This window comes from Phascolarctos cinereus, unplaced genomic scaffold, assembly GCF_003287225.1.
Source record: "Phascolarctos cinereus isolate Bilbo 61053 unplaced genomic scaffold, phaCin_HiC Scaffold_1;HRSCAF=81, whole genome shotgun sequence".
Taxonomy (NCBI): domain Eukaryota; kingdom Metazoa; phylum Chordata; class Mammalia; order Diprotodontia; family Phascolarctidae; genus Phascolarctos; species Phascolarctos cinereus.
The window spans coordinates 215,681,996-215,924,815 of NW_027555514.1; the positions used below are offsets into that span (position 1 = coordinate 215,681,996).

The 242,820-nt window shown below is 44.4% G+C and overlaps 8 protein-coding genes across 19 annotated transcripts; 5 read left to right on the forward strand and 3 right to left on the reverse strand.

Annotated features, from left to right (window-relative positions):
* Positions 1–26,318: 26,318 nt before the first annotated feature.
* IGFBP6 (insulin like growth factor binding protein 6) lies at positions 26,319–31,423 on the forward strand. Its single transcript, XM_020966321.2, has 4 exons — positions 26,319–26,738; positions 29,681–29,820; positions 30,260–30,379; positions 31,046–31,423. The coding sequence occupies exons 1-4, from the start codon at positions 26,411–26,413 to the stop codon at positions 31,166–31,168; spliced, it is 711 nt and encodes a 236-aa protein (XP_020821980.1). The 5' UTR covers positions 26,319–26,410; the 3' UTR covers positions 31,169–31,423.
* Positions 31,424–31,511: 88 nt separating this feature from the next.
* On the forward strand, positions 31,512–46,897 carry SOAT2 (sterol O-acyltransferase 2). 2 transcript variants are annotated; one of them, XM_020966314.2, is made up of 16 exons: positions 31,512–31,915; positions 32,416–32,529; positions 32,998–33,053; positions 33,392–33,528; positions 33,699–33,758; positions 33,995–34,102; positions 34,973–35,249; positions 37,126–37,195; positions 37,915–37,999; positions 38,256–38,301; positions 38,541–38,670; positions 39,144–39,241; positions 40,843–40,941; positions 42,218–42,350; positions 45,884–46,029; positions 46,428–46,897. In XM_020966314.2, exons 2-16 carry the CDS (start codon positions 32,454–32,456, stop codon positions 46,476–46,478), a joined length of 1,572 nt encoding a protein of 523 aa, XP_020821973.1. In that variant the 5' UTR covers positions 31,512–31,915; positions 32,416–32,453; the 3' UTR covers positions 46,479–46,897. The 2 variants fall into 2 exon arrangements, with proteins under 2 accessions (XP_020821973.1, XP_020821977.1); XM_020966318.2 differs by lacking the exon at positions 32,416–32,529.
* Positions 46,898–65,121: 18,224 nt separating this feature from the next.
* On the forward strand, positions 65,122–72,357 carry LOC110194131 (small ribosomal subunit protein eS27-like). Of its 2 annotated transcripts, none has more exons than XM_020966303.2 (4): positions 65,122–65,404; positions 66,144–66,478; positions 67,371–67,700; positions 69,142–72,357. In XM_020966303.2, exon 4 carries the CDS (start codon positions 70,666–70,668, stop codon positions 70,918–70,920), a length of 255 nt encoding a protein of 84 aa, XP_020821962.1. In that variant the 5' UTR covers positions 65,122–65,404; positions 66,144–66,478; positions 67,371–67,700; positions 69,142–70,665; the 3' UTR covers positions 70,921–72,357. The 2 variants fall into 2 exon arrangements, with proteins under 2 accessions (XP_020821962.1, XP_020821961.1); XM_020966302.2 differs by having other exon boundaries at positions 65,139–65,404; positions 69,142–69,419.
* A 3,638-nt stretch (positions 72,358–75,995) lies between these two features.
* On the reverse strand, positions 75,996–144,945 carry CSAD (cysteine sulfinic acid decarboxylase). 6 transcript variants are annotated; one of them, XM_078145454.1, is made up of 15 exons: positions 144,861–144,945; positions 120,094–120,234; positions 119,447–119,573; positions 119,263–119,353; positions 118,592–118,698; positions 118,168–118,283; positions 117,849–117,928; positions 117,086–117,140; positions 116,404–116,520; positions 116,233–116,297; positions 115,460–115,541; positions 114,654–114,853; positions 113,675–113,726; positions 113,473–113,562; positions 75,996–83,130 (listed from the first exon to the last, which is right to left on the reverse strand). In XM_078145454.1, exons 2-15 carry the CDS (start codon positions 120,214–120,216, stop codon positions 82,888–82,890), a joined length of 1,548 nt encoding a protein of 515 aa, XP_078001580.1. In that variant the 5' UTR covers positions 120,217–120,234; positions 144,861–144,945; the 3' UTR covers positions 75,996–82,887. The 6 variants fall into 6 exon arrangements, 3 of the variants coding, with proteins under 3 accessions (XP_078001580.1, XP_020821877.1, XP_020821876.1); XR_002320622.2 differs by lacking the exons at positions 113,473–113,562; positions 113,675–113,726 and adding exons at positions 92,220–92,315; positions 94,035–94,188 and having other exon boundaries at positions 83,043–83,130; XM_020966217.2 differs by lacking the exon at positions 75,996–83,130 and adding an exon at positions 108,294–111,042.
* On the forward strand, positions 144,878–162,414 carry ZNF740 (zinc finger protein 740). Its single transcript, XM_020966220.2, has 7 exons — positions 144,878–144,967; positions 147,784–148,127; positions 159,593–159,742; positions 160,130–160,216; positions 161,175–161,298; positions 161,399–161,517; positions 162,224–162,414. The coding sequence occupies exons 2-7, from the start codon at positions 148,119–148,121 to the stop codon at positions 162,311–162,313; spliced, it is 579 nt and encodes a 192-aa protein (XP_020821879.1). The 5' UTR covers positions 144,878–144,967; positions 147,784–148,118; the 3' UTR covers positions 162,314–162,414.
* Positions 162,415–165,360: 2,946 nt separating this feature from the next.
* ITGB7 (integrin subunit beta 7) lies at positions 165,361–181,737 on the reverse strand. Its single transcript, XM_020966221.2, has 13 exons — positions 181,536–181,737; positions 181,227–181,397; positions 179,873–180,114; positions 179,306–179,464; positions 178,400–178,495; positions 178,159–178,248; positions 176,448–176,591; positions 175,964–176,157; positions 167,926–168,149; positions 167,541–167,757; positions 167,128–167,336; positions 166,709–166,869; positions 165,361–166,317 (listed from the first exon to the last, which is right to left on the reverse strand). The coding sequence occupies exons 2-13, from the start codon at positions 181,327–181,329 to the stop codon at positions 166,237–166,239; spliced, it is 1,920 nt and encodes a 639-aa protein (XP_020821880.2). The 5' UTR covers positions 181,330–181,397; positions 181,536–181,737; the 3' UTR covers positions 165,361–166,236.
* A 5,264-nt stretch (positions 181,738–187,001) lies between these two features.
* RARG (retinoic acid receptor gamma) lies at positions 187,002–210,411 on the reverse strand. 5 transcript variants are annotated; one of them, XM_020966148.1, is made up of 11 exons: positions 210,159–210,411; positions 209,263–209,325; positions 206,113–206,445; positions 195,704–195,838; positions 193,670–193,818; positions 193,096–193,237; positions 192,219–192,379; positions 191,647–191,823; positions 190,260–190,464; positions 189,739–189,897; positions 187,002–188,408 (listed from the first exon to the last, which is right to left on the reverse strand). In XM_020966148.1, exons 3-11 carry the CDS (start codon positions 206,297–206,299, stop codon positions 188,209–188,211), a joined length of 1,515 nt encoding a protein of 504 aa, XP_020821807.1. In that variant the 5' UTR covers positions 206,300–206,445; positions 209,263–209,325; positions 210,159–210,411; the 3' UTR covers positions 187,002–188,208. The 5 variants fall into 5 exon arrangements, with proteins under 5 accessions (XP_020821807.1, XP_020821806.1, XP_020821810.1 ...); XM_020966147.1 differs by having other exon boundaries at positions 209,263–209,328; XM_020966151.1 differs by lacking the exon at positions 195,704–195,838 and having other exon boundaries at positions 209,263–209,328; positions 210,159–210,410.
* Positions 210,412–220,779: 10,368 nt separating this feature from the next.
* On the forward strand, positions 220,780–223,845 carry SLC61A1 (solute carrier family 61 member 1). The gene is made up of 3 exons (XM_020966146.2): positions 220,780–220,870; positions 221,256–221,338; positions 222,225–223,845. Exon 3 carries the CDS (start codon positions 222,243–222,245, stop codon positions 223,593–223,595), a length of 1,353 nt encoding a protein of 450 aa, XP_020821805.1. The 5' UTR covers positions 220,780–220,870; positions 221,256–221,338; positions 222,225–222,242; the 3' UTR covers positions 223,596–223,845.
* Positions 223,846–242,820: the final 18,975 nt, after the last annotated feature.

A 242,820-nucleotide genomic window follows, 5' to 3' on the forward strand; every position in this document is an offset into this window, starting at 1 on the left:
ATGTACGCGCCGCGCCCGTATTCCGCCTTGTCTGTGGGGAATAGCAGCCACTGGCCTCTTAGTACAGAAGGCATGTGACCTGGTCCTAGGATGTCCCTTAATGGTACAGTGCCCACATGAAATCGAGCCTCTGTTGCTATGCCATCGTACAAGATCTTTCTGATTAGAGGCTTGCAAGATTAGAGGTGACTTCGCTAGGGAAAGAGAATCTCACATTAAAATGATTTTCTATTCTCCATCCTGCAACAGAGCTCCCCGACCTACGTCTCTTTGGTGAGCCTTTGTATGACTGTACCTCATTTGTTGACTTGGCTGAGAAGTGTCATAATGACCTTTGCCTCTTGAGAATCTAAACTTTGTTCTGACCAAAGGCTCTTCCTTCATAAAAGATGGCAAATGCTAAGCTGGAGCCTCTAGGATACATCTTTAGCTATTCAATACACCACAGCAGCCATCTTTGGCTAACAGGCAGAAATTGACTCTGTGGCTCCTTGTACCTATGGAAAATCAAATGGTACTAAATATTCTGACTGCTTCACAAGAAGCCTGCACCATTATTAACCAATCCTGTTTTTTCTGCATCAACGGTTCAGATGACATTATCACAAACATCCATGACCTTCAAAGAAATTTTGAATGATACTCAACAAATAGCACATGAAACCTATGTAACCCCAGATAGTGGAAATTGGTGAGACTCTTCATCTTAGTTTTCTTGGTTCACCTCTGCGTTCCAAGGTGGTGCAATTTTCTCCTTCATTTTCAGAGGGGTAGTAACTATCCTGTGCTTTATCATTCTTTTCTGGCTGTGTATTGGCTGCTGCACTACACGTACCTCTAAATTGATCGCAAGGTTGGTTCCAAAATTCGGCTATGAATACTGATTATTTCTTTTTTATCTCCAGAGATTCTGTTATTCGTTATGATCTTGCCTGCTATAACGGAAGATTGTGAAGAGTTTCAGCTATCTGAATTCTAGGAAAATCTGGTAGAAGTCATTACCTCCTTAGGGCTCTCTGTTCCAAGGTTGGAACCCACAAGCTCATAAGGTGTTTCGTCTTTGCCACTTTTGATTGATTTCCTCACCTAACTGCTGTTCTTTCCAAGTTCACGCACAAGGACTTTGAGTTGCTCCAGCAGGACCGTTGTGTGCTTTGTGGTGACAAAGCTATCAAAGGTCGTCCCTATAAGGGTTGTGCCTGTGGTTCTTGTAGACGCTTCTTTGGAAGCCATACCTCAAAAAGCAAAAAAAAAAAAATGGTTTTGTAAGACTTCTACCAATAATTGTGAAATTACCAAATCCACCAGATAAGATTGTCGAGCTTGCTGCCTTAAACAGCGTCATCAAGCTGGAATGACTTCCCAAAATTCTAAAAAACCTCTGGCAGTTCTTCAGCGAGAAATTCAGTTTCTTTCTCAAGAGAGAGTGCAATTTATTTCTTCATTTGTTCAGGCACAAATTAGTGTACTGACTCCCTTCCTTAACTTTTTACAATCCATGTGCTCCAAAAGAGAGTAGGGTGTGACTTTTTTTTGACCAATTGCTGTTGCCTTTGCCTATGTTAAATTCCATATTTCATGTTGTTCTCAATAGCAAGAGCCTCTCTCTTCAGTACACCAGAAATAACCCTATCAAAACATCTTCAGCTATGGATGCCTCCCACTTTAAAAAGGGGACAATAGGCATCTCTCCAGCTCTTCGGTATCTGACTCTGAGGAGCCAGCCTACTCTCCAGCCTCCTCTGAGACTCACCCTGCTACTTCTGCATCTATCTTTTCCTTATCCTCAAGTTTTTCCTGTGTTGTTTGTGGGGATTTTGCTTTTAGGTATCATCATGGAGCTTTTACTTGTGGCATCTGTAAAGTGGTTTTTAGCAGAACTGTAGCAAAAAAGCATCTTCTTAATGGTACCACCTGGACTGGTAATTGCATTATTAATAAGAAGTGCACAGCATGCCACTTGTGAAAAATGCTATCAGCTAGGTATGTTACCCAAAAGCTAAAGGGGAGTAAGAAGACTAGAAGACTTGATTCCTTTTCATCAGTGGCTCTTCTGAAGAACTTGATTAAGTGAAGCCATATTCAGGCAGTAAGAACCTTTACATCATTTGTTGCTGGAAATAAGGAGATTTAACTGTGACCCTAAGGAAATTCAGTGACTCACAAGTCAGATTGATTGCTTTGCTCATTGTTATGCCATTGGGATGTTGTGGTTGCAACATGGATCCTTTACCTCCTCAGCTAAGGTTATAACAAATGCAGATTTTATTAAACATCTTCTCTCTGCCTTTCAGCTACCCAAGGCCTTGGTGGTTGTCCATTGTTCTACTCATACCAACAAAACTGACCCTTTTCTTTCATGGGAATGCTCGGGCAGATGCCACTGCAAAGTTAGCTGCTCTCAAACATCTACTGACCACTCTCTCTTCTCCAGTGGCACTGATATCAATCAGTGACATCCTCTTCCCTACAATGATGCTGAGGTTGAAAAGTAGAAACGGCAAAACAAGGCTAAACAGGTCACTGGGGTCTGGTGACTGAAGAAGGTAAGCCACTCTTCCCCTGGAGTTTCTATCACCAGGCGTGCTTTTTCATCCATAATGGCACACAAGGGATAATAGATTCAATTACGAGTGGATAGGTTGCTTCAGGCATCACCCCAGTGACACCTCACATAACAGCCAGTGGTCTACCTTGTAGGGCTGTCAATCAGCATGCAAAGCTTAAACCCCTTTCAAACATTTACAAATTGATTTTGCTAATATGCCCAAGGCAGGTCATAATAAACACTGTCTTGTCATTGTGGATCAACTTACTTGGTGGGTTGAGGCATTTCCTAGTTCTAAAGCCATAGCTGCCTTTGTTACCAAAATTCTCATCAATAAAATTGTGCCCAGGTATGGCCCACCTACACACATAGCCTGTGGAAAGCCCCAGAGTACTGCTGACAAAGTGCTAATGGATGAAGTATGTCTCCCTTAGCCAGTCATAGGATTCCACCACCACCACCCTGTCCCCTTCCTTCTGAAACTGACCAATCATGAGTTATAACACCTCATTAGTAACCTCCCAAGGTCTTTAAAAGGCCCATGGATGATGTGCAGGGAGTCCTTGGCTGAGAAGAAGGTCTTGGATCCAGCTGCTTAGGGACCACTGATATCCCTAATAAATTGATTGTGCTTGGGAATTCTGCCTCAGTTTCCTTTTGTTGCAAATTGGAATTTTGAAGCCCATATGTCAGATACCTGAACACAGCTATCAGGTCCTGCTTGAGTCTTCTTTTCTCCTCACCGATCCTCACATTTCTTGAACTCAAGGCCAAATTTATGCATTTGTTTTCTTATTTGTTAAACCATCCTGGTTGCCCTATCCTGGACCCTCTCCAGATCATCAATATCTCTCTTAAGCTGTATTGCCCAGAACTGAACACAATAAGCCAGATGACATTTGACATGGGCAGAGTGCCATGGGATTATTACCTCCCTGTTCCTAAAAGCTCTGTCCCCCCAAATGCAGCCTAAGACTATGTGAGCTTTTGGGGCTTCCCCATCACACTGCCGACTTCTGTTGTATTTGCAGTACACTGAGGCCCTCAAATCCTTTTTAAAACAACTGCTCTCTCTCCAGGCTTCCCTTATTGTATGTCTGTAGAGTTGACTTTTTGTCCCCAAGTATGAGACATTGCTTTGTCCCTTTATTGAATTTCATCTTATTAGATTCAGTCAGTGGTCTAATCTAGCCTGTTAAGATCTTCCTAGACCCTGATTCTGTTATTCAGCATATTAGCTATCACTCCCAGCTTTTTTCTCATCTGCAAATTTGATAAGCCTAACATCTATGCCTTCATCCAAGTTATAGATAAAAATGTTAAACAGTACAGGGGCCATGCACAGATCCCTGGGGCTCTCCACTGGAGACCTCCTGTCACACTGTCCCTGAACTATCAGTAACTGCTCTTTGGGTCCAGCCATTTGATCGGTTTTTTAATCCATTGGATTGTATTATCATTAAATCCACATCTCTCTATGCAATCTCTACTGTTCTCCACAAAAAAACAGTATGAGGTAATTTATCAAAATCTCTACTAAAGTCTAGGTAAACTATATCAACAACATTCCCTGATTTATTAGTTCAGTTAATCTTGTTAAAAATGGAAATGAGGGGGTAGCTAGGTGGCACAGTAGATAGAGCACTGGTCCTGGATTCAGGAAGACCTGAGTTCAAATCTGGCTTCAGATGCTTGACATTAGCTGTGTGACCCTGGGCAAGTCACTTCACCCCATTGCCTCGCAGCAAAAAAAAAAAAAAAAAAAGGAAGTGAGGTTAATCTGGCATGACCTGTTTTTGAAGAAGCCATGTTGGCTCTTTCTAGATACTTTTCTATTGCTTCTAGATATTCAGTTTTCTAGATTCCATTATTCTGAATTCCATTTCTCTCTCTAGATATTTGCCAACCACTGCTTTAATAAGGCAGGTAGGTATTGTAGTGAATAGAACACTGGGAGTTGGGATGACTTGAGTTAAATCCCTGACTCATTCACTTACTAGATGTGTGACACTTAACCTCTCCCAGCCTCAGTTTTTTCACCTGTAAAATAATAGCACCTACCTTATTTGTTGTGAGGCTCAAATGAAATAATATATGTAAAATGCTTTGCAAAATCACTATGTGACTGCTGTTACTATTACTGTTATTATGAAGAAGAAGAAGAATCCTTTATTAGCTTGTTCTTTGCAGTCATTTACCACTCTTTGATTAGGATATTAAGTGTTTGTTTCTAGGCTTTTTTGGACTCTTGGTTGTGGTGACTGTCTTACATTCATTAAATTTCCCTAAGAAACTATCATAACAAATCCATACCTTTCTTCTTATCCATTTCCCATTTTTCAGACTCAACAGCTCATTTAGATAAGTTAGAGCATTTGTAATTGTATGCAATGTATTCCCTTCATCTTTAGCCTTTCTTCTAATTTAGTACTGATTTTGACCTTAATTCTAACATGTCCGTGATCTGGCTGCACAAAGATAGCTGACTGACAAAACATTTTCACGTCAGTCGGTAATCAGCGATTTTCTATCAATTAAAGTATAGGATATTTCATTTTTAAGGCTATTGTTCAGGATTCACCTTATCCATTCTTTTTTTTTTTTAAATCTAATTTTTTTATCTAATTTTTTTTTTTTTAGGCAATTGGGGTTAAGTAACTTGCCCGCGGTCACACAGCTAGTTAAGTGTCAAGTGTTTGGTCTGAGGCCAGATTTGAACTCAGGTTCTCCTGACTTCAGGGCCGGTGCTCTATCTACTGCATCACCTAGCTGCCCCCTTCTAATTCTTTTCTTGAAGAATGCATTTGAGGGGCAGCTAGGTGGTGCAGTGGATAGAGCACCGGCCCTGAAGTCAAGAGGACCTGAGTTCAAATTCGACCTCAGACCAAGACACTTGACACTAGCTGTGTGACTCTGGGCAAGTCACTTAACCCTAACTGCCTTTTAAAAAAATGCATTTGAGAGAGAATTCTGGGAAGATGGTGCAATAAGGTTAGAAATTACCTGGCTCTCCCAGACTGAACTTTCAGCAGGAGAAATAATTTTAAGTCAGGGTAAAGCAATTGTCTGCTTAGGACAACCTCAGAGGACATTAGGAAAGAGCTGACTTTCTGGGATGGTGGTTTGGCTTCATTGAAGTGCAGATACCTCCAGACAGTACTGCAAATCAACAAACAAGCCCTGTGGGGAAGATGTGCCGGCTGCAGCCTCAGCTTCAGGAACATTTGCCTCACAGACGGTGTGGGAGTCGGACAGCTGAGCAGGAGAAGATTGCAGGGCCCTCGGCCAGCTCTGGGCACCAGACCCAGAGGCACTGACCAGACACGCTCCCAGGCTGTGGATGTGGGTGAGCAGGATCAAGCACACACTGGTCAATACAATTGTAGAGATTGGTGACCCTGCTGGCTGCGAGCGCTCTGGTGTTCCTTCCAGGGAAAAGGAGTGAGCTAAAGCTTGCAGCTGCAGAAGGGACCACAGGAAACAGTGTTTGCAAGTGACAGTGTTACAGGGGACCCTGGTCTTGGCTCAGGGGCATAGAAGAATACCTGAAGTCAGGTCCCCAGATAGAGCTCAGAAAACAACAGCACAAAAAACCTGAAGCCTGAGAGATTATCCCCCATCCCTTAGGACTAGAGCCCGACTTTAGCTCAAAGTTAACAAACAAGAAAGAATTCGCTAAAAAAAAAATGAGTAAGCAAAAGAGAAAGAACCCAACCATAGATAGCTACTATGTGATGGGGGAGAATTGGGTTCGAATTCAGAAGAGTATAGTGAAGTTAAAACAGCTACTTCTGTCTCAAAGAAAAAAAGCAAAACGGTCACAAGCCCAAAAAGAGTTTTTGGAAGAGCTTAAGAAGGACATTAAAAATCAAATAAGAGAGAATGAGGGAAAATTAGCAAAAAACAAAGAAAAGTACGTAAGAAAATCAAGAGAATTGTGAAAAGAAAGTCAACCAATTGGGGGAAAGAAGATCCAAAAACTTATGGAAGAAAATAACTGCTTAAAAATTAGAATTGGGCAAGGGGAAGCTAATGACTTCATAAGACACTAAGAAATAATAAAACAAAATCAAAAGAATGAAAAAATAGAAGAGAATATGAAATATCTCATTAGAAAAACAACTGACCTAGAGAACAGAGCAAGGGGAGACAATATAAGAATTGTTGGACTACCTGAAAGTTACCAAAAAAAAAAGTCTCAATATAATACTTCAAGAGATTGTTAAGGAAAACTGTTCTCAAGTTTTAGAGTGAATTTCAATTTAGAATTTAAAATTGCAATAGAAATTGAAAAAAATCCTCCAGTTACCACCTGAAAGAGATGCCAAGATGAAAACTCACAGTAACATCATAGCTAAGTTTTAGGGCTCCCAGGTAAAAGAGGAAATACTACAAGCAACTAGAAAAAAAAAAGCAATTTTAATACTGTGGAACTACTGTAAGGATAACACAAGATCTAGCAGCTTCTACATTCAAAGACCAGAGGCCATGGAACAATATATTCCAAAGAGCAAAGAAGCTGGGCTTGCAACCAAGAATAACTTATCCAGCAAAGCTGTGTGTTATCTTGAATGGGAAAAAAATATAGACATTTAATGAACTAAAAGACTTTCAGGTATTTGTGAAGAAAAGACCAGAACTAAATGGAAAAATTTGACCTATTAGGCTCAGGAGGAACATAGGAAAGTAAATATTAAAAACCAATTTAAAATGGATTTAATAAGGTCAAAATCATTACTTCTTATATGGGAAAAAGCTTATCTGTAATATTTAAGAATGTTGTCGTTACTTGGGGTAGTTTTAAAGAGCACACATAGATAGAAGGCTTGGGGCTGAGTTGAGTATGATGGGGTGATCCTAAAAAATAAAATTAGGTAGGGAGAGATAAAATGTAGCAATTATTATATAAATGAGGCTACAGTGGAAGCAAGAGGGTATGGAGGACTGGTAGTTGTAGAACCTTATTCTCATCACAGCTGGTAAAGAGGGAATAATATATACATCTATAAGGGTACAAAAGTCTTCTTAACTTAGAAATGGGGCGAGGGGATAGGATAAGGGAGGGAATATTAGAAGGGTGTGTAAATTATTAAGGAATAGGAGGATAAGGGGAGAAGATAAGGAAGAGATTCTCAAAGGGGGAGAAAGGATAAGGAGGGACTCTTAGAAGGGTGGGTAGATTAAAGAATAGGATGATGAGGGGAGAGGAAAAGGGAGGGATTCTTAGAAGAGGTGAAGATTAGGGAAGTAGTGCTTAGAAGTCAATTACATGTTCTGGAAGGATAGGGTAAAAAGAGAGAGATAAGGACAAACAGTGACAAAAAATGGGATGGAGGGAAATGCACGACTAGTGATTATAACTTTGAATGTAAATGGGATGAAATCACCCATAAAATAGAAATGGATAGCAGAAACCAGAATCCAACAATATATTGTTCATAAGAAACATATTTAAAAATGAAAGCTACACATGGACTAAAAATAATGGGCTGGAGTTGAATTTATTATGCTTCAGCTGATGCAAAATAAGCAGGGGTAGCAATCATGATCTCAAAGTTAAAGATAAAAAATAGATTTTATTTAAAAGAGATAAACAGAGAAACCACATTATGATAAAAAAAATACCATAGATAATGAAGTAGTATCAATACTAAAGCTATATACACAAATGCTATAGCATCCAGATTTTTAAAGGAAAAGCTAAATGAATTATCAATGGAAATAGAAAAACTGTAATACTGGGGGACTTCAATCTCCCCCTCTTAGAACTAGATATATCTACCAAAAAACAAATAAGGAAGAAGTCAAGGAGATAAATAAAATCTTAGATAAACTATAAATGATAGATATCTACAAAGAACTGAATGGAAATAGAAAGGAATACACCTTTTTTTTTTTTAGCATTACATGGTACCTTTGCAAAAACTGACCATATATTTAGGCATAAAAACTTTATAGTCAAATGCAGAAAAGCATAGATATTAAATGAATCCTTTTCAGATCATAAAGCAATAAAAATTATATTTAATAAGGGACCATGGAAACACAGATTAAAAATTATTGGAGACTAAATAGCCTAATATTAAAGAATGAGCAGATTAAAGAACAAGTCATAGCAACAATAAATAATTTTATTAAAGAGAATGATAATGAAACAATATGTCAAAACCTATGGGATGCAGCAAAAGCAGTAATCAAGGAAATCTTACATCTCTAAATGCTTACATCAATAAAATAGAAAAAGAGCAGACAAATGAATTGGCAATGCACTTAAAAAAACTAGAAAAAGAACAAACTAAAAATCCCCAATTTAACACTAAATTGGAAATACCAAGAATTAAAGGTGAGATTAATAAAATTGAGTGAAAAAACATTGAATTAATAAATAAAACTAGGAGTTGGTTTTATGGAAAAAACCCAATAAAATAGATAAACCATTGGTTAATTTGATTTTTAAAAAGGGAGAAAGAAAACCAAATTACTAATATCAAAAATGAAAAGGGTGACTATATAACTAATGAAGATGAAATCAAAGCAATTGTTAGGAATTATTTTGCTTAATTATATGCCAATAACTTTAGCAATTTAAGTGATATGGAGGAATATTTACAAAAAATATAAATTGCCTAGGTTAACAGAAGAGGAAATAGACTATCTAAATAAACCCATTTTTGAAAAAGAAATAGGAAAAAAAAATTGATCCCAGCTCTGCCTGGTCTTTCCACTCCCGGGCCTGGACAGACAAATAGACTCTTACAAGTTGCCTGGAGGGAGATCCCTGGCAGTCTTAGCAGCCCTGCAGCATTAGCGCGCGGGGCGGGTGGGGGGGGGAGGAGTAGTGGGGGGGGGCGAGGGAGTGAGACGACACAACAGCTGATGCTGATTCTTTTCGCTCCGAGTCCCGATTCCTGTTTTGTCAGCGGAGGTCGTGGCTGTGTTAATCTTGAGGACACAGCCTTGTCTGCCTGGGCACGATACCTCCCACCTACCTCCTCTGCAGCAGCCCCATCGAAGGACTATGCAGACCTTCTTGAAGGGAGAAAGAGTTGGTTACTGGTGGTTACTGGCCGAGTGAGAAAAAGATCAAGCTCAATTTCCAGGCCTTTGCCGACCTGTCCAGGAAAAAGGGCATGGAAATGGTGCACTGATTGGGAGATGTTTTTGTTTACTTGTTTTCCTCTTGTCCTGTCCTGCCCTGCTTCCTACTTGACCCGTCTGTGAAAGACATGAACTAATCTGGTATTCCTTGTCTGTGCCTCCATATTATCATTTACCTGTCTATTAACAATTCACATTTATAGAGCACTTTACTCCTAGCTACTCTACAATGTAGGGAGCATAGCTGAGAAATAAATTTTTATTGACTTTTCAAAAAAAAAAAAGGAAAAGAAAAAGAAATTGAACAGGCCATAAATGAACTTCCTAAGAAAAAAGCATCAGGAGCACATGGATTTGCGAGTTCTACCAAACATTTAAAAATCAACTAATTTCAATATTAAATAAATTATTTGGGATAATAGGCAAAGAAGTCCTCTTCTTATGAAACAAATATGGTGCTGATACCTAAAACCAGGAAGAGCAAAAACAGAAAGTTATAGACCAATTTCATTAATGAATGTGAGTGCAAAAATTCTAAATAAAATACTAGCCACAAGACTGCAACAATAATCACAAAGACTGTACATAGTGACCAAGTGGGATTATACTAGGAATGCAGGGATGGTTTAACATAAGGAAAACTATTACCATAATTTATTATTATATCAATAACAAAAGTAACAAAAGTCATATGATTGTATCAATAGATGTAGAAAAAGCTTTTGACAAAATACAACACTCATTCCTGTTAAAAACACTGAAAAACATAGATATAAATGGATTTTTCCTTTAATTGATAAGCATCTATCTAAAACCATCAGCAAGCATTATTTGTAATGGGGATAAGCCAGAAACCTTCCCAATAACATCAGGAGTGAAACAAGAATGCCTATTATTACCAATATTATTCAATATGGTACTAGAAATGCTAACAACAGCAATGAAAAGAAAAAAAAAATTGAAGGAATCAGAATGGGCAATGAGTCAATGAAACTATCTCTCTTTGCAGACGATATGATGATATACTTGGAAAATCCTAGAGAGTCAGCAAAACAGTTAGTTGAAACAATTAGTTTTAGCAAAGTAGCAGGATAAATAAACTCACATAAATCATCAGTATTTCTATATATCACCAAGATCCTAAGTTATACCCCATTTAAAATAACTGTACACTGTATAAAATACCTGGCAGTATACCTGCCAAGACAAACCCAGGAACTATAGGAACATAATTATAAAACACTTCTTATACAAATAAAGTAATATTTAAATAATTGGAGAAATATTAATTTTTCATGGGTGGGCAGAGCCAATACAATAAAAATGACAATTCTACTTAACCTAGTCTATTTATTCAATGTCATCTCAATTAAACTACCGATGAAATTATTTTATTGAGCTAGAAAAAATAATAAAATTCATTTGGAAGAACAAAAGGTCAAGAATATCAAAGGAATTAATGGGGGGGGGGAATGTAAAGGAAGGAGGTTTAGCAGTATCAGATCTTAAACTATAAGTCAGTAATTATCAAAATTATCTGGTGCTGGCTAAGAAGTAGAAAGGAAGATTAGTGGAACACACGACATATAATGCACAGTAATAAATTATTATAGTAAGCTTGTGGAAAAGAATACACTATTTGGTTTAAAAAAAATTGCTTGGAAAAAAATTATTGGGAAAACTAGAAATCAGTCTGACAGAAATTGGACATTTTACACCATTTACCAAGATAAGGTCAAAATGGATACATGAAGGGAGATATCATAAGAAAACTAAAAAAACATAGAACATATTACCTATCAGACTTATGGATAGGAAAAAAACTTTATGAATAAATGGGAGATAGAGAGCATCATGAGATATAAAATGGATAATTTTGATTGTATTAAACTGAGAAGAGTTTGTACAAATAAAACCAAGATAGCCAAGATTAGAAGGAAAGCAGAAAATTAGGGGGAGGGATTTTTTATAGATAGTTTCTCATATAAAGGTCTTATATCTCAAATATATAGAGAACTTCATCAAATTTATAAGAATATGAGTCATTCCCCAAGTGATAAATGGTCAAAGGATATGAAGATACTATTTTTCAATGAAGAAATCAAAACTATATATAATTATTAAAATTCTCTAAATCATTATTGATTAGAGAAATGCACATTAAAACAACTTTGATATATCATCCCACACGTATTAGATTATCTAAAATGATAGAAGGGGAAAATGACAAATGTTGGAGGGGATGTGGAAAAATTGGGATACTAATACATTGTTGGTGGAACTGTGAATTAGTCAACCATTTTGAAAAGCAATCTGGAGTTATGCCCAAAGAGTTACAAAACTGTGTGTACCCTTTGACCCTGTAATACCACTAGTAGGTTTGTTTCCTAAGGTGATGAGAGAAAAAGGAAAAGAACCTATGTGTTCTAAACTATTTATAGCAGCTCTCTTTGTAGTGGCAAAGAATTGGAAATTGAGGTCATGCCTATCAATTGGGGAATGGCTAAACAAGTTGTGGTATATGATTATTATGGATTATTACTATGTTATAAGAAATGATGATCATTTCAGAAAAACCTGCAAAGACTTATATGAACTGATGCAAAGTGAAGTGAGCAAAACCAAGAGAATGTTGTATATAGTTCACAGCAAAATTGTTCAAAGAATAATTGTGAATAACCAAGTTATTCTGAGTACTATAAATACTCAAACTATAAAGCATCTATGAAGGAAGATGCCATATCCTTCCAGAGAAAGGACGGCTTATGTTTATAAATCTGTGTCAAATGGTGGCCTTCTCTGGTGTGGGTTGGGAAGGGATGGAGGGAGACAGGTTGGAACTTAAAATGTAGCCAAAAACAAATAAATAAAGAGCAAAAAATCAATCAATAAGTAAATAAGAATGCATTCAAGGTATACAGGCTTGAGAATCTGGAGTAGTTACAAGTCCTTTTGCCTGTTTCCATTTCTTATTAATGATGCAAGAGGAGGAGCTGGCAATGGTCCTTGGCAGTTAAACCCCTTCTCCCTCTAAGTGTCTCATGGAAAAGATGGGAATTCCCTAGACAAGGGATCCTTACCACCTCACAGATAATGGTTTTTGTTCTAACATTGTCTAAAGCTCATGGATTTATTCATACACTCTTGGACTTGAATTTTTTTTTAAAGCTTCTAGTTTTTTCTTTTTATTTTGTGTGTGTGTGTGTGTGTGTGTGTGTGTGTGTGTCAATTGGGGTTAAGTGACTTGTCCAGAGTCACACAGCTAGTGAGTGTTATGTGTCTGACGCCAGATTTGAACTCAGGTCCTCCTGACTCCAGGGCTGGTGCTTCATCCACTGTGCCACCTAGCTGCCCCTTGGACTTGGATTTTAATAAAAGACTACAAAAAACAATCAAAGATGGAAGTGTTATGGGAAGATACACTAATACAGTTTTGGTAGAACTGCAAATTATTGCAATCATTCTATCTTTTTTCTTTCCCCCTTTGGTTGGGCAATGGGGTTAAGTGAGTTGCCTAGGGTCACACAGCTAGTAAGTGTTATGTGTCTGAGGCTGGATCTGAACTCAGGTCCTCCTGAATCCACTCTATCCACTGCGCCACCTAGCTGCCCCTATTATAATCATTCTGGAAAACAATTTGGAACTATGTGAAAAAAGTTAATAAATTATTCTTACCTTTAGCTCATTTGAACATTGCTATTTGCATGTTATGTCCCCCATTAGATGGTGAGCTTTTGCCTTTTTTGGTACCAGTGCACAATGCCTTAGTAGGCACATAGTAGGTGCTTGGTAAATGCTCATTGACTGACTGACTAATCCCACTACTGTGAATATTTCCCACGGAAGTCGAAGACAAGGCCCGTATTAACCAAAATATTTATGGTAGCACTTGCTTGGTAGCAAAGAACTAGAAACAAGCAGGTGCTTATTGAAGGGCTGAACAAACTTTGGTACATGAGTGCAATAGAATATTATTGTGCTGTAAAAAATGACAATTATGAATTCAGAGAAACCATGTTTTGGGCCAGTCTCAGGCTAGGTCACTTTTGTAGATTCAAATCTGGAACAAAACGAGATGCTCCTGAACTAGCTAAAATTAACAAAAATAAGTTTATTTAACATTCCTATGAAAAGAACCATCAGCAAGGATACCACATTGATTCAGCAGGGTCACAGATCCCTGACTGTATAGTTTACCATAGTGAAGCCCAAGGAGCTCTCACCTGCTCATGTGCTGAGCTTTTTGTATTTATGTGACCAGGAAACTATGTCAATGGTTCAAGGTTTAGTTTCCTGGACCAACTGGATCTTGAGATCATTGCCTTTTAAAGGGACCTTAGTAAACGTTCAGGGACCTCAGTAAAGGTTGTTCCTGCCATACATGGGAAGACTTGTATGAACTGATGCATAATAAAATAAGCAGAACCAGGAGAAAAAAATATTTTAAAAAAATTGCAGTTATGCAAATTGAAACAATACTAAACACAGTCAGACTCACAGTAACTGTAATGATCAATCTTGGCCCAAAAGAAACAGATATCTCCTTCCCTGGGAGATCATAGATGCAGATTGTTGCATATATGGTTAGACTTGGTCATATATTAGTTGTTCTTATTTACTGTTTTTCTTCATGCAAGGGAAAATTGAAAACAGGGTTTGTAGTGTGGGAAGCTATATCCAAAAATGACTGTAACATAAAAATGTGTCAGTAAAGCTTATTTATTTTTTAAAAATTCATTATTTTTAACATTCATTTAAAAAAAATTTGAGTTCCAAATTCTCTCCCTCTCACCCCTTCCCACCCATTGTAAAGGCAAGAAATGTGATGTCAATTATACATGTGAAATCATGCAAAATATTTCCATATTAGCCATGTTACCAAAAAAGAAAAATAAAGAAAATGAAAAAATTATGCTTCATTCTTCACTCAGTTCTTTCTCTGGAAATGAATAGCTTTTTTCATTATAAGTCCTTCAGAATTGTCTTGGATTACTGTATTGATCCGAATAGCTAAGTCATTCACAATTAACCATCTGTTACACAATATTGATGTTACTTTGTACAGTGTTCTCCTGGTTCTGCTCACCTCACTTTGAATCAATTCATGTAAGTCTTCCCAGATTTTTCTGAAACTATGTTGTTCATCATTTCTTATAGTATTCCATCACAATCATATACCATAGCTTATTTAGCCATTCCTCAATTGATAGGCATCCCCTCACTTTCCAATTCTTTGCCACTACAAAAAGAACAGCTATAAATATTTTTGTAATATAGGTCCTTTTCTTTTTCCTTTGATTTCTTTGGGATACAGACCTAGTAGCGGTATTGCAAGGTCAAATGGTTTTATACCCCTTTGGGCATAGTGCCAAATTGCTGTCCAGAATGGTTGGGTCCGTTCACAACTCCACCGACAATGCATTAGTGTCGCAATTTTTCCACGTCCCCTCCAACATTTGTCATTTTCTTTTTTTTCGTATTAGCCAATCTGATAGGTATGAGGTGGTACTTCAAAGTTCTTTTAATTTGCATTTCTCTATCAATAGTGATTTAGAGCATTTTTTCCTATGACTATAGATAGCTTTGATTTTTTTTTCCTCTGAAAACTGCCTGTTCATATACTTTGACCATTGATCAATTGGGGAATTGCTCTTATTCTTGTAAATTTGACTCAGTTCTCTCCATATTTGAGAAATGAGGCCTTTATTAGAGAGACTTGCTATAAATTTCCCCCCTAATTTCTTGCTTTCCTTCTAATCTTGGCCGCTCTGGTCTTCTCTGTGCAAAACCTTTTTAATTTAATGTAATCAAAATTATCCATTTTACATCCTATGATCCTCTCTATCTCATTCGGTCTTAAATTCTTTACTTAGCCATGGTTCTGACAGATAAAGTTTTCTATGCTCCCCTAATTTGCTTATGTTATCCCCCTTTGTGTCTAAATCATGTGCCTATTTTACCTTATCTTGATATACTATATGAGATGTTGGTCTACACCTACTTTCTGCCAAACTGCTTTCCAGTTTTCCCAGCAATTTTTGTCAAATAGTGAATTCTTGTCCCAAAATCATAGATCTTTGGGTTTGTCAAACACTAGATTACTATAGTCATTTACTACTGGGAAGCTAGTGGTGCAATGGATAGAGTGCTGGGCCTGGAGTCAGATGGGTCTTTCTGAGTTCAAATCCTACCTCAGACACTTACTAGTTGTGTGACCCGGCAAGTCACTTAACCCTGTTTGTTTCAGTTTCCTGAACTGAAAAATTAGCTGGAGAAGGAAATGGCAGTCCACTTCAGTATCTTTGCCAAGAAAACCCGAATGGGGGTCATGATGAGTCAGACACAACCGAAATGACTGAACAACAACAACAAATTGTGTATAAAGCTTATTTTTTTAAAAAAAAAGAAAAGAGGTTGTCCACAGAAAGGTCAGAGATCAGACACAGGAGGTAATTGGTCCTTTGGAGAAAGACATACACCCTGACAGTCTCTCCAAGGAACATGCATATCAAGAAACTGGCACCAGTTCTGATAAGGAATCAGAAACACGGACTTATTCATACTAGGTTCTGGAGGGAGATCTCTGAATCCAAACAAGTGCTCTAGGAAAGAAGGAGCATCCCCAAGAAAGAGACATGGAAAGGGAAAACCTTACATAAAGTGAGAGAGGAGATACAGATACTCTGCCTCACTTAGCCTGCATTGACTGTGCCATCTGCATGGCCCCAGAGGGAAAGAAGGATTTTCACAGCAGGGCACCAGTATATACTGGTAGGAGCAACCTGGACTTAACCCTCTGTTCAGTCGTTCAGTCATGTCTGACTCTTCATGACCTCATGGACCATAGCATGTCAGGCCCTTCTATCCTTCACTATCTCTCAAAGTCTGTCCAAGTTCACGTTCATTGTTTCCATGATGCTGTCTATCCATCTCATCCCTACCATCCCGTTTTCCTTTTTGCCATCAGTCTTTCCCAACATCAGGGTCTTTTCCAATGAGTCTCGTCTTCTCATTACCTGGCCAAAGTATTTAAGCTTTGGTTTCAGTATTTGACCTTCCAGTGAATAGTCTGAATTATTTTCTTTAAGTACTGACTGATTTCATTTCCTTACTGTCCAAGGAACTCTCAAAAATCTTCTCCAGCACCAAATTGGAAAGCATCAATTCTGTGGCGCTCAGCTTTCCTTATAGTCCAACTCTCACAGTCATACGTTGCTACTGGAAAAACCATAGCTTTGACTATACAGACCTTTGTCAGCACAGTGATGTCCCTGGTTTTTAGCAGGCTGCCCAAATTTGCCTTTGCTCTCCTTCCAAGGAACAAGCATCTTTTAATTTCATGGCTGCAGTCGCCATCTGTAGTAATCCTTGAGCCCAAGAACATAAAATCTGACACCACTTCCATTTCTTTTCCCTCTATTTGCCAGGAAGTGATGGGACCAGTTGCCAAGATGTTAGTTTTAGGGGGTTTTTTTGGTTTGGTTTTTTTTTTTATGTTAAGCTTCAATCCTGCTTTTTCACTTTCCTCTTTCACCCTCATTAAGAGGCTTCTTAATTCCTCTTCACTTTCTGCCGCCAGAGTGGTATCATCTGCATCTCTGAGATTGTTCATATTTCTCTCGCAACCTTAATTCCAGCTTTTGATTCATCCATCCTGGCATTTCACATGATGTACTCTGCATGTAAGTTAAATAAATAAAGTGACAAGGTATCTATAATAATTTTTAAAATAAAGATTAAGTTCCAAATTTTAGGGGCCAGTCAATCTTAGATTGGGTAGATACCTTTTAGATACACTTCTAATAACTTATTCTGTTGAATTATTTCTGAATTCGTATATTTTCTTATTCCTTATATGAGGATGACCAGGGCTTGGAAGTGTTTGGAAGTGCCTGCTTCTTTTTTTTGGCCCTTACCCTCCCTCATGGGAGTGGTCCCACTCTTTCCCAACCCCTCCTTGTAGGACTTTCTCCTGTTCCTTCCCAGACCTCCACCTTGCCAGGGGAGGGTTTCCTTGAATATGTCCCAGATAATGGAACAATAAGGAAGAAATATAAATAAATGCTAGAGGCACTAAAGTAACTGAGGGGAATGACTCTAACTCCCTGCTTTTACTGAGCCTCTGTTCCCTGTTAGCTCATTCTTTGTCCAGGGGAATCCGTGGATGATCCAGTTTCATTTTTTAGTCTCTCTTGGGGAGTTAAATAATATGCTATTAAAAAAACAAATCTCTTTGTCTAAGTCTGCAGCTGAAGATTCTGGCAAACGGGAATGAAGTTATTTTACATTACTTCTCTTTTTGTGTGTGCAGCTGACTATGACCTCATGAAATACACAGAGACCAATAATGCTTTGGATTAACCACAAATTGACATTAGTACTGCTCTTAGAGACTAAGTGGATAGTATTGAAAAAATAAGTTGTTGGGTTTTGTTTTTCTGTTTTGTTTTGTTTTGTTTAAACAGGGGGTAGGGTACAGAGCCAAGATGGTGGAAGAAAGAAGCAATATAGCTAAGTTCCCAGCCACAACTCCTCCAAACAGATTTATAAAATGTATCAGACCGTGTCTTGACGAAGAAATCCAGAAAAAGTCACAGCAATTCCTTTGTTTGGCCTAGGTCAGCACAGAGAGTTCTGCAGATATTGGGGGCCGGGTTGGGGCAGGAATACCCGGCAACTGAGCTTGCCAATATCCAGGGAAAGCCTTCATGCCAACACAAAAGGAGGTCCCAGGACCACACTGGGGCACTTTGAAAGGGACAGCTTTGTTACCTTCACTACCCAGTCCCAGGTCATAGCTCTAGGAAAGAGTGGAAAGGAGAGCTGCTGAGTAGGGAGGACCAGGGAGGTATATGGAGGAAGAAGGAAGTTCACAAGCCTACAGCAGCAGCAGTAGTAGTGTGGCTCAGACCCCACACCCAGAGCAGGGTCTCGCTTTCACCATCCAGCCCAGCCAGCCAAGGAATAACTAAGGCAGGAAACCAAGACCAAAGGGAACCTACAATTCTGCCATGATGAGTCAAAGGAGCTTTCCAGGTGGCTGATAGGAGCTGAATCCAGCACAAGTCTGTTCTTGCTCAGACCCAAACCCAGATCAAGAACTTACAGAGCTCTAAGGGGGCAGCAATCAGACTTTACCCTGGATCACTGAAAGCTTGCAAGTGCTCAGCCTTTCTCTGAGATCTTGGAATAATGCAACACCCCAAGAGAGTAGCAACAACCCCAGCCCATAGCTTCTTTCCAGAAACGTGGCAGCCTTAACATCAAGTCTGAAGTCAGGAAGTAGACTGAAAGAATGGGCAAGCAAACAAAACTCACCATTATGAGGGATGCTCAAGACACAAACCCAGAAGAAGAAAATGAATCCAAAATATCAACACGCAATGCCTCAGTGAAAAAGTCGGTTGGGCACAAAGAAACAGTGATAAGCTCTAGAAGGGGGAGTGTCACCTTCTCTGCTCTTCCTAGGAAAGAGAGAAGGGGATGAGGGGGAAAGGAGGGTCAATGGCACCATTGTCATTCTCAGCAAACATATACACCTACAGTTTCTCCAGCAGCCTTGGTGACTTAGGAATGGTTTAGCCATCCACATCCATTCCACCGCTACTCCACAAGCATGGTGGTTGCCTAGAGATCTACCCCTCTCCCTTGTTCTTTAACCTATGATCTTCTTGTAGTTGAAGTAACTAAGGCATGTTGGATGTGGGGAGGAGTAACCTCCCTTGCCACCCCCCCACCATGGGGAACTCCTTCCTAGACTTTCAACATACTTGCCTTTCTCTCTTTCTCTGATGTCATTCCCTCTCATTCTTCTCTTTCTTGAGGAGGGGAGAGTCTGGGCTTCCAATCTCAAGGTCTTGATCCCATAGTTCTCCAAACAGACAAACATTGGTGAGCTTTTAGTTATACTTGGAAACAAACTGTAGAAAATATATTCAGGGGCCAGGATGATCCAGGGCACTTGGGGCTTTGTGTTGGAGTTCATTTGTTAGGGAAGTTTAGAAAATGTTGAAAGGAACATACATCCTGCACAGCAGCAAGGTGAAAGGCTACTGGGACATAACAGTACATATTTGTAAGATAAAATCTTTGTATCAGATGTTCTTACTGAATTATTTTTCTTTGCCACAAGGGAAAGTTCAGTCCACAGAGTGGATAGGAAATGACTCTCTGATGTAAAGACATTAAACATGTGGGTTTTTTTTAATTGTTTATTAAAAAAAAAAAAGAAGGAGGAGGTGAAAAAATCCCAGGTCAAAATCAAAGTCTTCAGAATCAGCTCAGAAAACAGGCAGCTACTGCTTTAGGAAGCTGCCTGCACATCACTAAAGTCAAAGGCTGGATCCTTTATACAATTCAAGATATGGGCAGTATGTATCAGGGATATCCAACCCAAACAGAAATGAGGGCCAGTAAACCATATCTAAAGATCTCCTGTGGGCCATATATTGAATTAGAAAACCACCTATTAATATTATCTATGTTTTATTGTATTTTTTATTTATTGTTAAATTTTTTTCCCAATTACATTTTAATCTGGTTTGGGCCATTCTCAGGAGTGTCGTTGACACCTTTGGCATACATTGTCTTGCGCGCCCCCCCCCCCCCCCGCCCCCATGTTATAGATGAGGACACCACGGAACAACAAGGTTAAAAGTGATTTAGCCAGGGTCACACATGTAGTAAGTGGCAGAGCTAGGACTCAACCAGATCTTCTCAGTACTTTTCCCACTGTACCAGACAAATGCAAAAATATTCCAATTGAAAGAGGAACCCCGGGTGTGAGAGGCACAAAAGTCCCTGTTACCCACTGCTGAGGACTTCATTGACATTGCTGATATCTCCTTAACAAGGTGCAAAATTCCTTGACCAGGTTAACCCTTTGACCAGATTTGAGTTCTCTTTGTTCACAGAATCACTCAGTTAATGATGCTGAAATTCATAGGTGTTTACTTGAGTTTGATGGTGAAGTTTATGGGTACCTACATCCCCTATTCCCTTGGTCTTTAAAAAGTGAGCTAGAAGACACAGAAGAAGCATGGTGGTAGAGAGGAGCCAGTTGTGTTGGGGGTTTTGTTAAATAATTTATTTGTTTTAATGAGCCAAGATCTGTTCTTTCACCCTCCCACCCCATCCCCATATGAGAATATAGGAAAAAAGAAAGTCATCACAAACATATATAATCTTTGTATTTAAGTGTAAAATAAAATTTACCAAAAAAACCCCATGTATAAACAATCAAAATTAATTTCCATATTATCCACATCCAAATTTTTGTCTCATTCTGTATTTTGTATTCTGTAATATTTATCTCATTCTACATTTTGAGTCCATTATCTCTCTATCAGGAGGGTAGTATGGTAGGATGTTTTATCATTAGTCCTCTGGAATCCTGATAGCTCAGCACAATAGCATTCTATCACATTTATATACCATCATTTGTTCACCTATTCCTCAATTTATGGGCAACCCCTCAGATTCTCATTCTTTGCTACCTCAAAAAGAGCTATAAATGTTTTTGTACATCCTTAGAGCTTGTTTTGCTTAGAACTAATCCCTTCTTTTATCTCCTCTCCTTTAATTCACCTGCCCCTTCCACCCCTTTTCCACCTATTTCTCTGTTAAGTGAACTGTATTTCTGTACCTAAGTCTGTGTATATTTTCTTCCTTCTTTCGACTAATTCAGATGATAATGAAGTTTAACTATCAGCCACTTCCCCACACTCCCTCCTCCTTGTGTGTATGAGTATGTATACATATATATGTACACATACATGCACACATATGTGTACATATATGCACACACACATGCACACAATGTGTGTGTGTACATATACATACATATATATATATATATATATATATATACTTATGCCCTGATTATGGGAGATAATTTTCCCTAACCTTTCTGTTCCTCTTCCCTCACCCCTAGTGTACTTCTTTCCCTCTCTTTTCATTTTTTCTTTAACAGAACCACTCCCAAGCCTTGTCTAATTAGACTTCCTCTATGGACCCTAATGGGACTTTCTACATGGACCCTGGGAATATTCAGAGGGGTCCCACATATCATCTCCCCATATTTGAATGTGAGCAGCAATTATCCTGATTTGCTCCTTTTTCATTGTTCTATTCATGTTTACTTTTTTTATGTTGCCCGTAATCCCTATGTTTATACTTCAGAGTTTCTTTATAGCTCTGGTCTTTTTTTAGAAATGCTTGAAAGTCCTCTATCTCATTAAAAATCTATTTTTCCCTTTATAGTATTGTACTCAATGTTGTTGGTTAAGTTATTCTTGACTGTAAGCCCATATCCTTTGCCTTCTGGAATATTATAATCCAAGTTCTCTGTTCCTGCTATAGAAGTGGCTTGCATGATCCTGACTGTGTTTCCTCAGTACTTGAATTCTTTCTTTCTGGCTGTTTGCAATATTTTTCCTTTGAACTGGAAGCTCTGGATTTTGACTATGATGTTCCTGGGAGTATTCATTTTGGAGTTTCTTTTAGGAGTCTTTCTATTTCCACTTTGGTCTCTGATTCTAAAAGATGTTTTGGTAGTTTTAGTAGTTAATAGTAGTTTAGTAGTTAGAGGGTAGTTTTCTTTTAAGATAGCTTGAAATATGATGTCCAAGCTCTTTTTTTGGTCCTGGCATTCAAATATTCTTAAATTTTTTTCCTCTTCAATCTTTTTTCCAGGTCAATTGTTTTTGCTATGAGATAATTTATATTTTCTTCTATTTTTTCAGCCTCTCTTTGTTTTAATATTTCTTGCTGCCTTGTGGAGTCATTGGCTTTTATTTGGTCTATTATAATTTTGAGGCAGTTTGTTGCTTGGGTCCAGGTTTTGTACTTCTTGTGCTAAGTTGTTAATTCCCTTTCCAATTGTTCCTTCCATAGCTCTCATTTCTTTTCCAATTTTTTCCTCAAGGACTGTCATTTTGTTTATTTTTTTAAACATTTTTTAACTCTTTCTTCGTCTCTCCCAAGAATTCTAGTTCAGCTTGTACCCAAGTTATGTTTTTCTCTGAGGCATTGTTCGTAGATGTGGAGCCATTCTCTTCTGATTTGTGTCTTAAGTATCCCTGCCACCATAATAGCTCACTACAGTGGGGTTCTTTTGTTTGTTTGCCCATTCTTTCAGTCTACTTTCTGACTTCAGAGTTTGATGTTAGGGCTGACACACTTCTGGAGGGAAGTTCTGGGGCTGGTTCTGTTGGTTTCTTGGGTGTTGGGTGCTGTGTTATTGCAAGATTTCAGAGACAGGCTGGGGACCTGCAAGCTTTCAGTGCTCCCAGAGCGGTCTGATCTGGGGCAAAGTCTGATTGCTGCCCCCCTTGATTAGAGAGAGCTCTGCTAATTCTTGACCTGGGTTTGGGTCTGAGAAAGAACAGACTGCTGCCGGATTCAATTCCTATCGGCCACCTGGAAAGCTCTGTGGGTTCATCAAGGCAGAATTATAGGTTTCCTGCTTTGGTCATTTCCTCTGCAAGCTAGGCTTAGATGGTAGAAGTCAGATCCTACTCTGAGAGTGGGATCTGAGCCACACCACCACCACTGCTGCTGCTGCTGCTATTGGCTTCTGAACTTCCTCTTTCCTCCATACACCACCCTGGTCCTCCCTACTCTGCTCTCCACCACTGCTGTGGGCAGGGCTCCTTCTCACTCTGCCCTGGAACTTGACCTCCCAGAAACAAAAAGCACTCAGAGTTGCTAGAGAGTCAAACATCCCTTCCTTCTGGTGAGCCCTACCTTCCCAGGGACCTAGACAGTCTTCCCGTTTCAGTATAGCTCTGGATGGAGCCTTCTGTAAAGGAATAAGAACTCAAAGTTGATAAAGAGTTGACTCTCCCAAATTAGATAAGTTCTTTCTGGGGGAGGGGGGAGGTTGGCAGGGCTGAACCCTAAGGTAGCAGTATAAATATGGAGGATTGTATAGGTCTCTAAGAAAGGTACGAGTCTACATGAGAAAAAAAAGGATGGCTGTTTTAATCATTTGGGGACTTGGGTGTGAACCCTTGGAAAGTCTTAGTAGTACAATGTAAAAAATGGATTTGGAGTCTAGAGCGCCCATGTTCAAATCCCACCTTGGACAAACCACTTAAACCTCTCTGGGCTTCAGTTTCTTCATCTGTACACTTCCTATGATCATTTGGTCTTCCAGATGTTGAAATAAAGCCTGTCCTATAGTACATGTCACTGAATAGGCATTGCCTCACTTAAGGTGAGAACTTGAAAGATCTTAGCTCAAAAGGGGCCAAGGTCTCCCAGTATATCCTGGGCTGTATCCCATCATTCTGATCTATATCTTGCCACTGGACCCAGATGGCTCTGAAGGAGAAATTGAGGCTGGTGACTTTGCACAGGCCTCCCTCACTCAAATCAAAGTCAATTGCAAGTCCTGTCATCATCTCCTTAATGTCATGGTCCTCCTTGAGAACAAAGGACAAACCGCAGTGCAATACAACCTGTGAATAATTAGGCTACATGAGACCTGAGGGCTCTTTTCCTCCTGTAACAGAAACTTAGATGCTGACCAACTTCTGCTGTTTCCAGTGAGGGGGCCAAGATCCAAAGAGAAATTTCTATGAGAAATCCCCATAAATGAACCAGGTCTGTGGTTCTAAGCAAAGCCTACATCTAAAACAAACAAACAAAAAAAACCCCTTAATTTTTTAGTCAGCAGCTGGGATCAGGAAGGGGACACGGCCATTTCTTCCCTAAACCCCACCTCTAATTCCCTTTCCCTCTCCCTTTCTCAGTGCCAGAGGGTGGAGCTGGAACCCCCAGGGAAGAAAGGCCTGAGTCAAGATTGTAGGAAAACAGAAATAAATAATGTTGAGAGTTTGGGGACAAGAACACGGCTCCTCCCTCCTGACACCTGGAATAAGAGAATTATTGGGAGAGCAGAAGGGATAGATGAGAGGAGCTGATGTTTCAGCTAATGCCATTTGTTGAACTGAACTGAATTCCAAGTTGATGACATTGGCTGTTTCTCTTGGGTGGGTTGGTGGTGAGTGACAGCTGCCTCCTGAGAAGTTGACCTGGGCTCATTTATAGGTCAGTAAAGGATTGCTGAGGCCAAGGGTTAGAGTGGAAAGAGAAAAGCCTCTGCAGTCAGAATACATATTGACAATTCTGCTTTGGTTCTGTATCACCTTAGGCAAATGACAGCCTCAGTTTCCTCCTATGTAAAATGACGAGGTTGGACTGGACTCTGGTTGGTCTTCCAAGTCCCTTTCCAACTCTTTAATCCTATGAATCACATCTTCTGGCCTCCCCTTCCTCAGGTCCTACCCTCTTCCCCAAACTTTGCAGCTGCAAACTCTAAAATAGCCCTATATCACAGGAAGGGTGGGAGCAGGATTCATGCTTCTTTTGTGATTAAGGAATAGTTTGAAGGTCCTGGCTGAAGTTCTTGCTTGGGGGCCCAGAATTTAAACTTAGTCACAGCCTTGAGCCTTGTTTTAGGAAAGAATGAGGTGGCTATTGCATAACCAGGAGCTGGGAGGGTGTGGGCTGAAGAAGGAAACGATCCTGTCTCTTCCTGTGGCCTGGGCAGTGAGTGCTGAGGGTGTGTGTATGTGTGAGATCCGAAGGCAGGAGGGAAGCCAACAGAGGGTGGGGAGGGGGTCGAAAAGGGAATATGAATTTCTGAGCTGAAGTAGAATATGTTTTTGACTAGTTCCTGCCCTGATCGGCCCTAGCCCCAACACTCTCCCTCAGAACAAATCTTCATCTCTAATGGGGTTGGTTCCAGAAGTTCTCTGGAAAAAAAAAGAAGTGGGAAGTCGAATGAATGATAATAGGGAGCTGGTAACGAGCAGATGCAGGGGAAGATCAATTCTGATGGATGATACCGGGTTCTGTCTCACTGCCCCCCACCCACTTTGAGGTATTCTCTCAACCTCCATGCCCACATCCTCCGCCCCTGCTTTACACATATACACTCTGGCTAACTGCCTATCCCAGCCCCCACGTGAGCTGACCCTTCCTACCCAGCCCACAACTGTCCCCATTGTACCCTTTATCCCCCAAAGCTCTCCTCTGCCCTCTCTGAGATAATATACCTCCTTCCCATGGACACTCGTCCCATCCCGGTTCAGCTCTGCTATCTCTTCCTTCCCTAACCTTTACCCTCCAAGCTTTTCCCGTTCTGGCTTAGAAGGCTCAGTTCTTTCTTTCATTCTCCATCCCCGTCAGGTTTTTCCTATTCCTGCCCTCAACTCTATTGTCCTGTCTAGCCCTGTTCCCCATCTCTACTCTATATCCCCCTTTTATGATTTCCACAATTGTCTCATTCTTTCTCATCTCAGCCTCAGCTCTACCCTTTCCCTTCATCTTCCTCTTCCTCAAAATCCCCACCAACTTTAGGCTGCCCTCAGTCTCCCTCCATACACGCTTTCTCTCAGGTTCTCTCCCCTTCATCCCAATTCCCCGCCTCCCCTTCCCCCACACCCTCCTCCCACTCCCACAACCAGCTGCCCTGTTCCCAAATTCCGGGCGAGATTCCCAGGAACAAAGCAAAAAAAAAAAAAAAGACAATTTGGGAAGTAAACAGAGAATGGGAAGGGGGAGGAGGGAGTACCCAGGTGGGGGGGGCCTCTCGAGTCCCACCCAGTTTGGGGAATGCCCCTGCCCCCCCCCTTCACCTGGCTCTTAAAGGGGCCGGCCCGGGGCTGGCCAGCTACTTAAGACAGAGGGGCTGCGGGCGCCTGCAGATGCGCTCCGACTGCTCCAGGAGGGTGGGAAGGGGTGGAAAACCAGGCCATGACCCCCCGCGGGCTCTTGTTGCTGCTGCTGTCCCTGTTGTTAGGTGCCCATCTGGGCACCTCGGCACGGTGTCCAGACTGTGGGCAGGGGGCGCCGGCGGGCTGCCCCGGGGGCTGCTTGGAGGAGGAGGAAGGGGTAGTGCAGCCGCAGCCAGAAGGATGTGCAGAGGCCGGAGGGTGCGTCAGGCGGGAAGGGGAACTATGCGGGGTCTACACCCCTAACTGTGGTCCAGGGCTACAATGCCATCCCCCAGAAGAAGATGAGACACCACTCCGAGCATTGCTGCTTGGCCGGGGCCGCTGCCGAAGGTCCAGGGGGCCATCAGGTGAGTTCTAAAGCCCGTCCCCACCTCCCTCCAGGTGCCTGGGTGAGCCCAGCCCCCAAAGGAGGGCTAGAGAAAGACTAGCCCCCCTCAGAATTGTGAGTCGTCCCCCCCCCCAATTCTATCCACTCATTCTTAGCTCTATTCATTGTCTTCACACCCATCCTTCTGGCCCTGGAGTCTCCCTACCAACCAGCTCTTCCTCCTTCCAGGTTGAGTGCTGGAGAACTAAGTGCAAAGGGGAGCCTCTAGGGAGGTGTAGCTAAGGTGGAGGGCAGAGGCAGAGATTACAGCTAGAAAAGGCAGAGTCTCCGCACCTAGCTACCATTACCTACAATATTCTAGCACTCCCTTGTCCCCATGGACTAAGCGGGGAGGGGGGAAGAATCTGAAGGTCTGAGTTCTGGAGGCCCAGAAGAGATTTTGGAATATGTACAGGATTTTGATTTCTTTATCATCAGGGAACTTCCGGTGTCAGAATTCCCAAGTCCTAGGATGTTGCCAGAGACCCCCCCCCAAAAAAATAGTTGTGACTTGCCTAGTCAGATGGCCAGTAAGTGCAAGAAAAGGAACCTGAACCCAAGTCTTCCATGACTGAACTCCAACACTCTTTATCCACTAGTTCACCGTGGCTCTTTAGGTTCACAAGCCCTTTTATTCCTTTCCTTTTGTTTCACTGGGAAATTGGGGTGGCAGGTAGATTTGGGAGTCTAACTACAATATCCCAGCCCAATATGTCCAGCTCTTGTTGCTCAAGACTCAGGAACCAGGGAATGGACTGAAATTCCTGCCTCCCACTTTCCACATCTCTGGGATGGAGAGGAAAGAGCTAGGAACACAAAAAATAGCCACTATATTCATAAATGTTCTTCTTCCCCTATTCCCTGTGCAATCAGTCACCCTTGGTCTGGAAGAAAAGAAAAATCAGGACAGCAGTCCCTCTATTTCCAGGGAAGCACACTTGGAAATGGCATGGAGAGTAAACTCAGCTTGCAGGTTTCCCCGATCCTGTTAACCCTACCTAATATTGCATTGAATAGAGAAGGTCAGTCAGTCTACAAGCTTTTTTAAATGCTTACCAGACTCCGGGCACTGTGCTAGGTATTGTGGATACAAAGAAAAGGCATGGTTTACCCGGGGCAACCACATGCAAACAGTACAAACAAGATATAAACAAGATAAATAGGAGATAATCAACAGAGGGAAGGCACTGGCATTAAGGGGGATCAGGAAGGCTTCTTGGAGAAGGGGAGATTTTAACCAAGATTTAAAGAAAGCTAAGGAAGTCAGGAGGTAGAAGTGAAGAGGGACAGAATTCCAGGCCTGGGGCGGTGTCAGTGGAAATGCCCAGCGCCAGAACATGGAATATCTTGTTTAAGGAACAGCAAAGGAAGTCAGTGTCAGGATCAAAGTAAAAAAGTGAAGTTTGAGAAGACGGGAAAGGTAGGGGCCATCAGGTTATGGAGAGGGCAGAATTGAGTCAGAACTTGAAGGGGCATTAGGGGTAGAGACTGGACGGACATCAAAGGGAAAGGGATAGAAGAAAAGGAAAGGATATGGGCAGGGGTATCACCAAGTTGTCAGGGGATTGCGTCAACCCAAGAAAACTGGAGGGACTAGAAAGTGGTGAAGAAGATAAGAAACCCTCACCTTACCCCAAATACATATGAGTTTATAGTGGGTGTTAGGACAAAGCTTGCAATTACTTCATGATACAAACTGGTTAGGTCTGGGATGTTCAGGTTCAATCCAGAACTGACTGCATGACTTGGATTGAGGTTAATCGTTATTGGTATATTTGGATACCAAGGAGGTAGAAGAAGCTGCTGGTTTGCCAAACACTAACGTTATAAGGTTCGAGAGCTTTGGGGTTTACAAAGAAAGATTTACGGATGAAAGCCGATGGAAGTAGAAAAAAGATGATGTTACACAAGAGACTTTCTCATTGGCCACAGAGAGACGGAGAAGAGGTCAGAGAAGAGAAATAGATTTTGTCTTTGGGGCAAGAGGGACATAGACCTTTTAGAGCTAATGAGGAGATATAACTGATAATTATTCTTTTACCTGGGACAAGTTCCAAGAAGTACACAGTACCCTTTTACTTTGTCCAGTGCTGCCCCCCACCATCTTGAGTATCCTGTCCCCCATCCCCCAATCCCTTCCCACCAACTCCCTTGCCTAGATCCTTCCCAATGGAGAGAAACAAGTCTACGGATCAAAAGGTACTCCCTGCACTCCTTCCTAATGGTCTCCACTCTACCCATCCTAGAACTACCGCACCCTTCTTCCTTCTCAGGACCTGGCTAAGGGACCAGAAAGAGATCCAGCAGGGACCCCTCCCCCATCCCCTGCTGGATTTCTCTGAGAGTAACCAAACCTCAGGCACCGGGAGGAGTAGGGGTGAGTCACAAGCAGGGTCAGGCAGGGGACACACATTCCTTTTCTGTCCCTGCTGACCCCCTCCTCTCTATCCCCTCCCGCCCTGCTGCATCCCATCAGTTCCTGGGCTTGGGACTCCCCCTTCTGGCCATTTGTGGAATGTCCATTAAGAAATTAGTTGGAGTAGGGGAAGCTCCTGATTAAGTCAGACATAACAAAAATAATAACAATCTCACACTTCATAGCTCTTTACATTTTTCAAAATTGGTTCACATCTATTTCCCCCTCACTGCAGCCTCATAAAGTAGTTAAGGCCAATGGTGTTAAGCACCATACGACAAATGAAGAAATTAAAACGCAGAGAGGTATTAGGACCTGGCATCTCTGGCTCCAAAACTTGAGTTCTCCCCAGCTCAACCCAAAGCCTTTCTCTTCTTCCCGCTTAGGAGGGAGCTGAGGAAGAGGGGTCTCCATCTCTTTTCCAAGTCTGGGAGGAAGACCCTCCTCCCACCTCCCATCCTGATTATAGATCTCCTCTCCTCACCCTCCACCATGTTTGTCCACAGCGGAGAGTCCTAAGGGAACGAAGCCCAGCCCAGGGGGCCCCCAACAGCAGGATGTGAACCGTGGAGGTCGAGAGAAGAACTTGGGCACCCCCTCCACTCCTTCCCGACCCAGTCCTGGGGGTGGACAAGACAGTGAGATGGTGGGCAAGGGGGATCACAAGGGGTGGGGTGGGTTGATGACAATGCTCACCGGGGGGGAAAGGGTGGGGGAAAGTAATGATGGAAAGAAACATAGAAAGAAAGACCTTGGGAATAAGCACCTCTGAATCTGCCTCTTAGGGGAGGGCTCCAGGGGTCATCTCTCAGCTCTGAAGGGTCCAGCCTCTTAACCCATAATGTAATAAACTTCAAGGGTGGAGGTAAGCCCCCTTTCAGAGGCTTGCTTGGCTAATTCTTTCTTCATTGGTAAGGAATGAGCCCCTATCCATGCCAGAGTGACACATGACAGAAGGGAGGGAGGGCAGCCAAGCCTGCAGCCACCACCCTACCCAGGGGTGTCAGGGAGGAGAGGGGATATGACCTCTGGTTCTAAGAATCCTCTTGTCCCCCCCCCCAATCACACTGGCCATGTTCCCCCAGGGTCCATGCCGCCGACACCTAGAAACGGTGTTACAGCAGCTCCAGGCTGAGGTCTACCGTGGGGCCCGGACTCTTTATGTGCCCAACTGTGACCATAAAGGCTTCTACAGGAAGCGGCAGGTGAGAGCACACTTTCATCCCCTTCCCTACATCCTTCAATTAGCCCATAGACATCTATTGAGTTCCTATTACTTTTCATGTAAGGTATGGCATGAAGTGCTCCGGGGGCATATGATAAAAGAACAAGGCTTTGTTCTGCTTTTGCTGCTCCTAAGGAGCTTATCAATTAGTTGGGAAGATAGGAGATTTACACACATACACACACACACATTCACATATATGTGTCTGTAAATATACATATATATGTACATATGTGTGTGTAGGATGTATAGGGAATGAAAAGAGAACTAACAATGTAAGGCAGTATTGATTAATTACCAGTGACTAGTGAAAGCGTTAACAGTAGGAAGGAGGGAACTGTCATTGAGGGGATCAGAATGATCAGGGGATTTGAGCTAGGTCCCAAAGGACAGGCAGAATTTGGATAGTGAGAAGACTGTAAGGCAAGAGTTGGAAGAACAGAGGGCATGCATGGGTGGGTCAAGGCTAGGAATCTGAGGGCATCTCAGATATAGATACCCATTCACAGATCTGCCCCGTGCCAGGAGCCAGGAGTCTCGCATCTCCTTAACAAACCCACCTCCGCCCCCTTTGACTTGTTGACAATCAGCTCCTACCAGCTTGGACGTGAGACCCATTCACTTCCATCTCTGTGTCTCTATCCAGTGTCGGTCATCTCAAGGGCTGCGCAGAGGACCGTGTTGGTGTGTAACACGAATGGGACAACCCCTGACTGGCCCCACTGAATCGGATGCAAATTCCCTCTGTCTTTCTGACCCCAGTGGTTGAGGCAGAGGCAGGGAAGAAGAGCTAGGGCCACTGATGGAGCTGGTCTGGAGGGGTGCCATCGTGGGCTATTTATTGAGTGACGAAGAACTCAAGGTAGAAGAGCCCTGGCTTCCCCCTCCCCTTCCCCCAGCATCTCCATCTCCCCCTGGTCCTTCCTCAAGCTGGGCTGTGTGTGTCAGTGATTCAACTATGTGATAGTTGGGAAGGCTGTTGGTGTTGAATTGGGTTGTTAATAAAGCTGAGTTGGGGTCTTGGTGTCTATGTGTGATTACTTCCTTCCCCTGCCCCTCTTTCTCCTCACACACATACCTGCCGCCTCCCCCCCCCGACTTATTCTATCTTCATTCCAGCTCACTCTCCAATTTCTTACTACCCCATCCCCAAGCCAGTCATTAGACCCTTCCTGTTGCCTAATCTCCATCCTTCTTGAGATATTTGGAAGTCCTTTGGTTGATGAAGTTCCAAACCAACCATATCTCCCATCCACAGTACAGAGAGAGATGGGGACAGAGGGAAGAATAATGCCTGCTTTCTGTCGTTCTGTGTCCTGCTTTGGAACTTTGTCCCTGACGCTGATCTCTGAACACCATGGGAAAAGAAAAAGGTTAATAGTTAATCTCGGGAACCACCTCCCCTGCCTCCGACTCCGGAAGAAACATAATAAAAATGAAGTCATTCCTCCAGGTGTATCTCAGGGAAAGTGGGACCTGAACCCTGAGAGACCCTAGCAAGTACTTAAAAAGAAAGGTGAGTGGGTGGGAGTGGGGAATAATTTCTTCCCTAGAGATTATCCAAATATTGGTATCATCTTCAGTGATTCTAGTGCCACAGAACTGAGGGGGGAGTTGGTACCTCTAGGATGTCATGAGTCAGCAAGGAGATAGTCGTTAGCCTCCTGATAACACAAACTGACTCCCCATTTTTTCTTGACCTTTAGAATTCTGTGTGGGAGGCAGCTGAGAGATATCAGATTGATAAAGGTTCGAGATAGGCAAAGCCCTGTGCAGCTAACACAGCGCTCATTATCAGTGAATGACCTATAGAGGGGCGGAATGAATTGGAGGAGACAGGAAGCTGAAATGGAGGTGGGGAGGTGTACTCCTAGATCCCTCTGACAGGTGCAAAGTTCATTCTTAGGAACCCTAATCCTCATAAGATAACCTTATCAATAGCCTCGCAGTCCTTTTCCTCCAAAGAGGACTTTAGTCCACACTAGTCACACAGTGCACTGGCACTGACTGGGGCAGGTACTGTGAGAGGAGCCAGTTATCTGCTCACATACATCATGGAGCCAACTGGGACCCAGCCTCGGAGGAGAGAGGGGCGGGGAGAGAAGCAAGCAAACAACTGCCCCCTCAATGGTGAGTCTCCTGAGAGTACAGGAAAACCTGTCAGGGACAGGGAATGGAGGCAGGCAGAGGTGAGAGACAGGAGGGAGGGAGGACAGGGAAGGAGTGGGCAATGTATTGTTGAAAAGGCCTTAGGTCACCTCAGTCCTTTTCCCTACACTGGAAGATCAGGAGGTTCTAGATGGAATCTATCATTTCAGACCTTGTCTGCCTGAGAGAAGAGAAATATCTAATATTGTAATCTTTGCCTAATTAGTCTGATCCCATCTTTGTCACTGGCCTCGAACTCCTTATGGAAGGGAAGTTGCAGGGGGTGGGGCAGGGGAAGGAGTGGCAGAGTGAGAGAGAGGGCAAGAGACATTAGGATCAGTATTCTAAAAGGTCTCAGTGTAGGTGGCTGAGGCCTCCCTAAGGTCAAAGACAATACAGCCCAGATACTTCCTACCTCTTGGATGTGGCCAATGGCCCTCTCTCTCCTAGAAAGTGCCAAAGAATGTGAAATTCCTGACCTGGTGCAATTGATGAGGCATATGGAGGTAAGTGGGCTGGAGTTGGGACTGTGTTAGAGGTCAGAGATAAGGTCCCACAGTCAGAGGTCCAGCTGGACAGATCCTGAGGTCAGAGGGAAATGATGAAGACTGGGTTAGACGTGAATGTCTTGTCTTAGCATTAAAAATCAGTCGTGGGTCAGAGGTCGGTAAGGAGGTGGGGTTAAGTAACCCTGTAGTTTGGATCACAGGGTCAAGACGGGGGAAGGGGGCAAGGGTGGAGGTCCAGAATCAGGCTATAAGGAATCAGAAGTCAATGAAGGTGCAAGACTAGGAAATGAAGGAATCTCGGGGTGGTCTGCTTACTCTGGTTATAAGCCCCTCAGGCTGTGAAGGCAGAGTTGCTGGAGCAAGCGCACCAGCAGCTGACTAAGCTGTTTGATCGGGCCATTTGGGAAGCTGTGCAGTCCTACCCAAGTCAAGGCTGCCGCCCAGGCTCAGCCTTCCAGGAATCCCCAAAAAGGTAAAGACCGGAAGGTGGGCAGCAGGAGCCCCTCCATTCTGGAACATTAAACATCTCCCCACTAGCCCTTTCCCCCAACTTGGCAATGAATGTCTCCTGAGTTTTCTTACTTCTGTCCCCTGGTGCTGCCCTTATTCTCTAGAATTTCTCTGTCCTCCCTCTCCATTCAGAGCCCAGGAACCAAATCTGGAAAGACGGAAAGTTTTCATCCATCGCAAGTCGTTACTCGAGTGAGTCAGGGTAAAGGCAATAGTTAGGGACAGGGGAAGGGATGAGTGCAGATGGGAACCAGGAATCCCGACCTCCAGACTTGGGTGGACCAGGGAAGATGCTCTAAGTCTTAGTTTTCCCATATATCCCCCAGGAGAGGAAGGGGATAGCAAGATGAGATATGAGTGAATCAGAAAAGGGTTTGGAGAAACCAATGACTGAACTTCTTAACCTCACCCAACTCTGGTCCTTCCAGCGAATTGATGGAAATTAAGCATTTGCGAACCATTTATCACATTTTCATTGCGGGACTATGTGTCTTCGTCATCAGCACCCTGGCCATAGATGTCATTGATGAAGGAAGGTATGGGTGTTCTGGGTACCACAATCTATTCCATGGTAACAGCCCTCCCCACACACACACCTCCAACACCAATCATCTTAACCCTTCTTTAGGCAGCTCCCTCGCCCAGACATGTTCCATTCTGTTTTCAAGTTTTCTGTGTGTTATCCCTGGAGAGAGAGAACACAAAAGCTAATTAGGTTGAGGAGATGGGTAGGTGAGAACCCAAAACCTTGGGGAATATGGCTGAAGTCAGGAGGTCTGGGTTGAAATTCCAGTTCAGACACTTACTAGCTGTGTGACGTCACTTTTCTACATGTAATTTCCCAAATGGGTAGAATAATATTTTCACTAAAGAGTCAATATAAGGAAAACAGTAGGCCTAAAAGCCTGTATATTTGGTGTCATTAGGAACTAATATCTAGACCAGGGGGTGTCAGGGAGAGGATAAAAAATACCCATGCCGTCTGTATAGATCATTTCCAAAGTGTCCTTGGGGAAATTCCACCTCCCCCAAGAGACCCTGCCTAAGTCATCCATCCATTGGCATTTGTGCCAGCCACTGTGCTAAGTGGTAGAGATAAAAAGAAAGTCAAAAGGCAGTCCCTTCCCTCAAGGAGTTTACAATATAACGGGGGTGACAGCATACAAAGAACTATGTGCAAACAAGCTATGTACAAGATAAATCAGAAATAATTAATGGCACTAAGGGGGGAGCGCAGGGCTACGAAACACAGTATTTCATGTAGTCCAGGTTGGATCAGAATGATGGGGCAAGTCGAAGGGCTACCCTGGGGTTCAGGTCCCATCCGGGCAATATGGAAAGGAGGAAATCAAGGATGAGAGATGACTAGCGTGTACCCTCCCTGTATCTCCTCTTTCTACCGCAAGGCTCGTGCTACAGTTTGACCTCCTGGCCTTCAGCTTCGGACAGCTGCCCCTGGCCCTGATGACCTGGCTGCCCATGTTCCTGTGCACAGTCCTAGCCCCATACCAGGCTCTTTGGCTATGGGCTAGACCCGGAGGCCGGGGGGCCTGGTATGCAGGGGCGGGGCTGGGGGCAGGCCTTCTAGCCATCCAACTGGCGGCGTTGGGTGTCCTCCCAATCTACGTGGCCCTGCAGTACCAGCTGTCTCCTGGCTCCCGCTGTGTTCTAGTCTTTGAGCAGGTAGGGGCGGAACCTGGAGCATAAGGAGGTAGAGGAGGGGAAACTCGGATGAGTGGGTAAGGTTCCATAGGGACAGTTAAGTCTACAAGGGATGGGGCCAACCTTGAGAAAGAAGAGGAAGACTAATGAAAGTGCGGTCAGACTGAAGTCTCTTCCAAAGAAATCAATTCAGAGGTGGCCCAACCAGTCCAGGGACACTGGAGGCTGCCTACTGAATGATCAGGTAGGACTACGGAGAACCCAGCTCTGACCTGCTACACTCTACCATCTTCAGCCTCTGTCCTCCCCCAGGATCATTGAGTGTTTTAAGTACTATGAGGCACAGAATGAGCCTAAAATGGTGTGGTGAAGTGGAGAGCACCTTGTATTTAGTATCAGGGGATCTGGGTTTAAATCATTCTATTAATCAATCATTATTTATTAAGTGACTGCTGTGGTCTAGGCACTGTTCTAGGTGCCAGAGCCAAACAGTCCCTTTCCTCAAGGAGCTTACATGGGGTGAAGGGGAAGGGTGGAAATATGTATATCAATAGGTACACATCAAATGAATCAAGATTAGTTTTGGGGGAACACGGCAGCAGTGTCTGTGAGGACCAGAAAAGATTTCACATGGAAAAAAACAAGGAGTCTCTGAGAGACCAAGGTGTGGTGGGAGTGCTTTCCAGTCAAGGAGAACAGCCAGTACAAAGAGCCCGAGATGGTGATGGAGTGCCCTTTGTGAAGAACAGCAGAAAAGCCAGGTTCCAGAGTGCAGGAAGAAGAGTAATGTTTTAAATAGATTGGAAAGGAAGATTGAGACAGGGTTGTGGGGGCTATGAGAAAAGCCAGAAAGAGAAGCTTATGTTAGATTGTAGAGGCACCATGGTCAGGTTGAACCATAGGGAAAATTACTTTGGCCTCTATAAGGAGGAAGGACCACAGAGAAGAATAATTTGAAGCAGGAAAATTGATTAAGAGGCTGTGGCTGGAGACTGGTAGATAAGTGCATAAAAATGGTGCCCATGCACGTAGGGAAGGAAAAGAGAATAAGAATTTATAGAAAGTACCTACTATATGCTAAGTGCTGCCCTAATTTCAAATATGATCTCATTTGATCCTCACAACATCCGTATGAGGTAGGTGCTATGAATATCCTCATTTTACAGTTGAGGAAACTGAGGCTAATAAGTTAAGTGACTTGCCCAGGGTCACACAGCTAGCACGTGTCTGAGGCCCGATTTGAACTCAGGTCTTCCTGACTCTGGGCTATTACACCAAAGGCTGCCTCTAAAGAGAGGTGGACCCAGTATGAGATGCGTTAGGAAGACTAAAAGGTCAAGATTTAAACCCTGTCTCCAACACTTACCACCTGCATGACCTAGCACAGAGCAAGTCACTTCTCCCTTGAGTGGATTGGACTAGACGCCTCCAATGTTCTTTCCAGCCATGAAATCTAAGGGTTACTTCAACTCTAAAACTTGCACGTAAGGAGGTTTTGACACTGACATTTAATACCAGACAGTGCTACTCCCCAGCCAACCTTCCCGCCTTTGCAGGAAGCACTCAGCTGGGCATCATAAAACCTGTGTTCCAGTTTTGGTTAAACCACTCATTCTTTTTGTGACTTTAGACAGTTCCTTTCCCTTCTCTCAGCCTCAGTTTCCTCATCTGCAAAATGGGAACAATATTCTTACTACCTACTTCACAGCATTGTTGTCATGGCTATAAACAGGAAAGCACTATGCATGCATTGCCCTTATTCTCCCAGATTTACATCCCTTATACCTAGCACAGGGCCTTGCACACATTAGGTGTTTAGTAAATATCTGTTGACTTCAAGTGCTAACATCCCTCTCCAGTTTTAATATATTATGATTCTCTCCCAACTCCTACCCAGATCCGGTTGGTGATGAAAAGTTACTCCTTCTTGAGGGAAGCCACACCTGGAATCTTCCATGCCGAAGGAGGTGAATCCTCTGATAGGTGTATCAGTTCTTCTGTCCCCACACCCCCTATTTCCCAGCCCATCCTTTTCATTCCTTACCACAATCACTTCTGCATAGGCAAAGAAGGCAGACCAGACCCAGACAATGGTCTCTGGTACATCAGCTTAAACTCGGCTCCCTCGTTAGGTACTGCCTCCACCTCCACCTTGACTTAGAATTACCAGCATCATTCTTTCCCCTGTGATAAACGATAAAGGTGGTGGCATTGCCTCCAGAAGGCCCCTGTGAAAAAATGACACAGTCGGAATTGTTAGGGAGATACCTTTGGACATGAGGTGATAAATGGGGCAGCTTTCCTGTAAAAGGAAGAAGGCTAGGAAGCCTGAAGACAGGAGGGTGCCCTGAGTGGGATAGGACCTGCCCTCAGAAGATAAAGTGCCCCCCCCTCAGGGAGGGGAGGGAGATACAAAGAGGTCATGAAAAGTAAGATTGCCTGCTACTGCTTGGCTTGGAACAGACATTATAGCTTACATTCTTCCTCTAGGTCCTCCTCTCATTCCTTGAGTCCTCTGTCTCCCAGTCTTAATCCCCTTACTCCACTCCTACTGGATCTCCAGTCAGAGTCTGGTCTTTCTCCACCTCTCCCCTTATTAATCCATTAGTCTCCAGCACCCTCTTGCTCCCCCAACCTAAACCCTTCCTTCTTCTTCACTTTGCCTCTGTCTCCATCACCACTACAGGTAAGGGAGCCCGAGTTCCCAGTTTCTCCAGCTACCTCTACTTCCTCTTCTGCCCCACACTCATATACAGAGAGAGTTACCCCAGGTGAGTTTTCTGCCCTACCCTGAGTGCCCAGTCCCACCTAAAGCCCCATCTTTCTGATCTCCCTTTCTCCTTGGGATCTTTGACCCTACCCCAAAGCCCTGGATCCCTCCTTCTACCTGAAGGCACCAGATGTCCCAGATCCCAATCCCTCAGGTACCCCCCCCATAATTGAGCAATTGAGGGAGAGGGGATTCCAGAGGTTCAAAAGTAAGACTTCTTGAGGAGTCTGTGACACTCCTCCCAATTACTGTTCCAGGACAACCCATATCAGGTGGAATTATGTGGCCAAGAAATTTGCCCAGGTCAGAGAATGGGAAGTGATGGAGATGGGGGGAGGAAAGTAACCTGTTGTTGGGGGGAAGAGGAAGTATTAGAGAATTGGGTGGGAAAAAAAGGCCTGATGAAATCTTTGGGCAGAGAAAAAGTGGGGGTTCAGGGAGAAAGATTCAGAAGCTGGGGGTCTAAGTGAGATAGATATTCAGGATGAGTGGACACTCAGTGTAGCTGCTGATGGTCTCCCGTGCTTCCATCCTCTCCCTAGGTCCTGGCATGCGTGTTCTATGCCTGTTTCATCCTTGGCCGTCTCTGTGTGCCCATCTTTGACAACATGAGCCGTGAGCCCTTCAGCACCCGAGCCCTGGTGCTCTCCGTCCTGCATGCCACACTACCTGGTGGGTCCATCCTAGAGACCGTGGAAGCAGAACAGGATGCGGGATGCAGGATCCTCCACTTGCCCTAGTGGGAAGACTCTGGCTGGAGTGGAGGGGGAGGATGTGAGAAGCCAGCAAGCAGTTCTTAAAACTAAGAAGATAAGGGGCAGCTAGGTGGTGCAGTAGATAGAGCTCTGGTCTTGGAGTCAGGAGGACCTGAGTTCAAATCCGGCCTCAGACATTTGAAACTTACTAGCTGTTTGACCCTGGGTAAGTCACTTAATCCTGATTGCCTCACACCCCACCCCCCAAAAAAACTAGGGAGATAACATTGGGCATGAGTTACTGAAGGAAAAAGCATCCACAAAAATGGAAGGAGCAGAAGCCTAAAGGCAGAGGGGGTCTCTGGGTGGAACAAGGCCTGACCTCAGAAGATGGAATGGCCCAGAGAGAAGGGAGGAGGAGTCTGATCTGACCTCATGCATCACCCCCAGGTATCTTCATGCTGCTGCTCATATTCTTTGCCTTTCTCCATTGCTGGCTCAATGCCTTTGCTGAGATGCTACAGTTTGCAGACCGAATGTTCTACAGGGTAGGTAGGAAGAAGGGGAGAGGGAAATAGAAGTGGAAGGAAAGGAGAAAACTTTACCAGTAGATGAAGTAGGGGGTTGCCCAGAGGTATGATTTCAGGAACTGGGAATGTTCCTCTTTCCCAAAAGATACCTCTCTCCTTGGTAATGCTTTTTGCTCCTACTGGGAGTATTGCTGAGCTGTTTGGATAAATTTCATGAGTCAGAAAGCCCCAAGTTCAAGGCTTGTCTCTGACACACCCCGGCTTTATGATAGGCTCTTAACTTCTTAGCTTTCCAGGCAGCCCTACTACATCCAGGAATTTCTGACACATATACAAATCAATATGAGAAAGAAAAAAAAAGATATTCATTCTCTCACTATAATAAGACTTTCTCCCTAATTGTTGTTTTTGCTCAGTTGTGTCCGACTTTGTGAACCCAACTGGGTTCTTCTTGGCAGAGATACTGGAGTGGTTTGCCATTTCCTTCTCCAGCTCATTTTATAGATGAGGAAACTGAGGCAAAAAAGGTCTTTGTGTGACCTTGCCCAGGGTCACACAGCTAGTAAATGTCTGAGGCTGGATTTGAACTCAGGAAGGTGAGTCTTCCTGACTTCCAGGCCGCAAACTCTGTATCCAGTGCATAGAGTGCCAGGCCTGGAGTCAGAAAGACTGCCCTAATTAAAAGTGTAAAATCTCACAGTGAGAGGCAAACTGTTATCAGACTTTATCAATCATTGACACCATAGTGTAAATTACTTTATCAGATCTTTTTTAAAATAATAATAAAAATTTTCCCAAGTTACATGTAAAGACAAAAATTTTCAAATTATTTATTTATTTATTTTTACTTTTCAACGTTCACTTTTATAAGATTTTGAATCCTAAATTTTCCCCCTCCCTCCCCTCTCCGAAGATGGCCAACAATCTGATATAGGCTATACATGTACAATCATATTAAATGTATTTCCACATTACTCATGTTGTGAAAGAAGAATCAGAACAAAAGGGAAAAACTATGAGAAAGGAAAAAAAAAACGAGAGAAACTAGTATGCTTTGATCTGCATTCAGACTCTGGATGTGTATAGCATTTTCCATCATGAGTTAAAAACAGTTTTTAATATTCACTTTTTAAAAAATTTTAGGTTCCAAATTTTCTTTCTCTTTCTCTCATCTTCCCCTTCCCTGAGACAGTAAGCAATTTGTTATAGGTTATACATGTTCAATCATGCAAAACATGTTACCATATTAGTCATGTTGTGAAAGAAAACACAGACCCAAAGAAGAAAAAAAAACATAAAAAAACACAAAAAAGTGAAAAATAGTATGTTGCAATGTCAGATCCCTTTCTAAGAGCAAATTTGGATAGGTTACTAGGAATGCAGGAGGGTACTCAGTTTCTTCAGATAGCATCTTCCAGAAAATGGTGAGATTTTGCCTATTTCACAGCCTTCTAGGGAGCACAGGGATGGAGGTGGGTGAAGGGAAGGGAAGGGGGAATTCTGGGACCTGGAGAATCCATGTAGTCCATGCTGCAGCTGGGGAGCATTAAGGCAGAGTCAGAGAGCATTCTGATGAGTACTGAGCAGCCTCACCCCTGATGCTGCCCTTCTGTCCTCAGGACTGGTGGAACTCAACCTCCTTTTCTAACTTCTTTCGTACCTGGAATGTGGTGGTCCATGACTGGCTCTACAGCTACATCTACCAGGATGGAATTCAGGTAAAGGGGAGCCCCAAGACCACCTGTTCCCAGAACTCCCCAGAACTCTCAGACCTTCTGAGGGATCTCTCCATGTCCCTAGCCAAGAAGGTTTCCCTGCAAGGATCCAGGAAATGAGATTGGCCTTCTTAACTTAAGTCACTTACTCTTCCTAGACCCCATAGACTGCATCTGTAAAATGAGGGGGTTGCACTGGACAGCTTCTGAGGTCCCTTTCAGCTTTAGGGCTAGGGCTAGAATCCTAGAACTTCCTCCTAGCCTTTTCCCAACTTACTCCTCTCCTCCAACTCAGTTATTGGGAAGTCCCTGGAGCTTTCTAACTTCTTTTTCCCTTTGCTGTTATTTATCCAACATCTTATTCTTCAGCTCACCTCTCCCTAACCTATCATCCCTCACTCAGTTTTAGAACTGACTCATAAAAGGTAAGAGCTGGAAGGGCCCTTAAAAACCATCTAGTGTAACCATTTTTTTTTAAACAACTTTCATTTTATAGATGAGAAAACTGAGGCAGAACTGGACCTTGTGCTCCCCTCCCCCAGTTCCCTACACAAGGGCTGGTTATGTTCCTAGTCCACTGGCCACCCACCCCTATACCCTATATGCCTCCTGTCCTTTACTTGTACTATTTCTTCTCTTACAAGGAATTGGAAAGGACCCGAGACCGTAGAAAATTAGACATCATCTAGTGCAGGAGTTCTTAACCCTTTTTTTCACGCCATGGACCTTTTTGGCAGGCTGGGGAAGCCAACGGACCCCTTTCTCATAGCATATTTTTTCAAATTTATTTTTTAAGCACAGAGGTTTTTTATTCTTTTTTTTCAGTTCCAAATTCTCTCCCTCACCCCATCCCATCTCCCATCTAATGGGAAGGCAAGAAAAACAAAACCTGTTATAAATATGTCATATAATGTTTTTAAATGCAGAAAATAAAATATATGGGATTACAGAAGAAATCCATTCTATTTAAATAGCTACCAAATTTTTTTTTGAGCGTTCATGGACCCTAGCGTTAGTCCTATCTCTTGATTGTCAAGGTGAGGAAACTGAGGCCCAAGAGAAAAATGAATTGTTTAAGACCACATCACTAATCAACATCAGGAGACCAGGTTCTTCTCATTGAGTCCGATGCCCCTCTCTTCTCTAGTCCTTCAGACCCCATCACTTTTTGCCTCTTGGCTTCCTTAGGGAGGTCTCATGGGGAGACGGCTCAGGGGAAAGGAAGCAGCTAGGATACAGCTTGAGGAACTCACTCCTCTGCCCTCTCTCCCTCCTCCAGCTTCTGGGTCTCAGGGCGAGAGGGCCAGCCATGCTCAGTGCGTTCCTGATCTCTGCTGTGGTCCACGAATACATCTTCTCCTTTGTTCTGGGATTCTTCTACCCGGTTATTCTGATTCTCTTCCTTGTTGGAGGTAGGCAGAGTCCCTGTCATGTACAGCCAGGGCCAGTGAGTCACTCTGATCTTCTGTGTGGAATCCTTGCCCCTGGTGAATCACTATGGAGAGTGTGCACAGTAGAAGGAACACCAGAGATCCAGAGGGGAGAGGAGTCTTCAGAGAGTTCTCAACTTTGCACCTGACGTCCCCCTTGTATTACTGTACACATGGGTCCCTTAAAAATGAACCATGGCAAAAAAAAAAAAATGAACCATGGCAGGGCAGCTAGATGGTGCAGTGGATAAAGCACTGCCCCTGGAATCAGGAGGACCTGAGTTCAAATCTGGCCTCAGACACTTACTAGCTGTGTGACCCTGGGCAAGTCGCTTAGCTCCAATTGCCTACACACACACACACACACACACACACACACACACACACACACACTAACGATAGTATGAGGCAGGAAAGTGTAATAACAAAATGGTGGAACTTGGAGCCAAAGGACTAGGTCTGCCACTTACTATCTGTGGAAACTCAGGCATGTTATTTCACCTCTCTGGGCCTCTGTTTCCTTATCTATAACAATGATTGGGGGTAGGATGTTAGACTAGATGACCTCTAATGTCCCTTCTAGCTCTAGAGCTATGGTCCTATGACACATTCAAAAACCAATAGCTCACTAGCCCACACCTCCATATTTCTTTGCCAGGCAATCCGAGGACACATTAGTTTAAAGGAGGGAAGGGGAAGAGAAGGGGAAGAGGGGGGCAGCTAGGTGGCACAGTGGATAGAGCACCGGCCCTGGATTCAGGAGGTCCTGAGTTCAACTCCGGCCTCAGACACATAACACTTACTAGCTGTGTGACCCTGGGCAAGTCACTTAACCCCATTGCCTAGCCTGAAAAAAAAAAAGAGAGAAGGGGAAGAGGAGGGAATATGCATTTAGATAGCACCTGCTACGTGCCAGACCCCATGCTAAGTGTTTTTATAAATATCACCTCATTTGGTCCTTCCAACAACCCTAAGAAGTAGGCGTTATTATTTATCCCCATTTTAAAGATGAGGAAATTGAGGCAAACCAAGGTTAACTGACTTGCCCAGGGTCGCACAATTAGGAAGTATCTGAGGCTGGATTTGAACTCAGGCTTCCCTGACTCCAGGCCCAGCACTCTACTCACTGTGCCACCAGCAACCTGGTACAAAAGACAAATTATAAACTATAGCAACGTAGGTGACAAGTCCCTAGTCATACTCCTAGTGGTATGTCCTTCCATGAGTTACCATTTTGTTTTTGTTTTTGGCTAGGCAATGGGGTTAAGTGACTTGCCCAGGGTCACACAGCTAGTAAGTGTTATATGTCTGAGGGCATATTTTAACTCAGATCCTACTGAATCCAAGGCTGGTACTCTCTTCCACAGGTTATCGTACCCCAACATGAATGGACAGGAACACATGTGGAGCTAGCATATGTATAAGGAATGTGCAGAAGTGCCCCCCCAAAAAAGTCATTATTATCTGATTGATGCATGAGAGGGAGCGTGTCACTTACTTTGCTATGGTTTTTAATTTGTCTCTGTGTGGTCACTTGGTGTCCGTGGGTGCTGACTGTTGCCACTTGCTGGCTTTTCTTGTGACTTACTGTGGGTTAGGCAGGTCAAAACTTCTTTCCCTTTTTTATTTATTAGGCAGGAAGAGGATAGGAGAAGGGTCAGAAGAGAAGGGGCTCCCAAGATTCTAGGGATGTTCTCTATTCTTCTTTGAATCATGATCAGAAATTTTTATCTTGTACCATGCTTTAAAGTTGCCAGTCTGAGTCCTCACAGATCACTTTGGAAGTTCAGTTTAGCAAAACTTTCCCCCCAAACCACAACTGGATGGACCTGTGATGTGGAGCTTCCCATCATGCCGTTGGTTCATGCAAATCACCTTAGGGACAAGACCAAAAAGGGACTAAGTAAGGCTGCTGGAGCTCCCTACTTCTCCCCATCAACCAAATTCCATCTACTAGCCTAGTGCACACACAGAGGAGTTGTGCCTCCTTCATTCTCAAAGAGGAGCAATGACATCATGGGTGATGTCTTGACGTACAAGTGAATTGGATTTAAGTGAAGCAGAATTGCATGACATCATCAGCCTCCCTCTCTTCTTCAGAGTCCCTGGAGTCCAATAGCAAGACAAAAGTCAGGATGACATAGGAAATAATCCTGGGAGGGCACTGTAGCACGGATGGACGGTTAGACCGAGGGTGAATCAGACTATGCTTCTTGGAGGAGGAAATCGTGAAGCAGTGTTTGGAAGGCAGAGAGAGACGGTGCTGGGGGGCAGACAGCTTCTGAGTGGTACAGCATCAGAGATGCAGGTTTTTGTTATTCAGTTATTTTTCAGTTGTGTCTGACTTTTTGTGACCACATAGGGTTTTCTTGGCAAGAAAACTGGAATGGTTTGCCATTTCCTTTTCCGGCTCATTTTACATGAGAAAACTGAAGCAGGCAGGGTTAGGTGACTTGCCCAGGGTCACACAGCTACTAAGTGTCTGAGGACAGATTTGAACTCATGGAAATGAATCTTTCCAACTCCAAGCCCAGCACTCTGTCCACTGCATCACCTAGCTGCCCCAGATGTTCTGGTAGATTTACCCAAATGAGTATGGAAGTCTGAGCTGGAGAGATCCCATTGATAAAGGCATGAGATGAGGTTGGGCTGTCTTTACAGGATAGATGAGTGGAGGGGACCTTGACACCCAAACCAAAGATTTTAGATTTGACATAAACCATTTGATACCAATACTAGTTTCTAAACTGGTGGTGAGGAGTAGATGGGAGATGTCTTTTATCAGGATCTAGAGCTGAGGTGGGACGGATCCTTCACACTAAATGAGATGTTGTTCAGTCATGTCCAACTCTTTGTGACCCCCTTGGGGGTTTTCTTGGCAAAGAGACTGCGGTGGTTAGCCATTTCCTTCTCCAAATCATTTTACAGATGGGGAAATTGAGGCAAACATGTGACTTGCCCAGGGTCACACAGCTAGTAAATATCCAAGTCCAGATTCAAACTCGGGCAGATGAGTCTTTCTGACTCTAGGCATTGTGCCACCTAGCTGGTATATGCTAAATGAGACACATCTTGGATAAGAATCCTTAACCTTACTTCTCGGCATTGGGAAGAGAGAAGGGAAATGAGATGAGTTCTCTCCCTCTGGTACCTCTCTTAGCAGGCTATCCCCTGGACAAAGACCGAAGACAAGGAAAAGCTCCATGGGGCATTAGGGAAACCCAAGCACTGTCTTTCAACAGCTTGGGGAGATGGTGCCCAGAAATCATTGAGGGATATCATAGCAATACCTCTGGGCTGGGGAGGAGTTTTGAAGGTGCCTGGAAGGGATGTCTGGGAGAATATTTCTTGAGGAGTTAGAGACATGATTAGGGGGGCGATTTGGGAAGTGCAATTCCCAAGGTGGAGGTGGGATACCTGGGAGAAAAATTAAAGGCAAGGGAGAAAGAGTACCAGCAGGCTGGGAAATGGTGAGGGGAATGGAATCCCAGACTCATCTAATCTCTTCTCTCTAGTAATGTTTCACTTCCTGATGCGTGACCAGAACACTGAGTCCGTGTGGAATGTCGTCATGTGGACTATGCTTTTCTTGGGCCAGGGAATAATGGTCAGCCTGTACTGTCAGGAGTGGTACAGCCGGAAGCAATGCCCGTTCTACCCGGTAAGGGACCGCTTCCCTAGTTCCTTCCTTCGTACTTCCCTTCCTAGGCCAAGGCCCTTAGATAGTTCCAAATGTAGCCTGTTGTTCTAGGTGAATGACAAGCCATCTTTCTCACCAGTTTACTTTTCCCACACCTACTCCTAGATGCCTTGACCTCCTCACTCCCCCTAACCCTCACCGCTACCCACATACGTTGGCTCCCTGGTCAATGAAGCTCCTTTCCCTAAACTCATACACTTAGGACTGGATTTCATATTGGGGAAGGGGTCTTTGTCTCCCCACTGCCAGCCTGAATTCACTTCAGAGTGGAAGAAGTTCTTTTGGGTCATACCCATTCACCCCACACCTCCTTCCTAATGGAAGGGGCCCTTGCTCACACTCTCCTTTCTCTGGCACAGATGACCTTCTGGGGACTGGTTACCCCACGATCCTGGTATTGCCCCATCTAGAGGTCAACATGCTGCTACGTTTCTCCAGCCAGAGTCAAGTCCTGGGATTTTACTTCTCAGAGTCTCAGCTTCACCTGCCCCATCCCCTGGAACCAGGGCAGTCCAATCCTGGATATCACTCCAGTGGCAAAAAAAAAAAAAAGAAAAAAACAGCTGGAGTACATGAAACCTGCCAGTGGATGCCAGAGGAAGAAACCAGGAGCCATAGAGACAGCTGGACAGAAAGGAAAGTCCTCTCTCTTCCTCTACCCCAGGTTTCAGACACCATTCTAGAGTTGATGAAACTTGGGGGAACCTTGGAAGGACTTGAGAGCATGAGGGAGCTTGAATAAACTAGGGGGTGATTGGAATATGGAGGAGTGGTGGTACTGTCTCCTGTTCCTCTTCCTGCCAACAATAAACTTCCCTTTCTGAGTCCATTCGTTGCTAAAATGGCCCTGCAGATATAGGTTAACTCTGTGGCTGGGAGAGAATGAGGATGGGTCTGCCTTAATGAATGAAAACCTGTTACAGTTGCCCTCCGTGCTCCGCAATTTCCCCTCTGGCCTTTGTCCCATGTATACGCATTCTCAGATTCTCCCACCCCTACTCCTCCAGCACTAGTACCCACTGCATCCCTTTGGGACCCTTGTATTCCCAGCCATAGTCTACTCTCTGATTCCATTTCCTGGCTGGATATATCTGAGAGACTCAATAAATAGTCATATTGGTTGGTTGATGGGCAATCTGGTATAGCAGAATGAGCACTGGACTTGGTTTGAAGCACTAGCTCCTATGCTTACCAGCTGTGTGACTGTGAACAAGTCAACTACCCTCTTTGAGCCTTGAGTTCCTCATCTGTAAAATGGGAATAATAGAACACCAGCCCTGAAGTCAGGAGGACCTGAGTTCAAATCCAGCTTCAGACCAAACACTTGACACTTACCAGCTGTGTGACCCTGGGCAATTGCCTAAAAATAAAAAAATAAAATAAAATGGGAATCATATCTATCTCAGTGTTATTGTGGGGATAATGCTTTGTTGTTCTTAAAGGACCATAGAAATTTCAGTTATTATTGTAGATATAATAATTAATAATGGGGATAGGGGATAGGCTTGTGAACTGTGGCAATGTGAACTCTCAGGAGAGGAAACTCCGGCTACCAATGCAGTCAGCATGTTATCTGCAACCTATCTTCTTAGACAGTAGCCTAGAGCAGTGAGAGGTTAAGTGACTTGCCCAGGGCCACACAGCCAGGATGTGTCAGAGGCAGGATTTGAACCCAGGTCTTCTTGACTCTGAGGTCAACCTCTCTGTTCATCACACCTCAATGCCGATACTGTTGTTGGTATCATTGTTTTAGTGTCATGATTATTATATCCTGGGGAGGGGGGTGGAACTCATGCCAGTCAAGAAGTAGGATCCCCTTTGTCCAAACACTGGGTAGAAAGCAGGCTCAGTGAATTACGGTGAGCCTCTAGAACTGGGGGACGCCAAGATTCCTGGGTCTGGTCAAGAGAAAATGCAGATCCCAAGAAGGCTTGGAAAGGCATGATGATGCCGATGATGATGATGCTGCTGCTGATGCTATTAGAAATAATGCTTATTAGGGGCAGTTAGGTGGTGCAGTGGATAGAGCTCTCCCCTTGGAGTCAGGGGGACCTGAGTTCAAATCCTGCCTCAGACACTTGACACTAGCTGTGTGACCTTGGGCAGGTCACTTCACCCCAACTGCTTCACACACACAAAAATAATAATAATACTTATTGATGCCCTACTCTAATAACAACATACCACTTTTTAATACATTGATGTACCCCTTTAAGGTTTGCAAAGAGCTCTACATATATTATCTTACCTTATTCTCACAATACCATTGGAATTTGGTGATATTATTAGAAGTATGGGGTGATGTTATTATCCTCATTTTATAGATGAGGAAACTGAGGTAAACAGAGGTTATGTGACTTGTCCAGGGTCACACCACTCCTAAGTGTTTTTATGCAGGAGTTGCACTCAGGTCTTCCTGACTCCAAATTAAGGGCTCCCTGTCTACGATTCCACCTTGCTGCCCCCAAAAGGACACTTTTGTCCAAGTCTTCTTACTTCTAGTGTTGAGAGTCTTCCTTCCATCAGTGCAGGTCATAGCCCATGCGTGTGTCCTCATCCTGTGTCCTTTTCCCCCATGCACTCAATGCAGCCTCTGAAATCGAGATGCAGCAGAGTATCTAGATTGATTCCGTGCCACTTATGCTGATTTTGGTTTAACAATTAACACCAGCCAGCACCACACCATCCATATGTGGAACCATCGGTGACAGCAAGTGGAGAAATTTTCAATGCTGTGGATAAGCTCACTTACCTCGGTAGCATACTTTCCCGGGATGTACACATAGATGATGAGGCCGACCATGCATTGCCAGAGCTATCTCAGTGTTCGGGAGGTTCTCAAGGAAAGCGTAGGAGAGAAGATGTATTAGATTGTCTACCAAACTGAAGGTCTACAGAGCCATTGTGCCGACCTTACTGCAGTATGCTTGTATAACCTGCACAGTATGCCAACGCCATGCCAGGAAACTGAATCACTTCCATTCAATTTGTCTTAAAAAGATTATGATGATCATGTGGCAAGATAAGGTACAGAGCACTGAGGTCCTTTCTCCAGCTGAACTACCAAGCATTCAAACTTTACTGCCGAGAAAGCGACTCTGATGGGCTGCCAAACATTCGTTCGCCTAAGGCTATTTTACAGAGAACTCACACAAGGCAAATGCTCACATGGAGGTCAGAAAAAGCGATACGAGGACACTCTCAAGATCTCTCTGAAGAACTTTGGAACTGATCGTGCGAGATGGGAGACTCTGGCAAAGGACCACTCAGCATGGAGCACCAAAGAAGGCACCGCGCTCTACCAGCAAAACCGAGTTGCAGGATCTCAAAAGCAAATCCAGAGACATCTCCGCTCCAAATGTTCATGTGGACTATCTGTGCCCAGCCCATGGTTCGGGCTTCCAAGCTCTTCTTGGTCTGATCAGCCCCAGTTGGACATGCTGTACCTTGGCTCCAACATAATGATGTCATTTTGATCCTCTGAGGACAAAGGATAAGAGCCAGCCACCAACAACCAACCACAGATCCTCCATAAAGCATCCATCAACGTACTAGAGATGTTCCTTTAGTACTTCTTATATTCCATTGGTACCAGTGGAATATTCAGGTTGACCGGCTGTTATCCTTGGCTCTTGCTATATGCCCATCCCACTTCCTCAATGGGCTCCCACAATGGGGCCAGTTCTTGCAGGCAGGTCACCATTGGAAACATGCTGCCGCCTATTGATATCTACCATGTATACTCCTTTTTTTTTTACTTTTTTTTCTTTTTTCTTTTTAGGCAATTAGGGTTAAGTGACTTGTCCAGGGTCACACAGCTAGTAAGTGCTAAATGTTTGGTCTGATTCCGGATTTGAACTCAGGTCCTCCTGACTTTAGGGCCAGTGCTCTATCCACTGCACCACCTAGCTACCCCCGTGTATACTCTCCATCACCCTTTTACTCACCTATAACTCTGATTCTCTGGATATTTCATTCCAAGCTTCACAACCATCCAGTGCTTCAGGAAGAATGTTGGGCCTTGTGCTGGAGAACAGCTTGAGATCATGAAAAGCATCGTGCCTTGTTCAAAACCAATCTATCCCATTCTCTTCTTTGCTATAAAATTCTGAAACACAGTTTATTGTCCATTTCATTGTCATGGCCAATTTCAGATCTACATACTGATGTACTCACTCAGGGGTGTTATGGAGTGTTTGAAAACATGCATCTTTAGTTTTCTTCATTAAGAGCATTGCCATAACTAATGAAGTAGCTGTTGCTGATGCTTATTTTTCTTTGGGCTAACCAACTCCAAGTCACAGTCCAGGAATATCCATTTGGTTTTTCCTGTATAGATTATTAGGCCATTCTCTTTTGAGAACATTAAGAACTTTAAAGGTGCAGCTACGTGGCGCAGTGGATGGAGCACCGGCCCTGGATTCAGGAGGACCTGAGTTCAAATCCTGCCTCAGACACATGATACTGGCTGGGTGACCTTGGGCAAGTCACTTAACCCCATTGCCTAGCCAAAAAAAGAAAAAGAAAGCTCTTTAATATTGTGGAGGTTGTTGCGGTCTGCACAATATCACCTATAAGCATCTGCAGGGTCTTAATATCTATAAGCAACTGAGTCATATCTAGAAATTCATCCAAAAATAGTTGTTAGTGAGGTTGGTGGGGCAAAAGATGGTCCAGCTGATAAAGGTGATGGTCTATTCCTCCAGAGAGCCCCACCATGTACCCCTCTGGAATTTGGGGGCAGGAAGACAGAAGATATGGTGTGGAAGAATATATATCTACGTCCTTTTCTATTTCCCATTTTTAAGCATTGATGGCTTACTCAAATAGTTTAAGTTGAAACTCCCACAATTGTTCATAATACATTCTTTTTTACTTTGGGAAAAGCAAAAGATGAGACAATTATTTTTGCTTTATTAGATTTTATTTTTACTTTATTATTTATTATTTATCAGAGAAAAGATAGAGTGGTTATTCAGGGTGGATTTTGCTTCTTTTTTCCCCGCTGTGACATCATACTTGGTGAGGGAGACAGATTTTTGACTGAAGTGGCTGTCACGTTAGTAAAAATCCGGGCAAAAAATTTGAGGTAACTCTGAGTACAATATCTAAATAAACCACTAGGTGGCTTTTCTCTCCTGTCCAGGATACACCTACGGTACAAGTCAACTTTTCAACTGGGTGATCTATTCCTAAGCTAGAGGGCGCTCAAAGCCCACAAAAACTTGATGCATTATCCTACCGTAGTGTTAATTTCATTTTCTAGTTTGGTTCAAAAGTATCTCCTCTTGAGCAAGCTACCATATCAGAATTTTGATATAGAAGACAAAATATAATATCAAAACTATGGAAATTACTACTATTATCTGTCTTGGGCCCCTACAGTTTTCATTCCCTATACTCACAGGGCAGCTAGGTGACGTAGGATGTAGCACTGGGCTTGGAATCAGGAAGACTCATCTTTATGAGTTCAGATCCAACCTTGGACACTTACTAACTGTGTGACCTTGGGCAATTCACTTAACCCTGTCTGCCTCAGTTTCCTCATCTGTAAAATGAGCTGGGGAAGGAAATGGCAAACCACTCCAGTGCATTTGCCAAGAAAACCCCAAAATGGGGTAATAAAGAGTCAGACTCAAAATCTCTGAACAACAACAAAAATACTCACATTGATTCAAATATCTGCTATATGAAAAATGAAAAGGAAAATTTATGAATCCACCTTCCTCCCTTAGACCTAGGATTTGTTACCTATCTTGTTACCCTTTCATACCCTCTGTCTTTTCAGATCTATTTTGATTGGAGAAAGTCACTAAAGTATGTATATCCCAGGCTCATAAAGAATAGGAGTGGGGTGCTCAGATTCTTATAATCTAGCCAAGGGCTCATATTTTTAAGATCTGGCCCACTTTTATTAGTGATACAATTGCTTAGATTCCTTAAGAGTCTGGCCAATATGGTGGATTCTTTAAATCTCACCCACCCGCCATTGATGTTCTAATAAATCTTGTCTTTGGCTGAAAAAAAAATTATAGGAGTGGGGACAGGGAAGGGCTTTTGACCCCTTGTCTCAGGAGCGATGAAATCCCAGAGAGCTCTCCTCTCCACTGATCACCGGATTGGTTCTTGGAAGGATTGCTCAGAGTTCATAGTCCTCATCAGACTCTATATTGTAGATGGTATTCTCCCCACGTGGTCCAGAGTCAGCCCTCACTGCTGCTCTGCCTTGCTTGTCTCTTGACCCAAGAAATCACAAAGCTGAAGAGCCCGCACGACCAACAGCCAATGTCCCTTTATCCAATTTTGTCACCAGGAAGATAGCATGATAGGCACTCTCATTTCTAATACAAGGGTTATAGAATCTGCTCCTTTGGAATCGTCTATCACTAGTGCATGGAATGCTTCCAAGAGGCCACGAAGATGAAGAAAAAATCCTTCAAAATTCATACACCAGGGACAGCTAGGTGGCACAGTAGATAGAGAGCTCTGGCCTTGGAGTCAGGAGGACCTGAGTTCAAATCTGGCCTCACATGTGACACTTACTAGCTGTGTGACCCTGGGCAATCATTTAACCCTGATTGCCTTACCAAAAAAAAAAAAGCCAAAAACAAAAAAATTTATACACCAGCAAGGAGAATGATCTGTAGCCTAGAAAGTGCAGAACAAAAATGGCTAAGGGAATTGATGTCTAAAGATAAGTAGGGAGTTAGTAAGAGAGCAGGAAGATGCCCTGGTTAAGTTCAAGTCGTCGGAGGCAGAGGGACCAAAATCCAAGATGCGATGCTTGGAGCATAGGCGCCTGTGATCACTGAGCCACTCTCAGTAATCTTTGTAACACTAAGAAGAACAAGTTATACGTTAGCTGTTGGCACCCATTCCTCCCATTACCTTATCCTTGACCTGTATTTCATATAGTTGTAGGGGATTTCAATGGTTCCTTTAAACTATGTCAGGCACACCTATTGTTCATTCACATCTCAGGTGAATGTTTTCTGTCCACTATCTATGCTGCTTGTCACTCGTCATGGATTGCAATCCTTTACCAGGTGAGGACTGTGTCCCCACCATTCAGTGCAACATTTAGAATAACTCCTGGGTAATCTCATACTTAAGAAATGCCTTTTGTGTTGGTAATGATGGTTATTTACAAAAAAAACAAACAAAAAAACCCTATAAAATGAACAAATACCCCTATAAAAGTCCAGTAGGTTTATCATATTAACTTGAATATAGGTTACTCCCAAATACAGGCCATGCCCCTTAATATGACATTTCTTTGAAAGGAAAAATTACACTTGTAAAAATGTATTGTGATTTTTGTATGGGTCTTTATATTCAAGTAAAGATGTTTTATTTATTTAGTTAGTTCCTGTGAGTTGTTATCATCTCTAAGTGAATGAATCTAAGATCTATATATCCAGTCCTTTCTCTCTCCTGAGCTCCACTTCTATCTCCCTAACTGGCTTTTGGACATTTTAAACTGGATGCTCCAAAGGAATCTCAAATTCAACATGTCCACAACTGAACTCATTCTCTTTTCCCAAACCCTACACTCTTTCAACCTTCCCTATTACTGTCTAGGACACCACCATCTTCCAGTCACCCAGGTTTACAACCTCACTGTCATCTTTGCATGCTCCCTCGTCCCAAATAGTCAATCTGTTACCAAATCTTGTCTTTTCTGTGTCCACATCCTGTGTATACATCCACTCTTTTCTTTTTTTTCCTTACTTAATAGTATTTTATTTTTTCCAATTACATACAAAGTTTTTTAATAATTAATTTATTTTGAATTATCAACAATCACTTCTATAAGCTTTTGAGCCTCAAATTTTTCTCCCCCTCCCTCCCCACCTCCCTCCCCAAGACGTCGCACAATTTGATATAGACTATACATATACATTCCTATTAAACATATTTTCACGTGAATAATGTTGTAAGGAAGAATTAGAGCCAATAGGAAGAACCACCAGAAAGAGGAAACAAAACACAACAAAAGAAAAAAAAATAGCAAATAGTTTGCTTCAATCTGTGTTCAAACTCCATAGTTCTTTCTTTGCATGTGGATAGCATTTTCCATCATGAGACCTTTGGAGATATCTTAGATCCTTGTATTGTTGAGAAGGGTTAAGTGTATCAATATTAGTCATCACACAACATGGCTGTTACTGTGTATGATATTCTCCTGGTTCTGCTCACTTCACTCAGCATCAGACCAAACAAGTTAAAGATAGTTTTTAACCTTCACTTTTATAAGATTTTGAGTTCCAATTTTTTTTCTCCCTTCCTCCACTCCTCCCTCCCCAAGATGGCTAGCAATCTGATATAGCCTATACATGTACAATCCTATTAAACATATTTCTACACTACTCATGTTGTGAAAGAAGAATCAGAACAAAAGGAAAACCACAAGAAAGAAAGAAAAAAATTTTTAAGAGAAAATAGTATGCTTCAATCTACAATCAGAGACTCCATAGTTCTTTCTCTGTATGTAAATAGCATTTTCCATTATGAGTCTTTTGGAATTGTCTTAGATCACTGTATTGCTGAGAAGAACTAAGTCTATCAAAGTTCATTCACTCCTTTCTAATAGTATAGCCATCACCCTACTTCAGGTACTCATCAATTCTCTTCTGGATTATTGAAAATCCTTCCTATTTGGTCTTCCTGCCTATAACCTCATTCCAATCTATTCTCCACATAGCTGCAAAAATGATTGGTCTAAAGCACGGATCAGATCATGGCTCTCCCCTACTCAACAAATTCCAGGAGCTCTTTATTGCTTCAAAGATCAAATATGTATTCTTCTGTTTAGCATTTTAGTTCTTGATGACCTGGACCCTCCCAGTCTTTTCAGATTTTATTCCCCTTCCAACCACTCCACCCATACTGCCCTACTCCATATTCTACACACATAGCACACTGGTCTACTTGACCTTCTGCACTTATAACACTCCATTTTTTATCTCCTTGCCTTTGAACTGACTGCCCCCCCATCTCCCCCTCTACACATACCCTGGAATCTCTAGTTTCCTTACAGACTCAGTTCAAGTATCACCTGCTTCATGAAGCCTTTTAGTCTCTTCCACTGCTAGGATGCCCCCTCTCCAAGCTCTCTCATATTCATTTTGTATATAGTCCATACGTACTTACATATCTATATGTTGTCTCTTTCATTAGAATGTAAGCTCCTTCAGGGCAGGTGCCATGTCCCTTTTGTCTTCATAGCCCCAGCCCTGAGCTCAATGACCAGCACTTAGTAAAGGCTTAATAAATGCTAGTTGCTTTTTGATTGATTGAATGTAATAGATGAGGATTGGGGTGAGGGGGTAGGGGACAGACTCAGTTATGTTTCAATATTTTGCTCTCTCTCTTTTTTAATCCTTGTTATAAGGGATAGTTCTCTGGGCAGGGATAGGGAAAGATATAATTGGAAATGTAAAAATAAAAAGCATCAATTGAGATTTTAAAATACATCTATAAAATTATATATGAAGCATATTTTAGAATTGAGGAACTGTTGCTGGGCCCAAAGAATTGAAGTACCTAGTCATTCCCTATCCTGTAACCAGGCATGTTATTTGGACAAGATTAAGTGGATAGGTAAGAGGACCCTGCTTCTAATTAAGGGGAAGTGGGCTCCCTGCCCTCACATGCTTTGGTTCATTATTGAATCGCTAATAATTTATGGAATCAGGGAAGGAGACCACAGGGGTGGGGGTGGGGGGTCCCTTTGGGTTGAATCGGGATAGGCATACCCAGTTCTTTGGATACTCACCAGGAAAGACCACACTGGCAGCAATCACACTTCAATAAGATGCAAAGAGTATAGAAAGTACAGAGATAAATGACCTAGGGAGTACAGAGGCAGACAGCATGGGGACAGAGATGGAATGGTGGGGGAAGGCAGGTGGTATGGGGAGGAGAATGGGAAGAGGAGAGTCATGTAACCACAGACTGGATTTGGAAGCACTCAGGAAGCATGGACCTGCAGGAGGTAGAAGAGGATTGGTGTAAGATGCCCAAGAGTCTGGCGGGTGTCATTGGGGCATCCTTATAGAAGGTAGGGTCATCTCCATGATGGCTAGGGTACATTTCAAGTTGAGCAAGAAAGGTATTTGAGAGAAAAGGACCCACATGTACAAAAATATTCATAGCAGCTCTTTTTATGGTGGTACAAGAATTAGACACTGAGAAGATGCCCATCAATTGGTGAATGGCTGAATTTACAAGTGTTACAGTTCCTGGGAAAACAGTACCTTGGCCAGCAGCCTTGGAGGTTGGTCCCTTGGGTTCTGGTGGAGTTTGGGACCAGGTCAGAATATGATATGACTGTAAGTGCCTCTGCAGCAGGTGTGAAGGTAAGGTGGTTGAACCTCTGGGGAGGAATCCAGTATAGAGGTAGGGAGAGTTTCTGGGGCCTCTTTGAAGGGCAGAGGAGGCATAAGGAGTACCTGGTCTTTCATGGCCAGTAGTGTGATAGGTACATTACCATGAGTTGTTGTCTCTTGGATTGTGACTCCATTGGTTGTGAGTTCCAAGGTGGTGTTGGAGTAGAAGTCCTGGACTACAGGTGTTGTGAGTTGTGACATGACCAGCGTTATGAGCTCACAAGTGTCCTGCACCATCAATGGAGTAGTTTCCATGGCAGTCCCCATGACGCTTATCCCCTCCTCCAGGGCGGGAGGACATGCTTGAATTTCCTTCTGACATGGGCCCAGAGCCTTTAGTTGGAGTTCAGACTGTCACCTTGTGCTGTTGGGCAAGAGGCTTTCCTGGTCTGATGGCTCACTCCCCTCTGTGGCTTGGCAGTTACATAGAGGACACAGAGGAAATGCCATCAGTGCTCAATGTTGCCCTCATCATCCCACCTGTCAGTGTGGCAAACATGGTGCCCTGGGGTGGGCTGGCCATTGGTATCGTGTCAATATCCCTGCCCTCTATGTTCAGGGGATTCCATTGCATCACCCTTGTGTGCCACCCATCCAGCTTCACCCTCCTCCACTCCCTGGCCTCCAACTACTGTGAGGGGGAAGCAGTGTAGGTTTCCCTAAGGGTTGGGGGTTAGAGAGTCTAGGAGCCCTTCAAGATACCATTTGAGGTTTTTGGCCTTGCCCTGCAGAAGGAGGCAATGACCAAGATGTGGGTTGTAGGCATTTTGGTGGGAGCTCAAGGGGACATAAAAGCAACTGTTCCATGTGCAAAGTGCTCCATGTACTATTTCTGCCTACTTCAGGGTTCAGTTTCCCCCTAGAAGTTTGAGCAAGGTGGGGTTTTTTTATTAATTTATTTTGATTTATCAACAATCACTTCCATAATCTTTTGAGTTTTAAATTTCTTCCCTCTCCCTTCCTCCTCCATCCCCAAGAAGGCATGCAATCCAATATAGGCTATACATATACATTCCTATTAAACATATTTTCACATTAGTGATGTTGTAAGGAAGAATTAGAACCAATAGGAGGAACCATCAGAAAGAGGAAACAAAACACAACAGAAGAAAAACATAGCAAATAGTATGCTTCAATCTGCATTCAAACTCTATAGTTCTTTCTTTGGATGTGAATGGTATTTTCCATCATGAGACCTTTGGAGATGTCTTAGATCCTTGCATTGCTGAGAAGGGCTAAGTCTGTCAACGTTAGTCATCGTACAACACGGCTGTTCCTGTGTACAACATTCTCCTGGTTCAGTTGACTTCACTCAGCATCAATCCATACAAGTCTTTCCAGGCTTTTCTGAAGACTGCCTGCTCATCATTTCTTATAGCATAATAGTATTCCATTACATTCATATACCACAACTTGCTCAGCCATTCCCCAATTGATGGGCATCCCCTCAATTTCCAATTGTTTGCCACCACAAAAAGAGCTGCTATAAATATTTTTGTACTTGTGGGTCCTTTACCCATTTATATGATCTCTTTGGGATAGAGCCCTAAGAAGTGCTATTGCTAGGTCAAAGGGTATGCACATTTTTATAGCTTTTTGGGCATAGTTCCTAATTGCTCTCCAAAATGGTTGGATCACTTCAAAATTCCACCAACAATGCATTAGTGTTCCAATTTTCCCACATCTTCTCCAACATTTATCATTTTCCTGTTTTGTCATGTTGTCCAATCTTATGGGTGTGATGTGGTACCTCAGAGTTGTTTTGATTTGCATTTCTCTAATCAGTAGTGATTTACAGCATTTTTTCATATGACTATAGATGGCTTTAATTTCTTCATCTGAGAACTGCCTGTTCATATCCTTTGACCATTTACTGATTAGGGAATGACTTGTATTCTTATAAATTTGACTTAATTCTCTATATATTTTAGAAATGAGGCCCTTATCAAAGACACTGGTTGTAAAAATTCTTTCCCAGTTTCCTACTTTCCTTCTAATCTTGGTTGCATTATCTTTGTTTGTGCAAACCCTTTTCAATTTAATGTAATCAAAATTATCCATTTTGCCTTTCATAATGTTCTCCATCTCTTGTTTGGTCATGAATTCTGTTTTCCATAAATCTGGCAGGTAAACTATTCCTTGCTCTCTCAGTTGGCTTATAGTATCAGCCTTTATAGCTAAATCATGGACCCATTTTGACTTTATTTTGGTATATATGTGAGATTTTGGTCTATGCCTAGTTTCTGCCGTACTCTTTTCCAGTTTTCCCACCAGTTTTTGTCAAATAGTGAGCTCTTATCCCTGAAGCTGGGGTCTTTGGGTTTATCAGATAGTAGATTACTATAGTCATTGATTACTGTGTCTTACATACCTAACCTATTCCACTGATCCACCACTCTATTTCTTAGCCAGTACCAAGTAGTTTTGATGATTACTGTTTCATGATACAATTTAAATGGGGCAGCTAGGTGGTACAGTGGATAGAGCACTGGCTCTGAAGTCAGGAGGACCTGAGTTCAAATTCAGCCTCAGACCAAACACTTGACACTAACTAGCTGTGTGACCCTGGGCAAGTCACTTAACCCCAATTGCCTAAAAATAAATAAATAAATAAACAAACAAACAAACAAATAAATACATAAATAAATGATACAATTTAAGATCTGGAGTGGCTAGGCCACCTTCCCCTGCATTTCTTTTCATTAGTTCCCTTGATATTCTGGACCTTTTGTTATTCCAAATGAATCTTGTTGTTATTTTTTCTAGCACTATAAAATACTTTTTGGTGATTTGATTGGTATGGATTTGAATAAGTAAATTAGTTTAGGTAGAATTGTCATTTTTATTATATTAGCTCAGCCTACTCATGAGCAACTGATGTTTTTCCAATTATTTAGATCTGACTTTATTTGTGTGGAAAGTGTTTTGTAATTGTGTTCATATAGTTGCTGCGTTTGTTTTGGTACAGTAACTTTAAATGGAATTTCTCTTTCTATCTCTGAGCAAGGTGGTTTTTAAGAGTTCATTATGCTTTTCAATCAGTCCAGCAGCCTGGGGCTGCTATAAAAATGACAAGATATTGGGGCAGCTCGATGTTGCAGTGGATAGAACACTGGCCCTGAAGTCAGGAGGACCTGAGTTCAAATCCAGCCTCAGACCAAACACTTGACACTAGCTGTGTGACTCTGGGCAAGTCACTTAACCCCAATTGACTAAAAAAAAAAAATGACAAGATATCATTGTCCTCTGCCCACTGCTACATGTCCTGGGCAGTAAAATATGCGCCCTAGTCACTGTGGATGGTTGTGGGAGGGCTAAAAGGTACAAGAATTTCCTTTGACAGTCTAGTGATGAGATGATAGACTTTGGGGTCCTTACACAGCTGTCATAGCAAAAGTCCAGTATAAGCATCCACCGTGGTGAGGACATATTTAACAGCTTCAGCCTGAGAGGGCCAAGGTCCTAAAAAGTTCACTTACCGTATTTGGTGAGGTGACTGCCCCTTAATAATGCTGTCCTTATTCCTCCCATTAGTTCTAACTGTTCTTTACATCATGACTAATAGGAAAATATGCTTAATATGAATGTATAAGTAGAGCCTATATCAGACTGCATGCCATCTTGGGGGAGGAGGAGAAAGAGGGGGAGAAAATTTAAAACTCAAAATCTTATGGACGTGAATATTAAAAAACTAAAAATTAATTAATTAATTTTTAAAAAATAATGCTATCCTTAAGTCCATTTTAGCTGGCCAATGCTGTCTCCCATGGAATACCCTGCTCAATGCACCACTTAAATTGCAATTAATCTATAAAATACAAGAGGGTACTTCTAGCTCAAGCGGGAAGCAGATACATCTAGTTCTTTGTATACTTCCAGGAAAGATCACAATGGCAGAGTTAGGGAGAAATACTTCAATCACCCTTTAATTAGGCACAGAGAGTTCAGAGGCAAATGGCACATAAAATATAGGCACAAATGGTGTGGGGGTATATTACACAGGCAGATAGCATGGGGATAGGGATGGGGTGATGGAGGAAGGCAGGCAGTAAGGAAGAGAATGGGAGGGGGAGAGTCACTTAAGTAACAGGGGATCAGATTTGGGAGCGCTCAGGCCTCATGGACCAGTTGGAGATTGAAGAGTGTTGGGGAAGGCAGTTTGGGGGTGAAGGGGTTTCAGTTTTTCAGGATTTTGATGGTAGACTGACTCTTATCCATTCATTAACATATCTATATTATCTCAAAGTTACCAGCAACACCATAGAATTAGCTCATTAATATCCGCATCATTTCAAAGTTAGTAAGATCTGGTATTCTTCTGGTCTGACTGTGCACATCTGGATAAAGTACGGCAATTAACAAGCCCAAAGGACCTTTATAGCTGGCTTCCCCTGATTGAGCACATAGTCTCAGGACATGGGTTCTAGTTAATTTATGAGACGGTTTGCAAATAACTATTATGCTCCTTTTATCTATGAGACAGTCTGTAAGAGATTTCTAGTTTCCCCTTTCCTGCTATCATTACTTTGTCCTGGCTACTTATAAACTTATTCACTATACAAACTGGGGGAAGGGAAAAGGGATGGTCAGGAAGACTAGAATAAGATATAATTTTAACACAATTAAGCCTCCCACCCCAATGCCCTGGTGAAAAAAAATACTTAAGGTTATGGCTCACATCTAGGGATTCCTCAAAATGAGGGAGCAAATAATAATAATAATAATAATAATCAATGTACAGTATGAATGAAGTATGGGACAGGGTAATTTATTTATTTATTCCTATATACGTATTCCTATATATATATAAAGAAAGGCTAAACACAAAAAATTCACAAGCACACATTAACAGAACAGGATTTAATAATTTAACTTAGAACTACTGATATAATCTTCTGAGGAAATAATATTTTACCAGAAAATAAAAATAATTTATATGATTTTTGATTAGCCATTTTGCATTTTCACCTAAGCTCTGTACCACCATTTCATCCCAAACCTGAACCTCCTCCAAGTTTCATATTCAACTGATCACATAGTCAATACCTCCCTACATCTGCTTTGATCAACTGTTCTTCTCATTGGGTCCTAGCATCTTTGAACCTTTTGAACTCACAAGGTCACTTGTAATCCTGGACACATCCACCTTGAATTTAATGCTCTGTCACCTACTCAGAAAAGAAAACACAAATCAGGAAAGATCAGGGGGATGTAAGCACAATCTCACCAGGTTGAATCCACACTCCAGGAGGGGCCAGCAGCAAAGTAGGGGACAGGGTATTCCACCTCTATTTCCCAACTAACTTAAGGGAACAGTTAAAGCAGAGAATAATTTATTTACCATGATGCATGGAAAGTTAAAGCCATGAGGGCAGAGCTTTAAAAATACGTAACTTGCTATCTATCTGCTATTGTCACAGGGTGGGGGGTGATTAGGAAATTTCTCAGGGTTTCATTCTAAAATACCAGATCTTTCACCTTTGGGGCCTACATATTGGAATCACACCCCAATGCTCCTAGAAGGTCAACTGTTGGAATGAGGAGGAGAGCATTAAGTAGTGGGGAGGGGAGGAATGGTTATCAGTGCACATATATTTAAATGTATATGTAGGCTATCATTGTGTGATTATTAGCATTCTCTGTCCCCTTCTCTATCACTCTACCATCTTTACAATGGAAATGGAAGCTAATATATTGGGTAACAAAGTCAGGAGCCAAAAGAAAGCTAGAACACTGGACCATATCAAATTAGCTAAATTGTAATAGGGACAAATGTAAAGTCTTATATCGGGGCTCAAAAAGTCAGTTTCACAAATGTGATATAGCCATAGGAGATAAGTGACCCTTCTCGGTTACTTTTGTGATACTTGAAGCAGTAGGCAAGCTCCAGGTAGACTTACCTGTTGCCCCAAGTCAAGCCCCTGATGGACTTGTTCCACATCTTCTCCAAGCCTATGAGAAGGCAGAATGTCATTGAATGAACCAGCAAAATAGTGTAATACAGCTAGATCCTGACTAGTGAGAATAAGGAATCCCTTGAAGCGGTCACATTATTTTAATTTATGTTATTAAGTATTTGTAAGGATGTGCCCTTTTCAGACTTGAAATAATTACATTTGCACTTTTTAAAGGGTGCTCATGAGGAGCTAGGTGGCACAGTGGATAGAGCACAGAGCTTAGAGCCAGGAAGACCAGAGTTCAAATCCAGCTTCAAACACTTACAAGCTGTATGACTCTGGGCAAGTCATTTAACCCTGTTTGCCTCAGTTTTCTCACCTGTAAAATGAGCTAGAGAAAAAAATGGCATATTACCCTAGTATCTTTGCCAAGAAAACTCCAAATGGGGTAATGAAGAGTTGAACACAACTGAAATGACTCAACAAGTAAAAAGATGTTCACTTTTCAGATTTGAAATTCTTTTTTTTTTTAACCTAATAAAAGTTGTAAAACTTGGACAAATGGCAGTGACAGGTTTTTCTTTAAACTACATTTTATTTTTTCAATTATCAAGCATTTTTTCCCCCTCTCACCCCTGTGGGTATTGTGGTCTGAGAGACTGAGACCCCTCAAAGACCAGAGTACAGGCCGGGTGGTCTGGAATGAATTCACAGACTCAAGCATTCTTCAAGTCAAGGTGGCAAAGATTTATTGTTACGCTTTTCTGCAGGCAAGGATTCTTAAGGAACCTTCGAGAGACTGAGGATGGAGCTAGGATTTATATGGAAAAGGGCATGGGAAAGGAATGCCAGGGACACTGATGAGGTAATCCAAAAGTGCAGGTGTCTTTGGGGGCTATGGATGGGAAAGCACAGGGAGTATACCGGACAAGGAGGGAGATGACAGAGGTATGGATCTTTGGAGTCTGGCAGGAGAAAGAGTCCTTGGGCTGGGCAAGGCACCCTTCTCTCTCTGTCTTGATGAGAGAATGCTCTGCAACAAGGGAAAGCTTTCTCACAAGACAGGAACTTACTAAGGAATTGGGAGGCTTCCAGAGACATGATCTGTGGGTTGGGGCCTGAGCAGCCCAGCACTCTCTCGCCCAGCTTTGTGTAGCTGGACTAGGAAGAGAGATAAGGGTCTCGCTGAGGCCCATGCATGAATAACTGCTAGGCACAGTGTCCTTGGGCTGGGGAGTGGTTGTCAGAGACAGTGTTTCAGAGACTAGGGAGAAATTGGGGTCCAAGTACAAGCACAAGCACCCAAGCACCCCATCATGGGGAAGAAAAACCCATTGTAACAAATATGTTATTCCCAAATAATGAATTCCCATACTGACAATTTCTAAAAACATATGTCTCAATCTACACCCAGAGTCCATCACCTCTCTGTGAAAAGGTGGGTAGCATTCTTCATCATTGACTCTCTACAATCCTCGTTGTTCATTTCATTGATCAGATTACTTACATCTTTTAAAATCATACACAAATAAGTCTTTCCAAAGCCCAGGAAAAACACATCAATACCCTAGGTCAGTGGAAGTCTTCAGCTTCTCAACTCTTAAGCCAGTCCCCAAAACAATGCCAGTGTCCAGGACAGGATAACAGGAATATACCCTCTCTTCCCTGCCCCCCCCTTAGTCCCCCCAAGGACCAGGAGCAGGTTACCAAGGGAAAACACTTAGACTAAGGATGAGAGAAGTTCCTTCCTAGGGGTAGGAGCTTTGGACAAAGAAGGGTTTGGGGCTAGGAGGGAATTTGGGAGAACCTGGAAAGACTTAGAATAACACATTTAGAGCTAGAAGATACCTTAAAGGTCATTTTGCCCAACACTCTAGTTTTATAGATAAGGAAACTGAGGCTGAGAATCAAAGTCAATCAGTGAGTCAATAAACATTCACTAAGTGCCTACTATGGGCCAGGTACTGGAGACACAATTACAAGTCTTTCAAAAAGTCAGTCCCTAGGGGCAGCTGGGCAGCTAGGCAGCGCAGTGGGTAAAGCACCGGCCCTGAATTGAGGAGGACCTGAGTTCAAATCCTACCTCAGTTATATACTAGCTGTGTGACCCTGGGCAAGTCATTTTACCCCGTTGCCTAGTCAAAAAAAAAAGTCAGTCCCTGCTCTCGAAGAGCTTACAATCTAATGGGAGAAGGCAATATACAAAAGGAAACCTAAGTGTTGGGGCAAGGGAAGCTGCGGTAAATGATGGTGAACTCCAAAAGCAGGTGGGAAACGGGGAGACGACTTCTCTGAGCCCTTCCCTAAAGAGAGGTCCTGGAGCCAATGGCCCTGCCCTCCAGTCACGGGGTACCATCAAAGACCCAGAGTACAGATAAGACTTCTGGACCAGGAAGGTTCAGTCTTGCACTTACATTACCCGAGGGCATGGCGACAGAGATTTAGGAACAAATGGAATTTGAACCCTTATCCTCTGGCCTTCCAAAACAGTGTTCTTATCTCTACAAAATCTCTTGGGAAGATTTATGAGTTCCCTAAGGGCTTGTTGAATTGGATAAAGCCAAAAAAGGAATTGAAAACAACTGGCTACCGGAACGTTAAGGTTAGCTCCTGTTCCCTCCTTCCCCCAATGCCCCCAGCTAGCTAACGTCTAGCCCTTCTCTAGGTGGGTCTCTTTGGGAATCTGGTGCAGTAGAAAGGAAGAACCCCAGACTCTGGATTTGGAGGCAGGGAGGACTGGGGGTGGGGGGCGGGAAAGAGCTCCTTAGCTCCTTAGCTCAACTTCCACCTTACACTTTCGTTTTCATGCTTCTAATACAAAAAAGTGCTAACACTTGGGGGTGGGGATTGTCGTTTTTCCTTTTCCCCGCCGGACTCGGAGCTCTCATCGAGGCTGATTGGCGCCGGGCTTTCCTCGCTCTGCGTCTGGGGCGGAGCCAGCCAGGGACCGCCACTGCCTTTGTCCGCGGACTCTCTGATAGAACGGTACCCGGGAACCGAGCTAGCCCAGGTTTTACTCGGCGTCAGCGGACAACTTGGCGAGATCAGGTGAGACGTTCGGGATGGAGGGCACCACAGTGCGCAGGTGGCTAGCCCCCTCTGTCCTTCTCGGACTGGGGGGAGAGGAGGGGCGGCCGCTTAAAAGGGACTGTTGACCCTGCGGGCGCGGAAAAAGAGGAGCGACCTCCTTCTCCGTCCTCCTCTTCTCCATCTTCCCTCTCCTACCCCCGACGATGTACAGAGAGTGTTTGAGACAGCGTATCTGTGGCCCGGGCTTCCTTGGGAGAAGTCCTCCCGGCGCTAAACCTAAAGAGAAAGCTGAGGGAGGGAGAGGAGGCGGGACAAGCAATGTTGTCCCAGGGTCCGCATGACCTGCCTACTGCAAAAGCCCTGTATTTCCTGAGGTTTCTGTTCTCCAAGACTCACCTGTATTGAGTCATCAAGATCTCCCTTTCCCACCTGAGCCCACTCCAAGTTCTTCACCCTTTGGTGTGACACACACACACACACACACACACACACACACACACACACACACACACACACCACACACACACACACACACACACACACACACACACACACACACACACACACACACACACACACACACACACACACACACCCCCACCCATTCTGTCAGTCCCTATAGCATGGCCCCTACCACCTTAACCTCCAGGTCTTTTTCTTTCAATTGTCTCTCCCCACCCCCCTATTTCCTTAACTGGTCATGGTGTTTCTCTCCCTGTTTCATGGTCACCCAACCCCTACCGCATTGCTTGCCCAGGTGAGCTGGCCTCATGAACCAGGAAGTGCAGATTTTTGAAGTGCTCCGGGATCTGAAAGATGCAGATTTCCAGACGTTCAAGAAAGTTGTGTCTCAGCAAAAGCCGGAAGCATCAGCCTGGTCACTTCCAACTGCCTCCCGGGAAGATATTGCCTACCACCTGGTGTGCTCTTGTGGCCCCAGAGCCTTGAGTGTGGTGGCCCAGGCTCTGGACCATATCCCTGCTCGGCACCTCCTGGAAAAACTTGGAGAGGGGAGGCTTGAAGATAGTCCTCGGGGACAGGAGACCAGCATCATCAGCTCCCATACTAGAAGAGAGCCACCCATAGGATTAGGTAAGATCTGATGCCTCTTCTTAGCCTGGCATGGCTCTGCTCATCTTCAGTGACCCCCTTACTCTCCTTAAAGCTTATTAATTGCCATATTATTGTGTTACCTGTGGCCTGATCGCTTTCTCAAATGGTGAAGGACATGAATCCTGATGTCATGGACTCAGCTTTGGATTTGGAGATAGAACTCAGTTTATAACCCTAGCTCTGCTATTTTCTTTTTGTGACACTGGGTATTGAATTCGCAGGCCTCTGCGGTCCCTCCCAGCTCTAGAGCTGTGCTTCTGGTGTTTGCTTGACCCCTCCATTGCCTATTCAGTTGGTATCCTTGTGCCACATCGGTGATTTAAAAATTTTTTTACCTTAAAATTAAAAAAAAATGAACAGGCATTTATTTTTCTTTCCCTTCCACTTCTCCTCTGCCCATTAAAAAAAGACAAAGTCTTAGTAACAAGGATGCATAGATAATCAAGCAAAACAAATTCCCCAATCAGTCATGTCCAAAAAGGTTTCTCATTCTGCATTCTGAGCCAATCACATCTCAGGAAGTAGGTAGCATTCTTCAGCATCAGTCTTCTGGAATCATGGTTGGTCATCACATTTCTTAAGTCTACTAAAGGCGTTTTTGTTGACAGTGTTATTATAAAATCTTTCCCTGGGTTCTATTCATTTCATTTTGTATCAATTCGTAGAGCTCTTCCCAGGTTTCTCTGAAACCCATCCCTTTTGTCATTAATGGAACAATAATGTTCCATTATAGTCATATACCATAATTTATTCAGCTATTTCCTAACAAATAGGTGTTTAATCAGTGCCCATGGCCCTCATTTCCCCCATAGGACCAAAGCTTAGGGAGGGGAGACATCAAGAATGACCAACTTTACCTTCCCATGTCTAGCTGAGCCAGTGGTGACCCAAAAAACACTGATGAAGCTAGCCCAGCATGTGGGGCATGAATGGCGGCAGCTGGGAATAATATGCCTGGGCCTTCAGCAGCACCAACTGGATAGGCTGGAGGAAGACCACTCCGGGACCACCATGCGAATCTTCCACATGTTCCAACTCTGGCGGAACCAGGAGAGGGAAAAAGCCACAGCCACCAGGCTCCACGAACTCTTGTCTCAACGGAGCGTTTCTATCAGTCCTGAGGCCCTTGCTGTACTTCTGGAGGGCAGTTGACTCACGCAAAGGAGTGAGAGAATACTTCAGATCCTCTTTCTCAAAAAAGGTAAAACTCATCTACTAAATTTATAGATATGAACTACCTGAGCTCTGGGTCTCCATCTCCTAATGCAAATAGAACACAGCAATTTATTCATTCATTTATTTAATTATTAACTTGTTTTTTGGTTTTTTTTTTTTTAGTGAGGCAATTGGGGTTAAGTGACTTGCTCAGAGTCACACAGCTAGGAAGTATTATGTGTCTGAGGCCAAATTTGAACCCAGATCCTCCTGACTCCAGGGCCGGTGCTCTCGCTGCACCACCTAGCTGCCCCTGAATATAGCAAATTTAAATCATAGAACCACAGGATTTAGCTTGTACAGGAACAACTGACCATCACCTGAAACCCAGAATGTCCAAAATCACCCTGATTTTCCCTCTCCCTTTCCCTTGTGCCCATTTCTGTCAATGGCACCACCACAATCTCAGTCTTGTGGTGAAAATCCTAGAGGCTGTGTTTGATTCTTCCATCTTTGTGACCCCCCTCTATCCAACCAATCACCATATCCTGTCACAGAGGGAAGGTTCTAGAGCAATTATCAGGTCTTGTCAAAGAGGGGAGGTCATGGGGGCAGCTAGATGGCGCAGTGGATAGAGCACCAGCCCTGAAGTCAGGAGGACCTGAGTTCAAATCCAGCCTCAGACCAAACACTTGACACTTACTAGCTGTGTGACCCTGGGCAAGTCACTTAACCCCAATTGCCTGAAAAAAAAGTGAGAGAGAGAGAGGGAGAGAGAGAGGAGCTCATGGAGCAATTATGCAATCTTGTCAAAGAAGAAGGGAGGTTCTACAGCGGGGGCTTCTTTACCTGGGATCCAAGGCTCTTATGTGTCAGTGTTTTGAGGCTCCAGGTATTCTCTAGTGTGGAATGTGGGCACTCCCTCCTCCAGCCTAGCTAACAGTCTCTTCAAAATTTAATAAGTAGCTGGTCTTTTGAGAGCTGTTGTTACTGAAACTTCATCCCCCTCAGCCAGCCTGGAGAATCTACTGCCTCAGATTTAACCAGGCTGGTCCTGGTTAAATGATGAGCACACAATAAATGCTCAAGCAATATTTCCTTTCCTTCCTCCTTTCCTCCCTTCTTCTCTCCCTCCTTCCCTCCCCTTTTCCCTCCCTCCTTCCCTTTCCTTTTCCCTCCCTCCTTCCCTCCTTTCCTTCTCTCCCTCCTTCCCTTCCTTCTTTCCATCTTTCCTTCCTTTCTTTCTTTCCCTTCCCTCTTTCCATCCTTCTTTACTTCTTTCCCTTCCTCCCTGCTTCCTTTCCTTCTCTCCCTTCCCTTCCTTCTTTCCCTTTTTTCCTCTGTCCCTCCTTCTTCTAAGGGTTCTTAACCTAGCTTTTTAATCTACAGAACCCAAACCCCTGTGAACTTGGATGGGGAAAAAAAATCTTTATTTTCATATAATTGGTTATCTTTGTAAGCTTATGTATTTTGTTCTTTGCACTTAGAAGCGTCCTAATGAGAAGAGCACCATAGACTGCCAGAGGAGTCCAGCTCACAAAAAAGGTTAAGAACTCCTGGTCTACAGTGAAGCAAGTGGGACGACACCATTGTCTGGATGACATATCCTTCTTCTTCATTGCTCTTATTGCAATTTAGCTAATGGCCTTCTCTTTCTCTAGGCCAACTGATGCTAAGAAGGAAATGCTCTGGATTGCTGGCACATAAACACTTGGAAATGTTTATTCCCCCACAATAAATGAATGAACTGATATTCTATTTGTAACCTGGCCTCTGGTGAGTTAGTGTGGGAATGAGCCCCTTTGCCCTCCACTTGGCAAGCCAGTAATCCAGGTTCTGGACATACATAGCTGAGAGATTAGACACTGGACTCTTTTACAATGCAGGGCCCCAAGAGGCTTAGCCTGAAAGAGCCAGTTGACCTGAGTTCAAATCCAGCCTCAGATACTTCATAGCTGTGACCCTAGGCAGGTTCCTTAACCTTTGTTAAGATTGCTGGAGGTGGCTAAGTCTCATGATCAAGCCAAGTTCTCAGCAGGAGGAGCTGAAGACTTTTTTTTTTGGTATCAAATTTGTTTTATTCTTTACAGTGTCTCAATCATCTTGATTCAGTCATTAGCGCTGCTTCAGTCCGCAGAAGCATCCTTCTGTAAGTCTTAGACTCAACTGTAAAAGGGAAATCGTAATAGCAACTACCTCACAGGGTTTGTTGTCAGGATTCAATGTGATAAATATTTGTAAAGTACCTTTAGTGCCTGACACTTAGTAGGTGCTTAATAAATGTTTGTTTCATTCCATTCTATTCCCCTTTGACGAGTACAAGTATTATTGTATGCACTTTACAAGTGGGGAAACATGCTCAGAAAAAGGGACTTGCCAGTAGGCCCACTAATAAGTTTGAGAACCCACTTTTCCGGAGTCCAAATCTAACACTCTTTCCATTGTTCCACGTTGCTCTTTGATGAAGAGTATTGCATTGTGGATTAGTAAATAACGAACCCCCAGCAAGCACTTTATATGGTCATCATAGTATAAGAAGGTCTAGGTTAAAATCCATTCCTAGCCAAGTTACTGGGAGTGAGTCACTTAACTTTTGAACCTCGGTTTCCTTATATGGTAAATGAAGTTAATTGCCCACTCTCTCACAGGGCTTTTGTGAAGGTAAAATGAAATAAATGTATGCAAACATTTTGTCACTGTAAAATTATATATAAACTATAATTATCTGTGTAGCCTCCACTACCTTGATCCCTCACCCAGAGGTTCTCTCTCCTAAGACAAATGAAAAGCCCGAGAGGCAGAGTTTCTGGGTAATTAATAATCAAGTTATTAATTAGGCTAGCTGACAATAAATTGATGGTCAGTGGAGACAACGAATGTTTTAAATACCTTTGGAAAAGGGAGTGCCTCTGACAACTGAAAATCAATCCTGGTTGGTGAACAGTTAATGAGAAGGTGAGCTAAAAAGTCTTCAGCTGATTTTCCAGCGGTGAAGATCTGCCCGTGCCACCATGCCTCTCGCCAAAGACTTCCTGCACCCCTCTCCTGAGGAGGAGAAGCAGAAACACAAGAAGAAGTGCCTGGTGCAGAGTCCAAACTCGTATTTCATGGACGTAAAGTGCCCAGAGTGCTATAAAATCACCACTGTCTTCAGCCATGCACACATGGTGGTTCTCGGTGTGGGATGCTCCACTGTGCTCTGTCAGCCTACAGGAGGAAAGGCAAGACTTACGGAAGGATGCTCCTTCAGACGGAAGCAGCGCTAATGACTGAATCAAGATGATTGAGAAACTGTAAAGAATAAAACAAATTTGATACCAAAAAAAAAAAGTCTTCAGTTCCTCCTGCTGAGAACTTGGCTTGATCATGAGACTCAGCCACCTCCAGCAATCTTAACAAAGGAATCCATCTCTGCCCAGACCATTCTGATTGCTTTTCTCCTTCACGAGTTGGGTCCCCCTAAATTCCAATGGTGGGGCATAGTAAAAGGGACTAATGCTTTGGGGCTGAAATTCATCTAGATTAGATTCTTTTTACACTCTAAACAGAAGTAAGGTCTCCTAGTTGGGTGGTGTCCTGCCCAAGACTTCAGAGCATATTCCCCAAGGCCTTCAGAGGTGCTGACCTGACCTATAAGGACTGGCCCTGAATGAGGAAATAAGAAAAGCCTGGATCCCATTTTAATAATTGCTTATTAATATAATAGAAAAATAATCACTTCTCTCACTCCTAACCCCAATTTGTACTGACAGTTTGGGTCCCACTGTTCTAGGAGTAACTCTGAGGCATTGAGAATGTTTTTCTAATACAGCATCTTATGAGTCCCCACCAGTGTGCTCCCCATTAATGACCAGTTCAGGTTTCTTAGCTTTTTGTTAGGGATATTTACTACTAATAAAAGATGTATAAAACATTTCTAAAAATATGGGACATACTCTTCTACAAGTACATAATGAATGCTGAGGAAAACATCCAGAGAAAGAATTATGGAGTCTGAATGCAGATCAAAGCATATTATTTTCACTTTTTTGTTGTTTTTTGTTTTTTCTTCCTTGTGGTTTTCCCTTTTTGTTTTGATTCTTCTTTCACGCCATGACTAATGTGGAAATATGTTTAATGTAATTGTAATGTATAACCTATATCAGATAGTTTGCTGTCTTGGGGAAGGGGGAAGGGAGGGAGGGAGAAAAATTTGCAACTCAGAATTTTACAAAAATGAATGTTGAAAACTATCTTTACATGTAATTGGAAAAAAGAAAAATACTATTAAGGAAAAAAAATAGAATGCTGAGGCAAGTGAGCTTGTGAGAGATAATCTCTCAGAAGTGAAGCCTCCTCAAAAGGTCAGTAGTTCTTGTTAATAGTTTTTGTATTGTTTTCAAAACCCTCCCCCTCTCAGACCCTGTTTTTTAAGCAAGGTAGCAAAAAGAAGAGCCCTACCCCCAACCTGAACTGCTTGCCTTTGCAAAACTTCTCTCTCTTTCTTGTCTCTGGACAAACTTGTGTCTCTGTTGCTGGAGCTGTGAATGGATTGTGCTCCCTGAAGCCCAGCCAGTGGGATAAGGGGAAGGGGATTAGGGAGGAGAAGCTTGAGTTAGGGTATAAATAAACCTTGATTTCTGTACCGAATAAGTACTCTCCTGGCCGAGGGTTGGTACCCTTTCTCGTGAGAAAGCAATAAACTTCTTTCTGCTTTCAAGGTATTTAAGTCTCTGTTTTAATTTTGAGTAAGTGGTCTTTGCCCCACACAAGCTCAAGCTTAGGGAACATATGTGGCAGAATAACAGCTCCTGGTTGGATGGAAATCCTTTTATCCCTTCATGGAATCTTTATGAAGTTTTTTTTTGTTTGTTTTTGTGAGGCAGAGTTAAGTGACTTGCCCAGAGTCGCACAGCTAGTAAGTGTTATATGTCTGAGGCTGGATTTGAACTCAGGTCCTTCTGACTACAGGGCCAAGTGCTCTATCCACTGCACCACCTAGCTTTGTAAAATGTGCCCAGACTTTCACTCCATAACATTCCAGAACCTAGGATTGCCTTCCTGATGAGACAAGCAATAAGACCTGCATGGAGGTGAGAGAGGGAAGGATAATAATGTAAACAAAAAAAAAAAGTCCATACAAGTTAAAATTCCTGAGATGCCAGCAGCCCAGTTTATACACCAATGTTACCCTCCCCTCACTAAATCCCAGAGTATAGGTTTCAACATCTGAGGTTGGGCAGCTAGGTGGTGAAGTGGATAGAGTTCTGGGCCTGGAGTCAGGAAGACTCCTCTTCCTGAGTTCAAATCCATCCTGAGACACTAGCTGTGTGACCCTGGGCAAATCACTTAACTCTGCCTCAGTTTCCCCACCTGGAAAAGGAAATGGCAAACTATAGTTTACTTTCTGCATTCTGTCCTGTGCTGGCTCCTTTGTCTGGGGCTAGTAAGGACCCTAAAAATTCTCCAGACACCAACTCCCCAAGGCAGGATCCCTGGAATATAGGGCTCATGCCAAGGCCAAGGCCCAGGATACCAAGACAATGAAGGAAGAGTCTAAGACTCTAAGGAAGAAGTTCCTTCCTAGGGGTATGATGCTTTGGACAGAGGTGTTTGGGGTTGGCAAATCTGAGAGACCCTGGAAAGATGTAGAATAAAGGTCGTTTAGCAACCCTGTTTTAATTAAAGGAAACTGAGGCTGGGAGCTTAAGTGTCTTGCCCCAGGTCCTACAGAAAGTTATTTAAGACGAATCCTTATCCTCTGACCCCCCAAAACAGTGCTTTTCCCGCTACAAAGCATCTCTTGGAAGATGTGAGTTGCAAGAGGGTTTGTTGAATTGAGTAAAACCAAAGGGGAGTTAAAAAAAAACACAGCTAGGCAACCTGAAGTGGGATTGGAAGGTTGGCTCCTGTTCCCCCCTTCCCCCAACATTACCAGCTGACTAATTTCTAGCCCTTGTCTTTGGGAATCTTGCAATAGAGATAGCCTCCTTTTCTACTACAACCACCGTGGACATTTGCAGCCAAAGAACCCTAGAGTATCAAAGACCCAGGGGCACTGGTGTTTATCTTGGTGGAGAAATCAATCCATCACCTCTCCACTTCCCCTGAGGCACTGCCACAGGTCCCAGGCTTGAAGTTAGAGGACTTCGTCACCACATGGCCTTCCTCACCACCATTGCCATTGGTTTCCTTCAACTCCATTTCACTTTAGACACATTTATTAAGCTTACCATATGCATGGCACTGTAGTAGGTCGCAGGGGGATACAGTACAGGGTTCCTCTTTTGAAGTCTAAGGGTGCTGGGAACGCCAAAATTCAAGGGCAGAACACTTGGATCCTGCCTCAAAAGAATTCAACTCAAGCCTTCTTTCAGTCAGAGACAAAGTTTATTAAAACACCCATTGAGATCAGGGAGATTTTAAAAATTCGACCTATTGACTAGGTTTTTAAAATCTGAGCATTGGACTCTTCAGGAATCTGAGTGATTTAATGGGGGGCAACATGGACACTCACACAGAGAAAGACTATGGGAAGATCTGGATGGGAGTGGACAGTGACTGGGGGTGACTGGGAGGAATTAAGGGTGGGATGTGACCTGGGGCCATCCAGACAATGAAGGAAGTGCTGGGCTAGGTTAGAGGTAACCGAATTGGAGGTTTGGGCTTAGGCCACAAAGAAAGGCCAGTTGAAACGATTATAGCCTCAGGTGAACTCCCAAGACTTGACCAAGTGGGAAAGTTCAAGGAAAGTTGGGGGGGGGGGCCTGGGACCCATACCCCGTAGCCTCCTCTCTTGTAGTTTAATCAGACAAGTATTTGTTAATCTTAAATCTCTAGTCTCCATTTTCCAGCTCAAGTCTCTACTGGCGGCTTTGAGGTCATCTCAGAAGTCTGAAAGCCTAAAAGATAAGGGGGGGATCGGTGTGGTTTGGGTAACAAGAAATCAAGATACTGAGGGATGGACAAATTGTTGTGAGTTGGATTTATTTTTATGGGCTTCTCTTTGAAGTTCCCAAAGAGGAGTCTTACCAAATTGTTAATATTTATTGGCTCACAGACTAGCGGAGGTGAAAGGGATTGTGAGAGATGAACTCTCAGAGGTGAAGCCTCCTCAAAGGGTCAATAATTCTTGATTATTACTTTCAAAATCCTCCCCCACTCAGACCCTGTTTTTAAGCACGTAACAGAAAGAATAAGTCCTGCCCCCCAGCCTAAGCCGTTTGCCCTTGGCTTCCCGCCTCTTTCCTTGTCTTTGAATTTCGCGCCTGAAATGTAAGCCCCACCTCCCAGTTAGAATGTTAAGCCCACCCCCCCAACCCCCGTTAAGAGGGTAAGGGATAGTGGTGGGTGGAGACTTTGCATGGTGGGCGGAGATTTGCTTTTCTAAGGCGGCCCCCGTGATGCGGTCTCTCTCTCTCCTTCTCCACCTCTATAGGAGCAGCCATCTCTCGAGATTGTAATAAAGGTAACCTTTGCTTTCCACCTTGAGAAGTCTATGAGTTTAATTTGGGTTAGGGTCGCTGTCACACACAGGATGGTTCAAGAAAAAATGTTGATAGTATTCTCTGGGTCATAAGCAGAAGCCTGCCAGGAACAATTTTTATTAATTATCATTGTTCTAAATTGAAGCATTGATCTGCTTGAGAGAGAAATGCCCAAATTGACAGAGTCCCCTCAAGTCCTCAGTCATATCTCTCTAAACATTATTTTAAAATTTTTGTTTTTATTAACCTTTATAAGGTGTTCATAACATTATATAAAGTGGATATTTGCATATATAGTAGAAAATAAAAATAGAATTGTACATCTCTTTCGTGTAGAGCTTGCTTTTCTTTTTTTTTTTTCCTTATTTGGTGAGGCAGTCAGGGTTAAGTGATTTGCCCAGAGTCACACAAGCTAGTAAGTGTCAGGTGTCTGAGGTCAAATTTGAACTCAGGTCTTCCTGACTCCAAGGCTGGAGCTCTATCCACTTTGCCACTTAGCCGCCCCTACTTGCTTTTCTTTTCTTTGATCTTTTCCGCTTTTCTTTTTAACTATACAAGTTCAACCAGTAGCTTTCAAAGCTATGTTTGTCTGTGTTTCTTTCTGCCTTTCCTTCTAGTCTCTGCATTTTTATAAAAGATGCCACAATGGCCCTTTTTTCTTTTTTTTTTCTTTCCCTATCCTATCCCTACTCCTACTCCCTCCTGTATGCCCTAATTCCTACTCCCTACTCAAAAAGAAAAAAAGAACCAAGCCCATGTAACAAAAATGCTTAGTTGAGCAAAAAACACATTGGCCGATTCAAAGGGTCAGAAGAGTATGTCTTATTTTATATCTTCAGATTATTGTTTGCAATAACAAATCCCAAAAACTGAAATTGTTTTAGAAAGAAATGTATTAGATCATTCAGTAGAGGAGAGCAAGATGGAAAGGAGACGTAGCTCCCTCAGTCCTGGCTCTGAAGATTTACATTACACAGGATTTAGACAAGGATGCCCACCCATGAACCCACAGGTACGCAATTAAGCAAAGTTGCCAAGAGGGCAACTTGAAAGCAAGGTAGATTGAGGTAGTGTTAAGGGCTATTAGGGGGTCCACTGAACTTGTATTTTCGAGTTGCCAGATTTTCCAGAAACACTGGACCTAGAGCATGCAGGAGGACCTGCATATGTCAAGGATGATGCTCCCCCTAGCTGACACAATTTGTTGTTGCACCCCAAGCTGGACTCTTGTGTGTCTGAGGTGCCAGCCAGGCTGGGATGATGCTTGTGCAGCTGGGGTCCTTTGTAGATAAACTGACCTTCCTATCTTCACAGTGTAGCAGTTACCAAGGGAAAAGAATGAGGCTTTTGCCATCACCTTGCTTCTCCCTGTGGGCAGCGGTCTTATCTTTTTTCCTACCTTTGCTGAACTATTCCCCTTCCCATGTCACTCCCCTTCCTGGTATTCCCTCCTCCCTTTGTCCTGCGATTATTAAAATGTCAACTTCTGTAAAGACTGGGGTTCCCTATGCATGTTTATTTCTCTTGTAATAAACCTGGTTCTCACATAAGTCTTACGATTGCCTGTTGACAATAGATGTGGGTAACTGTAAACATTCAATAAAATTTCGGTGAGTCCAAAATACAAGCTTGAGGTGACCCTTCAAGTCCTAGGTGCGACAACCCAAAACAAAAATTCTTTGGGTAGAGCCAGGACCTGGGGGAACCCAAAATACCTTGTAGCCACCTCCAACATTCCTAGAGAGCTACTGGAGTCAGGGGACATTCTGGGTGCCGACAACCTTTAATCACACAGGATTGGATTTAAACCAAATAAAATTTTTTCCCAAACAATATAATAAACCATTTTGACCACAAGACCAACCTCTCTATCTCAAAAGGTGGGTAGTTACTTTATAATCAGTCCTGAAAATGCCTGGCATACAATAAGCACTTAATAAATGCTTCATGATGGATAGAACATTGGATCTGGAGTCAGGAAGACCTGAGTTCAAATGCAGTCTCACATATTTCTCAGCAGTGTGACCTTGGGCAAGTCACTTTAATCTTTGTCTACCTCAGTTTCCTCACCTGTGAAGTGAGGGTTATAAGAGTACCTACCTCCCAGAGTTTGATGAGGACAAAATGAGATATTTGCAAAGCATTTTGCAAATCTTAAAGTTCCTTATAAATGCTAGGTATTATTACTATTGCATTGAATAGAGTTCTCAAGTCAAATTCGGCCTCAGACACATAACACTTACTAGCTGTGTGACCCTAGGCAAGTCACTTAACCCATTGCCTAGCCAAAAAAAAAAAAAAAGGCTGAATAAAGTTCTCAAGTCTTTCAGTTATTTTTCTTTATAACATTATTACATGAATTACACATCATTTTGAGTTTCTTTTTTTATAATATTTTTGAACAAGATTTATTTCACGGTCACAATTGAGCAAGGGCCCAGAGTTTAGTTCAAAGTTCCTTTAACAATGCTTACTTAAAGAGATTAATAGTCACTTGATTTCCAGTAAAAGTCCCTCTATAATTACTCTCCTCAAGAGCTCCCTGACCCCCACCCCGATTTCTTCATTCTATTCTGTGGATCATCCATCACCTTAATCCAGGGATGAGGAACATGCAGCCTTGAGGCCACATGTGACCCTCTAGGTCCTCAAGTACGGCTCTTTGACAGAATCCTTTGTTCTGTGAAGTTTGCATTCAGCCAAAGGGCCGAACCTGAGGATGTAGAGGGCCATGTTTGGCCTCAAAGCCACAGGCTCCCCACCCCTGGAATCTGTTCAAGGGCTTTGGTAAAGAGGTTACAGTTGTTGTTTCAATCCTACCAGACCCTTTGTGACCCCTTTTGGAGTTTTCTTGGCAAAGATGCTGGAGCGGTTTGCCATTTAATTTCTATGTCTCATTTTACAGAAGAGGAACTAAGGCAAACAGGGGGTCAGTGACTTGCCCAAGGTCACACAACTAGCAATTGTCTGAGGCCAGATTTGAATTCAGGTCAACCTGACTCCAGGCCCAGCGCTCTAGGCACTGTATCACTTAGCCGTCCCTAAAGAGGTTACTACTCTTTGGGAGATTGGTCAAGAGCCCCGTTGCCCTTTTCTGTTGACTAATTACTTCAATAGAAGACTCCTCGATGAGATGATTTGAGAAAGGAGCAGAATGCTGCTTTGGAATTAGTAGAAAAAGACAGAGAAGTGTTTTTCATTCAGATTAGAACAAAGGTTTAAGACTAAGATCTTTTTAAATGCTTTTGTAATATTCCTAAAAGGAAGAGAGAATGGGGGGTATAACTGCTATGCTTCCACAGGACCTTGGAGATCTCCCTCATTTTATAGATCAGGAAACAGGCCCTGAGTAACTTGTCCAAGACCACAGTAAAATAGCAGAGCTAGGACTAGAAACCAAATTCCAAGACAGCTAGTCAACAAGGCCCTAGGAAGCCTCTATTACTGGTCAGCTGAGTTAACTTGATTGTAATGTAATTATTAGCCACAGAATAGACTTAGGGCCGAAAGTTGGATAGAGAATCAATTCCCAGGAGGGAGGCAGAGTAAAGTGAGCATTTTTGTCACACTCTCTCAACATTCCCCTCTAAAACAACTTTTAAAAGTACATCAATTCATATTCTAAGTGGGATAATCAACAGAAAGTAATTTTTCCAACCTTGGACAACTTAGGAAGACAGAATACATTAGCAGATAAGAGGTCAGGGGATTTGAGAATAGAGGACAGTGTAACATTAAACTGGCTAAGTTTAATTCATTAAACTTAATTTAAATTAATTAAAAATAATTTAATTAATTACACTGGTTAAGATTGGGAAAGGAGGAAAGTGAAATTAGAACAGTAGTTATGGCCTAAGAATAAAGGGACGGAGAGATTCCAGGTCCCTGTGAGGTCATAGAATAGGTTTTACAAGATACAATAAACAGGTTATTCATGCGATAAAGGAATTTCAGACGTGAAGAGTTGGATATGACTGGAATGACTAAACACCACCACCATCACCTACCTCCCAGGGTTGTTATGAAGATCAAATAAGATAACGGCAAAACGCTTAGCACATAGTAAGGAATGTAGCACATAACAGGCACATAATAAACGTTAGCCTTTAATATTCCTAAAGTCATCAAGTTGTACAGCACCTTGCAAAACTAGAAGGAAACTCTGGATACACAGCTCAATGTTTTTCTTTCTTTTTTTTTTCTTAAAGCAATTGGGGTTAAGTGACTTGCCCGGAGTCACACAGCTAATAAGTGTAAAGTGTTTGGTCTGAGGCTGGATTTCAACTCAGATTCTCCTGACTTTAGGGCCGGTCCTCTATCCACTTCGCCATCTAGCTGCCCCAGTGCTTTCTTTTATAACCATGTCTGGACAACTGCCTGAGCACCTGCCTCCACTGGACAATTGTCCAAGTGGTACCTAGAACCCGAGAGGAGGAATAAAAGCAGTCTTAGGAAGGCAGCCAGGGATCTTCTGACCTTCTGAGACCTCACCTTCACCGCCAAGAAGCATACAATAGCATTCCATTATATTCAAATACCATCATCTGTTCAGTCATTTCCCCAACTGATGGGCATCTCCTTGGTTTCCAGTTCTTTGCCACCACAAACAGTGTTATTATAAAAGACCTTTTCCTCCTCTTTTGATCTCCTTGGGTATTAACCTAACAGTAGTACTGCTGGATCAAAGGGAATGCACACTTTGGGGGCACGGTTCCAAATGGCCCTACCACGTTATAGCTCTGCCAACAGTGCATCAATGGGCCTGTTTACCCTCGCCCTTGAACAATGGTCATTTTCCTTTTCTGTCAGTTTTGCCAATCTGATAGGTGTGTGTGGATTTAATTTGCATTTCTCCAATGAGTGATCTGAAGTATTTTTGATATATGACAATCCATAGCTTGGATTTCTTCCCTTGAGAACATTTTTGACCATTCATCAATAGGGAAATGGAGAAATAACAACTTGTTATGCACTTATTATGCTGCCAGTCCCTGTTCAGATAGTGTTCATCTAAAGGCACACTGTAATCCAGGCAAGAGACTTTCTTCATTCACTTCCTTTTTCCTTAACTTATATACTAGCTAACATTTTTATGTAATACCTATTCTATGCCAAGTAATTACAATTATCTCATTAGATCCTCACAACAACCCAGGGGGGGTGCTTATCCCCATTTTACAGAAAAGGCAACTGAGGCAAACAGGTGAAAGAAGAAGTGTGGATGGGCAGGCCAAACTCCTTATGAGTGATTTGAGTCTGCAGTGTTCTAGAGCTCAGTGGAATTAGCATCATGTTACCCACAAACAAGAGCACCTCAAGGATACTACTATCCAAAGACAATCCATATTCAGCTCGTATTCTTTTTTTAAAAATCAGTTAATTGATTTTCAATTTTCAACGGTCACTTCTACAGGATTTTGAATTCCAGAGTTTCTCCCCGTCTCTCCTCTCCCCCTACTTCATGACGGCATGCATTGATTACCTCTTCCCCCAATCTGCCCACCCTTCTATCACATCTCCCTCTTATCCCCTTCCCCCCTACTTTCTTGTAGGGTAAGATAGATTTCCATACCCAATAGAGTGTGTATGTTATTCCCTCCTTAAGCCAAATCTGATGACTGTCAAGATCACTCATTCCCTCTTACCTCCCCTTTCTTCCCCTCCACTGTAAAAGCTCTTTCTTGCCTCTTTTATGTGAGATAATTTATGCCCATTCTACCTCTCCCTTTCTCCTCCCAGTACATTGCTCCCTCCCCCCTTAATTTTATTTTTTAGATATCATCCCTTCATATTCAACTCACGCTGTGTCCTCTGTCTATATACATTCCCTCCAACTACCCTAATAATGAGAAAGGTCTCATGAATTACAAATATCATCTTTCCATGTAGGTATGTGAACAGTTCAACTTTAATATGTCACTTATGATTTCTTTCCTGTTTACCTTTTCATGATTCTCTTGAGTCTTGCATTTGAAAGTCATTTTTTCTATTTAGCTCTAGCTTCTCAAGTATTCTTTAAATTCTTCTATGTCACTGAATATCAATTTTCCCCCTCTCAGTTTTGCTGGGTAGGTGATTCTTGGTTTTAACCCTAGCTCCTTTGACCTCTGGAATATCATATTCCAAGCCCTGTAATCCCTTAATGTAGAAGTTGCTAAATCTTGTGTTGTCCTGATTGTGTTTCCACAATACTTGAATTTCTTTCTGGCTGCCTGCAATATTTTCTCCTTGACCTGAAAACTCCGGAATTTTGCTATAATATTCCTTAGAGTTTTCCTTTTGGGATCTCTTTCAAGAGGAAATCAGTGGATTCTTTCAATTTCTATTTTACCCTCTGGTTCTAGAATATCAGGGCAGTTGTCCTGGATAATTTCTTGAAAAATAATATCTAAGCTCTTTTTTTGATCATGGCTTTCAGGTAGTCCAATATTTTTAAAATTCTCTCTCCTGGATCTATTTTCCAGGTCAGTTGTTTTTCCAATGAGATATTTCACATTGTCTTCTATTTTTTTCATTCTTTTGGTTTTGTTTTATAATTTCTTGATTTCTCATAGAGTCATTAGCTTCCATTTTCTCCATCCTAACTTTTAAGGAATTATTTTCTTCAGTGAGCTTTTGGACCTCCTTTTCCATTTGGCCAGTTATGCTTTTTAAGGCATTCTTCTCCTCACTGGCTTTTTGGACCTCTTTTGCCATTTGGTCTAGTATAGTTTTTATGATGTTATGTTCTTCAGTATTTTTTTTGGGTCTCCTTTATCAAGCTGTTGGCTCACTTTTCATGATTTTCTTTTCTTTCTTTGTTTTCTTTCTTTCTTTCTTTCTTTTGTTTAGGCAATTGGGGTTCAGTGACTTGCCTAGGGTCACACAGCTAGTAAGTTTTAAGTGTTTGGTCTGAGGCTGGATTTGAACTCAGGTCCTCCTGACTTCAGGGCCGGTGCTCTATCCACTGCACCACCTAGCTGCCCCAATTTTTCATGATTTTCTTGTACCACTCTCATTTCTCTTCCCAATTTTTCTTCTATTTCTCTTGATTTTCAAAATCCTTTGTGAGCTCTCCCATGGCTTGAGACCAATTCATATTTTTCTTGGAGGTTTTGGATAGAGGAGCTTTGACTTTGTTGTCTTCTTCTGGTTGTATGTTTCGATCTTCTTTGTCACCAAAGAAAGATTTTATGGTCTGACTTTTTTTGTGAGGTGTGCTCATGATCCAAGCCAATTACTTGAGTTATAAACTCTTTGTTAAGGTAGGGGTCTGCTTCCAGTATGGAGAACGTACTGTCCCAAGCTTCAGGGGTTTTGTGCAGCTGATTTTGGAGGTACTTCTAGGAACCTGGAAGTTTTCTGTTCTTCCAAGGTGGTATGATCAAAGAGAAGTGTTTACTCCTCCCCTGGACTACGCTCTGGCCTGTGAGTGACCCCAAGCACTCTTTTCTGCCCTGGAACTGTGAGGAGGCTTCTCTCTCCACTGCTGCCACAAGTTCTTCCAGCTTGTATTCTTGAATGATTCTTTTCCATCACCCTGGCAAACTCTGATGCCCCCTTCCCCACCACGTTTGTGGTCAAGAAGCACCAAAACGGCTTATTTCTGTTGTTGTCATCCCCACCTCTACCACTACCCTTTTCCTACCTCATTTCATGTGTTATCTCTCCCTGTTAGATTCTTGAGGGCAAGGACTGTCTTCCTTTTTACTAATTGTATCCCCAGTAAGCATTCCTTAAATGATTTTGATATGTGGGTGTTAGACACCTTATTGAAAAAATAGTTTTTCAAAAAATCACTTTTTTAACTGTATATTTAAATTTTTTTGTTTTGTTATTCTGATTTAACACACACCAAAAAAGAGAAAACATTTTCCACGTATAAAGGGTGACGGAACCACAGGGTTCAAAAGAGTAGGAGACTGGACATAGCATTGCCTTTTCTTGTCCGTGACATCCCTTGCTTGACCCATGACAAGAAGATTCTTCTCTCTCTCCTGCTCTCCTAATTCCCATCTCTTGTACCTCTTCCTAGACAACAGAAATAAGATCACACCAGATTATAATCATTTTATGCAGTCTGTGCAAAGTTAACTAATTGTCACAATAAGGACACCAAAAGAACAGAAAATATCTTAGTCAGCAAACATCCATCTTATTTGCCAAGAGATAAAAACTGGCAATGGCAATACCAGATTAGAATAGAAAGTATTTGTAAAATATTACAAAGAAAGCTGATGGACAGCTATGAGTGGCATTGTCTCATAAAGCAAAGAGAATCAAGAAAAGGGAAAACTGGCTTTTAAAAAGCCTAGCAACAGGGGGGCAGCTAGGTGGTGCAGTGGATAGAGCACTGGCCCTGGATTCAGGAGGACCTGAGTTCAAATCCAGCCTCAGACATATAACACTTAACAGCTATGTGACCCTGGGCAAGTCACTTAACCCCAACTGCTTCACCAAAAAGAAAAAAAAAAGCCCAGCAATACATCCAACTGAGTCAAGGCCAAGGGTATAAAGTCATCCCAAGGGCGTTGAAGGATAAAAATAGAAGGAAGACAACAAAAGAAAAATGAAAAATTTGTTTAAAAATTATGATATGTCTCTCAAGGACATAGTCTCAGGTATGCTCATAGGGAATGTCAAAAGGACACTAAAGAGAACAAAGACAGTAACGGCAATACAGAGAGACAAATCCATGCTAGAGGTGATATAATTGTGAGAGACTGAAGGAGCAATATACAAGGTATCTAAAGGAGGGGGTAACAGTGAAGGCATAGACAAAAATCTCAGATCTTATTAATACTGAAAAAAGGTAATAAAAAAGCCATAAACTACTGACATAAACCTGCTCTCTTATCTATAATCTTTATGAAAGTCATCTATACATAAATTAAGGACATCTTTCATGAATGTATTAATAGGGAATTTTGAAAGTGATAATCAGCAATGGAGCATATCTTTAATATTTCACAACTGACTGAAAGATGGAGGGAGTATAAAATCACACTGTGCTTTCTGTTTGCTGATTATGACAAAGTATTTGATTCAGTAGATCAAAACACCACCTGAGAAACTCTTTTTCAAAATTTCAAAATTATCCAAATCACTCATAATTACAGAGATACACATTAAAGCAATTTCGAGATTCTCCCTCATACCCATCAGATTGGCAAAGATGACAAGAGGAAAACAACAAATTTTGGAGCAGCTGTGGGCAAAGAGACCCAATAATCCACTCTTGGTAGAATGTGAATTGGCCTAGTCATTCTGTTTTGTTTTGTTTTTGCAAGGCAATTGGGGTTAAGTGACTTGCCCAGGGTCACACAGCTAGTAAGTGTCAAGTGTCCATCGTCGAATTTGAACTTAGGTCCTCCCGACTGCAGGGCCAGTGCTCTATCCACTGCGCCACCTAGCTGCCCTCATAGCCTAGTCATTCTGGAAAGCAATTTTGTATTATACCTCAAAAGTCACTAACCTGTACATACAGGTTAGTGGAGGTTGTACAGTAGAATGCTGGGCCTAGAGGCAGAAAGACACAAGTTCAAATTGGACCATGGACACTTTTTAGCTTTGTGAGCATTTAATAGCTGCCTGCCTCAGTTTCCTCAACTGAAAAATTGGGATAATAATAGCACCTATCTCCCAGGGTTGTTGTGAGGATTAAACGAGATGTTTGTGCACAGTGCCTGGCACATAGTAAGTAGGCATTTAATAAATGTTTGTTTCCTTCTTTCCATTCTTCTACCAGAGGTCTCAAAGTGGGTGGTACCATCTTTGGGGCACTGGAACACTCCAGGGGGGCAGTAGTAGTCTTGGGTGCAATTGGGGAGCATTGAATAAAAATAAGGGGGCAGTGTAAGCATAAGGGAAAATCAGAAAATTTTGAAAAACCGCTTGTACAAGTTTCATCTATTATATAACAGAATTAAAATTGTAGTGATTACATTATTTTCCAAATAAACACACAAAATGCAAGTTATAACCCATCAGTGGTTAAGTCGGCCAACAGATCTTAACAAGCAAGTGTTGGCAGGCAAGCTTGCCTAGCATTGTCAGGAAGTCCAGCATGCATCGGCAGAAATATGTGCTTGTTTACAAATACAGTACTATAGGGTTACACGATGCAATCTTTTGTCATTAAAATTTCAATGCAGGAAAAAAACACAAGTTGACAATAAATTATTAAATTTAAGATGCATCATTTAAAAAAATTAAGATTTTTTGAAATAATGCAAATTTTTAAAAAACATTAAAGGGTTAAAAAAAAAAAGTAGATTTCCAGGGTGGTGCTGAGTAACTTTTATTGTTTTAAAGGGGGCAGTAGGCCAAATAAGTTTGGGAACCTCTGTTCTAGACTCTCCCTCTCCTACTATCACTCAGCAACCTCCTTTCTTTTAAAGTTCATTCCTCCTATTTAGCCCACTCTGGCCAGATCCTCTTTTCTGTCATCCTTCATCCTCTAAGTCTCTCTCCTCAAGGATTTCAGATCCGGCTCATAGTACTCCTCTAACCCCTAAACCCTGCCCTCTTCCTTAGTGATTTCAGTATTTATACTGATAGCCCTTCAAACACCGTGCCCACCATTCTCCTTACCTCCAGTAACCTCCATTTCTGCTCACCATTACCCACCACCAGAGCTAGAGACACCTTAGACTGCATTCCTACAACCCAAAACTTTTACCGACCTCCACGATCTCGAATTCTGAAATGCCACTTTCTAATCATATTCTCCTGTCCTTCTGTCTCTCTGTCTACCTCCCTTCTAAACCTAGTCTTCTTTCTCCCTGTGGCCTCCACACTCTCCATCTCTCCCCGTTTGCCTAATCCATCACTTCGCTGCTTTTTCTCTTTGTAACCTTGACTCTATAGTTGACCAGATCCACTACGCACTGTCTACCCTTGAATCCCTTGTTCTACTCCTATTATAGCTGCTAAAAACTCAGCTCTGGGTCTGCCCACAAGCATCCATATTCTTGGCTTCTTTTGTTACGTTATGAACGCTGATGGAGGAAGTCACAGAAAAATCCTAACTTGGTTTACCAGAAGTTCATCATTATCATTGCCCTTAGTAATTCATCAGCATCAAAGTAGTATAAGCAAAACTAATTACAGCATTAAATTACTTCCTTAAAAAGAGGAAAGGGATTTAAAAAAAAAAAAGGAATTGAAGACACAAGAACGGAAGAAAACAAAAGTCTAGCTATAACTTAAATGTGAATGGATTAAACAATCCTATAAAACAAGAGTGACAATGGATAAGAAAGCAACATCCAACAATCTACTGCATACAAGAAATTCATCTAGGTAGGCAATTAAGTAATAAGCATTTATTAAATGATTACGATGTGCCAGGGATTGCGATAAATTATGGGGATACAAATATCAGTGAAAAGAAAGACAGTCCTTACCTTTAGGGAATTTATACTCTAAAGGCAGAAGACACCACAAAATAGGGATTGGAAAAGGGGAGATAAGGGGATAGGTCTCCTGATCAGGGACTTGAAGTCAGGAGAGTCAAAAGCACGGCAAAGAGGGGAATGAGGAAAGGAACTCGCCAATGGAAGAAGGGGGCCAGAGCTAGGCATATTCCAGGGTGAGAAGACCCCATGTACATGAAAATGAAATACTGGACCAATAAAATTTACTACATATTGTGAAAAAAAATTATTATTTACTTATGTCCAAAAGCTGCCCTACTTGCTTTCCCATTTATTGTGTATTGCTTAATATTCTAAATGGTGACTATAAGATGGCACAGTAGATAGAGTGCTCAAACTGGAATCAAGAAGACCCGAGTTCAAAACTAGCCTCAGATACTTATTACTATTTGCCAATCCTGGGCCTCACTAGACCTCAGTTATTTCACCTGTAAAATGGAGATAATAATTCTCAGGGGTGGTGGTGGTGGTGGTGGTGGTGGAATAATATTCTTGGAGCTGTTGTGAAAATAAAATGAGATAATATTTGTACAGCATTTTGCAAACCTTAAAGCACTATATAAATGTTAGAGCTATTATTATTAAGACACAAGGCTTGGTTTTTTTTCTGTTAGAAATTAAGAATAAGAGATCTATTGTTCTGTACAAACTTAAAAAATTGACAGCACTGGTTTTCTCAGATACCCAAGGCCACTGTCTGTCTCTTCCTTGGGTTCCCTTAAATGTTGCCTTTTAAGTGTTTAGGCCAATTAACTGCTCCCCACCCCCACCTCCACCCTCTCTCAGCTCATCTGAGCAGGTGAATTGTATATATTTTATCTCAAATCCTTCTCCCACTTAGAGCCAGTGCCTGGGATTGTGTAGCCCAGGGGAAGCACCAATGTGTCCTTCCCCTCTCCCAGCCCGTGATCTCATTAGACCCTGCTCCTGTTTGTAACTGTAAATGTACCAAGGGGACAGGCCAGTGGGATTCCTGGCCTCAGAACATGCTCTGCCTACTGCCAGTCCAACACAGAACCCTGTTTGCAGAAAGGCATGATGACACTGTATAGTGGAAGAGCCTTGCTGGTCAGATTCAGAGCATGTGCAGGTATTCTGACTGTTTCTGAGAGGCCCTTTTAGTTGGCTACTGAACCTAAATTGAGGGTGGGAGGAGGTGGGTGTGCAGACAAACCCAAAAGGTCACCTCCTTGTGGCTGTCGTTCAGTCACTCAGTTGCATCTGACTCTGTGATCCCATTAACCACAGCATGCCAGGCCCTTCTATCCTTCACGATCTCTCAAAGCCTGCCCAAGTTCATGTTTATTGCTTCCTTGATACAATCGATCCCCCTCATCCTCTACCTTCCTTTTGCCTTCAATCCTTCCCAACACCAGGGTCTTTTCCAGTGAGGCCTGTCTTCTCATTATGCGGCTAAAGTATTTAAGATTCAGCATTTCACTTCCCAGTGAATAGCCCAAATCGATCTCTTTAAGTGTTGACTGATTTTTACCTCCTTGCTATCCAAGGGACTCTCAGAAGTCTTCTTCAGCACCACAATTCAAGAGCATCAGTTCTGCAATGCTCAGCTTTCCTTACAGTCCAACTCTCACAGCCATACATCGCTCCTGGAAAAACCATCGCTTTGACCATATGGACCTTTGTTGGCAAGGTGCTGCCTCTGCCTTTGAGTCTGCTGTCCAGATTTGCCATGGCTTTCCTTCCGAGGAGCAAGTGTCTTTCAATTTCATGGCTGCAGTCTCATCTTCAGTGATCTCTGAGCCCAAGAATAAAACATCTGACACTACTTCCATGTCATCTCTTCACCATGAGGTAACCAGACCAGGACCTCTCGTTGATAAGCCAGATCCTCAGTAGGCTCAGGGTTTTGGCTGCTTCTCTCCCCTTTTAGTTTTAGGTGTATCCTGTCCTTAGGATATATCCTTATACATCCTTTAGGTGTACCTTGGTACAAAGGTATCCTTGTACCTTTAGGTGTATCCTAGGTTCTTCCCTAGTGCTATCAGCCTAAGCCCCAATTCTGGTGTGTTCTCTCCCTAATATCAGTTACCAGTAACAGTATTTCCCTTATATCATCAATATCCTCCAGCAATTAGCATTCTAGTATCATTTAACCAATTAATATCAATTAACTTTTGGGGTTTTTTTCTTTTTTAGGCAATTGGGGGTTAAGTGACTTGCCCAGGGTCACACAGCTAGTAAGTGTCAAGTGTTTGGTCTGAGGCCAGATTTGAACTCAGGTCCTCCTGACTTCAGGGTGTTCTATCCACTGCGCCACCTAGGTGCCCCTCAATTAACTTTTACAAAAGGGTATTAAGTATTGGGTATTAAGGGAGTAGTAAGAAGACAAAACTAGAACTTAAGCATAAACCATGGGGGGTGGGGCTCCCCCCAATGCTTGTCCACCCACCCACCCACTAACTTAACACCTCAGTCCTTGGGGAGAGTGGGCTCAGGCTTAAAAGCAACTTCCACAATGCAGTTATCAAACTCCCTTCCAAATGCAGCATGGCCAATGGATGAGTTAATCTCGCTCCCTCCAGGCTGCCTTTGATACACTAGTCTGCTGGGTCAGACAGGGACTTTGTGGCTCACCAGGCTCAGCTGTCTGTAAAATACAGCATCATCTCCAGACCTCAGAGTGACTCACTCTTCCAAACTTTTGAAGTTCATAGGTGGGAAGATTAAATCCTGAGGTCTTTCTCCTCTCCAGGAGGCTTACAGCATGTCTTCTTTTAATCCCAGCCAGGGAGGAAAAAGAGCTCAAACTGCCCTTCTGGGAGTCGGGTCTGCCTCTCATTTCAGGTTCAGAAGCCAGCCAAATGGGCCCCTCTTCACCAGGATGTAAGCAGATTAGAAAAAGTCAGCATACCCAAATATTCTCTGAATCTGGGAGCAGGACCTTTCCATGCTATCACACCATTTCAGGAGCAGGGTCCCATGGATTGTAAAGCAGGCAGAGCATGCTCTGGGGATCGGGCTCCTGTTACATTGGACCCTGTTACATTTACAGTTACATAAGGAAGCGAAGTCAGAGATGGGAAGTAAGGAGGCTCTAGTCGCACATAAACAAGCCTTTACATTCACTGACACATTGGGATCCGCTGCTCTAAAAGGAAATTAATCCCCCAGCTGCCCAGATGTGTAAAAGCAAATGTGGACGATCTGCCTGCTAAACAAAAATGTGGTTCTGTTTGTAATAAGACAGTTGTGCAGGTCCTGCTGAGATCTCAGACGCCCTGAGGTTCTATGGCTCCCCAGGGACATCTTTTCAGCTCTCCAGTTGGGATGTGACTGACAGTGGACCCCCCTAACAGGGAAATGCCCATATTAAGCTATGAGAGTTTTTTTAATAGGGACATGTTCTAATTTTTATGGTATATAAGCATTCTTTAACCTTTTAAAGGTCCTAGTTTCGATTCAAAGTGATCCCTGGTAGTTTGACACCTCACCAATCCTCGTTTATACAAGGTGTTCCTTAAATAAATTTTTACTAATATCATGGGGGCAGCTAGATGGCACAGTGGATAAAGCTCCAGCCTTGGAGTCAGGAGGACCTGAGTTCAAATCCGACCTCAGACACTTGATACTTACTAGCTGTGTGACCTTGGGCAAGTCACTTAACCCTGACCGCCTCACCAAAAAAAAAAAAACCAAAAAACTAGTATCTTCTGTTTCTTACATCATCATCATAGCTATCTCCAGTATCTCTCCCTCTTCTACTCCTCCTCCCCTCCCAGCCACCTCTTATATTAAATTGTTCAGTTGTTTTTCAGTTATGTCTAACTCTTCCATGACCCCATTTAGGGTTTTCTTGGCAGAGATACTGGTGTGGTTTGCCATTTCCTTCAGCTCATTTTTACAGATGAGGAAACTGAGGCAAACAGGGTTAAGTGACTTGCCCACAGTTACACAGCTGACAGAGGCTAGGTTTGAACTCAAGAAGATGAATCTTCCTGACTCCTGGCCCTGCACTCAAACCACTGTACCACCTAACCACCCCTCACATAATAAAATAATATCATTTAAAGAGAAAAACAAATCAGCACAATAGATTGATTCACAGAAAAAGTCCAAAGACATTATACAGCGTATTCTAAAAGTCAGTGTAGTTTTAAGCTAAGATCAAAGAGACTTCCAGTAGGTCTTTACAACTCTGGTCTGATGAATATGCATATGTTAATGATGAGGTCCTATAAATTTGGCTTATCCTACCAGGCTCATAGATGTATAAGGAGGTGGCTTCTCAATTGGGGTCTGTGAGATCTTAGTGAAAGGAACTATGGGCCTGGCCCAAGACAGACTGGGGTGGGATGGGGAGACGAAGCTCCACTCTCCATCAGAACTACATGCACCTCTTCATTTTGTAAATATGCCCCACCAGGTTTAACTGAACTTTAAGTGGATATAGTAAGGGATATTAGGGGAATATTCTAGCTGGGTATGTTGGCTTTTTTTTCATTCTTTTCATTGCATTGATAGATGCTAGGACTGGGATTTAAACTCCAGACTGCTCCAGCTGCCCCCCTAGGCAGAGCCCCTTTCTTCCTGCAGGCTCATAAGGGCTCTTTTGTCCCAGGGAGCCATGTGGACCGGAACACAGCCTGTAAATTTCTGGCTTGGTCTGTTTTAACTCAGCTTGAGCTTTTGGTCCACCTGATTTCTGACAAGAGAGTTGAGATTTCAAAGTTATTTTGTTTCACAGGAATTTATTCTATGGAATACTTGGACGTGGAGTTTGAGAACTTACTGGAATACTGGGATTTGTAAATTCAGAAGGACTAGCTTGCATTCTCTTACATATAGCCCTAAAAGCAATTTATATTATCACCATCTTGGGACTAGAAGGTGGATTCTAGTCACACCTGAGAATTTTAAAAGAGGCACATGGCCTTCCAGAGAGCAAGACGGCATCCCTTGCCACCACCAAGACTTAGGACAGACCGGAATGCATTTGCAGGACAATTTTGACTACACAAAATTTTAAAAGTTTTTTGAGCAAACAAAACCAATACAGCTAAAAAAAGTAGAAGGAAACCAGTTAATGGAAAAAATCTTTGAAGCAAGTTTCTCTGGTAAAGGTCTCATTTCCAAGATATATAAGGAATTGATTCAAATTTTTAAGAGAGTCTTTCCCCAACTGATAAATGGTCTAAGGACATGAATAGATAATTCTCAGAGAAAGAAATCCAAACCTTATGAAGAAAATGCCCAAAGGCTGGACACGATGGTTGTAGCTGTTCATTCGTGTCTGATTTTTCTTGGCAAAGATACTGGAGTGGTTTGCCATTTCCTTCTCTAGCTCATTTTACAGATGTGGAAACTAAGGCAAACAAGGTTAAGTGACTTGCTCAGGGTCTATGGTCAGATTTGAACTCTGGAAAATGAGTCTTCCTGGTTCCAAGCCCTCAGCATGTTATCCACTTCACCACCTACCTGCCAGGGCATGATGGTATACTCTTTTAATCCCGGCTACTTCCTGAGTTCACATTTGACCTCAGACACTATCTGTGTGACCCTGGACAAGTCACTTCACCCTGTTTGCCTCAGTTTTCTCATCCACAAAACGAGATGCAGAGGGAAATGGCAAAACACTCCAGTAACTCGGCCAACAAAAACCCAAATGGGGTCAAGCAGGGTTGTGACTGAACGACAACAACACCAGAGCTTGTCAGCACATACTTGTTTGTTTCTTCTCTCCCCGGTTAGATTGCGTGCTTCTGGAGCTCAAGAACCGTCTTTTGCCTCTTTTGTTATCCTTAGTACTCAGCCCAGTACCTGGCACATAGAAGGCACCAAATAATAAATGTTTATTGGCTTGACTGACTGGTAACAGACACTGCAATATACTCTATTTACTATTTTACCTAAATACTTCCTTTATCCTGATCTTGCCTCAAAAAAGAGGGACCAAAGACTATCTGGAGATTCACAAAAGTTCAAATTAGGGCAGAGAGACAAATCTCTGCTAGAAGGTTAGGAATTTGGGGGGGGGGGGCAATTGGGGTTAAGTGACTTGCCCAGGGTCACACAACTAGCAAGTGTCAAGTGTTTGTTCTGAGGCTGGATTTGAACTCAGGTCCTACTGACTTCAGGACCAGTGCTCTATCCACTGCGCCACCTAGCTGCCCCTGTTGGGAATTTTTGTAACTAGGAGTTCTACAGGAACTCAGCAGTTGTGTGATACAATTGTGATTGTACTACTGATGGGCAATGGGGCTGGACTGCTTTCAAAGACAGGGTTTTTTCCTTTTAGGGGTCCAGGTCCCATCACCCCATCATTACTAACTCCATAAAACAGCCGAGGAGGGAACCTCATGGACCTGAATCACATTGCCCCTAGGCTAAAAAGTGAACTTATTATTGTTAATAGGATACATTAGATTAAATTTCTGGCAGTCAGTATTATTAAGTGCTTTCTGGGTGCCTAACCCTACGCTAAGCTAGCAGATATCACAACATAAACTTCCCCCCACCCCTTCCCTTCTCCTGGTTCCTCCCCACCCAAAATAAGCAAGGCTTGGGAAGGAAAGATCCCAGGCTTATCTAGTTTAAAGGAAGGAGCAGAAAGAACTGACTTGTTCGGTTGCGTCTGAGTCTTTGTGAACCATGCTATCCAAGGGGTTTTCCTTGCTCTTTTTAGGGAACAGGCCTGGTAGTGGTATCACTTGGTCAAAAGGGTATGCACACAGGGGCAGCTAGATAGCTCAGTGGATAGAGCACTGGCCTAGAGTCAAGAGGATATGAGTTCAAATCTAGCCTCAGACACTTATGGGCTGTATGACCATGGGCAAGTCACTTAACCCTGTTGGCCTTAATTTCCTTATCTGTAATTTGAGCTGGAGAAGGCAATGGTAAAGCACTCCAGTATCTTTGCTAAGAGCGGAGAGAGGGATACTGGGGATAATGATAATGTAAGAAACAGAAGATATTGTAAAAACTTATTTAAGGAATATCTTGTATAAACCAGGACTAATGAAGTATCAAACTACCAGGGATCACTTTGAGTCAAAACTAGGACCTTTAAAAGGTTAAAGAATGCTTACATACTTTTATAAAAACTAGAACATGTCACTATAAAAAGGATCTCATAGCTTAATGTGGGCATTTCCCTGTTGCAGGGGTCTACTGTCAGTCAAATCCCAACTGCAGAGCTGAAAAGATGTCCCTGGGGAGCCATAGAACCAGGCACAGGGCACCAGATGTGTCTGAGTCTTTGTGCTTCAGGCAACTGGTAATCTCTTTAAAACTATGCACAACTTCTTGGGGACGGAGGGGGAGGAAAATTTAAAACTCAATAGCTTATAGAAGTGATTGTTGATAATTCAACATAAATTAATTTAAAAAAAGAAATATGAAAACAAAAAAAATACTTATTCCCTTTAAAAAAAACCCAAAAAACTATGCACACCTATAAAATGAAGGTGTTAGACAAGATGATCTCTAAATCTTTGCAGAAAAGGTGCCAGTCCGCATTGGTAGAAGAAATCTCCTCACCTGGGAACTCTCCATGCCAAAGAAATTGCAGGTTTAGTGTTTATCTAATATACCACCATTGGGTGTCACTGTGGAGTTGTAGAGTCAGCTTCTGGTAGTCACATTTTGCGGCAGCCATTCGATGGGCACCTCCTTAGTGTCTAGCTCTTCGCCACTACAGAAAGAACTGCTATCAATATTACATATTATATAATAAATATAAAATACTTTGGTATACGTCCTTTTCATTTTTGTGGACCATGCTGTCCACGGGGTTTGCTTAGCAAAAATACTAGAGTGGTTTGCCTTTCCCTTCTCCAGTGGATTAAGGCACACAGAGGTTAAGTGACTTGCCCAAGATCACACAGCTAGTAAGTGTCTCAGGATGGATTTGAACTTGGGTCTTCTTGACTTCAGGCCTAGCACTCTATTAACTTTGCCATCTAGCTGCCCCAAAATGGCTTAGCAAGTTACAGTATATGAATGCAGCATATGAATATGATTACGCTGTAAGAAACGAAAAGAATAGTTTCAGAGCAACCTGAGAAGATCTGTATGAAGTGACACAGAGTAAAATAAGCAGAACCAGAAGAACAATTTATACAATAACAACACTGTAAAGACAAACAACTTTGAAAGACTTCAGAATTCTGATGCGATGACAAACACAGCTCACCCCCCAAAATAATTAAATGACAAATCACAAGTCCACAAGACTAAAGGTTAATTAACTAAATCTAAAATCAACTCAACTAAATCTAGATCTAAAACTAAAATTAACTAAAACATTAATCACCTCCTGCCAGTAAACGTAGACATTACAGACAGACATATTTTGGGGCATGGGCAATGTGGGAAATTGTTTTGCTAGACTTTGCATGTTTATGATAATAATTTTTTTTTGGTTCTTTTTGTTCATTTTGAAGGAGAATGATACTCAGTAGGAGGGACAGATAATAAACTATGAAAAAGGAATCTTCATCAATATAATGATCAATCATGATTCTAGAAAACTGATGATAAAGCATGCTGCTCTTCTCCTGGCAGAGAACGAAACACATGTTTTTTGGACATAACCAATGCAGCAATATGTTTTGCTTGACTACGCATATTTGTTTCAGATGTTTTATTTTGCTTTGCTTTGTTTTTAATGGGGGAAGGTAGGAGCGAGAAAAATAATTTTTGTTCATTAAACATGTTAATTTTAAAAGTAAAAAAATAAATAAAATTATAAAGGAAGCATTGGGAGCACAGGGACAATAACCAACAGAAAACTGAAAGGAGAAACCAAAAGGAAGGAGAGTGGAGCTTCTGCAGTGAAGAGAGAGAGTTAGGGGCCCTTGGGCCCTTAGGCCTTTTAGGCATCTTAGAACAAAGTACTTGGGCTGAGGCTTCCAACTGCACTCACCTCTTCAAAGGCTGATGAAAGTCAGTGAGCCCTCCCCAACTCCCTCTTCTATACACCAGCATCTACCCTGGTCTCTCTGGAAGATGTCTCTGTATTCTCTTAGCCATCCTACAGATTCTTCTGTCTCCTTTGCTGGATCCTCAACCACAGATATCCCATAGGACTCTGTCCTCTCAGGTCCTCTCTCTCTTCTTCCCCTATATTATTTCACTTGGTGATCTCTTCAGCTCCCATGGATTTAATTACCATCTCTACCATGATGATTCTCAGTTTTATCTACTTTGCCCCAAATTCTCTGCTGACTTCCAATCTCTCATCTTCAATTGCCTTTCAAACATCTTGAACTGGATGTCCAGCAGACACCTTAAACTCAAACATGTCCAAAACTGAACTCAATATTTTTCCTCCTAAATTCTCTCCACCACTTCCAAATGTCCTGATTACTCCTCCAGGCTCAAATGTCATCCTGGATACCTCACTATCTCCTGCCCTACCCCCACCCTGCCCCCCATACCCAATCTGTTGCCAAAGCTTGTTGATATCACCACTGCAACATCTGTTGAATACCATCCTTTTTCTCCTCTGACACCAACCACCACTCCAGTGCAGGCCCTCATTCCTGGACTATTACAATAGCCTGTTGGTGAGTCTGCCAACCCCAAGTCTTTCCCTACTCCAACCCATCCTCCATTCTGCAACTGAAATGATTTTCCTAAAGTGCAGGTCTACCCTTGCCAGCACCTGTCCCTACTCAATAAATTCCAAAGCCTCCCTATTATCTCCAAGAACAAATTTTTTTTAAAAAATGCTCTTTGGGGCAGCTAGATGGTGCAGTGGATAGAGCACCGGCCCTGGAGTCAGGAGGACCTGAGTTCAAATCCGACCTCAGACACGTAACACTTACTAGCTGTGTGACCCTGGGCAAGTCACTTAACCCCATTGCCTAGCCAAAAAAATTAAATTAAATTTTAAAAAAATGCTCTATTTGGCATTCAAAGCCCTTCATAGTCTTATAACTTATCCCCAACATGTACTCTTCAATCCAGTGACATTGGCCTCCTAACTGTTTCATGAACAAGACACTCATCTCTCTGCTCCAGGCATTTTCTCTATTTGCCACACCTGGAATGCTCTCCCTCTTTATCTCGGGAGCAATCTCTAGTCATTTTAAAAAGGAATCAGCTTTTCTGTGAGGAAAAAGGTCAGTCAACATGCATTTATTAAGCATCTACTGTGTGCTAGGCATGATAGGGATACAAAGAAAGGCAAAAACAGACACCCCACCCCCAAACAACTTACATTCTAACAGAAGGGAAGCCTTGAATGGATGACAGGGAAAGGAATATTTCCTGTATAAATGTTTTCTGGTGAAAACTGCCAAGCACCTTTATACGTGGTGTAATTAGGTCAGTGAGAATGGTAAATGGGAAAAAGTTTTTGATAATCTATTCTGTGCAGGATCTTTTAAACATGCCCAAGTCTCTCCCATTTGAAAAAAAAAAGCTTTCCCTTAACACTGACTATTCCCTCAAGCTCATGTCTCAATGATCCTCAAATCTTGTGCAAAATCCTCAAAAAAAAGGTCTATACTTCCTGACTCTACTTCTCTTCCAAGAGATCACCACTGAGATGGCTTTCTCCCAAGTCACCACTTCATCTCCTAATTACTTCTCTTCTCATCCTCTTTGTAACTTTAGACACATTGAAAAATTCCTTCCTGTTTCTCCTCTCCTTTCTCTGCTTCCATAAATAGCTAACATGTATATAGCTATACTACGTGCCAGGCATTGTGCTAAGCCCTAGACAATTATGATCTCATTTCATCCTCACAACCGTCCTGGGAGGTAGGTGCTATGATTATCCCCATTTTACAGATGAGAACACTAAACTCTCACGGTTCTCTTCCTCCCTCTCTGTTCATTTTTTCTTTTTCTTTTTTTTTTAGGCAATTGGGGTTAAGTGACTTGCCCAGGGTCACACAGCCAGTAAATGTCAAGCGGTTGGTCTGAGGCTGGATTTGAACCCAGGTCCTCCAGACTTCAGGGCTGGCACTCCATCCATGGTGCGACACCCAGCTGCCCCCTCTCTGTTCATTTTCCATACCCATTGCTGGTTCCTCATTCTCATCCTGCTCCTTCAATGTGCGGGTCCCTCAAGGTTCTATCCTTAGCTCCCTACTTTCTCTCCCATGGTAATCTCCCCTCCCCTCAATGGTTCCAACTGCCATCTGTGCACTGAGGATCACAGAACTCTTCTGAGGACAATGTTTTTTGTTTTCCTGAGACTGGACAATACCTTGTACATATTCAAATACCTAAATGAATATGTGATCTCATGGATTTGGAAGTTCCCTTCAATAACACAGATCCCAACCCATGCATACCTGCTCTACCTGTTCCGCTCTGGTTTTTGTCCTCCTATAATTTTGCCAAAGGGGGTCCACCCAACATTTACTGGCAGCCTTTCCCATGTAATATGCTGCCCCTTTGTTATGTGGATATTTTTAGCGGGTGAAAGGGGAAGAAAAACATTTATACGTAGAACACTGATAAAATCAGATAAAAATGCTCAAGGAGAGAGACACAGTGTTCTGAGAGGAGAGAAAACCATCCCTTTCAGAGACAAAAGTCATGACAGAAGGTTGGGATGGCTGCAAGACATTGTGGTCCATCAGCTCATTTACATATTACTGTTTTCACGGTTATGAAAGATACAGGTCCCTATTGCTGCTGGAAGCGAAGGGACAGCAAAAATCATTCTCCTGCCTCAGTGGATATAGCACCAGCCCGGGAGTCAGGAGAACCTGAGTTCAAATCTGGCCTCAGACACTTGACACTTACTAGCTGTGTGACCTTGGGCAAGTCACTTAACCCCACTGCCTACCCAAAAAAATCATTCTCCTGTATGAAGAACCAACTGGATTTACTGACCTTTAGTACCATATACAGCCTAAGAGATGGGAAATCTCTCTGGTTCTTGTCTGTGTTGCCCCTTTATGGCTTATGAGGGAGAAACAGAGTAGGAAAGACAAACAGGCTTTTCATCCGCTTCTCTGTGAGCTGTGTTGATAAGAGAAGAGGCCTGGTTTTTTCTGAGAATGTACTGGAGAAAACAGAATGCCATGTTATTTGAAGAGTTGGCTGGGGAAAGGCAGCATGGCCCTATCAGTATCTACAGACTGAAAGGAGAAAACTGCCCCAGAACAGATCTGAGCTTTGTAGTTCTCTGGCTTAGAGGAACCCCTTATCCCTATAATAGCTTAACACTTCATCAGTGCCTTGCCAAGGATGTCTATATGCTAAAAGAACTTGATACTATTTCAGAATCCTGAAAGCAATAGGAGCAGCTTTGCCATGCTGGAGATAAGTGGTATAGATTTCCTGAAGGCATCAAGATCGGCAGTCCAGCCATGAATTGCCCCAGGTGCATGGATTCCACTACTCAAGTACCTTACTATAAGGTTTTTGTAGGTATATGCCCATTCTTCCTGACACTATGTATACTGATGGGAGATTATGAGCGGGGTTTATAGGTAGAGCATTACATTTTGACTACTCCTGCTTTTGCTTTCTATTGAAAAAATGTTAACGATTATTCCTTCCTTTGTATTTTCGTTAAGTAAATGTTTCTTTTTTAAGAGTCAGTGTTATCAATGTGACTGATTTTGTATAAATGGGAAGGACACCAGTGAGGACTCAGAGCTACAGTACCACATGGTAGGTCCCTGAAAATGATTAGTAGCCATGTGGCCACCCCTCTAGGGAATCATTCCAATTTGTCAAAGTGGATGCAGATGGGGTGACTGAGCCAGCCACAGCCCAAGAGGAGAGAACGTCTGGCTTGATCACTCCATCTGCAAGAAGAGATAGATACAGGACAATAACTAGTAAGGATGTTTGGACCGAGTGATGGTTTTTTGTTTTGTCGTGTTTTAAGAAGAGGAGAGGCAGGGAAATGTTTGTAGACAACAGGACAGAACACTGTATCGGAATCAGAAGATCCAGTTTTTTGAGTACTAGTACCGACATTATCTGTATTCCTTTTATGGGGTCATAGATTTAGGGAGAGAAGGGACCTTAGAGATCATCTTGTCTAACACCTTCACTTTATTTTATTTTATTTTACTTTATTTATTTTTTTAGTGAGGCAGTCGGGGTTAAGTGACTTGCCCAGAGTCACATAGCTAGTGAGTGTCTCAGGCCAAATTTGAACTCAGGTCCTCTTGACTTCAGGGCTGGTGCTCTATCCACTGCGCCACCTACCTACCTTCATTTTACAGATGAGGAAACTGAGTCCCAGGAAGATCAAGGGCACAGAGGCAGTTCATGCCAGAGCCAGAATTCAAACTGAGGCCACATCATTAAAAAAAATGAGAAGAGAAGCAGATAATATACCTATCACAGGTATGGACAGGAGATGAATTTTTAACTAAACAAGGGATAGAAGCAATCACAAAACATACGTAGGGCAGCTAGGTGGCGCAGTGGATAGAGGTCCAGCCCTGGATTCAGGAGGACCTGAGTTCAAATCTGGCCTCAGACACATAAAACTTACTAGCTGTGTGACCCTGGGCAAGTCACTTAACTCCACTGCCTAGCCAAAAACAAAAACAAAAACAAAACATATGTAACAGAAGTCACCCTGGCCTCCACTGTCTGGAGGTCAGGTAGGTTGCATTTCACTCCCCTTTTCTAGGGTTCTCTGATACCTTTAAGGGGGTTTAGTGTATGTCTAGGCTCTCTGCCAGTGGCTTCAGCCCTCACCAAAGGAATTCCCCCAAGTGGAGGGGGTAATCCTCTGCACTCCAATTCCATTTAGCCACTAACAGTCACATTAGTTTTGACACAGAAAACAAAAACACAAACTTACTCCCCCAACACATGAAAGGCAAAATCCTTCTCCTTTCCTTTACAGTACCTGTTTCTCAGAATAGAAAAGGTTCACAGCTTGGCTCAGTACCTATAGAGCATGGTTCTAGTTCTAATTCCAAAATTCCTCCAAAGCTTGAGTCCCAGACACCCTGGCTTCTTAGGGCTTCTATGTTGGGCAGGTTGCACGTACCACTCCACTTGAAATCCTGGATCCAAGATCACCAGGGCTCTAATTCCTCATCCTGGGGGGATCACCTGAAACTGAAGGAGGATGAATAACACAGAACAGAAACAAACACCCCGGGGTCCATTTCTTGGAGCTGAGACAAAAGAGAGAGAGAGAGAGAGAGAGAGAAGGAGAGGAAAATCCTTCCCCCCTCAATGGTTCAGTTCATGGCATCCTCACTGTGAGAAAACTGGGGTCTTCACCCTCTGGATGAAGCTATTTTTAAAAATTAATTCATTTTGAGTTTTCAACATTCACTTTTATAAGATTTTAAGTTCTAAAATTTCCCCTTCCCCTCTTCGCAAGACAGCAAGCAATCCGATACAGGCTAAACATGTACTGTACTCATGTATATGTACTCATATTAAACATATTTCCACATTAGTCATGTTGTGAAAGAAGAATCAGAACAAAAGGGAAAAACCACAAGGAAGAAAAAAAAGAAAGAAAATAATATGCTTCAATCTGCATTCAGACTCCATCGTTCTTTCTCTGGATATGGACAGCATTTTCCATCATGAGTCTTCTGGAATTTGGACGAAGCTATTAAGAGAGCAGCAGAAAGAGCTAACAGTTAAGTCTCATCAGTTTTAAAGACACAGGCAGGGTAGGGGATGAAGGGGCCTCCATGTTAGGCAATCTAAACATGTTCCAAAGATCCCTAAAAGGCACCTCCAATGTTAGGAGCACCCAGGCCCCAGGACTGAATCTAATCTGTGTAAACCCAGAACAGCCTGGGCCATGGGTTACACTTCAGACCATGCTGCATCCTAAGTTTCTTCATCTATAAAACGAGGGCATTACATACCAGGTGACTTCCTTTTTTTTTTTTTAATTTCTGGTGAGGCAACTGGGCTTAAGTGACTTGCCCAGAGTCACACAGCTAGTGAGTGTTATGTGTCTGAGGCCAGATTTGACCTCAGGTCCTCCTGACTCCAGGGCCGGTGCTCTATCCATTGCGCCACCCAGCTGCCCCCTCAGGTGACTTCTAAGGGCTCTTTCCAGCACCAGATCTATGATCCTATATCCCTCTCCTCTGATCCCAACTCATCAAGCAGGCTTCTTCTATTTCAGTGGTTCTCAAACTTTCCCATGGTATTAGAACACTTCTGTTTAAATACAACTTTGATGGAAACCTTACAATACAATCCTCTAAAGTTATAATTTCTAATATCTATTAAGAAACAACATAAGGATCATTTTAAAAAATGAGCTGGGGATCAGGAAGACTCATCTTCATGAGTTTGAACCCAGCCTCAGACACTCACTGCTGTGTGACCCTGGGCAAGTCATTTTGCCTCAGTTTCCTCATCTGTAAAATTAGCTGGAGAAGGAAACAGTAAATCACACCAGTATCTTTGCCAAGAAAACCCCAAGTGGGGTCACGAATAGTTGGACATGACTGAAAGGACTCAGCAAAAAAGTATGTTGATAATGAGAAGGGAGAACCTTGGAGAACAGACTGTGAAGAGATGAGTCCCCCTCTATAAAAGAGAACAGTTGCAGTGTTGTTTATAATTGTCACATGTGAGTCTGAATTGTATGAGACAATTCTCAGCACCAAATGACCCCCTTCAAGAAGCTGGATAAGTTGGAGACCTGAAAAGCTGAGAAATCAACCCTACATCCATAATGTCCACATCAAAGCTCAGACACATGGTGAAGTCCAGCTTGATACAGTCAGGCACCTTTCCTTACCCATTGCATTTCTGCACTGCTACGTCCTTGACTGTCTGTTCCTTCTACCAATCATTAAACTCTGGCCTAGGGCCTAGAGCTCTGCCTTTATACAGACAAGATTCAGTCTTGGGCACAGACTTCGAAAATAATTCCTCCCTTTGACTTGTTATGCCTCCCACCCAGATTTGCCTCTGGGAAAATCCCCAAATCCAGCTTGAATATATCTCACGTCTACGACTCTACAGATGTGGGTACAGATCTCTGATCCCCTACAAACACTCAAGGTCACAATGCATATATCCTGGGAAATAACATTAATAGCTAATAATATAGTGCTTTAAGGTTGGCAAAGCACTTTACAAATGCCATCTCACTTAAGCCTCACAACCTTATGAAGCTGGTGTTACTATTTCCATTTTACGGATAAGGAAACTAAGTCCAGTGACTTAGACAGCTAATAAATGGCTGAGGCAGGATTTGAATTTCCTGGTTCCAAGATTCAGTCCTCCATCTACTCACCACCTAGTTGCCAACTGCCATCAAGAAGATAAAGTACCATCTGTTTGCTGCTGCACCCTAAGGACCATTGGGCTTTGTCATTTGACGTGAAGTAGAAACCTATATATATTGTCTTCTCTAAATAGCAAGTGAGTCCTTTTAAGAGACCGACCATCTGGTTTTTCCCTTTTGTTCTGATTCTTCTTTCGCAACATGACTAATGTGGAAACATATTTAATATGATCATACATGTACAGCCTATATCAGATTACATGCCATGGTGGGGAAAGGAGAGTGGAGAGAGAGGAGGAAAATTTAGAATTCAAAATCTTATAAAAGCGAATCTTGAAAACTAAAAATAGTAAATTAATTAATTTTTAAAAAGAGAGACCAATCATCTTGCTTTTCTATTTACATGTGCAGTGCTTAGCATAGCTTAATTGCTTAATAAATAATTTTTCATTTCATTCATTGGGTCCAGAGTAGCTTTTATTATACCCAAATAAAAAGGACTCCCGGTGGCCCATAAACATTCAATACAATTCTTTCTCTCAAGTGAGTTCCACTTTCTACAGGGTCCTAAAGTATTCCAGGCTTTTGCACCATCCTGTAGCAAATCTCAGGAAGAAACAGAATAAGTTTTCTAGACAAGACATACCCACAACGTTCCAGAGTCTCATTTTCCATAGGGTTGCATGCATTATCCCAAATTCACAATGTCCCTCTGTGTTTTGAACTCCCCTCAGAAGAAAAATTAACTTAGAACTGCTAGGCAGGCAGCCCCTCGACAATGAGGCGAATCCCATTCGCTTACTTAGTTAATAAACATTAAGCACCTACTATGTGTTCAGCACTTTGCTAAGCACAGAGGACATAAAGAAACATAAAAGGCAGTTCCTCTTCTCAAAGAGCTCACAGTCTAATGAAAGAAATAACATACAAACAACTATGCATGATCAAGCTATAAACAGGATAAATTGTAAATTATTAACAAAGGGAAGATACTAGAATTAAGAAAAATTGGAAAATGCTTCCTGTAGAAGGTGGGATTTTAGTTAGGACTTGAGGGAAGCCAAGAAAAGGCTGGGGAAAGCCAGTGTAAATACCTACAGTTGGGAGATGGAATGGGTCTTATCAGAGAAACAAGACCAGTACCACTGGATCACAGAGTACATAGGATGGTGTAAAGTGTAAGAAGACTGGAAAGGTAAGCAGGGAGGGGAGGTTTATGAAGGGCTTTGAGTGCCAGAGGATTTTATATCTGATATAAGAAGTGATAGTCACTGGAATTTATTAAATGGATGACATGGTCATAACTTGTATTTTAGGAAGATCACTCTGACAGCTGAGTGGAGGAAGGACTGGAATGGGGAAAGACTTGTGGTTGGGAAACGATATATCAGGCTATTGAAATGGTCTAGATAAGAAGCCATGAAGGTCTGTAACAAGGTGGCGGTAGTTTCAAAGGAGAGAAGAGGGTATATTTGAGAGATGTTACAAAAGTAAAATCCACAGGCCTTGGCAACAGATTGGAAATGGGGGGTAAAATAAGAGTGAGGAGTCAAAGATAACAACTAGATTGTGAGCCTAGGTTCCTGGAGGGATGATGGTACTCTTGACCATAAAAAGGAAGTTTGGAAGGGGAGAGGGCTTGGGAGGAAAAATAATTAATTCAGTTTTGAGTTTAAGATGTCTACAAGACAAGCAATTCAAGGTGTCCAATAGGCAGGTGCAAGACTGGAGGTCAGTAGAGAAGATTTAAGAATCATCAGCACAGAGATAACTGACTCCATAGGAGCTAATGAAATCACCAAGTGAAAGTTGGAGAAGAGAAGAGGGCCAGGACAAGTCCTGTGAGACATCCACCATTAGCAGGATGAAGATCCAATAAAGACAACAGAAGTGGTCAGATAAGTGAGAAGAGGGATCAGGATAGAGTAGTGTCACAGAAACCCAGGGAGAGGGCAGCAACAAGGAGAAGGAGGTGATCAACAGTGTCAAAGCCTACAGAGAACGTGAGGATTGAGACAAGGCCATTAGATTTGGCAACTACAAAATTGCTGGTGACTTTGGAGAAAGCAGTTTTGGTTTAATGATGAGATTAAAAGCCAGACTGTGAAAAAGACAGTGAGAAGAAAGAATTGTTTTGTATATCTATTGTAGATGGCCTTCTCAAGAAGTTTAGCCACAAAAAGGAGGAGAGATATGGGGGCAGGGGAGGGAAGGCAGGATGGATGGATCAAGTGAGGGGTTTTTTTTAGGTGTGTGGCGGGGAGACAAGGGCATGTTTGTACACAGTGGGGAAGCAGCTGGGAGACAGGAAGAGATTGAAGATAAGCGAGAAGAACAAGGGAGTGGGGTGACAGAGAAGCAACCTGCTACAGGAGATGGATGGAATAGGATAATTTGTGCACATAGAGCGGTTTGTCTTGGCAAAGAGAAGTGCCATCTCATCATGTGAGGTGGGGATGGAGGAGGCCATAGCAGAAAGCATCTGGGTGACATGAGATGAGGAATGGAGGAGGAAGAGCTCTTGGGGAATGGCCTCAAATTTTTTCAGTAAAATTTGAGAGGGTGGGAGGAGGGGCAGGCAAGGGAGATTTCAGGAGGGATTTCTATTGGCATCTGCCTTCTAAAACTACTCTGAGAGCATAGACTCCCCTAGAAAGAAAATGATTTGGGGATTTCAGAAGAAAACATTTTCCTTTTTCCTCCTCAGGCTTCCACATCTTTTTTTTTTTTTGTAAATAGTACTTTATTTTTTCCAATTACATGTAAAGATAGTTTTCAACATTCATTTTTTATAAGATTTTGAATTCCAAATTTTTCTTCCTCCCTCCTCTCCCCCCTCCCCAAGACAGCAAGCAATCTGATATAGGTTATACACGTACAATCAATACATTTTCCTCTCTATGGAATCCACACTATCTGATTAACTCAGGATATTAACTAAGGACAAATTCCAGTTCCCCTGCTGCCTTATACTGTGACTTCAGTCTCTTAATCAGCACTTCTAGCAAGGGGCTAGAGCCTCTTGGCACGCTGCCCAGGTAATTCTCCTTCTTTTCACTTGAAGGCTATATTCCAGGATTTTACAGCCCAGCAAATTCCCTCTCTACTATCCAAGAGATTGGGGGTTCGGGTTCTTGAATTTAAAGTTGCTAGAGGCAACTCTCAAGAACTCTCACCACTTAGCAAAGTGGTTCCCCTTACTGCCTCCCATGTCTTGGGAAGCAAGGTGACACCACTGCCTCTCTGAAGATGAAGCCAAGAACTTGGGATCCAGAAACTATTTTTTTTTCTTGTATACTTCTGCCCCAAGGCAGCCATTAGCAGATTATGGAAGTGGGTGGAAGAAAACTCTCCGGAGAACCAGCTTCTGATGTTAACTCTGATCTGTGTCATTAATATCTTTCTGGAAAAGGCAAAAGGGTATATGGATAGCCTATATCAGATTGTGCATCATCTTGGGGAGACTGGTCGGGTGGAAGGGGGAGAAAAATTTTAAACTCAAAAGCATATGGAAGTGGTTGTTGATAAATCAAAATAAATTAATAAAAAAGAAAAAAGGGAAAAGGAGGAAAAAAGCCCCCAAAAGATCTGTTGTTTTATAAGCCAGTATAACCAGGGACTCTTTCCATTAAAGTCTGCCCCACAATAGCAGCAGCAAACCAATTAGCATAACGGCAATGTGCCAAGGGGCACGCCCATACATTCCATATAAAGATACAATTAAAACTCCAAAGGCTTAACCACCTTGTAGATCATAAAATGAGATAATATACAAAATGAGGTAATATGTGCCTTGAAAACTTTATGGGGCTATTAGTATCAAGTTGATGGGGAGCTCCCCTGATTGGCCACTGGCCTACGAAGGGGCAGCCTGGTAGAGTTGGACATGGCACTGCGTATGGAGTCATAAAGACCCGCGCTCAAATTTGCCTCAGACACAAGTGACCCTAGGCAAGTCACTTATCCTTTCTGTACTTTCCTTGCCTCATCTGTAAAATGAGAGTTGAACTTGACAGCTTCTAAGGTCCTTTCCAGATCTGAATCTACGATCCTGTTATCTTATGAATCCCCTACATATCCATCCACACCTTAACACATCCTTCAAGGACCAGGTTAATTTTCTGCCTTCCCTGGCGGCTTCAGATAACACTGATCTTTATCTTTTTCATTCTACAGCCTTTTTTTTGTACTTGCCTGTACTGCTCATCATATTCTATAACTGTGTGAATCACACCATTTAGTACTTCACATGTTGTTATGACCATACAATACTGATATGTCATGGTACCTTCCTATGCCGGTCCCTTCTGCTATGTCTTCTCTAACTCTATTGTGTCTCATATTTCTTTTGTATTCTGCAGGTCCTAGCACGGTGCTAAGTACATAAACCTACCATTTGACCTTTGAGGGTGCTATGGGACTTCTTGGAGAACTAAAAGGAGTATCAGGGAGAAAGACTGAGTCCCATATACATATCGGTCTTAGAATCTAGGAAAAGGTGTGGATGTGATACTGTATGGCGAGAATTTGGGGTTGTAAATAGTTGATTGTTCCGTTTGAAATGTTCACTGAATCAATCCTGGAAAAGTGATAAGAAAACACACCTTCTTCCCCTCAGTAAAGCTGGATTCCATGGATGTGGGATGCAGCATATACTGTCAGACATGGTCAGTGTGTTGGTTGGATTTGCTTAAATATCTTTCTTTGCTACAAAGGAGGATTCTATGGCAGGTAGGAGGTGGAAGTGGGAATGTTTAAAGGGAAATGCCTGTGGTATCAAAAACTAAAAGGCAATAATAAAACATAATTAATAAAATTTTAATTGAGAACTGTTATAAGTTTACAAAGAACTTTCCTTACTCAATCCAGGTCACAGGACTGCCTTAGGAACTCTAATCTGTGTGTCTACCCATGTGTCTTTGGTTGGGGGCAGGGAGGGGTTGGCTTCTCCGATGATCAAAATTCTGCCTCTACCATCCAATCCCTCTCTTCCAGTTTAGCATTTAGAGGCAGATTTGGGACCTACCTCCCCCCATCTTGAGCTTCCCAGACTTCCTTAGGAAGAAGACTCAGAATTACACTTGTCACTCATTTAATGGGAACACCCATTTGTTAGGATCCACATATGCTTCTGTAAGATATTCATGGCCTATGTAAGACATCCACATGTGATGTCTAAACATAGAGACAGGATGTTCAAGAGGAGGCGTGGATAGATATCTGAGGAATCTTGCCCACCCCTCTCCAAGGCAGACTTCTATTCTTGTCTTCAGGGGAGCAGGAGAGGGGACCATGAAGCTGGCCATTCTGCTTTCTTGTAAAAGAAGGGGTACCTCATAGGGGGTCATGACCTACAGTTTAAGAAGTGCTGAAGGGGTCTTAAGTGGAAGAAGTTTAAAAAGCCCTGCCAAGAATTAGACCTCCCCAAATATTGCTGGTCCATGGGGATGACTGCTTTAAAATAAAAAAGCCACCAGTTTCCCTGATAGTCATCTCTTAACAGGAAAGGGGACCCAAAGTTTATACCCACCAGCTTGGCCCCTTTCCACCAAATGCTAGTTAACATAAAAGACCACCACAAATAGTGAAGAGTGAGTAAATACTTTTATATAAACAGACGACAGAGATTGGAGAAGTTCTACAGATTAGAATATATCAGAAAATACATGAGTAAATGAGTTCTTTAGATAGGTGATCTTGTTCTTTAGGCAGGATTAAAGCGAGATCTCGATTAACCAAGTGAATAGCCTCAACCTAACTCAAGGGGAAATTCCCCAAAGTCTCTAAGGAAGCACTTGTTGAAAAGCCAGTTTCCCCTACACGTCTACAAGAAAGCATTTCTATTTCTCCCACCTGGAATTGGTCCCGAAAAGTGTGGAAGCAGGATTGTTATCTCTTAAAGAAGAAAGTGAAGAATGCCTCTCTTCAAAACTTTCTGCACCAACTCTACCCCTCACACAGCAGACAATATTCTTTCTACCAATTAGAAGTCTCATGAAAAAAACGCTCCCAGCTTGGCTGGAAACCCTAGTCACACAGCCAAGTTCCTGCCCCAATAATTTTAATCCATACCTTATTCCTTCCAGGCCCTAACATTCTCTATCACCCTTCCCTACTACTTAACAAACAGCTGCTGCACAAAAGCTAAAGGAGGTCGTGCAACAAAACTGACTACGTTATAAATTCATGTTATCCATCTCAACTGGGTCCTCTCTGCAGCGAAGCAATCCTTCTGTTCCTCTCTGAGTCTCTCTCTTACCCCCCACAGAAGCTCTTCCAATTCTTCTCCCCTTTCCTTAAGCCTTCCATACATCACCTTCCTCTCAACATTTCAGCTGAGAACTTCCAACTTTCCTAAGAAAATGAAGGCCATTTTACCTGAGCTCTCTCATTTCCACTTCTCTTCATCTCAAAACCACTTGACATCACTCCCCACTCTCTCCTCCTTTCCCCTAGTGTCTAACAAGTGGCCCTTCTCTTTGCTAAGATCAACCCTTCTATATGTGCCTTTGATCCATCCCCCCTCCCATAATCTCCAACAGATTACAATCCCCACTTCTAATCTTTAACCTTTCCATATCTACTACTTCCCTCCCTTCAAACATATCCAAGTCTCCCTCATCCTTAAAAAAATCTTCCCTAGACCCCATCATACATTCAGGTGATCACCTTCTATCTCACCACCCCTCCTTGGCTAAACTTCTGTCTTATACTTGTTGTCTCCAGAGTCATTCTTCAACCCCAACTCAAACTGCTCTCTTCAAAGTTACTGATGATCTCTTACCAAATCTGATGGTCTTTTCTCACCTTTCATCCTTCTCAATCCCTCTGAAGCATGTGACACTACAGACCATTCTCTTGTTCTAGATGTTCCCTCTTCTCTAGGTTTTTGTGACAATTCTCTTTCCTGTTTCTCTTGCTAATTCTCACTCTCCTTTGCTGGCTCGTCACCCATATGATATGGGCACACCTGCCATCTTCTCTTCTTTCTCTTGCTAAACTCCTCAGCCCCCACTGATGTACTTATCTCTATGCAGATGACCCACATATTTATGCATGCTGCTTATCTCTGCCCTGAACTTCAGTCCTATATCACGATTGGACATTTGAACCTGGATATACTGGAGTCATCTCAATCTTAACATGTCCTAAAGAGAACTCGTCATCTTTTCCCCAAAATCCACCTGTCTCACAAACTTTCCTATTTCTGTCCAAATCCTCCCAGTCTCCCAAGTTTGTAACCTGAGAGTTACCCAAGTCAATAAGGTTCCTCACTCTTCAGCCACTCACAAATACATTCAGTTGCCAAATCCTGACATTCTGCATCATCCCTTGTATCCTGCCTCTTCCTTCCACTCACACACGTATCCTTGCCTAGATTAGTGCAAAAGCCTAAGTGGACTCCCTACTTTGTCTCTCCCCACTGCAATCCACCTTCCAAATAGATGCCAAAGTAGTCTTGCTTAAGCACAGATCTGACAGCCACTCCCCTACTAAAGGAACTCCAAGTGGCTCCCGATGGCCTCCTGAATAAAATGTAAACTCACCTGCTTATTTTTCAAAGCCTCTCAGAGCCTGGCCCCCATCTACGTGTTGTACGTTGCTCCCGTTCCCACACTCTGAGATCTGCCCAAAAAGGCTTTCTCTTTGCTCCTCACACACAACACTCCACCTCCTGCCTCTATGCCTTTGCCCTGACCATCCTTCATGCCTGGAATGTATTTCCTCCTTCGCTCCAGCTCCGAGAATCTCCCTCTTCCTTCAAGACTCATCTACATCTACATGAAGCCTTTCCTGATCCCCGTAAATACTAGTGCCTTCCCTCCCAATCTAACTTGCATTTAACTACTCTGTATTTATTCTCATTATACGTCTATTCTGTATATTCTTATACATATTACTATCTTCTCCACATGAAGATGCCCTCCACCAGAGTTGGGATTGTTTCCCTTTTTGTATTTATATTCCCAGCACTTAGTACAGTGTCCGGCACATACTAGGCCCTTAATAAATGATTGCTGATTGCCTAATTGATTCCCTTCTCTTCCTCCACGACCTCTCACCATCACCAATTAACTTCAGGGCAAACAAGGTAGAAAGAGAATGTAAAGAATGCCTGACATTTATAAGAACTGTAGCTTATTAGTCAGCCTCGGCAAGTTATAAGTCCTGCCCCAACCGCTCCAGCTCATCCAAGAAGAAGTCTAGGTCGGCTGTGCGCAGGGCTGGGTTACCCACAATCAGGCGGAAGAAGTTGGGCAAGGTTCTGTGGGGCTGGTAGCCCACCATCATGGAGCCCTCTTTGACCATCCGCTCCTTCAGCACCGGTGCCACCTGCAGGAGATATAGGCAGGGCTCATAATTCCCCATCCGGACCCCATAACTGTCTTCCTTCACAAACCAGAATGCTAGCGAGATTCCACCTGCTTCTCCAATTGTCACATCTCGAGCCATTTAGCTGAGCTTTGTGGTTCCTCTGAGGTTCGCTTTTTTTCCCCAGCCCCATGTGACCCTTTTCATTGAGCAGGCAGACCTGGTGCTTAATGTCATTCATTCATCTCTGACTGAGATCCAGAAGGTTATATGACTTGTCTACAATAACATAAGGCAGGAAGAAGCACAGGCAGGATTTGAACCCAGACCTTGCAGACTCTCTTACACCACAAGGTCTGCCCCAAGCCTCTATAAAATCCCACCCTCACCATCTGCTAAATCCTCTCCCACCCCTGTTTTCACCACCACGCTTTGTTGTCTCTGACATCTTCCTCTCATATATTCCTCTACATCCAATCCGTCAGTACAGTCAAGCTGTAATGCTTCCTTCTCCCTCAGAAAGCTTGAAGGTTGTTGAGAATGACAGAATGTGGCCTCCTTAAAGGCAGGGCCTGCGCTTCATTTGTCTTCATATCCCACCATCTAGCACAGGAGGTCCCTAGTAACACTTGCTGATTGACTGATTGATTAGGACACAAATATAAACAAGAGGACACACTGATTTCACCAGAACTTCATGCTACAGGAACTGGGAGGAGGGAGAGAGTATTCAGCCTACAACACACCAGATACCTGCTCTTTTCTCCTCGCACCACTCATGTTCAGGCCCTCACTGGTTCCTGCAATAACACTCAGGCTGCTCGCCTCCCATCATCTCCCCCCTCAGTCATCTTTGAAGCCACATTCCAGGTGGCTTCTATCACTAAAACAACACTTACAGGGGCAGCTAGATGGCATTATGGATAGAGCACTAGCCCTGGAGTCAGGAGGACCTGAGTTCAAATTCGGTCTCAGACTAGACACTTGGCACTTATTAGCTGTGTGATCCTGGGCAAGTCAAAAGTTAACAACCCCTGCTCTAGAACCAGAGATGTTTTTGGTTTTTTGCTGAGGCAATCGGGGTTAAGTGACTTGCCCAGAGAAACACAGCTAGTAAGTGTCAAATGTTTCAGGCCAGATTTGAACTCAGGTCCTCCTGACTCCAAGGCCAGAGTTCTATCCACTGTGGAATTTGGGGTCAAAAGACCTGGGTTCAAATACTGGCATCACTCCTTACTATCTGACCTTGGGCATTTTTTACTTCATCCCTCTGCCTTTTGGATCATCTAACTGTAAAATAAGAGGGTTGGATGGAGCTTTAGGGTCCCTTCTAACTCTAAATTCTATTACCTCTTTTCAAATGAACCACTCAGTTCTACAACCTTCAGTTAAAACAAATACTCCTAATAAATACCTTTTTTTGTGCTTCTTTCCTCATTTGTCAAATGAAAGGGTTGCACAATATATCTAAACTCTCTCCCAGCTTTACCATTTGATGACTCTCTAACAGAATCTCTGACTTTACACAACTATCATATTTAAGAATTTTAAACTACATTTTCAATTTCCAATTTTAATTTTAAACTACGGTGATCCTCACAGCACCTCTACGAGGTGGACAGGCCTGGTGTTCTTATACTCCTTCTATAGATGAGGAAACTGTGGTTTGGAGAGGTTCAATGACTTGCAGAGCATTGGGTCATCAAAGGACCCCAGACTGAGGGTCAGAAGAGCTGCAGCCCAACTCTGCTATTTATTATCTATAGGACCTTGGGCAATCAGTGATTCCCTCTGGGCCTTAGTTTCTTCACCTATAAACTGAGTAGGTTAGATTAGAGGATCTCTCTGGCCCTTTCTAAATCCTATGAAGCTGGGATCTGGCCAGAGTCTCGTGGCCAGTAGGGAGCAGAGGCAGGATCCAAACCTAGGTGTCCTTCCTTCTAGGCACACTCTGGTCAGTCCAAGACTGATCCTCACCTCTGTCTCCTTGTTCTTGGGGTGGATAATCTCCCTGCTGCCCCACCCCACCCAGCCCACATAAGACTAGAAGCTTTCCCGTTAAAAGGACTGGGTCTCCTTTCTCCCCTAAGTTTCCAGTAAGAGGTGTGTGTCCCCTTGTAGCACACGTCTACATGCTGGGCCTGGCTCAGAACAAGTTGATAAACTTCTATTCATTATTTTATCTTCTTGCATTCCAAAAACAAGCTTTGTTTTACCCTCTTTTCTGCTTTCCCCAAATAAAAGTCCAAGGAAACAATGAATAGGGGGTACTGGACTTTCTCTTAAAGCCCCAACCCCCTCCAAAGACCACACATGAGGCAGAGACAACGCATTACATATTTCCGGCCACCAGGTGACAGAAGCGCACCACCTAAATTTCTGCCCCCAGCTCTAGGCCTAGAAAAGAAAGAGAGAAGGAAGGAAGGATGACAACCTTCAGCGCTTACTTACCTTAGCAAGCTTCTTGCAATAATCAGCACTGTCTTTCTGGCCACGAAGGCTGGGGGGCACGTACCAGAAACATACATTTACATACTCTGGCTGGGAGGGAACAAATGCAAAGTACAGATCACGGAAATGAGTAGACCATGGGGGTAGCCAATCCTCATCTCCCTCAGGGGAAGGAATTAGTACACAAAGAGGGGGATTATACCTCCATGACCAGCTCAAAGCCCTTCCGCATCTTCATCTTCTCTACAAAGTACCTACAAAAAAGCAGGTGCCACAGGGGAGTGAGGCAAAGGAAGGTGAAGGGGCCAAATGAAGGGCGGCACGTGAATGTAATAAACAGATAGTGACTGCGTCATCAGAAGTGGTGACTATGCGGCACTCAGAGAATTCTGAGAGAAGAAAGCAGTACCAGGAGAACAATCATTATACGTAATGACTTTAACAACATAAATGAAAACAACACTGAAAGACACCAAAGATGAACTACAACATAATGGTCAATTCTGATTCCAGTGCATTAATGACGAAAAACAATTCCCTTCTCTTGGTTAATGGTTGCAGAATACTCAATGTGTAATGTCTGTTGATTTCTCTGTTATAAGGGAGAGTTGGGGGGCGGGTTGGGTTATTGGGAAATATCTGTGGCATGAAAAACAAAAAAAAGCATCGATAACACTTTAAGTAACTGAATTTATATGATTAGAGGCAGCTTGGCATAGTGAACAGAGACCTGGGTTCAAGTCTCCCATCTGACAGATACTTATAAACCAAGGCAAGTCACTTAAACTTTCACTCTTCTAGAAAACTCTCTAGGGCTGTAAGTTGCAGAGGTGCCAACCTGGACTGGTAAAGGGAGTTTCTGACACCAACAAAATCATAGGTGCAGACTTTAGCCTGAAATTAAATAACATGTTAATAGACAAAGAGGGAAGGATGGGGCCACAGAGAGACAGGTAAAAAAGGAAACAAAGACAGCAAAGGGTCAAAGAAAGAGAGCCAAAAACAAAGATAAAGTGGAATGGAAAAAAGAGAGAGGGAAACAGAAGAAAGAGAAAAGAAACACAAGGACAGGAGCACATGGTCAGGTTCAGAGGCAGAGACACAGAGACTACTCTGAAAACAGGGAGACTCAGAAAGACAGACAGATGTTCTAAGCAGGCAAACCTCGGGGGCTCCCATACCGTGTGAGGGTGAAAGCCCAGTCCACACGTTGCTCCAGAGCAGATCCACCGACAGCCTTCCACATGAGCCACAGCTTCAGACAGTCGACACGACGGCCACACTGTATTACCTTGTCTCCTGTGTCCAGAGACACATCGTAGAACTTGTCTTGCTGAAACAGGTAGGTGGCCTGGGCTCCATGGCATTGCTTCATCAAGTTCTACAAGGGAAGAAACCCTGAGAATGTCCCTCAACTCTCGTCACCTCCAGTTCCTCCTGCCTGGTTTGGGAGAGAATCAAGGTCATCCCAGCCATTCCCCTCCTCATCACCAGAATCACAGAACTTCAGAGCTGGAACACACCTTCAAGACCACCTATCTAATCTGACCATCTCAGAGGCTAAACCTTGACCTACAGAGGTGATCCACGAACGGCTCAAATGCAGAGGACACAATTCAATTTGGTGGAGCAGGCACTGGACCTGGAGTCAGAGGACCTGTGCCTGAATCATGGCCCTTGTTATTTGCGTGACCCTGGACAAGTCACTTAACTTCTTGGCTTCAGTTTCTTCATCTTTCAGGTAACTCCAAGATCCTTTCCAGCTTTGAATCTATGATCCTGGGAGCTCTTCCCCCGCTCTAACCAGGAGCTCCCCTGTTATAATTCCAGACTTGAGCTTCTCTCTTTTACATAAAACCAGGAGAATGGGGAGTGTTGAGAGTGAGGGGTAGTCAGAGGTATCCAGGCAAGGAAGACAAAAGAGGCTGGGGAATGCCCTGATGATGTGGGGGTAAAGAGTACAACAGAGGGGTTCGGGGAGACCCACCGAGGTGTCCCGAAGGAGGAGAGCTGAGCACTGCAATCCCGTCGCCAGCAGCTTGTGGGGATTCCAGCACACTGAGTCAGCCCTGTGGAGAAAGCAAAATTAGGGTCACCCTGTCTCTCCCACAGCAGCCCAGTCAAACTGCCCCTTGCCCAAGCCAGTCCAATTATCTCCTCCTCTTCACGATTTCTAGGGCCTCCCTTGTTCTCTACCCTTACCCCTACCCTACCAGTTAGGAAGCACTCCCTTACATCTATAGATCTCCTACCTCAAGACCCCCCCCAACCATTCCTTTCTCCAGTACCTGACTCCCTTCTTTCACAATTTCCTTAGTTCTCATTTCTTGTTCTAGACTCAGAATGTGAAGAGTATAATTCAAATTTTTCTCCTAATCCCCTAGCTTCTTCTTCTACAGTCTATATGTAGTAATTCTAAATATTTTCCCTTTTCCTCCAACTTCTCCCAAGGCGTTTAATCGATGGTGGACCCACCTCCGCCTCTACAGTAGAACACCAAAGGACCAAGAGAAGAAACAGAAAGTTTGAGACAAACATGTACACACACATACATGTGTACATACACACACTGGGAAACGGTAAAGGGGGCACAGGGCACCCAAGAGAAGAAGAGGTGGGCTCTCTCATCCATCAGCACACCAGCTTCCACTGGACAGGGGCCCCTTCAGGCATCATGCCAGCACTGGAGAGTCACCCTGTGCCTATGGACGGACACACACACACACACACACACACACACACACACACACACACACACACCTCTCAATGCCGTCCAGGAGGTGCCGGTGTGTCTGAGACAGCAGGACGCTTCCACCCCAGGCTGCCTGTTGGAAGAGGGAGTAAAAGAAGGGGTACAAGGCTGCTCCTCTGAAGCCCACGCCCTCCCCCCAGCACACCCAGCACTGCCCCAGGAGAAGGCTAGGCACTCACATCCACATGCAGCCACAGTCCATGCTGCTGGCACACATTAGCGATGGCCTCCAGTGGGTCAAAGGCCCCCAGCACTGTGGTGCCCGAGGTGGCACTGACAAAGAGTGGCACAGCACCCTGTGGAGAGGGAAGGACAGTTTTGAAAGATCTAGAGATTTTCCCTCCCATCAATGCAGATTATCTGACTCCCCCTAAAACACCTCTGAAAGTCTTCCCAGCCCAGCTCTCCTTTCCATTCCCATCATTTGCTCTGTATGTCACCACAGCTCTAACAATCACAGTCACAGACCTAGAAAGAACCTGAGGACCATGTAGTTTATTCCTCTTAATTTATGAATAAGGGCATTAAAGCCCAGAAAGATCAGGTGGGTTGCTCAAAGCCACAGAACAAGCTGGACTCTCAAGTCTCTCTCCAGAAGCTACTTAATTCTTGTCTCTCTAGCAAGTACTCTATGCACCCTCCAGTCTCTCCTCCCAGCATGGAAGATCCCTGAGGGGAGAAAAGATGCTAATCTCCTCTTTCGTCCCCCTGTCCACGATCCAGGACCAGGCTAAGCTCTGCACACAGGTGGGCAGGCAGATGAAAAGCATCAGAGTGAGCCAACATAGGCGAAGAGACAACAAAATGAAGGCCCCTCCATAAGCTGCTTCCCCCTCCCCCACCCCAGCCCCGAGTATTTACCTCTGCCTCAGCTTGATTAATTTGTTTCTCCAAGTCCTCTGGGATCATCTTTCCCCTAGAAAGGGAGGCCAAGGAGACAGAGGCTCTGAATTCCAGCATCAGGAGGAAATTCAGAGGCCACAGGGTCCAGCTCATACCTGAGCAGCTCCCCTCCCCTAACCACCCTAGCAAATCACTGGGGGAGGAGGGGGGGCCCCCTCCTCTTCCAGACTGCTTAATTATCAGCAAGATTTCATTCCAACAAGCCACAAACTGTTTCTTTGCACCTTCTAGCCACTATTATCGTTCTCTCCTTTGGGGTTAGGTAGACTGAAGAGACTTGAAGCAATGCCCTTTCTAAAATGTGAACACAGACTCAAAATGTGGCCTAACCAGGGTGCGGCCAAGGTGAGGAGTATAAGGATGGCGGTACTCAGGAGCTCTAATCCCGGCCTTTCCTACAGGGCTGACGGTAGGGCAACAGGGCCATGGAGCTGGAGCTAGAAGGTTCTCAGAGGCCTTCCTCATTTCAGAGACGAGGAAACGAAGGCCCCGGAGGCGAAACGGCTTATCCAAGGTCACACAGGCAGCTGTGTCAGAGGGGATCTGAACCCAGCTCTCTGACTCTGGAGCCCAGTACTCTTTGGGAAGAGAGGGCAGAAGCAGCCACGTGGGGGGAAGAGAGGAAGGTCCTGCTTGAGTCAGGTGGACTAGGCCTGATGGCAGTAAAGAACAGACATGTCAATTCTGGGTCTGGGGCCATATGAACAGAAGCAACTTTCACCTTTCATCAGCCTTGACCAGTCGGATGCTGTCTGTGCCCATGCCCAAGAAAGCAGCTCCTTTCTGAAGAGAGTAGTGACTCTGAGGTAGGAGAGAGACAAAAAGAGACCAAATGAGGTGCAGAGTTGGGGAAGGGAGAAGACAACAGGAGCAGCCAGGCTCAGGCTAAAGGCAGAGCAGCCAAGAGATCTCGCCCCACCACCGGAGATTTGGCTAGCACGTTTGCTCTCAAGAACTAAAGTTGGGCAGAGAAGACTTGAGGATCTCTGGCTAAGCTGACAGGAAAGCAGGGATGGGAACCTCAAAACCGAGCCTCACACCTCCTGTGTTGTGAAGATGGCCAAGGGGGGCAGGGCCCGAAGTCCCCTTTGTTTGCAGTCAGGATACCGCTGGTAACGTGCTAAGTTCAGCGCACACATGTTGGAGATGGAGCCACCTGTCATGGGGAGCATGAGGGATGGATGGTGATGAGAGGGAAAACACACCAAGTCCCCTGGTGCCCTTCCCCCACAGAAGAAAGCCCTGGGATGGCAGATATCTTGGAGACAGCCCTGATCCTGGGGTAGTTTTGAAAGATAAAGGTTAAAAAGAACCACTGCATCCTCCCTTTACCTGACCTTGGACCCACCAGGAGGGATACAAGGACAGGTGTCTAGCTTTCTGTTAGCTCATCTGGTGTCTGGGTATATGCTGGGTCATCAGAGAGAAGAAAGAAACATTCCCAAACCCATCCTGGGGCCATACCCGGGCAGAAGACCCCATCCCCGCTGCTCCAGCCCACCAGGGCCCGGAGTTTCTTCAGCACCTCTTCCTCCATGAGGACAAACACGGGAGCAATTTCATAAGTGTACCTGGAGGGAGGAGAGGTGGTGAGTGAAGAAAGGGCAGGGGTGCTGCCCTCACTCATCTCTTTAAAAAAGGAAGGAGATCATGACAGAAAGAAGTCATGACAAGGAGAGACAGGAAATATGACATCCAGAGGGGCAGGGATGGGGGCTCCAGGAGTCAAAACCCAGGGTCCTAGAGCTCAAGCTGGATGAGGCCTTAAACATCAAGTCCAACCCCCTCATTCTATAGATGAGGGAACCAAAGCACAGAAAAGTACTCAGGTGATGTGCCCAGGGCCACCCAGTAACCAAGAGAATGAAGCAGAATGGGAACTCAGAGCTTCCTCATCCAAATCCAGTACCCCCTTAGAGGAACAGAAAGCAGAGAGAGAACCAAAGAGGGCAAAGGAAGGAAAGGGGGTCTGTGGTAATAGGAAATAGGAGAGAGGGAAGGGAGAACTGGAGGAGGAAAGAGAGGCTTCCATCAGGGATGCTATGGAAGTGTGGAAGAGGGACAAGAGGCTATCTTCCCATCCACACAGGTTCTACTCTCACTCCTTTTCTAAGTTTGGGTAAAGGGACACTTACTGACTAGTGTTGAGGGTCTCCGTGATGATCCGACCAGCCAGAGCATGAGGTTCCAGCCCTGAGAAGAGCTGATTGAAGAACCGAGGATGACCTGGAGTAGAAGAGAGCAGGTAGGCCAGGACTGAGTTGGGTTCACAAGCCTAGCTCTCACCCCATCCCTCCATGCCCTAAGTTCCAGACCCACAGGTCTTCACGCTGTACTGGATGATGGTACGGCACCGGTCAAGGATCTGCTCCTGTTTCTCTCCATGGCTCCGTAGCTCCAAATCGAGCAGCTTCTTCAGCTCCTCTGGCTCCTTCCACTCACAGACCTTGGTAAGGAAAGTTGGTGGTGGTGTGAAGATAGTTAGTCAAAAACACAGATTGAGTGCTAGCTTTGTATAAAGCTCAGAAACTAAATAACTACACAATCCTAGGGGACAGGATACATTCACATATAAAGGATAAAGTCACATACACATTTACAAAAGCAATACTGTAGATGAACATGGTAAAAATTTAACTGGTGCGGGGTTGTAGAGCAAGAAAGTTATCTGAATTAGAGAGAGTTAAGGTCCTTGGGAATCAAGAAGAAGCATGATTTGATAGAGTGGAAAGGGGAGCACTATACTTTATTTTTTTACCCCTTTAAAAATGTTTTTGTTTTATTTTTTCTCAATTACATATATAAACAATTAACATTTGTTTTTTATAATTTTTGAGTTCCAAATTTCCTCTCTCTCTTCCCTTCCCCTTCCTTGAGAAGGAAAGCACAACATTATACATGTGAAGTCATACAAAATATATTTGCAAGCAATATACTTTATGAAAGAAAGGAAGAAGAGAACCCACCTTCTCAGAGGCATCGGTTCCTTTTCGTACAATCTCTTCCATAACAATGCCAAAGACATCCTGAAGCAGGGCTTCACCAGCTGGCAGGTTCCAACCAGGGGAAAGGTGGTTTGATTCAGCCATCTGAAAATCTACTGAGATCTGCAAGTAAGAGATGACACCTCACCAGGACTGGAAGCCTCAATGGATCTGAGCTAGTTAAGCCTCCCCCTGCTTCAAGCAGGGGGAGTTAGCAATGGGAAACTCAAAAGAGAGAGGAAAAGACAGTTCCAAAGAGCTTCTGGAAACAGCCAGACTGAAAAAAAAAAAAAGAAGGACTTAAGGAGGAGTGGCAGTCATCCTCCACTCTAAATGCCAATCAGATTTAGGGGAAAGATAACCCTACTCTCCTAGTCAGCTGTCAGTTCAACATTCACCAGAGTTGGAAAATGAGAAGAAATCCGAGCGTCTCCAATACTTATTTGGAGCAATGGGGTTGGGAGACCAGGCAGAAGTTAGATGGAGGGAAATCAGAAGAATAAGCAAGTCATGTGGTTGTGACATCACCTCTGATGACCACTGGGCCAAACAGAATTTAGTAGTCTGTTATGGGGGAGGGGGAGGGAGTTGGAGAATAACAGCAGGGAGAGAGATAGGTCTCTTAGAATAAACATTAGCCCAAAAACTATGATGTGAAAAGGAGAAGAGCAGGGTCCAAGTTAAAGGCTTATGTATGAGCTCTGTTTGCTATGGGGGTGGAAGGGAGGGGACACAGACAGGGAAAGGGAGATGTACACTTTCAATCAAAGCTGCCCCACGTATGCACAGTGCCCAGGAGCAGCACTGTGAAGACACCATGGGAAAAGCAAAGATAGTAGTGCTAGGCTGTTAGTTTCCCAGGTCACGGGTGTCTCCTATGCTACCTCTCTACTAGTGTATTCTGTGGGAGGATGTATGTCCACTCTTCCCACTAATTCTGTGTTTTCATAGATTCCTCCCCAAGTTTATGTAAGAGATGTTTTGTTGCTACTCTCCTTACTCTGACATTTCAGTTACTTTGCCTTGAGGACACTGTGTCCTCTGGCTAATTACTTCAGGCCTGTACCATCAGCCAGACACCATGCTAGGCACTGGGGATACAAACACAAAAACAAAACAATACTTGCCCCCAAGAAGCCTACATTCTATATAGAGAAACAACGTAGCCATAAACACTCATATATAAAATAAATACCAAGTAATTTTTGGATGGAAGGAACTAGGAGCTGGGTAGATCAGGAAAGGCTTCATGTAGAAGATGGTGCTTGAGCTAAATCTTTTTTTAAAATTTTTTAATTTTTTTTTTTTTTGCTGAGGGCAATTGGAGTTAAGTGACTTGCCCAGGGTCACACAGCTAGTAAGTGTCAAGTGTTTGGTCTGAGGCCGAATTTGAACTCAGGTCCTCCTGACTCCAGGGCCGGTGCTGTATCCATTGCACCACCTAACTGCCCCCTTGTTTGAGCTAAATCTTAAAGGAAAGAGACACAGGTAAGAAAGGAAACCATTACAAGAATGGGGGGTTGGGGAAGGGCAAGGCAATTCAGTTTAAAGGAAGAGAAATAGGAAATGAAGTGTTGTATGCGAGGAACAGCAAAAAGACCTGTTTGGACCATAGTGCAAGAAAAGGAATACTATATAATAAGGCTGGAAACTGTAAATCACTTGCCAAGGGAATTCCTTATCGGGTATGGGTTGGACTAAATGTACTTCTCAGGAACTTTTCTGAAATGAGGGAATAGAGGGAAAGATGACAAGTAAAAATCATTATTATCTCCTTTAAAAAAATGAAACAAGTTCAGTCTACTAAAGGTAAACACACCAGTGGGGGCTCATGAACTAAAAATTTTTGGAGCAACATCTAGGCTTAGCTAGATCTACTATACAAAGCCAGACAGGCGAGGCTGGATTTTCTCCAAAAAAAACAATTAAACTGGTATCAATACTTATGCGGTCCAATAAATTAAGGCTTGAATCACTGACAAAGTTTGCCAGTTGCCTAAGAGAAAGAAAGAAAGAAAGAAAGAAAGAAAGAAAGAAAGAAAGAAAGAAAGGAAGGAAGGAAGGAAGGAAGGAAGGAAGGAAGGAAGGAAGGAAGGAAGAAAGAAAGAAAGAAAGAAAGAAAGAAAGAAAGAAAGAAAGAAAGAAAGAAAGAAAGAAAGAAAGAAAGAAAGAAAGGAAGGAAGAAAGAAAAAGGAAGGAAGAAAGGAAGGAAAAGAGAAAGAAAGAAAGAACAAAAGAGAAAAACAACTCAAGGAATCAGAGTTCCTCAGACTTGAGAGACTGGTTTCATGTGAATCAGCACACCTTCCTGACCTGGTTCACTTCCCTATACAGAGTAATGACAGCTTCATTCAACTGAATTAATGCTGTATCTTTGCTAAATACCCTTTCCATGCTATTGTTAAGTAAACCTTTTGTAAAATGCTAACTGGTCAATAATTGCCTCATTTTGTTCCAATCCCAAACCTGAACCACCAGATTAGTCTGAGCTAGTCCTGGCCCAAAACAAGTGCAGGCCCACAGTACACCTTGAATCTTTAGGAATAGTTTCCAGAGCACTCAGGCCCATGAGAGTTAGACTAATCACCCGAGAAGGATGGCATATTTACATCTCCTATAATACAAATAAGTGCTCAAGAGAGTTAATTCAATTCAACAAGCATTTTTAGCCCTACTGTGTATATCAGATACTACCATAGGCACTAGAGGAGATACCAAGTTTAGATAAGACGGCTCCCTGCCCATACAGTCCAACAGGGATATATGCCCTATACATAAATTACTACAATACCAAGTACCTGTGTTAATACATAAGAAATATACAAAATGCTACCTGAGAACTTGAGGGAAAGGTTACACTGGTTAGGGGAACCACAAAGGGTCATGAAGAAGATGCCATTTTAAATTGGTCTTTAAAGAATAGGTAGAAATTCTACAGGTGAGGGATGATCATTCAAGGCATAGTGAATAGTGTGAACAAAGGCAGAGGTGGGAAAATACTGTATAACTGTAAATACAGTATGACTAGAAGGGAACTGTGTTAAGGGGAATGGTCTGAGAAAAGGCTGGAGAAGTTGAATGAGGAAGATTTCAGTGACTACAGAAGGATTTGAATTCCAGACAAGGAGTTTAACTCAGCAGACAATAGGCAGGGTTTTGAGCATTAAGGATAATAAGATTAGTTATGTGAATAAGGAGTGCAATGTAAGAACTCTGACCAATGAAATGACCAGCCACAGCTTCAGGGTATTTATGATGACACATACTACCCTCATCCTAAAAGGAAGGTGAAAGACTCAAGATGTACAATAAGATAGACATTTTTGGACACGGCCAACGGGGGGGGGGGGATTTATTTTGTTTGACAATGTGCATCAATGTGTATTTGTTAATGAGGATTTTGTTTTTCCTATTTTTTCATTGATGGGGTGGGCTACAAAGGGAAAGAGACAGGAGTTAAAAAGTAACAACAAGAACAAAACCCCAAACAAAATGAAAAATGAACAAAAGGAAGGCCAGAAGCAATCACAAAGTTACATGTTAACTTTATTATATATTTAAACAGAGAAAGCAAACTGTACATAATAAAAGTTCATTGTTTCACATACTATCCTTTTAACTTTACTAGCTGTGTGACCCTGAGCAAGGCACTTAACCCCTATTGCCTCACCAAATAATAATAATAATTTCATTATTATTATTAATACACAATCCTCTCCTGTTCTACAATATATATGGAAATGCTCATCTTATTTGGTATTTGTTAAGTTTTGAACAAAAAAAAAAGGAAAAAAGCAGGGGGAAAAGAGTATAAGTCTGACAAAGGCAGGAAGCGATGGTTCAGAGGTGAAAAGAGAATTGATAAGATCAAGTAAGCGGCTATTATAATAGTCCAGGTGGGAATGGTCTAGTAGAAAATAAGCCCCTTGAGAACAGGACTGTCTTCTCCATCTCAGTCTTTTTGTCTCCAACACCTACTATACCATCTTTCATAAAGCAAGGTCTCAATAAACACATACTGAATTGCACTATTGGGTAGTAATAAGGGCCTCTTCTGGAGCAGTAGCAGGGGGAATAGAGAAGAAAGGACCAGTAAGAGAAATCTAATGGAATTCTTTGGTAAGTGACATAATATGAGAGATAGGGAGGGCGACAGGGGGAAAGCTTTGTCTGGAATATGTTGAATTTGAGGTGACAAGATAGAGAGGTGTTGCAAAGTGGTTTCAGAGTTCAGGAAAACAGATTTGAGAATAATTTGCAGAGAGGTAATGGTTCAAGCTGTAGAAGTGAATGAAACTGTCAAAGCAGAGTGCAGAAAGAAAAGGAAAGGTTCAGAGAGTCACAGAAGCTGGCACAGAGCTGGAAGGAACCTTAGGGAACATCTATTCCAACCTCCTAACTTTACAGGTGAGGAACTGAGAGGGGAACTGACTTGACCAAGGTTACACAGAAAGGATTGGAAAGGGAGAAGAGGAAGAAAGACTGAACTTTGGATAACATCCACCTTAGGGGCTCAAAGAGACTGCAAGGAATCATTGGAGATGACAGAGATACAGTCTTTGGAGAAGGAAGGCCAGCAGAGCATGATGTCTCAAAAACCAAGGGAGAAGAGCTTTTTCAAAAAGAGGGGGTGCTTTTCACAGTGTCAAATGTTGTAGAAAGATCAAGGAAGATGAGGACCAGAATTAGGACATTTGATGAATAAAAGGTTGACTGGGACCTCTGCAAGAACAATTTCAGGAAGAGCAGTGGGAATGAAGGCCAGAGTGAAGGTCAGTGACAGAGTAGGGACAGAGGCTGTGTCAATAACTCTTTCAAAATGTTTATCCTAGGGACAGCTAGGTAGCATAGTGGATAGAGCTCCAGCCTTGGAGTCAGGAGGACCTGAGTTCAAATCTGGCTTCAGATACTTGACTTACTAGCTGTGTGACCCTGGGCAAGTCACTTAACCCCATTTGCCTCGCCAAAAAAAAAAAAAGTTTATCATAAAGGAGAGGAACGAGATGAAGGGAATAAGTGTTTATATAGCACCTGCTATGTGCCAGGCACTATTTACAAATATTATCTCATTTGATCCTCACGATGATCCCCCATTTGACAGTTGAGGAAACTGAGGCAAACACAGGTTAAGTAACTTACTTGCCCCGGGTCCCACAACTAGTAAGTGTCTGACGCCAGATTTGAACTCAGGTCTTTCTGCCTCCATGCACAGTGCTCTATCCACTCTGTCACCTAGTCCTCTAGGAGGAATGTAACCAAGGGTAAAAGTACAGGGAAAGTGGGAGATGTTGCTGAGAACTTTTGAGGACTAGAAGAAGGTAACTGAGTGAGCTCATTTCAGATAATAAGTGGACAGTTTGGTAGCACAATAAAGTACTACTTTTGGAATCCGAAAGCTGATTTCAAATCTTGCCTCGGATATTTATTAACTATGGGACCCTCGGTAAATCACTGAACCTCTCTCCTCTTGGTAAAATAATAGCCCCTACTTTTCAAATGATCCTCAAATCTATATGAAAATGAATTCATATGAATATATGAAGGGCTCTGTAAACCTTAAAGTGCCATATAAATGTTATCTATTACTATTATTCCCAGTGAAGTGAGGGGCTGGTCATTTGCAATGACCCCCAATTCTTTCAGTTAATTAGGGGCAAGAGTAGGAATCAGAGATGAAAGGAGGTTATCAATAATGATGCAACAACAAAAAAAAAGAAAAGAGGATCACTGGAACACTCTTTAAAATGTATACACGAGAAAGCAGCACAGACAATTATAAAACATTCTTCACAGGAATAGGGACTTGACATGATTTCCACGTACAGGGAACAAGCAGGGAGAAGTAACCGCTACCAAAGCACGCTGGCAACTATTCTACAACTGACGGTCTCAGAGAGCTGTCCAGAGCCCTGGGAGGTTAAGTGCATAGAACCAAAGACAAACAAATAACTGGAGAGAGACTGCTCATGGCTGGGCTGTGTCAATATGGAAACAAGCAATACCATTACCTAAATTAACTCATTAATTCAGTACCATACCAACCAAGATACCAAAGGGTTACTTTACAGAACTACAGAAAAAAATTATAACAAAACTCATCTGGAGGAGCAAAAGTTAAGAATCTCAAGGAAAATAATGGAAAAACAATGGGCAGGAAGAGGGCCTACTAGAATCACTTGAAGTCTGAGGGTGAACTGAGGTGTCTTTCTCTTCTCCCTCATCTCTGACCAGAAGAAAACGTTATGACCTTCAAAAGGCTGTCAGACTTGTATTTCCCTTTGGATTTGGTAGCAGTATCCCCAGAAAAGCAGTGGCTGAGCAGTGTCTGCAGTGGCAGATGAAAAGACAAACTAGACACACCAAGGAGAGACTCTCCTGGCTATATCCTATCCGTAAATATTTCTTTATGGAGGACACTGAATTTTTCAAAAAGCACATGGTGTTCCTAGCAGACACTTAATGTTCGCTGGAAGAATGAATGAATTTTGGGGTTTTTTTGTTTGGTGTTTTGGGGGGGTTTTTTGGCTAGGCAATGGGGGTAAGTGACTTGCCCAGGGTCACACAGCTAGTAAGTGTTAGGTGTCTGAGGCCGCATTTGAACTCAGGTCCTCCTGAATCCAGGGCCAGTGCTCAATCCACCGTGCCGCCTAGCTGCCCCAGAATGAATGAATTTTGAGGGCGACTGAAGGTTTCTAACCAGAGAAGTGACACAACAGAATTGGTGCCACGGGAAGATTAGTCTCCCGGTAGAAAGTGCAGAAGGGAGTGGAAGGAAGAAGAGAATTCTGTCAATGAGGCTGAGCAAATAAGAGGCTATTAAAGTAGTCCAGAAGCAGGGTCATGAATTCCAAGACAAGGAAGGAAAAGGAAGAGACCGATTCTGAAGACATTTCAAAGGAAGAAACAATGAAACTGGATTGCAGATAAGACACGAAAGATAAAGATGAAGGAAGCATCAATGATATGCAGCTTGTTGGGGTCCCTTCTCAGCTAATCCCCAAGTACCTGGTAGTCATCTATTTGAGCCCACCATTCCTAAATCACCACTGACACTTTGTTTAATAAGCCAAACCCTATGACTGCAAATTCAAAACAAGGTTATTTAATAAAACAGAAAAACAAGCAGTCCTTAAGTCTCCAGGTACCCACTCCTAAATGGCTCTTAACACATCTAGGAGGGGAGATGACATGTCAGTCATTCTGTGTGACTCCACATCCCGCCTTCCAGGCGCCCTGTTCCCCAGCTCACCCCCGATCTCTGCAGCCTCCAACTCCTTTCACTATTTGCCCTCCTTTGGCAGCTACCTACTCTTGTGTCTCACTCCTCACCCCTACCCCAGCTAGACTTCGGTTTTCCTATGGCTTGCTAAAAGCATATCAATGCATGCAAAGACTTCAGAGAGATTACAGCTCTCAAAAGAAAATACGGAATCCAAACCCTGGGCCTGAGCATATACCAATGACAAATTTTAAACTTAAATGACTGGGAAAACGGTGGCAGCATTAGTGGAGATAAGGATGCCAAAAGGGGAAGCTTGTTTGGAGAAGATGGGAAAGTCAGTTTGGAAAGTGATCCAAGTGGAGACGTCCTGTGGGCAGAAGACAAGAGCCATGGAGGAGGAGCACAGACTTTTGTATATCTAGTGAGACAAAGAAACTCAAGATATGGATGTGAGAGTTACAAGTACTAAAATGAAGCTATGATACAGGACCAATTCACCAAGAAGAATGGGATGGGAGAAGAGCAAGGGGGTAAAATGCTTTGGTAAATGCCCACCACTGGGGATGGAAGGAGACAGAAAACAGCAAAGAATATAGAAAAACAGACATTTAAAAGGTAGGTGGAAAATTTTTTTAAAACATAGGGTGCCATAATAGTCAAGAGAAAAGTATTTCAAGGTCAACAGTGCAAAAAGTTGCAGAGGCCAAAGAATGAGAACTAAGAAAAGGCCATTTACTTGGCAAAGATATTACTGTAGACTTTCAAGAGTAAAGGAGACCTTACTAGAATGACAGGCAGAAATTATATTGCGGGAATTAAGAAAACAGAGGCAACCACCGTAGACAATTACTGAAAACCTCAGTGCCTGGGCACAGTTAAGTGCTAGACAAATGCTACATTAGACTGAATTGACACTGATCATTGAGAAGACAGGGCCTACCCGGCATGGCCTTAATGCAGTCTGCATCAAGCACAGGAGCAAATCCTCAGAGAAATAGTGATGTAGGGCTGGGGACTGGGAATCTGTTGGCATTCTTTCCAAAGGGAAGCTGCATTATGACTTTTCCCAGTCCATTCCTTCCTTCACACAACAATGACAAATTAATCTTCTTTATGCACAGTTTTAATCATGTCACTCCTCTTAAAATTATTCAGTGCCTCCTTATTGTTTACCAAAGAAAGTCCAAATTCCTTAGCCTACGATTTGAAGAGCTCCCATACTTGGCATCACTTTTTCTTGCATGCCTGCCCCCCACCAAATATTTTACACTCCAGCCAAACTGGACTATTTACCTGTCCCTTTACACACTTTAGTGTATCTCACTTCCAAGCCTTTGTTCACACTTCTCCCTAGGCTCTCTCCATTTCCAGTTCAAGGACAGTTTTCTCCATGAAACCTTCCTTGATCTCTGCAGCTAGAAAATATCTTTCCTTCCTAAGACTTTGTATAGAATGCTGTTTCTTCTTCTCTTACAAATAAACATTTATTAAACACCTACTATGTGCAAATACCAACATGAAAGTCCCAACCCTCAGGAAGCTTACACTCTGCTAGGGGAATAGAACATAAGGAAAAACCTAGACAAATATGCTTTCTGGGAGAAGTTGGCTCTTTGTTTAGCCTCTGAATATCCCTAGGTCCTGAGGAAATGATTCACAGAGAGAGGCTGACAGAGCAAATTCTGACATTCTGGCACAGGAAAAGGACTGCCCTCTCAGCCCCCGAGTTCAAAATGGTCCTTTTAAAAAAGGAGCAGGACTCCTACCATAAGATAAAAGGTTGCTTTCTGAACTTTGTACCCTCTCTTCATCTGTATCTCTATTCATACTTCTGCAGAAAAGACAGCCATACCGGTTGTCAAGAGACAAGCACAATTCAGGATGCTGCAGCAGCCAGGCAAGGACCAGGCCACTAGGGAGTCAGTTCCATACTAAGACCATCATCATCCAAAATCAGGTGAAGGGCTTCAATTATTATCTATCTTGTTCAAGTGATCCCATTTCAGTCCACCTCCTCCAACAGACTGCCCCCTCTCTCATTCCAACTCTTTTACTTTTTAAAAAATAAATTTATGATTTATTGATTTTTAACATTCACTGCTTTTAAATTTTGAGCCCTGAATTCTTTTCCTCCCTTTGGTCTCTCCCCTACTCACTGAGAAGGCAAGCAGTAAGATGCCAATTATACAAGTCTTTTATTTATTTTCAATCTTTCCCTTTCTATTGACTCATTCTCTACTGCTTACAAATGCCCATGTCTCTTCTAACGTGAAAAAAACCCTTCACTTTATCCTTCCCTCCCCTTCACTATGCCATTTGTAGCTAAAATCCCTGAAAAGGTCCTCTACATTTAGATGCCTCTACCCTCTCGTCTCACTCTCAACCCCTTAAAATCTGGCTTCCAAGAGTATCATTCCACTGAAACTGCTCTCTCCAGAGTTACTAATGATCTCTTAGTTGCCAAATCCAATGGTCTTTTCTCAATCCTTCTCCTCGACATCTCTGCAGCCTTAGACACCACTGATCATTCTCTCCTTGATTCTCTCTTTTCTCTAGGTTTTCAGGATACAGCTCAGTCCTGGTTCTCCTGCTACCTCACTCCTCAGTTTTTCTGGGGTTCCTCTTCCAGATCATGCCTACTAACTGTAGGTGTCCCTCAGGGTTCTGTCCTGGGCCCTCTTCTCTTCTCCGTCTATGCTACTTCACTTGGTGATCTCATTAGATCCCATGGACTTAACTACTAACGCTATGCTGATTATTCTCAAATCTACCTATCCTGCTCCAAACCCTCTGATGAACTCTAATCTTGCATGTCCAAACTGCCTTTCACACATCTCAAAATGGATGTCCAGTACCCATCTTAAACTCCATCCTTACCACCACTACCCACAACCCAGGAGTCATCCTGGACTTTTCACTATGTCTAACCCTCACATCCAAGCTGTTGTCAAGGCCTGTTGACTGCACTTTTGCAACATCACTTGAGTACGTGCCCTTCTCTCTTCTGATACACCATTACTCTGGTACAGACCCTCATCACCTCAGACCTCGATTATTGCAACCGTCTGCCTGCTTAAAGCCTATCTCCAATCTGATCTCCATTCAGCCACCAAAGTGATTTTCTTGAATGACAAGTCTGAGCATGTCAAACCTATCTGATAACTTTTACAGGAAAAAAAACTAGCTTAGCCTAGCTTGGCTTAGAGAGAGATGGAGTCTCTACAACCCAGGGGAATCAGGAAAGGCTACCTGGAGAAGGTGACATCTGAATTGTTCCCTAAATGTCGATGAGGTTTCTAAGAGTAAAAGGGAGGACAAAAGGCACAGGGGACAGACTGGGAAAAGACTCAAAGGGAAGGAATGGAATTCAGGGGTCAGGAAAATAAATATCACAATCCTTTATTAAGGTCCAGACCTTCCATATGAGCCTGACACTCAGGGGAGTACCCCCAACACACAACTACCGTCCGCCTTGATGCTTGCAGGGCTATGTCCCAAACAAACAAACAAAACAAAAAAGTGAAAGTGGAAAAAAAGCACTACTAAAATAAAATTTAAATTAAAAAAAATTAAATCAAAAGGAAAAAAAGAAAGAGCTTACCCTTCCCAAAGAGGAAAGTACTCCAGGTTGCTGGAGTACTCCCTTTCATGTATATGCAGTCCACTGATAACCCGAACTAGCCCAGACAAGTGTAACCAGGCCTGTAGACCTAGGGGTGCAGGGGTATGGATTACATTCAATTGTAAGTAGAAGATAAGTTAAATTTATCTTTTTTTTCCCTCTAATATAGGACTTTGCCTTTTCTGAGCACTTCAGAAAAAAAAGGAAAGCCAGAAAAAGGAGACATGGGCTCTTTTCAGAGTTCATCATTTATGGGGAACAGACAAGAATGTATCCAAGAAATTGTAACAACGAAAAAGAACTGAAAATGGAAAATGAAGAAACTGTCCTAGATTGATTCTGGAGGTCACTTCTGTCAGAACATTTTATGAGAATATGAGAATTTGGCCAGACACCAGCGCTGGAAATAATGAGGAAGCTCAGTAGGTTTACTTAGGGAAGCATTTCTGGAGAACATGAGGAGGGGCCTTAGAGTCAAAAAGACCAGGTTTCAAGTCCCACTTAGGATATATACATAAAGGCTGTATGGCCCTATGCAAATCACTTAATCTCTCAGTGCTCTGTGTCAGTGATCTCCAGTAGGGATGTAAGGGGTTATGGTCTGACTCAAGTCAAGGGACGTGTGATCAACCAATCAGGGGGCAGAAAGATCATTCCCATCCCAGACAGCCAACAAGAAAACCGGGAAAATTATATACATCCTACTGTGGTTGTTGTTGCTTTTTATGCATACCATGCCCTACCAGGTCCTATCCTTTGCTCCTCTCAGAAATGGGGTCTACACTCCAATTCCGTGATCTGTGAGGAAGAGCCCTGCCTTTTCCTTTTTCAGTGGGACAGAGCAAGTCAAACAGGATGGGCAGGCACAAACAGTTAGCAACATGCATCACAGATCTTCTTATGTTACTTTCCCTCCAAACCTACTCCTTTTCTGAATTTCCCTGTTTCTGCAGAGGGCACCACTATCCTTACAGTAATCCAAGTTGGTGCCAACCTGACTGCACACTTGTCCTCATCCCAGGATCCACTCAGTTACCCAGTGTCCTTTCTATCTCCACAGTATCTCTCATATCAGCCACAAAGCCACCACCCTAGTTCAGGCCCTTATCACTTCCCACCTGGTCTACAGAAAGAGTTTCCTTAGCTCGTCTTCCTACCTCAGTCTCTCCCCACCCTAATCTATTCCCCATACAGCTAGCTGCTGAAGTGGTTTTGCTAAAACACAGGCCTGATCATGTTATTTACTCTCCTACTCAATAAATGTCATGGCTTCCTAGTGACGCCAGGATAAAATATTATTCACAATTATCTCATCTGATTTTGGTTTCTACTTTTGTGTTTTATAATGCATCCAATTATTAGTATAGTAGCACATGTGTACAAGTTATAACTAATACACACACACACACATAGTGTATGCTCAAATTTTTTTGCTGAGAAGAGTATATGATCAAAAAAAAATGGTCAATTACAAATTGCAGAGAAGGTACCAACCTGAACTGGGAGCTCCCTATCTTGATGAAATCACAAGTGCAATTCCAATTCCTATTCCTATCCCTGGAAGCACTAACTGAGAAACTAAGTCTAGAAGGAAGGGAAGGGAAGCCTGGACTTCCCAAGAAAACCTAAGCCTAGATCATCTGGCCAGGACAACTTGAGGTCTGGCTAGATCTCCAAGATTCAGTCACACTAGTCATAGGTGGATAATCTGCAATGAAAATTCAGGAATGAATGGTTAAATTCCTTCAGGCCTTAGTTTTCCCAAAGAACCATTCACAGGGTGTAATTCCCCCCCTCACTAAGTGCTTGTCATCATAAACAGGAGAACTGCTTCAGCTTTAGCTTTGATAAAATGCCAAAGGTTCGGATAAATTTGAGTTGTAGGATGATTGCCCCCTTTGACCGAATTTTTTTAAATTTAATCTTCAAAGAGTCAGAAAGCTGTTATCTCTTTTCCCTCATCACAAATATCAACCCATTACACAGAAAAGTGGATAAGCTTTCCCTCTCTTCTCTCAACTATGTTGCAATATTTTCTTTACTAAAAAAAGAAAGTGGTTAAAGTCAGGGAATATCTCTGGTCCATTCCAGTGACTCCTGACCAAATTGCAGAGATAACAATTTCTATTACCCAACCAATGTGGTCTCTTAACAAGAGAAAGTAGAATAATGAACAGGAATAGGAAGGGGAGCTGGGTGAGGGACTTAAGCCTAGGATTTAAACACAGAACTAACCCTACAGGTCAAGAGATAAATGAGGAAACAGAGGCTTCAGAAAGGGAAAGCGACTTGCCCCAAGAGGTGGACTCAAATTCACTTCCTTGGATGTCACATTCAGTGCTGTTGCCATTATGCCATGTTAAAGCCCCATTACTTGAATGTAAGCTCCAAAAACAAAACAAAACAAAAAACCAGGAGCTATGTTGTGTTTCTCCATAGGATAGAAATGTAAAACAAAAAGCAAAAAAATAACCCTCACCACCACCCCCTCCCAAGGTGGGCCCTGGAGAATATAATTCAATCAGCATTTATTAAGCAAGGCTTAATAATTGCTAGATTTTAGGGATACAAAGATAAGACACTCGTCCCTGCTCTTATACAGCTCATGGACTATGGCAGGATGAAGGGAGCAGGGTGTTCATGCATTTAAGCAGCTAGAACATGGTACTGAGCAAAAGAAGCTAGAGCGCAGCAGGAGCATCCTGGGATGCTCATCAGCACAGAGAACAGGAACACCTGAGGGAATCAGGGAAGGCTTATAAGAGAAGGTGGCCCCTGGGCTGGAGAAAAGCCCTGAATAATGATTCTGAAAAGCAGGGATGAGAAGCAAATCCATTCCAAGCTCAGGGGACAGATGTAGGCATAATAGCATATTGAGTTTTGGGAGCAGGTGGTGGTCAGGCTTGGTTGAAAGGTAGAGTATGTAAAGGGGAGTAATGTTAAGGCTACAAGAAAAGCTAGACTACGGAAGGAATTAAATGTTCCTGGAGAAGATTATATTTTGTCCGAGAAGAAATAAAGAGCTACAGAATTGTGAAGGTAATGAAATGGCATGGTTAGACCTATGCCTTGGGAAGATTTTTAAATAGTGCATCAGAAAAATCCCACTGGGACAAATGAGATTCCTCATAACCTAGAACAATTGTGGGGAAAATCTAAGGAAAAGAAAAAATTGTACAACTATAAAAAAATTATAAAGAAAACATAAAATCTAAAGAAAAGTAAAAATTGCAGAAATGATGACAATTTACTTTTACAGGATGAGATGAACTATATACTTACCCTTTCTAGGTCATCTGAATTATTAGTATCCCCATTTTACAGATGAGGAATCTCAGGCTCAGGCACAGTTAGTAAATGTCTGAAGTGCCATTTAAACTCAGGTCTCCCTGACTTTTAGGTCCACTCTTTCTCCACTGGGTCACCTAGGGAGCCTGTGAGTTCTCTAACATCCTCGAGGCAGGGGCATTCCTCTTTTTGCTCTTTGTACTCTTAGAGCCTAGCAAAGCACCTTGCTTAGCAAATGTTTATTGAATTGAATCCCTACACTTCTTTTTCCATTTCTCCATCCTGTGGGGAAACATGACATGGTTTCTGCTTTTATAAAGATTATAATTAGTAATGGGATGCCAACAGGTACACAGCACAGTGTAGATACAACAGCCCTGGATGTGACTTCAAAGGAAGCAGGTATGTATAATTATGTTTCCTCAGTTTCCTAATCTGTAAGTGAAGTAGTTTTAAATAGATGACCTCTAGGGGCCCTTCCAGTTCTAAATCCTATGACTCTATGGTCTTGCTCCTCACCCTGCCCCTAGCCTTGACTGCAACATCTGTTGCCTATACAAAACATGTGCTGCCTCTAGCATCCTTATCTACTTACCTATTTCTTCCCCTCTCCTTCAGTAGAATTTGAGCTCCTTGAGAGCAGAGGCTACACACCTGACACATGGGATATGCTTAATACATGCTCACTGAAAGAAGAGAAGTTGAGGGATAACTTGAAGAATCACTCTACAAAGCATAAGAGCTGACTGCTTTCTTTGAAAGGAAACACACTCTATTGTTTTTAATCTTTTCCGTCACTGTATTCCCAAGCACAAAAAATGTTTGCTAAACTTAAGTGAAGGGGAATGGAGTAGAATGGAACTGAACCTGGTGCTTTCCATTCCTATTGCGAATAACATAAAAGCAAACAGCTTAACATTTCTGTGTAGCTTTTAAATCCCTTCCTGACCTGGGCCCGACCCCTCTTCCCAGTCTCAGCTCACAGCACTCCCTCCGCCCACCCTCCCGCACCCTGAGGTCTAGGCCAGGGGCCTCCTCCAGTCACCCTACCTTTGCACTGGTCATTCCACAGGCCTAGAATGAACTCCCTCCTCCTCTCTGCCTCAGGATGCCACCTTTATTTTATGATGAAGCTTAAGAACCATCTTCCCCATGAAGCCTTCCCTGATTTTGCCAACTTGTATTTATTCAGTCTATGTTTACACTGTACATACTCATATATGTCCTTGCTGACTTCCCCATTGGAACTTAAGGTCTTTCCACACGCAGATTGTTTCCTTCATCATCTTCATATAGCCAGGAATTAGCACAACGCCTGACACACAGTATGTGCTTAGTAACTGCTTGCTGACTGACGGATTGGAGCAACTTGGGCTAGACCCATCAAATAACTTTTCCCATCAAGAAGGCTGAGAAATACAAGAAGTGGAGACAGGCTTAAGGAGTCAATATTTTCCGACTAGTGGTGATAAAAGGCAACAAAGACTTCTAACTCAGGTGATACAGGTGAGGACCAGCCTAAGGAATCAATGGAGATACCTACAAGGAGCTCTTTTGTTGAGACTCTAAGATTTCAGTCTAACTTGAAAAAACTCAAGTTTTGCTCTTGTCAACAAAGATCCAAACCCCACAGTTTACCAACCAAATTGATAATGTGGTTAAAGATAAACCAGAGCAAAATGACATAATACCTTTTCTCCCAGCAACTAGTAGGAGGATCTGTCTCTCCACTAGACCATAAACTCCTTGAGAGCAGAAATCCTCATTCACCTTTGGGTCTCACCCAAGAACCAGAACCTCCACAGAATACAATGTATGTGCTTCATCACAATGTTTATGGAATGAATCAATCATCATTCTGAATGAGAATGCAGTTCATTTATACTGAGCTGGCATAAACCAAGCAGTGACAGTCACTCAAACCAGAACTGCTCTACATTTCTATGGAGCACTATGCTTTTCTTTTTTCAAATTTTCTTTATTAATTTATTTTGAGTTATCAACAATCACTTCCATAAGCTTTTGAATTTTAAATTTTTCTCCCCTTCCCTCCCCAAGAAGGCATGCAATGTGACATATGCTATACATACACATTCCTATTAAACATATTTTCACATTAGTCACGTTGTAAGTAAGAATTAGAACCAATAGGAGGAACCACCAGAAAGAGGAAACAAAACATAACAGAAAAAAAAAATAGCAAATAGTATGCTTCGATCTGCATTCAAGCTCCATAGTTCTTTCTTTGGATGTGGAGAGCATTTTCCATCATGAGGCCTTTGGTGAGTCTTAGATCCTTGCATTGTCGAGAAGGGCTAAGTCTATCACATGTTGTTGTTACTGTGTATAACATTCTGGTTCTGTTCACTTCATTCAGCATCAGTCCATACAAGTCTTTCCAGGGTTTTCCGAAGTCTGCCTGCTCATCATTTCTTATAGCACAATAGTATTCCATTATATTCATATACAACTTGTTCAGCCATTCCCCAATTGATGGGTATTCCCTCAATTTTCAATTCTTTGCCACCACAAAAAGAGCTGCTATAAGTATTTTTGTACATGTGGGTCCTTTACCCATCGCTTTGATCTCTTTGGGATACAGCCCTAGATGTGCCATTGCTGGATCAAAGGGTATGCACATTTTTATAACCCTTTGGGCACAGTTCCTAATTGCTCTCCAGAATGGTTGGATCACTTCACAACTCCATCAACAATGCATTAGTGTTCCAATTTTCCCACATCTTCTCCAACATTTATCATTTTCCTGTTTTGTCACGTTGACCAATTTGATATGTGTGATGTGGTACCTCAGAGTTGTTTTGATTTGCATTTCTCTAATCAATAGTGATTTAGAGCATTTTTTCATATGACTATAGATGGCTTTAATTTCTTCATCTAAGAACTGCCTGTTCATATCCTTTGACCATTTATCAGTTGGGAAATGACTTGTATTCTTATAAATTTGACTTAATTCTCTATTTATTTTAGAAATAAGGCCCTTATCAGAGATACTGGTTGTAAAAATTCTTTCCCAGTTTTCTACTTCCCTCCTAATCTTGGTGGCATTGGCTTTGTCTGTGCAAAAACTTTTCTATTTAACGTAATCAAAATTAACCATTTTGCATTTCACAATGTTCTCTATCTCCTGTTTGGTCACGAATTCTTCTGTTCTCCATAAATCTGACAGGTAAACTATTCCTTGCTCTCCCAGTCTGCTTATGGTATCAGCCTTTATATCTAAATCATGTACCCATTTTGACTTTATTTTGGTATGTGGTGTGAGATTTTGGTCTATGCCTAGTTTCTGCCATACTCTTTTCCAGTTTTCCCACCAGTTTTTGTCAAATAGTGAGTTCTTATCCCAGAAGCTGGGGTCTTTGGGTTCATCAAATAGTAGATTACTGTAGTCATTGACTACTGTGTTTTGCATACCTAACCTATTCCACTGATCCACCACTCTGTTTCTTAGCCAGTACCGAATAGTTTTGATGATTGCTGCTTTATAATACAATTTAAGATCTGGAATGGCATTTCATCAGTTTTGGTATGTTGTCTCATTATTGTCTTTCTCTTGAATGAAGTTGATTGTTTCTATGATTTGTTGTGGTTGGTTGTTTGTTTTTTAGGATTAGATTATTTAGTTTCCAATTATTTTTTAGTCTATCTTTCTGTGGCCCTTTATTACATAAAATTCCCTTGCATTTCTTTTCATTAGTTCCCTTGATATTCTAGACCTTTTGTTATTCCAAATGAATCTTGTTATTTTTTTCTAGCTCTATAAAATAATTTTTTTATAGTTTGATTGGTATGGCACTGAATAAGCAAATCAGCTTGGGTAGAATTGTCATTTTCATTATATTAGCTCGACCTACCCATGAGCAACTGATGTTTTTCCAGTTATTTAGATCTGACTTTATTTGTGTGAACAGTGTTTTATAATTGTGTTCATATACTTCCTGGGTTTATTTTGGTAGGTAGACTCTTAAATATTTTATAATGTCTACAGTAACTTTAAATGGAATTTCTCTTTCTATCTCTTGCTGTTGGGCTTTGCTGGTAAAATATAAAAATGCCAATGATTTATATGGGTTTATTTTATAGCCTGCAACTCTGCTAAAGTTGTTTTATTATTTCAAGTAGTTTTTTACTTGATTCTCTAAGTATATCATCATACCGTCTGCAAACAGTATGCAAATCTTCTCTGCCTATTCGAGTACACCTTCAATTTCTTTTTCTTCTCTTATTGCTAAAGGCAACATATCCAATATGATACTGAACAACAGCGGTGATAATGGACATCCTTGTTTCACCCCCCCCATCTTACCTGAAATGCTTCTAGCTTGTCCCCATTACATATGATGTTTGCTGAAGGTTTTAGGTAAATGCTATTTATTATTTTAAGGAAGACTCCATTTATTCCTATGCTCTCTAGTGTTTTTAATAGGAATGGGTGTTGTATTTTGTCAAGTTTTTCCTGCATCTATTGAGATGATCATGTGGTTTCTTGTTAGTTTTGTTGCTGATATGATCAATTATGCTGATAGTTTCCTAATACTGAACCAGCCCCCGCATTCCTGGTATTAATCCTACCTGCTAGGTGGCCCAGTGGATAGAGCACTGGCCCTGAAGTCAGGAGGACCTGAGTTCAAATCCGGCCTCAGACCAAACACTTGACACTTACTAGCTGTGTGACCCTGGGCAAGTCACTTAACCCCAACTGCCTAAAAACAAAAACAAACAAATAAATAAATAAATCCTACCTGGTCATAGTGTGTTATTCTTGTGATAAGTTGCTGTAATCTATTTGCTAATATCATATTTTAAATTTTTGCATCTATATTCATTAGCGAAATTGGTCTATAATTTTCTTTCTCTGTGTTGACTCTTCTTGGTTTAGGTATCAGTACCATATCTGTATCACAAAAAGAATCTGGTAAGACTCCTTCTTCACCTGTTTTCCCAAATAGTCTATATAGTATTGGAATTAATTGTTCTTTAAATGATAGAATTCGCTTGTAAATCCATCTGGCCCTGGAGATGTTTTCCTAGGGAGTTCATCAATGGCTTCTTCAATATCCTTTTCTGAGATGGGGTTATTTAAGTATTTTACTTCCTCTTCGGTTTATCTGGGCAATTTATATTTTTGTAAATATTCATCCATTTCACTAAGATTGTCAAATTTATTGGCATACAGTTGGGCAAAATAGTTCCTAATTACTGTTTTAACTTCCTCTTCCTCGGTGGTGGAGTCACCCTTTTCATTTTTAAAACTGGTAATTTAGTTTTCTTCTTTCTTTTTTTAAAATTAAATTAACCAAAGGTTTATCTATTTTACCGGGTTTTTTTCCCATAAAACCAGCTCTTAGTTTTATTTATTAGTTCAATAGTTTTCTTAATTTCAATTTTATTAATTTCTCCTTTGGTTTTCAGTATTTCTAATTTGGTACTTAATTGAGGATTTTTAATTTGTTCTTTTTCTAGTTTTTTTAGTTGCATGCCCAATTCATTGATCTCCTCTTTCTTTATTTTATTCATGTAAGTGTTCAAAGATATAAAACTTCCCCTAAGAACTGCTTCTGCTGCATCCATAAGTTTTGGTATGTTGTCTCATTATTGTCATTCTCTTGAATGAAGTTATTGATTATTTCTATGATTTGTTGGGGGGTTTTTAGGATTAGATTATTTAGTTTCCAATTATTTTTCAGTCTATCTTTCCATGGCCCTTATTACATAAATTTTTATTGCATCATGATCTGAAAAGGATGCATTTAATATTTTTGCCTTTCAGCATTTGTGAGGTTTTTATGACCTAGTAGTACATGGTTAATTTTTGTGAATGTGCCATGTACCGCCGATAAAAAAGTATATTCCTTTCTATCCCCATTCAATTTTCTCCAGAGGTCTACCATACCTAACTTTCCTAATATTCTATTCACCTCCTTAATTTCTTTCTTGTTTATTTTGTGGTTAGATTTATCTAGTTCAGAGAGGGGGAGATTGAGGTCCCCCACTAGTATAGTTTTGCTATTTCTTCCTGTAACTCCCTGAACTTCTCTAAGAATGTGGATGCTATACCATTTGGTGCATATATGTTTAGTAATGATGTTACTTCATTGTCTATGGTGCCGTTTAGCAGGATGTAATTTCCCTCCTCATCTCTTTTGATAAGATGTATTTTTGCTTTGGCTTTGTCTGAGATCAGGATTGCTACCCCTGCTTTTTTCACTTCAGCTGAAGCATAATATATTCTACTCCAGTCTTTTACCTTTACCCTGTGTGTGTCCCTCTGTTTCAATTGTGTTTCCTGTAAACAACACATTGTAGGATTATGGTTTTTAATCCATTCTGCCATCTGCTTCCATTTTATGGGAGAATTCATCCCATTCACATTCAAAGTTATGATTACTTATCTGTGTCTTTCTCTCCATCCTCTTTTCCCCATTTATGAGTTTCTTTCTCCTTTCTCCCTTTCCCTCCTCACTAGTGTTTTGCTTCTGACCACTGCCTCCCTCAGTCCCACCTCCCTTCTATTAGCTCCCTCCCTTTTCTTCCCCTTTACCCTCACTACTTCTTCCCCCTCTTCTATCTCCCCTCCCTTTTCTTTCTCCTTTTCCCTCCCATAAAGTGATGCAGAGGAAGAAAGCAGAGACAAGAAAATGTACATAATAACTACAAAACAATATGAATGGAAAGCACCACCACAAAACAGTCAAAAGCGAATGTTGCAAAATTGCAAAGAAAAAGCACGGCCCCTGGTAGGGAACATTATAAATATTTTCGATTTTTTTAATGTAAGGATTGGTTTAGCTAAATTCTTTCTCTTTTTTTTATTCTTTGTTACAAGGATCGGCTTTTTGGGAGAGGGAGAGGTTGCACTGGGAAATGTAGGTGATGCAAAAAAAACCTGTATCAATATGAAATGCTAGGTGGTACAGTGTTAGATAGCGTTAGATGTAGAGATAAGAAGGCCACCAATCTAATCCTGCCTTGGACTCTCAGCGACCCAAGGGCAAGTCAAGTCGTTTAACCCCTTCAGACCTGTTTCCTTACCAGTAAAATGTAGATAATAATAACAACTACCTCACAATGTTATGGTAAGGATCAAATGAGATAACATATGTAAAGTACTTCATAAACCTTCAAGAGCTATATTTAAAAAGGGAACTCTCCAGAGAGGAAACAATGGACTATGAGCCATGCCCTCCAGAAAGATAAATATGAGAGAACTTTGGGTTTTTCTACCAACAAGCATATAAGTACTTACTACCCATCAGGCACTGAGGTGGACATAAAGACAAAAGCCAAATTGCATCCCTGTCCTCAAACAGCTTCCATTTTACCGGTAAGACAATAAGCACATGTACAGGTATAAGACATATGCAAAGCAGAGGCAAAGTAAACTTGCAGGAGAACCATAACTCACTTTCTATGCCTATGGCCCCATGAAGGGACTCTGGACATTGACTTAGACACTGGGAAGGCTGTATATGGGAGACTAATTCACCCGGAGGTGAGGGGCTCAACCTCCCTTCCCACCTACCAACCCCTTCTAGGTAACCTCAGTGCCTAGCAGTGAGTGTTCCTGGAATAACTCAACTTTTTTGGTATGGAATAGGGAATTCTTGGACCTTCTGACCTTTAAAACCAGTTGCAGTATGCACAAGCTTCTGAGATGAGGACACAGTTGTAGTGCTTGATGAGGTAATAGCAAGTACACTGTCTCATGATGAGAATGATAGTTGTGGAGGGATATTACAGTTATTGATTCAGAATCTCCATTCAGTAATAGCACTAGATAAAATGTTTTCTGTACCCAAATCAAGATAATGTCTCAACCCTCATGTGCCACTTGGTATATAGTCACAGAATTGAGAATGGCCTTTGTTGTCCTACTGTTCTGCTGCCATTTGAAAAAGCAAACCATATTTTGGACCAACTAGAGGGATGTGTCTTGCTATTGCGGAGCAAGTACAAAATTTAAATTAATAGACTATGTTTCAAATTGTGCAAAACTACAAAAAGGAGAATTTGTGAAAGCATATTAAAAACTTTCTTTTCAGTTTCTCTAGAAATAGTGAGAAATTTCTCCGGATGAAAACTCTTTCCAGACTCTTTCTTTTAGAAAAGTTGAAATCACAAAGGCTAGGGCCTTCCTGTGAAATGGAGCAAGCGCCATAACCAAACCTGACTCTTGTCTAGATGGGCTCACGGCCACCCCTCCCATCTGGGGTGCCTGGTGCCATGACCCATGTAAGGACACTGTCTTCTTTTTTGAATTCTGAAGTACTTAAAAGGAGTGGTGCAGGAAAGAATTAAGTAGTTCCAGAATGTTAGCCCAAAACTATATTTTAATGTATTATGATCTTTTTCCTTCTTCTAGATTCCTATAAATATTATGTCAAATTATCTTAGGGCAGAGAGTTATATTCTAGGGCATGAAAGACTGCCATTTCTGGAGATCTTTCTCTCCAAGCTAGAAAGGCTTCAATATTTATAGCAGCTCCTTTTGTGGTGGCAAAGAATTGGAAATTCAGGGGATGCCCATCAACTGGGGAATGGCTGAACAAGTTGTGGTATGTGAAAGTAATGGAATACCATGGTGGTATAAGAAATGATGAGCAGGTGGATTTCAGAAAAACCTGGAAAGACCTGTATGTATGGACTGATGCTGAGTGAAGTGAGCAAAACCAGGAGAACATTGTACATCATAACAGCCATGTCTGATGACCGACTTTGATAGATTTGGCTCTTCTCAGCAATGCAAGGATCTAAGACAACTCCAAAAGACTCACGAAGGAAAACGCTATCCACATGCAGAGAAAGAACTATGGAGTCTGAATGCAGATGGAAGCTTACTATTTGCTCTCCTTTTCTTTTGTTGTTTTGTTTTGTTTCTTCTTTCCAGGTTCCTCCTATTGGTTCTAATTCTTCTTTACATTATGACTAATGAGGAAATATGCTTAATATGAATGTATCAGAAAAGCCTACATCAGATTTCACATTGTCTTGAGGAGGGGAAAGGAGAGGAAGAGGGAAGAAATTTAAAACTTAAAATCTCATGGAAGTGAATGTTGAAAACTAAAAGTAAATTATTTAAGAAATAAACTAAACCCAAAAAAAAGCAAAAGGTGAAACAACAACAACAACAAAAAGCCTGGCTAGGTTGTTGTTGCTGTTCAGCTGTATCTGATTCTGCAGGGCCCCATTTGATGTTATCTTGGCAAAGATACGGGAGTGGTTTGCTATTTCCTTCTCCAGATCATTTTTTACAGATGAGGAAAGTGAGGCAAACAGGGTGAAGTGACTTCCCCAGGGTCAAACAGCTACCAATTGTCTGAGGTCAGATTTGAACTCACAAAGGTGAATCTTCTTGACTCTAGGACACGCACTCTATACACCGTTAAATTCTATAAAATTCATTTCTGACAGACTTGAAGAAAAAAGAGAGAGAAAAGCACTATCAGCTTGGAAGTGAGGGAGGCTGGGGAAAGATGGCCAAAGAAAATCATGCAGAACACAACACTTGAACTAAAACCTGAAGTGAACCAGGAGTTCTAAGAAGACGGAGAGCAGTCCAGGAATTGAGGCTAACCGGGTGGGAAAACAGAGTGCAACACCTGAAAGGAGTAATGTGTAATAACTGAAGAAAGAAATACTCCTGACCCTTTGGCAGTCTGGTGGAGAAGCCTACCAACCCCTTCTCAAAAAAATAAAGTTTTCAAAGTCACAAAATAAAATATTACAAAGGAAAACAATTATATTGAAACAGTTATCAAAATACTAATAAAAAAAGGTTCACAAACTCCAGGTTAAGCAACCCTCGTTCTTGATCGGGGAAATAAGAACTGGTCACAGGATCTTAGGAGCGAAAGGCACATTGCAGGATATCCAGTGAAATCACGGTATGACAAGAAACTCTACATACAACATTTTTTTTTTTGCTTTTTGGTGAGGCAATCAGGGTTAACTGACTTGCCCAGGGTCACACAGCTAGTAAGTGCCAAGTGCCACATTTGAATTCAGGTCCTCCCGACTCCAAAGCCGGAGCTCTGTCCACTGCGCCACCTTGCTGACCCTACATACAACATTTCTGACAAGTGAAAGAGGAAGAAAAGGCAGCTCTTTAGTTTTCCCTTCTGTGTTTAAATGCTAAATACTAACTATCCTATTGAACAATGAAGGATTCTGGGAAGGGGGGGGGTGTTATCAGGAAGAACCAGAGGAATAGCATCTTGGAAGCAAAAAGAACGACAGGCAGATTCTAGAACTGCTTCCCAACAACCTTTAAAGACCCTCTCGGCTACCCACTTTTGTTGCTAATTCCCCCGCCCCCGACCCCTCTGCTGTCCACGTGACCCACTCAGATGCCCTCTACCAAGATGGCTGCCGGGACAAGCACCCCCTTCCTTTGCGCATGTGCGCTCCCGCCCCAACTCCATTAGTCCCGCCCCCCAGGCTGCACCTCTGGCCCTACAGCTTTCTTTCCCTCCCGCTTTCTCTCTCCCACCCGAGTCGGCTGGGCCCGGAAGTGGATGCCGCCGCTCGGCGGAGAGGACGAGGGGGAGGGGGAAAGTGCTTCCGGGGAAACGGGCCCCGGGCTGGTGTTTGTAAACTTGCCTCGGTCCCTGCGGGGGCAACAGCAGCGGCGGGGCTGGCACCGGAGAGTGAGCACTGGGGGAGGGGTTCTCCCGTACGGGAACACTGCTGGAGGCTGCGCCCGGCAGGTAAGAGCCCGTCCCTGGGAGCAAACCGCGACTCAGGCAGACGACTGCGCCTCAGGCCGCTTCGCAGGCCGCGGGGGAGAAGCGCGGGCGCGTGCGGAGCAGGCGGGGGAGGAGGAGGAGGAGGAGGAGGAGGAGGAGGAGCAGCGGGAGGAGCAGCGGCAGACGGCAGCGCGCGCGCGCGCACTTCTCTCTCCCCACCCCCTCTCGACACCCTACACCCCCGGCCCGGCCAATCCTGCCCGAGCGCGCGCGCGCTCGGCCTCGTCTCCGGGCCGAGGGGGCGGGGGGTTGGGGGGGCGTCGGGCGCGAGCACGCAGCTCGGCCGCTCTGCTCCTTCGGCACTCTCGCGGCCCCGCGCCCGTCCTCAGCGCGCCGCCCGCCTGCCCCGGGGAGCTCGGGCTGCCCGCTGCGTCTCGCACCCCTAGCGGCCCGGCCCGGAGCCTGCACCCACGTGGGGCCCAGCCCGCAGGCCGCGTCCCACTTCCGCCCGACTGCTTGACTGCTTGCCTTGCCTGCCGGCGCTTCCCAGAAACTTTTCTCGGGCGCGGCGGCCGCTGCTAGGGGTCCCTCCAAAGCTCCCCGGGTCTCTTCGCTCCGCTCCCCCCACTCCCCCCGCTGCTTTGTGTGCGAGACGCCGGACCCGTGCACCTCCTCCCCGGGGGGCTGGTCTCCCCAGCCTCTGGGGCATTGTTCGTCGCCCGGAGTTAATGCTGCCCAGTCTCCCTCCTGACCCGGGGACGAGGTTAGAGGGAGTGAGCCCCTGGAGCCCTGCATGTCCTCAACTAGTTGGGGGGACCTTTGTCAAGTCTCTTGCCGTTTATCAGATGGAAGGGATAGAATTGTTTCCCGGGCCTCCGACGAGTAATTTTCAAGCTGAAGTATGGGGTGATAGATACAGTGTGGAGTAGAGGAAGGAGCACGAGTGACCCCCACTTTAAAAAAAATTGTAGACCCTACAAATCCCCTAAAGCTATGTCCTGTTTCTTTCTTCCTTGTCGCCACCAAACTTATAGGGAAAAACAAGAATTATACTGAAATCACTACTTCCTTCCCTATCTCAACCCTTTTCACCATGGCTTCTTGGCCTTATCCCTCAACTAAGTTCTTCCTTCCGAAAGCACCTGTGACTACCAAATTGCCAAATCCTTTGACCTTTTTCAATCCTCTTCTTGCACTGTCTGCAACGTTTATTGCTTTCTTCCTGGACACTTTAGGTTTTGGGGATACTTTTTGCCTGTTTCCCTTTGCTCTTTTCTGTGTAGTCTTAAGTGATTTACCTGAGTTCATTTATCTCTATGCTGATGACTCCCAAATTTACATATCCATACATTCCTACTCTCATCTTGAGTACATTTCTAATTGTATAGCCTATAGATTTCTTAAACTCTTGAAGTTGGGAAAATCACTTAATCTTCCTGAACCTGTTTGTTTCTTCATCTGCAAAGGGAAGAGCTAGGCAAGATGGCCTTTGAGGTCGTTTTCATCTCTAGATCTATGATCTGTGTCCAAAATAGATTTCATTTATTGTCCCCTCTCACTGACAATCAGACCCTCTTCTTACCTGCCTCATTTCCATTACCCGGGTTAAATGACTTGAGTCATCTCCAAGCAGTTGCCCAGTCTTATGAATTCTACCTCCCCTGCGTTTCTTAAGTCTGACCCTGTCTCCCCACTAATGTGGCCACCACTCTAGCCTAGACCCATATCGCCTTGGACTACTGCAATAGCTTCCTCCTGATTGTACTCTGGTCCCTCCCATCTCCAAACCATCCTTCAAATTGCTGTCAAAGTGAGGTCCCAAGCACAGGTCTGACCCTAACACATCCTTGCTCAAAAAGCTCCAGTATCGGAGTTCATAATCTTTTATGTTATGGATCCCTTTGGTGAAATTCACTGACCCCGAAGAATAATGTTGAATGCATGAAAAAATAGAGTATTACAAAGGAAACCAACTGTATTGAAGTAAAGATGTAATTCTTTTCCATCTAAGTTCACAGACCCTCTGATTGCTTTCCATGGATCCCAGGTCAAGAAATCCAACTCCACTGGCTCCCTTTTGCTTCTAGGATAAAATGTAGATTCTTCTGTCTGGCAGTTAAAGCCCTTCCCAGTCTGGCTCCAGACTACCTCTCCAGACTTGTCTATACCTTACTCCTCTGCACTCTCCAGGCAGGCCAGGCTGGCCTATTTGCTGTTCCTCACACATAACATCCAGTCTCTTGTCTTTGCTCTTGAATGGACTGTCCCTCAGGCCTGGAATTCTCTCCCTTTTCATTTCTACTTCTTTGTAAAACTTCTTAGCATCCTACAATACTTAGCTTATTCGATGCCTCTTACAGGAAGCCTTTCATAAATGCTCAGTCAGCTGTGCCTGACTCCTTCCCCCTAAAAAATTACTTTCTACTTACTTTCTATCTTCTTATATGTTATTTCCCATGATTGTCACTGCTCCTTGACAGTAGAATCTTTTTTACCTTTATATTCCTAGCACCCAGGACAATGCCTGATGAATGTTAGGGGCTTTAGTAAATGTTAACTGATTTGCTGGGAGTTAAATTTTGATTCCTAGTGATAACATTTAGTTATTTCTCGGACAGGTAACCTCTCTGGGACTCAGTTTCTTGATCTATAAAATGAAGAAGTTGGATTAGATGATTTCTAACATCCCTTTCAGTTCTAATAGTCTATGTATTTCTGACTTAACAGGACTCCTCTGTGTGAGCTTCGTAGAAGAACTCATAAAATAATTCCACCCCATAGTACCATTGTCTGTTTCTCAGGCGATGGATCTCGGTAACCTCCGTCTCACTTTGTAGTTTCAGGTTTCTGAGACAGATTCAAAGTTACCTCCAGAGACTTGAGCTGGACACTGAAGACGGGCAGGTTTTCCTTTTATTCTGAGAACGGGCAGGAGTCCATCAGGAAACGACGACCGAGGTTAAAGAGCGCAGTTGTGGGGACATCATCTTCTCTTTGGAGAGCGCTGAGTTCCAGCGGCAGCCCAGGGCCTCTCAGTATGGCAGCAAGGGCATACAAAGGACATGGAATGAGGAGGCCACAGTGAAATGTTGATAGTTCTCTCTGAATACACACTAACCAAAGGAGTAAGAAACTCTTGAACTGTTGGATCGTGTTAAGTCAAGTGGGCGACATGGCTCAGGTAAGGCACTCTAGAGCACTCTTAAATCTATGCCACATCAGACTGTAGGCTCTGTGCTGTGGTCACAGTCATCCTACGTGGATGAGCCAAGTGCTGTGCTGGGCACAAGGGGAGAACTAGAGAACTATTTCCCTACCAGAACTATGCTTTGGACTGGTAAAATATCTAAATTTTCTCTTGAAGACTGTCCAGCTCTCTGCAGGCTCAATAATGAGGTTGTAGATACCTTAGAGGATGGGGATGGGAAGGGTGAGGAGGAGAAGGGGTCCATTTTTGAAGTTAAAATATTTTTTAAACAAAGGACTTTGCAAAGCTTTTTCTGCCATACAAGCAAAAATTTGCCATGAACTTGTGGCTAGAAGTTGGGAAATGCTGGCCTAGAGAAAGGAAGAGAGGCAATCTATAGTCTTTACCTTCGCTGAGCTCCCAGTCAAATAAAGCAAATAAGGTATATGCCCCAGGTACAGATGTAATGCTTAGAAGGCAGCACATACATAAGTGCAGAAAAGATGTAAATTGAGTACTCACTTGCTAAAGAGAGTAGAAGCTTCATCAGGGAATTATGGTCGGTGAGTGGAAAAAACACCAGAGTTGGATGTAAGAGAATTTTATATATTTCCTCAAACACTAACTCACCATGTGATCTTTGGTAAGCTCTTTAAGCCTCAGTTTCTTCATCTGTAAAATGGGAATAACTGTAACTAATACCCTGTAGTATCTATCTCATGGGATTGTTGTGAAGATGAAGTGAGATGAACATGTAAGAGGCTTATGTAATTTTCAAGTATCGTTGTTGGTAACAGTCTAATAACATTAATAAGGGAATACTTCCAGGATGGGAGAATAGTTTTAAATAGGGTTTTGGAGGTGAAGAAGACCTTGGGAAAGGATACACTCTCAACCAACTCTGACTTTTCCATACAACCTGCTGTACTGGCCAGGCTGTGTGCAGGGGGTACAGGGAGGTGTGTATTTCAGCCCTCAAAGAGCAGCCTGCTTAAGCCACTTGTCCCTGCCCATACTAGGTAAGAATTGTCTTTACTTTCAAGCAATATGGATTTTCATTTACTACAAGAAGAACAGTGGCAATTTTAGTATCTCTTTAGCTCATCCGCTTTGATGGAGCAGAAGAATCCTTAAGATTGTCCAGACAGCTATAGTTTCTTGTGTGCCTTCTTTCTTAGGCCTTTACCAATTACGTACCTTACTTAGTCACTAATAAGTATCTCTGCAATCCTGGGAGAGTATTTCTAATTAGTCATTTAGCCACTGACCACCAGGGTCTCTTCTATCTCTAAATCTCTCATAGGTGTTCAAATCTTTACAGCCACAGTTTGCCCTGATAAGGCATATGATATGTGGGACATGATGAAGTTACTAAAAGTGCACATTCAAGGAGAAGAAAATTGTTTATAGTGCTGAATCTTTCTGGCATTTCCTTCACTACTATTATTGCTCTTGTAATTTTTAGGAAAACAGCAGCTTAATTCTCAGCTCGATTCAGTGCTCTGCCTTGGATTCGGGTCCTTAATATGACCACAGGCATGTGGAAGCCACTGTTGAATTTAATGCTTCCTTTCCCTCTTGGATTAGACCTGACTTGGTGCTTTCAAGGCCACTCTCTCTCTTTGTGTGTGTGTGTGGTGTGTGTGTGTGTGTGTGTGTGTGTGTGTATGTGTGTATTTGGTTTTTTGGGGGGTGGGAGCAGAATCAGGGTTAAGTGACTTGTCCACAGTCACACAGCTAGTAAGTGTCTGAGGCTGGATTTGAACTCAGGTACTCCTGATTCCAGGACTGGTACTCTGTCCACTTTAACACCTAGCTGCCCCACAAGGCCACTCTCTTAATCTCCCTGCTCCAAACTTTATTGTGACCATTGCTGGTTATTAGGGGCAGGTCTCAAAACAGTCTTGTCTTTGCTTCCAGTGACCTCTCTTTTAATTATCCTTTGCTCCTAAACTCATTTGGGCAGCTAGCTGGTGCAGTGGATAGAGCACTGAGTTTGGAATCAGGGAGATTCATTTTCGTGAGTTCAAATCCACCCTCAGATAGTAACTATGTGACCCTGGGCAATCACTCAACCCTGTTTGCCTCAGTTTCCTCATCTGTAAATTGAGCTGGAGAAGGAAATGGCAAACTGCTCTAGTATCTTTGCCAAGAAAACCCCAGATGGGGTCATGAAGCATCTTGGCCAAGTTGGACATGACTGAAATGACTGAACAACAATAAAAACCTAAGCCAATTACTAAATCCAAGCAAGCACCCAGTATGTAATTATCCTTTTATGGCTTCTCTGTCCCCTAAAATTCAGTGTGTTCTCTGTGAAGATTTGTGTTCGTGTATTGTCCACTTTGAGTGAAGCCATTCTAAGATGATAGGTTTCCCTCTACAAACTTTGGTCAGAGCTAGCTTGATCTTGGGCTGAAGCTGGAGTCAACAGGGCCTAGGTTCAAAGTACACCTCTGACACAGACAGGATGGCCACATGTGAGTCATGACCCCTTTCTAAATCTTAGTGTGCTCAGCCATAAAAGGGGGTAATTATGCCACCTTGGGTTATTGTGAGGATCCAGCAAGTTAATCTATACCAAACTCTGAAGTGCTATCTGAAAAAGTCTATTCTTATCATTAACAAATGAAAAACAATGGACCAAGAGAATCTTAGTCCCATGTTAGCTACATACTTCAATAATTTCATCGTAATAACCATAACAGTGTCAAAAATTGGATAAAAATAAAAACAGTAATAATTGGGACAAGGCAGAAATGGAGATGTTACAGTTCGTTTTCTTAGCCTCCTGTTCACCCACTCCTGCCTTTCATGTATATTACCTATCAGGCACCTCATATTTAAGTACTGTGGCAAACAAAATCTCACATCAAACTGGACATTGCGCGTGAATAGTTTCAACAGTCACAAACACTAAGTACAGAAATCAAAATCATAACCAAACAGCATAAGGTGGGAAATGAAAGCGATAATAGAATGGTAACAAATACTTCCTTACTGTTTAGTAGTTGGTGTACTCTTCATAATGATTTCTGAATCTCTGAGAAACAGCTTGCAAAGTCTTTCCCAACCTATTGATAATTGTCTAAATCAGGGATTCTTAACTTGGGATCTGAGAACTCCAGAGAGAGAGAGTGAGAGTGTGTGTGTGTGTGTGTGTGTGTGTGTGTGTGTGTGTGTGTTTTAATGTAGACATCTGTATTTTGATATCATTGTTTTCTTTGTAATCCTGTATATTTTATTTTATGCATTTAAAAATATGATTCTGAGAAGGGGGTCTATAGATTTCACCAGACTACCGAGGAGTTCATGCCTCTAACCAAAAAAGTTAAATAGATAAACCTATCATGGGTACTCTAAGCACTGTCAGACATCATGCCCATCCACTGTAGCCACAGCTCTAATGATATAATTAAACCTACAGTAGGTGCTTAATAAATACTTGTTGACGGTTGTCCGTAAACATAATTGCATTCTGTGTGTGTCTACATTATTCACACAGATGAAATACAGCACACCTGTTCTCGTACTAGAGCCACATTGTGGCTTTCTTAAACCTACCATCGAGCATAGCATTAAATTCTTTTTTCAGCACCTACGTGAATTAGGTCCCATTTCCCACCAAACACCTTCCATGGTAACAACAATCTTATATGCCAGTGATGAGGTTAACTCCTCACATTTACAGGCATATCAGGGTTTGTGAAGCACTTCCTAATAATACTTGGTCAGCTAGTTATTATAGGAAATTGCAGCCTTCTTTTATAAATGAGAAAACTGAGGCTCACTTATTCACCGATGTTACAGTTAGTCCGTGTCAGGAGGACTTGAATTCAGGTCTTACCTGACTGCCCAGCGCTCTGCTTCAGTCGAGATATTTTCATTCTAAAACAAGAAAACCAAATATAGCCCTAAATGATGAAATAGTTGAATTAAAATCTTATAAGTACCCAACTTTATATCCAGTTTTGCTTTAAAGTTGTCCAAGTTCATACATCGCAGAATTGAATCTGTATAGAGTTTCAGTTAATCAAACTAAAATGTAAAATGTAGTTAAAGATGGTACACATAATGGCATTTACCAAACCACATTCCAGTAGTTCAGATGCCTCAGGATCTCACATAAAGAGAAACCCTTCATATAGACAAACCCTTGTCATCATTGCAAAAACAGGTCATGTTCATGTAGCTTTCACCTCAGTAGACTTTGGGCAGTGAAACATTATTTCTCTCTGTGCAGAAATTATTAGTTCAAATTTTATAATCCAAAAATCAATTCACACTAGTTAAAGCCAGAGAAGCCGTTCCTAATTCCAAGACATAGTCAGTGTTCTTTTTTCATTCTAACTCTAGACTGCTAGAATTTCTTGAAGGGCTCCCTTCCCCCCCGCCCCCTATTTTTTTTCCTCCTATAAAGAGTTAGAAACAATTTTCTAACTCCTTAAATTCATTCCCTCCCCTGTTTTGTTTTGTTAAGGATAATACTCTGCCAAAACAAATTAATACCTGATATACCAGCATACACAAGTTTAAACAGTGGACTCATACACACATATACTTGTATACACAGGCACACATGCAGATTTAACATTGAGCAATAAAAACTTTCAAAGTAAATGAGTCAGGGCACCTCCTTCCCGTCTTTGCAGATGTAGGGAACTGCAGGGCCGGGCAGCATGTGTTCTGTCACATTAAATCTGCATTGGTTAGTTTTGATGAATTACATTTTCTTCTCCCAACCTCCCCCACCTTTTTTTTTTTTTAACAAGGGATGGTGGTCTGGCTATGGGAGGGATGTTTTTGGTAATGAAGGCAATACAAAAACAAAAGATAGCAATAATTTTTAAATTGCATGATTAAAATAGGATAGGGTTAGGGAACCTGTGATTTCATTAGTATGAGGAGCTCTACAATGAGGAAACTCCATCTACCAATACAGGCCAGCACCTTCCCTGCAACTTGCCATCTTCGAGAGTTACCTAGAGCACTGCGAGAGGTCAGTCCACTTGGCCAGGGTCATGTGTGTGTCAGAGGCAGTGCCTGAAACCTGGTCATCCTGGTTTCAAGCCCAACTCCCCATTGTGTCATGCTACCTCTTATGATTGGAGTACCAAAAAGAAATCTTTTTTTTTTTTTAATGGTGGAGGGAGGTAGTAAATGAGTAAAAAGGGGAATGGGGAGGTGCAGAATTTGTCTCAGGTGGGTACTAAATCCATTAGAAAAATATAAACATATTGATGCTGTAACATGAGGAATTTAGCCAACTTTTCCAAATCCTCTTAAATTTCCCAGTACATGCAAGATAGAAGTAATATCATTAGGAAAGCCCTTTTAAGGGACTCAGACACAAGGTTCCAGTTTCCATTTTAACTTCCAAATGGTTTACAGGGGAATCACAGTTTTCATACCCCCCACCCAGCCTAATTATTATTCCAGTTATGTCAGACCCTTCACTAAGCATTGGGAAAACACAAAGAAATGTTAAAACGGTCTTTACCCTAAAGGATTTTACAGGTATATATTGTGTACTATGAAGACAACAAATGCTATTGCCTTCTTTCCTCCCGACCACCCTGCACCTAGCTAGCTCACTCTAGCCTCTGAACCCACAAAGTGGGCACTTTGCTGAAAAGTGACCATCCTTGTTGACAAGACATGTCGACTACTGCAGCTTTACACAGTTCAGCCCTAAGGTGGGACTTCTGTACAACTACAGAGAGTCATTTTTCAGTCTCTTAGGGATGAGTGTGGGTTTAAATTGACAACATGTCTTCCAAGGTACGCTATGTCACTAATAATTTTCCTTGTGTTGGTTTAAAATCTTTTCATCTCAAACCTCTTGTGGCACCCCCTCTCACCACCTGCGCACTGAGGACCCTGCCTCATTCTTCACAGGAAAAATTGAGGCCATTCAGAGGAGCTTCTTCTTCCCTTCTCATTTCACAACACTCAGATGTATCCCCTCGCTTCTTTACCCTATCTTACATGAAGAAATGGCCCTTCACCTTGCCAGGATAAATACCTCTATGTGCAAGAGGGATTCCCATTCCATCCCATCCTGTCCAGCAGATTGATCCCTCTATCATCCCCCCTCTTTCACAATCCTTCAATCTTTCACTATCTGCTAACTGTAACTATAGCAAACAAACATTCTCTTGACTCCCCCATTCTTAAAAAAAAAAAGCTTCACTTGAATCCATCCCAGCAAGCTACTATCATCCTATCTCTCTCCTCCCTTTCTTGGCTAAACACCTCAAAAAAGCTGTCTACAATCAGTGCCTTTACTTCCTCTCCTCTCATCTCACTTTCTTGTAAACCTCTAACCCCTCTGCAGTCTGACTTTTGACCTCGTCATTCAACTGAAACTGCTCTGTCCAAAGTCTCCCGTGATCTCTTAATTGCCAGGTCTAATGGCTTCTTCGAGATCCTCATTCTTTTTGACCTCTGAAACTTTTGACACTGTCAGTCCCTCTTGTTGATTCTCCTCCTGCCTGTCTGATATCTACTTCTTAATTTCTTGTGCTGGATCTTCTTCCAGCCACTTCACACCCACTAACAATGGATGTTTTCCAAGGTTCTGTCCTAAGCCCTTTTCTCTTTTTCTTCTATACGTGATTCTCAACTTTTTCACAGTGGTAAAAACAACTTTGTGTAGTAAAATCCTCTAAAGTTATCATTTTAATGCCTGTTAACAAACCACTTAAGTTTCATTTTTTAAAATTTGGTGTATTTCAGGGTTGTTTGCTGCACAGTTAGAGAAACGTGTAGGTGATTCTGAATCTATTTATCCAGCCCTAACCTCTCTCCTGATCTCCAGTGTCACATCAGCCACAATTGCCTGTCGTGCATCTTGAATCAGATATCCCATAGACATCTCAGACTGACACATCTGGAACAGAACTCCTTATCCTTTCCTCCCAAGCCCTCTTCTCATCCTCCTTATTACCGTTACTCCTCTATCAGTAATAAATTTCAGCGATTACTGTTGAGTGCACCACCGCCTGTCAGTCACCCAGCGCCTTACAACCTCAGTGTCAGCATCCTCACCTGACTCGTACTCATCTCCCTCCCGCCCTCACCGCCCCTTGAACACCAAGTGACTGTTGTAGTGGCCCTCTGGTGAGGCTGCCTGCCTCACTCCAGTCCATCTTCCCAGAGGGCAGGTGTGGCTTCATCTCTCCCTACTCCATCAACTCCCGTGGCTCCCTCTTACCTCTCTTTGCTTTCTAAAGCCCTTAACCATGTGACCCCTTCTACCTTTCCCTCCTTTAAAGGAGGGGTTGTTTTTGGATTCCCAGCACTCAGCCCAATGCTGTGCTTGTACGTACTGTGTGCTTATTGAATGTTTGTTAACTGGCTGTTGATTGACTTTGCTTTCCTTGTACTCTTCAGTCTAGGTACACTGGCCTGCTTGATGCTCTTTGAACATGACACTCCAGGTTCTAAATCTGTGCCTTTTCACTAGCTCTCCTCCTTAACTCAGCCTCCTGCTTTCGTTCAAGACTCTGCTCCCCTCTCACCTGTAGGAGGCATTTCTGGGCCTTTTCTAACTCCACCACCTCTCCCTTGTCCATCACTGTCTCGATCTTCACACAGCCTCTGGCTTAGCTCAAGTCCCAGTCCCTCTCACCTGGACTGCAGTAGTAGCCTTCTGGTTTTTCTTGCTGCCCGAAGAATCTCTCCACAGTTGCCAAATTATTTTCCTTAAATAGAGGTCTGACTATGTCACTCCCTTGATCAGCAAACTCCAGGACCTCTCTGTTACCTCTAGGATAAAATGGTCACTCCCCTGTTGGCCTTTTGAAACCCTTCACCACTTGACCCTAGCTGACCTTTGCAGCATCATTGTACATCACCCCCCCTCATGCATTCAGTAACCCTGCTATCCCTCCCTCATTGTACACCATCTCTCATCTCTGTCCCTTCTGGAATGCATTTCCTCATGTCTTTGAAGCCCTGCTTACCTGCTTACACCCGTTCTGCATGGAGATTCTCTTGGTTCCCCAGCTGCTCATTCCTCACCTTCTTAAATTATCTTGTATTCATTGTCAGTGCACAGTATGTAGTGTATTCATATATAATACATGTAATGTACACATACAGTCTGCATGTTACCTACATATATACTAAGTGTGTATACTTCACCCACACACCCACATATGATGTGTTAACAGCTCCAGTAGAATACAAACTCCTTGGAGCTATTTTATTCCTGTTAACCCTGTGCCCACAGAGTAGGCACCTGATAAATGTTTGGTAATTTATTGGTAGAAAGTGGCAGAAAAACCAATTTGTCATTGTACTCAGATGGAGGCTCTTTAGCGAACCCTCTGATGGATCTTTGAAAGCCTTGGAGTTAAAGGGAGCTTGTAATTTCTCTATGGTATTGTTGGGTCTTGAGTTAGTTCTTGTTGCTACCTTTTTATTATGCCTTTGGTCTCTTTACAAGAGGAAAATGGTATGTACATGTATACCCAGAAGTAGGAATGCCCTTTTCTTCCCTCTTTTTTGGGGAAAACTCCTTGCCCTAGGCTTACCAAGTATTACTGCAACATGTCTGAATTTTTCCCTTAACTGCCTCCACCCAGCTGCCTTCCTTTTTCCATGCTGCCTTAGAACACGCTTGGTTCCACTTCTGTTTCTTACACTGCATGTCCCATTTATTAAGTTTCCCCTACTAGAATGACTTTAAGGGTTCCCAATAGCTTTCAGTCCTCAAAAGAGAGATACTTAAAGTGTCCCAATAAGCCATTTATTTTAGGTAGGTGGCACAGTGGATAGAGCACTGAACTTACATGGAGTCAAGAAGACGTGAGTTCAGATCCAGTCACAGAAACTAGCTGTGTGATCCTAGACAAATCACTTGACCTCTGCCTGCCTTGATTTATTTTTCTATAAAATGGAGGTGAGGATAATAGCATCTACCTCTCAGGATGCTTGTAAGGATAAAATGAGATATTTGTAAAGCACTTTGCAAACCTTAAAATACTGTGTAAATACTAGCTATCATTATTGGCTAGGTGGACTTAACCAATCCATTTTTGGAGATTAGAGTGGAAGAGAAGAGGTTGGAACTTGCTTCAGCAGCACATTATAGCTGAGAGACCATATGACTTTTAGTCCCCTAATTTGGAGAGTGATAAAGGTAATGTGTTGTGAAAAATTATATTTGGATGTCTGCCTTTATGAATGATATTCAGTCAAGTACAATTATCATATAGCCAGCCTTCAGATCCCCACTGTTAATTATCCTAACCTAGGGGAGCTCTCAGTTGAAAGGGAAAAATGAGTGGTTGTCCAGAAAAAGCACATGTGCACACACACACGTAGAGATATAGACACGTACATATACACATACTGAATCTGTAGCTCCGGTAAGGTCCCCTCCAGAATCTCATTTTGGTTTGGATATGATGTCACCCTTCTTTCTCGAAGGCTGAGCTAGGCACAAACTTTAGTAGGTTTTACTGAACAGAAAAGGCTTCAAGTTTAGGTCTGGTGATGAATTATAGATGATACATCTGTTATATCAGTTCAGAGAAGCTTATCATCAGGTTGCAAGGTAATGAATTTTTCTGGCCAGAGCAATTCTGAAAAATCATCTTAGGTTGAGATGCATCAGTAGAGAGAGTACTTATCCCACTGAGATTACTCAGAGCCTGAAAAAAATGGGAGAAAGATAAGTTGCAGTCAATTACTGCTTAGCAGAAAGAAGTTTCCTCTAGTGAAGAAATTAGTAATATAGACCAGACAGAGCAGGGAAGTGCCTTGGATCCCATGAGATGATATTAAAATAGCAAAAGATGATGGTTCCGACAAACCTATCAGCAGAGGTGGCACAGTGGATAGAGCACTGGTCTTGGAGTCAGGACGACCTGAGTTCAAATCTAGACTCATACACATATTAGCTGTGTGACCTCTGGGAAAGTCATTTCACCTCTGTTTGCCTCAGTTTCCTCAAACGCAAAATGGGAATGAACAGCCCCTACCTCCCAGGCTTGTGGTGAGGATCAAATGGCATATAAAAGGTGCCATAAGGGGCGGCTAGGTGGTGCAGTGGGTAGATCTCTGGCCTTGGAGTCAGGAGGACCTGAGTTCAAATGTGGCCTCAGACACTTGACACTTACTAGCTGTGTGACCCTGAGCAAGTCACTTAACCCCAATTACCTCACCCAAAAAAAAAAAAAAAAGGTGCCATAGATATGGCTGTTCCTTTCCTTCCTAATAATCTCATAGCAGATAATAAATAACTTGTTGATGGGTTCAAACTGAATATAGTTACAAATGATCAGAAGAGACCTTTGGAGATTGTCTATTCTAACCCCATCATTGAACAGAAAGGTTTAGATACCTGTAAGTAACTTGGTCAAGGTCTGTCCTCTTCCTTGAGTTAGAATGAAAGAGTAGAAACAAGAACACAGAAGTTGGGGTGAGGAGACCGTAGGAAAGTGATCTAACTTCCCAGAGCCTCACTGTTTTCATGTGACAGATGGAAGGAGCGATACTGTCACTGTTGACCTCACAGTCTGGTGACGAAAGTGCTTTGCGAACCTTAATACATTCTGGAATAAAGCAGTGCGAAGTTATTGCTGATCTGAAGGTTCTCAGGACACCAGGTCTCTTCTGAGAGTGATGGGGCAGAATTTTCATCCCTTGTTTTCTCTTCCCCCATAATCCTTTCCCCTTCCATTTCGGCTGGAATCTGAACTTTGGCCCTACTCACCACATCTTTGAGACTGCAGATGACCCAAGGACTGAGCAGAATCTCTCAAGACTACTCTGAACAGGGCAAGCCCATGACTAAACCAAACCAACCTCTGGCAAATAACAAGTCGCTGCCCGGGATTCTGTATGCCCAACCTCCATTGTTCTCCTTAGTTTCTTCTTATGTGATGAGAATAATGATAACAATAGCTTACATTGATATAGCTCTTGCTAGTGCTAGGCAGTATGCTGAGCACTTTACAATTATGTCGTTTGATCTTCACAACAACCCTGGAAGCTGTGGCCTAGTCTTATCATACCCATTTTACAGATGAGCAAACTGAGGCAAACAGAGGTTACGTGACTTTCACAGAGTCAACACAACTAGTAAGTGTCTGAATCCAGATTTGGACTCTTTCTGACTCCAGGTCCAAAGCCTTATCAACTCTGCCACCTGGCTGTTTTATTTTAAGTGAAAGAATGACTGGTTCCTGGTAGGATCAGTCAGGATCAATCAATAAGCATCTTAATAAAAGCTCCTTATGTGCCCGAATAGTGAAAAAACACAAAAAACTTTATGGCTGTGCTTAAAAGAAAGCAAAGATAGTATTTGGTGATGTTGGGAAAGAGGAAGGCCATTCTGGAATAGAGGTTGGCTTGTGCAGAGCAGGGGACCAGTTGTGTGGGTGAGGGAACGTCACCAAGATTAGTTGAACCTGTCAAGTCATCTGACCTCTCTTCTCCCAATCTAGGCGAGTCTCCTAGCCTGTGAGGGCCTTGCAGGTGTGAGTTTGGTCCCCACGGCAGCCAGCAAGAAGATGATGCTGAGCCAGATTGCCAGCAAACAGGCAGAGAACGGGGAGCGCACGGGCAACCCAGAGGTGCTGAGGTGCTCAGGCCAGGTACAGCGCTGCGAGTGGAGCGACCTGGGTTTTCCGTAGAAAACTCTGGGCTTGTGTTCAGCCAGCTAGGGAGATGTCCCTTCCTTTTCTCGGTGCCACCAGTTCCCATTGATCTTGCTGGGGTGGGGTAAATGGGCATTTTTTTTTTACAACTGAGGGAGGGTCTTTCCCTGCCTCTAACCTTTGGATGCCACAACCTGAGCAGCTGTGAGAAGATAAGAACAGAGGTTCCCACTGAGGCCCCACTCTCTGATCGTTGGGATTGGGAAGAGGGAGGAGTCCGTGTGTCTGAAAATAGTGAGAACCTCTTTTCTTATCCTGTCTATTTACCCATTTTCATGTCTGTGGAGTAGACCAAAGCTTTAAATATGATCTTGTGTTTAAAAGGGTCACCGAAAAGATGGAGAAAAGTCGAGAAACCGAAAAGATGACAGCTCCACAGCTGAAGCTCCTCCACCAAAAAAAGTTAAAAAGGCAGGTAATGGGGCAGGCATACTTGGGGTTGAGGGATCCCCTTTACCTCTCTGCTCTGCTAGGATGATTGTCCTCGAGTTCTAGATCACCTCAAAACCAGTAGGCAAGCGAGGTGAGACTTGTAAGAGCTGGTTTCAAGTCCCCACGCTGCTATGTATTGATGGACTTCTTGGACCAAGCTACTTCACCCCTCTGAGTCCTAATTTCTTCTTATGTAAAATGGGGGTAACTGAGTATGGGGAGCATAGTGGAGTGGAAAGAACACTGGACCTGTAGGCAGAAAGCCTAGGTTAGAGGCCTGACTCCTTCACCACAGTGAAGCTCTCCTGCCTTGTTTCCTAATCAGTAAAGTGGAGGCAGTGATGCCTGCACTATTAATCACAGCAGAGTTGCCAGTCTGCGTAGGAATGAGGTGATTGTAGACCGAAGAGTTCCCTTTACCAAGGTCCATACCCCCATCCCCCCCCCAAAAAAAAATACTTAACATACCTCACAGGTTGCTGTGAGGATAAGTATTCTGTGAACCTTAAAGCAGAATGTAAATATTATTAAGGTTAGGATAATATCAGATAATGAATATAAAAGCCTTTTTTCAAATTGTTCCTTAAACTATATGGATTGCTCTTGTTATTGCTATTATTATTTGGTTTCTGACCTGGGTTAATAAGACAGGGAGGAGGAGATTGTAGATGTGGGATTCTTTAGGAAAGGTGTAGACTTGACTCCTCTCAGATCATCTCTCATGTTCCAGATTTGCCAAGATAAACCATTTTACTCTCATTTCCAAACTTGGATTGACCTGACCCCAGTAATGGAGAAAAAAGACTCTCTTTAGTATAAGCAGAAAGAAATTAAAGTTGAGCAACTACTGGAGATGCTACAGTAGAATAGGGTTTTCTAGGAATAGGCAGACATTGGGGGCTCCCCATAAGGTAACATGCCTGATTGTCATCCCCAGATGGTGGTTGTGGAGCAGAATGGCTCTTTTCAAGTGAAGAGCCAAAAAAACTTTATTTGTGAGCAGTGTTTTGGAGCCTTTAGAAGTAGTTATCACCTCAAGAGGCATATCCTCATTCACACAGGTAAGCCTTCTGTTTATGTCAGGAGAGAAAATAATCACTAACACACAAGGTCCCTGTCATACTGACTTTTCCTCGTTCATCTTTTCTCTACCATGTCCAGGGGAGAAACCATTTGAATGTGATGTTTGTGATATGCGGTTCATTCAGAAGTACCATTTGGAGCGCCATAAACGTGTGCACAGTGGAGAGAAACCCTACCAGTGTGAACGATGTCAGCAGGTACCACCCCAGTCCCTCCACATTCACCATAAACACACACTCCTCTTTACCGTCAATATACACCAGGGCTTCTTAAACTTTTTCCACTCACAACCCCTTCAGTGCTTCTTAAACTGCAGGTTGTGACCCCATATGGGGTATACTACCCTTCCTCAGGTTGAGGTCAACACAGAGTTCCTTGCTTGCTGTAAGAAACGAGATTCCACAAGCCTGACATTTCCCTCTACTATAATGGGTTAGCATCACAGGGTGACCTAAATTAGGTCTTTTTAGAATTAGTCTTCTTATGCAAGAGGACATTAGCACTATCCACTCATATCTAGTCCCGAGCAGTGTCACACTGAAACAGTGTTTGTTGTAATGGTACTCACTGTCCTCTTCCCTAGTCTCATGTGAGATGTTTCTGGGGAGAAGTCAATTTCACTGCTATGTCCCTATATGCAGAGCCTTGAAATGATATTGGAAGAAAAAAAAAAGGAGTAGGAGCACGTGCTATCAAGCATTTCCCAGTGTGATGGGAGGTTTAGAACCCCACACTTAGACAACATGTGAACAAGTGCAATATCATCAAAACACAGATATTGGGTTTGGGGTCAGTTCAGGATGGAGTAATGGAAGGTGGTTGGGTCTGGAAAAGATTGGGCCCAGCTAACTGGTTCTTCAGTTTTCTTCTTATGAGTTTACCCTCTCCTTTTTCTCTTCTCAGAGCTTTTCCCGGACAGATCGTTTGCTCAGACACAAACGGATGTGCCAAGGGTGTCACTCCAAAACCCTTGATGGGCAATTTTCCCTCTAGGCATGGGGCCCAGGGTGGTGGGAAGGATCAGAAGAGCTTGCTGAAGATGCTGCCCCCTCTGGTTCTGATGGTGCCACCACCTCCCACACTTCCACATGCCTCTTCTTTCTTCTCTTCATGGAGGAGGGGACCAGGAGAGTCAGAGACCTAACCTACATCAGGGGACAGGGCACCAGAGCCACAGCCCTGTAAATAATCTGAGATTTTGGTGGCTGGAGGGTTTTTCCAGCAATTCCTGGGAGGGTTGACCAATCTCTGAACCCTTGATTAAGCCATGGAAAGGGACTCAAGATACAGGACCAAGACAGAACAGCGGATCACACAGCCATGAACTCCATATGGGAGTGGAAACTGGGAAGGGGTGTGTGTGAATGTGTGTATATGTATATGTATACATATACGTATATATGTACATATATGTGTGTGTTTGTGTGTATACGTATATATGCATATGTGTGTGCATATATATGCATATGTATTTAATCCAAAAGTGATTTTACCAGATGAACTGTGGACATAGATAACGTGAAGGCATGGGACCCCAGGGCAAAGCAGGGACTGTGATTGTCCTGATCATCCCCCACAGATGGCACCCTGGTTGCATTTTGCCTTCAGCATTTACATGCCCTGTACCTCACCACCTTCTCTGAGGCAGGTGGGGAGCAGAGATGGCTGGCAGCTGAGCTTACTGTGGGCTATGGAAAGAGGTCCCTGGGAGGCAGGGGCAGTTGGACACACGCAAGAGTGGATAGGTATCTCCTTTCCCCCGGTGGAGTAGTAAGAGTTGTGCCCATGTGTGTTAAAGCAATATGGGTGACACAAACACTTGATGGGGCTGGCTCAAGTGCCTTTTGGAGGAAGCTATGGAAGGAGGCCTGGGGATTACCCCCCCCCTTTTTTAAGGATCCTAAATCTTGAGGGTGGCTTCCATGTAGCCTGATTTTCTGATTGCCTTCCCCCATTGCCACTGGAGTTCAAATAAAAGTGGGTGGGTTGGAAGTTCTGGGTGCCAAAAAGTGGATCAGCACTGTGCCCTCTTAGGAGTTCAGCTAGCTGCTCTGAGTCAAGATCAGACTTGAGTTGGGTCACAACCTGCTGAAGAAGTAAATGAAACTGGAGTCTGCCTTTTATCTCATTCCTGAAGTGGGGAGGGGGAGTGTATTTCCCCTGTACCTACCCACCCAAGTCCTATCACTGTATTGAGATGAAGATGGTTGCTTCCTCATAAGGAAAGAATAAGAGGATTTTGTCTCTTCCTAATGGCCCCCCACAGCCCAGAATGGGGTGGGAGGGGCGGGGGGACTGCTTGTAATGACTAGTGGAGCTAATGTGGACTTTATTTTAATCAGTACTCTAATCCCTATGTCCACTTGTTCCATGCCCCAGAGTTTGATCGATTACAAGTGTTTATGTGTTTGCACAACACCTGTGTGGATGTTTTGGAATATACAGTAATGGCAGATTGAGCCAAGCACCTCCTCTCTCCCAAACCCAAAGGGTTCTTGGGAAACTGAGTAGCATCTCGGTGATTTCAGGGGATTTTTATATTGAGCATTTTGTTATTTAACAAACAGAGGGTTCTGGTGTTTCTGGCCTAAGCTGAGAGCTAGGGATTCTTGAACAATGGTCATTTGGAATGAAATCACTCCTTCCCTTAAGGCGAAAGGTGTAAGGGATCTCTTTGGGAAGTGCGGCAGTATCTATCCCTATCTCCTATCTTAGTCTGGGCAAGTTGGATCAGTTACCTGTGTCTTGTGAGTAGGGTAGGATAGTAGGAGGTGGGACTAGATGAGAGCAGGGCTGGAAGAGTTGGTGTTCCCTTTAGTCCTTAAACTTGGGGAGCAGGGAGTCTGGCAGCAAACATGGCTACTCTGTGTAGATGGGCAATGGGGGGCCAGAGAAGGAAGGAATCCTCCTCTGAAGGGAGAGTATTCAGTGAAGTCAGAAAGAGATCCTTGGCTTTCAGATTCTGCAGTGGCAGCATGTGAGACTTTGCTCAGTCCTCCCAGTTTTAATTTCACATCCATTTCACCTGGCCTGAATTCTCTGCATTCCCCCTCCCCTATGTAGAGAATGATCACTGGGAGGGGGAGTCTTACCGAATGTCAGCCAGCTTCCTGGGTGTCGGGGAGGGGAGGGGAGGGGAGCCGGGTTTACCGGACTCTAAAGGGTTTCCTTAAATGTCAACAGTGAGGAGTCTTATGAGAAGCAAGGATGGATTTAGAAAGATGAACCACAAACAGCTCTTAAAAACTGGGAAGGCTTCTTCCCACCCCATCCCCTCGCCTTTCAAGGCTAATTTTGGGGGGAATCAGGTTTTTTATGGGGGTGGGGAAAAGAGTGGGAAATGTGAATGGGTTATGTGCTGATGTGTTCTAAGACTGCTTCTTCAGCTTTTGCCAGAGCAACCGAAGGAATGGGAGGGAGCTAATGAGTGTATAATAAGGGACCAGGCCAGGACAGCTCACAGCCATCAACTGGCGTAGGGGGAAGCCTGTGGCTAATTCTGTTGCAATGGGTGCTAAGACTTTAGAGGAAGGGGTGGGTAGATAGAAGGAGGGGTGCTGCACACCTACCCACCCAGGCCTAGGAGCCTCACCTAATGGAAGAAACCACAGAAGATTACAAGGACTCCTGGATTGAATCCTCACCACCCTCCTCTGTGCTGCAGATACTACAGCTGGGAGGAAGGGGAGATGAGCCAGTTTAAAGGGGAGTTGCTACATCAATGTAGCATTGACCCAAATTCCTATATCTCCAGCCCCTACCCTTCCTTTTTTGTCCACCCTAACGTCTGAGGGTCATAGAGACCCCTTCACCAGCCCACAGCGGCTGTTTAGCTACTGATTATGCCCCTTGGCCTGGTGGCCAGAGGGGAAGTAGTCTCCCTGGCCCCCTATTCCCAACTCCCTCTTCCCACCATCCTACACAGGCCTTGGAGCTTTTATTTTCACCATCCTCTTCACCCTCTCACCCTCCCCCCCTTTTTTTTAATACACTTATTTTGCTATTGGGGGGTGGGAAGGGAGTAACAGATGGACAAGAAATTTTAAATGGTAGTTTTTATAAGATGTTATAAACTTGTATCTTTTTACCATTCAAAGTGCAGTGTATGTTCCTTTGTGACATATTTAGAATATTTAAATAAAATGGGGGTTTTCTACAGTGTCTGCCTTTCCTGGGGAAGGGTCCATTTCAGGTTGCTTTTATCACCACAAGTTGGAGTAGGAAAATTTGGCATCCTAACTTTTTTCTTTTTTTTTGATAAGGCAATTGGGGTTATGTGACTAGCCCAGAGTCACACAGCTAGTAAGTGTTATGTGTCTGAGGCCACATTTGAACTCTGGTCTGCCACACTCCAAGGCTGGTGCTGTATCCACTGGGCCACCTAGCTGTCCCCTCCCCACCTTTTTTTGCCTTATCATTGCCTCCCTTATGTGTGGATTTAAAGGTAATATCATTTGGTTCATGGTGCTGCCCTTTGCTATAGAGGAACAGTGGGGAAAAGCAGGGGATGGCAATAGGGTAGAGATGGTGGACCTGAGTAGGGGTAGAAGATCTCTAAGGAAGTGCTCTCCAAAGGCCCTGAGTGTAACAACCAGGTGGAAGAAATCTACACTTTGCAGAACCAGGCAAAAACAAAACACTTGTGCAGTTGGGCTATTAATCCTCTGGTGGCATCAACCACTGTAGCTTTAGCCTTGGGTACAACTCTGTTATGGGGTTAGGAAGAGTTCTGGCCCTTGTGGGGTGAAGGACAGTTTCTATCCTGCACTTTTTTTTAAGCAATAATTTGTTGGGTGGGAAATTGCCAAATGGATGTGGTGTTAGGGGGTTCTTTGACTAGGGTATCCCTCAGCCTTTCAGAGAAGGGCCCTTTTGCTATTGTGTGAAAGGGCAGAATCCAGCCTGTGAGTAGCTGCTTACTGTGGGCTTTCATCATTCTCCCGGAATCGAGGATTGATGGTGGTGGTAACGGCACTCCTATAGAGGGGGTTGTCATCCTAGGGGAAAATGAGAAGACAGCAGTGGGATGAGGGTGTCAGAAGTGGGTAAGGGAGGCTGATTCTGCCTTCATTCGTTTTCTCTAGTCATAAGATTCCCTTGAAACAGGCTTTACCTTCGATGCCAACAGAAGACAAATTGGAGTGGAGAGGGACAGGACCAGGACAAGGCAAAAGAAAAGTTACAAGATTAAGGAACTATGGGATAGGGAACGGAATGGAGCCAGCAAAAGGATGCTCTAGGTAAGCAGCTGGAGTTGAGAAATATGAAGCAGCAAGGTAGCAGGTAAGGTTGGCTGTGAAGGTGTCCTCAAGTGATACAAAGAAGAGGAGAGAGTCTGGGGGCAGAAATGTGAAAAGGGTGTGAGGGAGAGCAGGTGTGGCTCCTCACCAGGTTCCAGTTGAGTTGCTTCCTTTCCTTTTCAAAGCGACTGTACTCTCTCCGGTCATAGATTTCGACGGTGAGTCGATAGGCCAGGATGAGCACCAGCCCTACTACCACAATACCCCCTGTACAACCCAGCACAATGGCCTGGGTGCGATCTGATCCTCCTGAAAAGTGGAAGGATGGTTACTAAAGGAGGCCTAGAACCTTCCTAGGAGGACCCTGCCTCCCCAACCTGTGCCCATGGGTACCTCCTATACCCAGAAGCAGACCCTTAGCTCTGCCCACGGGACTAAACCCTGTTATGTAACACATCTGAGATTCACCACCCCTCCCCGAAAGGTCCCTCTGCCCCCCACCACAGCCTTCACCATGTCCCCAAGTCCCCCTACTTCTATCCCCACAGCAGTCCCACTGATACTCACTCTCTCGAGGTCTCACTCTCAGCACAACCCTGCCCTCAGCTTCATTCTCCACCAGAAAGAAAAGCAGCTGATTGTCTACAGTTCTCTCTTTGCACCAACCATCATCCAGCGGAGGCATCAGACTCACTGTTACATTGGCATGGGCACAGGCCAGACTACAGTTGCTGGCCAGTGGCCCTGTCTTGAAGGCACCACATTCAGCACAATCCCTGTCCCACCAATGCCAAGAATCATTCACTGATACTCCCCAATAACCCTTCCTCCCCAAACCCACCCATTCAATGCAATACACTTACTAAGTGCCTACTCTGCAAAAGGCACCTAATGCAATGCCTTGGGCATCCCCTTGTATTGCTTGGGTCCCAACTCCTTGGAGTTCCCGGTGTCCCCAAACCCTAGCACCCCCACTTCACCTGTGCTTCTCACATGGTGTCTTGCAGCCCGGGCACTGATCACACAGGGCACCATAGTAACCCTCCAGGCACTGGCACTGGTTACAGCGGCAAAAGCCATGTCCGTTACAGAACCCATCCGGGGTGATACACTTGCTCGTGTCCTTGCTGCATTCACAAGCTTGGCCTGTGTGGTTGGCATCACAATGACAGACTCCACAATGACATTGGCCAAAGCCTGCAATGAGACAGGAGAAAAGGAAAGGGGCAGAAATTGAGCCTTCTCTCTCCTCAGAGGCAAGTGCCCTGCTGTGGAGATCATCTGACTCCCCTGGGTATTCATCCTAACCCAGTGTCTGCACCCTCCTAGAGACAGTATTCACCTCCTTAAAGCCCTCCCAGGTACCTGCACAGAGGATGCCTTCATGCCTCTTACAGCTGGCGTTATCACACTCGCAGAGATCCCCTGAGCTCTGCCCGCTGCAGCTGCACCGTCCACATTGGCACTGACCCTTCCCGCTGCAAAGGGGCCCCGTGCCATTGGGCGCCCGGCATCCAGATTCCAAATCTGGCGATGACAGCTCTACCTCTGAACATTCACAGAGTCGGCCAACGCGACCAGGAGCACAGCTGTGAAGGGGGATGGGGCGACAGGGGAAGAGAAGTAGGGAGAAAAATATTTTATGAAGGGACTGCCCATCCTCTGTGCACCTTAACCCATACTGCTCTCCCTCAGCATCTTCCAGTCCCTGCTCTTCTTCCCTTCTGCTCCTCTCTGATCAAGGGAGATTTAAAGTAAAAGTGGGAGAGGGAGGGAACTGACCACATAGATCTGCCAGTCCAGGTGCCAGAGGCATAACATGGTAAGATTATCAGCAGTGTATCATGGAAAAGGTCTAGTAATAAAACCTATAGTCTCCGATTTCTACATAAGGTATGGATAATATTCAAAATGAATTAGATATTAGCATGATAAGGTAAATTCAATTCTATGGGTATCACTGAGCTTTGGTGATATGGAACTCAGAACTAGAAATATGGCTCTAGAAAAGTATATTTTATTCAACTGAAAAAATATATTAAAAGCAGCAGTAGAGTATTTACAAGATATACCCTTGTGAGTAAATCTACAAACTAGAGGGGAAATTTGATCAATGGAAAGATAGTGAGAAAGTTATGCAAGTAAACTACAGACCAACTGGCCAGAAGGAGGAAATAGATGAGGAGTTTGGGAAATGGGTCACAAGCCTGGCACAAAGGCATGAAAAAATAGTGATGGGAATCTTCTGGCTATCCAGAATCATCTGCTAGAGCTCTCTCTCTCTCTCTCTCTCTCTCTCTCTCTCTCTCTCTCTCTCTCTCTCTCTCTCTCTCTCTCTCTCTCTCTCTCTCTAACAAAAGAAGAGTAACTAATTAATTCTTGATTTGACTTAGTTATAACTTAACTCTTCAAAGGTGGAAGAAGTGACAAGGGGAATTGTTCTTTGTGGCCTGATTTTGATCAATAAGGAGGAACTGATTATTGAATTAGACATTATAAAAACCTTGGGAGGAGGTGACTATTACATCTTAAAATTTACGAAAGACAAGAAGAAGTAAGCTGGGCAAAGCCTGATGTCTGCTTTTGAGTTGTGGAAAACAGATTTCAAAAAGTCAAGATAAAAGATAGGTTGCATCTTAAGGCTTAAAATTCTAAAGGGTAAATAAGCTCCCAAGAACAAAATTCTGAATATTAGAAAAATGAAAAATTCCAATAAAGAAGAAAAGGAGACACTGTTTAAAGAGATTGATGTGGATGCATAGGAAAGGTACTCAGGGGCCAACTTAAGTTTTTAAAACATACATGTAGACAAAAATCTTACTGTAATCATTTATTATGATGTGAAAGTGACCTTGGGTTCTCAAGACTGCACAATTTGGCAGGTTTCATCAATCTAATCTAATTCAGAGATTCATTGCCAACAGGTTGGACCAGTAGATTATGAATTATTTGGCTATGGTCACCCACAAAATAGGTAAAAAAAAAATTTAGACTGGCTCGAAGTCCTGTGCAGCCCCTTCCCACAGTGAACTTGATTATTTCTTACCAATCAATCAACAAACATTTATTAAGTACCTACTATGTACCAGGTGCTGTACTAGGCAGGCCAGAAGGTCCTAAGAATCACATTGTTTTTTAGACCATCTATAAACATTACCTTAATTGTTGGCATTCTAAAAGTGCTATTTTGTCCAATGACCAGCAGTTGGAATGAAATAAGCATTTATTAAGTGCCTACTGTGTACCAGGCAAGTGCTTTTTACAAATACCATCTCACTTGATCCTCACAATAATCCTAGGAGGTAAATGCTATTATTTCCCCCATTTTTATAGCTGAGGAAACTGCAGTAAAATGCTTTGCCCAGGGTCCCAGAGCTAGTACGTGTCTGAGGTCTGATTTGAACTCAGATCTTCCTCCAGACCCAATACTCGATCCACTGCCCCACCTAACTAATGGTTTGATCCAATGACGTTCTCACTTTTCATAAATAAAACCAGAAGACAAAGGAATTTGCAGCTCGATGAAAGAATACCTCACCGATTCTTGTTGAAAAGGCAAATAAAGGAGTTACTAGAATTGGTTTTTTAGTGTGCTGAAGGAGAAGACGATGTCATAGGATTTTCAATTCTCTAACCTCTCAGGGACTATGATGAGTATGAACAAACAGACTGTCTAGAAGATAATTGCAAATTATATGCCAACATCTGCTGTAATAGATGAAGAATAAGAAAATTCTACAAAAACTCTGACAGCCTCCAAACTAAGTCAATACCACGTTGATATTTGGTGATTCAGTGCAAAGGCGGACAGCAGGGGATGATGGCAAAAAGCACGGCAGAAATTATGGTTTGGGATTTAGTCATAAAAAAGACCAAAGGCTTGTAGATGATTTAGAAACCCCAGACCTACATATCATGAACAATTTATTCAAGAAGAGAATGAGGAAGGGCAGCTAAGTGGCACAGTGGACAAAGCTCCAGCCTTGGAGTCAGGAGGACTTGAGTTCAAATCCAGCCTCAGACACTTGACACTTATTAGCTGTGTGACCCTGGGCAAGTCACTTAACCCTGATTGCCTAGCCAAAAAAAAAAAAAAGAGAGAGAGAAAGAATGGGGAGGTGCATGACTGACTATTGAAATATCAAAATTAGTTGTTTGATGAAAACAAATGCCAAAAACAACACCAAATTAGAGGAGAGAATTATGATAAATCATTCCAAGCAATTACAGCAGCTTCCAACCCGGTCTATTTAAAAACAAATGATTAAGGGCAGCTAGGTGGATAGAGCACTGGCCCTGAAGTCAGGAGGACCTAAGTTCAAATCCAGCCTCAGACAAACACTTAACACTTACTAGCTGTGTGGACCCTGGGCAAGTCACTTAACCCCAATTGCCTAAAAGCAAAAAACAAACAAACAAACAAAACACACAACAAAAACCAACTATTAGAGAAGTTTAATAGTCACAGTCAGTGAGCCTGCCCAAAGTGCCAGAAAGTCAACTCCTTCAGCTAACACTGCATCAACTTATCAAGTGAAGAAAAATGTGTTGCCAAAGTAACAGTGTTTTAGGGTACATTTGCAAAAACATTATAGAAGATCATGGGAGATTCTGAACAGCCTATTAATTCATGAAACAGGAAAAAAAAAAGAGGGCAAACCTCCAGAAAGCTTGGCATGAAACCCAACTATGCCAAACCAGCGAAGAGCATTTATAAGTAAAACAAGAAGTAGGACAACAAATAGATGCAAAACAGAACAGATTTCCTGATTTTTCTATAGTTATCTGTCCTCATAGTGGAACCACCGCATTTGAACTCGTAATACCCTAGCGCTTGTGCTGTATAAGAAGAAATGGGATAGCACTAAGGAAGACGATGTCGAGAAAAGCCCTTACTTCTGTGTGCAGGAGACAACACAATAATGAAAGGGCTCAGGGATCCATTTTCAAAATACTTCTAAGAGGGGGAGATCAAAAAATAAAATAAAATAAATTTCTGATAATATTATTACCCCCCAAAAGAGCAACCAAAAAGGCATTAGCCACTATTGACCCACATACCTATTTCCAGATGTCTAATGTCTATGAGGAAGGGAGAGACCAAGGGAGGGTTCACAAAATAGATAGCACCTGACTTGAACCTTAAAGAAAGACAAATGTTCTGAGGAAAGAAGAGAAACCAGGAATAGTTTATGCAAACGCCCAAAGTATTGTGTTCTAGGAAAGAGCTGAGTGTCCAGTTTAGAGGGCTGGAAGGACAAGTGGGAGCCAGATTACGGAAGATCTCAAATGGCTGATGAGCTAAGGAGGTTATTTTATCCTAGAAACAATAGGAGAAGGGGGCAGCTAGGTGGCGCAATGCATAGAGTACCAGCCCTGGAGTCAGGAGGACCTGAGTTCAAATCCAGCCTCAGACACTTAACACTTACTAGCTGTGTGACCTTGGGCAAGTCACTTAACTCCATTGCCTAAAAAAGAGAAAAAAGAAAAGAAGCAATAGGAGAGCTGCTAAAAGCTTTTGAGTAGGAAGATGGCCCAGGTCTAACTTGGGACCTGGGAAGATTTCCAAGCAGCTGTACGGAAGAGGAGCCTGAGAGAGATATGGAAGACTAGAGGCCGAGAGAATGAGGTGATTATTCTGGTTGTTCAGGTAAGAAATGAAGAGGGCCTGGACTTGGGAAGTTACTACCTGAGTGAGTGAATTCAAGAGATCTTGCAGAAATAAAATTGTACAAAAGTCAACAAGATTTAGCATTGAAGGGTGAAAGAGAGGGAAGGGGAAAGGAAAAGGGAAGGGAATAAACATTTACATATAGCACCTACTAGGTGCCAGGCACTTGCTAAATACTCTTTACAAATGCTATCACACTTAATCCTCATACAAGCCTGGGGGTTAAGTGTTATTATTAAACCTATTTAGTAGTTGGGGAAACTGAGGCAGGCAAAGGTGAAGTGGCTTGCTCAGGACCACATAGCTAGGAAATGCTAAGGTCAGGGACGGCTAGGTGGCGCAGTGGATAGAGCACCGGCCCTGAAGTCAGGAGGACCTGAGTTCAAATCCAGCCTCAGACACTTCACACTTACTAGCTGTGTGGCCCTGGGCAAGTCACTTAACCCCAACTGCCTCACCAAAAAAAAAAAAAAGAAAGAAAGTATATTACAGCCCAGTGTAGGCTCTGGCCTAGCAACCCAACAATAGGCTTTGGGGGTGACTAAATTAGGGGCAGCCGTGGAGGTTTCCAGACTGTTGAGCCCACAAATGGTAAAGGGGGAGGGGTCAGACAGCTGGTAAGAAAGAGACGACAGGGGTCCCTTTGTTGACACCAGGAGCAGGACTCTGTTGCACTGCCCTGGGTCACAGTTCCTGGATCTCAGTCCCAGGGTAAGGAGGAGCACTAGCGTATAGTCACAGGGGAGCTGAAACCCTAGTCACAGTTCCAAGGCAGAAAAGAGTGCTCCGGGTTGCTCACAGAGCAGAACACAGGCAGCAAGAGTGGTTAATATACTCACATACCAAGCTACCTTATACCTTCTATGCTTATATGCTTAAACCTTATAAGGTAGTATGATACCTTAGAAAAACCGAAAACTTATAGGTCCCCAGAATTATCTCTGAAAACAGCTGCACAAAAAAAACTGAAGCTTGCAACAGTGCCTCCTCCATTCCAGAAGCAGAGCCCCACTTTAGCATAGAGTTAAAAGTCAAGTAATAGGACAGAAAAATAACCAAACAGCAGAAAAAGATCCTGACTAGAGAAAAGTTACCATGGCGACAGGGAAGATCAAAACACAAACTCAGAAGAAGACAACAAAGTCAAAACTGCTACATCCAAAGCTTCAAAGAAAAACATGAATTGGTCTCAGGCCATGAAAGCACTCAAAAAAGATTTTAAAAATCAAGACAGGTAGAGGAAAAATTGGGAAGAGAAATGAGAGCAATAGAAGAAAATCATGGGGAAAAAGTCAACAGCTTGGTAAAGGAGGCACAAAAAAATACTGAAGAAAATAATGTCTTAAAAAAAACAGAATAGGCCAAATGGTAAAAGAGGTACAAAAGTCCAATGAAGAGAAGAATGCCATGAAAAGAGAATTGGCCAAATGGGAAAAAGATATAAAAAAAAAAAAGAATCAATGAAGAAAAGAACTAAGGGGCAGCTAGGTGGCATAGTAGATAGAGCTCTGGCCTTAGAGTCAGGAGGACCTGAGTTCAAATCCTGCCTCAGACACTTGACACTTACTAGCTGTGTAACCCTGGGCAAGTCACTTCACCCCATTGCCTCACTCCCCCCCAAATAAAAAACTTAAAAAAAGAGAAAGAAACAATAAAACAAAATCAAAAGAATGAAAAAAAAAAAGAAGAAAATGTGAAATATCTCATTGGAAAAAACAACTGACCTGGAAAATAGGTCCAGGAGAAATAATTTCAGAATTAACCTGAAAACTATGATCAAAAAAAAAGAGCTTAGACATCATCTTTCAAGAAATTATCAAGGAAAATTCCCTGATATTCTAGAACCAGAGAGTAAAATAGAAATTAAAAGAATCCACCAATCACTTCCTGAAAGACATCTCAAAATGAAAACTTCCAGGAACATTATAACCAAATTCTGTGTTTTCTTTCACAACATGACTGACATGAAAGTATGATTTGCATGACTGCACATGTATAACCTATATCAAATTGCTTGCCTTCGCCTTCTCAATGAGAGAGGGAGGGAAGGAAGAGAATTTAGAACTCAAAATTTAAAAAAACAAAACAAAACAAATGTTAAAGGGCAGCTAGGTGGCACAATGGATAGAGCTCCAGCCTTGGAGTCAGGAGGACCTGAGTTCAAATCTGACCTCAGACACCTGACACTTACTAGCTGTGTGACCCTGGGCAAGTCACTTAACCCCAAATGCCTCACCTAAAAAAAAAATAGTTAAAAATTGTTTGTACATGTAATTGGGGAAAAATAAAATACTTTAAAAATGTTTACAGATGACAGGAAGCTCGAATGAATAGCTAATAGGTTAGAAGATAAGAGTCAGGCTCCAAAAAATATGTTAACAGGCTAGAACAGACTTATTCTATTAAGATAGAATACAACAGGTATTAATGTAAAGTCCTGCATTTGGGATCAAAAAATCAATTGCACAAATATAGGACAAAGGAGACAGGGCTAGACAATATGAAAAACATGAAAAATATTCATCAAGATATTCATCAAGAGCATGATGAGGCCACCAAAAAAGCTAATAAAATCCTAGGCTGCATCAAAAAAAAAGAACAGAACAGGCTAGGTTTACTCTTCCCTGGTTAGACCATATCTGGCATATTTACCTAGCCCTTGAAGCTTACAGATGAGAAAATAGAGGTTCAAGGAAGTTAAGCAACTTGCACTGCTAGGAAGTCTTAGAGCTGAAACTCATACCCTGATTCCAAATCTAGGACTCTCTACCCAATACCATACTGGCCTCAACATGGCCACCATCTTTTGGGAAGGGCTTCCATAAACTGGAGAACAACCAGATTGTCAAGGGGGCTACAGCCCACAGAAGGACTGATTAAAGGAACCAGGGACGATCAGCCTAGAGAGGAGAAGATTTAAGGGGCACGTGATCAATACTTGACAGCAGATGCCAGAGTTAGGAGCAACAGATACACATGACAGAAAGAACGATTTGGGCTCAAATTAAAACTCAAGAACTTTATAATAATTCAAGGGGGCAGCTAGATGGCGCAGCGGATAAAGCTCTGGTCTTGAAGTCAGGAGGACCTGAGTTCTAATGTGACCTCAGACACTTGACACTCACTAGCTGTGTGACCCTGGGCAAGTCACTTATCCCTGACTGCCTCACCAAGAAAAAAAAAAGTATAATAATTCAAGAGCTACTCCCAAAATAGTATAGGATGTCTTAGGAAGTAGTGAATCCTCCATCATTGGTCAGGGATGCTATAGGGTGGATGGATTCCAGTACAGACTGAACTAGGCCATGTTCGAGTTCTCTTACAATTCTGAGATTCTCTGATTCTCTTCTGTGCCCTCCTGCTTCTCCCCAGCCTCGGCCTCTACTTCCCACCCCTCAGGGTTTCTCCACTTTCTCCCCTTCTCCCCTCAGTGTTTCCTCAGGCCCAACCCCTTTGCTCTCCATACTCCCCAGCCCCTTCCCTTCATGGTTTTATTCCCCAACCCCTACTAAAAAGGAATAATGGTGAACTAAGACCCTGGTCATGTCTCAGAATATGTGAAGGATCTAGAAGTGGGGCATGGAAGGTCAGGCTGAGAATATCAAGGGATAGAATTTAGAGTAAGCCATGGGCTATCTGTGAGAAAGGAGGTCCTGAATGAGTGTGGGAGAAAAGTCTGGGTAGGGATGGCTTGCTGTAAGGGAGCACCAGAGGGGAGGAGGAACCCCTCACCTGCAGACTCCACACTGGAGGTCACCTTGGCCGTGGCTGCAGTGGGGGGCTCGTAACTGTACGTCACTGCAGTTACAGTCACACAAGGTATGCAGCTCCATGCTCAGCTCCTCAGAAAATCCAAGAGCCCGGAGTTTCAGGAGATGGGGCCCAGGTAGGCAGCTGGTAGCACGGATCTTTACCCAGAAATTCACCTGGGGGGAGGAGACAGGGTCAGCACATACAAGATACACACTCATAACCCAGAAAATTCAGTGGGAGGGGAAAGCATGGGGGTCAGGGTGTACACACACACACACACACACACACACACACACACACACAGATACCCACACTCTCACTCTAGGGGTTTAGGAATTCAATAATGACCCCCATTGCAAGGTCCCGGGTCCCTCTTGCTCCTTCTTCTCTGCCCTCCGTTTCTGATAACACTCCTTTATCCCTTCCCACATGGTTCTATTTCCCATCCCTGCTCCCATCTCACCGTCTGGTTAATTCGGACGTGGCTGCACTGGCCTTTGTCTCCTGGGTCTTCCCTGATCTCAGAATCACCACAGTGGGACTCATAGGAAATGTGGATCCCAGCAGGAGGTGGCGAGTGCTCCAGAGTCACAGTGGAAGACAGGCTCTGGAGTGCGGGGACAGTGTTTGAGAATCACAAGGTGGGGATGAATCTCTCCCTCCTCTTCCAACCTGGTCCCCGCACAAAATTCCCACTAGTCCAACAGCCAGTTCCTGGCCTCCTTACCCGTCCTGTGGACCCCCTTTTTATTGGACACAAGAAAATAAGAATTTAAGGAGCAGCTAGGTGGCGCAATAGATAGAACACCGGCCTTGGAGTCAGAAGGACCTGAGTTCAAATATGACCTCAAACACATAACACTTACTAGCTGTGTGACTCTGGGCAAGTCACATAACCCCGACTGCCTTACCAAAAAAAGAGAAAAAAAAAGAAAGTAAGAATTTACTAAAGTCTCATACTGGGCCCTCTCAGTTCTACAAAACAAGAGAATTTCAAGACAATGTTCCTACCCTCAAGGAACTGAGAAATAGGACAGTATAAGTCAAAAATCAGTGGTTTATCACGACGGAAAATGCTATCCACATCCAGAGAAAAAACTATGGAGTCTGAATGCAGCTAGGAACATACTATTTGCCCTCCTTTTCCTTTGTTGTTTTGTTTTATTGCTTCATTCTTGTGGTTACTCCCATTAATTCTAATTGTTCTTTACATCATGACTAATGGGAAAATATGCTTAATATGAATGTATAAGTAGAGCCTGTATCAGATTGCATGCTGTCTTGGCAGGGAGGGGAGAAGGAGGGGGAGAATATTTAAAACTCAAAAATCTTATGGAAGTGAATGTTGAAAACCAAAAATAAATAAATTATGGGAAAAAAAAAAGGAAAGGAAAGGGAAAAAAACAAACAAACAAACAGTGGTCTAGGAATCAGGAGACCTGCATTCCACTCCCAGCTCATTTGTGAGCTTGGACAAATCACTACCCCTGGACCCCAGGTTCCCCATCTGCAAAATGAGGAGGATGGGGTGGAAATCAGGGGGTTTCTACCACAGCCTATCTGCTGCCTGTTTTTGTACCACCCACAAGCTAAGAATAATTTTTATATTTTTTAATGGTTTTTTTTCTATTTAAACATGTCAAGACCATTCTTAGCTCAAGGAGCACCAAAAGAAGCTATGGGTTGGTCCTAAGGTGGTAGTTTGCTGACCCCTGAACAAGAAGGGGATCTCAAAAAGGTCCCTTCTGGCTCTGACATCCTATGAGTCTAATAGGGGACAGAAGCACCACATAATAGAAATACTAAAAGATATAAGCAAATTAAATTGGATCTGCCCTATTGGACTGTAAGTTGTTAGAGATTAAGGACCATATCTTATTTTTCTATGTATATCCAAGTATGTTGTGTATTATAAAGATGAAGGAATAAATGAAGAAATGAAGTGAGTGATTATGGTTCAAATATGGTTCACTTCAGAGCTAATTGCTAAGGTATATGAATTTAAGAAAAGATTTCTTCCTCTTCATTTTGGCCACCCCCACCAAGCAGCCCAGTCCTTCCTCAAGACCTTTGAATGGTCCCCTTCTCCACCCCCAACCCCACCCCCATTCATCAACTTTGCCCACTCGGTCCCTGTGCTCTTCTCCCCTCCCCCCACCTGGTTCCAGTCTTACATTATATGCATCCATGATGAGCTGCACAACATTACTGGAGTCCTCACTCAGCTCCCCGACGGCTGACTTGGGGATCAGCTTACTCAGCTCCTAAGGAATCACAGGGATCATTAGAGAGGTTCCAAGGGGGAGGAAAAAGGGATCAAGCTGGCAGACGCTGAGAAGAGTGGAAGGCTGGAGATGTAGGGGAAGTCAAGAGGATTGGGGAGATTGAAGGATCTGGTGTCCAAAAAAGGGTCACCTGGTAGACGGGCAATGCGGTACTAGTGACAGCAAAGATGGGCTGGATGTTGGCAGCAGATAGAACATGGGCTACTTGACCCACAGAAGGGTAGTCCTGAGAAACAGAAAGGATAGAATAATTATTTTACATATCTATCTATCTGTGTCTAATGGTAGCCATAGGGAGGAGGGAGGGAAGAGGAAAGGGAAAAAAATTTATATAACTTTATTATATATTTAAAAGGAAAAGCAAGTTGCACATAATAGATTTGCAGTTTTGTGTGCAATCATCTTTTTTATTATACTATGTTATGGAAATGCTTGTTTTATTCTCCATAAATTAAAAATAAATAAATAAATACATGTAATGTGCTTTCCAAAACTTAAAAAAAAAAAAAAGAAAGAAACAGAGAGGTCATTTCCATAAACCCTCTGACTCTGGTATCCTGGACCCCTTCGGCAGTGTCTGGTGAAACCTATGAATCCCTTCTCAAAAAAAAAATGTTTTTAAATGTATAAGATAAAATACATAGAAGGGCAGCTAGGTGCCATAGTGAATAGAGCACCGGCCCTGGAGTCTGGACGACTGAGTTCAAATCTGGCCTCAGACACATAACATTCACTAGCTGTGTGACAGTGGGCAGGTCACTTAACCCCAATTGCCTCACCAAAATAATAATAATAATAATAATAAAATAAAATACATAGGACTTTACGGGAAACTAGCTCTATTGAAATACAGTGATCAAAAAAAAATTTTTTTTAATTCAAGGACCCCAGATCTTTTTAAATTCAAGGACCCTCTCCTCTAAGGGCTGTCCTGTGGCTAGGTAGCTCCAGGAGGCAGAGAGGCAGGGAATGGGACCTGGCTGAAAGAAAGGGAGCTGCTATAGTTGGTAAAGGAGGTAGGGCTTAAGGCTCTCACAAAATCTCGGCTTCGGCTATAGAAACCATTAGCATCCAGGTGGCAGTGTCCATCACTGGGCATGAAGATGCCACCCAACTTTCCATCCCCTGCCGTGTGGAATGTGTCATCTGATGTAAACACCAGCAGCCGGGACACATTTCTCCAGCCAATCTGCTCCTAGGGTACAAGAGTGATACTGAGGTGAGGGGGAAATAAATATATCAGTGTCTCGATATCTCCTACCACCACAGCCACCTCGCTGGCAGCTAGTGGCAACATTTTAGACTCTCAGAGATCAATCTGTCCAAGGCTCTGCCTTTGGGTTTTTCTTTTTCCCTCCAAACCCTCTCATGAAATTCTTTATCCATGAAATTCTCTGCTATTCCTATGCCTTTGTCCCCAACTCCCCATTCCCCTAGCTTCTCTGGGTTTAGTGCTCCCTCCTTTGTCTTTCAGATCCTACCCCCCCCAAGCCCTAGCTTCCAGATCCCCCCACCCCTCAATCCCCAGCCTATCCCTCTTTGTCCCTCTCCCAACACACACACACACACACACACACACACACACACACACACACACACACACCTGGCAGAGGGCAGCTTGCAAGATGGCATCAAAACCCCCTTCAGGTGAGTCTAGGTTGCCCGACACACTCTGTTGCTCAACCTTATGCTCAAAGGCTGAGGCATTATCAGTGAGGGGCAGCACGTGTCTAAAACTAAAGGGTGGCTGGCATTTTTCTAGCCGCGTGGGACATGGATGTTGAAGCTTGGAGGGCAACGTGTTCACAAAGGGCAACACCGTCTTGTCCACAAAGGAACCAAAGCCTGGAATAGTGAGAAGAAAAGGATGTCTAGGAAAGAGGACCAAGGGACAGCCCGGGCAAGTTGCACTTTTGGGAGCAGGGGACTCAGACATGCCATAATGGTATGTGAGGCAAATTTTAGTTGATACACTCAGAACCACAAAATCTCAATACTGAAAAGAGCTTGTCAGAGACGGTCAATTTGTACTTGAACAGGAATACCCAGACAAGCTATTGTCTAACTCCTACTTTTTTCTGGGGGGGGGGGGCAATCAGGGTTAAATGACTTGCCCAGGGTCACACAGCTGGTAAGTATCTATGGCTGCATTTGAACTCAGAGCCTTCTGACTCCAGGGTTGGTACTCTATCCACTGCATCACCTAGCTGCCAGGAAAAGAAGTCTACTTATCTCCTGAAGCAAGCCACTCCACTTTTGGACAATTGTAATTGTTAAGAACTCTCCCCCTTAAATCAGGCATAAAACTGTCCTTAAACCATCCATCCAGAACAAATCTCTTCCACTTTCAGCCCTTCACATACTTGAATAGAGTGGATACATGCTGGGAGTATCAAACATTAGGAAATAGAAAGAATTAAAAGTCTGTAGGGTAGGCTTTGGGGTGGAAAGAATAAAATGGGTAACTGGAGGTTCCCAAAGGGGTGGGGAGTGATTAGAAGGTTGTAAAAGCTAGAAATTCATGAAAGTTGAGGAATAAACAGGGTTTAGGAAAGGAGGAAAAAATGAATGGGGAAATAGGTCTAGGTGGAAGAAGGCAGCCAGGGAAAGGGAGTTTGGGGATGGAGGTTGTTTAAAGGAGAGCAAAGGGACTAGGCATTTGAATGTGGAGCTCAGGTTAAGGCTGAGGGGAAAGGTAGGGGTGAATCTTGTACAAAGCTACTTGCAAGTCCCGAGCCCACCTTGCTGGTGACCTGGGATGTTCGGGGAGAGAGCCCAGACCTTTACAACTATGGGGTCCAGGTATAGACAACCTCTGGTGTATGTGAAGGGGAGGGTCTTCGAAGATAGTAGCCTGAGGGGGTTGGAGACCGGTCCAGGTGTGTCTCTGGAGGCTGTCCTGGCTTAGGGCGTAGACTGGGGTGCGGAGAGATTGTGCAGGGGTGTACTGAACTCACCAATACGCACCGAGCGGGTGACACCCCTGAGCTGGACCAGGAGCGCGTGTCCCAGCTGGCGCACTCGCTCCAGGTCGTCTTTCATGGAGTAGCTCAGGTCCATGAGGTAGTACAGGTCCACCGGATAGCCCTCGACTCGACGGAAGCGGACCCGGAGCCGTTGTGTCTCGCCTGTGGGTGGGGTCACAGCCGGACGGGGGACTGTCATCATCCCTTCCAAGTGCCCAACTCCACAGCGTTCAGGATCCCTTCTCCCGCCTCCCCCAGCCTCCAGCCCATTCCATCCCTCCTTCCAACCCCCAGGCTCACCCGGCCGCAGCTTAACCCGAAGCTTCTGCGGGGCCAGCTGCGTGGCGCCGTCGCCCTGTGCTCCCTGGCTGAGGGGCTCATCTTGTAGTACCTCCTGCTGTCCTCGGGGTTCCTCCAACTCCTCGGAGGGGCAGCCCCGGGGCCAGCAGCTCCTCTCGCCGGGCGCACCGCCTCCCCTCCGCCTCCCCCACGGCGGTGAAGTTCTGCGGGCCGGGAGGAGGCTTGTCAGGGATCCACATGCTTCCCACACTGACTCCGCTCCGACCCGGCATCCCCGCCATCCCTCTTTCTCGGTAAATCCTTAGCCGCACTCTCTCCCTGACCTGACTTCGAAGCTTCCTCCCCGCCGCTCCTCAATGCAAGCCCTGGCCTCCCCTCCCCATCCTATGGCCCCTTCCCAACCACCGCCCGGGGTCCAGGCCCTCAAACTTCTTGTAGAGAGCGTAGAGTGACAAGCAAGAAGGCAAGACGGGCCCCCACCGCCCCCACAGCACCCAACACACGCGCGCGGGCGCGCGCGCGCACACACACACACACACACACACACACACACACACACACAGAGTCAGTTGCCCCATACATATCCAATCACAGTCCAAAATGCCCCCTCACCAGTTGCTTGCACCAGGCACAACTGTGGTGGGAAAGGATGCATTCCCTACAGGAGGAGACTGATTGGCAGGACCCAGAAGGTGACAGATCAGTATCTTCTTCCCCCAGGGTCTCATCTGCAGATAGGTCCCTGGCATCTGGCTCCCTCTGGCCACTGCCCAAGGCCAGTAGGAGCCCTAGGGATATTGCAAAAGCTCCAGCTCTCATAGCCTACAATGGAAAGCAGGCGAAAGGACTGAAGGTGCTCAGCGGGTCAACTTATTCCCCATCAGTCTTCAAGCTTAGCGTGTGGTCTCCCGTCCAAACCCCACCCCATCTCCTTATCTCCACACCCCTGAGTTTCACTTCCCCCTATAGACTCAGTAGTTCTCTAAGATTTGGAGGGGGGAGGGGGTCCGAGACACAGGGAGAAGACAGATCCTGAGAGAGAGAGGAAGCAGGACCTGAACTCAAGACAATAAAGGCAGAAGAGATTAGTTTTCTACTTTCAGATAAGCGAAAGAATTGAAAGTCAGATCTGTATTCAAGGAGGGAGTGTGGTATGATGGAAAGGGCATTAGATCCAGAGTCCAAAAATCTGGGTTCACAGCCAGCTAGGCTGTGAGAAATTGTGCAAATTATTGGCTTCTGTGGACCCCACTTGCCTCATTGCAAATCAATTGATAAGTCGAACATTTATTAAGCACCCATTGTGTGCAGAGCCCCAAGGAACCATAAAATCACCTATTTCCAAACCAACCTACTTACTGTCTAGTAGAAAATGAGAGGATAAGGTTAGATGATCTGAAAGATCTCTTTCCAGCTGTGACATTCAGTGATTCGAGGGATAGTCAAAGACATTTGGGTATTGGGATTGAAGAAGAGAAGGATAGTGGAAAGGGAAGGGAAGGCAGATAGGTGGGACTGAAAAGAACAGTACATGGAGGAAGCAGTTAGGTAGCCCAGTGAATAAAGCACCGGCCCTGAAGTCAAGAGGACCTGAGTTCAAGTCCAGACTCAAATACTTGACACTTATCTAGCTGTGTGACTCTAGGCAAGTCACTTAACCCCAATTGCATAAAAAATATTTTTATAATTAAAAAAAAGAATGGCATATGGAAGAAACAAAGAGAAAAGAACACTCCTGAGGACTGAATATAACATGAGAATCCAGGTTAGACTTTCTAAAGATCTTGGGTGGGAGAAGGAAAGGGTTAGAGTTAGTAGGAAGATATTCCCTCCTACCCTAGAAGAGGCCTCAGGGGTTATCTGACCTGAATGTAAGATTGTAGCTGATATAGTTTCTGGAGGGCCAGGTGAACTTTTCTTGCTGTACAAATGCAGACAAGGTATCTGTGCACACTTCTTCCAAGGGTAATTGCAGGCTCAGAGCTAAGTGAGCCCTGGAGTATGGGGAAGCCGACAAAGAGAGGCAGGGAGATAGAGTTGTTCCCCTTTTTCTCTCCATTCCCCCCCTCCAACCTCTAGATTCAGGCAATGTACTGTACCACCCCCCCCTTTACTAGGCCCTTCTGGGGGGCCTAGTGCATAGCTTCAGTCTAACCTCAATTCTATGTGGTTAATGTATGTGTTTGTGGGGGGAGAAATGATAGCATCTTTCCTGGCTCTGACTCATTTCCTACAAAGCTCAGGGCCTCCACCCTTCTAGAACCCCTAACCTTGGGGGACAAACTCAAAAACAGTGTGTAATCCTCATCCATGCCCTTACTCTTATCCCAGTTTGGAGGAGTCATGGTCTTTCCACTTAGCTTTGTCCCCCAATTCCTCTTCCACTCAACTCTGCCCCTCGTCTCTTTTTCCCTCAACTCCTTCCTTTTACTCCGTCACCTTTCCCCATTTTTACTGTTTTTCTCTCTCTGTAACAATGGTCTCACCCCCCACCAACCCTCCCTCTTCCTTTCCCCCTTCTACTGCTCCCTCCTCTTTGTCCTTCCCCACAATCCTAACCCCCATCATCAAAGTCCAAGTTATGTCTAATCGGCTCCATCCAGTTCTCTCTTTACTATTTCCTCTCTCTTCCATTTCCACCACCATTTGGGTGTCCCTCAGTCTTCTTTTCTTTCTCCTCTAATCTCTTCTCATTTCTCTGATTTCCGCTGGTCCTAACTCCAGGACCTTAAATCATATTCTCCCTAAAGTACACAGTCCTCTTGTTATTTCCTTCTTTCCCACACTGGTAGGAAAACAAAGCCTAGAACATAGATGCCCTTTGTCCAAGTTACCTTCCTGCCTTAGTACTGACCCCTCTGTCCACAATCATAGGGACTCAGTACCTTTGAGGGACACTAGGAGAGGATGGAAACAATGCCTAGTGGTCACCCAAGTCTGTTTACCCTCTTTTCCCTAGAGAATGTGTGCTCATTTGGGAGTCCAAGATGGGAGAGTTAAACAGATATTAGGAAGAAGAGGTGCTAAGTTGAGACCCAAGGAGGAAGGACAATTGCAATTAACTTTGGGATGCTAAAGAAGTCCCTCCTTTTTTTTTTAATTTTTGTGAGGCAATTGGGGTTGTGACTTGCCTCAGGTCACACAGAAGTCCCTCCCTTCTTTATCTCTTTTCTCTCCCCCCTGTCATCTTCCCCTCACCCCCCAGTCCCCTGCCTAGAAAAATAAAATCAGAAAGGTAAGTGCGCATGGAGTTATGAGAAAGCTTAAGCTTCCCCCTCAGGAGCAAGATAGCCATCTTAAAACCTAGGCAAGATTCAGGAATCCAGAGTTCCCTTCCCTCACTCCTTCCTGGCTGTGGGACTCAGAAGTCCTCATGGGGAGCAGTCTGTGGGGCCTAGGGGTCCAGCCTCACTGGTTCAGAAACTTTCCCTTTCCCTTAGGAGGTGTGGAGGACAGAGTCTGAACTTGGAGGGAGCTACAGGTAAAGGGATTGGGTTGTCCAGTACTCACAGGTGCAGAGTGCTTTCTCTTGCAGTATCTGCCTTTGTGCTATTTGCATCTGCCTAGGGGCGGACTGGGGAGGAAGTGACACACCCAGAGTTGGAGGGGGAACTTGGGGGGGGGGGAATGTGTGCGTGTGTGCAGGGTAGGGGGAAGGGAGGGTGACTAGAAGATAGCAGAGAGAGGGAGGATGAGTGGAGGAGGGGCAGCAGAAAGACGGGAAGGCCAAGGAGAAATTGGGTGATAATGTTGGTTGGGAGTCATTGTGGAGAGAGGGTAGGGAGGGATAGAGGTATGGTGGATGGAGAAACCTAGGCTAAAATTGGAAAAGACAGAACGGGAAGATGACGAAGATGGGAGGTGGAAACTGAAGAGGGCTGTAGGCACCAGAGATCAGAAAAGTAAATGACAGAGGAACAAGAGAACAGGCACAAGATGGGGAGAAAAGATCTATACCTAAGGGTTATAGATTGAATGAGGATGTCAAGTCTGGCCTTGGGTAGGAAGGATCCAGGATCAGGTCTAAGAGAAGCTTCACAGGGTTTAGTTAGGTGGCACATTGGATAGAGCAGCAGGCCATATACTCAGAGGACATGAGTTCAAATTCGATCTTAGACGCTAGCTGGTGTGACCCTGGGCAAGTCACGTAACCCCACTGCCTCCCCAAAAAATAAAATTAAAAAATAAGGCTTTTAAAAAAAACACTAAGAAAGAAACCTGTGTTTTGTCTGTAGTAGAAAGCAATATCCAGGAAGCAGAGTCCCTAGAATACCCTAGTGGAGTATGGGGTCAAATACTAGGGATGAGAAATGTGTTGGTGTGACTCCTTGCCTGAATCCTTCCCTTCCCCGATCCTATAGATACTATGAAAACAAGGACTAGCCAGGGGAGCCTGGAAGGAAGAGAAGGGTGACCTGCTCTAGTTTAAGGAAGCTATCTTGGGACCTACAGTAACAGCCTTGCCCCCTAATTATCTACCCTCAAGTCATCCACCCTGTCCACCCTGGCCCCAACCTGTTTGATGGTTTCCTCTCCAGCTTCCACTTTTTGTGTGTGCTTTTTTTTGCTAGGCAATGGCATTAAGTGACTTGCCCAGGGTCACACAGCTAGTAAGTGTCAAGTGTCTGAGGGCACATTTGAACTCAGGTCCTCCTGACTTTAGGCTGGTGCTCTATTCACTTCGACACTTAGCTGCCCCCAGCTTCCACTTTCTCCTGATTCCTGGTTGCTTAGCTCCTAGCTCCCCACACTTCCCACCTGTGGCCTCTTCTGTCCTGTATCTCCCCACTCCCAGCACTGACCTTTCTGAAAAGACAAAGTCTGGAGACTATCTAGGCTCTTATCCCCAATTCCTCTCTTCAGGAAATCAAACACAGATCATGCCTAAGGTGTGTGGGGGGGGGGAGTGTCAAGGGGAGGCACCCAGGTGGAGAATATGGTTGGAAGGAGTGAAGGAGACAAAGTCAGGAGACCCATGGTCCGATCCAAGCTCTGCAACTTATTGGATATATAACTTTGGGCAAGCCATACCCCTCTCCCCAGACCTGTTTTCTCTTCTGCTGAAGATCTCAAAAGGCCTCTTACAGATCTAAATCTAAGATGCTAAGAATCTTAAGAAATAGGCTGTCTGAAGAATGTTTTGTAGGGAGAACTGGCTGTGTGAACCACGTCGCCACCCTCTAGTGGCCACGGAAGATACAGGCGCAGGTAGGACTGGGGTAGATCTACCCAGTACTCACACCAAGCCCTCCCCCTTCCCAGCCAAGAGTCCCAGATCTCTTTCCCTTTGGCTGTATTCTCACCCATCTGCCTGAGGAGTGGGTGGTGGCGAAAGCCTACAGTGAGGAGGTGGGGGTGGGAGGGAAAAGAACACCTGCTAGACCACAAGCCCTCACCTTAGCCTTTCAGGCAAGTCTTACTGGCCTCCCCCAACTCCGCTTCCCCACCGGATGAAGTCAGATCCCATTGAGTTTCCATCACTTTATTTTGCAAAAATAGAAAACTCAGCAATATGCGATACAGCGGGAGGGAAGGGGGATGTAAACAAAGGGGGGGAGGGGACAGCACCCAGCCCCCCCAGAGAAAAAGGGGGGCCAGTGGGAATTTTATTTGGCAGCTAAATACAAACCAGGGGTTGGGAATCAGAAGGGGCCCTGGGCTCCACCCCCAGAACCCCCAGGGGGATGGGGGGTAATTCCAGGGTGTAAACAAAAGCTAATAAATAAATAAGAGGCTTCCTCTGGGTAGGGTTGGGATCAGCTAAGCAGCCCTCCCCTCCCTGGGCTGAGCTGCTCTGGGGTATTGTGGGGGGAAGGCACTAGGGGTGGAGAGGGAGGGGCTTCCCAGGCCCCTCTGTAGTGTAGAAGGGTTCCGCCCCGATGGCTGAGATGGGGGGCGGGGGGCACCCAAGGCACATAGTAGGGCTGGGGGATTCTTAACGGAGGGCACTTCCCTTTTTGTGGGGGAAGCATGGGGAAAGGGGGAGTACACGCTGGAGCCATCAGCAAAGAGGTGCAGAACGGGCCTGCATCTGCCCCCCCTTCACTGCCCCCACAGGACTGGGGGGGGACCAGCTACCCCCTACCCTGAGCCTGGCACACAGGGAGGCAGAGGGCAGTGTGTGTCAGGCAGGGGGCATTGCACAGCGGTCACAAGGGGGTGGAGGCAGCTGGCCCAGCCCCCCTGCTCCTCCCTTTGGTCTCTAGTGTTCCTAATTATTCCTGGAGCTCTCCTCTGACAGGGTGGGGGTGGGGGGTTGGGGGGGATGGGAGACAAGGTCCTCACCTACTCAGCACCAACAAAGGTTCTCCCCCTTCTCCCTGCCTGGAGAACTGAGGGATCCTGATGTCCAAGAGATAGCTCCTAGATTCATAGCTGAGACCCCATCTACCCCTCCCATTAGATCTCCCTAAAGTGGGGAGGGAGGCACAGGAATCAGGTCCCAGCCACAAAATTGTGGGGAGGAAGCCCAGTTAGGACTTGGTGAGGGTAAAGGATGGACACATAGCCCAGAAAACTTTGGCAAAAACAAGGAGCTCAAACTGGTGCTGGTTTGGGGAATGGGAGTGAAGAGAGGGCACATAGGGTCCTCTCCCAGTCACTGGTGGGGATGGTCAGTCTATTACCCTGGTATCTGAAAACCCCTTACCACCACCACCACAGCAGGGGGAAGTCAGGGGTCTGGGTCAGGGGCAGGGCTGAGGTCCCCATCACCCCCACCCCCTATTCCCTCATCCTCGCTGGGGGGCTCCAGTCTGGGGCCAGGCTGCGAGGAGTCGTCCTCAAACATCTCAGGGTTCTCCAGCATTTCCCGGATCAGGGGAGGCATTGGGCCTGGGATCTCCATTTTCAAGGTGATAGCTCGTTCTGCTCCTGTGAAGAGGAGGACCCCATGGAAGAAGTGATCAGACCTCATTGCTTCTCTTACCTCTGACCCGCCTCGTTCCCATTCATCTCTTGGGACTTCCCAGCACAGACTCCCTAGTCCAGTCTGACAGCAAGGGTCCCCACCTCGATACACACATTCCTTACTCTCTGCTATCTGTAAGCTTTTAAAATGGGTACTTCCCAAAATGGGATGCCTCTCCTCTACCCAATCCTCTCTCTCCCCTTATTCCTTCCTAACCTTGCTGTATAGGGGCAGCTAGAATTCTGAACCTGGAGTCAGGAAGACTAGAGGTCAAATCCAGCCTCAACCACTTACTAGCAGTGTGACCCTGGGCAAGTCACTTAACTTCAGTTTCTCAACTGCAAAATGGAGATAACAGCCCCTCCCTCCTAGAATTGTTGAGGATCAAATAAGAGAATATTTGAAAAATGCTCAGCGCAAGGCTTGACATATAGTTGGTGCTTAATAAATGCCTATTTCCTTCCTCCTTCTTCCTGGAAGCCTTTTCAGAGAAACTGTCCCCAGTCCTAACTTTGATCCTATGAGCCACATTGCCGATGTGGAAAGTCAACCCATTTGTGCTTAGGCTGTGGTGTATACAGTGGAAAGAATTTGCCTTGGAGTAAGATCTGGGTTCAAATACAAGCATTAACATATACTAGTTATGTGACCCTGGGTACTGAGACTGGGTTCTACTAAGACTCAGTTTTCTCATATGCACCTGCCTCACATGGTGGCTTATGAGGAAAGATTTTTTTTTAAAGTGAGTTATCATTATGCCATGGGTGGTGGTGGTGGTGGTGGTGGTGGTAGTAGTAGTAGTTGCAATAGTAGCAGCAGCAACAATAGTAGTAGTGGTGGTGGTGGTGATGGTAGTAGTGGTAGTAGTAGTTACAGTAACAGCAGCAGCAGTAGTAGTAGTAGTAATAGCAGACAGCATTTATATAGCACTTCACAGTCTGCAACAGGTTTTACAAATCTTATCTCATTTGATCCTTACAATGACCCTGGGAGGTAGGTAAAATTATCCCCATTTTACTGATGAGTAAACTAAGGCAGACAGAGGCTAAGTGACTTGCCCAGGATCACACAGCTAGTACATGTCTGAAGTCTGTCCCATTTCTCCCCATCAGTCTGGGTACTCCCAGAGAACAGGCCTCCTCTGGCTTTCCTTCTCCTCTCCCTCTCCCTGAACCAAGGACAGAGTTCTAGGGCAGAGGCTGGGTGTATAGGAAATGTGGTTCCCAAGTGGACCCAGGCTTTCTCCCCAATTCACTCCTCCCTCTATCACACCCTTCCCCCTTCCAGGCTGACCCTTGGTACTGATGCCTCGAAGGTCAGTGATCTTCATGAGCATTCTTGGGAACATGTAGGGCTGGCTGGGCCGACGCCGCCTTGCATACAACCTCAGAGCCTCCAAGAGCGGCTCCTGCAATTTGTCCACTTTCTCTGGTTCCTCTAGGTCCATTCGGTCTGGGGAAGTGGGAAAGAAGAGGCATGGGTAAGAGGAAAGATTGTGGGATGTGATAGGAGAAGACACAGTAATAGTGGAGCATTGGAGACGACAGGAATGGGGACACAAAGAAGGGGTTACTCCCACTAGGGGGTGTCCTAGAGTAAAGCCAGAAATTTCCCATATTATTCCCACTCAGAGCAGGAAGAAGAGAAAAGTTTGTGATCTAAACTGATAAAAATAAGAAAAAAAGGGCCAATGTAGTCTCTCCCAGAAGTAGCTATTTTAGAGATAAAATGGACCTGTGGGGTCTGGACAGATTGGATTATCAGGAAGAAAAAGACTAAGGGAGGATCAGCAGATACCAGGGGATGTGGAGTACCTCCACAGATGAGGCAAATGGCACTGAGCAGTCCAGTCTCCGTGTCATCCATCTCAAGAGGCAACAGCTGCCCAGCAAAGGCAAAGACCAAGTCTGTGAGAGGCCCAAAGCCAGCGTTGTGCATCTGTGTCCGATTTAGGGTCAGCCCATCAGAAAAAGTCATTGTGTCCTGCTCTGGGGTGTATCGAGTGCAGATCCGAAGCATCTGGGGGGGAAAGGAGAGGAGTAAGGAAAGACACAAGGTGGGGAGATGGTCAGGAGTGGTCTTGGCCTAACTGGGGAATGGGAGGAGGCTCTATGATACTACCTGGGGTAGACAAGGAGGGGATTTGGAGCTGGGGAACAGGGCTCAGGGAGAGTGAGGAATGAGAAGAATGGTCTATCAAAGAAGGGAGTAAAAAGGGCGAAGCAAGGCATGGCATCCAGGGTGGGGCCGGCAGTAGGAGAGTGTCAGGGACAATGGATATACCATAAACACATTGACTCAGGAATAAGCCCCAAAGGGGTAGCTAGGTGGCGCAATAAATAGAGCTCCAGCCTTGGAGTCCGGAGGACCCGAGTTCAAATCTGGCCTCAGACACTTGACACTTACTAGCTGTGTGACCCTGGGCAAGTCACATAACCCCGATTGCCTCACCAAAAAAGCAAACAACAAACAAACAAACAAAAATAATAAGCCCCAAGAGTGGGTATAAGTGGGAGGAGAAGGAAGATAAGAAAATGGAGGCTGGAAAGTCATTTAAAAAAGGCTTAAGGTGAAAGGGTTTGTCTACTGGTCAGCGATCAGTCCTAGGGAAAGAAATGGATCTCTGGTGCTAGAATGGGAAGAGAATATCCTTGTGGTCAGTCTTAAGGAGCTGGGAGTGGGGGGAGGGAGTTCAGAAACCTGAGTTCAAGGATTTCTGGAGCAATCAGAACACGTACACATAGCACTTTTAGGTTTACAAAGAGCTGTGAAACAGATTGCTAGATTATTACATGTGGCATTATTTCCATTTCACTGATGAGGCTTACAGAGACCAAAATTCAAACCTAGTTCTCCTGACTCCAAGGACAGTGTCCTTTCTGATACACCACACCTGCTGGGCTGCTTGGGTGGGCAGTGACAGGAGAAGACCTGGGGAATATTGGAAAGGAGATGGAAGAAATCCAACAAAAGAAATCTTGGAAGCCTTGAGCTGAGGGAGGTAGGGAATTGGCTTTAGATGAGAGGGGTCTTAGGGGCCTAGCTGGGTCCAGATTAAGGATCTCCCCTGAGGGAAATGATTTCTAGAGTGTGGGAAGTTTTTGAGATGTGGGAGGTCTCGAGGAATGGGGGTGTGAGGCAAGGTAAGAATGATGTAAAGAAAGTGTTCTCAGGTGGTTGCTAGGGTTCCCTGGCTCTCACCAGAATGTCCAGGCAGGCTGCTTTGAGGAGGGTGATCTGGTCGGCAATGCTGAGTCCTGTGAAACCTGGAAGCCTCTTGGCAAACTCCACAATCTTGATGATGCACTTGGTGGCCAACTCACTGAACTTGTCCCACAGGCCTAGGTCCAGCTGCACCCGGTGATCTGCACTTGAGTTCTACGGATGGGAATTGGGGAGTTACAGAGTCAAAAGCCATTGTGACCTACTCTCAAATTCCTATCCCAGCATGGGCTCATAGTTGGTGTTTAATAAATGTTTACCGAGGAGCAGCCAGGTGGTGTAGTGGATGGAGTCAGGAGGATCCAAGTTCAAATCCAGCCTCAGACACTAGCTAGGTGACCCTGGGCAAGTCACTTAACCCTGATTGCCTCTATTGACTTATCCCCATCCCTAAAGGGGCCCCCTGAGAAACCAATTCAGTATATCTTCTTCATCATCTTCCCAACCTCTCCTGCTCCTTCCTCTTCCCTCTCAGTATCTCTAGGAGCCTATCTCCTCCTCCCAGTGCCCACTGTGGTGTCCCTGCCTCCTGACCTGCTGTGCCCACTCACCGTGGTATACTTGCCCAGCTGACACAAGGAGGGGAAGGTCTCTTGATGGGCCTTGCTGACCTTAGCAATCAGCTCCTCCAGCTGGGGGCTCAGCTCATAGCTGTCAGGAGGACCCTCTTCCTTGACCTCCTTTTTCTTCTTGTTTCGGTCATTCCGGACAGCTTGGGGCAGGGCAGGGAATGAAGAGAGAGAAGCACAGGGAAAGAGGTCAGGGCACCCAGGTCCATCCCCACCCCTTTTTCCTGTGTCTCAAAGTGATCCCCTTCCTCCTTCCAGCACCCACTTCTTGCCCTTCCATTCCCCACATTAACTGGGTCTCCTACTCTCCCTTCCCGGGCTCACGGCCTGTAGTCCAAGCTCCTTCTCTCTCCAGGCAGCAGGACTCCATCCTGCCCTTCCTGTCACCCTGCGGGAGCTACCGAGGGAGCCAGGGAGGGGGTGGGGGTGGGGGTGGCAGGATACAAGGCCGGCAGGATATCCACTTATAGCCCTGGCAGCACAATGGTGGGGGATGGGTGAAGGACAGGGAGCCAGCACCCCAAATCTGCACTAAAGAAGAATGGTTGGAACCTCTAATAAATCCTGGATTTTCCCTTGGGAGGAGGGCATGCAATGCCTAATCCCTATCCCTATTTGTGGGAAACCAAAGAGTTAAAGCCCATGAAACACTCTGAATTGGGAGAAGGGAAAAAGGGTCAAAGATGGGTGGGAGGGTCCTCCTGGATAGTCTTCAGTGGGAAGTCCAGCGGGGGGGGGGACAAAAAGGGGAGGGTTTCAGGGAGTAAAGGTAGGGGCCAGTCCCAGAGACATGGCCCAGAGAGGGTGTTCCCAGGAGTGGTCTGGGAGGGCCAAGCACTGGAGCAGGCAGGTGACCTACCTTCCTTGGACATCCCAACTTCAAAACACTTCTGCAGTCGGCAGTATTGGCACCTATTTCGGGTCACCTTGTTGATGATGCAGCTCTTATCCCGGTGACATGTGTACACCATGTTCTTCTGGATGCTTCGTCGAAAGAAGCCCTGGCAGTGGATAGGGGAAAAGATAGGGGGAGAGGGGGTGGTCATCAAGCCAACATTCCTAGAGCTCTAGGCTCCCACAGTCACTGCGACCCACCCAGAACCTCTCCCCTTCACTCCCGACCTCCAGCCCAGACACAGAGTGTATTATACCCAAAGCACTTGCCCAAACTCCTCTTTGCCTGACCCCACCCCAGACTTCTACTCTCTGACCTCACCCCAACCCCCTTTTTGCCTTTTTTTGTATCATCAGCACTTAGCATGGTGCTTGGCACACAGTAGGTGCCTAATAAATGCTTGACTCACTGATCTACCCAATCCTTAATCTAGGTCCTCCACCCTTTACACTAGACCCACCCCAACTTGCTCTGGATGAAGGTGGGCGGCGCTTCAGCCCAGCTCAATGAGGTCTAGACTTTCCCACCACACACGCACCTTGCACCCCTCACAGGAGCTGACTCCATAGTGATAGCCGGAGGACTTGTCATTGCAGACGAAGCACGGTTTATAGACTCTGGGAGGTGGAGGGGGTGAGGGTGAGCTGGGCACCATTTCCTCGGAGCTTGTGCTCTGGGTCTCTACCGCTGGGAGGGGCAGGAGCAATGTGGAATTAACTGAAGTGGCCCCCCCCAACACCCTTTCTTCTGCTTATTCTTCCAGCCTTGTAGCAACAACAGCAGACAATAACACAGCCATGCAAAGGACCCTACAGTAGCAAAGTTCAGGCTCCCTCCCATTGACACATATACAACTTTACTATAAACAAGCGGCCTCCCCCCATTTCCCCACATGCATATAATAAACACCCACCCAAGAACAACCCTACAATTAAGCCAGCCTCACCTTCAGCTCTTCAAAAACAGAGCCTAACCCCCCAAATCCAAAGAGACTCAAGCCCAACCTGAGAGGTTAACCCCTCAGTTTCCTCATCTGTAAAATGACCCATTTGGACAAGATTATCTAAAAGTCCAAGGTTCTAGGACTCTACCAAAAAAGCAGGGTTCTAGGTGTCAAACTTTTGTACTCGACAAGGTTCTTTCACCTTTTTCTCTACCCAGGATTCATACATCCTCATTTTCTAATGACCCCCTCCTTGGGGCCTCTGGGAGAGCAATAGGTAAGTAAGTGGGGAGCTGGAGTCTTATGGAGAGCCTGGAATGCAAGGCCTCCTTTTTTCCAAAACATAATAGGGTAGGAAGTTACCCTTTTCCCCTCAGGAAATTCTTTAACAACATGCCCCTATTCCTTAATTTCTCAGTGCCCTTGCCCTAAATCTATCTGGGGTTAAGAGGGGCAGAGAGGTCATCCTTGATGAACACAACTCAAGTGCCCAAGCCTATCTCCTGGATATACTGCACCCACACACACACAAAAAAAAGCATATAATCATAGCAATATAAACTGAAAAAAATCTGTTATTTTACAGATGAAGAAATTGAGGCCCAAGTAAATGAAAAGGCTTGACCAACAACACACAGTCAGCTGGCAGCGGATCTGAGATGATAAATCATGTCTCATTTAATCCCCTCCAAGCATGAGTAAGTACCTACTATGTGCAATGACACTCTAGACGCTGTTCCAAGCCTGGGGCTAGAGTTTAAAGGAGGAGAAGCTCAAAAAGGTGGGACGCTGAAAATGGGGCCCAGGGAGGGTAGAGACAAGGGGGGGGCATGTATGCAGAAGCATGTTTGGGAGTCTGTGGGGCATACGTGCCTGGGAAGGCATGCAGCAGCATGCAAGGAAGGGTAATGAGGGAGGAAGGACTATCTTTGAACAGTTTGTCTCCACGCTTCTCCACTCCTGATTACATTACAGAGTTGCTGAACTCAAAAACACCCAAACAAGGCTCCCAAAGTGGGGGCAAACTCACCTCACAATGGGTGAGAAGACACTACTCACTTCTACACCCGTAGTAATTAATCTGAGCGGAGACAAGACTGTTTTTTATATCTGGTGGCTGTGTGTATGTGTGTGTGTGTGTGTGTGTGTGTGTGTGTGTGTCTGTGTATGCCTGTGCCCATTCTCAAGAGTTAGGTAAGTCAGGCCCATCTGAGGGAGTCTCATGATTAGAGCAAGAATTACCCAGAACCCTGCTTTCTCGGTGAATGAAGGAACCCAAGATACATTAGCCCACTGGGGCCCACCTGTGATTGGTCCCCAATCCAACGAGAGGGGTAAGCATGGAAAGAACAACTAAGAGCCAGATCACTGGGTTGCAGCCTGGCTCCACCCACCCTCAGGGTGGGATGGGGGAAGGGAGACCTGACCCCCCCATTTACATAAGAATCCAGATGGGGAGGAGAAGGATGCCTCAGTTCTATTCAAAACTGAGGGCTGGTGCTGTAGCTGCTGCTAGGAATCTCGGAGAGGGATGGACTGCCAAATTCTTTCCCCAGGCCCATCTTCCCCACCACACTTTACTCTGGATGAACTGGGCCCACTGGGCTATGAATGGGTTTGGGTGCTCACCTCGGGCATTGACGCCTTCCTTGCCCTCAGAGAGCTGCCTCATTTCCTCTCTTGCGAAAGGGCCCCGGGTTGGGCCAAGCCGGCATGGGGCAGTGCCAGCCAATCCACAAAGCAGGGGGGTTCGAGGAGACAGGCCTAGGGGGCAGTTTTTCTACTTTGGATGATGCCATCACCCCTGCCTGAGCACCCTTGTAACAACCCTCCCCTACTCCTCCCACCCCAAACTCCAAACCCTAAAGTACAAAGCTAGTGATTTCAGGAACCCATTTGGGGAGGGAAAGCTGCTCCAGAGACCCTAACCAATGTTGGACCCAGCCCTGTCCCCAGCAAGGGCCCCCTAGGCATGACAGGCTTGGCTGGGGCAGAATCAGGGGGGCCTCTTGTGGGGAAGAAGAGGTGGTGGGCTCTGGGTTTTTCGCCTTTTAAAGTCCAAATTGCTGAAATTGAGGAAATTCCTGGCCAGCCAGTTGAGAGCTTCAAACAAACTCTTTATAACCCGCTGTAAATGCTCCCAGCTGCGAGGCCCAGGGCACTCTGAAGCCCCAGGCTCTGGAGCAGACCCACACCTCCTCCCAGTCAGACACACAGAGGCACGCTCGCTCACACATGCATGCGCACACGCGCGCGCACACACACACACACACACACACACATACACCCCTCAGCCCAGAAAGACCCACAAAAAGACAAAAGACTCAAAATACACTCACATGCAACCCAGTGGCATGCTAACAACATACACACCCATTCCTGAGACAGCCAACAAGTACCCCTAAAGACCCAGTAAGTTCTGGAACTCAGCCCTCTTCCTAGCTGTCCAACCAGGTTCCCTGGCCCTCCTTAACTGCTTGGCACCCACTGCCAGATGGACCCTGGGCTGTTAGGGGGTAAACAGCAAAGTCCCAGTACACCCTCGACTCCCCCCCCCATGGCCACGGTGAAGAGAGGAAGTGGTCAGTCAATGCCTAGGGGCAGCTTGGTGCCTGCTTGAAATGACAGAAAGGCCCTACCTAACTCCACAAAACTAGTTCCTGGAATACCCCTCCTGACCTCCCTACCCCTAGCCCAAAACTACATCCGTCCCCTTTACCCAGGCAGTGATGGGGCAGCTGAGAATCCAGGAAGGTTTGGGACATATCCCTCCTCCCCTTGCCCATCCCTGAAATGCCAAGACCCAACCTCTCTCGGCCCCTACCCCCCCAATCCCTTCCCATCTAATTCCCTTAATTTCCACCCCCATGCCCCCAGCCCCCTCAGTCAAGTCATTAGATCTGAGCAGCTCTGCTCTGGAACCGAAAACGGCTGAACTTGTAAACAGCACTACTGAGTGCCAAGGAGTGAGGCGCGTTGGCGGGGGCTCTGGGCTCGGTGACCGGGCTCGCACACTCCCACAGCGCCCCCAGTCCGCCCTGCCCTTTTCCCTTCTCTCTTCCCGCCCCCATCCTCACCATTCCCTATCCCCAACCACCCTTACCCTCCCCCCCTCCCTAAGGTGACCCGGGCCCTATGGAAATTGTGAATAGCGAGTGGGGGGGGGAGGTCACAGCCTCCAGCTCCCTCTGAGCCCCCCCTTCCAATTGGCCCACCCCCTCCTCCAGGCTCTGCAGCCCACTCTTCAAAGCTGCCTCTCATCTGGACTTCATTTTTACTGCCTCCCAGTCCCGGCTTTTTATTACAGCTCTGGAGAAGGGGACTCCAGGGCCCCAGTCTTCCCTCACCAGCCGAGTCCTCTATCTATCCCACCCCTCACCAGAGGAGGGCAGGATAGATATTTTGGGGTCCCACTAAGGAAGAAATTTCCTCTCTCTGTGACTAGCCTTTCTTCCCACCCCCAGCGCACACACATTTCTCTGACTCTGTGCTTCCTTCAAACTTGTATATGGAAAAGACCCAGAGGGAAACTCTGCCCTCTCGGTGCCCATCATCACTGCACCCCACCCCACCCATACAGGGTCCTTCCTCCTGCAGCTGTGGGAAGGAGCAGGCCAGGGCTACCCCCCTTCCCCCCCAGCTCACTCCCCACTCACAGTACTACACAACCATCCCTTTACACATACAGGGGAGGGGGACAGGATACACTCTCACACATATCACTTTCCAAAACCACCCACCCCCTCATCCACTGTGGGTCACACACTCCGTCAGACTCATGCCACAAACATCCACACAGGCAAAACCCACTCCATGGGGCGAGCTGGGAGGCAATCTGCAGGGAGACAGGGATAAACTAACACACACACACACAAACACACACATACACACCACCCAGGCACACACTGAGCCACACCAACCACACACACTCCCAAGGTCACACACACTGAAAATAACTGTCACCCACATTTCCAATATCAAATCACAAGAGTCCACCTAGGGACCTTAAAACTTTAGACACACTCCTGAGCTGCGCCGAGTGTGCAGGCTCTCCAAGAGCAGGGTCGACTGGTTTCTAAATTACACAAATAAACACCAGGATCTCCCCCCCTCCCCCAAAAAAACTTCTAAGCGACACTAACCACACACTCCAGCTATACACCCACTATGGAAATCACCTACTATACACCAACTGCACACACCCAAAGAAATCTCCGGGGGCCCCCACATTTAAAGAGCCAGTATCCCCCTTTCTCCTACACTCAAGGATTTAAAGGGCCCTTGTCAAGACATCTATTTTAAGTCCACTCCCCAAAAAAACACTTAAAGGGCCAGTATCCACCTCTCCTGCACCCCACACCTCTGTCCCAGGCGGTACCTACATTGTAGACTGGCGGACTGCGACCAAGCAAAGGACTCAAGCCCGGCGAAGCAGGGGCTGCCGCTGGCTTTGCGCAGCAAGCCAGTCCCGGGCCCCACCGCCCCATACAGCCGTCTGGGGCTCCCGGCAAACGTTTCCATGCAATCATACATCGCGGCGCGGGGTGGAGGAGGTGGAGGGGGAGGCTGGGCGCCGGGGACCCGCGGGCAATGCCCCTCCTCCCCCAGCAAGCGCCCCGCTACTGGAGGGAGGCGGGGGAGTGCTAGTGCGGGTCGCCGGGCTGCATAGGGGAGAGGCGAGGAAGGGGGGGGATCCCCAGTAAGGGGGAGGGGGCCGGGCGGGGCTGGAAGCCGCGGCAGCTGCGGTCCCGCTCACTCCGGGCGGGCGCCGAGGCTGCTCTCGCAGGGGAGACCTTTTGTAAAAGCGAAGCCCGGAGGGGTGGAGGGGGGTGGGGCTTGGAGAGCGGAGGGGGCCGGGCACCGAGCTGGAGCCGAACGAAGAGTCAAGCGCGCGCACACATACATATACACACACACACACACATACACACACACCCATATACACACACTCACACGAGCGCGCGCGCATGAAGGCATAGATCCATGCATATACACATCTTGGAGCGCACGCATATGCACATATTCGTCAATGCACACACATGCCCGCAAGCATATGCAAACATAAACACGCGCGCAAGAACACCCCATGAATCCCAGTCCACTGTACGGAAGCCCGTAATTTGCACCCACGCGCGTGCCTAGGGTGGAGGCGGGGGCAAGAAAAGAGGGCATGCATACTCTTCCTCTTCCCTAGCATCCACACTTTTCTTGCAACCCAACTCGAGGGAAGAAAGAGAGCTAGGACTGAAGTACGAATAGGGAAGGAAGGATGGAGGCATCCTTCTGCCCCCAGCGCGCGCAGCCCCGGGTCCGAAGCTCTCGCTCCCCTCTCCCTTCCCCCCACCCGGCTGGTTCCTGAGGCTCCACCCCCTCGGCGCGCGCTCCCGCTCCGCGCTCGCTCGCGGCACATTCCTGCGGCTCTGGCTCTGCCTCCTCTAGTCCCCGCCCTCTCTCCTTGCCGCCCTCCCCACAAACTCCTTGTCCCGGGGCCGAAGCGCGCGCCCGACGTGAACTCTCCGGGAACCCCCCTCAGGGCTGGCGGCCGGGCGCGCTCACCTCCCCCTGACCCGGCCCCGCCCGGCCCCGCCCAGCCGGCCGCCGGCCCCGCCGGCGAGCGTCCTTCTCCGGCCCCCCAACCCCCACGAACAACGCAGCCCCGGGGGCAGCCTCTTCCAAACTCTGGGGTCCCTGACTGCCTAACGCCCACACACACACACGCCTCCTGTCAGTGCCGTGACTCCCACTGCCCTGCAGGCTCTCAATCCCCTGCTTTTAGGGTCCCTGACTGCACCCCTGGAGAGCTCCATAATTGCTCCTCCGATATAAGAGCCCCTCAGGCATTCCCAAGTGCCCAACCCAGATTCACCAATAACCCCCCCCCGGACAAATATGTTCTCCCAAATACCCCTGTAGGATGCTGCCCGCCAGTATTGCCAACTGCCCCCTGGGATCACTGTGCCCCCCTGAAATAAAAAATGCCCCTCAAGATCACTAAGAATTATTCAAAATCAAAACTGTCCACCAGAACCACCAAATGCCCCTCTCCCAAGAATCATCACCTGTCCCCAGGAACATTAACTCCCCCCCAGGGCCACCAAGTGCCCCTAAGGACCACTAACTGCCCCCAGGATCACAACTGTCTCCCAGATCATAAATGCCCCTCGGAAATTTCCAGTGTCCTCCTCCCAGCTCATAGGGCTGCTCCCCCGTGTACACATGCAACCCCACTTCGCAGTGACCCTCACCGCTCCCTTCCCGCTCCTCCCAGCATCAGTCACCCTCCCGGTATGAGGCTGTGGGGAGACCCGGGACTGAAGGGAGCCCTGGAGCTGCTGGGGACCCAGGGCTGGGGAGGAGAGACCAGGAGCTGCTGGGGAGGGGGGCCCGGGGGCTGGGGCAGAGCGGGTGGAGGGAAGCTGGTCCACGTCAAGAGTTTGCCCGGGCGGAGTCGGGGGGCCTGGCCCCGGGACAGCGCCAGCGGCTGCTACTCCCGGAAACCGCCCCCCCTCGTCCCTCCCCCACCCCATCCATCCCCAGTACCCCGCCCCGCTGCCCGGCCGCCCGGCCTGCCCAGCCGGCTCGGTCAGCCTGGCTCACACTAGGAGCCGCGGAGGGAGTGGGAGCGCCGCCCGGCCTGGCCCCCCCCCAACACACACACACACACACACACACACACACACACACACACACACGCACATATACAACACACACACGCACGCACGCTGCTGGCCCTCCCCCCCAGCCCAGGCAGCCGCGGCAGCAGCAGCAGCAGGGCGGGGCGGGGCCCGCTTTTCTAAGAATCTCTGATGCAATGGGGGGGAGGGTAGTTAAGGGGTGCAAGGGACTTGAGGGGACAAATGCTGGGGAAAAGACTGGGAAGACAGAGAGCGGAGCAAGGGGTGCCACAGTACGCTGGGAAGTGAGGGTGGGAGGGGGCGGGAGTTAAAAGGTGGGGCTCGGGGGCTGGATAGTCAGACTGAGAAGGGACAGAGACGGAGGGATTGAGGGGACTGGGTAGGTGAGACAGACCATGCGGAGGGTGCTGATTGAATTAGGGGGTTGGGGCTGCAACGGAGAAAGGGATGCTGCCCTCTTTCCAATCCAGGGTAAGCTCCCCCATCATGTTTTTAACTCCCCATTCTCATGGTGGGGGCACCCCAACAAATAGGTGATGTATTTTTAACTTGGAATTGAGCCAGTGGCAGAGTTTGGGATGGGAAGTCCCGTGAATATTCTTGAAACATAAATTTATATGTGGGGACCAAAATGGGGATGACACCAACTCCCCAAAACCCAGGTGGAAAGGATAAAGGGATCCCAGTTCTTCAATGCAGGCTGTCAGTCCCCCACCCTTCCCCCTCCACCCTTCCTCTCCCGAAAGGTCCCAATTAAGTCAGGCCCGCCTGGTTGGTAATTAGAACCAGAAGTGGCCAGGCCACAGGGAGGGGGACTGGGAGGAGGGCACAAGAGGAGTGGGGGAGGAGGGTTCCAGAAAGCCCCAAACCCTTGCCAGCCCCCCTCTTCCCAACACCAGATGCTCCCCATTCCACATCACCCTTCCAGAGTTCCTTCCCTGCCTTCCTAAGAAAGGGGGTCCCAGCAGGGGAGGGGCATTAGGGCACTCTGCCTAGCCTCGCCCCCTTCACAGCCTTGGGGAAAGGTGTGACAGAGAGGGGGGTAGGGAGCTGCTCAACTCCCCCCTTACCCCCAATGTTCCCCCTGCCCTTATTGCAGCAATTAGGCCCATTACTCTTCTAGCATTTCATGAAAACCAGATGTTCTCCACCAGCCTGGGGGGGGGTGGGGGCACACTGCCTGACTCACCCCTCTTCTTGTGCCCCTTCCTCCTCACAAGCCTCCCAATCACACACACACACACACACACACACACACACACACACACACACACGAGAAGGGGGAACAGGGTATCTGCTCCCCTCCCCCCATAAGGAAAGTGACCATCCAAGCCATAAGTTCTATGAGTCTTGAATGGTCTTACCCTCATCATTACCCTTCCCCCAACACTATCCCTGGCACAGATGAATTCTAGCTGACATGCAGTCGGTAGGAAAAGGGGGCAGAAAACTTTCTTTATCCCTCACCCCCCCCAATCCTCACTCCAGATCAACTGTTTCTCTTTTGCAACTTATGGGGGGGAGGTCTTCCAGGGCAAAGTGGGCACAGCCTCAGGGAAGAAGACCTGGGTTTTGGAGCAGCCCCTGATAGGAGGATGGCCCAGGGCAATGGGAGGGGTCTCCGGAGCTCAGGGAGGTGGGACTAAGGGGTGGGGAGCCTTGGACTGGGATAGGGGCCTTCCATGGTAAGGATTGGATAGAGGGGGGCCAGGGAGAGGCTGGAGGGGGGTGCAGACTGGGCCCCAAAGGCGGCGGCTTGCCCAGCTCCCCCCGCCGGAGAGGTTTCCTGTTGCAATCAAAGCCCCGTTTGTGTCGGCCTGGAGCTGGAGCCGAAGGAGGAGAGAGAGCAGGGAAGGGGAGGGAAGGAAAGGAGGCGGTAGTCTGGGGTTTTTTCCTTGAGGCCGCCTGCCCAGTGCCCTCACCCGCCTGTTTGCACTCTCTGCCTCTGTATCTGAGTCTCTGTCTCCCTTTGTCTCTGTCTTTCCTGACTCTATCTTCCTGGTTGTCTCTCTGCCCCAGGATTTCCCTTTGTTTATGTCCCTCTACTCATCCCTCTGATTGCTTCTCATCTCCTTTAATTCTCACTTCTGTTTTCTGTGTGTGTCTTATGTGCCCCTTCATCTGACCCTGTAGAGCTGGGCAGGGCACCGTCTCGAGACGTCCCTAGCTGTGAAACAAAATCCCCAGATCCTAACAACTCAGCTACCCCCCCCCAGCAGGAGAAAGACCTTTGGAGAACCTTTCCCGCCCACTACACTCTGCCCCCCTGTCCTGGGTTAACATAAGTGCAATACTGATACATTCTCAACATTCAGAAATTCACTCACCCTCAGACACAAATGAAAGACCCCTAGATTCTCACGAAATACAATGTCTGTGGACACACACATCCACGAAGCCCTCCCTGCCTTCACATGCACACAAGCTTCTACATGCCTCAGCCTAGCACGTGCTCCCCCAACCTCCCCCCACCTTAGCTCCCTTAGACTCATCTCACCCATTTAAACCCAACGGTGGGCCCCTAGCTAGTACAGCAGAACCTCAACTGCCAAAAGGGGGGATTCTGAAAGGGGCTAAGGATCTGGGCTTCTGAGAAAGTGTGAAAACCATCAGACCTGGGCAGCTCTGAGATAATGCATTTCATTGACCCTTCCATGCCAATCTCTGATCTTTTTCTCTCAAAAGGACTGGGAATAGAGGAAAAGGAAGGCAGAGATTGGTACATGGGACAAAATATGGAAAGGAAGGTCGAAGGGGAAGGTGGAGAGATTTGGGGTCTAAAGAGAAGAGGGAACCCTCAGCACTGCCCAGGGCTTCCCTAGGAAAGCACATGGTTCCTCTTCTCTCCTTTTGTTTCCCTCTTTGCTCCCACCACTATAGCTTTCCCATGCATCTCCCCCACCCAAGTTGTCTGAGGCCCCAGCTTTCCCACCCCCAACCACCACAGCTCTGCCCAGGCCTGTCCCCAGCAGCCGCACCCTCCCCAACCCTCCCCAGCTCCAGGAGCCTGCTTCTCTGCCCCTAGCTTCAGGGCTGCCTTTGGAAAGGGGGCCCATGCTGGTCCCTGACCCCTTCTCCAACCTTAACCCCACCTTGAACCCTAAACCCTGACTTGTAACAGTAACATGACCAGAGACTGGGTCACAGGGTTATGGAATGGGAACTTGGGTTGTAACCCAGGATTCCTGGCTCCCAGATCTTTGGACTGTCTCCCTAGAATATGGGTTCTTAACCTGGTATCGTGAACCTGTCTTTTTTTTTTTAATATGTTTTGATAACTATTTCAATATAATGTTTTCCTTTTATAATACCATCTTTTATTTTATACATTTAAAAGCCTTATTCTGATAAATCCATAGGTTTCACCAGACTGCCAAAGGGTTCCATGACAAGAATCCCTGCTCTAGAATCTCCCAGTCCCATGCCTACCTGTCTCTCTTGCCCACCTACGTCATCCCACTCCCTACCACAGTTTATTCTCCAGCTCTCAAGCTCCATATTTGCTTCTCCTAAGATACAGACACTTTATTCCTAGGAAGAATGAGGCCCAAAGTCCTCATGATTTTGCAATAAGTATGGTGACAGGGCAGGGGTCTTGGCCTTCACAATCCAGAGCCCTAAAATCTTGTTAGAGATAGGGGGCACAGAGAGGTCTACTGGGTCTTAGACAAAGAGGATATGTTGTTTTTTCTCATGCACCTGCATGCCATCCACATATTTTCACCATTTTTTAGGTATGCCTAATCCATCAGACCCATAGCCAACTGGCTTGTCAGAAACCTCCTAGCTCACCCTCTACCCTTGCTTGTCTTTTTTCTGTACAAACAACACATATGAATGTCCATGTATGCATGTAACTGACACAAGGGCACACAAACTCACACACACACACACACACACACACACACACACACAATGCCTTCTCTCTCCAGATGAGCTCACTCTTTCCAGTACAGTTGCCAGCCTGGCCTAGTCACCCCTTTCCCTCCTTCCCCCCACCACACACACATACACACCACTCTCAGTGGCCCCTCCTCAAACACCAGGCTCCCCTCTCTCCCTCACCCCCTCCCGCTATGTTTTCATTTCTCTATCCAGGATTCTCTGACTCTATCTCTGTCTCCATCCTCTCTTTGTTTCTCTGCTTTTCTCTCCCTTTACTTTCTCTCTCCTTTCTAGTCTGGTGTGGGGTTTCCCCTTCTGCCTCACCTGCGCAGTGTGCCTCTCTCTAACCCTGTTCCACCCGGATCCTAGTAGGATCCTAAGACCCTAGGCACACCTTCCTTAGGAGAATGAGGGGAAGAGGTCACAGGTAGAAGGGGCCGGAATGTGTGTGTGTTTGGGGTCAGTGGGGGGAATGGGGGTGGACCAGATGACTGTCAGCACCCAAGGATTTCATTCAAAGTGGGTAGGGTAGGGGGGCATGTTGGGATCTGCACTGCACACAGGCACTGTGCCAGGTCCCAGAGGAGGGGAGGGGCACAAGTCCCACAAAGAAGGGAGGGAAGATAATCTGAGGACACCACCCCCCTATCTGGGGCCCCACCTCCCCTGTCTAAATATAAAGTTCTCCTATAGGACTGCCTCCACCCCATCCTAGAGCCTGGGAAGATGAACTCTTAATTCATCCACCTTCAGAGTCTCAATCCTGGTCTCCTTTTTCCCATCTTGGCTTTGGGGTTGTTCAAGGGCCTACTCTTCTGAAACACAGACTGAACCCGCTAACCCAGAAAACAATTACTGCTCCCCAAACTGGCTTCCTAGCCTCCTCTGCCGCCCTTGACTCCCAGACTCCTTTTTGGTGATAGGATGCTAGGCCTAGAGTCAGGAAGATGTGGGTTTCAGTCTGGACTCAGACATTTACTAGTGGCGTGACTCTGGGGCAAGTCTACAAACCTCAATTTCCTTATCTGTAAAATGGCAATAATAATAGTACCTACTTCCCAGAGTTAATTGGGAGGAGCAAATGAGATCATACTTATATAACGCTTTGCAAACCTTCATTTGCCATATAAACGTGTCAAGGATTATTATTCAGCAACAAATAAGTGCCTGGGACTAGACTTCTCAGGCTCTAGGACAACAGCCTCTCCAACCCCCAGTTCTTCCTCTTCTGCTTTTCCCAACCTATTTGCATGCAACAGCCCTCTTCATTATAAATACTTCCACATGGCCCAGATCCACATAACAACCCCCCCCCAACAAACACTCTATCAGAACAGTTTTTTCAGTACCCCAGGCTCTCAGACCTAACTCTCCCACCTGGGGGCCCAAGAACCTTGGTAACCATCTCCCCATTCTGTATAAGTCAGCTTCAATTGGACACCCCATATCTGACAACCCTCCAACCTCCTTGTTGTTGCCCCTTCCTCTCCCTTTCCCCTCACAGCCCCTGAGACTCACACAGAGAGGCCATCTCCTTGGGGAGGTCAGGCTGGCCCAGGCCCCGGAAGCCAGGACTCAGCATCTCAAAGGGTGGGGATCCCCGGAGTCCCCCAGAGAAGGCGAAAGGGAAGCTTGTCGTCCCAGGGAAACCAGCCCCAGGTCCCAGGGCACTGGGAACAAACAGACGATCCTTATTGGCAGCCATGGCGGTGGCATGGGTGGCTGAGCCCTCTAGGGTCTGCGATGGGCGGGGGGGACCCTCAGCCACACCCCCCCGCCCATGCCCGACGCCGGGGCCCAGGAGGCTCCGTGCCAACCCTGTCCAGCCCAACCACCAGGGCTCCAAGGGTCCTGGAGTGGGAAAGAAGAAAAAAAGGTCACATAAGAGGGGGGGATCACCTTTTGATTGTAAATACCCTTCTTGTGCCTCACTCACAGGGCAGCCACCTTCCCAATTTGCAGCTACTAGTAAAGGGCCCTTGGAAATTTAGGGGAAACACAGAAGGGGCCTTGTGTTGGGGCTTAGAGACACCCTCTAGATCCACTCCAGCGGAAAACAGACTTGGGGCCTGGGGCTATTGTCTGTCCTAAGTAGGTGAAAGAGATGAGGTGGGGAAGGAGGGAGGTGAGGGGTCAGGCCTCAGGACATATGAGTTGGGGATAACAATGGAGGAGGATAAGTCTATCTCTATTTTGAAGCCCAAGCCAGTCTCTATTTCTCAGACCCCTTTGTGTTCCCTTATCTCTTTATTAATCTGTGTACATTTCACACTCAAATCTCCTCAGCTACCCTTCTGGCACACTTACCCAAATCCCCTTTTCTTAAATTGTTATTACCTTTTCTCCCAATTTTCTTTCCCCCTTCTTTTAACTCTCTCCTCTCCCTTTTCCCTCTCTCCTCTAACTCCCTTCCCCCTCCAAATTCCCTCAACTTCTTCCCCAACTCTCCATCCTCTCCCCTTTCGCTTTCCCCCTAAATGCCTCTTTCTATCTCCTTCCTTCCTTTTCTCCCTTTGCTTCCATTTCTGAGTCTTTCCTAGGCTCTCCCTTTTTTCCTGCAGCCCCTGGTCACCTTGATTCCAGCCTGTATATGGTGTCTGGGCTGGGGAGTGGGAGGCCTGTTCGCAGAGCCCAGGGTATCCCCTCCTAGGACTGTAAAGTGGGAGAGGATGGAGAAAGACAGACACAAAAGGGGAAAAATAGAGAATGGGAGAAAGAGACAGAAGTGGGAAGGGTTCCTGCATCTCTCTTTTTTCATCGCAGCATCTATTTGTAGGACCACAATGATCTCTCGATCTTCATATTTATTATTTTCTGTTTGTTTCTCTTACCGTTTCTCATCTCTGGGCATCTATTTGGCCTGTATTTTTACAACCCTTAGTTTATCTGTCTTCTACCTCTGCTTCTGTCTCTTAACACTGTGTGTGCATGTGTCTGTCTCTCCCATGAGTCAGGGACTCTAGCCCCCAGTGATGTATCTGTCCATTCTGGTCCTCAAACCTGGTCATGAGACACCCCCCTACCACACTCACCTTGCACCACACCCTTACACCCAGAAGTCTGACCTTCCAATCTCAGGGGCCCCATCTCTCTTCCTTTCCCCTTCTCCTTGCACTCCTTATCCCAGGTGGAGCCAGGAGTCCTGTCTCCCAGAGGCCCCTGGGCCACAGCCCAACAGGCTGGGCTACATTCCAACTGTATTAACCCCTTTGATGCCAAGGGTGAGAAGAAAGAGGCTTCCCCCCCCCCACCCCTCCCTGTCCCTAGTTTAGACTTGAAGCTAGGATGCCCAGGGTCTCCTATGCTGGTTTCATTCTTTCCCCCTCATATATTGAGATTCTAGACAGTGGTCTAAAGAGAAAGGACCCTGGAATGGGAGACAGGAAGGTAGGAACCCAGCACCTAGGTGCTCAAATACTTGGGTCTCCCTAGAGAATGGGGTTTGTAGACCAAGGAATGGGAGCTGCCTACCTCTCATCTCCCTAGAGATTGAAATGGCCATGGGGGACAGGGCTAGGAAAGGCCTATGTCTCATCTCTGGAGCTTAGTTTCTCTTTCATTCATTGTAGATGGGAACCTCAGGTCCAGAGTGGGGTGGGGAGACTTTGGGGTTGGAGGAAAGGGGTGGTACAGGGAGTAAAGAGAAGCTTTGAGTTGGATATAAGACACCTGGGTTTCCCTGGGGAGCTGTCTGCAAAGAAATATTTTTCACCCCTCCAACATCTCACCCCAGAGAATGAGCCCAGTTGAGGGGTGGGCTTGCTTTACAAAGCAGCTTCTCTTATAACTGAGGGGGGGTGGGCGTGGGCAGGGATGGAGGGCGGATGAGAAGGGGGGGCATGTCTCTCTGCCCAGTCCAGCTAAGCTTGTGGAACAAAGAGGCTCTTGTGACTACTCTCCCCCCTCCCCTTCTTCACCCCCCCCGAATAAACACGACCACCTTTTTCCATGACCCCATCCACAATCCCAGTGGAAGGATTCAGGCATCCTTAGGCCTCCTGCCTAGGCCCCCTGGCTGCTACAGAGGGTATGGGGGTGTTTCCTTTGGCCCTATGCCAACCTCAGAGGAGCTCAGACCCCAGGGTCCCACCCACTCCCATCCCCAGGTGTCTTCCTTACACTAAAGTGGCCCCAGGAAAGGGCAGTGCCCAGGGGAGAAGGCAGGCAATGCCAGTGGAATGTGTGTGGGCATTGGAGGGCACGGGCAGGGTGGGGCAGGGGGGAAACTGGAGGTGCCAGTTAGGTGGCTTTCTGAGCCAGGGGGGGATGTGCCAGGGTGGGGATAGAAAGGGGCGTGCCCACCGATCCCTACCAGAGCCCTGAGCTATGGTGTATGAAGGGGGGAAGGGGTGTTGTTTAGGAGGTTATCCCCACTCCCTTCTCCTGACAAGGAGGGGGCACAAGCTACATTTCCCTAATACTGCCCTCTCTTCACCTCCCTCTAAAATGTGGGCACAGGTGAGATTTCCTCACCACAAAAGTCCCATGTCCCTCCCCAGAAGTTAATCTATGACTGGAGAGGAGCAATCCTTCTGGACTCGGGGAGTGAGACTCCAACTACCCTGGACATCAGACTAGGTACTGGATCCAGCTATTCCAACTTTCTGACCTAACCCTCTTTCCCCCATTTTTATCCCCTCCCCATTCAAACAGACAGCACACACTTACCCTTTGGCTGCCTGAAACACTCCTTCCTACATACTGGGCAAGGCTGAAGGGATTAGACTGTGACTGCTAGGAATAAAGAAGCAAAAGTCAGTAAGTAGGGCTGGAGGAATAGGACTCTGGAGTCTTTTACCTAAGTCTTCCAGCCTTTCTCAGTCCCACCTGGACTTTCAGCCAGAGGGACCCAGAAGAAACTCTTTCAACCTAGCCAGTTTGGGGCGGGGGGGGGGGGGGGGAATGAAGTACAGACTTAGACCCTCTTATGGAAGTGGGGGGAAAATGGAATCCTTAGACCCAGGAGTCTCCGATCCCCTAACACTCAGGCTCCCCCACTTCTCTCCAACTCCCACCCTACTCCACTCTGCTCTTGTCACTGTCCCTTAAATCTCTGCCCCTCATATCCCTCCATCCAGTGTTAAAGGGGAGGAGAACCTCTCTGACTAAAATGACCATTTCCCCAGCTGCTCCAGGGCTGGAGCTCAACACCCCCTCCCTGGTTTTTAGGGGGAGAGAACAAAGCCCACAATCATTCTCCATACAATCCCTTTTCTAAATAACTCCCTGCCTCCAGTATCCCCAAGTGGAAACGGGGGAAGGTCAAAATCTGCCCCATGGTCTTCTGGTCGCCCCTTCTACCTCCAAGCTCTGGGAGAGGATACGATAAAGCTTCCCCACCATGAAGATTCCCCAACCCCATAGATTCTCCTCCCATCCCAGAGTTCACCCTCTCACAGCACCGATATGCCCTCCTTGGGTCGACTTGAGTCCTCAAAAGGCAGGGAAGATTTTTGCCCTCAAGCACCCGAGACGTAGCCTTCCCAGACCACTGCTCCCCTGGGCGCCCCCCTCTCTCCATTGTAGGACCCAGGCATCCCAGCCCCCTTTTCCTTCTGACTCACCTGGAGGGGGAGGGGGAAGGGGAATCCTCGAAGCCTGGAGGTCCCAGAATTGGACGGTCTTGGTGATGGGCAGGCGCTAGAATAGGGGTTCGCGGTCACGGGGGGGATGTTGGGGGGGCCCAAAGGCTCTAGGCTAGGACTGTCCTGGGGCCTCTTGGAGCCTGCCCGCCCACGTGACCGCCCCAAAATATCCGACACATTTTCTCCCAAACCGCACACTGACTCCGCAGGCGGGGACACGGAAAATATTTTCTTTCTTTTTCTCCCTCCCTCCCCCCTCCCCTCCCTCCCTTCCTTGCCCTGCCCCCCTCTCCCCCTCCTGCTCTCGCTCCTCCCTCCCCGGACTGCTGCCCGGGCCCGGCTCCCTCCCTGGTGCCCTGGGGCTGGGGAGAAGGGGGGGGCTGGAGAGAAGGGGGGGCGGGGCAGCCGGGGACGCCTGTGTCTCTGCCCCTCCCTTTCTCTTGGCCTTTGTTGCTACGTCCCGGGGGAAAATAGGCAAGGCTTAGGGGCAGAGAAGGTCAGTGTCTGGGGTGCCAGGATGCCAGCCCCTTTCCGAGTTTTGCTTTTAGGGGGTAGGGTGGGGCAGGGATAGTTTAGCTTGGCTGGGTACTGTCCGGTTATCCATCATACCAACCTCTTTTGCTCACTGTGTGTCACTAATGTGGGGGGAGGCGATGGCTACTACTCACCCTCAAACATTGGGGGAGTGGCACTGACAGGGTCATGCCAGCGTTCAATTACATACGTACACACACACTTCTACCTTTCCCTTCCCCATTAGAGCAGACGTTCCTTCCCCACCCTTCCCTTCTTCTAATTCGATTCAATTAGATAAACATTTCTTAAGCGCCTACTATGTGCAAGGCTGTGTGCTAAGAGCTAGGGATAAAAGAAGAGGCAAAAGACAGTCTCTGCCCTCAAGGAGCTTACAATCTAATGGGGGGGAGGAAACAAATATCCCAGTCAGACCTATTTTTGACTTAAGGGGCAAACTGGTTTGACTGGTGAGGATGTGTAGGGGGCTGTTGGAGCCTTAGCAAGAAGACCCCTTTCCCCTTCCCCTCATAAGAATGACCTCTGGGAGGCAGGGTGCCTGGGTCCCTTGTTCGCTTGTATGTTCCTCTCCTCCTCAATGTTGGATCTGAAAAAAAAAGAATGGGGGGTGAGAAGCTGGCAAGGGAGGCACCAGGGCACTGGGCTAGTGGGTGGGATGTGGGAGGAATGCTGGGTGTGAGAAAGACTGGCCAGAGCTTCAGAGTATTGAGGGTGTCTCTGTGTGTATGCGCTCAGCACACAATGTGTGTTCCCTAAATGTTATTGACTGTAAGTGGGTGTGTCTGTCACTGTCTGATGGCATTTGTGAGTGTGTCTGTGTGTCTATGTCCATCGCAACCACACACTAAATTTCCAGTAGTGTGACAAAGGAGGTTTGCCCCATTTCAGACCCAGTTGTTGGATTTGGGGGAAGGGGAAGGGAAAGGGAAAACATTGAGGGAGGAGCCTAAAGAAGGGGTGGGATTCTGGGAGTTTAGGCCCCGCCTTGAGTCCCCTCTCTCCAATCATCCACCTCTTGAAGGGGGAGCGCTAAGAAAAGGGGAGGCTTCACTGGATGGCCGTGGAAACTGGTCTGGGGGACGCTGCCCGAAGGAATTTGTTCCCTCTCCCACTAATTACTCTCTAGGGTCCTATATGTACTCGGTAGGAGACTTTGGAGAGCCAGGGACTAGGACTCCTGGGTACCATCACATTTTCCATTTCGGATTCACTCCTTGATTCGTGGTCCTTGGGCCGCTAGTGATTGTTGAAGTAATGTGAAGCAGAGGGGCTCTTTCTCCGTCCTGGGAGAACGAGACGCTGGAGGCTAGGATAACTAGGTCTTCTCTCGGTCCGTGGGGCGGGGAGGAGCTAGGAATCAGTACTCCCGGGGCCCAGTCCCGGAGCGGCCACGGATGCTGTTGACATTACTCGGTTACTCTGGGAGCCACGCTGGAGCGGGGAGGGGCTGTCAGAGAAGTTGGACCTAGGCATCCTGGCTAGGAGTTGGACCCAGGCGTCCTGGCTAGGAATATAGTGAAACCCCCGTGTGTGTCCTGAGGGGAGAGGGCTTCTCTACACAATTAACTCTTTCTGCCCAGTATAGTTTGGGGAGGGGGCGGAGAGCAGAAGGGCGGGACCCAGCTGCGGTTTGGAAAAGCGGTCTAGATCCGCTTCCCTGGCACATCTGTACTTGGTATACAGTGAATGAGTCTCCTGTTCTGAGCCGGGCGGGGACACCGTTACCTCTCTCCTCCTTTTCCCGGGCATCCCCACACAAACCCAGGCACCACATCCCAGGATCCCCTCCCTAGGCATCACCTTCGGGCCAGCTCACCACCGGAGAGCCACAAGCCCTCCCTTCTCTTTACCAGGAGGAGCCTTAGGGCAGAACAAGCCTTGTTCCAAGAGGAGGGCAGCAGGAATGGGAAGACCACGGTGGAGAGAAAGGGGAAGGGGCAAACGACCGGGGTGGGGGCGGGGACAGGAGGAAGCTAAAAGAGAGGGGACTACAAGAGACAACTCTAGAGTCTGCGTTGTCACCGTTCGGACTCTAGATTTAATTACTTCCTAAGGGTCTCCTCCATCCCTGGTTAGTCCGAGCGGTCCCTGGCTTTGACAACCCTGCTCTATCTAGGCTCCTTCTCTAGGGATACATACACACGTACCACTCCCACCCTGCTTGGGAGTGCCCAACAACGGGGGTCTGTGTAGCGCTGGCCTGAAGTCAAAGCAAACAGAGAGCCAGTTGGGGGCTGGAAGAGAAGGAGAGGGGGAAGAGAGGAATGAGGCACAAAACTTAGAGTTGCCTTTCATCCTATTGGTCCCGGGAGGCTGGAAGCCAGAATTCCTGGTTCACCGGCTCGGTTATTCACGAGCGAGAGTTAATGAGGGACCCTGAATGACACAGCTCTCTGCCTCCCCTTCCCCTTCTACTCGAGGTCATGGTAAACTCGTTGTCCAATGATGCATTTGATATAATGACGTCATGGGGGACGCCTCTGGCTGCCTCAGTTTAGTAGTAGCCTCCTGTTGCTGCTCCCCAGATTTAACCTACTCCCATTCTGAGGTGCAGAGAAAGAGGCAGAGTCTAGGTGTTCAACTCATCCAGTCTTTCTTTACCTTACAAGCGAAAATTTTGCTTCCTATCTCCAGGGCAAAGAAGGGAACCCCAGACCTTGAACAGTCTAGGAGGAGGAGGAAAGGGGCTGGGCTGGGACACTTAGGACAGAAGAGAAAGGGGAAAAATAAATGACTACCAGGGAAGCAATGTGTTTGAGATACAGAACACCTTGGAGCACCCCCCACCCCACTCAAGAGCACCTCGGGTCCTCAGCCTGTGCCATTTGACTGGCATTACTGAAGCACCCTCCATTCAGGACATTGCAGTGCTCCCTTGGTAAAGGTAAAGGCAGTTGACAGCTTGGGGGAATGGGGAGATGCACATAAGCCTGGAACTCTGCCAAGGTCTCTGAGGGAATCATTAGGGCACAGAGGTGCCCGCAGGGGAAAGAGCACCAGGGAAGTGTTAGAGGAAAACATGTTTTGTACAACATAGCCCTGCCTCTCTGGTCTGCTCTCAGCGCCAAGGCTTGTGCCAGACTTAGGGGCCTCCTTGTTCACTCTTTGCCAACTGGCTGACCTTCCTCCTGCCAGCTCCCCCCTCCACAACCAGGAGGTACATCTAAATATATATATATGTGATAGGGGAAAAGTCACAAACTCTCGGGGATGTCTTGTGATGACATCACTTACCCTTCCTCCCGTCACAGTTCGCTAGACTATGAGCTCCTTGGAAGCAGGAACTATCCTGTGACTTTCTTTGTATCCTTAGCACTTAGTCTGGTGCCTAGCACACAGTAGGTGCTTAATGTTTGTTTGTTGGCCCAGTTCCTACACTCCAGGTCCTATCCCATGCTATGCTTACAGCATCTTTCTCCATCTGGTTACTGTAGGGACAACTGGCCTTGAGCTCAAGAAGTGTCCTTCATAGCTGGTGGAGAGGGGTGTCTACCTCCCGGTTCCCCTTGTCCAAGTTCAGTTTTCAGCTCCAAAGGGGCTAGTGAGCACCCTCTAGTGGCCACAGCAAGAGGTTAGGAGACTTGGATGCCTGGGTCCTGTTCTTGACCCTGTCCTGGTATGAATCTTTTCTTCCTCACACTCTACTTCCCAAGATACAGGAAAGGAAAACAGGGGTCCAGAAGGGAAAACTGTAGAGGCCCTTGGGATGGAACTAAACAACAGGATTCTTAATTCTCAGCCTTCAAGTCCCCTCTGGGTCAGGTTATCTCCTTCTGTCCAGGTGGAGCCCCTATCAAGCAGAAAGTGTTCTCTTCTCTCATAACCTGCCTCACCCAAAGTTAAACGAGTCCCAACCTGTCTTTTACATGCTTCAATGAGAATGTAAAGCCATGTCTTTAACAGTTTGTGGCTCTTTGTCTGAAAGTTTGTGTTCTAGGTATGAGTGTGTGTGTGTGTGTGTGTGTGTGTGTGTATCTTCTTTTTATCACGTCTAAGTCCCTTCAGTAGGGCTTAGCCTGTTGAAACACCTCACTTCTTACCATGGATTACAGAGATATCTATTACTCCACCCTAGCACCTACCTCAAAGGGCTGTAGTGAGATCAAATGAAACAATATTTGTAAAAAAGCACACAGCAAAGTGCCTGGCACCTAGTAGGCACTATTCCCTTCCCTCCCCTCCACAACGGAGGAGGCTAGGAAGCTTGGAAGCCAGGGAAGCAGTCGTTCCCCGCCCCCCTTCCTGTGGAGGGGTGGGGAATGGGGTGGATGTCAAGTTACCCCTCTTCTGCCCACCAGGGAGCAGTCACTTCAGCCTCCGGACACTACTAGGGTCTCTGGAGAGAGTAGAGGGGAGCTTATATGAAGCATTTTTCAGAGGGGAGCACTGAATGTTCCGAAATGTTAGAACTGAAAGCGACCCTAGAGATTATCTAGCCCACACCTGGCTGGAGGCCCAGAACAATGGCTTGCCTAAGATCACACAACAATATTGTCCAAGGTCACAACAATTAAATGGCAAGACTTGAACCCAGGTCTTCTAATTCCTGATCCAATTATAACACGCTTCCTCCTAAGGCAGGCAGGCTTTCTGCTGACTCCACTGCTGACTCTACAGTAGAACTTGAGAAAGCCATGGGAAGAATAGGGTTAACTCCTAACGTGGCTTTGACCCATTTTTTTCCCTATGCCCTACATCCCCCAAGGCCAGAGTGCTGGGTGAGGCCATGGTAGCACCTTCATCCTCACACCCTGGGACTTCCCCGCTCTGGAAACTCCCAAAACTCGGGCATCTTGCTCCCTTTTCCCCTTCCCCCCACTCCCTGAACCTTTTTTTGGCTTCAGTGAGGTCTTCTCAATCTCCAAAAAGGACAAGATCTCCTGGTATACACTTTTCAGTTCTTGGTTTTCTCCTTCAGGCTTAGCTCCTTCTCAAAGCCACCAAAGGGGTGCCATATCCCTAACCCTGCCTGTCCCTGCCTTTGCAGTAGGGAGGGAGGGAACCTAGATGGGGTGTTTTTCCAGGAGCCCCAAGTGTCTGAGGGTTTTAGGGGGAGCAGCTGTTTTGCTTCCCTCAGTCCAGGCCTGCTTTTCTGCAATTTCCACCTGTCTAGAGTCAGGGATGAAATGGGAGAGAGAGCAAAATTAACCTAGAGATAGGTTAGGGGTCAGGGGGAAGGGCTATCTGGGGGTGAAGAGATGGGCGGAGCTGTTCCACTCAGATCAGATCAGCTCAGCATGGCTCAAGACTAATCCTGTCCCACCCTCCTCTCCAGCTCGATCACTCCCCTCCCCCCTTGCAACACCCCCATTCTGCTTCTTCTGCTGCTGGATGGACTTCTCTCTGGGCCTGCGCTTGGGGCCTCAGGGCAAGAAGGCTCTCCCTAGACAGTCCCCCACTTCTCCTGCTCACTGTCTCCCTTCTTCCTGTCCCTGTCCCTTCTGTCCACCTCCTGCTTGCCCTTGTTCTCCCTACCCTCTCTTTGTCTGTCCCTGCCCTTCCTGTCCTTCTGCTTGTCTGTGTCCTGCCTACCCCCATCTTCCTTGCCCATCCTGTGCCTATCTGCCCTTAGCCTGCTCTCACACCCCCTGCCCTGCTTGCTCACCCTCTACTTGCCCTGACTTCTGCAGTCTTTGTCCTGCCTGTCCCCATCCTCCCTGCCCCAGCCACCCCTCTACCTGTTCCCATCCCACCCCTGGCCTTACCTGTCCCTCCTCCAGGGGCCGGGGAACCCGGTCTTGCTCCCGCTGTTGCTATGGCAACAGCTGCAGCTATTACGCTCAGGGTCCCAGCCCCCCTGCCAGCTGCTGCAGCTGTTGTTTCAAGGGTCTCCAGTCCTCTGGGGGTCGTTGTTCAATGGCCTAGGTTGGCTTTTGCCCTTGTGGAGTTTGTCATCCTCCCAAAATCCTTCCCACTGCTACTGCAGCTGCTCCTTCTCTAAGGCTCCCTTCCTGGAATCCCCTCAACTCGGGGTGGTCTAGGCAGCAGCTCCCACCTGGAGAGACAGAGAGAGAGAGTCTTGGCTTTTCCATTGGGCCAGCTGGGAACTACCTGATGGCCTGAGGACTATGGCTTCCTGGGAGTGAGAGATTTATCCCTTCTGAAGTTAGTCCCAGTGGAAGAGTGGGCTCCATTCCTATTCTCATCGGCCCGAGAACTTCATCATCTGCAACATCTAGAGGCCAAAAACATTCTTCCCCCTAGGTGAATGACCTTTCTCAACTGTACTAGTCTCTGGGTTCGAATCTTCCTTGTATCTCTCGTTGGAACAAGAGCCTTCTCTTCAGCTGATACAGGTAAGAGAAACTTCTTCGTTTGAGAGACTTGGGCGATGCATCATTTATACTTCACCCCACTCACTCCCATCCAAATCCCCGAGAGCCCGCAAGAAGGGACTAGAACCCTGATCCTTTGGTGTCCTGACTAGTCCATCTCCTAAGATTAGAAAAAGAGGTTTAAGCAGTGATTTTCAACCCCCTTGCCTCAGATCTCTCTCCCTTCCTAAAGTTCACCCATGTGTGATGTTCTATCTCTGTCTACCACTATCTTTGTGTCTTTCTGTCTGTCTCCCTGTCTAGATATTTCTGTATATCTCCGGGGATCTCCCAAGTCCCATGACCTCAATCCCTTACTCCCCTCCCTCCCACTCTGGGTAATCTCATAAGTGATGTTCTTCTCCAGCTGGCCTAAGAGGGGAGTGGAAATCCAGGAGAGGAGAGCACCAAGTGGCTCCTTCCAGTATTCCTTTCCACCTCATTTTCCCCAATCCACTTGTTTCCATCCCCCTCTCTCTAATCCTACCCTTGGCCCTGGGGAAAGCAGACACCATCCCATAAAGAAGTTAGAGTTCAGATCTAATCATCTAATACTTCTGAAGAGGGGTCATTGACAAGAGTCTTCTGTCCTTACTCTGTTTCTTGCCCAAACTGTATCTGAGCTATTGTGTGTTTGTTTCCCCCTCTCTCCCTGGCATTGTGACTCTTCATCTCTATTTCACAGTCTTTCCCTCAGTATATTTTCCCTCTGTCTTTCTGCCTCTTACTCTGTCTATGTGACATTCTATCCTTTTCCATCTCTCTGTCTCTCTCCCTCTGCCAGGCTAGCTCCCTTCCACTTCCTCTGTCTCAATTTCCTCTCCTTCTGTTTCTATATTTTGGTTTTCTCCCTTTTCTCCATCTCAATCATCCATCTCCCTTGTTTTTCCCCTCTTTATCTCAGGTCCTCTCGTCTGTATCTTGTCTTTGTTCTGCGTATTCTTTTCTGTATTTCTTCTCCTCCTCCACCCCTCCACCCGTTTTTTGGGTCAGTTTTGGTGTATTTCCATTCCTCTTTTTATTTTCCCTTCTGCCTTTGTCTTTTTGTCTCTATCATCCCCTCCATCTTTTTCTCCCTTATCTCTTCTGCCTGTCTTTACCCTTTTTTCTTTCTCCTTGGGCCCTGCATGTCACTTGGATACCATAAGTGTCTCCTGTTCTGCCAGGACTCTAAGGTCTCATCTGTTTGTGCCGTGCTTATTCCAGAAATCTTCCACTGAGGGGAGGGAAGAGGAATGGTCAAAAGAGTTACCAGAATTCCTCCCTAAGCTGAGGCACCAAGATGCCCTACCTCAGATACATAACAAAGAGATGAATGGTGGTCCTGTTGAGGGGAATTTGGAGATGTGGGGCTCTCAGCCTTATAACCTCTCCCTTTGGTTAGACTAGTTAGTTTATAAAACCCTGGAGTCTCTTCCTAACTATGGTTCAGTCATAGCTCTAAGGAGCCAGCAAGATCCCAAGGAATGGTTTTGTCCTGAATGGACCAATAATAAACAAAAATAATACAGATAATTTGTTGTTGTTCAGCCATGTTTGACTCTGTGACCCCATTTGGGTTTTCTTGGCAAAGATGCTGGGGTGGTTCGCCATTTCCTTCTCTGGCTCATTTTACAGATGAGGAAACTGAGGCAAACAGGGTTAAGTGACTTGCCCAGCTAGTGAGTGTCTGAGGTTAAATTTGAACTCAGGTCTTCCTGACTACAGGCCCAGTGTTCTACCCACTGTGCCACCTAGCTGTGACATAATTTTGCTTACACGTTCTCTCCCCTCCCTCCATCTAACAGGTGGTTTGACTATTACAATATCCAAAATAAAGAATAGAACACTCTCCTTCTTTGGGGGAAGGAAGAGTCATAGACCATATTATATCTCCTCTTCTATTTCTATACAGCTATGATCCCATTAGTAGAAGAAAAAACTCAAAAGAAAGAAAAATCTCATTGCAGTAAGAGAAGGTAATGCAAGGCTAGGAGGCAGATGATCCAGATGGGGTGACCTTGGGGACATCACTACAGTCCTCTGGGCTTGTCTTTCCAGCTGAAAAATTAGGAGAATTATCACTCCCTATTTTCCAGATGATGAGAGGACCAGTAAGATACTAGAGATGAAGAAGCTTGGATAGAAATTCTAGTTTTTACTGTTGTAGTAGGGAAATCCTATAAGAGACATTTAAGATAACATTTTAAGGTTTGCAAAGTGTTTTAAGGCACTTTTTCAGTTGGCATACAAGGTATTATATTGTTCCTATTTTACAGATGAGAAAACTGAGGCTCAGATGGATTATGTGACTTACTCATGGTCATGCTAGGTAAGGAAGAGGTGTCTTTTTTTTATAACTTTTTTTTTATTTGGTTAGGCAATGGGTTAAGTGACTTGCCCAGGGTCACACAGCTAGTAAGTGTTATGTGTCAGGAGGAGGTGTCTTGAATGGAGGTTTCTCCTGACTCCAAGTCTAGCATTTTTTCCACACTTGCCCTCTACCCCCAGGGTCTCCATCTGCAGCCTCAGCCCTAAATGGAGGTCTGTTCAAAACAAATCATGGTGCACATGATTAGATTATAGTGCGGTGTTAGATGAGTACCCTGTGACAAGCATCTCAGCTACCTGGACTATTTCTATGTTCTCCAGCTGTGGTAGAATGTTGTGGTACATGTGGGGGAGGGGGGCCCGGCACTGTGGATTTAGTTGGCTTCCCTCAATTCAAATTCGAAGGTGACCTTGTGTAACTCATTTAGAGTCATAAGGTTATAGCCTTACAGACAATCCATCCCAATCCCTTCATTTTAGAGACAAAAAACTGAAACCTGTGGAATTTAAGTGACTTGCCTAAGGTCACACAGATAGTATGAAATGAGATTTGAACCCAAGTCCTCAGAGTCAATGCTCTTTCAACTGAATTTCAATTTTTTCATGTGCAAAATTAGATTAAGGGGACAGCTAAGTGGCACAGTGGATAGAGCTTCAGCATTGAAATCAGGAGGACCTGAGTTCAAATCTGTCCTCAGACACATGATACTCACTAGCTGTGTGACCCTGGGCAAGTCACTTAACCCCATTGCCTCAGAAAAAAAAAAGAAAAGAAATACCAGGAGAAAGGTTGTGTTAGTTGATCTCCAATGTCCCTTCCAACTCCATGAAGGACTAAAACCCCTTCCTGAAACTTATGGAACTGAAGGCAGGCCCGGCCTGATCTTGGGCTCTTCTTACCTCAGGGGAGAGACCAAAAGCAGCCCTTTCTGGTACTACTGTGCAGTATCACGATTTTCAGAGCTCATTTAAGCTAAAGCCTTCATTTTACACACAAGGAAACTGAGGCCCAGATGGTGGAAGTGTCATCATTCACCCTAAGGTTATGCTGGTAAAAGTTAGGTGTGTTTGGAGTGGATAGAATGGCTGGAGTAAGGAAGAGCCTGTTCAAATCCAGCTTCAGACAGTAAAGAACCTCCCAGGCTTGTGGTAAAGATGAAATTTGCAAAGTGCTTTGCAAAACTTAAGGAACAATACAGATGCTAGCTATCTGACATTATTATGTGGATCTGGAGAGAGGTCAGGGCTGGATAGATTGTTTGGGTGTCAGCTGCAACTACCTCCCAGAACTGTGGTGAGGCTTAAATGAGAAAACGTTGGTGAAGTGCCTTTGCAAGCTAGCCATATATGAGACAGCAATTATTATTTATTATTGCACCTGATTCTCAAAACAGTCCTATGAGGCAGGTGCTAACATTATTCCCATTTTATAGACGAGGACACTGCGGCTGAGATTAATTAAGGGATTTGCCCAGGATTACACAAGTATTTCTCCCTTCAAGCCCAGCGCCAGCACCGCCTCCTGGAGCAAAGGTAAAGCGCTTTGTAAACTTTAAAGGGTTTGTATGTTGCAAACCTTAAAGGGTCAGCATGTTGGTTACCGGGAGGAGGACGCAGAGAGGGGGAGAGGGAAGAGGAAAGAGAGGAGGAGGGAGGAGCAAGTGTAAGGAGGAGAAAGAAGGAAAGGGGGAAGGTGAGGGGGAGAAGGAAGGAGGAGAAGGGAGGGAGAGGGAGGGAGAGAGGGTGGGGGAAAGAACAAGAGGAGGAGGAAGGGAAGAAGGGAAGGAGAAGGAAGTGGGGGAAGGAAGGGGAGGAAGGGAGAGAGAGGGAGGAGAAGGAAGGTGGAAAGGGAGGGGAAGGAGGAAGGAAAGGGAGGGGAGGAGGGGGTGGCGGCAAAGCCCCGCTTTCTCGGACCCAGGTGTCCTGACTCGAGGATGCAGCGTTCCGGCCACTCCAGCTCGGCGCCCGCAGGGAGCAGACGGAGCTGCCCGGCCCGCAGAGGTGAGCCCGGGGCACTCCTCGCCTTCCCAGGCCAGGCGCGCGGGTGCGTGCCAGGGGTGGGGACCAGAAGCGCGGAAGGCAGGAAGGAAGGAGGAGGGAGGAGGGGAGAAGGAGGAGGGCGGGGGAGGGAAGGGAGGGGAGGGGAAGAGAGGAGGCCCCGCCCTTCTCTCCTCCCTCGTCCTCCCTGCCCCGCCGGGGGAGCTGGGACCTCGTCACGTGACAGGGCTGTCATGGCGGGGCCCACGGCGGCCTCAGGCCAGCCGGGCTCCCGGAAGCGGAGCGAGGGGCGGGGGCTTCAGCTGGAGCCGGAGTGGGGCGGGCGGGAGCCGGACGCGACCGGAGCGTCCCCGCAGACGGGGCGTCCCCGCAGACGGGGCAGCAGGTGAGAGCGGGGCAGAGAGCAGAAGAGGACCGGGAAGACGCTGGGAAGAGCGAGCCCGGCAAGGGGAGACGCGCGCGCGGGGGGCTCGGGGGGAAGGTCAGGGGGAGGTGAAAGAGGGAAGCTGAAGATGGGTTTCCCGGGAGGAGAGCCGGCCGTGGGGTTTGAGCGTGGGGAACAGTGGAGGCTAGGCTGCCCTGGGGAGGGGGCGCGTGGGGGGAGAACGCTTCTGGAGAGGGGCTGCAGCCTGGGCGCCCGGCAGCAGGGACCCCTTGGGGGGAGGGGGCTAGAGATGCTCGGCCCCCACCCCAGCCTCCAAGTGTCCCCAGAAGCAGGACACCGACCTGACTGGTCCCTCCGGTCTGGGCTCTGGGGGACTGTGGGGAGAATGTCGGGCAAGGGTGTGGAGCTGCCTCCTGCCTACCCACCCAGGCCCCTGGCAGTGCCACCCGGGCGGTGGGTGTGACCCGCCCCCCCCTTCCCCTGACCTTTTTTCTTCTTCTCCAGGTCAGCCCGGGGCCCGCCATGCTGGTGACGGCCTACTTCGCCTTGGCCCTTCTGCTGGCTGCCTGCCTGGGGCTGGAGCTGTCAGGATGCAGGGCCAAACCTCTCAGCAGGGCCTGCTGCAACCCTTCCTTCCTTCGATTCCAGCTAGACTTCTACCAGGTCTATTTCCTGGCTCTGGCAGCGGACTGGCTCCAGGCTCCTTACCTCTATAAGCTCTACCAACATTACCACTTCTTGGAGGGCCAGATCGCCATCCTGTATGTCTGCGGCTTGGCCTCCACTGTCCTCTTTGGCCTTGTGGCCTCCTCCCTTGTGGACTGGCTGGGCAGAAAGAAGTCTTGCGTCCTCTTCTCCCTCACCTACTCCCTTTGCTGCATGACCAAGCTCTCCCAGGACTACTTCGTACTACTTGTGGGCCGGGCTTTAGGTGGGCTGTCCACAGCCCTGCTCTTTTCAGCTTTTGAGTCATGGTACATCCATGAACATGTTGCACGTCATGATTTCCCACCTGAGTGGATCCCTGCCACCTTTGCCCGGGCTGCTTTTTGGAACCATGCACTGGCTGTAGCAGCTGGTGTGGCAGCTGAGGTTGTGGCCAGCTGGCTAGGGCTCGGACCTGTGGCTCCTTTTGTGGCTGCCATCCCTCTCCTAGCTCTGGCTGGCATCTTGGCCCTGTGTAACTGGGGCGAGAACTATGACCGGCAGCGAGCATTCTTGAGGACCTGTGGAGGTGGTCTTCGATGCCTCCTGTCGGACCGACGGGTGCTGCTGCTAGGTACCATTCAAGCCCTGTTTGAAAGTGTTGTGTTCATCTTTATCTTTCTCTGGACACCTGTGCTAGATCCCCATGGAGCACCGCTAGGCATCGTCTTCTCCAGTTTTATGTCAGCCAGCCTGCTGGGCTCTTCCCTATATAGAATAGCAACCTCCAAGAGGTACCACCTCCAACCCATGCACTTGCTGTCCCTTGCGGTCCTTATTGTTGTCTTTTCCCTTTTCATGTTGACTTTCTCCACTAGTCCAGGCCAAGAGAGCCCAGTGGAGTCATTTGTTGCCTTCCTGCTCATAGAGCTGGCCTGTGGTTTGTACTTTCCCAGTATGAGCTTCCTACGAAGAAAAGTAATCCCTGAGATGGAACAGGCAGGAGTGCTTAACTGGTTCCGGGTCCCCTTGCACCTGCTGGCCTGCTTAGGGCTCCTTGTTCTCCATGACAGTGATCGAAAAACAGGTACTCGGAACATGTTTAGCATCTGCTCAGCCGTCATGGTCATGGCCCTCCTTGCTGTGGTGGGGCTCTTCACTGTCGTGAGGCATGATGCTGAGTTGAGGGTGCCACCGCCTGCTGGGGAGCCCTGTGCCCCTGAGCTCTGACCCAGACCTGAGAACAGCCTGAACTCTTGAATCCCACCCCCAGGGGGTGTATATGTCTCCCTCTTGCCCCTGTATTGTCATCTCTTCGGCCACGTGAGTTGTATTGGGAGTACTTCCCCTGCCAAATGCTCTGAACAGGGAGGAGGAGAGGAGTGAAATAGACTTGAAAATCAAGGTCCTGAAAAGGGCCCCTGTGTTACTTCTCATCAAGACAAAAGAACCTGTTTTAAAATAAACTCTTTGAGATGAATGTTGATTTCATTTTTCTTACTCTCCCTTCTAGTTGGTCCAACCTTAATGGTGGTTGGTAAGTATAGATTTTCTTGTAGGAGGCATGGCCATGCTAATACATAATCCAGGAGATAGAATCTCCTGAGGTCCTGAAACACTGCTTAATGATCTGAAAAGAACAAATCAGTGAGGTCAAGAATCCCCTTGGGTCCTTCACCTCTCCATCTGCTTGAAGTTAATCTCTTTCTTAGCTGTCAAGTCAAGCCCATGTCCTATTGCTAAGGTTAGAGGTTCAAGGTAGGCTAGATAAATTCCCAGGATGCCAGGCCACTAACTAGGCAATATTTCTCAGGCTGAGAGCTCTATTGTGTTGTTATCAACAAACTGGTAATTCAATCAGTAAGCATTGGTTAAAAACCTACTATGTGCCAGTCATTATGTTGTGTATGAGAGATGCAAAGACAAAAGTGAAACAGGGCTTTCGTTCTTCTTATGTATGTTTATAAGGCCCATACAGAATGAATTAAAGGGAGGACACTAGTGACTGGGGGGTCAGGAAAGGCTGCCTGTCGAATGCAATGACTTGAAGGAAGTGAGGGATTTCAAGAAATGAGAAGAGGGAGAGCTTTCCAGGTTTGGGAGACAGCTAGCACAAAAAAAGGCACAGAGATGAGAGGGAGTGTCCTGTGAGAAGAGCCCAAAGTAGGCCGGCAAGTATGGCAGAACTGGAGATCTTGTGAAGGGGAACAATCATGTAGGAAGCCTGGAAAGGTAGGAAGTGCTTTGGAGATCAGAGAATTTTCTATTTTATCCTACTCTTTTATCCATTGCAGTTTATTGAGTAGAAGAATGACATGGTCTGACCTTCAATTTAGGAAAATCACTTTTGCAGTTGTTTAGAGAATAGATTGGAGTGAGGAGAGACTTGAAACAGGCAGACTTAATACAATAGTCCAGGTGAAAAGTGATAAAATAAATGCAAATTAAGATAACTGAAGTTTGATCTCACTGAGTAAATTGGCAACAGTGATCCAAATGGACCGTAAATATTATAGGAGCTATAAATTTGTCCTACTTTCTAGAATACAAGGAGCAGACAGGAGAATAGGGCAGTCACAGGTGTCAAAGGCTACACGGAGCTCCGGAAGGATAAGATTTGAGAAGAGGCCATTAGATCTGGCAATTAAGAGATCTTTGGTAACTTTGAACAGAGCACTTTTAGTTGAATGAAGCCAGATTGCAAAGGATTTAGAAGAATTAGAATAAAAGTAGGAGCAACAATTTAACCAAACCAGTGGCAAACTCTCCCCAGAGATAAAACTCAGTCACCTCCTCCTCCCATATCTAGAAGGCCACCCCTCTTCCACTCTGACCTTTAAGTCCCACCTAAAGTCCCACCTTCTATAGGAAGTCTTTCCCAACCCCTCTTAATTCCATAATTCTTAATCCTTGATTCCTTAAATTCTTAATGCTTCTTTTAATTATTTCCTATTTATCCTGTATATATAAGCTTGCTTTGTATATGTTTGTTTATATGTCTTCCCTCTTAGATTAATAAGCTCCTTGAGGTTAGGGACTTTCTTTTGCCTTTTTTAGTATCCATAGCTATTAGCTTAGTGCCTGGCACTTCCACAGGTACTTAATACATGTTGATTGATTGAGTGAACATTGCCCCTTTTGCTGTCCACTTTGGGTAGTTGCTTCATTTTATCTAGTTCATCCCCAGGACTTGAGTTCAGAATGAAAGGACGCTGAATGGAGGCTCAGAGGATGAAGATTCTGGTGTCCTCTTGTCTGTACCTGACTCTTCCCCACCCTTGCTGAGTGAGCCACCAGGAAGGCAGGGGTGGGAATGCCAGCTCTTCGAGTCCCGTGGAGCCACTCCCTGCCCCACCTGTGATCTTATCTGTTCACAGCCACCCTCCCACCAAAGCCTGGGGTGGGGCTTAGAGTTGGCCTCCTGGTTGGGGAGGGAGGCGGAGACGGGAAGAAGGCTGGAGAGTCTCCAGGCCGTGTGCTTTGGGGGACTGTGAGGGGTGGAGGAGAGAGCTAAATCCTGCAAAAAGGGAGACTAGCCCTTCAATCGGTACCAGCCTACTGCCTAGACTGGAAGATCCAAGGCATTCCAGGCTTCCAGTCCTGCAAGTCTTGGCTTGTGAATAGAGATAGCATCGGCTGGTGCCAAAGGAATGTAGGACTTTCAGAGGGTGGGGTTGGGGGGTAATGGTCCCCTCCCCTTAGAGCAGGAGGGAACACTTGCCCCCAACCCCACTAGCTCAGGAGAGAGCCAAGTAATACTGATTCTCCCTGAGGCTAAATCAGAGTATACCACAACAGATTGGGCATCTTTTCCTTGTTCTCTTCACTGAGACAGCCTGGATTAAGAGGAGATGGGCTAGAAGGCCCCTGACTTCTCAAATCCAGTATAATGATTTAAGAGGATTATCCTAATCTAATTGAGACTGGGCCCTACATTCAATTTAATTAATGACATCACTGGAGTTGATATTCTAATTCAAACTACCATGTCCCTCATGGATACTGGAGGCGGGGTTCTGAGCTCCCCAAAGTCCTAGGAAAAAAATTGGCCACCAGACCCCCAAGGTGGAGAAGGGGTCCTGATATCTCCATCAATAAGCATTCATAGTTACAGAAGAACCAGAAAAGAAAGTTTTCCATGTCAGAAGTCCTTGGTATCACCAAATGCTTCAACATCAGAAACTGATGTTTTATTAATGAAAATGACAGCGAAGAAGATGCATTACCATCTGCTTTATTGCTTCACCCTAAGGACCCTTGGGCCTTTCCCTCTGACTTGCAGCTAAATCTGTAAAGTGGACTGGATGGCCTCTCGGTTTCCTTCCAGGACCAGATCTACAATTCTCTGATGCTGCTCTGTGTAAGTCACTGTGCTAGGTGATAACATCCCAAAGACAAAGGTGGAAAAGTTCCTGCCTTTAATGAATTTACATTTTAATGGTGGGGGTAGGGAGGACAACATATACATATGTAGACATAGACAAAATACGTCCATCTGTATCCCATGCCTGGAATATATTCCTTTGTCTCTTGGCATCTCTGTTTTCTTTCAAGACTTAGCTCTTGTCATCTTGTGCTTGAAACATTTCCTGGTCTCCCTAGTCTTCTCACCCAACGTTATCTTCAATCTGTCTTGTATGTGCAGAGAGCCCAATTAAGGATCTATTTCGATTATCTCAGTGAGGAGCTATGAGGATCTAGACCGGGGTTGTGGCCACAGCAGTGGAAAGGAGACAGGTACAATATAGATGTTGTAAAGATAGAAATGACAACATTTGGCAACTGGTCAGATATGTGGATTGAGGGAAAGTGACGAGTCAATGATCCATGGGGGTTGTGAACCTGAACAACTACAAGATGGTGATGCCCTCAACAGTAATGAAGAAGTTCAAAACATGGGTAGCTAGTGCATTGAGTTTGAGATGCCATCAGGACATCTAGTTAAAAAATGTTCAATAGGCGTTTGGTGATTAAAAAAAAATTAAAAAACAAACAGTTTGTGCCTCCAAGGAAATCATATTCTACTGGAATGTTTTACGTTCCTCTGTTTTCTTTTATTAGTGCTCTTTTATCTTTCTATTGGTTTTATTGGTGCTCTCTTCTTTCTTTTTTAAACATTTCTATCACTTCCTAAAGACTATCTTCTTCTACTCAATAAAACCCTCCCTTGAATAAGTATGATCAAGCAAAACAAATCAACATGTTGGCTGGAATTGCTCACATCCCTCTAGAGAATACAGCTTGGAGACAAACCAGTCTTTTGGTTTTTAGGCTTTCCAGATGGACAGAAAACCATCTGACTTGGAACTTCCACCCATCCTGGTAGATGTGCCAGAAAGAAGACTGTAGGGAAGATGGACTGGGACCTCAGGAAACCAGGGCTTCCTATTCATTTTCCAATCTATAGCATTTGACCAATTTTCAAGTTTTTTTCCACTTCCTTCTCTCTAGTTTTAAAAATGGATGTTCCACTACAAAATCTTTTCATAATCTCACTCACTTTGGTAATTTGGGGACCCTTCATTTCCTCCTTCCTCACATATTGAACTCACCATTATGAACAAATTAAAAGTCAAGTAAAATCAGGCAACAATTACAGCTGACAGTATGGGTAACTTTCTGCACCTGTAGCCCTCCAACCTCTCTACAGAGAGGAAGTGTTCCCCTTACCACATCCTTTGTTCCCTAGAACCAAATTCTTTATTGCAATTAATCTGAATTCATTTGCCTTCTAGTGTTGTTTCCATTATCTTATTTTTCACTATGTGTATTATTGTCTTTGTTTTATTTCCTTTACTCTGAGTCATTTCATAGAAGTCTGTTCCCCACCGATCTTAATGGAGCCTTGTTTAATCTCCAATCCAGATCCTGTACCTGGGCTTCTGACCTGATTGGTGAGCATTCAAAACATCTTGTCCCAACCCAGGAAAATCTGTCTTCTTAAGACATCTTCCTGCGAATATACTCTGCATGTCTCCTCTCCCTGTCACCTCCAATTCTATACCTCTGGCTCTAAGGACAATAGTCAAATTAACAATTTTGTTTAGTTGTTTCAGACTCTTGGTGACTCCATTTGGAGGTTTCTCGGCAAAGATACTGGAGTGGCTTGCCATGTTCTTCTCCAGATCATTTTTTAAATGAGGAAATGAGGCAAACAGAGTTAAGTGACTTGCCCAGGGTTACAAAGCTATGTCTGAGGCCAGATTTGAACTCAGGAAGAGTTCAGGCCTGGCACTCTATTCACTGTGCCATCTAGCTGCCCCCAAATTAACAATACAATTCTTAGAAAGGATCTGTCAACCAATTGTCCTATGATTCCAATCCCTATCATTGTGGTTTTCCTAACCAAAGCACCCCTTCTTGACCAATATTCCCCTATATGTATTGTTTTCCCCTTTTAGAATGTAAGCTCTCTGAAGGCAGAGGTTGAATTGATTTTTGTATTTGTATCCCTAGCATAGGGGTGGGGAACCTTCAGCCTCCAGTCCCCATGTGGCCCTCTAGGTCCTCAAGTGCAGCCCTTTGACTGAATCCAAACTTCACAGAACAAATCCTCTTAATGGAAGGATTTGTTCTGTAAAACTTGGACTCAGTCAAAAGGCCACACCCAAGGGCCTATAAGGCCATATGTGGTCTCAAGGCCACAAGTTCCTTACCCCTGCCCTAGCACTTAGTACTGTACATGGCACATAGTAAATGCTTACTAAGTGCTTTTTCATTCATTCATTCTCTAAATTTCTCATGTTCCTCATTCCTTATATGATACAATAATATTCCATTCAGTTCAATATACCACAGTTTGATCATCTATGACCCAATTGATGAGTTCCCATTTTATTTCAGTTTTTTGCTTCTACAAAGAGTAATATAATTAACATTATATTACATAATTTTTTTCTTGGTGTAATTGGATTTCTTTGGGGTATATGCCCAGTAGATGGATTGCTAGGTATGAACAATTTAGTAACTTTTCTCAAAAATTCTTTTCTAGAAAAATTGAGCCCGTTCACAGCTCCACCAATAGTATTGACTCAATTTTCAAAAATCATTTTGCCAGTTTGCTCAGTGAGAGATCGAACATCAGAGTTATTTGAATTTGCATTTCTTTTATTATTTGTGATTTAGAGTATTTTTCCATTCCAGTGTTGATTGTTCAAACCTCCCCTTCAAAAAAAAGCTTATACCCTTTACTACTTATCTGTAAGGACATTTTCAAGCCCTTTCCAGGTTTTCTTATTTCCACTCAGCTCAAGGACATTAGAGGATTGATCAAAGACCAATAGATACATCCCTTTTGCTGAGTCTTTTCAGCCCCTAGTCCTTTTTCCTTACTACCTGATTTTTCTCTTTACCTATTAGTCTTCCTCCTGCCCTCACATGCATGCTTCATCCCACTAAAATAGTCTTAAGAGATCCAGAGAAATGTAACATAATCCAGATTTGTTACACTTGAGATCAGATATGTGTCATTTTTATGTTACAAGAGTACTTCAGATAATTGTGGAACTTTATAGTACTTTCAAAACATTGGATTTTAAGGCCCAAGACTTGCTATCAAATTCTATTTTTTATTTTTGTGACTAAGGGGGAAATCACCTAACCTTTCTGGACCTCATTTACCTTACCTGTCAAATGCTGGGGATTGGGTAGATGATATTTGAGCCCCCTTCCTGCACTAAATCCTATGATCTCATTTGCTCGTGACAGCTACCGTAGAAGGTTAAAAGAGCTGAGATTATTCTCATTTGACAGCTTGGGAAACAAACATAGAGTCAAGTCCAATATAGGTAGATTCTTTCTAATATGCTATATTGCTTCCTTGTAAATTTCTATAATAATCATGATAACTGCACACTTTGTGTGGAATTACATACCTTCAGAATTGGAACGAATGTTAGAGGTTATTTAACCCAGACCCATACCTGAATCAGAATCCTTATCTCCAACAAATGGTTACCCAGCTTCTGTTTGAACAATTTCACTGAAGATTGGAAAAATTAACTCCGGAGGAAGTCCATTCCACTTTTAGACACCTTTTACTATTATTGTTGTTTTTAGGTCAAAGAATATGAACATTTTAGGAGGATTTTTTTTAATCATCATTTTAAATTGCTCTCCAGAATGGTTGGACCAATTCATAGCTTCACAAGAGTGTACCTGTCTTTCCACTGAACCTCCAGTGTTTACTATTTGCATTTTTCATTGTCTTTGCCAAATAGCTGAGGTGATTATTATTATTAGTTATTTCTTCTCTTGTTATTAGTGATTTGGAACAGACTTCCATGTGATTGCTAATAGTTTACAACTCTTCTAGGATGGATATGTTGGATTTGGAGTCAGGAAGATGGGCTCAAATCTTGCCTCACACACTGACTACCTGTATGACCCTGGATAGGTCACTTAAGCTCTATGGTTAAGTGGTTTCCTTAGCTGTAAAAAGAGGGTGTCGAGCTTGTTTGCCTCTGTGGTCCCTTCCGCTCCAAATCTATGATCTTATGTTTGTTCCCGTCTTTTAAATTCCACTTAAACACTGAAGGATGGCTCTTTATCTTACATATTTGAGCTATTTCTCTATAGATCTTGGATATCAGACTTTTTTCCAAGATGTCTGATGCAAAGATTTCCCCCCACCAATCAACGGCTTCCTTTCTCTTCCTATTTGCATTGATTTGTTTGTTCAAAAGCTTTAAACTTTTAGGTATTGAAAATTATGTTTTATCTTTTGTGATTTTCTCTGTCTCTTGTTTTGTTAAGAATTCTCCCACTAGCCTCAGCAGATAGTTTTAATTGCCAGGAAGTTTTCTTTACATTAAGCCTAAATATGTCCCTCTGTAACTTCCACCTTGTTATATCTTATTAGATCTTTTGTGAGACTAAGCAGAATGAGTCTAATGGAATCCTGCCTTAGATACTTACTAATGGTGTGACACTGAGCAAGTCAGACCTCTCAAAGCCTGATCTGGAAAATGAGGAGGTTAGATTTGACAACCTCTAACATCCCTTCCAGATGTAAATCTGTGGTCCTAATCCCTCTTGTACATACCAGCCTGAATCTCTCTATCTGCCTCATTTGTACACACACACACACACACACACACACACACACACACACACACACTCGTGCATGGCATTTGATATTTTTTTTCACCTGCTTCCCTTCTTGTCCTACTTGCATTAATTTTGTTTGTGCAAAAACATTTCAATTTCATGTGATCAAATTTATTTTTGGTAATTGCCTCGAATTTTTGTCCATTTCTGTGAAAGGTAGCTCATCTGGTTCTCTTGTAATTTTGTTTTATGATCATTAATATTTATGTTAAGTAGAATTTATTATGAGATATAGTGTAAGATACTGCTGTAACCTTAATTTCCTATAGAATGCTTTCTATTAATTATTGTGAAATAGGGAGTTGTAACTGAAAGTAATTTTGGGAGGATTTTTCAAACATTGAGTTATTTAGTTAAAATATTTCTGATTTGTCCTTTTCTAATTTGCTCCATTGATCTACTTTTCTATTTTATAACCAGAACCAAATGATTTTGATAATAGCTACTTTATAATATATCTTGAGATCTGGAGTACTGTATCTCTTTCATTCTTATCTATTTTCACCATTACCCTTGATATTCTAGATCTTTTATTCCTAAAAATGAATCTTGTTATTATTTGGTCTAGTTCAGAAAGTATCCCTTTGGTAGTTTGAATTATATAATACTAAATTTATAAATTCAGTTTGGTAGTATTGTCATTTTTCTTATATTAGCATAGCCTGTGCATGAGCACCGAATATTCTTCCAATTATTTGAGTTATTCTCTATTTCATTAAAGAATCTTTTGTAAAATTATCTATATAGGCATTCAGTGTGCTTTGGTATTTTATACAAATATTTTACACATCTAGTAGTTATTTTGAATGGGACTTCCATTTATTTTATTGCTTCTTGGATTTTGTTAGTACTATTTAAAAATACAGTTGATTTTTGTGGATTTCTTTTTTAGGCTACAACTTTACTGAAGCTATTAATTATCTCTATTAGTTTCCTTGATGATTCCTTAGGAAGGAGGGGAAACGGAATAAGCTCTTATCTCATTTGAGCCTCACAACAACCCTCTGAGGTAGCTTCTAGGATCCCCATTTTACAGTGGGGAAACTGAGGCAGTTAGAAGTACCTAGGGTCACCCAGCTAGTAAGTGTCTGAAGCTGGATTTGAACACAAGTTTTCCTGACTCCAAGGGCAGCACTTGATCCACTCTTCCATCTAGCTGCCTTTAGGATTTTCTAAGTAAATCAAAATGTCACCAACAAATAAGAATAGGTTTGTTTCCTTTTTGCTTCATGTCTAAATTTCTTTCTTATCTTATTGCAATTGCAAGTATTTCTAGAACTGTCTAATAATAGTGGAGAAAGGGGGCATCCTTGCTTTACTCCTGTATTTACTAGGAAAGCTTCTAGTATTCCTATTACCTATAATGCTAATTTTTGGTTTTAGATACTTTTTATATTTTTAAAAGATCTTTCTGTGAGATGACCAATGTTGAAAGGGATATGGGAAAAATGAGACATTGATGTACTGTTGGTGGAGCTGTGAACTGATTCAGCCATTCTGTAGAGCAATTTGGAACTATGCCCAAAGGGCTACAAAACCATGTATACCCTTTGATCTAGCAATACCACTACTAAGTCTATATCCTAAAAGAGATAAAAAACAAAAAGGAAAAGGATCTATATGTACAAAACTGTTTATAGCAGCTCTTTTCTGGAGGCAGAGAATTAGAAATGAAGGGAATGCCCATCAATTGGGGGATGACTGAACAAATTGTGCTGTGTGATTGTAATGGAATACTGTTGTGCTATAAGAAATGATGAGAAGGATGCTCTCAGAAAAACCTGGAAAGACTTACATGAGCTGATACAAGGTGAAATGTACTATGTACAAAGTAACAGCAATATTGTGTGATGATCAGCTATAAATGACTTAGCTGTTCTCAGTAATAAAATGATCCAGGACAACTCTGAAGGACTCATAATGAAGAATCCCCATCCCCAGAGAAAGAACTGATGGTATCTGAATATATGAAACATATTTTTTGACTTTATTTTTCTTAAGTTTTTTTTGTCTATGTTTTCTTTCACAACATTACCATAATGGAAACGTTTTGCATGACCACATATGTATAACTATATCTAATTGCTTGCCTTCTCAAAGATGGGGTAGGGAGGGAGGAAGGGAGAGAATTTGTTCTGTTTTCGTTTTTGGCGAAGCAGTTGGGGTTAAGTGACTTGCCCAGAGTCACACAGCTAGTGTTATATATCTGAGGCGAGATTTGAACTCAGGTCCTCCTGACTCCAGGGCTGGTGCTCTATCAACTGTGCCATGTAGCTGCCCCATGAAGGGAGAGAATTTGTAACTCAAAGTTTTAAAAACCGATGTTAAAAATTGTTTTTACATGTAACTGGGGAAAATAAAATCTAAATAAAATTTTTTTTAAAAAAAGATCCTTCTATGACAAGAGTTCTTAACCTGGGGTTATTTTTTTTAAAATGGTAACTATTTCAGTAAAATTGGTTTCCTTTGTAATCCTATGTATTTTATGCATTTAAGAACATTATTCTGAAGAGTTCATATTTTACCATACTGTCAAACCAGTTCATGACATCAAAAATGTTAATAACCCCTGCTCTGTGCTTGTACTTTGTACGGTTTAGTAGGAGCATAAATTGATATTGTATTTTGTCAAAGGCTTTTTTCTATATCTATTGATATATTCATGTGGTGTTCAATATTTTTTTATTATGATTAGTTATGTTGCTTTAATAATGTTGAACTGTCATTGAATCCCTAGTATAAATTCAACATACTCATACTGAGTGATGTTTTTGAAAAATCCTTTTGTCAGGATTTTATTTAAATTTTTTGAGTTGATATTAATTACTCATATTCTTCTACAGTTCTCTTTATTTCCTTTATCTTTCCCTGTCTTAAGTATTATGGTTATATTTATTTCTTAAAAAGAGTTTGGTACTTGTATAAGACTTTTAGTTTTTGTTTTTTTATGCGAGGCAATTGGGGTTAAGTGAAGTACTTGTATAAGACTTTAAAGCTAAGTGGAAGTTTTTGTATTTTTACCTAGAAGCAACAGAAAGTCATTAGAGTTGATCGAGTAGAGGAGTGATATGGTCAAATCTGCACTTAAGGAAAATTACTTTGGCAGCATTGTGTTACAGAGTCTCTCTAGCCTCTGGAATCCCTAGCCTAGTTACTACCAGAGGCAGAAGGCAGCATACTTCCCTATTCTCTATGTGGCTGGACAGACAGCCTATCTATCGCTTATTATGGAAAGGTGGAGGCGGAAGGAAGGCAGGTAAGATATGCCAGCAAGATCTTTGCAGCAGGAATAGATACCAGAGTGGCTCCAGGATTAAGCCTAGGGAAGTGGTTGGGGGGGGTAAGGGTTGGTTTGTGTTGGAATATGCCTCTCTGTAGTGAGTATGGAGGCTAGTAGAAGGGGAGTATTGGTTTCCAGTTTTGTTTGTTTGTTTGTTTGTTTTGCTATAATAAAAAGTGCTTCTTTAAATATTTTTGTGCAAATGTGTCCTTTCCTTCTTTCTTTGATTTCCTTGAGGTATATGCCTAATAGCAGTAATACTGACTCAAAAGGTATGCAGTTTAGTAACTTTTGGGATATTGTTCCAAAATGCTTTCCAGAATTATTAGATCATTTCAAAGATAAACTAGAAGGGCATCAGTGCTTCTTGCTCCCACAGTTCCCTCCTCCATCCCCAACAATTGTCATTTTCAATTTTTTCCTCTTTCCCTTCCCTCCCCTTCCCTTTTATCTCTGATAATCTGATGGGTATGGAATGGAACTTCAGAGATGTTTCAATTTGTAATTCTATTATTGTTAATAATTTATGACATTTAAAGTACAATAGTTGTTCACTTATATTTCTTCTTTTAATAACTACCTGTTCAATCCTTAGAACATGTATTATAGTATTGAGGGAATAACTCTTGTTTTTACATATTTGAATCAATTCCCTATAGTTTGAATAGCATATCTTTATCAGAGAAATTTGTTGTAAAGGTTTTTCCCAATTAGCTGTATCCCTTCTAATACCAACTGAATTGATTTTACTTGCACAAAAACTTTTCATTCTTTTTTTTTTAAACTTTTCAATCTTATATAATCAAATTATCAAATTCAATTCCTATAATTTTTTCTACACTGTTTTTGGTCAAGGGCTCTTCTTCTTCTTCTTCATGACTATAAATGGTATTTCCCTCTTTCTTTCTCTAACTTATTTATGTTATGTTTTACATCTAGGCCACCTAATCCATTTACAACTTGCTGTGGTATATGGTGTGAGATGTTGGGCTAGACCTAATTTATGCCAGATTGTTTTCCAATTGTTCCACCAGTTGTCAAATTGAGTCCCTATGCCATAAACTGAGGTCTTTGAGGCAAAGACTGTGCCACAGTGTTTGTTTGCTTCTGCATGTTGGGTAACTAATCTATTCAAATGATTTGCCTTTTTAATTTTTTAACTAGTACCAGATAATTTTGATGATAACTACTTTGTAATATAGTTTGAGATCTGATACTGTTAGGTCTCTTTCATTCACACTTTTTTTCCCATCATATCCCAGGAGATTCTTGACCTTTTGTTCATCCAGATGAATGATATTATAATTTTCTAGTTCTATAAAGTAACATTTTTCTAATTTGATTGACATCTCATTGGATCCAGAAATTAATTTAGGTAGTACTTTTTTCATCATATGGACAGTCTACCCATAAACAATATCCCTCCAATTATTTGTCTATCTTTATTTGTATTAAGAATATTTTGTAGTTTTATTTACATAATTCCCATGTGTGTGTCTTGGTAGGTAGTCTTCCAGGGGCAGCTGGGTGGCACAGTGGATAGAATACTGGCCTGGGAATTAGGAGGACCTGAATTCAAATCCAGCCTCAGACACTCACCAGCTGTGTCTGGGCAAGTCACTTAACCCTGATCGCCCCCCCCCAAAAGAGGTAGTTTTCCAGATTTTTATATATTCTGTAGTTATTTTAAAAATAATTGTTTTTTCTTTCTTTTCCTGATAGCGAGGGAATTAGAATAGCAAGTGGTAATGGGAATTGAGTGAACCACACTGACTTTTTTTTTTTAGATGAAACCCTCTTTTATAGTTAAATTTTATTATTATAGCTCTACCCACCTGAAGGTGTGGGGAGACACTCAGCTTGGGCAAAGGCTGCCCACCTGGACAACAACCCTTTATTTCTCCTCAGGTAAATTATCTTGTTAAGTCACTTGAGAGTGGAAATGGTTTCATTCTTTGTATTTGCATCCTTAGTGCCTAGCAAAGTCCCTGGCATAATATGTAGTTAATAAATGCTGATTGATTGATAGCCCACTGAAAAGAGCACAGGGCCAGGAGTCAGAAGACTAGGGTTCTAATCCCAGTTCTGCCACTAAGTGCATGACCTTAGACAAGTCATCTGTCTCAGTTTTCCTAGTTGTCAAATGGGAGGACTCCATCTTATGACTCAATTCTGGAGCTACCTCAGTTCCCTTTGTATTCAATAGATTCCTATTCATAGATCTAAGGGTCTAATCCAATTTCTGTCTTGTGAGAAAACTATTCAATTGTGGGAATTGTGAGAAAACTTTATTGGATTGTTTGAACCTACCCCTTGAGGGGCTGGGAAACTGGACCACCTTTACCTGTTGCTTTAAAGACCTTTAACTAAGGACCTAGGTCATGCTGACCAGAAATCCAGTCGAATCTGAAGACTGATGCAAGGAGTTTTCTCATAATTATACATCTCAAGCAATCCATATGTCTTATCTGAAAACTAGCCCCATACTGGTCAATCAGTTATTTATTTCACGTTCCTTTGCTTGAATACAGACATGTGGGGGGGAGTGAGACATCCCTTTCTGATTTCAGGGAATTGTACCTGTTGACTTTCCCCCTCCCAACTTGGAAAGTCCCTAATCTTTCCTCCATTAGAAATCAGATTACCTAATGCAGTATCTTGGTTAATTGTTTTCTTTAATTAATTGATCTCATTTAATTGTTTTTAATGCATACAAATCTGTCTTCTTCTAAATTCATAGTCCAATGCCAAAAGCGAGGGGTGTGGTCCTGATTTTAGGCAATGAGCATGCATTGCTTAATAAACTGATATGCTCAGAAGCTCAAACCTCTGATTCCTCAGTCATTTCAGTCAATCCTTCTGTCACAATAGGTTTTGTTGGTGATATACAAAGAAGCTGGTACTAGTGTAGGTTTATTTTATAACTTGATACTTTGCTGAAGTTATGAATTGTTTTGGTTAATTTTAGCTAAAATCTGCAGGGTACTCTAAACCAGGCCTGCACAACATACAGCCCAAAGGCTGCTTTTGGCATGCCAAAGGATTTCAGATGACCCTTGAAAAATGTAGGGTTGCTGCTGTGCACTCTGTCACATGACCTTCAGCAACCAACCATGGTCAGTCTGTCTCTAGTCTAACCTATCTGAGGGCCAGAAGAAGTTTAGCCTATTTTAATTTTGGACCCTACCTGCTGCCAAGTTGTGCAGGTCTGCCCGTGGTTTACATCATGTTATCTGGAAAAAAAGGTGATTATTTGTTTCCTCTTTGCCTCTGCTTATTTCATCAATTTTATTTGCTACACAGTCCTAGCACTTCCACCATGAACTCCTGAGCTTTTGAATGGCTGTCAACATTCAGAGGCCTACTGGTCTGCAGTTCCAATACTAAACTTGTAAATGGTTCAGGCTGTTTACCACAGTCTCCTATGGGTACCCTCTGTTCCCTAGGAGCCTCTCCAACCTAGGCCTAATCGCTGAATGGGTGTCACATCAGTCAAACTGAGACCTGCTAAAGACCTTAGCTTTAAAAGGCCAAGGTCTTCCACCGCATCTGGGGCCATCTCCAGGCATTCTGATGTGTATCTGGCCTCTGCACCCAGATGGCTCCAGAGGAGAAATGAGGCTAGTGGCTTTGCACAGCTCTCCCTTGCTCAAATACGATTCACTTGCATGTCATGGCATTACCTCCATGATGTCATAGTCTTCTTCAAGAATGAAGGAAAGACAACAAGGAGCCTCTCTAACTGGAATATAGTCAGGAGCTGCCTCCCCCTTCAGCCCTTCCCTATTGTCTGCATTGAGGTGCCCCAGTGTCTGGAGGTACTTTCTTGAGTTCCCTAACTCTTGGGTAGTTACAAATAGCCAACAGAACCATCATATTCTGAATTTTTATCCAGCTCTCACAATGACTCTATAACAGGAAAGCAGGCCCTTCTTCTCGAGGTCTACTTAACTGAAGGTCTATCATTGTATTTTGAAGGGGTCTAGAGGTTAGGGGTCCTGGAATCCCAAAACCAGGACACTCAGCTCCTGCCTGAAAGAATTCAACCCAAGCCTTCTTTCAGCCCAAAACAGGATTTATTAAAGATTTGCCATATTAACCAGACTCTTAAGGAATCTGAGCATCTCAGGGCTATTGGCTAGATTGTGAAAATCTGAGCATCTTAATGGAGACAAGATGGACCTCATATACAGAAAGACTGTGGGAGGGATCTAGGAGTGGCCACGTAGTCTATGAGGTAATAGAATTCCAGGGAAATGGAGTGTATATAGGACCAAGGGTGGGAAGTGCCCTGGGGCCATAGGGAGGCAAGACAATGGAGGGCCAGGCTAGGTGGAGGATAACAATTGGGGGATTGGGTGTAGCCAAACAGAGGGAATCATGGCCTCAGGGGAATTCCAGAGATCTCCTAGATCAAGTGGGAGAATTCAAGGATAGTCCAAAGGTTTTCTAGGGCCCATAGACAAATGGGGCCCAAACTGGGACAAAGGTCTCACTTTGGGCCCATACCCCATCATATTTCACTGACTTTTTCAGAAATTTGACTAATTCCCCCAATGGTAGTGTGGGGTTTTGATACACTATGTTTGTAGTGCCTTGATCATTCCCCGCGGCTTTTTTTTAATTAAAATTTTTCTTTTCAATTAACAAAAAGCCATATTTTTCTTTCCTACCTCTCCCTCCCATTGAAAAGGCAAACAAAACCCCCTGTAACAGTATGCACAGTAAAGCAAAACAAATTCCCAGGCTGGCCATGTTCCTACTTCCAAAATTTATATAGATATAGACATGTATATATAGAGATATACACACACACACACACACATATATACATATATATACACACCCCTACATATATTTATATCTGTGTATATATATGAGTGTGTGAATGACTAGACCAGTTCACAGTGCACTACTACAGCACTGTACCTCTTTTTCCACAGTCCCTCCAATATCTGTGTTATAAAGATGCCCCCAGACTCAGTTCCGAAGACTGGTGTCTCAAAGACTTTTTATTAAAGAGGCTGAAGTGCACCATTTCGATTTTCATGAGAAGTGGGCACCCTTCCTTGGGAGGAGAGAAATGCACAAGGTAAAAGAAGCCAGAGCAATCTTTATAGTTAGTAATTGCCTAACTCCTCCCTTCTGGATCAAGATCGGTCCTAATCCTTCTGGGTTACAATCTTCCTTATATGTCCCACCCCTAATATGCATTATGTGCCTAGAATTGTGTTATCATTCCCCCCCCCCAAGTTAGCCTGTCTGTGCAGATTTCTTATCTACTTATGTGGAAACTTAACTCTTTCATTTCTCACATTTGTCATTTTCCTTTTTTGTCAACTTTCCAAACTGATGGGTATGAGGTGGAATCTCAGAATTGTTTTAATCTGCATTTCTCTGATTATTTGTGATATGGAACATTTTTTCATGGCTATTGATAGCTAATAACTAACTGCCTGTTCATATCCTTTAACCATTTTATCAATTGGGGAACTGCTCTCTTAGTCTTATAAATTTGAATCAGTTCCCTACATATCTTAGAACTGAGATCATTATCAGAGAAACTTGCTGCAAAGCTTTTTCCCCCCCATTTACTTGCTTCTCTTCTAATTTCAGTTTCACTGGTTTTGTTTGTGCTAAAACTTTTTAATTTTATGTAATCCAAATTGTCCATTTTACCTTCTGTGACCTTCTTTGTCCCTTGTTTGGTCATGAACTCTTTCCCTTCTTCATAGATCTGATTATATGCTTTCCTTTGCTTCTAATTTGTTTACAATATAGTCTTTTATGTCTGAATCATGTACTCATTCCGAACTTATCTTATCACACATCAATGTGAGATGTTCCTCTATTCTTAGCCAGCCTGCTTTCCAGTTTTCTCAACAGTTTTTGGCAAATAGTGAGTTCCTTCACATAAATTTTATTTTTTTCCCCTAGCATAATAAGGTAATCTTCTGGTAGTTTGACTGGTGTGGCATTCTGGGGCTTTTCTGTAAAGAGGCAAATTTGAGTGTGACGTTGGGCCTTGCTTGGTCACACTGTGGCTCCCCTGAATTGTCCTGTGAACCTCTACTTCCTGGGGTGTGCTCCCCCACACTGGTTCTTTGAGGTTTAGAGATGTGTATTGTTAGGGCCTTTTCTAGCATCTCAGGATGGAGTGTTAGAGACCTCAGAGTTCCTAGACCTGGGCTGTCCTAGTCTGAGCACTGTAGCACCAGCATGATTGGCATCTCCATGGCCTGCCAGCTGCTGCTCCCTGGGGCTTCCAAATTCCCCTCACCGGGGCTTTCCAACTATTGTGGGGGGGCTTTCTCAGGGGAACCCTCCCATGATGCTGCTCCACCCCTTGCAAGCTATACATTTCCTTTTCTGATTTTCCTGGTAGTGCTATTGTTGGCTTTGCAAGTTGGGCAAGTCCTTTCCTATTCTCTGTAGGCCAATGACTTACTTTTTGTGCAGTTTTGGGGTAGATGATGTCACTTACACTTTCTCATTGGATTTCTCCATCACTATTCAATCTGGTGTGAATTTCAGGGTTCTGCTGGAGTAAATACGTGGGAGCTAGGTGCTTTGCCTTCAGTTCAGATGTCCATGTTGGCCAGAACTTCCAATAAACTGCTTCTCAAAAGGTTGTCATGAGGATTAAATGAGACCAACATAAATTCTTTTGCAAACTTTGAAGAACTACATAAATATATAGCTATTATTATTCCAGGCACAGAGAACTCCCTGCTTCCACTCCCTGCTTCACAAAGTAGAACTTCTGGCACTGAGCTCAGTTCTTCTTCCAACTCAGAAAGTAGACTGAGACTCTAGCTCAGGAAGAGTCTGAGGCACACAAAGGCTCTGGGCAGAACCTTACCGCAGTTAGAAATTGTTTGCTTCCAAAGTCCCTACCTTAGGCAGAGTGGATCCTGGCAGGGAAGCCATACCCTGAGAAACAGTTTTCTCATAACACTTCAGCAACTGTCATAGCATTCTGACTCCTAGTTGGTTAGATCTGTGTCAAGCTCCACATATTTGCTGGTATTTATACTGGGGCAGCTTGATGGTAAAATGGACAGAGCACTAGGCCTAGAGTTGGGAAGACTCATCTTCCTAAGTTCAAATCTGGCCTCAGACACTTTTTAGCTATGTGACCCTGAGCAAGTCACTTAACCCTGTTTGTCTTGGTTTCTTCTTCTGTAAAATGAGCTGGAGAAGGAAATGGCAAACCATACTAGTATCTCTGCCAAGAAAGTGCCAAACAGGGCCACAAAGGGTCAGACACAACTGAACAAACAGTTGAAGAAATGAGGCAAACATAGGGTAAGTGACATGCCCAGGGTCACACAGCTAGTAAGTGTTTGAGACTCTGTTTGAATTCAGGTTTTCCTGACTTCAGGCCAGTGCATCTAGCAGTCCATCCACTCCTTATTATCTCCAGGATCAAATACCTCTGTTTGATTTTTATTTTTATTTAATTTTTTTTTTTGGGTGAGGCAGTCGGGGTTAAGTGACTTGCTTAGGGTCACATAGCTAGTACGTGTTAAGTGTCTGAGGCTGGATTTGAACTCAGGTCCTCCTGACTCCAAGGCCAGAGCTCTATCCACTTGGCCACCTAGCTGCCCCTTCTGTTTGATTTTTAAAGCCTTCTATAACCTTGCCCCTTCCTGCCTTTCCAGGCTTCTTATTCATTCATTCATTCATTTATTTTTTGCTTTGCTTTTTTGTTTTCGTTTTTTGCTAGGCAATGGGGTTAAGTGACCTGCCCAGGGTTACACAGCTAGTAAGTGTCAAGTATCTGAGTCTGGATTTGAACTCAGGTCCTCCTGACTCCTGGGTCAGTGCTCTATCCACTTCAAGCTTCTTCTTCTTAAAGCCCATTACATATTCTATGATCCACTGACATTGTCTTCATTGCTCTTCTTCACATTAAACTCTGAGGCCAGGCTTTTTCACTTGCTGTCCCCTTCCTTCACTCCCAGGCACACCCTGAAAACTCTTTCCTTTCTCTTCTCTGCCCTCTAGCTTAGTCTCAGCTAAAATCCCAACCTTTTGTAAGAATGCTAGTTCCTTCCACCTATT

What these genes read in the sequence shown, in the direction of transcription:
- IGFBP6 (XM_020966321.2), top strand. Translation starts at nt 26,411, where the DNA reads ATGACCCCCCGCGGGCTCTTGTTGCTGCTGCTGTCCCTGTTGTTAGGT. An exon ending in AAGGTCCAGGGGGCCATCAG is followed by an intron (nt 26,739 to 29,680) that starts GTGAGTTCTAAA and finishes GTTTGTCCACAG; the next exon opens with CGGAGAGTCCTAAGGGAACG. An exon ending in GTGGACAAGACAGTGAGATG is followed by an intron (nt 29,821 to 30,259) that starts GTGGGCAAGGGG and finishes ATGTTCCCCCAG; the next exon opens with GGTCCATGCCGCCGACACCT.
- SOAT2 (XM_020966314.2), top strand. Translation starts at nt 32,454, where the DNA reads ATGGAGCCAACTGGGACCCAGCCTCGGAGGAGAGAGGGGCGGGGAGAG. An exon ending in CCTGCATGCCACACTACCTG is followed by an intron (nt 38,671 to 39,143) that starts GTGGGTCCATCC and finishes CATCACCCCCAG; the next exon opens with GTATCTTCATGCTGCTGCTC. An exon ending in GATTCTCTTCCTTGTTGGAG is followed by an intron (nt 42,351 to 45,883) that starts GTAGGCAGAGTC and finishes TCTTCTCTCTAG; the next exon opens with TAATGTTTCACTTCCTGATG.
- LOC110194131 (XM_020966302.2), top strand. Translation starts at nt 66,157, where the DNA reads ATGAACCAGGAAGTGCAGATTTTTGAAGTGCTCCGGGATCTGAAAGAT. An exon ending in AGAGCCACCCATAGGATTAG is followed by an intron (nt 66,479 to 67,370) that starts GTAAGATCTGAT and finishes TCCCATGTCTAG; the next exon opens with CTGAGCCAGTGGTGACCCAA.
- CSAD (XM_078145454.1), bottom strand. Translation starts at nt 120,216, where the DNA reads ATGGCTGAATCAAACCACCTTTCCCCTGGTTGGAACCTGCCAGCTGGT. An exon ending in GGATGGGGTCTTCTGCCCGG is followed by an intron (nt 118,284 to 118,591) that starts GTATGGCCCCAG and finishes TCCCCATGACAG; the next exon opens with GTGGCTCCATCTCCAACATG. An exon ending in CTCCTGGACGGCATTGAGAG is followed by an intron (nt 115,542 to 116,232) that starts GTGTGTGTGTGT and finishes CTTTCTCCACAG; the next exon opens with GGCTGACTCAGTGTGCTGGA.
- ZNF740 (XM_020966220.2), top strand. An exon ending in GCATATCCTCATTCACACAG is followed by an intron (nt 161,299 to 161,398) that starts GTAAGCCTTCTG and finishes TACCATGTCCAG; the next exon opens with GGGAGAAACCATTTGAATGT. An exon ending in AGTGTGAACGATGTCAGCAG is followed by an intron (nt 161,518 to 162,223) that starts GTACCACCCCAG and finishes TTCTCTTCTCAG; the next exon opens with AGCTTTTCCCGGACAGATCG.
- ITGB7 (XM_020966221.2), bottom strand. Translation starts at nt 181,329, where the DNA reads ATGGACCTGAGCTACTCCATGAAAGACGACCTGGAGCGAGTGCGCCAG. An exon ending in CACCCGCTCGGTGCGTATTG is followed by an intron (nt 180,115 to 181,226) that starts GTGAGTTCAGTA and finishes TCACTATTCCAG; the next exon opens with GCTTTGGTTCCTTTGTGGAC. An exon ending in TGCAAGCTGCCCTCTGCCAG is followed by an intron (nt 179,465 to 179,872) that starts GTGTGTGTGTGT and finishes CTTGTACCCTAG; the next exon opens with GAGCAGATTGGCTGGAGAAA.
- RARG (XM_020966148.1), bottom strand. Translation starts at nt 206,299, where the DNA reads ATGGCTGCCAATAAGGATCGTCTGTTTGTTCCCAGTGCCCTGGGACCT. An exon ending in GGAAGGCGTCAATGCCCGAG is followed by an intron (nt 193,819 to 195,703) that starts GTGAGCACCCAA and finishes TGCCCCTCCCAG; the next exon opens with CGGTAGAGACCCAGAGCACA. An exon ending in AGTTGGGATGTCCAAGGAAG is followed by an intron (nt 192,380 to 193,095) that starts GTAGGTCACCTG and finishes CCCTGCCCCAAG; the next exon opens with CTGTCCGGAATGACCGAAAC.
- SLC61A1 (XM_020966146.2), top strand. Translation starts at nt 222,243, where the DNA reads ATGCTGGTGACGGCCTACTTCGCCTTGGCCCTTCTGCTGGCTGCCTGC.